This window comes from Rhinolophus ferrumequinum, chromosome 5 (genome assembly GCF_004115265.2).
Source record: "Rhinolophus ferrumequinum isolate MPI-CBG mRhiFer1 chromosome 5, mRhiFer1_v1.p, whole genome shotgun sequence".
In the NCBI taxonomy this organism is placed as follows: domain Eukaryota; kingdom Metazoa; phylum Chordata; class Mammalia; order Chiroptera; family Rhinolophidae; genus Rhinolophus; species Rhinolophus ferrumequinum.
This window is the reverse complement of record NC_046288.1, coordinates 2876997-3165354: the sequence shown is the minus strand read 5'-3', so window position 1 is coordinate 3165354 and position 288358 is coordinate 2876997. Positions and strand designations below refer to the sequence as shown.

At 36.6% G+C, this 288358-nt stretch overlaps 1 protein-coding gene across 11 annotated transcripts; it reads right to left on the bottom strand.

Moving 5' to 3' along the window:
* Positions 1-73580: 73580 nt before the first annotated feature.
* Positions 73581-273168, bottom strand: ZEB1 (zinc finger E-box binding homeobox 1). Of its 11 annotated transcripts, none has more exons than XM_033105711.1 (10): positions 273048-273135; positions 193803-193946; positions 128006-128206; positions 106664-106726; positions 100132-100293; positions 93684-93886; positions 89663-89768; positions 79189-80999; positions 76941-77121; positions 73581-76786 (listed from the first exon to the last, which is right to left on the bottom strand). In XM_033105711.1, exons 6-10 carry the CDS (start codon positions 93711-93713, stop codon positions 76170-76172), a joined length of 2745 nt encoding a protein of 914 aa, XP_032961602.1. In that variant the 5' UTR covers positions 93714-93886; positions 100132-100293; positions 106664-106726; positions 128006-128206; positions 193803-193946; positions 273048-273135; the 3' UTR covers positions 73581-76169. The 11 variants fall into 11 exon arrangements, with proteins under 11 accessions (XP_032961602.1, XP_032961590.1, XP_032961594.1 ...); XM_033105709.1 differs by having other exon boundaries at positions 74240-76786; positions 106664-106723; XM_033105710.1 differs by lacking the exon at positions 273048-273135 and adding an exon at positions 218554-218708 and having other exon boundaries at positions 74240-76786; positions 106664-106723.
* Between the last annotated feature and the right edge of the window lie 15190 nt (positions 273169-288358).

Genomic DNA, 288358 nt, shown 5'->3' with positions numbered 1-288358 from the left:
GGAATATTTGTGCACGTATTTAAACAAATTTCATCTATACTTTTGCACTCCAGGAACGTAAGTATGATTAATCTTATTTTAATTGGTTGCATTTTTTTCCATTAACTGACTATTACTTCCCTGCATTGATTTCCCTTTTTCCCTCTTTGACTCAATAAGCCACTTTCCCTAGTCAAACATAACATTTTAGAATTAATTTTTCTCCAGCTTGCTTGAAGAAGCTGATTTTCTCACTGGGCTATGAGACAGGCCCTAGGGTTCCAAGGACCAGGGCAAGTGAGGAGTGGCCAGAGAGATGAGGCGACTCTACCTCATTTTGATCCAACCAGCCCAAGTTTGGTATAACATATTGGACTTCTGTGTAAGATTTCACTTGAAGGAAGAATTCTACTATTCCAAGACAGCTGTTCCAATGTGTTGCGTGTGTATTCACACCTCATGGATTGTTAATACATGAGTGTGATTAAAATGATGTAACTATTTTAGTCAACCAGAAGTCATACACTGATCAACCAGAACTCATGTTAGTGGTTCCCCTTTGAAGTTATCACATTAAAACTCTATAGACTTATGCCTACGATGTTGCCATTTCTCAAAACATTTTTGTTATTTTTTTTACAATTGAATTCCTGAGATAATTGTATATTCCTTTGACTATTTTTATTAGAGACAAAATCTCTTACATAAAATGAGGATAAAAATAATACTTTCTTCGGTTGTCCTGATGAACTAAGGAAATACTTGTAAATTTTAATTTGCAAGATTTAGAACACTAAACAAATTTTCTATTTTAAGAAATTCTCTGAGGGTGGGTTTACATTTTTGAAATGGTCCCAAATCATTCTGAACTAAAATCATCAAACAAGGTGGATAATCAAGCAAATACTATGGTAAGTGGTCCAAAGATTGGAACGACTGTAGTGCAATGGAGTTCTTGGTGTTTCATGTCGACACTAAAGGCAATTCCAGAAGGCAGCTTTCAGGATTAAGATAATATTTTAGGGCAACACCTTTGAAAGGCACTATTGGTGGATATACTCTGCTTGTTAACGTTGTGGTGCCACCTCAACCTTATGGGGTATGGGGATTTGGAAAGTGCGGGTCCCATAAAGAAGTGACTGTCCCTCATCATTGTCTCCAGAGCCTGGCACAGTGGCTGGCAGGAGGAAGGTAAAGAATGGATAGTGGTTAAAAATAAAGCTTTCTCAGGGATACGTATATACATATTTATAAAAATTTTGATTCCTAAAAGATTGATTTTATGAATACTAAACTAGATTTGAAACGTTGAATTTTCCTTATACCTTTGTTTTTTGTCTTGGATTTTCAGACAACCCAGAGAAACTAAATGACTCACCCATAGTTGCACAGCAAGCACATGGCAAGGTGAAGACCAAATCTGGGATTACTGACTCCCAGCCTGGTGCTCCCTGTACCCTACATTGTTGCCAAGTACACAGGCTGGCTTTGTGGGCATGAGACCTGGGCATTCACACAGGATCCCCTGCTTGGTTGAATGATCTATTGGTGCTGTCTTAAAATTCTTAATGATTTTTGAACAAGGGACCCCATGTTTTAATTTTGCATTTGGCCCCACAAATTATATAGCCTGTCTTACCAATACCTTTGTGGGATTAGTCATGTCTCCTTGGAGAACTGTGTTCCAGAACTGTGATTTTCTGGTGCTCTATCTTGAAGATCAAAGGCAGAAGGTGAAAGTAAGGAAGGATCACCAAAGAGTCTCTGTCCTGGGCCTTGATTTCTGTTCAGTGCTTCATTCATGGCAACTGAATGAAGTTACCAGTTAGTTTGTTTCGTGCAGAAACCAGTTCTTCCTATGGCACCTCCCTACACTGGGAGGTAGCCTGGAGTTAATACTAGCCAAATAGCTTGGCCAGCTTGCGCCAGAAGATCTGGTGGAAAAGGGAAAAACCCTTTCCTTACACATAATCATTGGCTGTTTGGTATGTTACCAAGAGAGTTTAGCTATTGTTCCTGTTTATTTATTAATTTCCCTACTGAACCAGTTGATTTCTCAGTGAATTGCCTGAAATGAACAGTTGTTCTGATGTTCTGGCTTTTGTTGTATAGAAATTGGTTTCTTTTCTAATGGGACCTTTCCTAGTCATGTGCTCAGATGATGTAATTAAGTGTGGGGCCTGCTCATAAAAGCTAATATATCAGCTTAGCCATTTTTTTCCACCCAAGGCTGGTCCTTGGCAATGCCAGGAGATGAAACAATGCCTGTTTGACACTTTCTTCCTTTCCTCTGGGCATTCTCTGACATTCTTCTTCACACATAAAATACCAAAATGCTCAGGGTCATCACTGCAGCCCCTGTGACTTGGGACATTGCTCTGTACTTCCATTGTTGCTTCCCTATCACAGTTAATTGTGCCGGCCCTTATTTCCCTGGACATCCTGCTCTCTGCCACCTGAGTGGGAGCGATCTTCGGTTAACACCTTTACCCCAATGCCTATCCTGTGTTGGCTTGCTAACGTGTCCCTGCCCAGGCTGACTTACGCTCAGCTCAGTCAAATGGACATGCAGGCAGGAGCAGATGCGGTCATTGTCCTGCTCCATCTTTCAGCACCTCACTGGCACTAGTCTATGCTGACAGCAGCTTACGGCACACTCCTGCATCTGTCTTCTTTAGGGCTTTTTCTTGGCTGCTTGTGGGGAAGATTGGGGTGGCACCCACAGGAGTGAGTGGGAGTTGGAGGTAAATGCTTCAGCACTTATCTGCAGGTGAGGATCCTGAAAGCTGTCTCACACCATCTCCCAGGATCCCCGACAAGAAGGAGCCCAGGTTGCCTTCAGTGACCTATGAACATAGCACCTTTCTTCCATTCTCTGTCTCACTCCCACTCCCGTGTTGGTGCTTCCTGGACTACCTGCCAAATCAATCACTTGCACCAAATCTTTGCTTGCAGGTATGCTTGTAGGGGAATCAGCCTAAGGCCATGGGTGCCAGGAGAAGCTTCAGAAGCAGAACCTCAAGATTAGATTCTGGAGCTGTATCACTTGCTGGTTGAGGGTGCCGTGGAATCACACTTACTCAGGTTGGTACCTGTTGTGGATGGAGAGGGCTATAGGCAGGAGGGCAGATGCAGTGGCTTATGCAGTAGCTCTCGCGATGGAAGAGAGTGGAGTAATAACCATCTTACAGATTGTTGTAACTGGCATAGAAACCCAGAAGAATGAAAATAACAGGCTCAGATCAGACAATTATCAACTCAGGGCACAATGTGAAAGCCAGAGGCCTCCATGAAGTCCTTAAAGAGTTCCTCATCTCCTAGCCAGAAGGAGATGCTGAAAGCCAGCCCCAAATTTCATTGTAAAAATGGTGGAGATACAAGTCCTGGCAGGTCTCCTCTGCTAAAGTCAGGACCCTGTTAGGGAAGGAGGAGACGCTGGAGGACAGCGATGGGGCCTTCAAGTGGATGAATTTGATCCCCCAAGTCCTCAGTACTGGCAGTGGTGGTACCCTCCATGTTGCTAGGGGCAACCACTATCCCACTGCCTGCAGACTACGCAAAACCTCCTCTGGAGCAGAGGACTTGCAGAATGATGAGTGTTTTCCCCAAGAACTTACCTGCCTTCCCTCATGGCTTCAAGCCAGGCCTGAGCAGGAAGCCCTGTCCCTGCTACCGGAAGAAAGGGGTGTGCTTCCAAGTGCTGCAGGGCCCGCCTAACGCACACCAGCTGGGACTGGCTAGGACATGCCTGGGACCGGATCATGGAGGGAGACCATGAGGACCAGAAAGGAAGGAATATAAGGCTGGGAAGGGAAGAGTTTATTGGTAGTGCCACACCTGTGTGACTCAGGGATTGGCACCCAGGAAGCGTTCCCGAAGCTGGCCCTATACCCTACTGGAATGACTTTTGAGACTCAGACAATGACGACCCACACACAGTCAGTGAGGTGGAGATGCTGGAAGTACCTTAGTAGGGTACCAAGGGAGGGTGAACATTCTCAGAGTGGTGACAGTGTTAGAATGGACTTATTACATAAGACCAGGGCTGAGACCCTCTGAGAGAGGCTTACCAGGCTGTGGCTGATGGGAGGAGACGCTGTTATGGAACTGGGCTCCTCATATCATCACATATGACACAAGCCCAGAATTCTGAGTCCAGGTAGCAGCACTCAAACGTCAGAGGCAAGTGCCTACTGTAACAGATAGCAAGAACAGAATGGCCACTGGGGACACTGACCTTCAGAGAGCTGTGGCAATGGTGAATGGACAATGGAGTTCCTAGTGGCAAGAAAGACAAGAAAGCAGTAGGGTGTTGCTTGACTTACACTAAATGAGATCATGAGAGATTGAGCAAAAGGTTGATGTCCGCCACACCATGGAAATGGCTCTCCATGTCCAAATGTCCAGGACTGAGCCTGTCTCAGACCCAGAGACTGATACAAGAAGAGGCGAGTTTCCTTGAGAAAGGACCTGCAACACCAGCAAGTGTACAGAGTAGACATTCCTCTAGTCCCTCCCATAGGAGCCTGAAGCTATTTCCAGACTGTATACACTGGGAGAAGGGAACATTCTGGTTTTCTGAGGGCTCTTGGATACCCTGATCCCAGATGTATTGGTTATCTAAAAATTACTCCAACACTAAGTGGCTTAAAATGACCATAACCATTTTTGATCTCTCACTATTTCTGTAGGTCAGGAATTTTGGAGGGGTTTGCAAGGCAGACCCAAGCGCCATGGTGTTGATGCTTGGGACCAACCGGCAGCCCAGGATGAATGGGAAGCTGAGCCTGAGTGCCCACTCATTAGCCACACACTGTGTGATGTCTTCTTTCCCTTTCTGTCTCACTTTCTCACTTCCCTCATGCTGCTTCCTGAAATCACTTTCTAATACGTCACTCACTCAGATCCTTGTTTCACGGTCTGCCTGTGGTGAACCAGTCCAGATGCAGGCCCTTATAGAGTGGGACCAGTGCTGAAATCTCACCTGCCTGGGATGGAAACAATGTGTCTTTGGGACAAAGAAGGGCCCGGCAGGCAGCAGAAAGAGCCCATGGGCGTCAGCTGGCTTTTAAGGAAAGTAGCCCAAATCAGCACTGTCTTGGATACATTGTTATAGCTTGTGCTATTCATATTAAGGAACACTATTGCTGCCACCCTCACCGCATGTGACAGACTTGGGATTGGTGTCTGAGTCAAAGACGATGATGGCAGAGATTAGACACCACAGAAATGGATGGGGACACAAGCTGCCAAATCAGGGTGGTCTAGATGGCATGTTGACAAAACCCCCCAACAGATCCATTGTCATATATTACACTGGTATGTAATGCTGGGCAGAAAACGAGAAGGCAGTTACTCACCGTGCCTTCTCAACACCCATGCGTTACAGCTACTATTCTCCATCAGATCAGTGCACATTCCGGGGGGGATGCCGTGCAGAGCCAGCCAGTATGTGGCTGCAGAGAACACCTCATCCTGTGTATGCCATTGCCTAAGATTAGATTAAGGGGGCATCTGTTGGCCTTGCAACTTAAAGAGCCCCTCAAACCCCACCACGCGGCACCTGCAATATCAGCATGTCCCTAGCCCAGGTCTATGTAATGTCCTAACCCGAGTCCCATAGCGGCATTCGCCCCTGCTTCCCCAGGAGCTAGCACAATAGGGCTCCTTCTCTCCAGCCAGGTGGCAGCTTCCAGGGGGTGCTCCAGATGACGAAGGCAGGAGGCCGGAAGTTCCAAGACCATGTTACCACTCATGTGTTGTCTTATGGACCCTGGCACACCGGTTCTCAACTCTGGTTCCCGTTATTCCCACGGAGGAACTTCTTAACACAAAAATGTTTGCCTGGGTCCCACCCCTAGAGATTCTAATTGAAATGTTCTGGTCTGAGGCACAAGCACTGGTATGTCTTAAAGGCTCCTAGGGTGGATAAAAACTTTTTTGGAAATAATTATAAAGTCACAGGAAGTTGCAAAAAATATTCACAGAGAAGTCCTGTGTACCTTTAACCCAGCCTCCCCCAACGGTAACATTTTGCATCACTACAGTAGACTATCAAAACCAGGAGACTAACACTAGTACAATACTCAAAGCTTATCAGATTTCACCAGTCTTACCAGCATTTGTGTGTGTGTGTGTGTGTGTGTGTGTGTGTGTGTGTGTGTCTGCGTGTGTGTCTATGTTTGTGCATCTCTGTGTATGTCTGTTAGCATTGGCTGGTGTGTGTGTGTGTGTGTGTGTGTGTGTGTGTGTGTGTGTGTGTGCCACCTCTCCATCTCCTACCTTGGACCAGCCAGCCAGCACTTAACTCTCCACACCTCAGTTCCCTTTTTTATAAAACTAGAGAGTTTAGCTGTATTATTTCTAGGGTCTCTTTCAAGTGAAAATCAGGCAGCTTGGGTTAGGCCTAAAAGGTGGGATTTGCCTAAAGGAAGCTACGTGAGCTGGCATGGGAAGGGCAGAGCGTGGACAATGCAGGTCCTGGCTGGTGAGAGATGGGTGGGCTGTGGGAGGCATCTTTAGCATCTGGAGGAGACGAGTGGCAGATGTGGCAGGGAGGGGCGTCTGATGTTGTAAATGTTCCCTTCCCTTCCCCCTGCTGTCAGGCTTCTCCTCACCCAGGCTTTCCAGACTTAAATGACCCTGTGGTGCAGCACTGGCTAACGAGCCACGCCAGTCTTTGGCTCAGGAGCCAGGTTGACATGTATTTCTGAGGCTCAGTTCTGGCATCTGAGAGTAAATGCTTTATAAAGCCACTCACCTGCTCCTCAGCAGGGCCAAGGCTGTGATGGGAGTGGGGCTGGGGGAACCCTGCTCTGGGCCAGTCTCTGCAGGGGCATGGGACGGAGGTGCTGTGAGGGGTGGTAAGGAGACGTGGATGGCTGCGAAACCAGTAATGCCCAGGGCTAATGGCACTGTGAGCTCAGCCTGGTGCTCTGGACAGAATCCTAACAGGCTGGCCAGCGCAGCTCTGAGTACACCAGTGGGGTGGTGCGGTTATAGGGAAACTTGCTGGGACATGAAACTTGGTGTTGATGGCCTTAAAAGCCTATGGTCTTGACCATTTGGTTCTTTGCTTGACCAAAGAGATCCAACCTCATTGCTCACGGGCACTGTGGGTAGAAATTTTGCTTAGGCAGGCCCTCAGTAGGGGTTTGGCCCCTGGTGAGAAACCAGGAAGCAGGGTTCTGGGTCATACGGGTCCCAGCAAGACCAGGGAGTGTCCAAAGATCAGAAAAGAGACAGGGATTACCTAGGCCTTCAAGGTCAAGGTCAAGAATTGCAATATGAGTCACACCCCCTTCTTTGGTAGAAGCAATGTTGGAGCTTATTTGGAAATTACTTAGAAAACTGCTTTTGGAGTCAGACCAGATGTCACTATTTATTAGTTCTGTGACCTTGGGAAGGTTGCTTCATATTTCCTCATCTCTAACCTCTCGAAATTGTTGGGACTTAGGTGACATAAAGCCTGAGTACAGTGCCAGGCATATAGCAAGTGCCCTACTATATTAACCATGTCTCTTCTTTTTGTCTATACTCCAATGCTTTGATTTCTGGGTTTTTGTGGACCCGAAGGGACCGCCCCTCCCATGGTTAGCCAGTTTCTAGAGATAGTAAACAACTTGCCCACAAACACACTCTTCAAGTGCAAGCTATCCGATCCAGAGCCCACACCCAACCACCTCCTTTATCAGGCTCTCACTTTTCTGGCTACTATCTACCTCCCCTAATGGCCCCAGAGCCAGGTACCAGACAATGAGGGGCAGCCCCCATGACCAGGGCCTGATGAAATTATTCAAACCAGCCAATCCTAAACTGTTTACCCTGCCTCGCCCATTGCTTCCCATGGAAACCACAGTAAAGGCTCTTGCTGACCTTTCCCTTTGCTCCCTCTGCCTCCTGACTGACCCTGGTGCTTCCCTGTGTGGTCCCTCATGGCCTCCCACGGTATGGCATGCCCCCTCTTCTTGAGAACTATGACAAACTATCATTTCAATTGCAACCATATTCTGACCTATTGACTTGCTGTACCTCAAATTTTCTATTGATATACTATATTTTATTAGACTCTTTAAGGGCATTTTTAGGTTCACAGCAAAATTAGAGCAGAAGGTACACAGGTTTTCCATACATCCCTTTCCCCACATGCATAGCCTCCCCGATTATCAGTATCTCCCACCAGAGTGGTACATTTGGTACAACTGATGAACCTACATTGACCCATCATTATGAATACACTCTATTTTAAATCACCTAAAATGCTCATTACTGGTATTATTTGTGTATTTGTTTGAGTTTGTTGGTTTGTCAGTGTATTCATCTAACCTTCCTGGGTGGACACACTCAAAGCAGAGCTAGTCTCAATCTGGATCACCGATATCAGGACACATTAGGGGATGACATAGAAGCAGATCAGTGAAGCTTTTCTTTCAAAGGCGAGATCATCAGAGAGGTTATCACCTAATGGTACAAGGTACAGTTCACCAGAAAGATATAATTTTGGAATTTTTATACATCTTACTCACCTAACAACATAGCCTTCAGATATCTAAAGCAAAAGCTGACAGTCACAAGAAAAAGTTGACATATCTACATTCCTATTGGAAGTATTTAAAGTATTTCCCTCACAAACTGGCAGAATGACAAAATGGCAGAAAAAAAAAAACACAAAACAAAACAAAATTAGTAACAGAAGATTTGAACATCACCATTACTGTGTTTCCCCCCAAATAAGACCTAAACAGACAATCAGTTCTAATTGCATCTTTTGGAGCAAAAATTAATATAAGACCCGGTATTATATTATATTATATTATATTATATTATATTATATTATATTATATTGCATTACATTACATTATATAGGACCCAGTCTTATAGTAAAAATAAGACCGGGTCTTATATTAATTTTTGCTCCATAAGATGCATTAGAACTGATTGTCCGGTTAGGTCTTATTTTCGGGGAAACACTGTAGGAGATATATAAATAGGATGATTTACACAATAATTTAAAAATAAACTTTTCTTTAAGCATACATGGAGCATTTTCAAAAAGTGATTGCATATGAGGCCACCAGGACACCCTGAGAAATACTAACACTCCAGTACCACACAGCCCATTTTCTCTCAATACAGTGCAATGAAACGAGAAAACAAAATGATAGGGGGAAAAAAAATCTCCCAATTTTCCATGTACTTGGAAATGTTAAGGCTCTTCTAAATGACTCATGATCAAAGAAGAAGTCACTTGGAAAAGGGATTTGTATGTAGGAGGATGAGTAGAGGCAGGGAGACTGCTGAGGTGACAACTGGAACAATCCAGGAAAGATATGATGGCAGCTTAGGTTAAAATGGTCAGGAATGAAAGAATCAGAAACAGATAGATCTTTGATATCAAAGATCTGAGGAAGCAAAATTGATAGAAAGAAAATGGATTGTGACTCTCTCTCATCTTCTTGACTGAAGCATGGAATCTTTTTACCCCTGCCCGTACTTCCGGTTGTAAATGCCAATTTTCAGTGACATCGCAGTCATGCCCAGGGAGATATGGCCCTCTGGCATGGGGTGGGGCAAGGGCGCCCTCTGGTCTCTGGAGGATGAACCTTGTCCTCAGCCATCATGAGACATTGAGAGGATCCTGGATCACTCCCTTCCCCTTGCCCTGCCAAATGGGCTGTTCTGCACAGACTTCCACACCCTCTCTACAGCTCTGAGTCTGGAAAAAGCAAGTGTGTGTGGCTGAGGGATGCTAGCTCTACTCATTTCCACAACGCATTCCTGGAAACCAGTACGAAGCTGGCTGCTTAAAGAAAACAGTTTTCCCTGCTGAGGCAATATTATTATTAAGGTTACATCCTGACCAAGACCTTAGCAGGAAAGAGCTCACAGACATGATACCTCCACTATGTAAACATAATGCAGTGAATTGCAGAATTTAGAGATTGCTTAATCCAATCCACTTATTTTACAATTAGATTAAATGTTCCATAAAGGTAACCATGCTGCTTTTGCTCACCACTACATTTTCAGGACCTAACACAAAGCATAAGATATAGAAGGGGTTCCTTCATTTCAATGTAACTGGATGGATTTTCATACTGATTTGAGACATCTTGTACAATTCCTAATAAAATCATCAGTGAGAAACGGGGTTGGGGTGTTACCTCTCACATTCTTCTTTTTATGGTTGAGTACTATTTCATTTTATATACCATATATAGATGTATATATATATGTATGTATATATATATTCTATGTATATAATCCGTTCATCCATTGATGGACACTGGGTTGTTTCCATATTTTGGCTATAGTGAATATTACTGCAGTGAACATAGAGTGCAGATAACTTTTCAAGATAATGATTTTGTGTCCTTTGGATATATACACAGAGTAGGATTGCTGGACCATAGGATAGTTGTATTTTAATTTTCTGAGGAAGCTTCACACTGTTTTTCATAGTGGATGTACCAGTTTACATTCCCACCAACAGTGCACAAGGGCTTATTTTCTCCAAACCCTCACCAACATTTATTTTTTTGACTTTTGATAACAGCCCTTCTAACAGATGTAAGGTGATACCTTTTTTTGTTTCGATTTATATTTACTTGATGATTAGTGATGAGCATTTTTTTCATATGACTTTTTGGCCATTTGTATATCTTCTTTTGAGAAATATCTATTCAGTTCTTTTGCCCGTATTTTAATCAGGTCATTTTTTCCCTGCTATTAAGTTGTTTGTGTTCCTTATATATTTTGGGTAGTAACCCCATATCAGATGTATGGCTTGCAAATATTTGGTCCTATTCACTCTGTTAATTGATTTCTTTGCTGTACAGAAACTATCTAGTTTGATGAAATACAATTTGTTTATTTTTGCTTTTGTTGCCTGTGCTTTGTAGTCATATTCAAATATCATTGTCTAGACCAATATCAATAAGCTTTTCCCCTATTCTAGGAATTTTATAGTTTCACATCTTAAATCTAAGGCTTTAATTCATTTTGAGTTCATCTCTGTATATGGTGTGAGACAAGGGCCCAATTTCATTCTTCTGCCTGTTGATATCCAGTTTTCCCAACACCATTTTGTTGAAGGGACTGTCCTTTTTGCCATTGTGTGTCCTTGGCACCTTTGTTGAAGATCAACTCACCATAAATATGTAGATTTATTTCTGGCTCTGTATGTCTGTTTTAATGCTAGTACCATGCTGTTTGGGTTAGTATAACTTTGTAATATATTTTGAAATCAGGTAGTGTGATGCCTCCTCCAGCTTTGTTTTTCTTGTTCAAGATTGCTTTGGCTATTCAGGGTATTTGTTGTTCCAAATGAACTTTAGGATTGATTTTTCTATTTCTGTGAAAAATACCATTGTAAGTTTGATAAGCATTGCATTGAATTTATAGATTACTTTGGGTAGTATGAACATTTTAACATTTTAATTAATTCTTCGAATCCATGAACTTGGAATATCTTTCTATTTATTTGTATTTTCAATATTTTCCTTAATGTTTTATAGTTTTCATTGTACAGGTCTTTCACCTCTTTGGTTATATTTATTCCTAAGTATTTTAATTTTTGATGCTATTGTAAATGGGATACTTTTCTTAATTTTTTTCAAATAGTTAATTTTTAACATATACAATATAACAGATTTTTGTATGTTGATTTTATATCCTGAAATTTTACTGAATTTGTTTATTAGTTCTAAGAGTTTTTTGGTGGAGTCTTTAGGGTTTTCTATATACAATATTATGCCATTTGCAAACAGAGGAAATTTTACTTTTTCCTTCCCAATTTGGATACCTTTTGCTTCTTTTTCTTGCCTGATTGCTCTGGGTAGGACTTCTAGTACTATGTTGAACAGAAGTGATGACAGTGGATCTCCTTGTCTTGTTACTGATCTTAGAAGAAAAGCTTTCAACTTTCACCATTGAATATAATGTTTGCCGTGAGCTTGTCATATGTGGCCTTTGTTTCATTGAGATACATTCTTTCTATACCTAATTTGCTGAAATTTTTTGTTTTTTTATTAAATCATGAAAGGGTGTTGATTTTTGTCACATGCTTTTTCGGCATCTATTGAAATGCTCATATATCACATTATTGCATTACATATATTGAAACGTCCTTGAATCCAGGGATAAATCCCATTTGATCGTGATATATAATCATTTTAATGTGCTGTTGAATTTGGTTTGCTAGTATTTTGTTGGGGATTTTTGTATTTATGTTCATCAGAGATATTGGTCTGTCCTTTTTTTTTTCTGGTAGTGTCCTTCTCTGGCTTTGGTATGAGGGTAATGCTGGTCCCAAAATGAATTTGGGAGTGTTCCCTCCTCTTCAGTTTTTGGAAGAGTTTGAGAAGGATTGGTATTAATTCTTCTTTAAATGTTTGGTAGAATTTACCAATGAAGCCATCAAGGCCTGGGCTTTTATTTGTTGGGAGGTTTTGGGTTATTGATTCAATCTGCTTACTTGTGATTGATCTGTTCAAATTTTCCATTTTTTTATGATTCAGTTTTGGTAGGTTGTAGGTTTCTAGTAATGTATTCATTTCTCTAAGTTATCCAATTTTTTGGCATATAATTGTTCATAGCAGTCTCTTATGATCCTTCGTATTTCTGTGGTATCAGTTTTAATATGTCCTCTTTTATTTATAATTTAACTTATTTGAGTCTTCTCCCTTCTCTTAGTCTGTTAAATATTTGCCAATTTTGTTTATCTTTTCAAAAAACCACTCTTAATTTTATTGATCTTTTCTATTTTTTTCTCATTTCTAATTCATTTATTTACTGCTCTGATCTTTATTATTTCTTTCTTTCTGCTAACTTTGGGTTTAGTTTGTTCTTTTTGTTGTTCCTTTCAGTGTAAAGTTGCGTTTTTATTTCAGACCTTTCTATTTTCTTAATATAAGTATTTCTATAAACTTCCCTTTTGGAGCTGCTTTTATTGCATCCTGTAAGTTTTTGTATGTTGTGTTCCATTTTTGTTTGCTTCAAGATAATTTTGATTTCATTTTGATCTCTTCTTTGACCCACTGAATATTCAGTAGTATGCTATTAATTTCCACATATTTGTGAATTTTCCTCCTGTTATTGTGACCATAAAAGATACTTTATATGATTTCAACCTTTTTAAATTTGTTAAGACCTGTTTTCTGGCCTAACATAGAATCTATCCTGGAGAATAATCTATTCACTTGAAAAAAATATACATTCTGCTGCTGTGGGATGGTATGTTTTATTTATGTCTTTTAGGTTCACTTGATGGAAGGTGTTGTTCAAGTGCAATGTTTCCTTATTGATTTTTTTCCTCTGGATGATCTAGTCATTGTTCAAGTGCAGTATTGCTCTCTATTTCTCCTTTCAGTTGATTAATATTTATTTTGTATCTTTAGGTACTCCATTATTGAGTACATATATATTTAAAATTATTATATCCTTTTAATGAATTAACAACTTTATCATTATATAATGACCTTCTTTGTTTCTTGTGACAGTTTTTGACTTAAAAATCTATGGTTTTGATATAAGTATAGCCACTTCTGCTCTGTTTTGGTTATCATTTTCATGGAATGTCTTCTATCTCCTCACTTTCAGCCTGTGTGTGTACTTACAGAAAAACTGAATCTCCTGTAGGCAGTATATAGTTGAATTGTGTTTTATAATCCATTCAGCCACTCTGTCTTTTGATTGGAATTTTTTTTTTTTTTTTTGTAGGGTGCAGCTCACAGTGGCCCATGTGAGGATTGAACCGGCAACCTTGGTGCTAACAGCACCACACTCTAACCAATTGAGCTAACTGGCTACCCCCTGATTGGAGAATTTAATCCATTTACATTTAAAGTAATTATTAATAAGTAAGGAGTTACTATTGATATTTTGTTAATTTTTTTTATTGCTTTGTAGTTCCTTTCTTACTCTCCTGCTGTCTTCCTTTGTGATTTGACTTTTTTTTTTTTGTAGTGGTATGCTTTGATTCTTTCCTCTTTATCTTTTGTGTATTTAGTATAAGTTTTTTCTTTGTGAGTACCATGAGGACATCTTATAGTTACAACAGCCTTTTTAAGCTGATAACTTCAACTGCATACAAAAATTACTTTTCCTCCTCCCACAATTTACAATTTATATTTGATGTCACAATTTACATCTTTTAATATTATCTACCCATTAACAAATTATTGTAGCTATAGAATTAAAAATATGTTGTCTTTTAACTTTTATACTAGAGTTAAAAGTGATTTATGCACCACCATTACAGTATTAGCATATTTGGATTTGATTATATTCTTACCTTTACAGTGAGTTTTATACTTTCATATCCATTCATTTTGTTAGTGTCCTTTCATTTCAACTTGAAGGACTCCTGTTAGCATTTCTTGTAAGGCAGGTCTATTGTTGATGGACTTATTTAGCTTTAAAAAAATGTTATTATTTTTATTGGTTTGGTAAATTCTCTATCCTCTTCATTTCCTAAGGACAGCTTTGCTGGGTATAATAATCTTAGTTGTCAGCTTTTTTCTTTCAACACTTTGAGCATGTCATCCCACTTTCTCCTGGCCTGCAAAGTTTCTGATAAGAAATCCACTGATAATCTTGTGCAGATTCCATTGTATGTGACAAGTTACTTTACTCTTGTTTCTTTCAAAATTCTCTTTTTGTCTTTGATGTATAAGAATTTGATTATGATGTGTTTTGGTGATGATCTCTATGTTTAATCTATTTGTGGTTTTCTGGGTTTCATGGACCTGGATGTTCATTTACCTCTTCAGATTTGGGAAGTTTTCTGTCATTATTTCTTTAAATAAGCTTTCTGTTCTTTTCGCTTTCTCTGCTTCTGCTGAGACTTTAATAATGTGTATATTGGTTCGCTGCTAGTGTTCTGTAATTCCCATAGGTTTTTTTCACTCGATTTTATTTTATTTTATTTCCTCTGACTGCGTGATTTCAAGTAACTTGTCTAAGAGCTCAGTGATTCTTTCTTCTGCTTGATTGAGTCTGTTGAAGCTTTCTGTTGAAAATTTCAGTTTAGTCATTGTGTTCTTCAGCTCCAAAAACTGTTTGGTTCTTTTTCATGGTTTTTGTTTCTTTTTTGAACTTCTCATTTTGTTCATGTATTGTTTTTCCAATTTCATTTAGTTGTTTATCTGTGTTCTCTTGTAGCTCACTAAGCTACTTTAAGACAATTATTTTGAATTATTTGTCAGGTATTTTGTAGATTTCTATTACTTTAGGATCAGCTCTAGTGCTTTATTTGTTCCTTTGGTGATATCATGTTTCTCTGATTATTCATGATCCTTGTGTCTTGTGTTGATGTCTGTGAATTTGAAGTAGTCACCATTTTGAGTCTTTACAGACTGGCTTTGACAGGGAAAACTCTTAACCAGCCAGCCTGTCCAGAGGTTCATGGGCCAGCTTGCTGCTAAAGTCCCTGGGGGTGCTGGCTTTGTGCCCTGGATCAGTGTGTAGGTAGGCCTGATGCCTGGGTCCACTGGGGCCAGCCTGATGCCTCGGTCTACAGGGGTACACCTGGAACCAGAGTACACTAGAGTGGGTCTGGTGAAGGGGTCTGCAGATGTGGACATGGATACTAGGCCTATGAGGGCTAGCCTAGTACTGGGGTCTACAGGGGTGTGTCTGGAGACTGGATCCTCAGGGGTGATCCTGACTCTGGGTCTGTGGGGACCCAGATGGTACTGGGTTGGGCTTTGAGCCTGTGTCATTAGGGGCCAGACTGACAAGGGCATGAGCCTAATGCCTGGGTTCTCAGGGATGGATGTGATCCTGAGTCTGTGGGGGCTAGCCTGGCACCAGTGTCCATTGGGGCAGACCTGGTCCATGGGTGCTGAGGTTGGCCTGGAGCCTGTGGCTGCAGAGGCTGGCCTGGTGCCAGGGGCAGCTTGATTCTGTGGTTCACGGCAAAGATAGGTGCTCTTTTCACTGTCCTTCCTCCACAAAGTGGGTATCTGTCTCTATGTTGCACTGTAAGGGGTTGAGGGAGGGTGGCACAATGTGTTAGTCTGTTAAGGCTTTTTAAACAAAATGTTACAGAATGAGTGGATTATAAACACAGAAATTTATTTCTCATAGTTCTGAAGCCTGGAAGTTCAAGATCAGGGTGCCAGCATAGTCAGGTCCTGATGAAAGCCCTCTTCCACATTGAAGAATGCTGACTTTTTGCTGTGTCCTCACATGGGAGCTTACTTGGCCCTCTTTCATAAGGGCACTAATATTCATGAGAGCTCCACCTCCCAATGTGTCCTAATACCATCACAATAGACATTAGGTTTCGACATGTGAATTTTGGCAGAACACAAACATTCAGACCATAGCACCTTTTCTACCCCTTTCTGTCCTTTCTACCCTCTTCAATGCATCTTTTCTTATTTCTGTGTTCTACTCAGGTGCTGCAAACTCTCACCTGGCTTCCTTAGCTCTCTTGAAGGTATCTTCATGTGTGGATGATTGTTCACACTGATGCTTCTGTGAGGAACAAGTGCTGGATGTCAGTCTATTAATTATATTTTCTTATTTCCTGCATTCTTGATACTCTGGCATTTGGGGATCTTATAGACCTCAGGAGAGTCTGCCCTTCCCAGGACTAGACAATTCCTAGAGCAGGCAAAGGGCTTGACCAGGGGCACATCTTTTATATGCAAACCAAGCAATCCCAAGTCTGTAGCCCAACCTCTTCCTTATCTAACTTTCATACAACAAGCCAATAATTTCTCTGCCCTAAATCATCTCAGGATCAGGTACAGGGCAACTAGAGATCATTCCTATTGCCCAAAACCCACTGCAATTATTCAATCGAGTCAATCCTCAGCTCTTTACCCTACTCTGCCTTGCTGCCTTTCCTGCAGAAACCCCAGTAGAGGCCCCTGACTCTGACTTTCCCCTGAGCCCTGTCTTCTGCCTCCTGACCATCCTGATGCTTCCCCTGTGACCATGCTTGGAGTGGTATGTCCCTTTCCCTTGGGAAATGTAAGTAATAAATTTTTTTTTCAATGACATTGGCCTCTCTGTGTCTCCTCCATAAATTAAAGTCCCACAGTAAATTTCAGAATAGAAGGTGCTAATAAATACTTGTCTGTCTCAATGAATAAAAGAATGAATGGATGAAATAAAAATAATGTCCAGTAATCTTAAGTGGCTTTCCCAAAGTCACCCAGCTAGGCAACAATCAAAATCTAAAACCCTCAGTCTCTCAAATTTTATTTATTGCTACCTTTCTTTGGGCCTCAAAATAATTGCCATATTGGTGTACAAGGAGCTGGCATAAAAATCTAAAAAATACAGACAGCCCACAAAATACTCTGTTGTATCATAAATTTGATCTCCCCAAACCATTCTTTCAGGCTATCACAGATAAAATGTATATTTCCTTCATAACTGTATTTGCTTTTTAGAATTTAAGAGGTTTTAGGGATGATTCATATGTTTCTTTTTAAAAGTTGTTTCAGGGAGAGTTGAATGGAAGCCCTCTTTTTCGTGTAATAAGTTACCCCACAGCAAGCAAAAATCCCACTGATCCGTCTTCTCAAAAGCAGTTATTGCATTTTCTGAGTTTTTGAAGGCTGGGAGAGCTTGAGAACAGGGTCTTCTGAATCTTTTCATGTTATTTCTGTTCTTCACCATCTCCCACTAGGAAGGGCATTCTGAAGGGTGGGAGTGAAGGGAAGGCAGCAGAAGCAGAGAGGGATTTATAGGTTGAAGACATTGTCCTGTGATCTTGCTTAGCCCCATTGCTGCCTGAGTGGAGGAGACCCAGCAGGCTAAGGAATGACTAAAGACCTTTGGAAAGTGCTGTTCTATGAGATAATCTAACAGTCCTGGAGAATAAAAATGGTGAAAATCAAACTAGAAATCAGGAGCTGTCTATATACTGTGATGGTTCAGAGAAAAGTCTTCAGGACAGCCAGACTTGGATTTGAATTCTACTTATATAACATTAACTATGCTGATTAAGCCTCAGTATGCTCATCTGTAAAATGGAACCAAACACATCCACCTTCTCAGTTTATTCTTAGAATCAGATGATATAGCAATGCAGAATCAATTAAGTGCCTACCAAAAAGAAGCTGTTGTTACATTTCATAGGGTAGGACAATGGAAAGGTGATGGTTTCGTAGAAAAGGCCTTGTATGTATGATGCTAATGTGAGTGCACAGGTATCTTTCTGGTGCTAGATTACCCTAAATGCCCAGGCTCAGAGACTTCAAGTCGGGGGAGAGAATTAAAAATTTGGACACACTTGCATTGTCACTCATTCTCTGAGCTGGGAGATCTGCCAGAAGAGGCCCAGCTAATGTTGATCTTATTCTGTCTTCCCTGTGTGTGTCCTGGTACAGGTTGGCTGATCATCAGCTCACACCACAGGTAATGGGGGTAGGCTCAGTCTCAGGAATTTTATGTCAACAAATCACCCAATCAAACCCTAGGTAGACACTATTAATTACCTACTGTACACAATGCACTAAGCTTACAGAATCTATTCTTGTCCTTCTTCATGAACCAAATGAGAAGCTGAACTTTCCTGGAAGCAAACAGGCTGGAAATCACCTGTTTTTTTCAAGGGTTGAGATTTTCCAGAGCACTGTGGAAAAGAGTCACAGCTGACCTTAAAGTTATTGGCTATTTTGGACTTTCCAATACAATTGAACCAAATGCCATCACAAAACTTCTGGAGGAATAAGTAGAACAATATGATTTTCAAAGCTATGCGTCTTTGAGATTAAAAAAAAAAGGTAACAATTCAGGGGTAGTTTTAATCAGATAATTATCATCCTGTTGAATTAGCTACAACATTTAAAAATAATTTTATGTCTTATTTTCATAAACGTTTATTTTTAAACTTAAAAAATAATATATGTGCTTTTTACTTTACACCATATATAAAAAGTAACTCAAAGTGGATCAAAAACCTAAATATAAGAGCTAAAACTATAAAACTCTTAGATGAAAACATAGGAGAAAAGTAGCATGACATTGGATTTGGCAATAATTTCTTGGATATGACACCAAAAGCACAGGCAAGAAAAGAAAAAACAGGTAAACTGGACTTCCTCAAAACTGAAACTTTTGTGTATCAAAGAACACAATCAACACTGTGAACAGGTAACCCATGGAATGGGGGAAAGTATTTGCGAATTACATATCTGGTAAGGGAATATTATCTAGAATATATAAAGAACTCCTGCAACTCAACTACAAAAACCAAACAACTCAATTCAAAAATGGACTTGAAGAAAAGAACTTGAGTAGACATTTCTCCAAAGAAGATATATAGTGAAGATATACAAATGGCCAATAAGCAAATGAAAAGATGCACAACATCACTAGTGTTTAGGGAAATGCAAATCAAAATCACAATGAGATACCATTTCATACCCATTAGGATGGCTATTATCAAAAACAAAACAAAACAAAGCAAAACAAAATAGCAAGTGTTGACAAGGATGTGGGAAAATTAGAACCTTTGTACATTGCTGGTGAAAATATAAGGTGCTGTGGAAAACAGTTTGGAAAAAATAGATAAACTATACTGGACCACTTGAAAGAATTATTGATGATGTAATTTTACGGTTGAATTAACCAACCCTAAGAGTACTTTACACTTACAAATTTTCATTTGTAAGTAGAGTTTAGATAGTCTTAGATTGAGGATCACTTTGTTTCTTGAAGAGATTATTTTTATTATGTGTAACTCTTATTTTGAATCACTAGTACCTTAACATGTCTGATTTTTGTGTTAAAATGATGCAGGCTGAATATTTCTCTAATCTCTTCTCCACGGAGGGGTAAGAAACTACCAAAAAAAAAAAAAAAAAAAAAAAAAGAAAAAGAAAAGGAAAAGGAAAAAAAAGCATCTCTAAAATATATTCGATAGACTTGTAAAACTGGAAAGGTTGTCAAGAGTTAATTTAGCCTATTGCCCTGACTAACTCTAAGCAGGCCTGATGAGAAACTACCCCATAACATTTCTTCATATGCTTTTCATAGACACAGACATGTCACCACCTCCCTTGCTGTGGTGCATTCCAGCATGTCAATGCCAAAGAAGGAGACACAGTGTCAGAGTTTTATCCTGAAATAAATGTGGTGGCATTTGTCCTGATGATAGAACCAGTTTCCGTTAGTGTGTGGAGGCCTTTCTTGCTGCAAGAAAACCAACTAATTTATAAAATAGAAAGAGTCAGGGAAGTAAGAGTTTGAACTGCAGAAATGGCTTTGTTTTACAAAATGCTTCCAAAGTGTTCTTTTAAACATCGAACTCACCAAATGGATTAAAAATATAACTTAATTTTGAAAACAAAAATCCAAAATACTACATATCTAATGGGTAATTTATTTTGAGCAATAATGCTGTTAAATTTACAAAACTCCTCTATTATATAGTAGCTATTGGGAAGCTTCTACTTTGGGAGTGGTGTTTGCCTTTTCTCCACCAGGGACTTCCCTAGGGTGGGGACATGCTCAACTACCCTAATTCCTTCCACATGGAGGCTATGGCCATCTGCAGTTGTAAACCACGATTCTTTGACACGCAAATCCCAGATGGTGCTTTGAATTTAAGGTCCATATTGCATGCAGATTTCTACCACATGTGGTTTATTTATTTATTTTTTCTTATTGTTACCCAATGCAGGCTCATTGTGGCGGAAAAGGTAGATAAGTAAATGACACAAAGAAAAAGACACTCTAGTAGCCCCATGACTATTAAAATTTTGAAATTTGTTCTTTTAGATGTTTTCTAAGCATATTAATTTATACATATAACTTTATTTATTTCTTACAAAAGTGGTCTTGCACCCTGCCCTGCTCAAGGTTGCTCACCATCCTGCATGTTCATGCCGTGGATGCCATGGCTCACAGGTAACCTGATATACCTCTCATGAGATACTGCTCAAGAGCCCATGAACCTAGCATCGTAGTTAATTGCTGTTCATCAACATGAAGGGAAGGGCCAGGGGGCCAGTGAGCCCAAAGCTACCATATATTGAGCACCTACTGTTTGCCAGTTGAGATTCTACGTGTGTTATCTCTACTTCTCACACCTACCCTCAGGGATGGTTTGTGATCACCTCTTTGCAGATGAGGACATTGAGATGGGCTGAATCAGAATTTAAACTCAGATTAATTTGGCTCCAAAGCCAGTATTTTCTATGGCACCACAGTGCTTCCAATTAGGCAACTGCAGTAACTTCCAGATCAGAGAGATCTGGAGTGGAGGCAGCAGGGAGGGGAAGATGCTGCCCAGGGAGGAAGATGGAGATGGAGATGACAGGAGTTACTCATGATGGACTGTGAGGGGCACCCAGGGGCTGCTTTCTGTACAGTCAGAAGGGGACACCAGTGGCCAGGATTAAAGGAGAGGCAGAGACTAAGGTAGAAGAGTCAGGAGGGAGAATGAGTTCCTTAGGGCAAGGCTGGCCTGGGGAAAACCACAAGACTAAGGTTGGTTTTCATCCATCTGCAAAGCCCTCAAGCTTACCAGGTCCCTGCAGTCCCCTCAGGGACCCCAAACCCCATGCCTGCCTCTCTAGCCTCCTTGGTAGGTCTCCTACCTGTCACATCAAAACTCCCACATGCAATAGTTAATCTCTCAGAGTTACTCTCTCAGACACTGTCTCTTAAGCAGCTCCTTATAGTGGGGAGACATGATACATACAGTGGGAGAACATGACACAGGGGATATGACAGAGGTATGTGCAAAAGGTTTTGCTGCATTTTCCCCCCTGGAGAGAGGTGGTTGAGTGTAACCCTGGAAGGAAATGTTTGAACGGGGCTTGAGGGATGAGTAGGAGATCAACACCAGGCTGAGTCACTGAGCATGGAAAAGTGACACAACTGAGATGCCTGGAAACAGTGATGGCCTCTGCGGTGGCTCACTAAAGTAGGCAGAGGCCAGTGTTATAGGCTGGACTCATATGACATCGTAAGACACTGGGGCTATATCCTGTGGGCAGCTGGCCCCGTCAGATTTAAAATTGTTTTAATCAGTGGAGAGACTTAATCTGATTTGTGTTCTGGAAAGATATTCTTGGTAACAATGAGGAGGCTGGATGAGTCACTTGGAGAAAGGGAGACCATATTCCAGAGAGTTCTGTAATATGGACATTTTCAACAGATGGTGAGGGTGAGTTTGGGTCAAGGAAGCCTTTTCCCAGGATTCCCATGAATGAAGACTAGCTCTGGTCTCAGAGAAAGGACGGCAGCCTCAAGGAAATGTGGGGGTTGGTGTCTGGTTCCCAAGGACATAAGAGGAGCAATTATCGTAGCTCAGGGGCTGCAGGGATTGAAGACCTCAGTTATGAATTGCAGTAAGTCTTGGGACTGGCCAGTGGGAGGCCGTGGAAAGCTTCCTTTCTCGTGTTCAGGTTTTAATGGCAACCACGCTTTGTAAAACTCTTCTGTTTCCAGAGGTGGGGAACAGCACAGGAAACAAGCCCTGGGGTAGTTTGTCAGGCCCTGGGAAGGGAGGGGTGTTCAGGTGGGCAGGAAGGTTCCAACCTAAAGAGAAAGCCAGTCACAAACTTTGGGCCACCTTCCAGGGGGTGAGAGCCAGCATGGGCGGGGTGTGGTCTGCCACACACCTCTTGGGCGGAACAGTTGCTTTAAAATGCAGTTAAAGAGACAGTGGCACATCCTGGTTAAGAGCAGGGAGCTAGACTGTGTATTCACGTCCTCGTCCTGTTGCTTCTTTGCTGTGTACCTTCGGAAAGCCACTTTATCTCTCTGTGCCTTGGTTTCCTTATCTGTAGTATGGGGCAATAATGCTACTCACGCTGCAGGTGTGTTGTGAGAACTACATGAGTTAATACACCTACAGAACTTACAGAAGTGAGTGCCTCGTGAGTACCATGTATGAAGTATTTGCTTTACTAGAGACCCAGAGTCCCATGAGCTCTGAAGAAATCACCCACCCAGAGTCACCCTGGCTGAAGTCTCTTCCATCCTCTCTCCAACGCAGGTGACAGCTGCACCGTGAGATACCACCCTTCTCTCCCTGAACTCCCTGCAGATCCAAGGACCAACTGATGCCCAGACACACCCAATTAAAGGGTCCGGGAGGGGTGGATGGCACCCTGCCTGTCCCCAGCCCAGTGTAGCCTGAGGAAGAGCCCGCTCGGCCCAGACTGTCCAGCTGTACCTGGACCATACCCCTTGCCTGGAACTTCAAAGTGGTTTATTTTTTCCTTTTGCATTTGGCTTCCAGGCATATTTAATGGGGTGTGTTAGAGCAAAACAGCCATAACTTGCAGTCTCTCTATCCAGATTAAACAGGTGCATAATCCTTCTTTAGCCAAGCTGTCAGCTGCAGCAGCTGGGAGCGCCCCATCTCTGTGGGCCTCTGTGGCTGCGCCTTCCTCCTGTCTTTGGGGCTCCCCAAATGCTCCTCTGTTCAGAACTGTGACACTCCCAGCTGTCCTGGCCCAGGGAAAGACATCACACTCCTTCATCATGCTGGGCAAACCCATCTTAGCTATGAGAGTCTGAGGTAAAAATGAAAAATATCTGTCAGCAGGTGCCTCTGGCTGAATTCACATGATTTCCAAGGGGGAGGGGAGCACGTTAGGCCCAGTGGACAGCACACTGTGACAGGCATGTGGAGCCTTTTAGGTGAGCTCTCCTCCTCTCCCTCCTGTAAGACAGAATGATAGGGAATGTTCCTGGCATGTCCTCAGGGACAGTCTGGCAGAGACCTGGCTCAGCCCACAACGACCAGACCTTGAAGAGGTTCAGCCTCCACATGGGCTAGACGGTTCCTCTGGCCCAGTGCTGTGTTTTCTGCCACCCTTCTTTTTTCTGGGTTTCACAGTCATGTTCTAACATAAACAATATTGTCAGAGAGGCCGGTGGCCCCTCGGGAATTCCACTGAGCGGTGGTGATTGATGGGCCTGAGGATGGAGTCTCAGGCCCACATCAGTCACACCTATTGCCTGGCTCCGAAACGGGCCTGTTAGCACAGCCTGACTTGGATCATTTGTCTCCAAGTACCAGGGGATTTTCAAACAGCTGTGGAGCCAACCATTTCAAAAGGGAACATAGTTCTGGTTTGTGGTAAGAATAACACACACCGCATGTGCTCCAGAATCCAGGCCTCTGAATTCCTGGAGCACTGGGCGTGGCGAATTTTCTCTCTGGGCCTGCTGTGTCACCACTGCGGGTAGCTCCAGCTCTGCACCTCCTCGAACAAGCGGTCACGCCATTTAGAGCCACTGAGGGACTCAAACCCAGGGCACACTTAGGTGGAGGACATTTTCCTCCCTTCCCCTCTCCCTGTGACCTCCTTTCTGTCAAACTCCCAGGGGGAGCGGTGCTTGGTGCCAAAACCTGGGCCAGGAAGGATATTTAGTTCCACAGGTGCAAATCATTTTCCTTTCTTCCTCTGCCCTCTCCCTGTCCCTTCTCCCTATCTCTTGCCTCCTTCTCCCTCGATCTCATTTTGTACTTTTCTTTCTTCAGGGAGGCCTTGCTCTGAGGAGGGATGAATTCAGATCTGGAGTCATTACCAAGCCTGCCCTGTGGGTCGGAGAAAGCAAGTACAGGAAGTCCACAGGGTGTAAGAGGTTGAAAATCAGCAAAACACAATGTCCTGATAGGGAGGGAAGTGAGAGCAAGGGCTGAAGCACAGAGGAACCCAGGTGGGAGCCACAGAGAGGCCCTGAGGGCGAGGAGGAAGGAAGGGAAGGACAGGGAGGGAGGAAGTGAAGGAGAGGGAGCTGGCCAGGGCTTTAGGGCTTCACTGCCTTTCCCAGTACCCCAGAGTCAAGCTCATGGCTACAAGATGGGGCTGGGCGTAGAGGTGGGACCTGGAGGCTGGCATTCCCCTTTCTCCCTTCTGGAGCTGCCAACTCAAGTTGCAGCCAAAGGGCCTTCCTCATCCACCTTGCCCACTACAGCACCGGCCTGCAGGGAAGGTGCAGCTTCCTGGACTCCAAGGAAGTTGTGTCCAAGTGAGCAGGACCATTCTGGAGCCCAGTAGCCGTAGCCAACGGATCAGCCAGCATGCAGACCAGCCAGCGCCCACCGCCTTTAGAAGTTTTCCTCTTCTTCCAGCCTGGAATTGAGGTCACAGGAGCCTCTGGTTAGCACTTGAGGGCCACGGGAAATCAGGAATTCCTGGAGCAGTCCCAACAGTGCTGTGAAATTGGAGTGGTTTATCTTATTGGGTGTCATGGAGCCCAGATGGGGATTAAGTTCTATGTGTACCTCGATCATTCTCTGTAGGGAGAAAATTCCAGGCTTGGGGTGTCAGCCCAGGCATGATCCCCAAGGATGTGGGAAGCAGGCAACCCCTTTCTATTGACCCCCTGATCACCTTCTCACCCGATGGACCAGCGTTTGCTGAGCCCAGATGCTCCCTTCCCCTCTCCTGTGCTTCCACCTTCACCTTTGCAGAGGGTGAAGAAAGAACTCAGAATATAATCATCCTATGTAACACACACTGGCATGCACGTACACGTATGTACCAACACATTCACTATGAAAGCAATCATAACCACATCACAGAACGCTAAGCAAACAGAGAAGAATGGGAAAAGAAATCCTCCATGATCTCACCTTAGAGAGCTGCTGACAATTTGGGAGTATTTCTGCTGATACTTTTTCATACGCAAATGCTAATTTAAAACATAGTAGTAGTTTTAATTCTCAATAAAAGTTAGCACCCTCCTTTTGTCACCTAACGTTTTATCATAAGAATTTTAGATGTTGTAACAGTTATTATTTAAAATAAGAGATTACTATTCTAGGAAATGGATGTAAAATGGGTAATAGTCCCACATTTTGTTTTGGACATTTAGGTGATTTGTTTTTTCATAGCTCCAAGTTGTACTGCAAAGTAGCTTTTACCACATTTTGAACTTGTATCTGGGAGAGATGAACCAATCGCAGTTTCACATTTCTTACCTTAGTCCGGCACCACAGACTAGGGCTGCCATCTTTCACCTCTGTGCCATTGGCCACAAGGGAAAATGGGCCAGAGTGTGTGAGTGAGTCAGGGTAAATCCACTGCCACTGCTGTGTCAGCTCAGCCCCTTCCTGGTGAGGGAATGCCACAGTTTCCTATGTTGCTGAAGTAAAGCAAGTAACAGCTCCACCATTCCCAGCTGGCTGAACTTTGAAGCGGCCTTAGCTGGGGCTGCTGAGATGGTCTTTTAGAGGGCATTGTGGAACTCGGGTGGGCCACCTGTCCACCGCCCCACCCCCCAGTTTCTCATGACTACAGTGCAAGGATTCTCAGCTTTGCACATTCTGAGCTGGATGGTTCTTTGATGAGAGGAACAATCCTGGGCATTGTAGAGTTGTTAGCAATATCTCTGGATTCTCCCTAGTAAATGCCAGTAGCACCCTCGCACATCCCCACACGCCAAGCTTCATCAACCAAAAATGTCTGTAGGCATTTTGTCTCTAGACAAAATCATCCCCCATTGGGAACCAACCCAAACTCAGCCTGGCCTCTGGTTCCTGCTGCAGCAGCTCCCTCGCCAGGCCGTATCTCACACCTTAGCCTCAGCACCTGTATCCTCCTTTTCCTCCTCCTATTTCATGTTTAACTTCCCAGGCAGATGAAGCCTTCGCTCTATGCTCCTCACTGCTTGGAGGCCTTTCTCTGTGGTCCCTCAGCTCCCTGTGCCAGGAGTTCACACCTAACTGCTCGTCTGGCTCCTCAATAGCAGGGAGCTCTTGAGCATAGGGACTGTGTTAGGTTCATCTTTGAAGCCTCAGGTCTGGGAAAGGGATACTGAAAATACGTCACAAATGCTTAGGTTAGAAGGAAAGAAGGAGAGTAAAGAGGGGCAAAGTCACTTTGGCATGGTAATTCAGGACACTTTCATGGTCTAGCATTTTTTGTGTGTGTGTTTTTTACTGGGGGGGCGGGTAGTCTGTTTATGACTTGCCAAGTCTTTTTTCTTTTGAATTGGAAGAGTGATGTAAAAAGGGGTCACAGCCAAACTCATCTTTACCCACTTGGGGAATGGAGAGATGTGATGACCCCATACCTACAAGAGCAGCTGCAGAAATAGTAGTAGCAGCAGGAATCGTAGCGATGTAATCACTACTCTAATTGTAGCGATGTAACATCCAACAGATTTATTCCTCAGGCCTCTCCCTCTTTGAGCCTCAGTTTCCTAATCTGAAATGTGAATAATAAAAATGCCCACCTCAGAGATGTCGATGTTGGTGAATTGAGCCTGAGCCATACAAGCGGCTCACTCAGCAGTCTGGGTACATAATTGTTTCCCCAAAAATAAGATCTAGCCAGACAAACAGTTCTAATGTCTTTTGGAGCAAAAATTAATATAATATCCAGTATTATATTATATTATATTACATTACATTACATTGTATTATATTAATTTTTGCTCCAAAAGACGTATTAGTGCTGATTGTCCGGCTAGGTCTTATTTTCGGGGAAGCTTGTTCAGCCCATGTTAATTGAACCAAAGTCAAAATCGGACCTTAAACATCTGTGGGAGCCCACCCAGCAGCCATGAGAAATGGACTGCCATCTAACCATGCACTGGAGGCTGAGGGTTGCGTTTCCTATCCCAGCACTCCTAAGGACAGGCGCTGTGGAGACAGCCCAGACAGCAGCTTTCCCTTGATTTGCATTTTCCGATACCTCAGAAGTGATTTGCTGTTTTTCACCTGTTCTCTCCTTGGGTGATTCTCTGGTTCATTCAGGGCTTTCTCCCAGGTGACTGGATCTTTCCCATCTCTGGGCAGGTCAGCTGACTCAGGCACTAGCTATTGGGAACAAGACCTCTGTCATGTAGGGTCTCAGCTCCCGCTCCCTGCACAAGAACGCAGGATATGGTGAGGCCAAAAAGGAACACCCATGGAGCCATAGATAGGGGAGTCATATCACTATATTCTCGCTGGCGGCTGGGTTGGAGACACGGGAAACAAACATATCCGCCAGTACCCCAACAGGGGGTCTTCTTGCACCCCAGTCTCTCTGGCAGCTGAGCAAGATACAGGAAGTAGGATCCACACAATCCACAATCCATCGTCCGCGCTTGCTAACCCCACTTGCTAGCCGCAACCCACTGTCCGCTTCTCTGTCACCCAACCCACCCACCAACCTCCTAGCATAGCCCTGGCAGTTATATTAGTGGCTAATGGCTAACTGGTAACAGCTGATGGCTACCCAGCCACAGGGGATGGCCATCTGATTACAGCTGATGGCCACCTAATAACCGAGCCAGCACCTTTCCACATGAAGCCAAGAGACTGGAAACTACTCTCTGGGATTCTGTCCCTACAACCTCCAATAGTGGCATTCCCTGGGAAGCATTTTAAAGCCCACTGCTGCTTCTCTTATTGTGGGGTTTGGTTCCCAGGAAGTGACAGGAACAGTAGTAGCAAAAAAGGCCCTTTTTGTCAAGCAGGGTATCGCAATGCCTTTGGGTTCCTGTCCTCAAAAGATGTTGCTGTGGCTGCTGCTGCAGGTCTGAAATGGCCAGCATGGCGTCCAAGGACATAAATGTGAAATCTGCTGATTGTGACGTGGCAGGGTGCTATTGAGGATATCGCCAGGACCAAAATATCTAAGGTTTCAGCATCAGAAAAGGCTGTGCTTCCTCTAAACTACGGGTTTGTTTTTGTCCTGTGGACACCATAGCTCTTGCAACAGATTGTTTTCCTCATTGCTTAGGCTGCTAGGTAGCACAGAGTCAAAATTGTGTCCTGCCTCCCTGCACTCAAGGGAGACCACTTAGTCTGCACTTCTGTGAGGTCATCTAACCTTCATTTTCCTGTTTATGTTTCACTCAGTCCCTCAGTGGTTTTTGTTGTTACTGTTCTGAATAAAACCTGCTTATACGAGGGTAATAGAATCATTTCTCGGCAATCAGCACCCTGGAAAATGAGCAGCCCCGTGCTTCTCTGTCCCATTGTTTCACGTTGTTGCTAAAGCCTGCATGAGTTAGCAGCCTAAAGAACTATGGTTGCTTGTGTCATAGTTTCTATGTTCATTTTAAATCCTGTCCTGTCATTTATTTTCTTTCAGTCCCTTGTGAAGCTGTGCTAGTTTTCACAGCCCTTTGCAGGACTCACCACCTGGTGATAAAGGGAATTAAAGTGGATCCGTCTGCCAGGCACGTTTTTGTTAAGACAAATGATTTTCAGAAGAAATTCTCTGAGACGTCTCAGCCCTTTCTTAAGGTGTTCCTTCCTTCTTCCCTTCCTTCTTGCTCCTTTCCTCGCTCTCTTTTCTTTTCCTTCCATCCAGCATATATGTCACTTACTAGCTGAGCCAGTTCACTTACCTGAGCTTCAGTTTTTTTCATCCATTAAAAAGGGATTAAAAAAAAAAACCTATGTGGCTTAAATTTCTCACATAAAGCACTTAGCATATTGCCTGACATAGTAGACGTGCAATACCTGTTGGCTTTTATTATTCACTCAGTGAACATCTATGACATGCTATGTTAAATGCTGAACATACACAATCAAACATTTCCCAAGAAAAAAATAACTCACTTTATTTAAACACACACACACTCCATAGCACTTTGGGGGCAGAGAAACACTAAGATTCCACTAATAATGAGCAGTTGTTAGAATTCCAGGAAAGGCTGGGAGCTCTATACAGTCTTATCTTCCTCTAGAGGCCTTCGGGGGTTGTTTGCATTTGTTCTCATCTCTTTCCTCACCCCATTTTGTGGCATCGCCCTCCTTCTGCCTCTGAGAACCGCCTTCTCTGATTTGGGGTTACCTTTGAGTCCCCAGCCCTGGGTCACACTTTAGGCTGGGCACCTCCAAGGACTGAACTTCATCATTCATTCCTACCTGGGCTACTTTAATCACCACTATCTTTATGCAAATCACTACCAAAATCAGATGGATCTCAGTATTGTATTTGCCACCCTCCTTTTTTTTTTTTTTTTTCTAATCAAGGCCCAATTATTTTCAGTTTCCCTCTCTGCTTTTGTGAACCTGTTGTCCATTTCGGGTTCCCACAGGCTCCAAACACCCTCTATTCAGTGACGCCGTGAGTGATTAATCTGGGGCTCGTTTCCTCCCACCTTCCCCAGAGCATGTGTAGTGCCCATTCATCAAGATGCCCAGATAATTGAAGCAATCCACCTTCGTCAGGGCCACGCTCTGGGCGGTGAGGCTGGCCTGCAGATCTGTGGTGTTCAGTGTAATTACTCTTTCTGAGCAAATCCCTGGGGCTCCCCTCAGCCTCCTGCAGCTCCCCGTCACCTTGAATTGTGTTTCTGTACAAGCCTCTCCTTTTCTCCCCACCAAGTCCTTCTGTGGACTTTAATCCTAGACTGGCTTTAGCAGCAGTGTTACCCTGACCTGAGAAGAGCCCTTTTCATGAAAGAACCAGGCAGATGGACGCTTAAGGAACTTGAGTTGGCCATTAGAAAGAACGTTTTTTTTCCCTGAGGCTTGGAGAAACTGAAATAACTACGGAGAAAGCTGATGCAGTCTTTTAAAGAAAGCTCTAGGGAAAGGACAGAAAGTGGGTCTCTCTTGAGAGACTGTTAGAGAATTTAATGTGTTCCCCTGACCTGTCCCTGATACAAGGAGAGTTCCTGGAGTTGGAAGAGTCCTTAGCAACCATTCCAACTTCCCTCTTAATAACAGTTTTGGGATACCTTTTGGGATACCTAGCATGAATCCTTCCTAATTATTCATTTATTCAATCACTCATTTCTCAGATAGCTATGACTCAGGGCATCATACTGCCAGTTCTTCACTGTCCCAAGCACATGTGGGACAGCAAAAGTATCCCCCGGAGTAATGAAAATGTTGTATAAATAGTATCAATATTGTCTCCAGATTGTCAGGTTAATAAAAGCAATAAATATCATGTTGTTATAGGGGAATATTCTGCAAGGGAGGCTTTGCATTCAAGGGAACATTATCTCTTCCAACCCAGGCCAATCATCAATGGCAATGAAACAAAGAGACATAATCAGTGCAAAAGAAAACTCTCATGTGTGTAGCCTTGTAAATTTACACCATGCAGTAAAGGATCTGAAACCCAGTGTTAGACTAGATGTATAACCTCAGGAATAATTAGCTGGACACCCAGAGAATTTGAGGTTGTCATTACCGTTGAAGCCCTTTGCACATCAAGACATGCAGAGTCTGGCTGCCTCACTTGGAATTCAAGTCTCCCAAAATACGCCCCCAACTTTATCTTCCTCTAAAGAGCTGCATTAGACCTTTAGAGATCCTAAGAACTGATATCATTATGGGGTCTCACATTTACTCTCCACAGAAGTAAATATAAAACAATATTAAAAACCGTAACATAAGTGTAAGGAAGTCCAACTCTGTTCTGATTTTTCCCCCATAAAGTCTTCTTTATGCTTTCAAAAAATAATAAATAGTAAATTCTTAAACAAAAATTGTTGGTGCCCTTGCTATGTTGGTGGTCTGAGTATGTGCGCATTTTGATAAAAGGGTAACTAAGCATTGTCCACTGTGCCCCCCACCCCCAAACCATCCATTCAGTTCATTCTGATCTCAAGCTCAGAACTTTGTAGGCTCTTGGGCTTCCTTGTTGTCTAGAATCTCTCTCTTTTCTGGTTCTATGACTCCTACTTTAATCTAAGGCTCTGCTCAATTCCCAGACCAGCAGCACCACAGGACCCTCCCCCAACCCAGGAAGCCTCCAGTGACTATTTCTGTTTGCCTCTGATCTCCCATAGAAAGTGTTGCTTGCCTCACTTAATAACATATCACTTTGCGACATGTCTCACATTGTCACTTCATGCTTATATTTGATGTTTTAAGTGTTCCTGTGTTGTTTTCCTAAAAAGAGCCTATGAGGTTTTGAGGGCAGGACTCAGGGCTGACATTTCTGTCTCTCCCTTTTGGTGCTGCTCAGTACATAGACGACACTCACATTTCAAGGATGCTGACTCCTTGAGTCAGTACATCCCAAACAGAGGGACAAGGAAACTCACTTTAGAAGCAGAAGTTCTCTGAAATATTGACAATACATTCCACTTTGGAAATACTGCACTAAAAGTTGGTGATTACTGCGTGCCAATGGAATGGTAAGCTAAAACACACAATTAAGCACTGATTAACTTTAAAGTGAAAATACAAAACTTAAATATGTCATAAAAACTCTTAGACCCTCAATTATATATCCCTAGCCCCCTTTTTTTTTGCCCCCATCCCTGGTCTCCACCATCCCCTTCCACCACCATCCACATTTGAGAGACTCTGAGCTAAGTCTTGGAGAGCTGTTATCAAAATAGCGCACCCATTAATACCTTAGCTTCATTATATTATTAGATGAATCATTCCTCACTTAGCAGTGCTCCAGGAGAGCAGGCACAGGCCTTTTGCATTTTTATGAAGTGAGAGGAAGGTTGGAAAAGTCTAGAGCTTTAGCTACATAGTACCTTTAAATTCTGGTACAGTTTCTGCAGGTCAAGCTTCTCTGTGTCAGAGCAGGAACCAGGACGAAAACGATCAAGAGATGTACAAGTTTTAAGATAGAAGAAGTGGCTGCTGATGCCAAGGCTGGAGCCAAGAGGCATGAGCACTAGAAAGTGGGCGTAGTTTGCAATGCCCACTTCATCAGGAAAGAGGGAAGATGAGAGGGAGCTGGACCGCAACAGTACCTTGCTCTCAGATCCCCTACATGTACCTCATTCTTCGTTCAGCTCTGCAGGCCCTCAGCTCATTCCACGTGGAAGGGAAACAAGGCTGACAGCTATGGCAATGGGAGAGAGACTAGACTGGCCCTCTTGGCCCCAAACCCAAAATTCCAGGGAAAGGTTCTCACTTGTCCATCTTGAGTCTTTAGAGCTCAACTGTGGGTCAATAAATTGTGGCTAGGCTGTAGAGAGAAGGTCCTACGTGGGCACATGTCAGCACGCATGGGGACCACACAGATAGAACAGAAAGAGGGGCAGATTTTACCGAAGAGGGGTGCCCCTTAATATACATAGTTTGGAGGTAGAGGAGAGTTTAGAAAATCTAAGAGGTTCATATCTCAAGTTTGTTTTGTTTTTGTTTTTTGTTTTTGGTGAAGTTAGGATCTCTGCCAGGACTTAGGGGCTAGATGGGGATACAGGCTACTGAAGGTTTGGAAAGCTATCATGTGAAATAAGAAAGCCAACAGAACAATGTTGAAAAGCCTTCAAGGGTAGAAAGCATAATTGTGTCATGGGGTCAACCAGATTTATTCACTTAATGAACATCATTGATGACAAGCTCTATTATTTCCCAGCATCCCGGACGTAGCACCAATAAAAACAGATAGACTGGGCTAATCCAAGTTTGAAGAGTGGAAATACAGATGCTTCTGGTGTAGGGGACAAAAGAGATGAGGTGAGGGGAAGGGCTGAAGTAGGTGGAGACGTGTCCACAGAAGGGGACTGAGGGCTGACAAGCACAGGGAAGTCATCAGGAAGATGCTAACAAACCGTTGTATCTCAGTGGTGCCTCTTCTGATGGCCTTTCCCAATGGAGATGACTCCTCAGGTAAGGTGAACTCATCCTGGTTTGCTCAGGAAGTTCCACATCATTAACAGTGGCACCTCTTTTCATTATTGAGAGGTCCCAGTTTGGATGCTGAATCACTTGGTCAGCCCATATTGGGCCAGGTCTGAAGTGACTGGGCAAAATGGCTTCTCAGGGATGTCACTTCTTTTTGTGTTGTAGCCCCAGGCCTGATCTGGAAAGAGTAAACCCTAGATGTCAACCTACTTCTCTCCTCCTGGTCCCACCAAGGGAAATGGGGACTCCTGGAAGTCTCAAGTGCTTGAAGATTTGGTGTCTACATTGAAAGGATCAGAGATAGAAACACAGCTATCTTGGCCTGTCCTGCTGACTCACTGCAGGGAGAGGCCACATAAGTGGAGGCTGGAGGAAATGGCTCCATTCCTTGTTGGCAGTGAGTCTGGGAATACTGCCCATACCCAAATTGGATTCCCTGAGGCCATCTGATACACCCAGGGCGCCTCAGAGCAGGAAGTCCCAGAAACCACTTGCAGTTTCTGACCACCCACTTCAGCTTTCCTTGGCATGGAAAAGACAAGGGCCATGATGGAATGGTCTTTGTTTCCACTACAGTGGAGACCAACAATGTCTTGCCCATAGTAGATTCTCAGTACGTACGCACGTGATGGAATGGATGTTCTGTCCAGGACAGACTGGAGCTGTCCTGTCTCAGAGGAACCTCCATTGGTGGCCATAAACTTGGTTTGCAGAACTAAATGTGCAACAATATACACAGGAGATGGGGCAGATGAGAATGGGGGAGCAGATTGTAAGGAGCTGGGGTGGAATTTTTCCTGATCCCAGCTGGTGATCAGCTTATACCCTAAAGCACAAGGATTAATAACCAGGGTAATTTTATCCCAGTCAGACTATAACTACAGATGTGGGCTTATTGGGTGAAGCAGTTAATCCTTTCTACATTTGGCTGGTTCATGAAACATGATGCCTCGGGTTGTCAAACGCACTATTTCCTCATTGGCCTGCTGTTAGGTGCAGCCCCCTCTCCGGGACTGAGTGGGCAGTTGTCTGTGGACTCGCTGTGTTCTCGCCTGTTGGGTGACCTGACATCTCACTGGACAGATGATGGAGGGGAAGGGAAGAGGCGTACACCAGCACTTGCGCACTAACGTGAGGAAGGGTGGAGTTGCAGGAAAATGTCAGGTGTCGGAGTGGGTGGGTGCACAGAGAGGCTAAAGGGAAAAAGACTCTTGGAAAAAAATCTAGGGTTCATTGCAACCACAAGTTCCAAAGGCTTGAGGGGTCGAGAGGCAGCAGGAGAAGGGAAGAAGGCTGAGGAAAGGGGGTACCCCTGGGTATACACGTGCCCCACTCTGAGCCAGCAAGCACCCACGGATTTACAGCATCGTAATGGTTGGAGGCTCCAAAGCTTGGTGACTGAAATAATCAAAGAGCTGCCGCTGATGGAGCAGAGATGAAAGGGTTTCCAGGACCGTCAGTGATGGGCTTGGAGCTTTTCCCCCGGGGCAGCCACCCTGGAGTGAGGAACGGGAGACTCTCCAGTAGCTGAGGTCTGTAAGGTTGGTGCTGCCTAGGTGCCCCGGTGGGCTTTGAGGAGTGGGCGGGCCCTGGGGTGACGGGTCTTGGCCCCAGCACCCGCCTGGCGCACGTGACCGCACCCCACCCCTCCCCCCCTCAACAGCAGTCTGCGCACCGCCTCCTGCTGGGAGCGGCGGCTGCGCTTTAGCCCGGCGGGCACGCCCCCGGTGGGTCTCTGATTGCTGACACCGGGCCCAGCCAGGTCCACCCACCATCACAGGGCTCAGCTGGTCGCTCCGATCTCCTCCCACCTCCCACCCCTCACTTTTCAGTCCCAGGCTGAAGGGGCTGGAGACGTTAAAGCTTCATTCCTTGTGCTTCGTTCCAGAAATTTAAAAAAATGCCTCGCGGTTCTTGGAAGCCGTTGAGAGGAAAGCAGAATGTCTGCCATCCCCACCCAGAACCAGAGTCAGCAATGGACTCAGGAGTCCCGGCGGGTGGGGGGAAAGGGCAGAGCGGCCGGGAACTTTTAATAAAACCTTCTTATCCATTCGTCTTCTTTCCCCTTCCCTCTCTTACCTAGTGTCTTTAATTGATGTCCTCTCCTCCCCACAAGCGCAAAGAATCTGGAGCCTAAACCCTTCTCCCACAGGGCAGGACAGGCCCCCGGAGCCACCGCAGAGCCCGGGAGACCAGGAGAACTGCTGCGGGAAGGATTTGGCCTTCTCGGCGGGTCTCAGGGTTGGGAGGCTCACATCGCCATGACAACGAGTTCTTCCCGTGGGAATAAGGAACTCCCGAATGTGCAGCAAATTGGAAGGGGACCTGCTGAGTTCCAGCTGAGGCTCTAAGCAGGCGAGGGGGAGGGGAGGTGGTCTGCAAGCGGGGGTGGGGGCGCGACCGAGGCTGACATGCGACCTCCAGCATAGATGCAGGGCTGCGTGTGTTTTCCTCTGAGTCAGATGGGGCCACACATGCTGGACACATGACGCGCCGTGCTCTCCCACTGCCACCATTTAGCAGATGGATTTGCTGACTTGCTTAGAATTGTCACTGCCAAGCTTTGGGCTGGGCTAGGTGGGACAGTTCCCTTTGTGGGTCTGTTGCAGAACCTCTAGGTGGTGAGACCAATAGCTCCTGTTGGGAGAATGGGAGCTTGAGCTATGGAATTCATTTTGTGTGGCCAAGACCATTGATCATGTTCTACATTTTTCTTTTTTTTTTTTGCAGTTTTCAAAGTTGTTTTAATTATTTAAAAAATATATATATTTCCAATTCAGAAAGGTAGAAAGAAAAAAGAAAATGAAAACGATCCTCCATCCACAATTCTTCCACTCAGAGATAACCACTGTTAACATTTTGTTGTCATCCTTCCCGATTCTGCACACACATTTACGTATGGATGTAGGTATATTTACAAAAGTGATTACACGGCACATAATGTTTTGCCATCTGCATTTTCACTTAACTTACCACAGACATGGAAAGATGGAGAAAATCTGTATCATTATTTCTAATGGCAACATAGGATTACTATAATTTAATATTTACCAATTTGCTATTGCTGAAACTTAAAGTTGCTTACCATTTCACAAGTATACTCTTCTGTATGGTGATAAGCATCCTTATATATACATTTTCCCACACTCTTACTTTTCTTAAAGTGAACTTCCAGAAGTACAATTATTGGATCAAAGGATGTGGGCATTTAAAATTTTGAAGCACATTTCTAAATTCTGGGTCTGTGAATTCTTTTTTTTAGGATCAAGTAGGCTTTATTTTCTCCTCCATCGTTTTTGGGAATAACAGGGAAAGGTCCGTTATATCCGGTATCTTAGTTGGTAAATACTTCCTCTAAGGCATCATCTGAAGTAAGAATTTGGGAATAATTAGATGTTTTCAGAGGCGATCCAAGAAGCAGTCTAAGGAATGAGCAATAAAAGGTGCACTAATGAATGTGTTACTGTGGGCAACAGGGGCCCGATCCTCCCGGGGACCCTCTCAGAGACCATGTAGAACATTCCTCAGAATTAACTCCCGTAAGTTTCTGCAGGGCGTTAACTCTCCCGATCTTCTGACTTTCTCCACTGTTATTCAGAAAATGTCTGCCGGTAAGTTCTGAGGGAGGCCAAGGGGACATGGCTGGAGCTCCTACAGCCTCAGCTACAAATGAACTATTACTCCTTCCCCTGAATTCAACTCAAGGGATGAGGTTAATCCAGGACAAAATTGCATGATGGGTTAAGAGTTTTGTCAGCACCTCCACTTTCCCCCTATTGCCTAAACCATCTCTGGTGCCAACCCCTGCTGCTCCAAAACTCCCAAGGTATTTAATTCTACGAGATACATCAAAAACATCTTCTCGGTGACTTATTCTAGAGTGTTAGAAACAAAAGCTGTCACCCTTCCAGGCACATTTACATTTTAGGACAGGAACCAAAGTGGAGAATCATTCTGTACCAAAGGAATTGGTGGTAACGCTGGTATTTCAGGCACTGTGGCAGCTGAATGCATCTGTGGCAAGGGTGCCCCAGCCTGCGGCTGGTCCAGCAGAGGAATTCCGCTTGTCTTCTCCTGTCCTGTAGTAGGTGAGAGGTGGCAGGAAGTGGAACAGGAAGGAAGAGTCCAGAGCCTTGCTTCCCTTGCCCGGATGACACTCACTGGCCTGTGGATGTTAGAGAATGAGTCAGGAAAGAGGAAATAAGGCGGAATCTGTTGCTGGAGGGAATCGGAAAGAAGTGAGCTGCCAAGGCAAGGGGGTTGAAATTGTTGTTAAGAAGAGGACAGAGCAGGTGAAGAGAATGAAAAAATATCTCCAATGGCTCCAGGTGAAATAAGGCACTTGAATGAGGGACTCAGCCTCGGTTTCCATCTTCCCTTCCTACACTCTTGTCTGTCCTCCTCCATCTCTGGTCACTGCTTCTCAGTGTCATTAGGAGTCCATCCCCCAGCCCCACCCCTGGCTTATCCCCTAACTACTCATGCTATTTAGAGTTCTGTACTGTACACTTTCTCTTCTCCAGCTACACACGCTCTCTGGGCTGTCAACATTCCTGCACGGCTTCTGCTGCCATCACACACAAATGCCACACAGATGGCTGGCCCAGCTCTCTCGGGAGCTCGGATCCCACCTGTCCAGAAGCTGACAGAAGTCAGGGTAGTGGGAGGAAGCTTGGGACAGACTTGTATTCCCTTCAGTCTGTGTGTTCTCTGGTCATCATATGTGAAAGCTGGTGTCCCCATTTAAGTTGTGAGCTGCATGAGGATGAGGGCTTTGGCCTTTACTTTCCTGATTTGCCAGTGACCATCAGACACTAGTTGAATTGACCACTGTAAAAGTTTCTCCACCAGCACCACTGTGGGGACGTGAGAGGAAGAGGTCCTGCTCTGGTGCAGACACCTTGTTTTTACCGACACAGCCCCTCCAACCGTCCACAGTCACCAATAAGCCTCTGCTTATCAAATTCAGTAGACTTTCTCAGTTCTCCTTCTCCTTAGTCTCTTTGAAGTATATGGAACTGTTTGCCGGTTGCACCATCTTGAAATGCTATCCTTTCCTGGCCTCCATAATATCTTACCCTCTCAATGTTTGTCTGTCCAATGAGCTGTTTCCTTTTGTCTCTTAAACAGTTCTCCCCTCAGGCTCCATCCTTTGGAGCAGCATGAGATAGTGGAAAGAATGCAGGTTTGGGAGCCAGAGTGGCTGTATGTGAATTCTGGGCTGCACCATTTATTAGTTGGGTGACCTCTCTGAGTCCCAATTTTTTCCACTCTAAAATGCAGATAATCACGAGGTTTGAAGATATTGTAGATAAAAGGCCTGACACAAAGTAACTGCTAATGCAAGGCAGCTATGGATGTTCTTGTGTGAGTCTGCCAAACATTACACAACCTCATGTTGACCCACTGCTCACCTCTGGGCTAAGGAGTGCCAGCATTCTCTCTCCATCCCTGACTTCTCTCCTACATCTGGTCCCTGACTCCACATATCTGCTAAGTATTTCCACTTTTGATGTCTTGCCATGACCCAGCATCAGCCTGCATAAACCACCCTTGTCATTCTTCCTTCTCTAAAACTTTTCCTGCCAGCTTTTCTCTGATTCAGTCGTCCACATGGCTAGTTCCCAGACTCTCAGACTTGAAAAACTTGGAAGTCTCTTTAGCTCAGCCATCTCCTTTGCCTTCATATTTGGAAATAATGATTGTTACTGGTAAAGTGACTTCATGTGCCTTTCTGACTTAACTTTAACAGTATTTTGAAGTAAAATATTATACAAATGAAGCCGGGAAAGGAAAAATAATCGGCTTGAAGAGAGAGTAAGTGGCAGAGCGAAACTCAGACATCAATCCTGGGTTTATCCCATTTCTCGGATATTCCTTCCTTGGAATGACTGGTAGCCAGGCTGGTTCCAAGTCCCATTAACTCAAAATGCTGAAGTCTCTCCATCTTAAAAACAAACTGACAAGCCTTTCCCAATGTCTCCCTCCAGCCCCCAGCCTTCTCTCACCTTCCCTTTACAGATGAACTCCTTTTAAAATGTGTGAAATCCTACTTGCATGCCTTATTCTCTTCCTTCTGGTTCCTTAATCACTGTAGACCAGCTTCTGCCTTCCCTGGAATGGCCCTCCCCAAGGTCACTTTGGACACTTTGTAGCATTCTCCATACATAAGCCCTGTTAAACCCTATCGGAAGTCCCTCTTCAAAATACCCTTCCCCTTAGTTTCTCTCCTGGATTTCCTTCTGTCTCTTTGGCCATTCTGCACTAGTGTCTTCAGCTCAGCCATCACTTGAATGGTGATAATCCTCAGTGTTTGTTCTAGGACATCTTCTCTTCAAAAAAAAATTAAAACATAGCTAACATACAATATTATATCAGTTTCAGGTGTACACCATACTTATTCAACATTTATATACCTAAAGAAATGATCACCATGATAAGTCCAGCAACCATCTGACACCATATCATGCTATCACAATATTATTGACTATATTCCTTATGCTGTACATTACATCCCCATGACCTATTTGTTTTATACCTGGACATCTGAAACTTGTATTCCTTTTCACCTTCCCTCCTTTTAAAAAATTTTCAATTACAGTTGACATTCAATACTATTTTATATTATTTTCAGATGTACAGCATAGTAGTTAAACATTTATATAATTTAAGAACTGATCCCCCTAACTAATCTAGTACCCACCGGACACTATACATAGTTATTACCATATTATTGACTATATTCTCTTCACTTTACACACCCATGACTATTTTGGAACTACCAATTAGTGCTAATTAATCCCTTCACCTTTTTCACTCTAACCCCCAACTTCTCTCCTGCTTATCACCTCGATAAATCCAGTACCCATCTGACACCATACATAGTTATTAAAATATTATTGACTATATTTCTACATCCCCATGGCTACTTTGTGACAACCAGTTTGTACTTCTTAATCCCTTACCTTTTCCACCCTCTTCCCCAACTCCCCTCCCAGCTGGCAACCATCAAAATGTTCTCTGTATCTATGAGTTTGTTTATTTATTTTGTTCTTTAGATTCCACATATAAGTGAAATCACATTGCATCTGTCTTTCTCTGTCTGACATACTCCACTCAGCACAACACCCTCCAAGTCCATCCATGTCACCACAAATGGCAAGAACCCATTCCCTTCCCTGGCCGAGCAATATTCCATTGTATATATGTACCACTTCTTCTTTATTCATCAATCGGCAGACACCTAGGCTGCCTCCACATCTTGGCCATTGTAAACAATGCTGCAATGAACACATGGATGCACATGTCTCCTCGAAGTAGAGTTTTGGGTTTCTTTGGATAAATACGCAGAAGTGGGATTACTGGGTCTTTCTTTGTCTCTTGTTGTGGCCTTTGTTTAAAGTCTATTTTGTCTGGTATAAGTATTGCTACGCCAGCTTTTTTTTTTATGCTGGACTGTGAGGACGTGTCCTGTACATTGGTATTTCCCACACTTCTTAGACTTGCAGATGGCTGCCTGACCACCTGGCCATACTGTGTGGCTTCTGTGGAATATATTTCCAGTGACATTCCCTGGAACGTCTTGTCAAGAGCCTGTTGGAGCCAGCATGAGTTATCTTAAAAGACAAAGCAGGGGCAGCAGGTATCATAGAAATGCCTGACTGGGGGTCCAGGATGGTAAGGCTTCCAGCCAGGATCTGAGCCTGTTTCATCTCCAGGTCCTCAGTGTCTAGCACGACCCTGGATCACTCCAGGTGCTACTGAAACTGGTGGCTGAAACACACTTCCAGTAGCAGATCTGCCTGCAGCTACCCCTGTCATTCAAGACCAGTCACTTAACCTCCCTGGACCTGAGTTTTATAAAATTTTCAAAATGAGGAGACTGAAGTAGATGATAATGCATGTCTATTGAACTCTAATGGTTTATGCTTCTTTGCATGAGAAACAGGCCAAGGTCTTTATTCAGCCCCGCCACCGCCCTTCACTTAGAGCAGAGTGCCCTGAGCAGGGGGCAAGGCTGGGGGGCAGGTGAGTTCTGGGCCTTTGCTGGCTACTGCTTAGCCCATGGGCTCTGGACTAATAATATTTTTTCCTTGTGTGATCTTTTCCCAAAATGCAATAGGTGTACTTTTGCAGACATTGTTCAAAAACAAATTCTAAAGAATTGTGTGGCAGAGACTTTCGGGGGGGGGGAGGGCTCCATGACCCCTGCCTCCTGTTGTCCATGACCTTGTACAATCTCCTCCCCTTGAGTGGGAAAAGGACCTGTACTTCTATCTAACAGAATATGACAAACATAATGGGACGCCATGATCAGGTTATAGTATAAGACTGCTAACACACCAGGGAGAGAGGAAGTGTGAGTGGCCTCTAGGTCCCCAGGGTGGCCTCCAGCCCACAGCCAGCACGTAGCTGGGCCTTCCGTCATACAGTCACAAGGAACTGGATTCTGCCAACAACCTGAAGGAACCTGGAAGCAGATTCTTCCCCAGTCGTGCCTCAAAGTGAGAATGTGGCTCAGCCATGACTACAGCCTTGTGAGACCCCACACGGAAGACGCAGCCCAGACTCCTGACCCTCGGACACTGTGAGATAACAAATGCGTGCTGTTTGCGGCCACTGAGTTTGTGGTAATTTGTTATGCAACACAGAAAACTAATAGAGGCTGGATTCTGCTAAAAAATAGTAGCTATGAAATGGGGTGCCTGTACTTAAAAGAGTCTATACTTTCCAGATTTACCTTGGAACCCAGAGCCCCTAGCAGGAGGTTGCAATGGGCCTTGTCTACATGATGTTTGCTTTCTCGTCGGGAACTGACCTATCTAAAATTCAAGTGTGTGAACTGGGCAAACTGGGTGGAGCCCAGCACGGCAGTTCCCTGTAGAATGAGATGTTATGAAAGTCCAGTTTGGTCCTCCCTCCCCAACCAAAAACACAGTCAGGCCCCCATTTTCCAATGGAATCTCTGGGTGATGGTATTAAGGAACAGTCTTAATCCCAGTAACGTGGACTAATGGGGGAGAGGAAGGCAGGAGGGGAAAAAAGGGGTCAGTCTCAAATAAGTGATAGATAATATCAAATAACAAAAGATTTCAGAATCAGTTGTCTTAACACTTTCAAGCAATTAAAAGAAGATACAATGGTTAGTGAATTCTTGTTCGACTTGCTATAAGCACATTTTGTAATTAGCATATTCATTGTTGATATTCAAATGAGAGATTAAAGATTTTTGTTTTTTTAGAGTAGACTAAACACGATCACAATCTTTATGTTAATAGTTTTCAGAAATAGATACAGCATGATGGTAAATAGCATAGCTCCTCTTCAAATAGTCACAAGTGTCATATGAGCTTATCGAGCTTTTACGCTGTGCCCAAAGGGAAGATCTGAACCCCATTTTGCCACCCAAGTTTCCTCTATGAAGCTGCCAGTGATAACAGGAGAGAGGAGGGCATGTTGGTATTCTCCATCTGGAGCCGTGGGAGTAGCGCTCCCCCTGTCTCCCCACTGGGTTGCCTGCCTTGAAGAATTTACTTAAATAAGTAAATTAGTTTTAATTAGTTTCAGGTGTACAAAACAATGTACTAGTTATACATTTACACCCCTCGCAAACTGATAAACCCCCTCCCCTATCTACTACCCCTCTGACATTGTATATAGCTGTTATAATTCCATTGACTCTATTCCCTATGCTGTACTCCACATCCCGTGAATATACCACATCCCGTGAAAAAAAAATAAAAATATATATATATATATTCATTTATAGTTGATGTTCAATATTATTCACCTTCAGCTTCAGGTGTATAGAGCAGTGGTCAGGCATCTACACAGTCTATGATGTGGTCTCTCCAAGAAGTCCAGCACCCATGTGGCACCCTACATAATGTTTACAACATTATTGATTATATTCCCCAAACTGTATTTCAGATCTCTGTGGCTATATTGTGACTACTAATTTGTACTTTCTAATCCCTTTACCTTCTCCCCCATCCCCAACCCCTCCCATCTAGCAACTATCAGGTTCCTCCCCCTACATATGTAGATTCCACATATAAGTAGGATCATATGGTATTTGTCTTTCTCTGTCTGACCCAGCAGTTCCACTCCTGGTTATTTATCCAAAGAAATCTAAAACACTAATTTGAAAAAAATATATGCACCCCTATGTTGATTGCAGCACTATTCACAATAGCCAAGACATGGAAGCAACTGAAATGTCCATCAATACACGATTGGATGAAGAGACTATGGTATGTTTATACAATGGAGTATTACTCAGCCATAAAGAAGAATGAAATCTTACCATTTGCAATGACATGGATGGACCTAAAGAATATTATGCCTTGTAGAATTTAACATTTTGTGTCTCTTCCTTTGGTAAGCCCTCCAAGAGCAGTTCTGTAGTTCATGTGGGTGGGTGTTCTGTAGTTCATGTGGGTGGGGGGACCAAATGGCATTGGGTTAATCAGATTCTTTCCAGAAAATTTGGAAGTTTGAAAAAAACCTGGGAGTCATAAAATGTTGGCAATTCTAGTTTTGAGATCACATTCCTTGACTAAGACAGGCCAGAATGTATGATTGTGGTTTTGAGCCTTTGTGTCACCCACGTGCTCCTCTCCCTTCTTGTACTGTCACTCCAGAAACCAGGGAGACAATGGAGAGCGCCCCCAAATGGCACTCTTGAGCAGGGAGCAAAACTTTTCTTCCAGCCATATCTTTCCCTGGATGAGGGCCCACGCCTTAACCACAGCAGGGGTGACTCGTAGACCAGGGGCTTGACATAGAGCAGAAAGAACTCAGTTTTTGCCCAAATTCACCCCAAGACAGCCTTTCATTCCAGAAAGTCTTACCTTAGAGGCCAAGGTACTGAACTGCTGGTAAAAGGCTTGGCTCTGCCCAGAGAAGAAAGGGAAGGGGGTCCCAAAAGGGTGGCGGCCCAGTCTAGACTCCTGTTTGGAGGACAGAGCAGACTGTTCATGCCCAAGACTGCTTTTCTTGCAGAGCCCTTCTTAGGTCCCAGGCATCCCTGAGGCCACCAGGCCTCTCTTTCAGGGAGGTCCTGCAGCTGGAACTGAAGGCACCTCAGGACCAGGTGCTAATGAAGAAGTCAGAAGCCTGCAGAAGTCCGGGCCTGGTGTGCTCACCACCAGCTGTGTGAGCGCTGGGCTTCAGGCTTCTCTCTCACCCATCAAACACATCCTGTTCCTGTTCCCTGCTAAAATGTCCAGTTCCTGGATGTGTCCCCATCTGGCTCTAGATGTGGCATTGCAAGCAGAATCTCTGAAGACCGAGAAGGAGTCTAATTTTTGTTTCTTATATGAGGGAGAACTGATTCGGCTGCATGTAAAAGACCCAAAATAACAGTGGCTTAAACAAGATCAAAGTTTCTGTCCCTCTGAAGTAAAATTCTGGATGAAGGCATTTCAGGGCAGTAGGACGGGTCTTCTGTCATCCCTACACCAGGCTCTCCAGGCCGCCTGCTCAGCTGTCCTGACAGCGTTGTTCTGAGCCTCAGGTCCTCAGGACGAGCTGCGGCCATCACGTCCATGCCCCCAGAGCAGGACGGAGGATGAGGGAAGGAGAGGCACTCCTTTCTTTAAGGGATCTTGTCCCAGGTGTTGCACATATCTGGTCTTCACATCCCATTGGCCACAGTCCCCTGGCCACAGGAAGGCAGAGAAATATGGCAATAAGGAGTGAATGGTTATTGAGGGGACAGCAGACGCATTGTTTTTCTCATTAATCTTTTCTACTATATTGATTTTTTAAATTTCAAAATACTTGCTTATAAGACATCAAGTAATACAAAGAAAAACTCTATGCCCCTGAGGGAATTCATATTCATAGTTTGAGGTATATTCTTTTATGCTTTTCTTGAGAGTCATTCAAAAATAAATGAGATCTGCATTTTCAAGACAAAATACTTTCTGCAATTTGCTTGTTTCCAATGTACAATAAATCTGTTTATCAGTAGCTATATGTGGCTCTAACCTGTTCTTTTTAATAACTGCCTAATAGCTCATAGTGTGGATTTCATAGTTGAATGCACTATTATTTCTTCTACCATTGCTCAATTGAATATGTAGGTTATATCCTTTTATTGTCACTGTAAATACTGTTGCAAGAAACAACTTGTACACATAACCTCAGGTATTTTTTTTCTGTATGAACACCAGGCTGTAATGTAGATTAATAGGGTGAGGAGAATAGGCTTGGGTACCCCATGGAGGGATGTGACCCTCCCAGCCCCTGAAGGGCCAGACGGGGATAGTCCCAGCCCAGGGGCAGATGCAGTCAGGGGCTCGGGTCAGGATTGGGCTCCACCAGCCTTTCATAGAATACGCCTAATTCCCCATCATCCAGTCAAGGAAACTGAGGCTCAGGGAGCTGCTGCACTTGGCCAAGTTCACCAAGGAAGGCAGGGGCAGGGTCTGAGGACTAGAACGCAGCCCCAGGACCCCAAGCCATCCCGATGGTTCACAGTCCTACACGTGGCCAGTGTCTCTGAGCTTTTGGCTTGAGTTGTCCTTTGCTGTTCCAGTTTGTAGCCTGGTGAAGCCCTGCAGGGATTACATAGCTTTGAGATTGGTGGGTGTGCGGAGGTGGGGCAGGTGGAGGAGAAGGGGCCTTGCCGGACTCAGGTCCACAGGGGCCACAGTGGAGGGTGGAGAAGCAGGCCCTGCTCCCTCCCGCCCTGCTGCTCCCTCCTGTTTCTCCTTCTCCTGGGTCTTCTCTGCACACCGGTCACACCCAGCAGTGCAGAGCTGGGCCTCCGGCTCTGGGCCTGGCCGGCACTGGGGCTGGCAGGACCACCTCACAGCTGGCCATGGCAGGGAGGGGTCGGCATGTCTTGTTTCCTCTCAGCCTTCAGCCGTATTTCACAGACTGGGAACTGAGAACGAAAGCCCTGGAGCTGGTGAGTGACAAACTGGAGCACTGAGCTCGGAACTGGTCCACCCCCACCCTTGCTTCCCTCCACTGCCAAGGGTGCCCTGTTCCTCCTTCACAGGCCCAAGGTCCACCCCCACCTTTCTTCCTTTCTGTCTCGGCAGGGCAAGAGGAGGGATGCTAGGGCAGGCAGGCTAATTCTTTTGCGTGCTCAGCACTTTGCAGAGCATCCTGTTTTTATGTTGGGGGTGTTCAGCCTGGGGGTGAGGAGGGGTGGTGCCTAACTTTAGGTCAGCCTGTGGCAGCCACAACTCCCTCAGGAATCGCTTAGTGCTTCCTGGATTCCTGGAATCTCCACTCCCAAGGTTTCTACCTCCTGGAAGGATGCAACCCGCCCCCTTCTTCCCCCACATATACAATTGTGTCCTGGACACATAACATCAACGGACCATTGTCCAAGCGGTCTTACTCATAGCCAACAAGAGAAAATCACTCGCACGTTGGACAGAGGAGGGGAGTTTCTTCCATCTCTAGGTATCCTGTGCATCTTGTGTCTTTCAGGGAAATTACTCCTGTCATTGTCCCACACGAATCAAAGTTATTAACTCTAAATAACTCCAATTCAGGAAACTGCCGTTCTCACTTGGGTCCATCAGCTCTCACTGGATACTAAGGTTGTTCAGCTTTCCTAAGCCTGCATGTAGCGGTTAGCGCAGCCAGGGGCAGAGCCAGGACAGAGAATCACTACATGGCTCCGGAGTCTCACCTGTTTACCTGCATGTGGCTTTCAGGGTCTGGGACACCTCATTCCCATCAACCTACCCTTTGTTACTCAGGAGCTTAGATTGAACTGTTGTTTTTCTTACATTTTGGGAAGTGCTGACTTCGTTTTTTAGGGTAAAGACAGAGGCCAGAAGCTGTCTTGTATGTTTTGCTCAGCAACTCAGAAAGCTGTTGCACCTAAAGATATTTCTGAATTTGGAAAAGGAGGGAAGTGAAACCCTCCATGGTAGCCCTGCATTGTGGGGCAAGCCTGTCTCATGCTCTTGGGTAGTCAAGTGAGAGCTCGTTGGGGGGTATTGTGTGTTTTCTTACTTGAATCCCCAGCATCTCTGCAGGGCCTGGCCCAGGAAGTGCTTGATAAATATTACTGGGCAAATGCAGAGACCCTGATCTCACAGACAGGCCACACACCAGGAAAGCCTATACCTAAGAACCCAATCTGTTCTGTGATAGGGGAACCAAAAGTGGCTGCAGCTCAAGCAGGAGGGGTCCCCAAGAGGAGGGGCAGGATTTTAAAGGACTTGGGGCATTAGCTGCATCTTTGCCCCTTGGCTTCCCAGGGCAGGGCCATGCTGAATGCTGGAAGAGGAGGCTGCAGGTTGTAGCAGACAAACAGCTGTGCCAGTGGAGGCCCCACATGCTTTGGGCAGTGGGCCAGGAGCCCTGCACCCTGGACGCCCTCTGGGACTCTTTATTTCTGTATGGCCAGCTCTGCTCCAGGCAATTGAAATCCACTGGCTGGCCCTAGCAACAGTTACCAAGATAAACAGCAGAGGAAGCCTGGATCACAGCTGGCTTTCTTCTGGAGGTGGCCCCGAGGGAGACATGTCAGCCCCACAGGGTGGTCTCCTGGAGGTGCGTGGAGGCAGGAAACGATTGCTGTACAGCACGGAGATGAGCCCAGCCATTTGTCATGTGTAATTAAATTGGGCTAATTTCATTTTGTGGCACAGAGCCGGAGAATCAGGGTTTTCAAAAAATATTATTATCTTATCTCATTTTGTGTAAATGTCATCATGGCGCAGCTGGCATGGGAAGAAAGGACATTTTTGAGATGTTCCTGGTCCCCTAAATGGATTGCGTTCTGTTCCTCCAGCATTAAGTCAATCCAATGCCAAGGCCTCCAGGAGCTGATGTAGATGAAATGTTACATTTATATAATCATTCCACAGACGGATAGGAAAGTGCTTTTTCTAGATAAACCTAAGAACTGAGTGAGGGAGGCTGAGTGATCAGAGGAGCATGAACCCCCTGGGGCCCCTGGCATCTCTGCTCACCAATCGGCTACAGACATTCATCTTTCCAGGTTTGCCCCAGAGGGGAAATGACTGAGAGAAATGGAGAAATGAATCCCGGCAGCCAAGTTCTCCTTTTAATCATTTTCCTCGAGTGGCTCTGTGACAGTAGGCTGCCCTCAGGGATGTGCTGGAAAAAAAGACAGTGAACCAAAAAGAATGACCACATGGTTCATTTCAAGATAAGAACATAAGATACAAACCAAACTTAGGATACGCGCTGTAAGAGGTCAAAATCTGGACAAACTCAGTCAACTCTTGCAAAGAGTTCCAGAGAAAAGGCCCACACAAACAAAAGCAAGATGGAGAGCTCCTTCCATGGGGCTAAGCGCCCTCTGGGCCTTTCCGCCAGGACATGGCTGGCCTGTGGGATGTGGGTCGGGAAACTGTCCACAGCCTCACTGCCTTCCCTTGCTGGACCTTACCGGCTGCCTCCACCCCTCTCAGAAGTCTCTTCTCCACTAAGACAACTTGCTGTCTGACTGCTGTCTTCACTGGGGGAATAGTTATTGTAGGGCGCAAGTGTTCCTAGGGGCAGTGGTTGCTTTGGCTCCCTAAAACAACAACGAGGCAGAGGGACCGCTATCTGTCCCACCTCAGCTGGAGCTTAGCTTTCCCCCAAGTGCTGCACCACTGTGACAGCAGCCATGGCGCGGTGGCTTCTGCAGTTTTCTGTGCTAGAACAATCAATGATGGATTCTTAGATCTTAGGAGTGAACAAACCAATAGGAAAATATCCCCAGCTTCCTGAGGAGGTGTCTCAGATGCTGAGGCCCACAGGTGTCATTGTTGTATACACAGGTGTATATTTCTCCATGTGACTAAATCATCCCTTATGATGGCCATGTGCTTGTATCATTGGGAAGATGGCCTGTCGCCACCCAGCCTCTGGCTCCCCATGCATGGCCCGTACTCACCTTGCCAAGTCACCATGCCACTGGCCCTTGGGAGTCTGGATTTCACAGAAACATATGGCTTCAGCCTGGAAGGAACCTCAGAAAATAGTTTATATTTCTATCATGTGACATAATTTTATTTTTTTATTTTAAGGAAATATTTATTTATTTATTATTTGTTTATTTTTATTAAATGTTTCACATGTACAAAGCAACATGACAGACATTTACACCCCTCTTAAAGTGATAACCCTCCTCCCCCAAGCTACTACCTCTCTGACATCTTAAATCTGTTACAATACCATTGACCATCTTCCTTATGCTATACTCCACCTCCCGTGACCATATATACATGGTCATCAGTTTACTGAGGTCTGGAGAGGGTAAGTGACTCGTTGCAGGTCACACTGACTCTGTTCTGTACCCTTCTTGAAATTTCAAATCCTCTCCCTCCTTGGTCCAGTCCCAGCCTCTGGTGTTAAACGGACCACATCACACCTCAGTCTGGCCTTGGCCATCCCAGGGACTGCAGGGGTGGGGTGGGGGAGCAGTATGCCCGGAAGCCTCTGTAACTTGGGGTGGGGGGCGGTGTTAGCAGCAATGGCTGGTTCTCCTGAGCCTCATCCTGGCTGGAAAGTCTTGAGGCCTTTGCCTAAATGTCCCACCATAAGAGCTCAGGGCACGGTCAGCCCAAACACAGACGTTCTAAATCGTCCTTTTGTCACAGGTCATCCGAGGCTAGGCTGGAAACCTGCTGTATCACAAGTGACGCCCGCGTTATATCCCTGAGTGTGGCTGATGACTCATGGATGATTTCACTTCAAAATCCTCAGTAACTCTTCTGTGCCATGTGCGTGATGGCCCAGGTGCCCCGGGCCCTTCAAAGCCTTTCACACAGACAGATTCTCCACAGGGATTCTGATCCCTTCCCTTAGATGGTCTGTGTATTCTGGATTTCTCCTGGAACAGGGTACATGTGAGGATGAAATGTCCAGGACTGTGCCAGTAAATGAGAACCTAAGGGGATTCTGTACCATGGGTTCTCACTGACTCAAGATTAAAGGAAGGTGACTTGTTCCTTAAGCCAGATCATGACTGACCACCTGCTCCATGGGATTTGATGTGTATTTAGTTCAACCTTAACAAGTCATCTCAGCAGGCCCCCTGCCTTCTGGTAGGCTCTGCAGAAGTCATCACAGGCAGGCGAGGCTGACCTATTTTTGAAGACCTGTTCAGCCAGGAGGCCCTTTCATCTGAGGACACAGATGAAAGACACTGGTGTGTGGTGCTGCTTCCTGATGCTGTTCAGTGCTTTCAGCCCAGTAGAGGGACAGTGACTAGGCTCGGCCTGGGAGTGTTGTGTGAAGTTCCTGAGAGGGCACAGGATGAAAGGGTTAAGTGAGCCCCGCCTGGGAAAAGAGAATCAATTGAGGAATGAGGCGCTTCCAGCAGGCTGGGAAGGGGTGGGGGCAAGATGGGCATTTTAGGCCTGGGGGTAAGGGCATTTAGGGCATGGCACGCTGGCTGGAGGCTGCAGACACTGTGAACGGGCAAGCAGGGGAGTCAGGAAGAGCCTCCGACATGCCTTGAGGGTTTGAATTCCATCTTGAAGGCCCCGGGGACCCCTGAGCAGTTTAAGCCAGGCATTGACTTTCAGGCCATTTGTCCACCACACTGAGCTGCAGATCAGCAGGATGGTGGGGCAGGTGCTGCTGCCCACGTCTGGTACAGAGCTGATACACAGCCCTTAACTGTAGAGTTAAACGGCGGGAGACCTCGGTGCTCCTCCAAGGCAAGACATTTTGCCCAGAGCCAAGAGATTCAAGCCAACATTCTCCCCACACATAAGAAGCTGGTGTTTTCACGGAGCCTCTGGTCTACAAAACTTCCCCACCTCATAGGAGGATGGGGTGCTTCCCTGGGGTTATTTAGACAAGGACACCTTTTTAAATTGTGTACTGAGGAAGACTCAGATCATTTTGAATGGGTTGCCACAGCAGGCTTGGGATCCTGGTTGACACCAGTGGCCTTGGTGTCTGGGGCCTCGTGGACAGTCGTTGGTACCAGGAAGGATGCTGAAGCTGAGGCTAGGACCAGTAGGAGAGGGGGAGGTCAGCCTGGCAGGCAGACTCCTTTATGCTCTGGTGGAGTAGGCGCTCTACCAAATATCTTTTTGAAGGATTCAGAAGCACAAGAAGCTTCTCTTGCCTGCCCTCCTCATCGGGGAGCCATGTGCTGGCATCGACAATTTGAGTCTCTGATTTATACTGAATAAACTTGTGCCTACTCCGGAAGAAGTCATCAAGGGAGCTCCATATGGAAAACTAAAATATCATTCATGTTTCAGATTTTATGGCCACTCAACATATGCATCTATGTAAAATACAAAATATTAAGTGCATTTCTGATTCCATTTCTTTTTTTTCCTTACTCAACAGTGTTTTGGACCTTCTCCTGTTGCTGCATACAGATCTATTTTGCAGCTTCTACATTGCACGGAGCTCAACAGTATTCATTCCATATGGTTTCTTGTTTATTCTCATAGCAATAAACACTTTGATTTCTGAGCTTCCGGATACTACAAGCAATGCTGCGAACTACTTCCCACCTCCCACCAGGAGAGGCCTCTGTGAGAACTCTGGGTTATATGCTCAGAGGTGGGATTGCTAGGTCAATGAGATGGCAGCTTTAATGTCACTACACACTGGTAGGATAGCTGAACTAGTTTATTCTTCCATCAGCAGTGCAGGAGGAAGAATTTTTTTTTGGTTTTTGTTTCCACGTTCGCACTGTCAACTAATTTAATCCACTTTAACTTTTCCCTCTAGTTGGATGAATACTATCTTATTGTTTTCCTTTGCATTTCTTTAATTGAATTTGTGCGTCTCTCCATATTTTCCCTAGTAATTTGGATTTCCCATTTGTTAAAGTGCCTATTCATATAGGCACTGCTGATGTGAGCTAGGGGAACACTTATACAGAGAAAGTAAGGAAGCAAAGAAAGGAAATTATTTGATTGGCTGTAGCTTAAAGCCTCAGTGGCTGTTTGTGATTGGTTGTCCTTAGCATTTCAATTTAATAACACTGAGGCATTTACAAGCTTAGATCCTGGTTTGCTTACTTGGCAGCCACAGTATTAGAACCTAATGGCTTCCTTGTTTAATTAATTTAACAACACAAAAACAGTCAATTGAGGGAAGTTATCTTCTACTGCTGAATTAGTGAATAGTCCTAAATTAACAGAAAATTGATATATAGGAAACCATTGTTCTTAGGGGAAATACAAAGTTAAGTTACTTTGAGTCTCTGGTCACATTGTCATCAACCAATCAACACACAGCCATGTTTTGTGTGTATTTCTGTTTAAAGACACCTTATTTAACATGTATTTCTCAGAAATAATTATTTTCAGCCTTTGAATGATTTAAAGCCAGGGGCTTTGGAGGCCGTTCTACAGGTTCATTTGCCAACATCCTTGTAAAACAAGCCAATCTCATCAGCATTGAGAACCTGCTCTTCCACATATAACCCTTTCCCTCTATTACACTTAGCAGGTATTTCTAAAATTCTTCCACAGCCTTCTGATCTGTAGAACCTTCCTCTCCTGCAAGTTTAACATGTTTCATGCTGTCTCACCTTTTGAAACTTGTGAGCCAGACAGCACTAGCCAAGAAGGGTTTAGCATTTTCCTGACCGTGGATAATGTGATCGTATATTTCTTTGGCTTTTAGCCTCACACCAGTACTGTGTCCATTGTGCTTTTTTTATGGGTCATCATCTCATGAATCCTCAAAGGTGGTGGCTTTTCCACTTCTTCTGTAGTTTCACCAGGCCGTCTAGGTGTTACATTAGCACTTTCCTGAGCAGCCTCATGTACAGATTGGTAAATTTCCTTTTCCTTTTTCTGGATGTACCGTATGTTGATTTCTTAACATCGAACTCACGGTCAATAGCACTATAACTCATGCTTGAAGGACACTTATCTGACACGTATTTTTTTCCATAAGGCGCATCACAACTAGACAGTATTTCAGGACTATGCTCGGAGCCATTGAAATCACCAACAGAAAGTACAGAAATGTGAAAAACATGACACTAAAGAGACCATAAAATGATGTTTGTTTATGATATGAAAGCTGAAACAAGAAGGTAGTGTTGACTTCGGCTCGGACCATGCATATCCAGCAACTCAAATTTTTTTACCACTCTGCACATGTTCCCAAATGACTGCCAGTGTGCCATCAATCTTGATTTTGGGGTTACAAACACATTTTAGAGAATAAGCAGTTTCACAAATATGGAATCCACAAGTAATATGGTTTCCAAATATGGAAACCAATTATATGTTTCTGAGCTCTCTTTACTGTTCCCTTTGCCTATTGGTATGTACCTGTACCAGCACCAAATTTTATTACTGTATTTTTGGATTGTGTCAATATCCAAAAGAATGGATTTTCCAACTCTTTGTTTTTCTATATTCAAAACTGACTTTCTTAATTTTAATTTTTCTGCATTTTAATTTTTCCATAAACATTTTATAATAGAGTCTTTGAACTTTTCAAATAATCCACCTCTCAAATTATCCAGTTGGAATTTTGTTCAGCATTGCATTTAACTTATAATTAGAGAATAAATTGACTTTACAATGCTGTCATCCAGCCATGAACATAGTATATCTCACCATTTATTTGAATTTTCTTTTGTATACATTAATATTTAATTTTTACCTTATTTATTAGACTGATTCCTACATACATTATAGTTTTTATAACTATTATGAATAGTATCTTATCTTATTTTTAAATCTATCATAAGTAAAGAACATTATATTAATTTTGGTGAGTTGATATTTTATCTTGCAGTATTGATGAACTCTCTTATTCATTGTAATGATTCATCTAATTGTCCTGCTGGGTTTTTTATGTAGATTATTAAATCTTCAAATAAAGACAGTTTTATCTCTTCTTTTTGAATCCTTTAAGCTCTTGTTTCCTTTTCTTGTCTCATAGTGATTGTCAGTATCTCCAGATTTATATTAAGTAGTAATGATGATGGTAGGCATTTCCAATCTTTAATGGAATATTTAGATTTTTCCTATTAAGTGTGATGTTTTTGTTGACCAAGTATGACTTTTTGGTATTTAGATTTTGTCAAAATAAGAAAGTACTCTTATATTCCTAGGTTTCTGAATATTTTTTTTAAAAATAGGAATCTATAGGTGTTGAATGTTCTCCAGTACTTTTTTATTTATTGTCATAATAATATATTTTGCCTTTAGTTCTTGGTACCTTAGCCCTTAATGTGACTGCTTTTCTGATGTGTATTCATACTTGAATTTCCAGGATAAATTTTTCTTGATACTGCTGCATCATCAATACCCACTGGACTTGGTTAGCTAATATTTTGTTTAGGGTTCATAGGTAGAAAGAACTGTTACTTTTCTTGTACTCTCCTTATCTAATTTTGGAATCAACCATACTACAGGGATTATCTATTCCTTGGAATTTGGCAGAAAGCACCCATAAGACCTGTCTTAGTCTGGGCTGCTATAACAAAAACACCATAGGCTGGGTGGCTTAAACAACATTCGTTTCTCACAGTTCTGGAAAGTGGGAAGTCCAAGATCAAGGTGCCAATAGATTCAGAGTCTGCTGAAGACCTGCTTCCTGGTTCATAGAGGGCCATCTTTTTGCTGTGCCCTCACGTGGCAGAAAGAGGGTGAGAGAGCTCTCCAAGGTGTCCTTTATAAGGATACTAATCCCATTGATGAGGGCTTCACTGTCATGACCTCATCACCTCCCAAAGGCTCTACGTAGGGTTTCCAGGTGGGAACTCCCGCCCGTTGGTTCTCAGGGATTATTTTTACTTCACCGTTCCCGAATCCCAAGAAAAGTTGATCAGGAAATCGGGAAAATTGGCTCCTTGAACCCAGGTGGTTGGTAGTATCGGCCGTTACTTTGTGGAAATGATTCATCGTGGAGAACAGAAAACAGCTTATATCTCGGGATTCGGGAACGGGAAAGCAAAAAAAATTCCTGAGAACGGACGGGAATTCCCGCCTGGAAACCCTAGCCCTACCTCATGATACCACCACACTGGGGATTAGGCTTTAGCATTTTGGGGAGGACACAAACATTCAGTTCATTACAACACCCTTTGGTTCTGGGTACTTTTGGAATGTTTAATTCAATTTCCCTAATAATTATTGGTCTATGTGATATTCTACTTTCTTCTTGTGCCATTTTTAAAACCTTTTTTAATTGAGGTATAATTGACATATAACATTATATTAGTTTCAGGGGTAAAACATAATGTTCGATATTTGTATATATTCCAAATGATCACCACAATAACTCTAGTTAATATCTGTCACCATACATAATTATGAAAAAATTTTTTTCTTGTAATGAAGACTTTTAAGACTTATTCTTTTCGCAACTTTCAAATATGCAATATGGTATTATCGACAATAGTCATCATGCTATACAGTACATCCCCAGGAATTATTTATTTTGTAACTAGAAATTTGTACTTTTTGACCCATTTCATTCATTTTGTCCACCCTCCATTTTTAAAAATTTTATATTTTTCCAGAAATTATTTAGTTTGCTTAGATTTTCTATGTTTGTTAAGGGTTTATTATTGTTATATCTTTATTATGTCAGTTAAATCATCCTTTAATTCAGCATTCATTTGATTTGCCTGTATTTTTTCATGCAGTTTTTATTTTTATTAAAAAAAATTATTGAAGTATAGTTGGCACACCGTATTATATTAGTTTCAGGTGTACAACATAGTATTTCAACATTTATACACCTTACAATGTGGTCACCATGATAAGTCTAGTAACCATCTGTCACCATGCAAAGTTATTACAATGTTATTGACTCTATTTCCTGTGTTGTCCACTAAATCTCTGTGGCTTATTTATTTTATAACTGGAAGTTTGTACATCTTATTCCCCTTCACCTTTTTTTTCTTAAACAGTTATGCCAGAGGTATGTTTATCTGATTACATAGATTCATCTTCTCATTTGTTTCTACTGGCCAAAGCAGATCCAGTGTTCTTCAAAAAGCAGCATAACTTTTCTCATGTTTGGGTAGTTCTTGTTTTCATTTCAGTTTTCTTTGGGAATTTTCTAAACCAGACTTCTTGGAAGTCATAGTAAAGTGTTTAAAGTATTACATTCAATGTCATTTCACATGTTACATAATAGAAAAGACATACCACTTCCCTTATCTCACCATCCGTCCCCATAACTCAGAGAGATTAGGGCCTAGGGAAAATCAATCTACTAACAAATAATTACACAAACACAAAAATGACAATGGTGTTAAGTTCTAAGGAAGGGGAAATGCTATGAGATACAAGAAGCACTGACTCAATTATGATGGTCAAGGAAGGTTTCTCTGGGTAAGTGACAGAAGTTAACCTTGTGAGGAGGAAAAGGAGCAGCGTTTCATATAGAGGGAAGCACGAACAAAGGTTAGGGTAGGGAATCAGTGTGACTAAATGAAGAGAAAGACTAAGTACATACACATACAGGGATTGCGGTAGTCAAGTCTGAAACAGTGGGGATGGTTGTACATTTAGATAGAGAAGTGTTGAGAAAAAGTCTTAGGCTATAAACTACAAAGGGTATGCAGTAAAGTTGGAAAAAAAAATCAAAAGACAAATTGAAAGATATAAATCTTATTTGCATACTGACAAGCATAACTGCAAAGACATATTTTAATAACTGAACATACCCTCAAGGAAACATTGTCTCACTTACTACAAGTGTCATAACAAATATTGTCTTTGGAAGAGTTTGAAGTTTTTCCTATACTGATGTGAAATAATTAAAACTCAAAATGTAGTTTAAAATTAAAAATATTTTAAATTAAAATGACTTTCTGGGATGATACAAACCAAGGGAACATGTCAGATGTAGAGTACACTTTGTTCAGCATTCCCATTATTTAATATTGAAGAGTAATGTATTTTCAACTTACAAAATAGCATTTGCCATTTGAGGGAAAGGTACTGATTAGGATGTTTTCAAATCTGCAACAACCAGCCTTCCCTAAGAGCCCAAACTTAGCAGCAATACACGATGATGCTGCACCATGATCTAGTGAGGAAGTGGTGTGCATACACGGGCACTTCTGTCTGCGTCATGACGTACACGAACATTTTGATGGAAATATAATATCTACAAGCACTAAACATCTCTTGAAGTGAAAAGGCTTTACGTTTGCTTAAAGGATACAAACTTCAGCTGCCCCGCATATGTGAGTGTAGGCTACAAATCTGAGCCAGAAAAGAGCCAAGGAATAGAGAAGATGTGATTTACAGCTTCTGTTCCAAAGAAGTTGATGCAAAATAATTTGTTCATCCTAATAGGGTTTTAATAGGTTCTTTCCCATGACACTTACTGCAAACTAGAACATTAAGCATGACAGAAGCCTTATTATGGCCATGGGTTTAGTAATGTGACAAACAAATTGCCCTGAATATAAAACCTGAGATTGCTTCATTTGGTTTTGCAGCATATGGAATTCTTCTTGGCAAACCATTTTGCGTGCAGCATGCCTTTCTAATTAAAACTAGTGATTCCCTTTGTCACCATTTATGCCATCATTTCCTGGAGCAGAAACCTTTAAGCATCATACAAAGGCCAAGTATCTGTGTGAAATGCAGCTCCTCCTCAGCCTCCCTTCCCGGCCTGTCACACTTCAGGCTCCTATAGGAACCTTACAGACAAATAGTCTACCTGCCTTTCCCTGAATGTGCCTTATGTCTTCCTGCCTCTCTAGTTTATGAAATGTTGCCTGGAAAGTCCTTCTTATTCTTTCTTCCATCTTGGCTTACTGAAACGCTTACAATTCTTTCGGAATCAGCTCAGAAACACAGTGCCTCTTGGAAGTTTTACCTGGTCTTCCTAATTATGTTTCCCAAACTGGGTTCCTCAGAACGCCAATCCTATGAGCATATAAGGACTCTGCTTCCTGGAGAGTCACAAAATAAAAGCAGCACCTTAAATGCTCTGAGCAGTCATACATAAAGCCATCTGTTATTTTTTGTTCAGCTCAGCAGTTCCCAAACTTATTTGGCTGTGGAATTCTATTTTTTTTCCTTCCAAATAACACTCATTCACATCCCAGAGAGCACACTTTGAGAAATGTTTCCCTGCTACACTATGTTTCCTATTCTCACATCCTTATTTATTCATCTACTTAGTCAACAGATATTTATTGACCATCCACTAAGTGTAGAGAAGGATAAAATATGACTCGGACTCAGAACCTTGAGAGAAGCTTAACAACTGTTAAGAGCCGTGAGAGAGGTGCTGAAAAGAAGCTATGGTGGCTCAGGAGATGGAAAACATTATTTCAACTGAGGGGAATGTAGCAGTCTGAGTTCTTCAGGAAGCAGATTCCAAGTCAGGAGTAAATGTGCAATGATTCGATTAGGAGGTACCAGCTTTGAGAAAATGGGGAGGAAGCTGAAAACACCTGGGAGAGCTAGCAAGCCACCATGCAAGTCCAACTCTGAAGGCAGGAAGGAGGGACTGAGGGTGGGTGGAAGTGTGTGCAGCCCAAGGATCCTTTGGCCAGGCCTTTGAAGTTCTCGGGCCAAAGCCCCCATCAGACTCGTCTGGGGGCTCCCAGGAATGGGCCTTAGGGTTCCTGTCACATTCGGTCATGGACTAGGAGCAGCCCACGGGCAATGTGGCCTCCACACAAGGACAATAATGAAATTCAGAGGGCAGCCAGGGTCTGAAGGTCAATTTCATCCTGTCATTGCAGATATTTGAGGTGTATACTCATGACTACAGCAGGGAATGGGGGAGACTCTGCAGGAGCTGGCACTGGTGCTTGACCTTGATGGAGTGTTAGTACATGGAAACAGGAGAGAAGGGTTCTAGGTAAGAGGAGTAGCATGAGCGAAAACACAAAAGCAGAAAAGTATGGAATTACCTATAGAAAACTTGGAGTATTTCATTTATGGTTAAACTTCAGGTATGCAGCCATGGTTGTAGGTTATAAGCATAGATTCTGGAGTCAGGCAGACTGGGCTAACATTCCAACAGCTCCCCTAACGTGGGTTAGTCACTTAACATCTCTATTGCAGTTTCTTTATCATTAAAATGGGAGTAGTGTGTGATTGTGGTGTCATTCCAACAGCATCTAACTCTCTGATTCTTTGAAACCAACTAGGTTTCCTATAATTCAATTCAATTCTGACACTAAGTACCTAGAGTTAATACAGACGCCAAAGTTGGGGGCACAGTCCCACTTAAGTGACTGTCCCCACTTAAGAATCAGCTGCAAATGAGGTCCCCAGACTACTGTTCTTCTTCCAAGTTGACTATAAATTCAGGGTTTCCCACACTTTCCCCCTCATGTTTGATAATTCACTTGAATGACACATAGAACTCAGAATAGCGCTCTACTTGCAATTACCAATTTATTACAAAGGACACAACTCAGGAACAACCAAATGTGAGCGATACATAGGGCAAGGTAGAGGGTTGGTGGGTGGGGTGCCACAGCTTCCAAGTCTTATCCAGGCATGTTACTCTCCCAACACATCAATATGTTCACCAACCTAGGAACTCCCCAAGCCTCACTGTTTAAGAGTTTTCACTGAGGCCTCATTATGTAGGCATGATTGACCACATCATTGGCCATTGGTGATTGTACTCAATTTCCATACCCACTCCTCTCCCTGAAGGTCGGAGGTGGGGCTGGAAGTTCCAACTCTCTTATCATATGCATGGTTTTTCTGGCATGGCCAGTTCCTCTCTTGAAAACATCTAAGGGCCTACCTTAAGTCACCTTGCTAGCAGAAACATAGGTATGGTTGAAATAGGCTTGTTATGAATAACAAAAGATACTCCTATCACTCAGGAGTAATGTAATGTTTATGTAAAATATACATAACATAAAATTTACCATCTGAACCATTTTTAAATGTACAATTCAGTGGTATCAAATGCATTCATATTGTGCTACCATCACCACCATTCATCCACATAACTCTTTTCATTGTATAAAATTGAAACTCTATACCCATTAAATAACTCCCCATTTTCCTCTCCCCCCAGTCCCTGGCAACCACCATTATACTTTTTGTCTTCATGATTTTGACTATTCTAAGTACCTCATATAAGTGGAATCATACAGTATTTGCCTGGCTTATTTCACTTAGTATAATGGCCTCAAAGTTCATCCATGATGTAACATATTGAAGCATTTCTTTCCTTTTAAAGGCTAAATAATATTCCATTGTATGTATATATCACATTTTGCTTATCCATTCATCTGTTGGACACTTGGGTCACTTCCATGTTTTAGCTACTGTGAATAATGCTGCTATGAACATGGGTGTACAAATATCTCTGAGATCTTGCTTTCAATTCTTTTGGGTATATGCCCAGAAGTGAAATTTCTGGATCATATGCTAATTCTATGTTTATACTACAACCTCTCGCTGCTTACAAGATTCTTTGTCTTTTGGCAGTTTGATTGTAATGTGTCTTGGTGTAGGTCTCTTTACTTTCATCTTACTTGGAGATTATTAAGCATCTTGGATGTTTATACTTAAGTATTTCATGAAGTTTGGAAAATTTTCAGTGATTATTTCATGAAATATTTTTTCTTCCCCTTTCTCTTTCTTTCATCCTTTTGGGACTCAACACAATGCATATGTTGGTTCAATCGATGGTATCCCACATGTCCTTTAGGCTCTGTTCATCTTTCTTCAGTCTTTTTTCTTTCGGTGGTTCCATGGACTCTATAATTCCCATTGCCCTATCATCAAGTTTGCTGATTATTTCTTCTGCTTGCCCAGTTCTGCTTTTGAATCCTTTTAATGGATTTTTTTTTCATTTCAGTTATTGTACTTTTCTGCTACAAAATTTCTTTTTGCTTTTCTTTTAGAGTTTCTATCTCCTTATCAATATTTCCATTTTGCTCACAGTTAATTTTCTTGACTTTCTCCACATTTTCCTTTAGTTCTCTGAGGATCTTTAAGATAGTTGTTTTAAAGTTTTTGTCTAGTACACCTGCCATCAGGCTTTTTTCAGGAATAGTTTCTATTTATTTATTTTGAATGGGCCATACTTTCCTGTTTCTTTGTATGCCTTGCGATATTTTGTTGTTGTTGAACACTGGACATTTGAATCTAATAATGTGGTAACTCTAGAAATCATATTCTACCCCTTCCCCAGAGTTAGCTCTTTGTTATTATTATTTTTATGTTTGTGTAGGCTGTCTCTGTACCAAAGATCTACGTGAGGTGTAAATTTCAGGTTTTCTCAAGTCTTTTCTGAACTTTTCCCTAGGTATGTACAGTCACTTTCTAATTATCCCCATATATCAATTCTTTTTGAATGTCCCAATATCTAGGCTCCCAAAGTGGAAGAAGTGAAACATGAAGGAGGTTGGGAGTCACATTATCCATAAGGAGAGGGGCTTGCAACAATGGGAGGAGGCACAAAAATGGCCACCTACCTTTTCCATCCCTCTGTGATCAGAAGCAGCAATCAGTGATCAGAGCACGGGTCTCTGACGTTTGGAAGACAGAGTTCTTTTTGTCCACCCTAGATTCTGTAAGTTGTGTGTAAGATACTCCAGGAACACACATATAGCTGCCTTTCACAGGCCTGGGGGTGTGGGACGGGTAGCTGCTACTGTGCTAAGAGCTAAAATTGACTGAAATTAACTGCAATTTACTGTCTAAGTCATTCCCTGGAAATTGGAAGTGAAGTCTTCAATAGATTCCAGAGTTCCAAAGTAGTTACATTAGACATATTCTGTCAATGCAATTGTTGTCTGTGTAGGGAGACAGATTTCTGGTGCTTTCTATTCTGCTATCTTCCCACAATCCCTCTCTCTCTGAATATATCTATATCTGTCTATCTATCTATATATATAGATATATATATATACACACACACACCCATATATGTATTCATATTAATATATATTTGTAAATATGAATATATATTCATATTCATATATATTCATAAATATGTATATATATATTCATATTTATTATATCACAGGATGTTTCTCAAATTGTTGCTATGAGGATTAAAGAGTTCATAAGTGAATTACACTCTGCCCAAGTGTCTGACAAAAAGCGCTCAATAAATATTAGCTACTAATGTTATTAGTGGAAAAAAGGTGCATATGCTAAAGAATTTGGCTTGTACTCCATAGGCAGTTGTCAAACATGAATAAAAAGCTATATTCAGAGCTCTCCTTAAGGAAGATTATTCGAGCAGCATGTAAAGATGAATACTTAGGAGTGGAAATCTATTAAGCACCTACTGTATGTGACACGTGCTCAAAACATTTGTACACATTTTCTCATTTAATCCTCCTGAGGGAGCATATTAAATACATTTCATAAATGAAGAATCTGAGAAGTGATTTAAACCTAGGTCTATTTGACTGGAAGAAACCAGAGGTTTCTTTGTGATAGGATAGGAGGTAATAAAGAAATTTAATTGTATTAATTAAAGAATACAATTAAAGAGAAAGACCCAAATGCTGGTGAAGCATGGGAAAGAAAGGAGAGGCAGTTTCCTTGTATTCCCATGAATTGTACTTCTTTGTGTGTATGCCAGTATCCTGTGGCACACTATGGTATTTCCACACGTTTTATCTTTCACAACACATACCTCATACAGGTAACAACAGCTACCGTGCATCACCAACAAGGTGCCCACACTGTTCTACGTGCTTTCAATGTATGAACTGATTTAACAATCTTAACAACCTTTTCAAGAGGGTTCTATTAACACCATCTCCATTTTACCAGCAAGGAAACTGAGGCTCTGACATGTTAGGTAATCTGCCCAGGATCATGTATCAGTCAGGTGTCTGATTATCTACACCTGACTAATACATGATCATGTATGGGATATGAACATGGCAGTTTAGTCTGCCCTTAACACTAAGCAAACCACCTTTGAATTCAATTTCAGTAAATGCTGAGTGAATTAAAAGCTGTACTTTCTCGTAGGTCTTGATATTTACCTTGTTTTTACTTTGGCAAATATTTGTGTCTGTAATGAAATAATGGAGCTATGACAATCAGAAGAATAAAAACTGCTATTTGCACTTTCAAAACATTCAAGGGAAAGTAAAAGATCATAGTTTCCCCATATTCCACAGGAGAGAGGCACTCTCCTTCAATGCCTTCTCCTTGCTTTCAGGATTTGGCCTGAGGCTCTGGATGGATGGCAATGGTATTCAATGGGGTGGGGATGGCTGCGGGAAAATCAGGTTTGGGGTAAAAGCAGGAAAATCAAGAGTCAATGCAAATCCAAACAACTATGACATACCATCTCACAACCATAAGAAAGGGTATTATCGAAAAAAACAAAACAAAATAAAATAGGTTTCGCAAGGATGTGGAGAAATTGGAACACTTGTGCATTGCTGATAGAACATAAAATTGTGCACCACTGTGGAAGACAGTTTGGCAGTGCCTCAAAAACAGCATAGATTTACCACATGATCCAGCAATTTCACTTCTATGTATACACCCAAAAGAATTGAAAGCAGGGACTCAGATACTTGCACATCAGTGTTCCTGGAAGCATTATTCATAATAGCCAAACAGTGAAAAGAACCAAATATCCATCAACATATAAGTGAATAAACAAGATTTGGCTTATACATACAACAGAATGTTATTTAGCTTTACAAAGGAAGGACAAAGAGGATCTAAAATGGCAGAGTAGATAAACATTGTGTTTGCCTCCTCCTGTGAACACATTAAAATTACAACTATATTATAGAACAATCAACCTGGAGAACCATTTGAAGTCTAGTTGAATGTAAGTCCATAACTGGGGATATAAAGAAGCTATGTCAAGACTGGTAGAGGTGGTGGTTGAAAATTGGGAGGGATATCTCAGGCGTGGAGGTACCCCTGGGAGGAATGAAGGACCCCAGCCACACACAGGACTTCGCAGCCTGGAGTACTGGTGCTGGAAAGAGGAACCCCACAACATCTGGCTGTGAAAAATAGTGGGGATTCCAACCATCTAGGTGAGATGGAAGGCTGCGGGAAACCCAGATGTCCTCTTAAAAGGCCTGTGCACAGATTCACTCCCTTGCAGGCACTCACCATGGGCTCCAGTGGAGGTATGGTGATTGGGAGGTGTCAGAGACATACTGGGAGAGACTGAGCTGTGTGACTTCAGGGTGAGGACTGGAGGGACAGTTGCCATTTTTCCTCTGTAGAATCCTCCTCCAGTGCAGCCAGCAGTTGGTGCCATGTTTCCTCTGTTGAGCCCTCCCCCACACAGCCAAATCGGATCCTGCATTGGCCTGGTGAACTCTGCTTGCTCCACCCTGGTGACTCGCTGAAACCCCGCCCCACACAAGTAACACAACACGGGAGGCTCTTTTTCTACAAACAGGCAGACCTGTCCATCAGGCAGGCAGGCAGCGTTTGCCCTAGGCAGGCAGTGTTTGGCCTTGGTATGCTCTCAGACTTTTGCTGAGTAGTACCAGGCTCAGCACTGACATCAAATCAGAATCTACATTAACCTGATGAATACCACTTGTCCCACCCTTCTAAGACCTCCTCTCACCAAACTCACATACCACATGGGGATCTATCAGTGGCTAAGCCTTATGGGAGCCAGTAGGCAGCAGCAGACCTTGGGGTGCCCTGGGCTTTTTGAAGAGCTACCCAGGTCCAGTACTAGTGGCAGCCATTCTCCGTTTGCAGAGTGGCCTCTCCTACACACCTCAGGTTTGGCAGAGGTAGTGACCGACTGTGGTAGGAGCTCTGTAGCTCCTACCAGGTAGTCTCCAGTTGGTCACAGGCAGTGGCTGACCTGGGCCAGCACCAGAGCCCCTCCCAAGGGGCCTCAAAATCAACATACCTGGAGGTTGGCTGCAGACTACAGCAGAGCACCACTTAATTAGCCCTACAAGTGTTACACAGAAAGAGAGGTCTCAGCAGGCACCAAAGCACACTGAGTTGAATCCTGCTCTGTGGGGTAAGGGCCCTGCACAGCAGCCCATAAACTGTGGACATGGCTGAATTCCAAGCAAGTCAACCTGAGGGTCAATCTCACCCAATCACGTGCTAATGGCAATCAAAGCTCAACTATAACAGGAGAGCACACTCAATCCACACAAGGAACAATCCTGGAGCACCTGCCATAGGTGACCATGAAGACTGCATCACTAGGCCCTCCCAGGGCATCTACGACATAAGGCCACCCTGCCAAGACTGGGAGACGTAGCAGATCTACCTCATACATAGAAACAAAGTGTCAGCCAAAATGAGGAAACAAAGAAATATGTCCCAAATGAAAGAACAGGAGAAAACTCCATAAAAAGAACTACACAAAATGGAGGCAAGCATCCTACCAGATACAGGGTTCAAAACAATGGTTATAAGGATGCTCGATGAACTTAGAGGAAGAATAGACGAAGTCAGTTAGAATGTCAACAAAGAGATAGTAAGTATGAAAAAGGACATAGGAACCTTAAAAAAAAAGTCAGAAACGAAGAATAACTAAAATGAAGAATGCACTAGAAGGAATCACCAGGAGACTAGATGAAACAGAAGATCGAATCAGTTATTCACATAGGGTAGCTGAATGGATAAGAAAAGAAGACCCATACATATCCTGTCTATAAGAAACCTACTCAGATAGAAAGACACACACAGACTGAAGGTAAAGGGATGGAAAAAGGTATTTCATGTAAATGGAAATAAAAAAAAATAGCTGGGGTAACAATAGTTATATAGGGCAAACCAGACTTTAAAACAAAGGCTATAAAAAAGAGACAAAAAGGCATATTACATAATGACAAAGGGTTCAATCCAACAAGAGAATATAAACCTTATAAACACTTATGCACCCAACATAGGAACATCATAGATATATAAAGCAAATATTGACCTATGTAAAGGGAGAGATTAACAGTAATATAATCATAGCAGGGGACTTTAGCACCCCATGGACAGCAATGGACAGATCTTCCAGATAGAAAACCAACAAGAAAACAGCGGCCTTAAAAGACACACTAGACCAGATGAATTTAATTGATATTTTTAGAGCATCTCACCCCAATGAAACAAAGTATACATTCTTTTCAAGAGCACTTGGAACATTTTCCAAGATAGCCCATGTGTTAGGCCACAAAACAAGTCTCAATAAATTTAAAACTGAAATCTTATCAAGCATCTTCTCTGACCACCATGGTATGAAACTAGAAATCAATTACAAGAAAAAAACTGAAAAACACACAAACACATGGAGTCTAAATGACATGCTATTAAATAATGAATGGGACAAGATGAAGGAAGAAATCAAAAGATATCTTGAGAGAAATGAAAATGAAAACACAATGACTCAAAATCTATGGAACACAGTGAAAGCAGTCCTAAGGGAAATTCATAGCAATACAGGCCTACCTCAAGAAAAAAAAAAATTTCAAATAAATAATTTAATCTTACACCTAAGGGAACCAGAAAAAGAACAGCAAATAAATCCCAAAGTGAGTACAAGCAAGGAAATAAAGATCAGAGTGGAAATAAAAGAAATAGAGTCTAAAAAAAAAATACAAAAGATCAATAAAAAGAGCTGGTTTTGAAAAAAAAAATTATAAACCTTTAAGCAGATTCATCAAGAAAAAAGGAGAGGGGACCCAAATAAATAACATTCAAAAATGAAAGAGAAGAGGTGATGACCACAGAAATACAAAGGATTACAAGAAAATACTATGAACTATTATATGCCAACAAACTGGATAATCTGAAGAAGTGGTTAATTTCCTAGAAACATAAACCTTCCAACACTGAATCAAGAAGAAACAGCAAATCTGAACCAAATGATTACTACTAATGACATTGAATCAGTAATCAAGAAACTCACACCCCCCTCAAACAAACCAAAAAAAAGGCCTGGACCAGATGGTTTCACAGGTGAATTTTACCAAACATTCAAAGAAGAATTAACACTAATCCTCCTCAAACTATTCCAAAAAGTTAAAGAGGAGGCAAGGCTCCCAAACTCATTTTACAAGGCCACAATTACCCTGATTCCAAACCCAGGCAGAGACATTAGAAAAAAAGAAAATTATAGGTCGATATACCTGATGCAAAAATCCTCAACAAAATACTAGCAAACCAAATGAACAAAACAGAAACAGACTCATAGACACAAAGAACAAACTGATGGTTGCCAGAGGGGAGGGGTGTTGGGGAGCTGGGAGAAAAAGGTGAAGAGATTAAGAAATACAAATTGGTAGTTACAAAACAGTCATGGGGATATAAAGTACAGCATAGAGAATATAGTCAATAATATTGCCACAACTATATATAGTGCCAAGTGGGTACTAGATTAATGGGGGGGGGAATCACTACATAAATTATATAAATGTCTAATGACTATGTTGTACACCTGAAATTAATATAATATTGAATATCAACTGTAACTGAAAAAGAAATACTTATAAAAAAACAGGAAATTTTGATACACACTACAATATGGATAAACCTTGAGGACTTTATGCTAATTGAAACAAGCCAGACAGAAAAGGATAAATACTGCGTGATTTCACTTATATGAGGTATCTAGAGTAGACAAATTCATTAAGACAGAAAATATAATAGACGTTAAGGCATAGGGAGAAGGGGAAATAGGGAGTGATTCTGCTTAAAATGATGAAAAATGGATGATGGCGATGGTTGCGCAACACTGTGATGGTACTTAATGCCACTGTACACTTAAAAATGGTTAAAATGGGAAATTTTATGTTGTGTATTTTTTTTTACCGCAATAAAAAATATACAAGTCCCAAATAATATTAGGTTGGTGCAAAAGTAATTGTGGTTTTTGCAATTATTTTTAACCTTTTAAACCACAATTACTTTTGCACCAACCTAATAGAATACATTTTCTGAAGATCCAGATGATTTTTAAAAAATCCAATGTAATTTGTCTTGAATGTCTTCATTGAAGAGATAGTACCCTTCCCACCTTCTAGTATTTGGGGATTAAAAGGAAACTTATTCCAATAACAGAAGTGTTGAGTTACTACACAAAAACAATGGCAACACAACTCAAATATATATTTAGAACACAAAGCCAGTGCTCATTACCTGCTGTTTTGATCTTTATTAATTAATAAAGGAAATGGAGGTTATATGATGAGGTTGACATGAAAAAGGATAATTATTACAAGTTTTACAAGTATATATACCTGTGTAGCCATCATGTTACACTTAGCATATCTACTTTTGGGATTCATCCCCGTTGTTACATGTTTGTTATTTATTACTGAGTGGTATTCCATTATATGGAAATACTGCAATTTATTCATTCACTGGGAGACAGTCATTTGTGTTATTTCCAGTTTGGCTACGACGACTAAAAGTGCTGCGAATATCTTAATACAAGTCTTTGAGTGGACATGTTTTCATTTATCTTGGGTAAATACCAAGGAGTGGGATTTTTGGGTTATATGTTAAGTATGTATTTGCAAGACACTGACAAACTATTTTTCTAAAGTGGTTATACTATCTTAAATTACCACCAGTAATGTATGAAAGTTCCAGTTTATCTATATCCTGGCTAACCTTTGATATTACTGATAATCTTTCAAATTTTAGCCATTTGATTGGGTGTTTAGTGATAGCACATTGTGGTTTTAATTTGCCTCTCCCTAATGACAAATTATGTAAATCTTTTTTCCATATGCTTATTTCCCATCTGTATACCTTCTTTGATAGTCTGTTCTTTCCCCCCAAAAAAATTGCATTGTCTTTTTAATAGTGAATTATAAGAGTTCTTTATAATTCAAAATGTGTATAAATATATTTCAACAATTTTTGTTGATATAATTCATACCATAAAGTTACCCATTTAAAATATAAAATTCCATGGTTTTTAGTATACATCACAGAGTTGTGCAAATATCACCATAACCTAATTTGGGACACTATACCCCCAAAAGAAACCCATATCCTTTAGCAGTCATTATTTATTCTCTCCCTGCCACTAATCTTCCTGTCTTCTTCGATTTGCCTATTTTGGACATTTCATATAATGGAATAATAGAATATGTAGTCCTTTGTGACTAGCTTCTTTTACTTAGTGTAAGATTTTCAAGGTTCATCCACATTGTAGCATGCATCAGTACTTCATTCCTTTTTGTTGTCAAATAATATTCCATTGTGTGGATATACCACATTTACCTATTCATCAGTTGACTGACATTGGGGTTGTTTCCACTTTTTAGTTGTTATAAATAATGCTGCTATGAACAATTCTGTACAGGTTTTTGTGTGGACACGTTTTCATTTCTTTTGGTTATACAGAGATATGCTTGCAAATATTTTCTCCCATTCTGTGCCTTCCCTTTTGATTTTCTTAACAGTATCCCTTGGAGAGCAAACGTTTACAATTTTTATGACGTTCAATCCATTAATTCTTTTCTTCTATAGTGCATTCATCCTTTTTGTGTCTTACCTAGGAAATCTTGCTTAAGCTAAGGTCACAAAGAATTTATGTTTTCTTCTAGATTATTTATAATTTTAGCTTATATTTAGATCTATTATCCATTTTGAAACAATTTCTGTGTGTGGTTTAGGTAAGGCTCAAGTTCATTTTCCTGCACTTGGATGTCTAGTATCAGCAGTATATTATGAAAAGATGTTAATTTCATCATTGGATTATCTTGGCACCTTTGGCAAAAATCAGTTGACTATGAAAGTGTGGGTCTTTTCTCAAGTGTTTTTTTTTATTATTATTATCTCTTTCTATTCTCATTGCCAATGCAATTCTGCACTGACTATTGTAATTTTATAGTGACTCTAGAAATCTGGTAGTGTAAGTCCTCCAACTTTATTTTTCTTTTTCAAAATTATTTTGCCTACTTGAAGTCCTTTGCATTTCCATATAAATGTAGAATGAGCCTGTCAATTTCTACAATTATGTGGCTGGGATTTTCATTGGAATTTTATTGAATCAATAGATAAATTTGAGGATTGACACATTAATGATATTGAATCTTCTGATCCATAAACATGAAATATCTCTTCATTTTCTTTGCATCTTTAATTTCTTTCAGCAATGTTTTGTAGTTTTCAGTGCACAGGTTTTGCCAATATTTTAAGTTATCCCTAAATATTTCATATTTTTTATCTTTATTGAATTTATTGGGGTGACATTGGTTAAATTTATGTTTCAAGTGTACATTTCTGTAATACATTATCTCTATATTGCATTGTGTTCACCACCCAGAGTTAGTTCTCCTTCCATCACCATATATATATTTGACCCCTTTACCCTCTTCTACCACCCTCCTCCCCCTTTACTCTCTGGTAACCACCAAATGGTTGTCTGTGTCTATGAGCTTTTGTTTGTCTTGTTCATTTGTTGCTTTTAGTTTTACATGCCACATATGAGTGAAGTTCATGTGGTTCTCGACTTTTTTTGACTTACTTCGCTTAGCATGATAATCTCAAGATCCATCCATGTTGTCACAAATGGCAATGATTCATCTTTTCTGATGGTCAACTAATATTCCATTGTATATATGTACCACGTGTTTATCCAATCACCTACCGAAGGACACTTTGGTTGTTTCCATGTGTTGGCCATCGTGAATAATGCTGCAATGAATATAGGGGTACATATATCTTTACAAATAAATGTTTTCAGATTCTTTTGGTATATACCTAGAAAAGGGATTGCTGGATCATATGGTAATTCTTAATTTTTTGAGGAAACTCCATACTGTTTTCCATAGTGCCTGTACCAATTTACATTCCCACCAGCTGTGTACAAGGGTCCCCTTTTCTCCTTTTTGATGGTACTGTTTCTAAAACCTAAATTTTAATTTTTTATCACTACTACATAGAACGATTTTTTGTACAATCATCTTGTATCCTGTAACCTGTTCTCACCTACTTTTTTTGTAAATTCCTTGCTTTGTACATACGTAACCAAGCTGTTTGCAAAAACAATTTTTTCTTTTTCTCCCCAATCGGTATGCCTTTCATTTCTTTTTCTTGTCCTGTTGCACCTGGTGGGATCACCAATATAATGTTTAGTAAAAGTGTAAGAGCATAATTTGTTCATAATTTTAAAAGGAAAAAATATAATTTTTCACAATTATGATATTAACTGTAGGTTTTTTGTAGGTGCCCTTTATCAGGTTGAGGAAATTCCCTTCTATTGTATATTGATGAGAATTTTTATGACTTGGTACTGAATTTTGTCAGATGCTTCTTCAACACCTAGTGAGATGATCATATAGTTTTTCTTGCTCTGTAAATAAGATGCATTACATTAATTGATTTCTGAATACTGAAGCAATCTTGAAATCCTGAGATAATCCCACTTGATCACGATGTATTTTCCTTTTGATAGATTGCTCAAATTGATTTTCTAATATTTTGTTAAAGATTTTGCATCTGTATTCATGAGGGATATTGGTGTGTAGTTTTTGTTTCTTGAAACGTCATTATCTGGTTTTGGTATCAGGTTAATGCTGGCTTCACAGACTAGAGGGAAGTGTTTTCTCCTCTTCTATTTTCTGGGTGTTTGTGTAGAATTGGTACAGCATCTTCCTTAAATGTTTGGCAGAATTCACCAGTGAAGCTACTTGGGACTGGAGTTTTCTGTGTGGGAAGAGTTTTTCAACTAGAAATTTAAATTCTTTGATATTTAACTATTCAGGTTTTTTCTTCTTTAGCGAGTTTTAGTATTTTGGATCTTTCAAGAAATGTGTCATTTTCATCAAAGTTGTTAAATTCTTTAGCATCAAGTTCATAGTATTTTCTTTTATCCTTTTACTCTGTAGAGGAGAGGATATCTCCTCTCTCATTCTTGATATTGGTAATTTGTGTGTCTTCTGTTTTTTCTTTGACCTATTTAACTAGAGGTTTATCAATTTTATTAATCTTTTCAAAGAATCAGATTCTGATTTCATTGATTTATTCCATTGTTTTTGTTTTCTATGCCACTGGGTTTTCTATTATTGCCTCCTTTCTGTTTGGTTTGAGTTTATTTTTAGTCTTGTTTTTCTAGTTCCTTAAGGAGGAAGCTTACCTGACTGAGTCCTCTATTTTTTCTGATATAAGCATTTAACGTTATACATTTTCTTATATGAACTGGTTTTGTTGCACACTACAAGCTTTGACATGTTGCTTTTTCACTTTCATATAGTTAGTATTTTATAATTGTAATTAATTTTTACCCATTGATTACTTAGAAATGTGTTTTCTAATTTCCAATAATTTTTTGGGGGGATTTTCCAGATATATTTATTGTTTTCTGGTTTAATTCTTTTGTAGTCAGAGAAACCACTTTGTTTGCAATTCTTTTGAATTTGAGAGTTGTTTTATGGTCCATATGGTTTCTCTTCAGGAATATCCCATGTGTTGGGGAAAAAAGAAGTGCATTCTGCTGTTGTTGAATGGAATGTATGTTCACTAGGGCAGAAGAGCTACCACTTTTTTTTTTTTAAAGGTTCAGAGGCAGTCCATATTCTGATTGTCCTGATATATCCTCCCATTGATCTTAAGAAATCTGTTCTAAGTTTACATTTTCATGTTTTCAAGGCGGATCTTAAATTTACACAGATTTGAAAAATCTCATGCAGTTCTTGGTTTTCACCATGTTGTGAATGTAAATTGGTCTTGTTGACATTTTCTATTCACATTCTTTATGTCCAGGCTTAAGTTTAAATGTAGGTAGTGGAAACATGGTCTTAATATTTTGAAAGGCTTTTGTGAAAATTAATTTTGATAATAGCAGTGAAGCACCTGTGCATGGCACAAGTAACACGGGCACTGTTCTTATGCAATCTGAGGGAATACTGGGAAGTGTTCAGACTTTTTTTTCCCAAAACTTCTCTGATAATGCCTAGATTCGTTTATTAGCCATTTATCCATATGTATCAAGCACTGCCTTCTTTGAGCTTCTTATGACAGTGATGAATGCCTCCTAAGAAGGGTTACTTATTGTCATTTCCTAACCCTGTCTAGTCAATTTGTTTATTGGATAGCTGTTCTCAGTCACAGAAAAAATAAAGCAACATGATGTTAATGAGCACCTAGGAGTGTGAAGCCAGAAACAGGGAAGTGGGTCCTAAAATAAGGGGAGTCTACTAGGATTGGTCCCAGTTTTTACCCATTGAAAGCCTGTGTCATGTACCAGGAGGGAAAGCACCAGAAAGACACCTAGAAACAAACACTCAGACCAGTAAGGCAACAGAAAGAGAAGGTATAATTGAGTATTTTTCTATTTTGTCTCGTGTTTAATAGAACTTGAATAAGGAAATCATTAAGTTGCTGGAATCATTTAACATATATATTCTCAGATTAGAAGCTAAAGAGTAGTAAAAACATAGCTGAGCTTTGTTAACATGCAAATTATATTTTCATTCCACAAAATCTGTTGCACCTACTACTAGTGCGAGGCAGGCTGCTGGGTACTGGGGATGAGAGTGATGATGGCAGACATGGTCCCTGTTCCTCGTGGGGAAGGAGCATGAAGAACTGCCTATGAGCCAGGATAAGAAAGGTCCAGGAGCTGTGGGAGTACAGAAGAAAGGCATCCTAAACCCAGGCTTCCCTGAAGTGACGTGAAGGATGAGAAGTCGTGGGATCAAGAGTGGGGGATTAAGGGATTCAGGAAGAGGGAGCAACCTCTGAGGAGGCCTTTGGTTGTCAACTCTGACCTTCCCAGGAACACTTAACCCCAAGAAAATCCATAATTTAGTGATGAGTATCTAAAACATTTAGTTTGTTACCCAAACTCAGCCCGAGATAAATCAAGTGCAGGATGACAGTCTAGTACCCCATTTCACAGAGTTTTCCAAAGAAAATCCTGATAAGGATTAAAAGAATGACAGCAGGTCAGGCTTGTTGATGCATTTTATTGTGAGATGGGGGAGTCTGGTAAAAAACTAGAAAATGATCATGGTGTAACAAGGAACTTAAAAATGAAGAGTCAGATTTGTAACTTACATACATGTATACAGGAACAAATTGGCACAAAATGTTAAACATTGTTCCCAACACTGTTTATATAAGGTTATCCTAATTTGGCTTGCTAAGGAAATGAGAGTTTTATGGTTAGGCTAATCTCTTAATAAAACTGCAGAGCATCATGCTATTAGTCACACAGTGAATTTCAAAATTGAAGTTTTATATTAAAAACTGGGTAAAGGTAAAATGACTTGATTGTAGTTGTAAAACTAATACATTCCCATTTAAATTCTGTTCTACAGTCCCAAGGCAAGTATAAATGTTAACATAACACTGTTAAATCAAATCTCAATGCAAGAGAACCAATTGCATCTCTACTTTAAATCTTATCAACTTTCCAAATTTTCATACTAAAATATATTATTGTATTAATACAAACTACAGTATTATACACTACACTGTGTAATAAATAAAGAAATATAAAAATAAGACACATAAATATAAAAGTTTTCTAAAACTAAAAGTACATATGTCAGTAAGAAGGGTATTAATACTGCCAGGTTTGAAGACATACAGTACAAAAATGTTGCACAGATCTATAAACTAAAAGAAATAAAATAATACTGATAGGTAAAAATCAGCTAATGTTGTTAATAAACTGGGTCCATAATAACTAACATTTGGAAACAGTTATGAGCCAAATAACAATGGCATGTCCATGTGAGAAATGCAAGTACATGGATAAAGCAGATTAGAAAATTTCCCTTTCATTTCTGTAGAGAAATTCTGAAAGTCAATTAACGCAAAATGAATACTGAGGAATTAAAGGATGAAATGTCCCAGTGTTTCGGTTTCTCTGACAGAGTCAGTGGTTTTAAGTTTTATTTTGGAATTTTGATACAACAAACAAATCAACAAATGCTAGTTATTGTAGGCCACACATCAAACGAAGGCGGGTTAGAGCCTTGAAAATACTGATAAATGGCACTTACAGCACACAGGTCTTGCTTAAGGCCAAAGGAGATACAAAGCTTCATATCATATTCTTCATCTTTGTTACCACATCCTCAAACACAATTACAAACACTGATTCTGACACCTCTGCTGCCCTTACCAGTATTAACACTGTTAGTCCCTGCGATCAGAACTCAATGACAATCTTCTGAACTCCATTTTAAACCACATAAGTAAGAAACTTCAGTTCTTCTATTGGCGGCTTTCTTAAGGCTAACGATACACTTTAAATGAGAATACACTCTACTCTGACATCTAAATATTAGAAATTACTACCTTCTAGATTGAATTTATAAAAGGTAGTTAGCACGGTTTGGAACTGCATTATACTTCTCTGTGAAGGGAATTTTGTAGTGCAGAAGTTCTCACATTTTGAAAAACATAATAAAATACTGAAGCGGATTTAGCATATGTTTACCAATAAAAAATTATAAAATTTCTCCCAATTGTACAGCTCAAGAATAAACCAACATAAGAGTGATAATTAATACTGATAAAACGAAACAATGCCAGATATTTACCTACTTCATCAGTTTCCTTTAACCTGTTAAATCTTTGCTTTCTGAGTCATTTAAAGTTTTCTAATCTGCTTCATGTTACAAACTTGTTCCTAACTTTGAAAAATGCATGAAAAATTACTAGGTCTGAGGTTCAGGCACACCTGGATTTTTTTTGTGTGGTTTTTTTCTTTTTTTTTTTTTTGTATTTTGTAGTTTTTAAAATTTTTACTTTACACAGTAGTGAACAGAAATCACAGTATACAGGTTACTGTGTTTCCATGAAAAGCATGTATAATATAGAACAAACTTCATTACCAATTAGAATTTATTTTCTTTCTAGAAAAACGATTAGGCTTCATTTGTTTTTTCTTCAGACACTTGCTCACTATTCTCGCTTACTTTTTGTTCTAAGCTGCTTGCTGGATTTACAGCTCCATCATCCTTCACGGCACCTTCCGATTTTGCTCCTTCTCCCTCATTCTCAGCCTCTTCTACCTCCTCCTCCTCTATCTCTTCCTCCTCCTCCTCCTCTTCCTCCTCCTCCTCTTCCTCTTCCTCATCCACTTGTGGTTTTTCACATTCTTTTTCTTCCTGCAGTTCTTCCATCTCTTTATCCTCGTCCTCCTCCTCCTCTTTTTCACTGTCTTCATCCTCTTCCCTCGTCAAACTCTCTCTCTCATCTGAGTCGACCTGCGAGGGAGATGCCCTTGCGCCAACATGCTCATTCGTTAGGACTTCGGGCCCTGCCTCTTCCTGCTCCATGCTATCACGTTCCTCGGCTTCCCTCTTGCAATAGGAGTAGCGGTGATTCATGTGCTGAGAGTAAGACCCGGAGTGTGAGAAACGCTTTCCACATTTGTCACACTGATAGGGCTTTTCTCCAGAATGCAATCGCATATGTTCAATCAAATGATGTTTGTGTTTAAATGCCTTTTTACAGATTCCACACTCGTGAGGTCTTTTACCTGCAAAAACAACAAACAAACAAAAAAACCACAGCAATGAAATAAAATGGTGGTTTTAAGCAAATAAAATCCTCATAAGGCTTTTGGGGGCACTTCACATTGTGGAAAGGGTTAAAGATTGATTTATCAAAAACTGTCAGGTTCAACAACATACCTGTGTGTTCATATTTATGTCTCAATAATGAGCTACTCTTTTGGAATATCTTGTCACACAAATCACAAGCATACATTCCATTTTCTGTCTTCCGCATTTTCTTTTTGGGTGGTGTAGAATCAGAGTCATTCTGATCCTCTACATTTGATACGCCTTCTGAGCTAGTGTCTTGCCTTTCATCCTAAAGGGAAAAAAAGAGTAAGAAAATTCAATTTAAATTTAAAAGATAAACAAGAGACAAATAACAGTATGGATTAAATAAGTACATTGATTTATACTTTCAACAACTTGACCAAAGCAAGTATACTGCTTATCACTGCATCTAGGCTCCAATGGTGGGGTTAGAGAAAAGGTGGGGGCTGATAGAGACAAAAATGAGGTTGGGGCCAACTGAGTCACAACTATCACAAAAATATATGGTCAATTGGTACTAAAAAGAAAGGACACAAAAAAGAATGTAGTAACAAAATGTACAGTAACAAAATCTACTTATTTCCCTGTGAATCATTACTTTATGAGTAATTTGCAGAAAGTTTTAACTATGAGCTTCCTAAACAATCACTAATTTCTAACTGCATCCTGTACCTTAATTTTTTCTTTCTGGGTTTCATGAAGCAGAAATTAAGATTCAATTTTTTAAAGGTGGTTTTAAATTGTATTTTCCAGAACTTCAGAGTTCTATGAACTAGCCTCTAGTCTTCTTCAAAAGAGAGAGGTTTGCTCTATCATTTTTCAAAGGAGCAAGATGGAAAAACAATGCAGGGGAGTCTATATTTTTAAAGAAGAATACCTGTTATTCAAAGTGAATCTTCAAAATTTCAGTGGAATAAAAACATTTCAGGCAGTTTTAGGAAGATAAGTTTGGGCAGGAGGCCCTCATGTAGGTAGGATAATCCTGCAGGAAGCCTGTGGTGACTCTGGGTCTTCTTGGATCCTTGTGTCTGTTGTAAAGACTTCCATTGTATTGCCTCTAGACTCACACATTTTCTAAAAGTTCAAAGGTTTTCCATTACCATTTCTTATGGCTTTGGAAGATGGGAGAAGTGTAGCCATTTGTCTGGGTCATTTGGGTGCTGCCAGTGGGTGCTAAGTAAGTTGGCTCTACTTTCATTGCTATTTGATATAGTCATAGAATTAAAAGAAATGTTAGTGGCTTTCCCTTTACTATTCAGAGTCACACAGAGTGTTCTATACACTAAAAATTTACGTGAATTCACTGGTCATGTGAAAATTTGTTTCAAGAGTTATCACAATTGAAAGAAACTCAATTCGTAGCACTATTTAAGGGAGGGGGAAGCAGAAAAACATTTGAAGAGAACATTTTAATTACTTTAGCTGCATCTACTTATAGAATATTTCAATAAAAGACCAGATTTGTCTCTATTATTCATTTGATTCAACCAGAAATTGATGGGAAAAATGGAGAGACATCAAGGTTAGTGTAACTGAAAAAGCCTGGACAATGAAACATAAAATAGTCATACAAAATGTCTCTATCTAGAACCATCATGAATTTGGGGGTAAAGTTATAGAAAATGCACATATTGATTCACAATATTTCCCCATACCAGGGGTGCCAAAAAATGTATGCATATGACTTGTATTCATCTTTTGTTATTGGTATATATTATTATAATTTTAATCCTCTCTTAAAATGTATATACATTTTTTTCTTGGCACCCTTTGTATATATTATGATGGAACATGGATCAGTAAATTCACTAAATGAGTTCTTGGTATTCTTAATTTTTGTTTGCTTAATTACAGCCTTTTATAAACAGAGGTGTTAACACATAAAAAGTGATAGCTAAGTTTGCCTGGTGTGCAATGTCTGTGAATGGGAACATATATTCATTTATTAATGAACATAAACAAGGCAGAAACAATTATGAATCTTGGGAATATAAGTATACAAACAGAAATCCAATCAGTAAGTATTCGAATTTTTCTTTTCTGTCTCTAGCTTCAAATAGTTCAGTCTTTAGCTGAGACACCCTTTTTCACAGTAGAATAACGCTTTCAACTTTAATTGATAAATATACCTTGGATGCCACGAAAGTTGAAGCAAACACTCATCAATTTCCTTTCAAAACTGACAGTTGGTAACCTGTTTGGCTCGATAGTGACTGATTTTTATTAGAAAAATTCACTGAAATAAGTCAAACTAGCATTTTACCAAACAGGTTTAGGATAAGATTTTTTTTGTGTTTTTTTTTTTTTTTTTTTTTTTTTTTTTTTTTTTTTTTACCTGATTTCCATTTGGCTGGATCACTTTCAAGGGTGGTTCCTGGACTGCAGGGCTGACTGTAGTTGAGTACGTGTAAGCCACCTGGGGAATCAGAATAGTCTGCTTATTGGCAGCTAGTGCTCGCAAGCATGGAACACTGTTCTGGTCAGCAATGGCCACGATTGTGGGTAACTGGGCAGTGACGGTAGGTATAGCAATATTTATGGGGTTGGCACTTGGTGGGATTACATTTACAACTGGTTCTGAGTCTGTAACACAACTGTCCTTCTGTGGCTCCTTTTTTGCGCAAGACAAGTTCAAGGGTTCTTCCTGGACAGAATAAACACTGTTCTGGTAAACACTAGTGATCGTTGACCTTTCCAATAATTCTCCCTGTTGCTTTGGTAGTGAAAGATCAAGAGGTTCTACTTGTGGTTCTTCCTGTGCACCTTCTGATGTGTACACGTAACCCTGTGGATTTCTGGATGAGGAAAGGTTCAGAGGGGATGGGGAGGACGTAGTACTTCTGGAACCATTGATGGTGGATCCCACTGGTAACACTGGAGAGCTAGTTATCTTCAGAGGACTTTGTAAAGTTATTGTGCTGTCCTGGGATTCATTTGCATTTGCAGATTGAGGCTGATCATCCTTCTTCGCAGGGATATTTACTTTGCCTGGTTCAGGAGAAGATGGTTCAGAAGACTGCACTGAAATCTGCCCAGCTTGCATCTTTTCAAACCACTTTTTTACTACCTCTAATGGTAGGTTTACTGAATCAGCAATTTTTGAGAGCTCTTCTGCACTTGGTTGTGCATTCAAAGCATAATATGCTTTTAGAAGAGACAAGAGGTTCTTTAGAGGTGGCTGACTGGGAGACAGACTGCCATCTCCAGATCCCGATGAGGCAGAGGACTCTGGCTTCTCAGCTTCTGGTGCAGCAAGTGGAGGCAGCTGAGCAGGCTGCTTTAGGTCATAGTGCTTTAATTCTGGAAGTGCATTAATATCTCCTGGACAGTCGTCACACAGAAGGCAAGTGCTATCGTTCACTCCTCCTTCGAAGCTTTTGTCCTTCTCAGATTTAACAGTAAGATCTTCGGGCAACTTTTCACTTTTGCAACTGTTTGTAGGGACTGGATTTTCTTTTTTTAAATTTTGAGGAACAACTTGTAGTTGGCTAGGCTGCTCAAGACTGTAGTTAATGATAATTTTGGTTGTTCCATCTTGATCAACCAAAGGAAGACTGATGGCTGAAATAACAGAATGGCCACCTTGTTGTATGGATGAAGCACTGATTGTTTCTTGTTCTTTGGATGCAAGATTGGCTTGATTATTCTCCAAAACTTGTCTTATTACATTACCATCTACTGCCACTTTAAGTACATTCTGAATATCACTTAAATTGATACTTATGGGAGACACCAAACCAACTGTTGGCAGAACAACAGCTTGCACCACGCCCTGAGGAGAACTGGTTGCCTGCAATGGGCCACCACCACTAAAAACCCCATTTTGTAAAGGGGTTGAACAGTTGATTCCTGAAGCAACCACTATGGGTTTGAATTCATAATCCACAGGTTCAGTTTTAATTTGGTTTACAGAAAGTTGTTCTTGAAGGGGTTTATTCTCTATCTTTTGTCGTATTTGTGGTCGTGTGGGACTGCCTGGCGATGCTGAAAGAGACGGTGAGGAACACTGAGACGTCTTGAGTCCTGTTCTTGGTCGCCCATTCACAGGCATCAAGCTGATACATTTCTTACTGCTTATGTGTGAGCTATAGGAACCAGAATGGGAAAAACGTTTCTTGCAGTTTGGGCATTCATATGGCTTCTCTCCTAAACAAACAAACAAACAAACAAACAAATTATCAATTTTTGTATATCCACATTTCCCCAAAACAAGCAATAACAATTTGAAAAAGGGTTACCACATACTCATCTGCTTATTATACAATTTTATTTAGAATCACCACTTTAAGTTCAAAACCTACATATATGTTATAAACAGCAGTAAAACATTAGTCTGAACTACATGTGCTAACCAATAGGGAATCTTCTCAGCATATGTGTGTAATATTTCTGCTAACCTTTAAAACTTCAAATCAGTCTCAAGTACTCCAAATCTATTACATTCTACTCTTTCAAGTAATTTTTTTTCTTATCCTGTTTCGCCAACGTATATAATTTTCTGTTTCCCTCTACCTAATCATTTGTAGGAGAAACTAATATTAGAGGAAAAAAGTAAGTAAAATCTCCCATAAGACTTAACAAGTATGAGTATTCCTGATTGTATGAATCATGTAAATATCTCTTTCCCATATCTATAAGATTTCCTTGAAAAGGTCTTTTCATTGGGAAAAAAACTTTAAATATAAGGTATTGCTATAAGCCTTGGCTTATTAAATTGTGATGTATGTACTCCTGGAGATAGATGTAAGACAATGTTCTAGTGGGTATGCAGAGAAAGCATCTTGGAGTGTCAATTTTAGTGAGAGTGGTTTTGATAATTTAAAACACTATTTTTATATTAAAACACAGATTATGCAATGTTGCACAAATGCAACATTTTTGTCAAGTGTTAGGAAACAACCACAACGTCAAAGACGCTACTTGTTCATACCGTGTTTCCCCGAAAATAAGACCTAACTGGAAAATAAGCCCTAGCATGACTTTTCAGGATGACATCCCCTGAACATAAGCCCTAATGCATCTTTTGGAGCAAAAATTAATATAAGACCCAGTCTTATTTTCAGGGAAACATGGTAGAGGCCTCCTTCAAGTGGCTTCCCTCCACCTTCCAGGGTACAGGCATTTGTTCTTCTTGGCTGTCAGGGTTACTTTGGTAGAAAATTTTGAGAAGCACCGAGCTAAATGAAATATTTTCATACAACCCTAATAATTTTCACCTTAGTTTTATAGTTACAGTTCATTAATTTATAAGTCAATGATTACAGACTATCAGTTTCAATAAGGTAGGAAGCTCTGGGTCTTGTGTGCCATTTATCCCTTATACCTATTACAGCACATGTCGAAAAGATGCATATTAAACCCTTTTTTTAGATTAATGAATGGCTAACTGCAAAATTATGAAATGTAGTGCTGCTTATTTATTTACTCAATATCAAAATAAAGCTCTTTCACTCCCCCTTCCTTTTTAAGAATTAAAATGAATTAAATTGAAAACACTATGAAAGTCAACGTAAGCTCTCCTAGTAATGCAACGTCACTGTTGTAAAGTTTAGAAAAAGTGAGTTATATTTTCTCAGAAATTTGATAATTTGAAGAACCAACTATTAGAATTGGAAGGGATCTAAGAATCCGCTAGTACAGCCTCCTTCTCACTGAAAAGTTCATTTGATCTCCTTGACATTGGCTCGTCTCTGCTGAAACTCCTCTATTAAGAGGACGTTATTGCCCCTGGGCGGCTTTATGAAGATGGTGCAGTTTGGTTCCGCTGAGGACCATGGATTTGGCTTCAGATCCTGGCTCTGTCACATACTACTTTCTTAACCTTTTCAAGCTTCAGTGTTTTGGTATGTAAATAAATGTAGATGCACCCTCACTGACTTCTTGTAGCAGTTATATGAGATAATATAGCAAAACTCTCAGTGTTCTCTCAGGTAAATGTCAGTGATTCTTTTAAAAAGCATTTCTACTGAATACAGGTTCAGTCAACTTGGTGTAATGCCTACTTCCCTGTCCTAGTTTCCCCTTCTGATGCGACACAGAACAAGCCCAAGTTTTCTTCTACAAGCAAGACTTTCAAGCTGATGGAGAGCTATCTGTGCATCCTGAAACCTCCCTTGTGCAGGTTAAACATATCCAGGTCCTTCAAACAATCATCCTGGGACACGGCTTTCAGAACCCTTACCCACTTGTTAACTCACCTCTGGAAATTCTGTTTATCGATATCTTTCCAGGGGGATCCATGGAAATGTGATTCAATACTCAAATGCATCTGATAAAAATTTCCGGAAGGGGTAAAACAAGGGATATGCTGTAGCATATCCCTATTTTACCATTTTTAATTATTTGGTAACATTTTTAGATGTGCTACAAACTTGTTCTCTTGGCTCTCTTGCTCACTAGGAAAATCATCATCTATAATATAATTATTCTTATATTTACAAAGAGGGAGGCAGAAGAGCACAATAGATAAGGAAATGGCTTTGGAGTCAGGATGCCGACATCAGAGCCCCAGCTTTGCCATGCATTACCTGAGTGACTTTGGCCAAGTTTATTAGGCTCTCTGAGCCTCCATTTTATTCTCATCATTAAAAAACAAGGAAATAGTAGCACCTACTTCTTAGGGTTATTGTGAGGACCATATGAGTTAATGCATACAAATAACTAGAATGTGGCTGTACATACTATGTTTCCCTGAAAATAAGACCTAGCCGGACAATCAGCTCTAATGCATCTTTTGGAGCAAAAATTAATATAAGACCTGGTCTTATTTTGCTGTAAGACCAGGTCTTACATAATAATATAATATAATACCCAGTTATATTTTACTGTAAGATCGGGTCTTATATAATATAAGGCCGGGTCTTATATTAATTTTTGCTCCAAAAGACGCTTTAGAGATGATTATCTGGCTAGATCTTATTTTCGGGGAAACACGGTAGTTAAGTGTCTAACAAATGCTAGTTATCATTATTATTTTGGGAATTACCCTGATATTTTATTGTTAGAAAGCAAGTCTGTAGATCAATTATTCTAAAGCCGAAGTCACTATATTTGTTAGAAAACCCATACTTTCTAACTTCATAGCTTTATGATTTATAGCTAAAGTACACCACCTAATTTATCTATTTAGGTTAGTGTTTGCAACTACTAACTAAACCTTGGAGATTACATGAGGAAGTCGTTTAAAGTTATATGATTATGAATACGGAGATTTTGTTTTTTTAAATGGCCCAGGTGGGTGTTTGGTTGCATCTGATGTAAACATTTTTCAGGCTAAAATTAGTATGAGGCCATGGAATAAACAGGTTCTCTTTTATCTTTTATCTCACCTCCAAGGGGAGGTATGGTGGCCCCCTGATCATAGCTGCACTTCCATATGCAGAGTTCAAATGATGGGTGACACAGATGACTCTGCAGAGGGCTTATTTTATAGATATCAGAAGATAGCAACAATCCAGGTAATTTTAGAGAGTTATAATATGTAGTTATTGCCATTTCGTTATTCATATTTTTGATTCCCCCCACCCCCCATCTTAAAGATATCCCTCTAACATTCCTTGTAATACTGGTTTGGTAGTGATGAACTCCTTTAGCTTTTTCTTATCTGGGAAGCTCTATCTGGCTTTTGATTTTAAATGATAGCCTTGCTGGGTAGAGTACTCTTGGTTGTATAGGTGCTTGCTTTTCATCACTGTGAATATTTCATGCCAATCCCTTCTGGCCCGCAAAGTTTCTGTTGAGAAATCAGCTGCCAATTTTATGGGCGCTCCCTTTTAAGTAACTAGTTGCCTTTCTCTTGCTGATTTTAGGATTCTCTGTCTTTAACCTTTTCCATTTTAATTATTATGTGTCTTGGTGTGGGCCTGTACGGGTTCATTTTGTTTGAGACTCTGTGCTTTCTGGGCTTGTATGTCTATTTCCTTTGCCACGTTAGGAAAATGTCCAGTCATTATTTCTTTAAATAGGTTCTCAGTCCCTTGCTTTCTCTCTTCTCCTTCTGGTACCCCTATGATGTGAATGTTGTTATGCTTGATGTTTTTCCAGAGGTCTCTTAAACTCTCCTCATTATTTTTGGATTCTTCCTTGTCTTCCAAATCGCTGATTCAGCCCTCTTTCCCCCTAGTCTGCTGGTGATTCCTTCCAGTGCATGCTTCATTTCACTTATTGTATTCTTCACTTTTTTTTTTCTTTTTTTAAACAGAATTAAAAAAAAAAATTATTGCAGAATATTGGGGAACAGTGTGTTTCTCCAGGGCCCATTAGCTCCAAGTCGTTGTCCTTCAATCTAGTTGTGCAGGGCACAGCTCAGCTCCAAGTTCAGTTGCTGTTTTCAATCTTTAGTTGCAGGGGGCACAGCCCACCATCCTATGAGGGAATTGAACCGGCAACCTTGTTGTTGAGAGCTCAGGCTCTAACCAACTGAGCCATCTGGCTGCCCCTCCGTAAGCTCAGTGGCAGCTCCTTGTCTTCAATCTACTTGTGGAGGGTGCAACTCACTGGCCCATGTGGGAATTGAACTGGCAACTCTGTTGTACAGAGCTCGTGCTCTAACCAATTGAGCCATCTGGCTGCCCCTGATTGGTTCTTTTTTATGGTTTCTATGTCCTTTTTTATTCTTGCTGTCACGGTTGAAGTTCTCACTAAATTCGTTGAGAATTCTTATAAACATTGTTTTGCACTCTGTATCTAGCAGATTGTTTATTCCCATTTCATTTAGTTCTTTTTCTGGAATTTTCTCCTGTTCTTTTATTGGGGACATATTTCTTTGTTTACTAATTTTGGCTGCCTCTCTGTGTTTGTCTCTATGTATTAGGTTGATCTGCTACATCTCCCAGTCTTGGCTGGGTGGCCATATGTAGTAGGTGCCCTGTAGGGTCCTGGCACAGTCTCCCTGGTCACCTGTGCCGGCAGCTCAAGGAATATACCTTGTGTGGATTGTGTGTGCCCTCCTGTTATAGTTGAGCCTTGATTGCCATTGGCACATCACTGGGTGGGACCAACCCTTAGGCTGATTGGCTGTGGGGTTTGGCCATGTCCACAACCTACAGGCTGCTGTGCAGGGGTCTTACCCCACTGAGTGGGATTCGGACCAGCAGGCTCTGGTGCCTGTTGAGACTGCCCTTTGTGTATACCACTTATGGGGCTAATTGGGCAGTGCTCTGCTGTGGTCTGAAGCCAACCTCCAAGTATGTTGGTTTTGGGGTTTCTTGGGAGGGGCTTCAATGCAGGCCCAGGACACCCACTGTCTCTGACTGGCTGGGGACTACCTGGTAGAAGCTACAAAGAGATATGCCTGTGCTAAACCCAGAGGTGTGTGGGACAGGCCACTCTGTGAACTGAGGACAGCTACCATTAGTACTGGGTTTGGGATAGCTCTGCAAAGAGCCAGGACACCGTGAGGCCTGCTGCCACCTGCCGGCTCCTGTAAGGTTGAGCCTCATGCAGTATGTGAGTTGGGTGAGGCAGGGTCTCAGAGAGTCACCACAGTGAGATGAATTGTGTTCACCAGGTGAATGTAGATCTGGTTTGGTGCCAGTGCTGAACCTGGTGTTACTAAGCAAATGTTTCAGAGCACATTGAGGCCAGTTGCCATCCACCTGGGGCCCTGGACCTTATACCTGTCCAAGAAAGAGTGCAATGTGGGCAGGGCTGGATGCTGAGAAAATGCCTTGGGAGTTGTGTGAATTGGGTGGGGTGGGGCCCCAGGTAGTCACCAGGGTGGAGCAAGAGGATCACCAGACCATTTGAGATTCAGATTTGGCTGTGTGGAGGAGGGCTGAACACAGGAAAGATGGTGCCCACATGCTGGCTGCATAGGAGAAGCACTCCCCTCTCAAACACACACAGAGGGAAAATAGCTACTGTCCCTCCAATCCTCACCCTGAAGCCACATAACTCAGACTCTCCCCATATGTCTCTGACACCCACCAAGTCACTGTCCTTCTACTGGAGCCCAGGATGAGTATCTGTGAATAAGTCTGTACGGGAGTCCTATAAGAGGACGTCTGGGTTTCCCGCATCCTTCTGTCTCGCTCAGACAGTTGGAATCCCCACTATTTTTCACAGCCTGCTATTGTGGGGGCTCCTTTTCCTGGTATCAGTACTTCAGGCTGGGGAGTCCGGTGTGGGGCTGGGGTCCTTCTGGGGCGAACCTTCATGGCCAAGATATCCCTCCTGATTTTCAACCGTCACGAGAAGGTTTGGGGCTGGCCTGTCCACACCTCCACCCTTCCTACCAGTTTTGATGTGGCTTCTTCTTTATATCCTTAGTTGTAGGACTTGTGTTCAGCTAGACTTCAGATGGTTCTCCAGGTTGACTGTTCTATAATTTAGTTGTAATTTTAAAGTGTTCATGAGAGGAGGTAAGTACAGTGTTTATTTACGCTGCCATGTTGGATCTCCTATTTTTATTTTTTGTTTTAAATTTCCAATCTACTGTGGACCAATATTTTATAAAATAGAATGAAATTGTTGTAGCATTGTCTTGGCATAACAGTTTCCTAAATGCTTACTCTCAGTTTCTATATTTAAAGTACCAGTAACAACTAGCTTGCAGATTGGTATCAGTCCTGGGATGATACTCAGTACCCCTGCTCAAAATCTTCCCTTGTAATAAAACAGACCATCAAAGAACTGTAGACTTGAATTGTTCAAATAGCCATCCTGGAAAAATGCTTTTTCTGAATTGAACTTCGGTGAAATATCACTAGACTCTGTTGAACAATCTTATTTAAAAAAGAAAACCCTATCAAATTCTCTGCCGTATTATTTTAAGGCTATTTCTGAGGGTGATATAGAGTGTATTTTGCTCTTTCTTCTTCATGTTGCTTCAGGGAACAAGCTTCTCTATGTCCTTTGTATCAGGAAGAAGTGTGGTTTTTATAGCAACAGATCCTTTTATTCACAGACACTCTGGTCTTGGTTACTGATTGCAGTTTTCTTACTTCCTAAATCTTACAATCTGATTTGTGGTCCACTTCCAGCATGTGAAAGGGATTTCATAGTATTCATTTTTTTCACATTTGCTTCACACCTGTTTTACTTAGTGTTAACTTTATTTTCTTTACATATTTTTAAATTGAAATTTCTTGTTGTATTAAAGGCACAGAGCCTCATTAAATGCTTTTAAGAATAAGACAGATATAAATACATAATGAACAGATAGTGCAGTTTTTTGTTCCATGACATGGCCTAATTTACAGTAGCTTTTTAAGAAGCAACAGTGTACTGTTAGCTTATATAAAGATCCTGACCATCCAAACTCCTAAAATTTTTCTGTTGGTACTACAGACAATAGCTCTCTACTTACTAGCTGACCGAGACTGACTGTTGAATATCAATGCAGGATCCTGTCATTAAACTTGTTTAGTATAAATTGTTTCTAGATTTGTATTTTAATCTTTGGTATGCCCCATGTTTCCCAACTTAGTATCATCTATAGATCTGATAAATCCTCCCATACAACTGCAATAGGACCATATGACATTCATTTTGTACATGAATCTTACTCTAAACTTTATTTTCCTTCCTCTACAATATGTAAACATTTAAAAAAGTTCTCCTGAATTAGCTATAACTCTATCAACAACTTCAAATCATCTCTGGTAAGAAGGGAGATTATTAAAAATACATTATTGATGAAAACAGGAGCTAAGAAATAGGATCCTGTGGCAGGCTGCAAAAGACAACCTCTACTTTCCAGAAACATTAAAGTGTGAAAATGAATAAATGTTTTTGTAAGAATCTTGGTTTGAGCATTTTTATTTATTTATTTATTTATTTATTTATTTATTTTTTTGGTTTGAGCATTTTTAACTGGTAATTTTAACTTTATTTAACTCTCAATGAGCAATACAGTAAAACTTCCAGAACCTTTGCAGTTCCAAAATAAAATACAGATATCACGAATCATTCCTCACAAAGACACCCAAATGTACTCTGTTTGTAGGGTGATGTTTGTAAAATATAAGTGTCAATACAATAATTTTTGCAAAATAAGCAATATACAGATACCATAATATCCCATTCATTAGCTAATAGTTTTTTTTTCATTAAAATTATTTAAACATAAAAATAGCACATCAAAATTACTCAGGATACAAATAGATTCCATCACGCAATGTGGGGTACTATTAAGTTTTCTTGGTAGCTTTTATTCAAGCAGAGCCTCTGAAGAAATGCAGATATAAATGTTTATTTATACATTTCTAAGAGAGACATAATATTTTTACTATATAAAAATATTCATTTTGTAAATAATGATTTAGAAAATGACATGGAATAGAAAGGTAAAATGAAGTGGGGGGCACATATTTCTTTTCAATTCTCATTAATGCTTTCCCTTCATGCTGCCCGCTCTTGCTAACTCCACATCACTCCTCACCAGTTCCTATCTGGAGTTTCATTTCTACTTCTCTCACCTAAACAATGTCTTCATCTCTTTATTTCCTCATGCAAATTGGACCTCTATACCCTTTTTCATTACTTTGTTAATATTCATCAGAAATTAATATTCATCAGAAATTAATATTCATCAGAAAGTTGAAGTGGTTTTAGTTGTACTTCTTGTAAAACATGCTATATTCTGATAAGGTAACTTGGAGTATGTCATATTATATTAATTTGATATACTTTAGTTAAGGATTTAAACTGCAACAAAATACCATTTATAAGCAGAATATTTCTCCAGATTAGTCTTTATCCTAAAAGAAAAACCAAAGCATTTCTTATCATGTGTGTACTTCACCTTACAATATTCATTACCACATATGCTAAGCTATTCAAGGTGTAGAAAGATAACAAATATTTACCACTGTGGATTCTTAAGTGCTCTTTTAGATGGTGTTTATATTTGAAAGCTTTTCCACATTCAGTGCACTTGAATTTACGATTACCCCCAGACTGCGTCACATGTCTCTGTAAGAAAGAATTGGTATTTTACTTACACAGCAAAAAATGTTTTAGACATAAAGAACATCCAATCTGCTAAAAGTAATGCTTTGGTGATTATTTTGTTTCTTAAAGGCCTCAAATTATAGCAGTCACAAAAACCTAACACTTGAAATATTACCAAAAAGGAGGATGATACTGGGAAGAAAATTTTAACATAGAGAATAATCTCCAATTTCTACTTTAAAGTATCAGAGTCATACTTTATTAAGCAGTATAGTATTTAGCAAAAATAAGATAATATATACTAAGAACTAGAGATTATCTCGTCTGCACTCTAATTTATAGATAAAGAAACCAAAGTCAAGAAAATTCAGTAACCTGTCTAAAGCAGTTACTCAATAGAAGAACGAGGTCTCCCAAATAGAAGAAAAGGCCAGGCTTTTTCCAGTGTTTTATCCTGTCTCATATGTTTGATATTTTCAAAATGTACTTTAATCTGATGATTTAAAAAAATACTTCCATTTTTTCAGCCAAATATGAATTATATAATAGTCTTCCGTCTGGTTTATCAAATCTCCACTTTTATATATTTCAAATACATCCTGTACCCTTAATCTTAAAAAAGCACTGCTTGAATTTAATTGTGTTGAACTCTGCTCATAAACCTCCAAAGGATTCCCATTAACCCCTGAACACAGATTCTGAGTCTACAGATTCCAAGTTCATAGCCCCTGAGTTTGCAGGCTTATTCTTCACCAGTTCTCTAGAAGGCTATGATTTAGTCACTTAGTGAGTCTTTTTTTTGCACATACATCGCTCTTCTCTCTCTCTCTCTCCTTGCTTTGGTTTTTACTATTCCTTATTTCTTGGCTATGTTTACTCTTAATTATGAGTTTACTCTTAATTATGAAAGATTCTACCCGTCTTTCAAAAGCTTAACGCAAGTACTACTTGCCTCATGCTCACCCTAATTGGAATCTCCCTTCTTTTGTCTTTCATTTAGGAAGGAAAGATCCAAACCCATGGCTTTAAATACTGAATATATGGTGACAAACCCAAATTTATATCTCTAGGCCTCTCCCCTCAACTCCAGACTCCCATTGAGAATTGCTTCCTTTGCAATCCAGGTTTACACTGAACTCTTCATTTCTCTCCTGAAAATCAGTTCTTCCTCTAGTGTTTCCTGTCTTTGTGAATAACACCTCCATTTACTTAATTATTGCTTAGGCCCTGAACTTTGGAGTAATCCTTGATTCCTTTTTCTCTTATTTCCTTAACAAATTCATCAGCAAGCCATCTGAATATATTCTGAATCCAACATTCCTCATTATGTCATGTCTGTCACTACCACTGTGTTTAAAACCACCAACCCTTTGGCCTGGATTATAGCAATAGCTTCTAAACAGTCTCCCTTCTTCCATTTTTGTCTCTCTCGAACTGTTTTCCACCCAACAGCCAGTGTTCCCTTAAAAATAAAAAAAAATTAAGATAAAATTCAATATCCTTTTTGGAATAAAGGGAATAAAATCACACTTTGTAATAAAATCAAGTCTTTATCATGGCCTAGATAAGGGGCTACATCATCTGGCTCCCAATACCTCCCTGGCCTCATCTATCTTTCTCCTCTTTATTCACATTGGTCTCTTGGCTGTTCTTTGGTGATGCCCGACAGGTTTCTGCCTCAAGGCCTTTTCACGTTTCACTTTGTTCCCTTTGAGTGGAATGCCCACCCTCCGCCCCCAATCATTCCATGACTGGCTCCTTCCTTTCATTCAGGTGTTAGTTCAGATGACCCATTCTCAGAAAGGTCTCCCTATCCTGTAAACAAACATCAGCTTTCATCATTTTCTATCTTCTTATTCTGCTTTATTTTTCTTTATATTACCTATTTTCATATTTTAAATCTGTTTTATATCACCAACTAACCCATGCCCTATTGTCAGGGACTTGGCTCATCTTTTTCACTATTGTGCCTTTAACACCTAGAACAGGGCCTGACATAACAGAAACTCAAGCATTTGTTGAATGAATAAATGAACAAGACATGGAAATGCTTACCTTTGTAAGTCGTGGCATGATTTTTCAAAGGCCATCAAACTAGACATTCTACTCTTTAGTTACCTGCCTCATAACTTAAATTGTTTCCAAAACCTCTCAATTATATTTCCTCACTTTATTGGTTCCCACATTTATCACAACTTCTTTCTGACCTTAGTCTGATCATACATTTCATATATAAAACCTGTACCCATCAGAAAAATCACCAAAAGGGTTTCATGCTCATTAAGATGATCTTACAATTTGCTTTTCTAATGGCATCTCCTGCTTTTCCATCAGTTCAAACTGTCCTTTGGAGATCCTTTCCTTTGACTAGGGCCCTTGGTACAGAGAAGATATGGGGACAGCATTTGCAGGATGGGTCTGCTCCCCAAATGTCACCTGAATAGGCTCTTTCCCCAAGTCCTGTCTATACTGTGGTTACGTTAGGACTCTAAGATGGAAAGAGCCCTCTTCTGTATTGTCCCTAATAAGAGTAATAATAGGGGCAGATGGTAAATAGACGGCGTTTGTCTTCAGTAGTTCCTTCTCTGTATCAGGTCCTCCTCCTTTTGGTGCTCCTTCACGGACTTAACCATTAACCTATCCAAGGAAATCTTGATCCTACAACCCCTGATTGCCAGCATGCTTCCCCCTCCTCAATCTTATTTTGTGAATGCTGTTGCCAAAGTTCTGAGACAATAGATTGACCATGCTCAATTGTTCTTTTTCTGTTACAATCTTTTGTTTGATTTTTTGGTTTAGCCATCATCTTAGCAAAAGGTCTCACTTGTTCTCTATGGGATATTAGGGACAAACAAACTTCTTAGAGATTTAGGTATATAGATAGTCACAACCCTTTGATACAAGAAACTGGACATGTGACCCAAGCACAACATGTACCCTTAACATATCCCATGCAGTTGAATATTGATGTGATTTTAAAGATAGAATTAAGTATTCATTCACTGAGTTCCTATGCTATGTGCCAGATATTATGCTACCCAGTTTATATTTGATTCTCAAAACATTACAATGATACTCATCTCTATTTTATAAAAGAAAAAAATGTGAGGCTCAGAAAGGTTAAATAACTTAAAAGTCACACAGCCAGTGAATGATGAAGTCAGGATTCAAGTGTGCTGTCTGACTTTAAAGTTTATAGTTTATAGTCATCGGGATCTTATAAAAGAAGAATAACTGGCAAGATTCTTTGACTTTAATCCTTAAGTACAGAGCCAAAAGCTTACATATAACTTATACTTACAGAGTCGTCCTGGTTTATATTTCTAGAAATTAAGGCACAGTGACATAGAAGTAGACTACAGTATATGAAAATTGAGTATTCAGGATAAAAATGGTTTGGAATCGAAACTTCAGATTCTTAGAGGAGGCAACTTCAGTTACTATAGTAAGGGAAACACCATAGCTTATACTGAGAATAGTCATTGGGTCACAGAAAATGAAACTTTAATATTCTTCTCTTTTCTTTTCTTTTAAATTTAGTCAGTAGTAAATCATGTGATTTATGTAACCAATATTTATTTTCCCACACTGAACATTTTAGTAGAATGCATTTTGAAATCTAGTTCTAAACTTAAGGAAATATTTGTTATTTGTTATAGTATAAACAAAATAACTCAATTGAGATGAAAGAGATCTTATCTGAAAAAGAAAAAAACTTAGTTATCTCTAAAATCATGTTCATATGTGCCTTTTAACTCAGAAATGACCAGATAATTCAAATAAATAATCACTTTCATTTTTATAAGGCTGCAGACAAGATACTGTCTATTATATCTTTTTAATTTTTCAGTATTTTAAAACCCTTGCCGCCTTCTATGGAGGGGTGAATTCTCAAAATTTGGTAAGCTAGTGAACTCTCAGTCATTTCACACTTACTTGATCTCTTCCTGATTTATGTGATGTCATGTGACGTTCAAGTTGGGTTCTGTATGCAAAGGTGTAACTGCACAGGGAGCAACTAAAGTTATCTTCGTTCTTTTCATGGCGATATTTAATGTGTTCTTTCAGAGAGGTAAAGCGTTTATAGCCTCTATCACAATATGGGCAGGTGAGCAATTGGGAAAATGCATCTGGTGTTCCTGTAAAAGAGAGATTATATATTTTAAATTTAAAACATTCAAAAAATATTAAGAAAGCTACCTCTGAGTCCTTATGTTATGTACCAGATATTATGCTACCCAGTTTTGATCCTCAAAACATTATGACGACACTCATCTCTATTTTATAAAAGAAAAAATGTGAGGCTCAGAAAGGTTAAATAACTTAAAAAGTCACGCAGCCAGTGAATGATGAAGTCAGGATTCAAGTGTGTGCTGACTTCAAAGTCCCATATTTTTTTTCACTAAGCCTTAATTCTTTTTTTCTTTTGTATGTTAATTAGACAAAGAAAAGTAAAACTGAATGTAGGTTACATTTGTAAATGTATACATCTATATTTTTCTTTTTTAAATTAAATTTATTGGGGTGACAATTGTTAGAATTATATAGGTTTCAAGTGTACATTTCTATAATACATCATCTATATTTCACATTGTGTGCTCACCACCCAGAGTCAGTTCTCCTTCCATCACCATGTATTTGACCCCCTTCACCCTCTTCTACCACCCTTCTCCTTATCCTCTGGTAACCACTAAACTGTGAGTTTTTGTTTTTTAGTTTGTCTTGTTCCTTTGTTGCTTTCAGTTTTATATCCCACATATCAGTGAAATCATACGGTTCTCTACTTTTTCTGTTTGACTTATTTTGCTTAGCATAATAATCTCAAGATCCATCCATGGTGTTGCAAATGGCAGTATACATGTTAAAGGGCTTTGTATACCATAACAGAATCTTTCTAAAGATAACAATGTCATCATTATTTATTCAATGTTGTTTCAAATTTGAAAATGATACTATAAAGTCACTGTCATCAGAGAGTAAGTAGTACATAATTAGACTATGTTTGTAAGACTCCTTGGCAGTTAGGTGGCTATATGACCATGTTCAGACCAAAAGAATGTATATTGGGGGAAAGGTATAATGGAAGCCAGATTTACACCTGTCCTATAAAGACCTTTCGTGTATGATTATTTACGTTCTTTCCCCTATTGAAATATACTGACAAATTTTCCATAAAATTCTGTATGAATAATAGCTTTCAGAAAATTAAGGCAGAGAAAATAAATTGGAAGTCTCTCAATGAACTATATTTTTACATTTGTAACAATCTAAGCCTGAGAATCCTAGTACTACTCTGCCAATTAATATTATTTAACTAAGAGTAGTTTTCCATAGTTGATTTGTCTTCAAAGAAATAAGGTCCTAAGTACCATTCTATTGTAAATACCATCTTTACCTTCATTTTGAATTTCTCATAGAAAAACAGACTACCAAAGAAAATTTCACAACAATCTCCAAATGCCTCATAAACATATATTATCTGTACTGGAATTCAAGTTTATGTAAATTTAATATCTTGCTTAATGACCAGCCCACAAAATAATAGACTGAGCACCTGGTTCTACACAGCTAGGTAAAAATACTGAAATATGTATCATATATGACTATGAACATTTTATTCAAATTATGAAAAAGTGAACACCCGAAGTCCCCAAAGTTTAGGATGGCATCTTTTGTTAGCGAGGCAACTGGAACCAGAGAGTAGTCTATGGCTGATGACTCTAATATGATCCTCTTCTTTGGGGTCCAGATCAGTCACACAAGGAAATGTCTTTGGAAATCATGTTTGGTTTTGCTTAGCATGAATTTCCTATTTGTACAGGCAAGTGGGAAATCAACATTTGGGACATTCTCTTTGCCAGACTGCCCAGTCCATCGTATTGTGCTTAGCTGATTACAATGCCAAAAATCAGAGCCGACCATTGTAGGTGTTCATTCTTAGCACCACAAGCACAATGTGATTTCTATTACTGAAGCTGCTTATGCTCTACAGTGTCACAGAGCTGTCCGCTCTCGTTATCTTCTATTTTCTTCTTTGCCTTCATGATTAATCTTTCCAATTAATAAACAAAATACTAATAATTTTACAAAATGACAGGTTGTTTATATTTTTAACAGCAAGTTATTACATTAATAAATCAATATGTATTGAGTTTTCTCACACATATGAGATACGAATTTATTCTTTTAGGTTACTGGCATAAAACAATCAAAAGGAAATATGAATATCTGCCATAATAAGCAAGTGATAGAATACAGGTTTAAAAGTTAAGTGAAAATTTTTGTTTATATTTAAAAAATTATTTAATTATTGTTTTTTTAAAAAATCACTTTTTGGCAATAAAGGCTTATCATGTAAGGAATGAATGTTTTCTTTTTTTTTAGAATTCCTATAATAAACTTAAGGTAGCAATACTACTAAAAAAAAACAACCTATCTGACCATTTTTTGAATTTCCTATAAATTCTTTATCTGTGACCATGAATATACAAAAAACAAAAAATTAAAATAAATTTTTGTATCCTAATCTTCCTTTGGTAGCTAGCGAAACATTTCAGACTGACAGTATTACTTGATGTAAAACCTTTAAAAAGTTTTGATTTCTTCACCACTGATTCAGCACTTGGTAATAATTCAACCTGCTGGAGTAAAGTTTGCCTGTTTACATCTTATGAAGTTCAGGGAGAGCATGTGTAATCTACTGAAACTTTAAATACTTAAGAGCTTTTGAAGATAGTCATTATTTATATGTAAACAGATGCTGCCGGTATGATAGAATACTGTGAAATTATTAGCAGTTAAATTATATTATATACCTGAAAGTAATGAATACCCAAATTGAAAACATATTCTATAATTCAAATGTTTTACTAATTCAGAATGGTTAGGACCCCAGTTTTTATGGGATTTTACTGTGTTGATTTGTAACAATGGACTTTATAAGGTTTAACTTATTTTGATCTATGCAATGGAACATTTCTTTAGCTTTCATTATTTTCTTTCACTGAAGCTTTCTAAAAGCATTTTTGTTACATAAAACTTGATATATATATACATAATACGTACTGGGGGTGCCAAAAAAACGTATACAAGTGGACACTTTGGTCAACGTTACTCAAGCAGTCGTTCGCCATAATCAGAAGTGTCTGGACACTGATGGTAACCACTTTGAGGACCTCTTGTAATTGCAGAAGTCAAACGTGACTTGTAGTCATCTTTGGTATTGGTATACATCGAGTATTACAATTTTAATACAGTTTTTTTCATTTCTTAAAATGTGTATATATTTTTTGGCACCCTCTATATTAAAAATATTCTATATCCCTTTCGTATTTATTGCAACCTACTTCTATAGGTGAAATGTTAACACATTTTCTTTGGGAGAAAAAAACAACAACTGAGAAATGAAAGTAGAAAGAGAAGGGCTTTCCAGGATTACAACGTCAATGACTATGGACTCTCCAAATATGCAAGTAGATCATCACAACACTAATCGTTAAGCTGAAATGCAGTGTCCTCAGAGGAAATAATCTATAGTCTTCATAAATGAGTTCTTTGGCACACTGGAGGAAACAATTTTGGAATACCCTACTTCTATTTCGTTTGTCACTGATTTAGGTACAGAAATCCTATCTATTCTGGAGTGAAACTTTTGTTTCTCCTCTTTTTCATAGCTGATTTCTGATTTAAGGAAAGTATAGTTGACTCCTTGCAATGGAATCTATTTTATTTTCTATACCATCCTTCTCAATTTCCTTCAAGAATTTCAAAGTTGACTAATATAACATTAGCACCAAACAAGTAGAAATACTTAGGTATAAATCTAACAAAATCTGAGACTTATGTGAGAAAAACTCTCTGATGAGCAAAATAAAAAAAAAACTAAATAAATGAAGAGACATTCCAAGTTCATGTATAAGAATTGACTAAATATTGTCAAGATGTCAGTCCTTCCCAATTGATTTCTAGATTCAATACAATTCCAATCACTATCCCAGCAAGTTATATTATGGATATTGACAAACATTCTAATGTTTATATGGATAGGCAAAAGACCCAGAGTCGCCAACACAATACTGAAGAACAAAGTCGGACAACTGACACTACCAAACTTTAAGACTTACTACAAAGCTACAGTAATCAAGACAGTGTGGTATTGGCAAGAGAATATACAAATGGATCAATGCCCAGAAATAGATCCCCATAAATACAGTCAGTTGATCTCTGACTAAAGAGCAAAGGTAATACAAAAGAACAAAAACAGCCTTTTCAATAAATGCTAATAGAATAACTGCACATCCTTATGCAAAAAAAAAAAAAATGAATCTATAGACACCGACCTCATCTTTCATAAAATTTAACTCAAAATGGATTGCAGACCTAAATGTAAAATACAGAACTGTAAGACTCCTAGAAGATTACAGGAGAAAACCTATATGACTTTGAGTAAGGTGATGCCTTTTTAGATACAACACCAGAGGCACAATTCATGAAAGAAATTATTGAAAAGCTGGTTTTTATAAAAGTTAAAAACTTCTGTTTTGAGAAAGACAATATCAAGAGAATTAGAAGATAAGTCACAGACTGGCAAAAATATTTGCAAAAGACACATCTGATAAAGGACTGTTATCCAAAAGATAGAAAGAACTCTTGAAAATCAACAATAAAAAATTAAATAACTAAATAAAAAATGAGCCAAAGACCTTGACAGATAGCTCACCCAAAGATACACAATTCGCAAATAAGTATGGAAAGATGCTCCACACCTCACATATTATTAGGGAAATACAAATTAAAACAAGAAACCACTATACACCTATCAGAATAGCACAAACCCAGAACACTGACAACACAAAATACTGGCAAGGAAGTGGAACAACAGGAACTCTCTATCATACATTGCTGGAAGGAATGTAAACTGGTACAGCCACTTTGGAAGACAATCTGGCAGTTTCTTACAAAATCAATCATATTCTTACCATATGATCTAACAATCATGCTTCTTGGTATTTACCAAAAGGAACTGAAAACTTTTGTCCACACAAACATCTGTACACAGATGTTTACAGCAGCTCTATTCATAATTGCCAAAAGCTGGAAAATCTCCTTCAGTCCATGAATGGATTAATAAACTGTGGTGCATCCAGACAATGGAATATAATTCAATTCTTAGAAGAAATGAGCTATCAAGCCATAAAAAGACATAGAGAAACCTTAAATGCACATTAAGGGAAAGAAGTCAATCTGAAAAGGCTACATACTGGATGATTCTAACTACATGACATTCTGGAAAGGCAAAACTATGGATACATAAAGAGATCAGTAGTTGTCAGGGGTATGGGGAGAGGGGGAAAGGATGGCTAGGCAGAACACAGAGGACTTTTAGGGCAGTGAAACTACTCTGTATGATATTATAATGATGGATACATGTCATGAAACATTTGTCCAAACCCCCAAAATGTACAGCACCAAGAGTGAGCCCTAAGGTAAACTATGGACTTTGAATGATTCTGATGTGTCAGTGGAGGTTCATCCTTGGTAAAAAAAACATCACTCTGGCGAATCCTGTTGATAATGGGGGAGGCTATGCCTGTATGGGCCAGGGGACTTATGAGCAATCTCAGTACTTCTGTCTCACTTTTGTTGTAAATCTAAAACTGCTCTAAAAAACCTTAAAAAATATTGATTATTTGAATATTAAGCTAAATCTATCCATTAAACTGGGAACCCTGGAAAAATCAAACCACATTTAGGATATTAAAACTTGAAATATTCTTAAACGTTCCAAGTAACTTCCTAGTATTTGGTACAGATCTCGCATAAAGTTTCTTATAGAAACATCTGCATGCTATTTTCACCTGTCACCACTAGTGCATGGAAGGGCAGAATGACAACCTATTTCTTTTCAGGAGAGTGTGAACAGTTTATAATTATTGATTGCATTTTGCCACTCTTTACACACTGGCTGTCCACAACACAGTGGACTAAAGCAGATACAGAAAAACCATTTGTCTCCAAATTAGTATGTTTTGAACCAGACACCCGTGTTTTACCTGCTAGAATAGTGGAAAAGAATCAAGGGGCAGTAAGGTCATTCCAGTTCCCATTTCTACTACTCGTTGCCATGTTAGTGAATGGAAATCAATGCCCAGGGACTGTTCTAAGCATTTCACGTGCAGAGGCATCAGCCCCACACACGCGAGATGCCACTAATATAATACTGCACAGTATTCCATGAATTACAGAGATTACTGTACAGCTACTTGCAATAACTTTTGGTTTTCAAAAACGTTCCCTACAGTGGGAGAGTAGGTTCCCGCAGTAGAGTAATGGAAATAGTAATCCTTTCAAGATGAAAGAGAAACAGCCGTGAGTCCCCATTTACCATTTTCATCATGACCACTGGCTTCGGGTGTGCCCTGCCTCTGGTCGTCTTCGGGCGCCTCGGGGTAAATGACAGCAGTGTCTTGTTGTTGCAGGAACTCTTCCACATTAGGATCATGGTTCTGTTCATTTTCTGCCTCTGAGTCGCAGTCATCATCTTTCACTAACAGAAACGCATACTTTATAAAACGCCATTTCACCACCAAGTCATTCACAAAGTTTTTCTAAATGAGAAATTATCTTGAGAGAATATGTGATTATTCTTAAATTTGTAGGAAATAGTGACTGAATATTAAAAACAAAATTCACTCATTCTGTTATAATCTATCAAGTCATTTTAAAAATAAATTTAAAGTGTTATAAAGTCTGGAAATTTCTACAATATTCTTTTTTAAGCTTCAGAGTTGTAGTTCTATTCCATTTTACTGATAAACAAGATACAGAGAAGATGAACACAGTTGGCTGAATTCTTAGTTTCTCAGTCAATGATAAAACAAGGAAAAAAGTAAAAGAAGAAAACCTTAGTTTCCAATTCTTAGTTTTTCCTGGCAAATCGATTGTATCATATTTACTTAGAGTTGTACTTTAAATCTGAATCCTTCTCAATATAAACCACCCTGAAGTTCAGTTATTCAATTATGTGATTTCTTAGAAAATGCCTTTAATATTACCTATAGTTAGAAAGATTTCTAAGAAGAGTCAAGAGAGTATCAAATTGATAAAATTGCTTCTTATTTCCCCTAGTATTCATACACAAACTAGGCTATCCTTGCTCTTTAACTGTGGCACTAAAGCAGAGGCATTTATTTCCCCTTGAGTTATTTAGAAAGGTTCAAGAGAGAACAAAATGTTTGCACTTTGAGAAAGTGGCCCAGATCGCCGCTGAGTTTCTAAAGCAGCACTGCTGCTGAACTAAGGTTTTTCTCCATTTCCCCCACTGGCTCCAGAGGAGAAAGTCTGCTTCACACTGGCGGTAACTGTAACGGGTTAGGATGCCTCCCAAGTGTCTCATGGGTGACTTCTTATACACTTCAGACTGTACTATCAGTTCTAAATTTGTAAAACAGCACTTCCCACCAAGCTAAAATTGAGCCAAATGAAGCTGATGATGTATGGGCATCTTTTTGTTCCACAGTTGTGAAAACAATGTTGCTAAACCTCCTGCACAGTAGTAGTAACTGAACTCCTCTGGGTGGCTGCTGTTTAAAACCTCAGAGTCAATGACATAGTAATAATGATGACCCATTATTTTTTTCTCCTTTTTAATACAGCCAACAGCTATTAATTATTTAGCATCTGCTATATATTAAGAATTGTATTATTTAGTTCATGCCAGTAGTCACCAAACTGGGGTACTGGATCCAGGGGTAAGCGAAGACTCTTTAAGAGGTAAGGTGATACTTTTGGTTTTAAGGGAATCTATCTCCAGATCCTCAATTTCAATGTATACTCTTTCTTAGAATCCTGAAGTTTCTTCTCTCTAGCCTTCCCTTTCACAGTATCCTCTGCTATAACTTAAAAGAAACAAGAAAAAAAAGCATATCCCTCCATTGATCCAGTACATTAATATGGTGCATTGCCTCGGAGTGTAAAAACCTCCAGCTTGGCAAAGGAAAGAAAATTCAAAATACTGATTGGGGAAAATCTTCTTTACTGATTAATCAAGACAACATAAAACCACTCACTATAGGCCTTGCGGTCTTTCCTGTTTACATGGATTTCTGTCGGGGGTAAAGCATGGTCATTGAAATGGGGATATTCTGGTCCTAGTTAGGGAGCTCTGAAATCAGCGCTATAATAATATGGCCAGTGGGAGTGAGAGTAATTTTCCTTTAATGACCTCACCTGTTCCATTCCCTATTATTAAAAAAATTCATTGCTTTTTAGGAGCCTGATGAGAGTAAAGCAAAGAGTATTCTCAAAAATAATTCCAAGCATCTGTCATTAGCTGGAACAATAAGCATTTTTGAACAGCTAAAGCAGTATAAGTCAGTGTCATTGAGTCTTTTTAATGTAACTTCAAATTTTCAAGTTAAACTAGATAAAACTCATTAACGAAATTTGTGGTTTATGTGATTTCTTATAGATTTATGTATTTGATAAGACACTTAAAATATCTTGTCAAATTATATTTTAAAATATTTATTTCAATTAAACAGTCTCCACTTATAAAATGTTTGGACTTTCTATGTCCTAGGAACTACACACACACACACACACACACACACACACACACACACAGATACACACACTGGAATGATGAGTTTTAAATAGTATACTTTTCAGAATTATATAGTCTATTTTATACACGAATCTTGTATCTTCAATAAGCTGTAAGCTTACCAATATAGTATAACTGGTTGTAAATATACTCATTTGGAGACAAAGATTTTTACAATTAATAAAATTAGATTAGATCTAAATAATCTCTAATCTCACTATTTGAATATTTTATTTGTAAAAGATGCATTTATTTACACTTTATATATTTCTTATTATTTATAATTTATATATTCATCATAGAGAACATTTTTATAAAATTCCTCAAAATGTATACTGACACACTTATTTGAATTAGCAAAATGAAGAGACACTTTTTTTCTGACAGAAAATCTGATTTGGTTGAAAGTCTGGTAATTGGCTTTGCTAATTAGGTTATTAGGTACCAATGAGCTAGAAATTGAATGAACCCAGTTTGTAGTTCTAAGGTATTGATCAAAATATAGTTAATTCATGTGGTAAGACTAAAAAAATACATAAAAAATGTATTGACAAAAGGTACTAAAACTAACAACATTTCAATTTCCCCAACTATTTCTGAATATATTAAACAGGTGCCTTTTTGTAAGGGGAAAAATAAATAAAAGCCCCAAACAGATATTAATCCTTTGATGAATAAGTACTGGTAAAGCCTTTTTGGTTGATGTTCCAGAAAACGAGTGAATGATTCTGATGACTGGAAAACAAATCCTTTAGCAAATTAGGTGGCTTTGAATTTTTGCTTTTAACAAACTTGAAGAGAATTTAATAGAATTGTCAGTTGACAGGACATTAAAAACATTTTTACTAATAGATATAACCATTACTTTTTACATGTAATTCTGAAGATGTGTAAAGAATTGAGTATATCAGTTGTAACAAAAATGTATTTCATCTTTTTATTTAGTAGAATAAGGTTATTTCAGTACTAAACAAAAAATCAAAACAGAATTAATGCTGAACACATTTTCTTCTAGAAATAAATAACATTAAACTATCAATATATGAACTATTTGGAGAATACTTCAGTTCCTCTGAATTCATTTCCAGTAATATTTTTCTTTAATAATAATTTATTAAAACTTGGACGTATTTATGTTGTGAGCAACCGTGTGGTATTAATATATGATAAGTCAATCTATAATTTAAAAAAAAAACCTTTCAAGCTTTGTGGTTCCTAAATATTAAAGAGAAACTTGAATTTCAATTTATGTAGACGTTTTTCTTGTAAAGAAATGACAGTTGATCAAAAATACCTTCAAACAAGAAACATATAGTACATCAGCATCAAATTCTATGTAGACTGGAAATATAACATTTCTGACTCTTGAAGAGCTTAGTAATATTTTTTAAAAAGTGAATGATAGTAGTTATTAAATTGTTATAGATTTCACAATATCAGTGATGTCAGAAATGTAATTTTTAATATGCCAGAAATTAGACTGTTTGTAACCACGTACACTTAAAATGAAAAATTTTATATGTCCATTAAGAAATTTATGAGGCAGTACATAATCAATGTATATAACATCAAATTAGGAGGATAACAACAGTACCTCTTAGAGGTGTTGTGACGATTAAACTAATTTAGTATGTGCTTATTATTGTACCAGGCATATCGTCAGTGCTATGTAATTGTTACCTACTTTCCTCAAAGTAGTCCCGCAAGGCAAACATTGTAATTTCTCAATTAAAATTTTTCCTGGTAAAGAATTAGGGTCAGAAAAGTTAGATAACTTTTCCAAAATCACACAATAAGAAAGTATTGCTATTAGAATAGATGGTTTGTCATTAGGTATCTGGTAGCAAATTTGGGCTTTTCCAATTAAACTATACTGTCTCCATGAACTGGTATTTACCAAGCCAATTTCAGGCAGAGACCAGAAATTCTGCAGTTTTACCCATAAAATTTAAAGTGTTGGGAAGTACACATTGTAAAAAGGTCAATTATAAAGCAAAATTCCTAGTCTTAGGCTGATAAACTTATGTATTTAAATACTAAAGAGAAGAGCACATTCTCAGAAACATATAATAATGATAATTTGTTTTTCTTTTATGTATGACAAAGCTCAGAGTTGATTGTCAAATTATAGAATTATAGGACTAGAATCCTTTGCCAAAGTGTAGTATTAGAGGGTTATAGTCACAAATTAGTGGGAGCAATAATAAAGAGACAAACATGTAATATAAAGACTGAAAATTTTCATTTAGCTATCGAGATTTTATTTCCATCAGAATAATTTTAGTATATGTGCTGCTAAAGCGAGCACTATTTCTAACAGAATAAAGTAGCCTTAAGGTTCCTCCTATGTTTATTCTCAATTTCTGAAACTCTGTAAACTATTAACTATATAAATGGAAAAGGGATGATCAGAAGAAACAAAGGATGTTTGGGTGAATTTTTCACTCTCTGAATACTAAGCTGCAACTATAGTTCTTTTAACTTCATGAATTGCAAAAGGAAGTCAGCTATAGAAAGGATCTGACAAAGTTCTGAAAGAATGATGGTGACCTTTGTACAATGTTTTTGTTTACTGTGTCAGTACATTATTCCCCAGAAGTCAAGGACGTAACAGCAGCAAAGGTAAAACATAACTTTAAGTTGAACTGTTCAAAAGTCTCAACTATCTTAATTCCATCCTGCTTTCCTTAAAACTGCACTTATCAGGGCTTTTTTAAATGTGTGCTTAGTCCTAACTCTCCACGTTGCAGGGAAATAATGCAGCAGGAATCATCTTGTAGGTGGGGACAACTTACATTTCCACAGCAACTCTGGTTAATACAAGGTTACTTTACTTTCCAGATGTGATTTTTTTGGGGGGGTGGGGAGGGAGGGAAATTATGTACGACTCAATACTCCAAATTGAAAGAATTCATTCGTTTTTGTAGTGAAGGACAAATTCTGAGGTAAAATACTGTAAACCTGGAACTGAGTAATAAACAACAGTCTTTTGTGTTTATTAACATAATTTTACTAATAATAAACAACCAGTTTAAATCTTCTGTATGATGTGTAATTCAGCATGACAAATATTTGATAATAAGTGTACCTGAATACATTATTTATGCAAGTTAAACACAATCAAGTTAAAGGCAGAATATAAAATCTTAGGCTGCAGGCATCATAAATAATCACATATTCCATTATTATTTAATTAATGTGGAACATACCATTAATAACAGCATAAAGATCTACTCTTTGTTTCACAGAACTGACTGACTGTATGGGAGTGCTAATGTTTATCTTAGAGATAAAAATGTGTTTTGACACATTACTATGAAACACACTCATTTACATAATGAAAGATAATTTATATAATTATATGGAATATTCCTATAAAATTCACTGCAAAGGAAAAAAAAAACTATAAATGTTAAACCAAAGAAAAGAACACAGAAAATTTAATTAAAACTATATGTTAGAATACTTAATTTATAGTTGAATGTAAAAAATACAATTACACTACTTTTAAGTGTAGTATTTTAAGGAAATGTCTTTAATAATTTGGAATTCATTTTTGAAGCTTACATTCCAAGAGTTCTAGCTGACATATGTGACACAGTAAGTGCCTGGAATTGTACATAAGGTCTAGATTTCAGTTTCGCACTTATTCTTTTGCTTCTTAAATCTGATCTGAATTTATTATAGAGGAAGAGGCTTAAGTCTCAGGGAGTATATACTTTTAGTTACCTAGGAGCAAATTTCTTTATTTGCTGTAGTTCCGCTTTATTTTGGCCTTTTTCACTCACAGAAATCACAAGAAACATTTTTGATTCTCTTGTTTGCTGTGACATGTTCATTCAACTCATCAATATTCATGATTCTCATCTGGTTTGGAGATAACCCATGATATTTGCTTATTCTTCTCTCTTCTGCTTTCTGTCTTGTGGGCAATTTTAATGCAGATCCTGGTAACTAATAATGAAACTCAAAATAGATCTACATTTTTATAACCTTGGTAAAAATTTTGACAGAAATTAAAATCATCATTCAAACACTTATATTTTGGATTATTTGTAGATTATACTCGTCATCTTTAAAGATGGAAATCTGCTCTACTATATCAATCTATAAGTTTAAAATTGTACTTAAAGAATATAGATTCCTAACTTTCATATACTGCCTCTGTACTTAAACATTTAAGGAGAGTAAGAAAATAAAAGAGGAGGAAATATTAATAGACTAAATTCAGGACTCACGAATGCAAAAACCAGTGACACAAAAGGCTTTGTTCAAAGACTATATAGTACAAAAGGAAATGGCAAGAGAGTACCTGAACATCCAGCTTCATCTGCTTGAGCTTCAGGCCCCAGGATTTCTTGTCCTTCCTTTCCTGCTAAAATCAAAGAGCAAAGGATTAAAATAGATCCATGTGTCACAAACGCTTTAACCTCTAGAAATGTGAAAAGAAAACTTTTAGATTATATTTATTTTGGATTTTTCTTTTTATAAATATAGTAATGTGCCCTTGAAAAGTACAGCTTTTTAAAAAATGAGCAGTTTTATTAAATCCATAAAATATTTCAGAGATGCAAAATTAATGAAGATTTATATATAATTCTGGAATTATAAGCAAAATGGGATGTTAGTATTTGTTTTAGAAGAGGAACTCTACCCAGAGGTAGTAGTATTACTTGTTTTATTTCTCACCCAAAGCACAGATTTCTATGTTCTAGGCACTGTGCTAGATGCTCTATAAACTTATTTCCTTTAACTTTCATAACTACAATTTTATAAGTGAAAAAAAAGTAATACCCAAACTCGAGGCTCGAGGAGGTTAAACAACTTGCCCTAGGCCATGTAGCTACCAGGTGGAAGCAGTGAAATTTGAATGCTGGTCTGAATGGCTGTAAAACCTCCTTTCACTACACCGTTGTGTAACTAGATAACCAGAGAACCAGAAAGAAGACTAGACCAAATTTCACTGTACCCAGAGTAAATTCCCAAGGCACTATATTTTTTCTTTGACTCTATTCATTATTGTAACTACTGCTAAACAGTAATAAATAATAATAATGGTATTGATAAACATTTCTAGGTGTCTACTATCCTTTTCTGCCACCTATGTTTACTTCATTAGTGTGAAGTAAGTCAAGTGGGCTGATTCTAGTCTTGTATACAGAGTAAGATCAGAGTCAATATGCATATTATTTTGGCAAGCAGAAAGTTTGGTTTATATATTCAAGTGTTTTATTTATTATAATAATTTATTTAGAACATGTGCATATATGAAAGACATGAAGTTAAAACCTTTAAAAAAATAGTAGCAGAGTATATATCATAATTATAATCAGAATACTTATAAAGTCATACTAAAACATTATGTAGTTATCTATACCCCAATCAAATCCAACTGAATGTCAGTCAAAAATCTTGATTTAGATTTCCCTAAGTTTGATAATTGAATTGTGAAATAGAGCACTAATCAAGTAAAATCTTTGCTCACATTAAAGCATGTATTTCTTTAAGTGCCTTGGATTACTGGGTGGATTTATTCAGCAGCATTTCTTTACTCATTAACTTTTCTATGAGTACTTAAAGATGATCACTGTGTAAAAAATAGTTAAAATATGCACAAACCTCTCTAGATTAGCAAAAAAGGAACCCCCCAAAAACATTGTATAAAGTAGGTAATGATGAGATCTACTTCTGCTAAAGAATTCTCATTTTATATTTGCCATCAGCAAAATGACAGTTTAAAAATTCCTGGTAAAGTTTTTCCAATACTGTAGGATAAGCACCAGTGTTTGCTAAGTGTGAAAATCTCTAATAATCCTTTCTTTTTCTCTCCAAAGCATGTACTTAAAACTAACCTGACATGACATGATAGTAATATACCTTTATTATATATCTATGCCTATTTCTCCTTAAATGAAAATCAAAACAGGCAGTTACTTCTTGTTAAGGTGGAAGGTAACACTGATATTCAAAAGGTTAAAATGATACTTTGAACATTACTAACTTTTCTACTTAGTTATAGCTAATATAAGTAGTGTCTGCAAGCCAATTATTTATTTACTTCTTCATTCCTTCATTTCTGCTTGGAATAAAATCTAGGTTCCTTAGATGAGCATTTAACATACTTCAGAATTTGGTCCCAGACTTATTTACCACAATTTAAAAACTGGAAGTTTCCATTCTTTCCCTCATTAGTGGGGTTGGAATTTTGGTTCAACAACTAAAACCATGTTGACTAATGAAAACAGTAAGATCCCAATGCTGGCCTGTAATGTGAACACACTTCTTTCACTGCTGGGTGCTGTCCAGTAACAGGCTCTTTCCTGCTCCACCCCAGACTAGCATGAGGGTGTACTGGGACAGGGGCTGTTCTAAATATTCTTCAAGCAGCATTCCCCCTCATGTGTTTTGATCTCCTACTTTAGGAAATGTAAGAAGAGAGTCTACTTGCACGTAAGATTTGTAAGACTTAATGATGCCAACACATTATGAATGATTAACTTAAATGCAATTTGGAAAGGAAAACTGGAATGCTCCTACGGTTTTGCTTTTAGTCTAAATTCCAAAGCAAATATATAAATCAGAAAAAAGGAGTAACAAGACTGCACCCTCCCCAAATAATAGCAAAATGTAGCTGAAAAATAAGTCATGAAGTACAACTCAGCAATAAAAAGGAACAAACTATTTGTACATGCAATAACTTAGATGAATCGCCAAGAAATTGTGAAAAGTGAAAAAAGCCAATCCAAAAATGTTACATGCTGCATGATTCCATTTATATAACATTCTTAAAATGACAAAAGTATAAAAATAGAGAACAGATTAGTGGTTGTCGGGGATTAAGGGAGGGGTAGAGGGGAGGGGAGGAATGGTGGGTGTATAAAAGCAACTAGGGAGCCCTGTGGTGGTCGAATTTTTCTGTATCTTGCCTATATGAGTGTCAGTATTCTGGCTGTGACATTGCACTATAGTTTTGTAAGATGCTACCATCGGGGAAAACTGGGTAAAAGGTAAACAGGATCTCTATATTATTTGTGAACCTAAAACTATTTGTGAATTATTTGTGAATCTCTACTTATTTCAAAGTTGAAAATTTAATTTATAAAAACCGTCAAAGGTAAATATCACAAATTTAGATCAAAAGAGGTAGCACTTGTTCAATTTGCCATAAGAAATTTCTAGTAAGTAAAAACAAGAATGGCAAATGAAATTCATTTTAATTAAAAACCCAGACGAGGGCAGCCAGTTGGTTAGAGCACAGTGCTAACACCAAGATCGCCGGTTTGATTACCACATGGGCCAGTGAGCTGTGCCCTCCACAACTAGATTGAAAACAATGACTTGGAGCTGATGGGTCCTGGAATAAAACTGCTCCCCAATAATAAAAACACAAAAACAAAAACAAACAAAAAAATCCCAAACAAAACCCAGAAGACTTACTTTCAATGGCAGGATAGAACAGTTCAAAGTACAGGACTGATTATTTAGAACAGCACATGTTCTACATTCTAAAACTAACATTTTTGAAATTCGTACCAATGTGTTTCTAACTGTTGCTAACCATGTGTTTGTGGGAATATATTATTAGCAATCTCTAATAAGACACTGTGAGTGGCTCACTGAATGAGACTCCTCTCCTGCTTTCATCTCTTCCTCTAGAATGCACATCTACACAACCATACCCATTTATACCTGCCTTTCCTCAAGTTGCTCCCTCTGCCTAGAATACCATTACCCTTTTCATCTGAATAACTTCTACTAATCTGGTTCTTTAAAGATCAGTTCACATCTCTCTCATTTTGTTTCTTCCCTGACCTTGCTCTCTGCGATTCCCACCCTACTATCCCTGCTATAGAAATACTGTCCAAACAGCAAATGTCGATTGATTTCTGAATTCAGGCATAAAGTATACAAACTTTAATTAGGGATGCAATGTTTATTTCACTGTGTACTTTTTCCGAAAATTTCCAGACTGCTTAGTTTTCCTTTCTGCATCCTTTAGTTTTTAAATATGCATTTTTTTTGGTATACTTGTCCATCAAAGTCACAGTAAGTATAATTCACAACCTCCATGAATACCTGTTAACTTACACAAAGGTAAAAAACATACATAAAGTCATCTTTGGTTAAGATGGGATAAGCACACACCACCCTGCATGTCTCATTAAATACAGCTAAAAAAACCCTGGGTAGAACGCATGGAGTTACTACTGAGGTCTCGGAAAGGTAAATCATCACAGGCAGACTGGGGAAGAAGACAAGAATTCAAAGTTCCACGGAACTCAAAATGATTCCATCCACTCCCTGGCCTGGATTCAAGGCAGCCTAAAGCCAGGAAGTGGACACTGGAAAATGGCAGAGAAAGCTCTAGGAAAAACTAGTTTAGGCTCAAGGAGCAGGAAAGTGCTCGAAAAAGGGAAAAATACTCATTTTCCACTCTATTCTCTTGTGTCCCAGCCCCCAGGTCACCCCACAGTAGAGGTCGAGACCGTGGTGACAGCAAGAGCCTAAAGGTACCCAAAACTCCAAGGAGGGTAACTTTCTTCTCCAATCAGAGGAGCAGTGGCCCCAAAAGGGTGGTACAAACTTCCACTGAGTTCTTTCTTTCCCTGTATTCTTGCAGCTCTTTTTCCTGTAGTCCTAGTTGTAGGAAATGCATTGCAAAGTATGGCAAATACAGTCCCAGATTTTCGGACAGAAGACTAAAAATGGGAGTCCCAGAGAACTGAAAGTATTGGGGAGATCATGGAAAGGGAGGAAACAGGAAAGTGACCCCATCAAATTGTTTGTGAACTCCTGGGTCCATGCCCAAACTTCTCCACAGACTTTGAGAACTAAAGTATGGGACATGGCCACTACCCAGAGAAAGTTGGTTGGAACTTAGAGACTGATATAACTAAATAAGTTGCCTGCTAAACCAAAAATATCAAGTTCTCCACAGGATTTAAATAAGACCAAGAGTCTCAAAAGATAATATTCAAAATGTCCAAGATAAAATCCAAACTTACTTGGCATATGAAGAACCAGGAAAATCTCAACTTCTATAGGAAAATATGATCAAAAGATGGCAACACTGAGAAAGCACAGATGTTGAAATTATTGCCATGTCTTCTTCCCCAGTCTGCCGGCGATGATTTACCTTTCAGATTTTAAACTAGCTATTATTATAAAAGCGTTCCAAGAAGTAAGGGTGAACACACTTGAAAAGAATGGAAAGAGTCTCAGCAAATTTTCATCAGCAAATAAAAGATATAAATCAGAACCCAAAGGAAATTTTAGAATAATACAGTAATACTTTTTTTTTTTTAAATCACTGAATAGGCTCAATAGCAAAATGGAGATGAAAGAGGAAAGATCAGTGAACCTGATGATAGATCAATGGAAATTATCCAACCTGCACAACAGAGAGTCAAATGATTTTTAAAAAAGTCTCAGAGATATGTAAGACAATAGTAAAATATCTAATATTCATGCCATTGGAGTCCCAGAAAGACACAAACCAATAGATTCAAGAAGTTAACTGAATCTCAAACAGGATTAAGACCCCCGAATCCAGTCCCAAACCATCAATAAAACTCCTAAAACTAGAGTTTAAAAAGAATCCTGAAAAGAGCCAGAAAAAATAATGCATAATTGTAAAGGAACAATGATTTAAAAGACAGCAGATTTATCATTAGAAATCAATAATTCCATGAGGAGGAGGAACATTCTTAAAGTGCTAAATGAAAAGAAAGCTATCAACCCCATATTCTATATTTAGTGAAAATATACTACACTTCAGAAACAAAGGTAAAATAAAGGCATTCTCAGATGAAGGAAAACTAACAGAGTTCATTGCCACCTGATCTAAAAGAACTACTACAGGAAGATCTTCAGAAACAAGGGGAAATGATAGAAGGAAACTTGAAATGTCAGGAATGAAAGAGAACAAGAGAAATGATGTAGTACATGTGACAACTACAACATAAAGAAGGGAGGGTGATGGGACCCATATGGGAGTATGATTTCTATATTTCACCTAAAGCGGTACGATATTAATTCTAAGTTGATTATAGCGCAACTACTAAAAAACCTATATATAGAGATATAGTTAAAAATGAAATAAGTAAATGAAAATTGAATACTAAATTATATTCAAATGATCCAAAAGAAAGCAGGAAAGGAAAACAGATGAAAAAACAGAGGGGAAAAAAACACAAATACCATACAACAGTAAACCTAAATCCAGACATCAAAAGTTACATTAAGTGTAAATAGTCTAAACAAGCCAATGAAGGGAGAGAGTCTGTCAGAATAGATTAAAAAAACCAAGCTCCATCTATAGCTCTTTACAAAAACGTTATTTTATATCTAATGATATAGGAGGGTTAAAAGTAAAAGGAAGGAAAAAGATATAACAATGAAACATTAATTAAAAGAAAGCGAGGGTGACTATTTTAATATCAAAGTAAACTTTGGTGCTAAGAAAATTATGATATAGAGAAACATTATAAAATGATAAGGTCAATTCACAGAGAGGACATAATAATCTTAAATGTGTATGCATCCAGCGACAGAACTTCAAAATCTGTGACTGACAGAATAGAAAGTAGCAGCAAATCCATGATTATAACTGGAGACTTCAATACTCCTCGTATATTACTGTAGTTTGCCGTGTATAATGCACACCCACATTTTTGGCCCCAACTTTCAGGGAAAAAAAATCTTTCATTTTAATTCAAATTTTTGTTTGTTTACATTTAGGTACTTATGTTTTTGTATTATGAAGGAATTTTAGCATTTATTTTTTAACATATTATGGTACAAAAAATTTTATGTAACAAATAATCACAAAACACAAGAACAAATACAAGGTACAAGAAATTTTATGTACCGGTAACAAATTTACGGTATTTACACATCACAGAAGGCCAAGAACTTTTTGTCATTGCAAATTCAACAAAACTGATAATTCTATTCCATGGTATTATTTTGCATGCAGATATCATTATTGATTTCTAGAGTTACACTTTTAACTCATAAACATAAATAATTAAAGACATTTATATAGATATGGAATTAGTACTACCCATGTATAATGTGAATCCTTATTTTTCCCTCACAAATTTGGACAAAAAAGTGCGCATTATATATGGCAAAATCTGGTAATTGACACAAGAAGCAAACAGAAAGTCAGCAAGGATATAGAAGAACTAGGCAACACTAACAACTACTACATCCAATGGACATTTATAGAACATTCCACTCAACAACCACAGAATACATATTCTTTTCAAACGTACACAGCACATTCATGGAGACAGACCATAGCCAGGATCATACAACAAAATAATACATTTAAAATAAATGAAATCATACAAAGTATGTTCTTTCACTATAATGAATTTAAACTAGATTCAAATAACAGAAAGATAAGAAAATCTCCACTGTGGAAATTAACACACTTCTAAAGAATTTATGGGTCAGTAAGGAAATTGAAAAACAACATACCAACATTTGTGGATCTTGAGATTATGCTAAGTGAAATAAGTCAGATAGAAAAAGTACAGAACCATATGACTTCACTCATATGTGGGATATAAAACTGAATGCAACAAAGGAACAAGACAAATAAAGAAACAAAAACTCATATACACAGACAACAGTTTAGTGGTTACCAGAGGGTAAGGGGGGAGAGGGTGGTAGATGAGGGTAAAAAGAGATCAAATATATGGTGATGGAAGGAGAACTGCCTCTGAGTGGTGAGCACACAATGTGATACATAGATGATGTATCAGAGAATTGTACACCTGAAATTTATGTAACTTTACTAACAATTTTCACCCCAATACATTTAATTAAAAAAAGAAAAAAAATTGTGGGATGTACCTAAAGCATTGCTTAAAGGGTAATTTATAGTGTTAAAAGCTTATAGTATAAAAGAAAGTCTCAAGTTGAAATCCTAAGCTTCTGTGTTAAAAAAATAAAAAGAAGAGCAAAATATACCCAGAGCAAACAGAAAAGTAATAAAGAGCAGAAATCAATAAAATTTAAAACAGAAAATAGAGAAAAAAATAATGAAATAAAAAGCTGATTCTTTGAAAATATCAATAAAATTGAAAAATGTTCATTAAGACTGACAAAAAAAGAGGGAAGCCACAAATTACTAATATCAAGAATGAAAAGGGAGTACCATTACAGAGCAAGCAGATATTAAAAATGATAATAAAGGACTACGAGTTCAAGCAGTAAACATTATAATATACATTTCTTACTCTTAAAGAAGAGCTTATTTATAGTTTTTAAAAAAGTGAGCATTCACTGTAGCATTATTTACAATAGCCAAGACATGCAAATAACCAAAGTGCCTGTGGTCCATGGATGTGTGAATGGGTAACAAGATGTGATATATGTATCTACATATATAATAAAAAGTGAAGGACACAAAGGAGAAAATTCTGGTCATCTAGGGTTAGGTAAAGTGTTCTTGGACATGACACCAAAAGCAAGATAGATAAAAGGAAAAATTGATAAAATGGACCTCATCAAAATCTAAGTTTTGCTTTGTGAAAGACTACGATAAGAGAATGAAAAGACAAGCTACAGACTGGAAAAAAATACTTATCCCAACTGTAAGGAATACTTTTATTAATAATAAATACTTTAATTAATAATAATAATAAAACAAATAACTTGATTAGAAAATGCACAGAAGACATGAAGAGACATTTCACTAAAGAGGATATGAAGATGGCAAATAAGCGCATGAAAAGGTATTCACCTTCACCAGCCATTAGGGAAATGCAAGTGAAAACAACACATAAAGAGACACCTATTAGAATGGCTGAAGTGAAAAACAACTTATAAAATCAAATACTGGTGAGGATGTGGGGAAAGTGGATCTTTCATACATTAGTGGTGGGATGGTACAGCCACTTTGGAAAAGTTTGGTATTTCCTCAAAACATTAAACATACACTTAACATATTACTCAACAATACCACTTCTAGGTATTTAAAACCCTAGAGAAATGAAAACCATGTTCACACAAAAAACACATATACATCAATGTTTATAGCAGCTTTATTCATAATCTCCATAAACGGGAAACAACCTAAATTTCCTTCAGTGGTAAATGGATAAACTGTGGTGTATCCATACAATGGAATAGTACTCAGTAATATAGAGTCATATTATGGATACATGCAACAATTTGAATGAATCTCAAAGGTAAGCTGTGTGAAAGAAGCCAGATACTAATGTTTCATACTGTATGATTTTATCCATATGACATTCTCAAAAACACAAACTCTAGTGAGAGAGAACAAAGCATAGTTGCCAGAGTTTGCAGTAGGAGGAAGGTATGACTAAAAAGGGATAGCATGAAGGAGTTCTTTGGTGATGGAACTGTTTGGTGGAGTCCTGGGGCCTACCTACAATCAAAAGGAACTGAAATTTGCCAACACCCAAAAGAGCAAGGAAACAGATTCTCTCCTAGAATCTCCAGAAATGCCGTTCTGTCAACACTTAGATTTTAGCCCAGTGAGATCTGTGATGGACTTATAACCAGCAGGCTATAAAATAATAAATCTGTGTTGTTTAAGCCAGTAAGTGTTGTTAGTAATTTGTTACGGCTGCAGCAGAAAACCAATCAAGTGCTTAAATAATTTCAGAGCAAGAAAACCGAGGATAACATCCATTTGCTGACTAAGATTCCAACATAGTATTGAATATTGTTTCCTTTTTGCCGTTTTAGTTTTATTAGACACTATGAATCTGAAGACCACTAATCATCTAGTAATTACTGGGTCCTAGTCTTGCTAGAGGCTTTGGGAAATTCAAAAGGAGTACAGGACACGGTAACTGCTCTTAAGATGTTTACAATCTAAAGGGATATACAACTTGCCTATGAAATAAGGGATTTGAGGCTTTTAAATTTAAAATATAAAAATGAAGTCTAAAGAGAAATATCAAAAGGAAATTTAAAATATAAAAATAGACATTTAAAATAAAATTAAAATTTGGAGGTCACAGTCAATTAAAAAGGGAAGCATGAAATAGAGAAGAGTTCACTGCTTACAGAAGCACCAAAAAAGAAGAGCTCTATATGGGTACTGACGCTATCATGAAATTACCTCCTTATTCTTTTATATATGTATTTCATGTAATGATGTATATATATTTTTTTCTGTTGGACCTGTAAGTAAAAAAAAAACAACAGCATGCTTTGGAGTCAAATAGACTTGAGTTTGAATCTGGTTTTCCATATTTAATGTGTCATTTTGGCAAGATATTTAACCTTTCTGAGCCTCAGTATCATTATTTATAAAATGGAGCTAATATCTACCACACGAAGTTGTTACAAAAATGAAAAAAAGTATGGAAAAGCAATTAGCTGTAGGACTGTACGGGTACATTTACTCAGTATTACTTTTCTTAGCTAATCTGTAAAAGTTAGAATTGCAACTGAATGTTCATTTATTGTGTCAGACTTCCCAGTTCTCCAGTTTTTCAGAAAAGAGCCAGGCCAAACGAGACCTGACTAGAAAAGTCCTAATGAAAGGCAGAATTAGCCCAATTCATCCTTGCCCCCAACGTTCAAGTGACTGAGACCAGCTCTGTCATAGTGGGGAAATAAGCTGGAGTGCAGAGGGAGACCAACTGGACCATGAAGACCTTGCCTGCGTCCCCTGGGGAGCAGATATTATATACTCTGTTAGACAGGCTAAGAAATGGGACAAAGGCCAGAGACCTAACCAGAGATCTGACAGCATATGCACTTTGTAAGCTGAATTATGATGGTTCAATGTTCTTCTGTTTGTTTCATTACTGTTTATCAAGAACAATATTTTTGAAAACTCCAACTTTTTTTCAGATATACTAATGAAACCCAACTAAAAGGGGTTTTGCTTCACTTTGATGATTTTAAAAACTTTTTAATTTAAAACCTTATTTACAGAAAAGTTGTAAACATAGTACAGAATTCCTGTATACCCTTCAACCAGCTTTCCTTAATGAGAACATCTGCCATAATCACAGTACCATTACGGAAATCATTACAGTAACATTTATACAATTTTTATACAAATACATTATACAATGTATTTGACTTCTGCCAGTTTTCCCACTAAGGTCTGTTTTTTTTTTTTTTTTTGACCCCACGCTGCATTTAGTTACGTCTCCATAGTCTCCTCCAAATTTTGACAATCCAATCAATCTCTGACAAGTTGCTTTAGTCTGTTTTCCTATGGCTTTGACATTGATACTTTTGAAGAGTACTGGCCACTTATTTTTGTAGGATGCCCTCAATTTGATTTCTCCAATATTGTCTAATGATTAGATTGAGAAAATGCATTTTGAGCAATACCACCAAAGTGATGTGGCTTTGTTAATGTATCTTACCAGTGGTATACGATGTCACAAGAATTATTACTGGTGACATTAACCTTTATTACCTAGTTGAAGTGGTGTCTGTCAATTTCTTTACCCTAGGTAATTATGTATCTTTATAATTAATAAGTATCTGGTGGGAAAATACTTTGAGATTATGTAAATATTCGTTTTTCTCATTATCCTTTCACTCACTAATTTTAGCATCCATTGATGGTTCTTGCTTGCAACATTATCATCATGCTGTTTGCCTAGTGGTGACTTTCCATTTCCCCAATTACTTCTTAACTTATAACTGGAATTTCACTATAAAGAGGAACTTTCCCTTCTCCTCATATATTTAAATATTTGTATCAATATGGATGTTTTATTCTGTAGATTACAATCCAATACTATCATTGTGCAGCTAAAATTGTTCCAGATTTGGCCACTGGGAGCTCTGTCAAGTTGGCTTTTGTGTCTTTTTGACATGCCTTCATAAATAACATTTTTAAACCATTTTCTTACTTATTGTTCCAGGCTTATCTTATATTTTTCCTACCTCAGTTTTAGAATCAGCCATTTATGAAAGGAGCCTTGGTATTCTATTGGAGCCATTTATGAAAGGAGCCTTGGTATTCTATTGGAGAATGGTATTTGAATCCCACATCTAGGTACTAGGTATGCTCAACTATTACTGGGTGTCACTGCTTCCATGTCTTCTTAGCAGATAGAGCTGGGAAACATATACATGTATACTAACACCTGCATTTACTGCATCTGTATTTTTGTATCATTTATCTTTGTGTATATTAAGAACGATGAGTTTATGCTGATACCTCTGAATCCAACCAAACACCAGAGGGTTTATTCTAGCGTTCTCCCTTTGCCTTATTTGTAACTTCTTTCTCTAACAGGAAGAAATCTGAATCTCATTATCCTCAATATATTTACTTATTTGTTCAATTCCAGTATACACATAAAGTAGTTTCAGAATAACCCATAGCTCTGCAAGAAAAAAAAAATTAACTAGAGGGAAAACAGGGAAAGGGTAGTAGTCAAGGGTGTGTGTGTGTGTGTGTGTGTGACAATTCCCTGAGTATACCCTTCTTGTATAGCTTACTAGGGCAATAACTAGGGCAATTTTTCACACACGCGAGCACGCGCGCGCACACACACACACACACACAAATAATAATTTAAATCACTCAGCAGACAGGGAGAATGAAAAATGAAATAGTTATAAATAAACCTAACTAAACTATAAATAAATTATGTAACACATTGAAGGGGGTGGTGAAGACAAGAAATAACCCAAGTAACTTTGGAAAACAATATTTTGAATATATACTGTAAAGATAATGACAAAAGGAACTACATACACTGTAGGTAGCAGATTTGTTTGATTGAGATTTTAAAGAGGAAAGAGTGTACAACTGAGGTTTAGCTGTGTGGAGAAAGCCCAAACTACTTCATTAGTGATACCTCTTAATACTGAGATGTTTAGAGGTACTTAAATATTAGTGTTGTATATTTAGTGCAAGAGGAATTGGATCCCTTTATAAGTAGAGGTGAGAAATACCTCCACCGTCATTTGGCCCACTCTTATCATTTTATAGACGCAGAAGTGGAAATCAGGAGACATAGTGGTACAGTGAAGACTAGAAGCCATGTACTGAGCTTTTACTACATCACATACAACCTTTGACTGAAAAAGGTGCCAAAGTGTAGGTTAAACTGAATCTTGAAAGATGAATACAATTTGGCTCAATGCTTAGTTATATAGTAAATGACATTTTCTTTGCTTAGGTTACTTATAGTATTTTCTTATAACTTGTGCCCAAGACAGCCTTATTGCTATGGACTATAAGATCAGAATTTTAAATATCTTTATTATAAAGAAGTTTTCCTTGCTTTGGTGTTTTTCTAAACATGTAAATTTCTATAGAGTTTAAAAAACTTCAAGTCAGAAAAATGTTTAAGTCACTAGTATTTGGGATCATTTAAAAAAGTCATCCATTTCATAACATTAAGAAATAGCTAGCATATTAAACAATATTTTATTAAATTATTGGATTAGTTTTACATAATTTTTAAAACTGAAATATGAGGGGCCTATAAAACAGGTGTCTGAAAAGTAACAGTGTATATATTTAAAAACGTTTAACTGACAAAAGCATAAGAGTTTTTGGCTGAACCACAAGAAGCTCCTGTAAGATGAAGATAAATATGTTGGAACACTGCCAAGTTATATTATCTTCCCTACAAAGAAAATTTAACGTTGATAGTATTTTGAGACAACAGCACTTAATTAACCTAAAAAATTTTATTTCTGGAAGTGAACATGTTCTAGTTTATTTAATATCTACAGAAAAATATTGCTTCTATATAATCCTTCTTCTAAGAACTTGATCCGAACTTAAGATTTCATTCAAAAAAAAGAATATCTTTTAAAGGTATTAGTATATAATTAACATTTCAATAGCATATTACATTTTTCAATATACTTTAAGACTTTTGATTCACACTGTGTCACAGATGTGTAAATACCAGTTTCACATGCTGATCTGTAGCACGGCAAAATGCCACTGACCACTTTCTTTATTGTTTCCCCTTTTTCTTAAAAGTCTGTATAATAAAACAGCTAATTGTCACAGATGATGTGGCTTCCTTTAGCTCACTAACGGTAAAGCGCCTTTGCTTTACTACTCCTTGCTCATCCTCAAGTGACTAGACAAGAAACTCTTCATTGAACACTGGTCATCTAAACTTCCTTTTGAAAACCTAAGTTGCAGCTACTCTACTTTTTAATAAAACATTGCTAATCTCTTGTTTTTAATGGCAGGAAATTTTATATATTTGTAACTTCTTGAAGTTATAATAGTGGTATGATCAACACACCCTACAGGTTTTCTTTGTTTTTTACATTGGGTAGTAGTTTATTAATAAGACACACACAAAAGTAAAGAACACAAGAACAGCAGTGGAGACAGTTACCATGAAAGAAAAGAACCTGAGAGCATGAACAGAGTGGAGCTCCACTGACTAGGTTTAGGTTGACTGCTCCTCAGAGTACATGCTTCTTGTGGTAACTCAGGTTTTTCTGATTCTGCTTCGGGATCAGCTTTGTTTGGTCAATCATGTCCAATTTGAAAGATAATTTTTCAAATTCAGGCACAAGGATCATCTTGAGCCACAATTTAAGGACAGAAGTTCCCTGTTCAGATCTGAAGACATAAACTTTCATTGGAATGCATGATTACGGGCCATTTAATGGTAACCAACTAAATGAACTATTAAGAGTTACTAACTTTGATATTCATAGATTTCAATTAATTTACTGAGGATTCTGATCCAATATTCTAGGAACAAGCCTTGGTTGTCTTGCAGCACTGGGCAGTGCTGATAATCTTCTGTGTATATTTTCACAAAGACATTTTAAATTCTAGCAATGGGAAAGGATACTTTTTGCCTGGTAGGATGCCAGAATTATCTTGAGTTGTGGTTTTCAGTGGCTGATACTGATTTTTTACTTTGGTCAAAACTGTTTATCAAAGAAACAGTTTTGTGTTTATTGTTTATTGTACTTGATGAGGCAAGACTGTTCTGAACATGGTCTGGCACATAATAACTTTTAATTTTCTTTTTAAGCTAGGTGAGGAAAAGCTTAGAATCAGCATTTCATATAAGTTTAGAAATACAGTTTATTTATCATAGGAATGTATCTTCAAATGAAGGTTTTTTCTTCCTTCCTGATCTTCCAAGCTTTCTTCTTTCATCATTTTCTTTTTGTTTAGACATACCTTGTTTCCGATTGCAAAGAAAGTATTTTCAGCATTTTATCAAATATGATGTCTGTGATAGATTGTACACATACTTCATTACATCAAGGAAGTACCCTCTATTTCTAGTTTGCTAGCTTTTATGTTATCCATTCATGAGTACATTTTACTAAACATTTTTTTCTGTATCTGTTGAGAGGAATATTTGATTGTTCCACTTAAATTTGTTAAAGTAGTATTTTTAAATTGGTTTAAATGTTATTCTGACCTTGCATTTCATACATGTACAAACATATAAAAAGTATAGTTAATATTTTGTTTGGGATTTTTGTGTCTGTGTTTTGAATCAGTCTATAACTTTCCTTTCTTATGCTTATCTGGTTTGGTGTCAAGATTCTGGCAGCTTCATTTCAAAAGTTGGGGAATCTTGCCTCTTATATTAGTCTTTGGAAGACTTGTCTAAAATTGGAATTATTAGCTCCTTGAATTTGTAGAACTTACCAGTGCGTCAACTGGACTAGAGTTTTCTTTGTAAGAGAGAAAACAAAATACATATACGAGGTAGGACAATTAAGTTCACAAACTCATCCTAGAAAAAGTGCTCCATACCTCATTGCTGAATATCATTATGGTCACCTTTGAAGTGCTCCCCTTGGGAAGCTATCCACTGACGCCAGCACCTAGCCTACACTTCAGACAAATTTTGGAGCTCTTTTTCTGGAATGGCCATCAGGGCTGTTGTCGTATTACCGTTGATGTCCTGAATGTCATCAAAATGTATTCCTTTCACTATTTCTTTTATCTTCAGGTAAAGAAAGAAGTCATTGGTGGCCAGATCAGGTGAGTTGGGAGGGTGTTCCAATGCAGTTATTTGTTTACTGGCTAAAACCTCCCTCACAGTGTCGTGTGAGCTGGTAAATTGTCGTGATGCAAGAGCCATGAATTGTTGGTGAAAAGTTTGGGTTGTTGTTGTCTAGCTGCACGCAGCCTTTCCAGCACTTCCAAATAGTAAACTTGGTTTGTCCAGTTGATACGAGTTCATAATGAATAATCCTTCTGATGTTAAAAAAAGGTTAGCAACATCGTTGCAACAAGTTTGCAAACATAATTTTGTGTATATATACACACACACATACACATATGTAAATTATGATACAGAAAATTTTACCGTGTTTTATTTTGGTGTAAAATTCTATGAATTTAAACACATGTATAGATTCATGCAACCACGACCAAAATCTGGACACAGAACAGCACCATCATCCCCCAAAACTCCCCACTGCTATCCTTTTATAGTCATACTCGCCCCCTCTAACCCCTGGTAACCAACCACTGATTTGCTGTCAGGCATATAGTTCATCTTTTTGAAAATGTCATATACATGGAACCATACACTATATAACCTGTTGAGACTACCTTCTTTCGTTTAGCATAATGCCTTTGAGATTCATCCAAGTTGTTTCTGATATCAATAGTTTGTTCCTTTTTATTGCTGAGTAGTATTCCATTACACAGATGCACTATAATTTCCATATCCTTTCACCTGTTGAAGGACAATGGATTGTTTCCAGTTTTTGGCAATTATGAATAAAGCTTCTTTAAATATTAGTGTACAATTTTTTGTGTGAACCTAAGTTTTCATTTCCTAAGGGAAAAATACCCAGGGGTGGGATTGCTGGGTCATAACGTAAGTATAGATTTAACTTTGTAATAAACTTCCCAACTGTTTTCCAGAGTGACATATCATCAACAATCCTATCAGCAATGTATGAAGAGTTTGAGTTGCTCCATCTCTTCACCTCCTCTTTGAGGGAATATTTTTGATCACCAATTTCTTTAGAGGTCATAGGACTATTCATGTTTCCTAATTCTTCCTAAGACAGTTTTGGTTAAAAATTTCTAGTAGCCTATCCTCATTTTAAAGTTTATTGGCATCCATTTGTTCACAATATCCCCTATTACCTTTCAATATCTGTAGTATCTGTAGTTATGTCCTCTTTTTCATTTTGATTTTTGGCTATTTATGTCTTTTCTCTTTTTTTCCCTTGATCTTGTTAAACTATTAAAGAATCAAGTTTTGCCTATGTTGATCTTTCGTAGGTTTATTTTCAAGTTATATTACTTACTTTTTGGTTTTTAATTTCAAACAGCTCAGTTTGCTGTTCTTTTTCTAAGTTACTGAGACAGACGCTTAGCTCATTAACTTTTAGTCAGAACCTTTTCTAAAATATGTTCTTAAGTAACATTTCTTCTAAAAACTGCTTTAACCATATCCTAGAAATTTTGAAATGTAATATTTTTATCATTCAGTTCAAAATATTTCTTCATTTTCACTACGATTTCTTTATTGACCCATGAACATACATTCAAAAGTGTGTTTCTTAAAATTTCCAAACATAATTTTCTATTTATCTTATTATTTTCTAGCTTAATTATATTGTGTTCAAGGAACATGCTCTGTATGACTTTATCTTTTGAAATTTGTTGAGATTTGCTTTATTACCCTATATGTGTTCGATTTTTCAAAATACTCCATACTTGAAATGTATTTATTTTGCAGTTACTAAGTACATTGTCTATATATCTTACTTATTTTTGAATCTTCTATATCCTCACTGGTTTTCTATCAATGACTAACTGAGGTGTGTTAAATCTTCTACAATGTAGATTTCTGTTTTTCTCTTTGTAGACTGCCTATTTTTCATTCATATATATGTATATGTATATATATGTTTATATATATACACACATATACATATGTGTGTATATATATAAAGATTAAATTCACTAATAATATATTATTTTAAATTTTTTGTACCTAATAACAAAGCCTAATATATATACATGTGTGTGTGTGTGTGTGTGTGTATATATATACATATATGTATACATATATATATATATATGTATATATTAGACTTTGTTATTAGGTACAAAAACATTTAAAATAATATATTATTAGTGAATTTAATCTTTTATCATTATAAAGTGATCCTATTATCTATAATAATGCTTTTATTCTTAAAGTTGACATCATCTGAAATTAATTTTAGTTACACATGCTTTTTTGGTTAGTATTTCATAGGAAATACTACGTGTTTATCTATTTTTACTTATACAAGGTCTGACAATGAAGTTCATAAACTTGTGCAACAATGACAGCTCCGATGGCTATTCTAGAAAGAGTTCCAAAATCGCTTTGAAGGGTGGACTAGGTGCTGGCATCAGTGCATAGCTTCCAAAGGGGAGTACTCGAAGGTGACCATAGTGATATTCAGCAATGAGGTTTGTAGCACTTTTTCTAGGATGAGTTTGTGAACCTAATTGTCAGACCTCGTATGTTACTTTCTTTGCTCTTGTTACATCTGAGACTTTCTAACAAAGATTTCTTTCCTCATGCCTAAAATATATGCCTTAAAATTTATTTTAGTAAGAGTCTACTGATAACAAATTTTCTGTTTTCATCGGCTGCAGCTTGTCTGAAATAATTGCCTTATTTCACCTTCTTTCTTAAAAGATATTTTTGCTAAGTGTATCGACAGGCATCATTTTACTATGTCTGGTTACCATTGTTGTTATTGAGAATTTAGCTGTCAGTCTAACTGCCACTCTCTGAAATATAATCTGCTTTCTTGGGTTTACTTTTAAGAGTTTTGTTTTTGTCATGAGTGCTCTGCAATTTCACCATAATGTTATTGGGGGTAATTTATCCTTTTTGAAGTTTGTTGGGCTTCTTGATTTGTGGCTTGGTTCTTCATCGATTCTGAAAAAATCTATCCGTTATTTCTTCAATATTGCTGGTTTCCTGTTCTCTCGTCTCCTAGAATTATGATATATACTGGACTTTCTAACTCTAGCCTTCATTTCTCTTGTGCTACAAGAGATGGAGAGAGAGAAAGTGAGGCAGGGAGGGGGACAAGCTGGCTTATGAACATTAAAAATACACTAATGTTTTATCTGTGTTTGGGATTTTTTGCACATTATGTTATGCAATTGTACTGTACCAAAATATAATTTATTGGTTTATTTATTTTTCTCTCTGTCTCTCTGAGTTGCATTTAGTATAATTCCCCCCCACATTCTAATTGATTAATTCTTTCTTCAATCTATTTATTTTATTGTTAAATCCATCGTTTTGAATTTCTATTATTTTATTTTTTCATTTTTAGAAGTTCCATTTGGTTCTTCTTAAAATCTGTTGGTTATATTTTATTCTGTTGGAGTGGGTAATTTCAAGTTTGCCAACTTTTTCTTTAAATATGAGTCATTTTATAATCTGTATGAGATAACTCTAGTAATTAAAAGTCTTTATGAGTCAATTTCTGCTTCCTTTTGTTCCTAATAATTCTCACTCAAGTTGCTGTCCTCTTGCAAAGTTATCTGGGAGACTTCTATAGTGGTAGGATGAAGGTATGTTTCTCCAAAAGATTTGTATTTGCTTCTTCTTGGTGCCTATGGATATTAGCATCCATTTCAATTTAAACTCAATTATGGCTTGAGATTTATCAGGCTCCCCAGTGATGTGAATTTGAGCTATTAGTCAAAGCAAGACTATTCCTCAGAGACAATTTTCCACTCCCCCAATTCCTAACCAAGGTAATTTTGTCTGCTAACTCCTAAGGATGGTAGAGATGGCAGAGGGTTTGCTTTTGGTTCATCATAAAGTCAAGATGCAATTCATACTACAGGAGGATCTGTTATTAAACTTTTCGGTGGTCCAAGGCTTTGTTTCTTCTCAGAGGCCTGAAAACCACATCTTACATTACCCTGGTTAGGCAAATATCCTTAAGTCCCAAAAGTCTTCTATGTTGTGCTCCGCTTATCTCTATGGATTCCTATCTTCACTTAGATTTTGATCTGTTGTTGTCTCACTATCTAGTTAGCTCTTTAAAATTTCAAGATTTACTTATTTATTTTTAAATCTAACATTAGTTATTTTCAGTGAGTGTTAGTCCAAATAATCTATCCCAACATATTTTCAGAAACAGAACCTGTTCATTGATCCTTCTTCTTTTCTCCTTCTTCCTTCTTCTTCTTCTCCTTTCTTCTTCCTTCTCCCCTCTCCTCACTCCCCACTCCTGTCTCCCCTTTCCCTCTTCTTCTTCTTTTTTTTTTTTACCTCCATCTATCTCATTCTCCTTATCTCCCCCTTTTCCAGAGAAATAATTTCCTTTTTGCTTCCACATTAAGACTTTGGATTAACTACATTGATGGATCAATTCCAGCCACAAACAGGAAATACGTTAAGAAACTTACTCCCAAAAGTTTTGAGCTCAGTATTAAAGGTTAAGAGGCTAATAGTCCTGCCATTAACCAGTTATGATTAGTTGTTTCTACCACAGTATTATAATTTGTAACTGTAATACAAAATAAGAAAAAAAATAATCAAATAAACAAATCAAATAAACAAGTTAACTTTTCTGGGTTCTATTTTCCGGAAACTTAGAAGCCACCTCAGTCCTTCCCTCTCAGTTACCTTCCACATAAAAATCAACCAAATCTTATATGTTCTACCTCCTACATTGCTGTCAAATCTCTCCCTTTATTCCAATCCCAAGGGTTACTTCTTTAGTTCGAAAACCCTTATCATTGCCTGAATTATTATAGCCTCCTTACTGAAGGCACTACCTCCTGCCTCTGACTCCCTCTTCTAAAATTCTTTTCCATATTTGCTACCAGACTTATTTCAAAATTACGTATCAATGATGCTATTCTCATAGCTTCCAGGATTAAGTTCAAATTCCTTGAAGTAGCACACAATGCGCTTCCTATTCTTTTCCAGTTTTACTTCTCTGATCTTATTTTCTGCAAACACAATTTGTTCAAACCTCTGTGGTTCATGTATATTGTGTCATCTGCTTGAAGCACCTTCTATTCCCTGTCCTGTACCTAACTAACCTCTACTGACGGTTTATAACTCAAGACCAGCACTGTTTCATTCAGAAACTCTTTTAGGCCTTCTCCTCTCTTAGATTTTGATGCCATATATCTACATCTACATCTATATTTATCTGTAGCTATATATATGATGTTTTATACACACACACACACACATACACATATGTATATGGAGATGGAGAGAGAGAAAGTGAGGCAGGGAGGGGGACAAGCTGGCTTATGAACATTAAAAATACACTAATGTTTTATCTGTGTTTGGGATTTTTTGCACATTATGTTATGCAATTGTACTGTACCAAAATATAATTTATTGGTTTCTAAGATTCTTAATTTGAGGGTCTAGTATGAAATTAAAGATAGGTTCAAATCTATCAACAGTATACGGAAAGCTTGATTCTTAAAAAAATGACTAGAACTTAACATATATGCATTGTATATATGGTCAAAATAATTTTATTATTTTACCTCATAATGTACCAAAAAACATAAACAGAAAGATACCTTCTATTGATTAACAGAGAAATAAACTTATAAATCATTTCGAAATTTTTATCCAATTTATCTTTTCAGTTTAGATATTTTTTAAAAAGAATCGAGAGAATAGAATAATAAAAAAAAAATTAAACTTGCCATCATCGTCCCAGCAGCTCTTCGCATTCCCTTCTCTGTCGCTGCTCCCTGGTAACACTGTCTGGTCTGTTGGCAGGTCATCTTCTGGCACACCACCTTCACCATCTGCAGCATCCGTAATACTGTCTTCTTCCACAATATGGAGTTTGTCTTCATCATCTGAATCTGAATTTGTTTCTACCACAGTATTATAATTTGTAACTGTAATACAAAATAAGAAAAAAAATAATCAAAACCAACTAGTACAAAAATCAGTTTTTACATTTCAGTAAAAATAAAATTTTTAAAGTATTTAAAACAGATTATGATTCAATATTTCTTTTAGTAGCTACGCTTATTGAATACTTACTACATGTACAAGTATTTTATAAATAGTAACTCATTTAATTTTTACATCCTTATAGCAACCCGATGAAACAGAGTATCTACCAACTATTACTTATATCCCTGTTTTACAGAAGTGGAAACCAAGACACTGGGAAGATAAGTAACTTGTTCAAGATCAAACAACTAGGAATTGGCAGGGCCAGGATTTGACCCTAGCAGTCTGGTTTCATATTCTGTGCTCCTGAACACGGTATTAAAATCCCATCTAATCATAATGAGCTTATTCTACACGATACTGTTTATGTACAATTAGGGATTCAAATCTTTAAAGTATTACAATTTAAGAAAATAGTCTATCTCTCCTAATAAAATGGCAATATATCATCAAATTTATCACAAGAAAAGTATTTTCAGATTGGCAATTAAGCCCATGCATTTCATATTAATCTTCACTGACTTCAGAAACAACCAATTTATACAAATTTCTACATAATTTTAAGGCATAATTTAAATAACGCTTATATATCTGTCATTCTGAAAAAAAATAATTGACATTCAGAAATTTCAAATGGGACCCCTTTCCATATTTTACTAAATTTCAATAAAATTTAATACCACCATTGTAAAAATGCATAATTATTCTGAATAACTACAGCTCATAGAATCATGAGTAATAGTTGAGAGTAAAATCTCTAAAACAAATAATATAGTATACTCAGTATTTTTCCTTCAGTGTCCTTGTAATAATCATTCTAATGGGATAATTATTTAGTACCTCATTGGGTACAGTCACTGGACTACCTCTTTTCAGCTATTTGCAGGGTGATTCTTACTAGGATAAGATTGAGAGGAAGGCAGAAAAAGGAAGCTTTGCTTTGTTTAGATAACTCAGCAATGATTACTTCCAGTTATTCTTTCCATTTCTTCCTTAAAATTTTCCAACCATTCTTGAAAGAAATCACCGAAATGCTTAAATGATATACATATATAGTCCTCTTCCCATATAAATACACACATAAACCCTAAGAAGATGAAAGAAGAAATACAATCAAAAGTATGGATGTACACATCAAGGTGAGTGAGTACAAATAACCCCAAATCTCCAAAACTGCTCTTACAGACCTTGGGAAGATCCCTGTGTCCAAAAGACTACTGGAGTTACCCTTTGGCCCCCATTAGGAATTCTTCAAAATCTTGTGTCATAAGAAAAATATAGTCTTCTTGTGACATTAATACTTTGTGTGAATACATTTTTCCAGATCTTTTCCCAAGAACAAATCATTTTCTCTCTAATTTTATTATAAAAGTAATACATGCTCATTGAAAAAAAAAAAGTTCAGACCGTACAGAACATGTAAAAGCCCCTCTTCCCTGAGTTTTTCTCTCTCTTTAAAGGTAACAGTAACCGCAAATTTTATTAACTAATGCAGTAGGTAGGCATGATGCTGATCATTTGATATACCTTACCTCATTTAATTGTAACACAGACCTCATCTGATACACACGTTTATCTCATATTTAATATAAATCCTATGTATTAATGTATGCATGCATATTTAATACACATGTGGGATCACATTATACTGATTTGCCCCTTAGTTTTTTACGACTTAATAACATATCTTGGAAACTTTCTTAATGTAGGTATATGTGGAGCTTTCTCATTTTTCTCTGAATGGCTACACAGCATTTCATTGCACAAACATAATTTAACCAATCATTTATTGATAAAATGTAGTTTCTATCCAGTGTTTAAACATTAGCAACAATGTCATAATAAATTTTCTTATAAATGTATCTTTCGCCATTCCTTAAATACTTTTGCCAGATATATCAGTAGGGGTGGAATTGCTGAGTCAAAGGGAAAACTTATTAAGTAGCTAATTATGGAAACATGGGGAATTCCTTGTAGTCCAGCCACACTATGAATACAGTAAATTGTGAAACTGTTTATGTGGGTAAAGGGAATGATTCTCAAAGGATGGTCCACAGTTGGAACAGGGTTTACTGATGAGCCTTTAACTGAGAGTAAGATGGAAGTGTGTGTGTGTGTGTGTGTGTGTGTGTGTGTGTGTGTGCGGTGTGTATGCATTTGAGTGAGGACGCTTGCTGGCAAATAATGCACAATGTTATTAACTTCCATTTTTATTTTCAAGGGCTCTTTATTAGTAACCCACTAAATGACTTGCTAAAGTCGTTTAAAGTTGGTGTGGTACATAGTCATTTATTATGCTGCTTACTAAAATAGAACACTTCCAGTGTTTACTGAGGATTAATTGATTCTGTGTTCCACTAGATCTGGCCACCACACTGGCTCATGGTGAAGCTCTCACTATGCTTAGACATGCATGGATAGTTAAAATTCTTACTATTTGGTGAAGGAAGGTTTTAGTGCTTCTTTAGTATCTTGAGTTGACCATGGTTTTACGTTGGTGCTATTCTTGCCTTTTAATAGTATAATACTGTAATTTAATCATTATCAATTTTGTTAATTGTAGGTTGTTTGGTTGACTCAAGATTGTATATTTAGCATGCACACTTATTAGAGAATTTGGAGCATGAAACTTTCCCAATAATTAGGCTTTCAGACCTATGTTCATTATGGTTCAAACATTAACTTGCCTGCTTCATATTTTTCACTAAGTTCTCTTTACCCTGAGCTGCAGGTGTTTTATTCTGCTTGCGAGTCAACCACAGCCCAAAGGACTCTTCAAGAATACCTGCCACTTTCTAGGACTCTAGAAAAACTCCTTCTGGGCCCCCAGTATAAGCCGCTACTGTGATATGGAAGACTATAAATTTTCCCAAAGTATGTTTTGAATATATGGTATAAAACTTGAAAAATAAAAGAAAAAGCAATACATTTTGTTAGCTAAGATGGGAAGAAGACCAATAACTATTTTCCAAGGCTTCTCACTGTCTTCTGCTTCACAGTCACTTAGCTGCGAGAAAAAGAAGTGAAAAATCACTTATATTGACTATTGTAACTTAGATAACAGGCAAGCTTCCTTGTGTTTCTGGATCTATCCTTCTGTGGAGCTACAGAGCTGATTTTAAAAATAGGGCCCAAGCATCGTAAGTACAGAGAATGCTGCAGGCCCTTGATAAATTCTGGTAGCCAAAGATCTGGAAAATGTATTTACACTAAAGAGTGTCAGTTATTTCAATTGTCTGCCCATCCATTGCCATACCTTTACACTGTTTAACCTTTGGCTAAGACATACAAAAAATATAGTTTGTTTAAAGAGTGGTATGGTCTTAACAATCACAGGTGGTCGTCACTTTTGGTTCTGAGGTTTACTTAAAATAATAAAATTCCAGAAGCAAAGATAAAGGAAAACAGAAAAAGTAAATAATTTTAAAATCTTTAAATACATTTTACAATACACAATATGAATTTAAATTTCAATAGAAACTGGTAACATTTTGAATGCAGTCTTATCATCACCAAAGTGTGGCCAAGGACACCCTGGCTTCTTAGTGGTACAGTTCTCGTAGGTATTATTTGCTAACAGTTAATGGCAGATACAACAGTGTCCACACTGCATAAGGTGGTTGTGAGGAGCCAATGGCAGAAGAATAGATTGAGCTTAGATCAGTGTCCTGCACGCATTGATCTAAGTAAAGACTATAGAAGTATTTGCTACCATCACCATCACCATCATCATCATCTCACTGCATCTTTACAATTCCTAAGAAGTAGGTACTATTATAACTGCCTTTTATAGTAACAACAACAAAAACAAAAACAACACACATATATACAGAGAGAGCAGCTGGATAACCTGAGGTCATGCAGGTATTAAGTTGTAGAGCTGGATTCAAATCCCGGTCTGCCTGACTCCGTAGTCCGTATTCTTTAGCTACTATGTATAAAGCCCTCCTGACTGAAAATTGTTGCACTAATGATAAATATTCTTAAACTCGTATATTTGTGTTTAGCTTATCCTGGGGCCCTGGAATTCCATACTTAACAATTTGCCACTGAAAACATTTTCAAATGACTAAAGAATTTAACCATTAAAATCTCATAATAATACACAAACAGTATACCATGGGGTAACATCATCATTATAGTTAATAAACCTTTAAAAGACTTCACATAGCATATTCTTGCACTTGATTGCATGCAGCACCACATCAACGGCACAAATTAAACTCCCATGCAAACATCTGTTTCTTAAGTAATGTACAATTATACTAAAAGAATTAGATGACTAGAATTTAAAAAAAGAATTATACAATCTCAACTTGTCATTAAGATAAAAGCAAGATCATCTCAATGCTTTATAAATAGGGAACCGTACCATACACTGTTTATTGTAGCTCCGAATAACAAATTAAGCTTGTATAAGGAAGAGACTGAGGGAGGGGGGAAGGAGGAGGTGACAGATTTCACTCTCAGGTTTTCCATCCCCGACAGGTGACAACTGTGGCGCATGTTGATTAAAGCTACAGGCTAAGGCCATGTTTCAACATATTTTCGGGTGTACAAAGGCTTTTTTTCCCCCCAAAAGAGGAAGTTCTGATTACATTTTGCCATTAATACACGCTTAACCATGTCCCACTCATTCCTACCAAACTCCCAAACACACACTCATCTGCATGGCAGAAAACAATGATAAAAATCTCTTTTAGAAAAAGACATAAGACTGATCCTTAAAAACTAATAGACTACTTCTAACCAATTGTTCTACATATATCAGAATAACCTACTGTCATAATTTAAGAAACACTTAGAAAAACATACACTTTGAATCATGTTCTCCAGAATAATGGATTATAGTTTGATTAAGTAGACTATTTTACATGTTTGCACTATGCTGAGAATAACACAATTTAGGCACAAATGCTCTGAAATATGAAGATAAAGGTGGAGACACTGAATAAGTATTTCCATTATTCTTTAACATCATCTGGGACAAAAATAGCGTCACAATATATTGTTTTTATTCTAAACAGAGTCCCTGGCAAACTGCCTTCCACGTAGTAGGTAGAGGATTATTTGTTGAATTGAATGTGGGGCCATACTTCTTTTTTTCTTAATGAAGAAATAAGTCAGTATACTTAAGTGTTACTGATAATTGAAGAAAATCAAGGCAAAACTACAGTGATAACCAGAAGACTGGTAAATTAGCACATGCAATGGAAAGGAGAAGTCATGACACAATTCATAGGGTTAGAGAAAACTTCTGCAAACATTACTCCAGAAAAGAGGGGTGCACGTTGTCTATAAATACTACACTCAGTACCCACTGCAAGTATTTGTTATTCTGGCTTTTGACCTAATTTATATATAATATTAATTAACTATCTATATGTATTTTACTGTATAATAAAGATTATAATGTAATGATATATATATTTAACATGTAAGTAATATAACAAATAACATACAATGTGTATATTATTTAATTTTAATGTAAATCCTTTAAAAATAAGCATCAACGATTTTCAGAGTGCTCTAAGCACCATGAATATGTTAGGTTTTAATCAATACTAATGGTTTAGCAAATTTGGAGGAAGAGTTTTTAAATCCCTCTCTAGGTAATATCTAAAATCTAGGGTGCCTATTAAATTGATCGATAGCCTCTTTTTACATTTTCAAAATAATTTTAACTTACTCTAAGTCCAATGAAGTCAATGATTCTGAAATTTACCCCTGTAAAAAGGGCTGGTGGCTCTTAATGCCTTCAGATACAAGCTATTAACAGAGAACATTGATAGGGAAAGGCAGGAGAGAGGGTTGCCATCATACACAGAATCCTAGAGTTTATTTTCTCTCCTCTCTCATTTCACAAAAACCACTAAGTATTCATGGGATTTGTCTTTGGTACTTTCTCAGTTTTTGTTCTGGCCTTTCCCCCAGTATCCATAGGTCGTCTGTCTATATGCCTCCGACAAAAGCCGTCCCAATTTCCTTCCCCTGTCTTACCAAAACTCCCACTCACTCAGTGAGCTAATTTCAGCCATGCTAATGTAACTCACAAAGAGGTAGATGAAACAGTTCAACAGCAAAGTTCTTAGCAGATTAAACCAAATTCAGTCCTAGGAACAGGTGGTTCTTTATGTGAGGAAAGTATCTGGACTAAGATAATTCACATTAAATTATTAACCAAGATTTCCTTCATAGGTAAAATCTCCATTTATAGAAAGGATGCTTTTTAATTTATATGACTTGTTACTTATGGAATACAGGCAGCAAGAAAAAACACAAGTAAAACTGCGATGATGAGATTAAAAATACAAATGTAGAAACTGAATCAGAAAGTAGAGAAGCCATATAATTAATAAATCAATCCAACAGTCAGATGTTTAAAGAATCAATGAAACAGATAAACTGCTAGCCCATTTAATCCTAGAAAAAAAATTGAGAGGCACAAACATACAATATTAAAATGCAAATAGAAAAGTAGTTATAACTAGAAAAGAACTTAGAGACTTACTTTATAAATATTTTCCACAAATCGAAGCAAATAAGTTTGAAAACACGGATGAGGTAACTTTCTGGGAAAGTTATTTTATAGAATTATGAAATTACACAAGACATAGCAAAGGTAGACAGACCATAGACTAAATTTAGGAAGCTATCAAATAGTTAACCACCCAAAAAGTGCCAGATGTTTTCCTAGGGGAATTTCTTCAGATAGTCAAAGGACTGATATTTCTGGTGTTTTGTAGAAAGAGAAGAAAATGAAAAGAGCCTAAATTCTTTCTATGAAGCCAGCACAGTAACAGTAAAATCTGAGAAACAGCACACACACACACTACACACATTCATAAATTCAGTCTCACTGGTGATCTCTGATCCTAAATAAAATCCTAAATAAAATATTAAATCTAGTAATACATTAAAAGAATAAATCAAGCATTATTCAACATTAGGAAACATATAAAAGAAGACACTATATTAACATAAGTAAAGGAGAGACAACATGACTTCTCTAGACATTGAAAGGCTTTTGCTAAAATTTGCTATTCCTTGTTGATACTTTCTTATAAAAAGAAAACTGAAGTCGCTCTCATGATAAACGATTATGTATCAGAGGCCTTAATAAGATAAAGATGGTTACTGTCATCATTATTAGTTAACAGTATTCTAACGGAACAAGAATTTTTTTTTTAAAGAAAAAGCAAAAATATTGGGAAAGAGAAAGAAAAATTATGATTTGCAGATGATATGCTTCTAGAAAATTCAAGAAAAATCACGAAAAAACCATTAGCAGATAGCAGCTAGAAAATCTAGTAAATGACTATGAATTTAACAGAAAAAAATAGCTTTCCAATAAAACAATAACCTACTAAAAATAACAGGAGAAAAATTATATGCAATAACAACTCAAAAGATAACACATGAAGACAAAAAAAGAAACATGGAGGACCTATATAAAGAAAACTTTAGCACTCTATTGAGGGTCATTAAAGATTTGAACAAATGAAGATACACTTTCATTTTGGATAGAACGATTTCATATTGTAAAGATGTTAACATCTGTGTTTAGCATAGATGTTAATTTGCGCTAAAATAATCTATAAATTTAATGCAATTTTGATCCAAATACTAATATGATATTTTCGATTCTAAATCTAAATGATTTAGACTAAATGATTCCGAAGTTTATAAGGAGAGTTAAGAGCACAGTCTCTGGAGCCAGACTGGTTCAAATGACAGCTTCACCACTTACTAGTCATGCCACCTTCGGCATGTTATTTAATCTTCTCATGCTTCAGTTTTCTCACCTCTAAGATGGGGATAATGATAGTATGTCTCTAGTAGGGTCATCATAATGATAACAATAATCCTATATGCAAAAAACTTACTACAGTACTATATATAAGTGCTCAATATATATTGTTAGCATTATTTTCTGGGAAAACAAACACAAAAATATTCAAGAAAATTCAGAAAAAGAATAGTAATTATTGTGATAGGAGAACATGGATTACCCATACCAGATAGAAAACGTATCTGAAAGCTATAGAAATGGGGACAGGTTTATACTGGTACAGAGATAGGCAGACAATCAAAGAACTTGGGTAGAATCCAGAAGTAGACCCCTCAAACATAGGGAAGTCTTGCTAATCAGATTCCCACCCCACAACTTTAACCAAAATGAAATTTACATGAATCAAAGATTTTAAAAATAACAAAACCATAAAAATAATAGAAGTCTTAGAAGAAGAAGGGTACTATAAGCATGACACAAAATCCATAATTATACATAGAAAAAAATTAAAGTCAAAGACAAATGACACACTGTGAAAAATATTTGCAGTACATGTTACCAAAGGCTGTTACCTTATTAATCAGAGAATTCTTAAAAGATAAACCACCCAGAAGGAATATGCAAAAAGGCAATTCACACACACACAAATTTGAATGGCCAATAAACATGTAACAAGATGATCAACCTCACTAATTAAACTTACTTTAATCTTATATCATTATAATATTGTCAACTCGCACATACACTCAACTCTCTTGCCTTACTCTGACTTCAAAAGCCCTACTGTGGCTAAACTCCTAAGTCTGATTAAATTCCACCTTTCCAAATTCTATACCTCAGTCCCCCTTTACTGTAAAGTTTCTTTAAAAAGGTGCCCACACTTATTTCCTATTTGTTTCTTCCTATTTTCTCTGAAACCCACTTCAGTCACAAAATCGTTCTTGTCATGATTGTGAAGAACCTTTACATCGTTAAATTCAATGACAATTATCATTCCTCTTCTTATTTGACCTACTAGCAGCATTTGACATAATCCACCACCGTCTCCTTTTCAAAACAATCTCTTCTCTTGACTCTATCTTTTGGTTTTCTAACTCAAAGACTGCTACTTTTCTGTTTTTTTCCTTCCATCTCTCAGACCACAATCTGTCTCATGGCTCTAAATACCATTAGATGACTCTTCGCTTTCTATCCCAGCCCAAGTTTCTCCTCTGAAGTCCATACTTGTAAAACCAACTTGACATCTCCATTTGGATGTCTAACAGGTGAACTTGCCATATCCAAACCCCAACTCTGGATCCTCTCAGTCTTTTTTATTTCAGTAAATGACAATTCTATTCCTCCAGTTACTCAGGCCAAAAATTGTGGTGTCAGTTTTGACACACTTTTTTTCTCTCATCCTCCCCATAGAGAGAAAAATACCTTAAAATGTATTCAGCATTTGACCACGTACAACCAACTATCCACTACTACCTCCCTGCTCTAAGCCACTGTCATCTCTCACCGAGAATATTGTCATTGGCTTTCTGTTCTCCTTGCTTCCACCTTTGCCTTCCTACACTCAGTTCTCAATATAGCAGATGAAGAAATCCGTCTACATCTTGTCACTGTTTTTCGTAAACCGTCTATGGCTTCCCACCTCATTCACTGCGAAGCAAAGGCCCTTCATGAGCTGGCTCCTGCTCCTCCGTACTCTCAGACTTCATCTTCTACTCCATTCCAGATACACTGGCTGCTTGCCTCCAGGCCTTCATACTTCTGTCACTCCCCCTGGAATGCTCTTCGTGCATGGCTCTATTTCATATCCTTAGAGAGGTCTTCCATGACTACCCTATTTAAATTTATAGACCTCCCCACCACAAGAGCACATTCCACTCTCTCCTATAATTTATGTCTTTTTAGAATACTCATCACCAACTGACATAATATTTTATGTTATATTTTATTGTTTCTTCTCACTAGAATGTAAACTCCATGTGGGCAGGATTTTTTACTGTTTTATTCACTGCTGTGCTCCCTGCATGTAGAACACTGCCCATAAGTACTAATTGCTCAATAAATGATGTCTAGCATCATTTAAAATGGTATCAAAGCACAAGTGATATAAAGCATAAAAAATACCAATAACACAAGGTATATGCAAGAGTTAAGGAAACAAATACATTCTTATATGTTGTTATATTAATATGGTAATAATTGTCAAAATTTTAAATGTTTACCTGTTGATCCAGGAATTTCTTGATATTTACCCTACAAATTAATTTACACATGTATGCAAATGCACAAACATATTTTTATCTGCAAACGGTTTTAATTACAAAAAAACCCCTAAATAGCCACCCAAGATATATCCCTTTGTAGTGAAATAAAGAAGAGTCCTCCAAAATAATTTGATTCAATTCTTGCAGAAAATGAAGACAACAGTATACATATATGTACTTGAATAATAAAAAATAATGTCTAGAAGGGCATACAAATGAAGAAATGTGGTAACGAATCAGAGACTTTTAAAAAATTATTCCTTCTATACTGTTTAAATGTTTATATTACTTTATAAATTTTTTAAAAGATAAATTTTAAATGTGCAAGAAAAAGTCTGAAATAATATTCAGCATACTGTTGCTAGTAGTGAACTTTAGAAAACTGAACGGGAAACATTTTCTTAACATTTTTGTTATCTGAATTTCAATAACAATAGATATAATTAGAAACCAACAATCAATATATTAAGAAAAAATTTAAAAAAATTAAAGGTTAAAATTACATTTAAGAAGAAAATACATACTATGTTGTAAGTATACATCTTGTGGATTTTGAAATAAAACAATTTAAGTTCTTATTAGAAAACAATAAGCTCTATTTTTCTTATGTTCGAAAGACAGCAATCTGTTTTAAAGTATGAGTGACACTCCCCTTTTCTATTCATAGCTATATAAAGTGTGACGTTATGTAAAATGAAAAGTGACTTCTGCTCCTTCCTGCTAGTTCTGAGGGCAGCTGCACACATATGGCACAGACGCCCAGGAGAAAGGCCTTATAGAGCATATGCGTTCCCTTGTGAAAGGCACATGACACTCCCCAAATACAGGTTAGGGCAGCACACACACAATCATATGCTTAATAGTCTCTACTATAGGAGTTGGCATGATTCTGAGTTTTCTCAATTAAAAAACATTTTTAAGAAATATTTTATTGTTTACCAATCCCAGAGGGCACTTTTTCTCTGACTGGTTTTGAGACCCACTGATTCATAGCTGAACTGGTTATGAAAAATAAGGTAAAGGGAGAGGACACAATTTTATTCTAATTCCTTTCACTTGGGATTTTCAGATTCCTTTAAGCTAGAAATACAGTGAGTATTATTTTAACCTGTTGGCCACTTACTGGACACCAGCAACCACAAAGAAAATCATTTAAGTAGAAAGAAACAGGTCATGAACCTCAAGGACGTGGTCTGAGGACTAGTCCTCTCTTGTTTACAGGAATGGCAGTACACAGAAATCCAAGTACCGCTCGCTTCATGGTACCCAATGAGGGACATCCTCTTTGGAAGCGATCCTGAGGGCCAAATTTCAATACAGCGATAATAATTCCCTGAGTCTAGACATGGAAGAATAAGGATCATACTAATAAAATTTGAATTTGAATTTATTTTTTAATGAAGCATTAAACACAAACAATTTATAGGTAACTAGAGTTTAGTTTTACTGAGATCTTCCAAACATTACAACATGTTACAAGCTTGTGAGTTATCAAATTAGAATGAAAAATTTAGTTCCTTTGATCTAAGTACCTCAGAAGGTAGGAGAATAAAGACATATAATATCTATAGTCTCTGCTTCTGAGATACATGTCGTACTTAAAAAATATGAGTGATACACATTAAATATTGTAGAGAAATGTGACAGTAAATGATTAAATGCTAAATTAAGAGTTATGTAGAAAATAAATACTATAGGATTCCATACCTCATTGTATCTAATCTCTATTTTATGCCTTGCTAATGCAACACAGAAGGAAAATTTTTGAATACTTTGGGTTTTTAAATTTGAAATATGTTGTTGGGAAGTTAAATAGATTTGAATTGTAGTACCAGAGAATTCCTAGTGCTTTGTTTTACCTGATTTATCTGAAAAGCAGTTGGAATGGCAACCATTTTAAAACAGAATCTATTCAGAAAATAATAAGTAAGAGGCTTAAAAATAACACACACTTGTCATTTTATAGTTTTTGAGGCCAGAAGTTCAAGATAGGTCTCACTGGGCTACAATCAAGGTCTTGGCAGAGCAGTGTTCTTTCTGAAGGCCCTAGGGCTGGGGTGTCAAAACTGAGGCCCGCGGGCCAAATGTGGTCCACAATCCATTGTTACTTGGCCCACAGCAAATTCCAAAAATATATTTAGTTTACTTAAATAAACCAGGTGAGGCAATACGTACTTCACCTCGAGTGAGTGGCCCGGCTGTTTGTGTATTTTACCGCATATGGACCTTGGTAAAAAACGCTGAAAAAAGTTTTGACGCCCCTGCCCTAGGGGAACCTATTTTCTTGTCTCTACTAGCTTCTAGAGGCTGAAGGCATTGCTTAGCACATGGGCCACTTTCATCTTCAAAGCCAGCAATGGCTACTTGAGACTTTCTAATATCACGTTACTTTTACAATGACCCTTCTTCTGCTGCTGCTTTCCACTTTCAGTGTTAAGGACCCTTACTTTGGGCCCAACTGGATAATCCAAAATAATCTCCCTATTTTAAGGTCAACTGATTAGCAACCTGAATTCTTCTGATGCTGAATTTCTTCTTCACATGACAATTCTCCTTTGTCATGTGATGTAACATATTCACAGGTTCTGAGGATTAGTACATGGCCATCTTTGGGGAGCCATTATTCTACCATACTTCCCCACTAAACTGGAAGCTCTGTTGAGGGCAACGATATTGTCTTGTTCACTTTTAGTCTGCGTTCCAAACATTATAGGGCCTATCAGAGGCACTTTAGATATCTGTTGAATTTAGGAACATACGAGACAATACTGCTTTGGTGACGTTCTTCCTGACTCTTGTTCTAACCTTTGTGCTCCTGTATAATTTTTGACATCTCTGTAATAGTGCCCATGTCCCATGATGTTTTCATTATGTTCACATGCTTATCATTAGGTCTTTGGTCAAAGATGAAGTGCTCTACTAATACGTCAATAAAGGATTAAGTGCTGTGAAAATGTGTTGAATCAATGAATTTTATGGTGAAAAGGACATTATAAGGTTTCAAAAAGTTTATGTTAACGATTTTTGTAATTGTTTTCATGGCTTCCTAATACAGTGTGGAGTATTCTTATAATGTGTCACTAAAGGATTATCCTGCTGTAAAATGTATGTGAAAGTGATGAATTGTAAACCTGAAAAGGATCTGCAGATAGGTCTCAGCCACCTATTTTACACTTGAAATCCAAAGAAGCTAAGTAATTTGTCTAGTTACACAAAAAATTGTGAACTGGAACAAAAATTCAGTGGATTTTCTATAAAAATCTACCTCTTGAGGTTGCCATGGAGATTAAATTAATACATTTAAAAGTACATAGAGTGCCTCGCACGGAGAGGGACTCTATAACATAGGGGCAAAGATGCTTGTATTGGCGTGATAATGACTGTAAACACTAGATATTTCCCATTTCTTAGCAATAAAAAGAACTCAGGCAAAGTAGGCACTCAAATATTTGTTGAATCAATGAATGATTAAAAAATAAAATACAAACAAACATGGTTAAACAATTTTTAACGTACTACTTTCCTACGTATGTTTATTTTTACAGAAAAAATGCAGGTAAAAGAAACAAAGCAGAGCATGCACATTACACTGAACTCTATCGTGATGCCTTTCCTAACTTTTTCTAGCTAACGGCGATGTCTCTCCTTCCTTGTTGTCTATACCAGCAAGGTCAAGGGCGTTTTTATAATACTAAGGTGTTACATTATTTGTCTTTTTCATCTTTTGACATTCACATTGATGTACAGGCAATGGTGGGTAAAACTGTTGGTGCCTTAACACAGTTTAAGGCAGTAGCAACAAACTGTATCCTTTCATCCTTCAATGACACTCATTTCCATTAAAAAAATTGCCAGTTTCAGTTAAGAATGTCCTGATGAAATGGTAAAAATAAGTTTATTGAATCTTGATCCTTTAGTACATTTTTTTATAATAATATTCTGTCTGACAAAATGGGATATACACATAAAACTTCTGCTGGATATCAAAGTATGCGACTGTTTTGAGTTGCCAGCTTAACTAGCTGTTTTTTTCACTAGTACACCGATTTTATTTGAAAGAACAACTAACTACGGTTTTTCAGACTTGAGTATTTAGCAGACATTTTCTTAAAAATAAACCAAATAAGCCTGTCACTTTAAGGAAAACAAAAGACCAATTTGTTGCCAATGATAAAATTTGAGCTTTCAGGTGTAAATTAGAATTTTGGAAAGCATGTAACTGCCACTGTTAGTTACACAGCTTCTTAATTCTAAAGACTTTTCTGAAGAGCCTGGCGCTAATATTGGTGATTTTTTTTGACATGGTAAAATTAAATGTGTCAATGTTTAGAAGATCTATATAACTCAGCAAACCAATATATTCCCAATGACTAATACATGATGTTATAAATTCACGAGTGGGTAAAACATCTATTTAAAGTTCAGGATAAACCAATGGATTTTAACGTAACAGACTATGAAATTCACTATATGATTTCATATTCCACATTGCAACTAAACTTTAAGACCCGCTACCTGATCAGTTTTGGTGTAGTAATCAAACGATAGCCACAATTATCTGAAAAGGCTAATTCCAACTACATATATGTGTGAGGCTAGGTTTTAGTACACTTCAACTAAAACAAATTAAAGGTTGAATGCAGAGTAGATATGAGAATTCAGGTGTCTTTATTAAGGATCAATTAATACTTTCAAATTTTCTCAGTTTTAATTTTGAATACAGTAAGTATTAATAAACGCAAATCACATAATCAAAAGCACTTTGGGATCTTCAAGCATTTTTAAGAGTGTAAGGAGATCCTGTAGATGAGGATAAATGGGATCAAATATATGGTGATGGAAAGAGAACTGACTCTGGGTGGTGAACACATAATGTGATACATAGATGATGTATTACAGAATTGTACACCTGAAATCTATGTAATTTTACTAACCATGGTCACCCCAATAAAGTCTCATTAAAAAAAAAAAATAAAGTTCAAACTGCCTAAAAAAAATCCATGTTTTTTATCTCCATGGGATATTTTATCTATTAATAAACATTGGTTTAATATACTAATAAATATTGTCATTAGTTTCATGATACTAATAAAATATTGTCATGTTAAAACAAAGCACAACAAAACACAAAAAGAGATCCTGAGGTCAAAAATTTTTGAGAATTGTACTATTTAATAAGGGAGCCACTAATCAAATGTACATATGCACATTTGTGTTAATTAAAGTTATTAATAATATATAAAGTTCAGGTCCTCATTCATACTAGACATATTTCAAGAGCTCAATAACTACATGTGGCTAGTGGCTCTTAGAATAGATACAGAACATTTCTATCATCAGAGAAAATTCTTCTCAAAAGTGCTGGTCTGTATTATATTTGGGGGAAGTTAATTAGCATTTTACTAAACATCATTGGTATAATTCTTTCAGTACTTTACATACCTGTTTTAAGTCTTTAAAAAGAAGACATGCCTTTTGAGGGCAGAGAACACTGATATCTATATCTATCACGTGACATGATATTGTTATGTATATATAGTATCATACTATGTCCCATAAAATGCCATATATATATATATACACACATACATATATATGTATGTGTATATATATATGTATGTATGTATGTATGTGTATATACATATATATACACACACACACATATATATTTTTTTACTAGGCACAAATAGGAATAAATATGACAAAAATAAGACACCTGCTGAACTGAATATTTATAAATCAGTAAATATTTATTTAGGGTTTTACATAAGACAGGTACCATGTGATTGTGTTTATCTTTAAAATTTCAATGCATTCCTGTCCAAATTTACAAACACTGGGTATGATTTTTTTTTGCGTTTATAATAAACTACTTTGTCAATAGTCAATTTATGTTGCTTAACTTCATATTTTCATAAATAAGGATTCAAAGAAAATCTTTCCTCATACTATTTATTGGTTAAACTATATCGTTTCTGGTATTTTGTCTGTAAGCATCTTTGCTCACATTTTTGCCTCTAGCATTTATGCTGCAAGCATTTTTGCCAAATAACTAGTTGGCCATAAGGCAATTTCGCTATAAAAAAGATAAAATCACTACAAATAAAAGAAGGACATTAAAAAAGACATAATGAAACATGAAAAGGTGAGTAACAAAATTAAGAAGACTTTATTGAAAATGTCTGTAGATTCATGGCAATACTGCGCAAATAACTAATTTTATTTTATGGGTTGTATCTAAGCACTTGTCTTCACTCTGTGAAGATGTGGGTTCAACTCTGTACTTTTAAAGAAAGCCCTGGGCCACTCTTTCTCCTCTCAATATACTGTGTTTCAAAATAAGTAATCAACTCTTAGGGCAAATCATCATCTGGAAGAAATGTTAACTATGTTAAGACCAGCACCAGCACCACCACCACCACCACATCTATTTGTCACTGTACAGACCATTATGGGGACTAGCTAAAATTTAAATATCATGTAAAAATGGGAGTAACTGCGAGAATTTGTCAATGGAGAAATGAAACCAAACTGAGAACTAGCTTCAATACATTAAATCTGCCGAAGGCAGTTGATTTGTCAATGGAGAAATGAAACCAAATCAAAAACAGAAAAACAAAAATACCCAAACTGTCAACCAGTTATTTTACCTTTTTTATGGCAAAATTACTTTGTGACTAATACGGCGAAAATGCTTGTGGCAAAAATATCAATGGAAAAGATGCGACAGTGCAAGTACCTAGAACCATACTAAACAGGTCTTCGAGTTCATAATCATGGACTACTGATTATGACTTTCAAGTTTTCCAAAGACTTCTGTACAAGTAGTTAAAAGAAATGTTTTAAAAGTAACATTACATCTCTAAACAATAAATTAAATTTGTTTTGAATGAATTAGTAACACCTGGGGTTTACAGATTGGTTTTATTCTCATAGTTTTGTAGGATTCCTAACTTTTAAAAAATTTAGCACCTGTTATTTTGATTTGACAATCATTACATCCTACTAAAAGTAGTGAATGGAATTCATAAAAGCTTGTTAAAATTAAATTATAAAATAAATTTTGTTCAATTACACTGCTAAGATTTTTACCTACCAAGATAATTGCAATGTACTCTGGGATACCAAAAAGCTATGGCTGGCCTGTAGAGTTCTATTTGCCCTCTATTACTCATACATTAGTTAGAGCTTTATAGCATAATGAATGCTGCTTCTTATTTCCAGTTTCGTTTAAGGCAATGCTTCCTGGCATGCAAGACCACATTTAAAGGAAGAAGAATAATAGGAGAGATATGTGGGCTTCTGGCCAGGTACTTTTCTAGTCAACAACTAAGATATGTAAACTGGAACTAGGTGAGAGATTAGATACTTGTGTATATACAAAAGCCCGCTGCCAATTTAGGACTATGCATCATCCCCTAAAGCTTCTTTTTGGGAAAAGAAGAAAATATTTTATCTTAAATCTGCTTTTTGGGTGAGAGAAGAAAAACCATGACCCATATAATGAATACACTATTTATACAGTGTAAAGTAAGTATTAATTTGGTCCTTGCAAAATCACCCTTACTCTATGCAAAAGGATGTGTACCATATATTAAATCACTTATTTCTTCAATAAAAGCAAATAAGAATAATTGCCTTTTAAATGAAGTAATTAACTGTAAACTTTATATTATGCTAGCTTTTAAAGCCTCTGTCTTAAATTTTATTTTGCTACTTACGTTTATTCTAAACACTGTTTCTGTAACTAGAAAGGTTTATGATCTAAATAAGAGCTAACATATTTTCATAAACTTTTATTTTCCATATAAATTGTATGTATGCTGTGTAGCAATTTATTTTCCAAGTAACATTAATCATTAGCTAAGGGTAAATTTTATTCTATATTTTCAGTGGTAGAAATTAAAAAAGTATAAAATCACAGTTTATGGTTCAAATTGGTTTGTTAAATTTCAACATGGCTAAATTAGGAAATTTAGATAAAAGTCATATGGCTATTTAAATAATTAGAAAACTGAAAAAAATAATTTTTAGTAAGTTCAAGTCATATCCATAAATAGTAGCCATCTAAGATACTATATTAAAAGGTAGTATTTGGCTTGCCTAAGGAGGTGGTTTATTAATAGAAGCCATAAAGGTATAATCTAACAATGTAACAGAGGCTTTGGAGTCAGTCTGATTTGAGTTCAAATTATGGGTCAAACACCTGATAGCTGGTTATTCTTGGCTAAATTTTCTTACATATAACATGATAATAACCATTTATAAGATTGTTTTAAAGATTGAATTAGGCAATTTATGTAAATGCTTAACACAGCAAATGATACACAATAAGTGATTTAATAAATGATCCTACACCTCCCCCGCCCCCACACACAGAGATCCCCCAGGACACAAATATATTTACAAGCATTTCACCTTGATTTATTCTAGTTATCCACAGTAAGAAACTTTAAAAAAATGTGTTATTTCAAATATCATTTATAAGTTTAAATAAGAAAATTGAAAAATTTGGATTCCAAACTCATATGCAATTGAATACTAAGAGCATCAAAAACAGAATCTTAGAATCTTATCAGACTCCTCCCCTTAAGTATGAAAGTATTCATTCTGTCTATAGCATTCCTGAGAGATTGACTTTTAAAGCAACCAGTTCTAGCCTTTTATATATCAGATGGGGGATGAGAGAGAAAGAGTTAGAGATTAGAGAGTGGGGGCGGGCAGAGAGAGAGACAAGCAGATTAAGTTCTGATAATATAGTTTGAGCCCCAGGATCAATCAATACCTGAAACCATCACCTCTTGTACTTTTCAGTTATATGAGCCAATAAAATCCATTCACTGCGCTCATCCCCCTTTTGGCTTATGTGTACTGATTGAGCTGGGTTTCTACAACTTATAACCAAAACAGTCTTGATTAATACACTAATTATGGGTGAGAATATAGCAATTAGATAGAAGGGAGGTTTCATTGCCACATACGCGTTAGACTTCTTTAGTAGCGATGAATTTAGCATTTATACTCAGAATATTGATTCCGGAGCTTTGCCCTTGATCACAGTGCTTTGGTAAATGGCAGCACTATTACAGTCAGATGCCGCATAACGATGTTTCAGTCGACAGACCACATAGATGACAGTGGTCCCATAAGATTATAGTGAAGCTGAATTTCCTGTAAGAAGTGGAAGGATATGTGGTTCAGGAGGATTTTTTTTCTCTCTGACAGGAGCAATTATCTGTGGGGTTTGGCAATAGATTCCCTCTTACTCACAGCATCTCAATTCTGCGTACACAGGTTACGTCCCAGTCAGCCAGCCACTGACCTGTTTCGGCACAAAGGAGCCTATCTCCTCAGCACTACATATTTAGAGGGTGCTATTGCCCTCCTAGATCTAGCTTGATGGTCTTCAGAGTACATTGCTGTAAATTCCTTGTTGAGGACTTAAGATCCTGTATGAGGAGCTACCTTTACAAGTATTTCCCTTTAGTGAAAGCACTCTGTGGTAGCCTGTCCCTATACTTTGGAAATCTTTTCAGGTTGTAATGATGTAAAGGCATAGATAAGTTTTATTTCTTCCATCAATTCAAAGCCAGAGAGAGCTCTTTGTGCCAGATAGGGTCACTGGAATCAAAAACAAATTTCCAAAGTCAAAATATTGAGGCCTCAGTTCTACACCATCTCCACGTTAAACACCTTCCTTTTTTTATGAATGCCACAAAGTTCCTTAATCTGACAACTGCTCCAACATGCAATAGCCGAAACCACATTGCCACGACGAGCCCTTGTTCCTTTACCTCTCCATCTTGATTTCTTATTCCTACTGATCCTCAGGCCACTATGGTGACCTACACCTTACCCAGCCAGTTTCTCTTCAATGTTTCTAGTCCATATGGCCCACATCCCTTTTTATGGAGCAGCACTGACAGCTTCCAATGTTCTATTTCTGACCCTGTCAGAAAGATGCAGGGGGAGGGCTTGTGGGACAGTGTGTGTAAAGTCTACAGCTGTGTACAGTCACGTCCCAGGGCTTCACATGCACTCGCCACTCACTCACTGACTCACCCAGAGCCACGTCTAATCCTGCAAGCTCCATTCACGGTAACTGCCCCATACAGGTGCACCGCTTTTTAAAAAAAATCTCTTACATCATATTTTTTTTCTATAACTTTCCTACGTTTAGATATGTTCAGATACACAAATACTTACCTTTGTGTTACAGCTGCCTGCAGTATTCAGGGCAGTAACATGCTGTGCAGTTTTCAGCTTAGGAGCAGGCTATACTATATAACCTGTACCTTTTAAGGTTTGTGTAAGTGCACTCTATGATGTTTGCACAATCACGAAATCGCCTAATGACGCATTTCTCAGAATGTATTCCCATCACTAAGTGACACATGACTGACTGTACATATATCCTTGAGATGTAACAATAGAATTCTTTTCTGAATTAAGACAAGGTTTAACCATACATTTTGACACTTTGTAAGGAGAATAGAATGGCAACAGAGACTGCAATGATGGGAATGGTATTTTCCTATTCTTAAATATTTAAATCATTAACAAATTATTTACCCCAAAATATCTCTTCTATATTTATAGGAAGAAGTGTACAATTCAAAATCTGTTTCCTCAGTTATACAGAAAGACGTCAGCCCCGTATTTGTTCTTTAAATATGTCATCCATCCAGATCAATGGCAAGGGCTATCCAAAGCATGACAGTGGAGACATAACTAAGAATCTACCTTACTGTGTAATCCTGCCTTTTTAAACAGAGACTCACCTACAAGTGGTGTTTTTTTTTAGGGGGAAGGTAAATGAACACTCAAACTAGAGATTTCTGTTATAGACAGTACACAATCTAGCACTAGAATTTCCAGGCATCTATCCAATTGCTCACAAACAGGATACGGGTGGGATTAGCTTGTGCACTAGAACAGTCAGATCACAGAACATCCCCAGTTGTAAAACCTAAACAACACGAGGGTTCTCTGTAATACTCTACGGTTATAGTTAGACTGACTCTATAATCAGAATATCTTAGTATTCTAAAGACTTTAAAGTGAAGTTATAGACATAAAACTATCTTTCAAGGAAAGTGTTTCAGATGACCAAAATGAACTACCATGTTTCCCCGAAAATAAGACCTAGCCGGACAATCAGCTCTAATGTGTCTTTTGAAGCAAAAATTAATATCAGACCCGGTCTTATTTTACTATAAGACTGGGTATAATATAATATAACGTAATAATTTTAAAATACCGGATCTTTTATAATACAGTATAAAACCGGGTCTTATATTAATTTTTGCTCCAAAAGACGCAGTGGAGCTGATGGTCTGGTTAGGTCTTATTTTCGGGGAAACACGGCAGAAGTCAAAGATTATCCGTAGGGAGCTCACCAAACTGTCCTGTTTTTCCCAAGTACTTCTTAACTAAGAACAGCTGTCAAGCTGAGTCATTCTGGGGGAGCTGAATCATGTTTTCTCTAGGTCACGTTTTATATTCAACTTGAAACCTCAAGTCGACAAAGAGTAAAATAACATCTCCAAATTTACAACTCTACTGCAATTTACAAATTACAAAGCACTATAACCAGAACATCCTCAGAACTATACTGTGAGACTACCACTTTTAAAGTAAAAGATGTATGTAGTTTATTGAAGTTAAGCAAATTACTTAAATTCACACAGAATAATCAGGAAAGTAAGGATCAAAAACAGGTATCTGCAATTCTCTCCAAAGTACTACGGTATTCCAATAATACATAGAAGTCTCTTGCTAGGTGCTTTGAATATGTTATCACATTTGATTTCACAAAATCTTTCGGCTGTTTATATATATTTGCATATAAATATTGTTTGATGCCTTCAAATCATTATTTCATCTACTGGCAAACATTTGTATTCCTATTTCTCAACATATGGGTAGATGCTCACTTCTAGAAAAATATGCCTTTAAAATTCCATCAAAATACAAGCTGCTACACAATAATTTTTCAGACTTGCAAAAATGAAACAAAGGAAAAATCAAGTGAAAAAGTAAGTTTCAAGCCAGGTAGTTTAAAAACTTTAAAAATGGGCACAACTGACATAATTTAAAATTTGTGGGAGACTCATACTACAAGATCACAACTGAGGAAAATGGGTCAAAATATTGTCTCATCCAAATTTGATTAATTCCAATTGTTCTGATCTTTGTATTTAAAATTAATAAAGGTTAACTGACATACCAAGTATACTGTGCTATCCCAAATTTCTTTAGGAGTACTGACATTCCTCCCAAAGCAATAATTGCTGAATATCAACCTACCAAATGTTTTAAAATTTTCCGTAAGAAAAATTTTTAATTAAAAAGATGAAAACTTGATAGCATTTATCTTATATAAAAGCTTCAGACAGAAGGCCAATTTTGTGCTTAAAAACCAATCCTATGTCTATATACATATTGATTGACTGAGAATCTATACTAAGATTATTATTAGTAAGCATAAAATATTGATTGATTAGGCAGAAGAAGGTTTAAAACATAAAATCAATAAAATCCTATGATTTGGAAAAACATTTTAAAGAAAGAAACCTATGGAATATATTATACCAATAATCCACATGTCAAAAGACAGTTGCCACCTTAGAGAAATAAAGTACATCTGAGCAGCATAATGTTCTAACACTAGTTTAGCAAACCAGGAGCTGTCGAGTTCCAATAACCCATTATTCACACCTCTTTAATCATTGCCACAGAGTCGATTATAAATAGCCTCATACATTTTTAAATACGGTCATTCTGAAATGAAACAAAGAAGGTAGTAAATATTCTTGTACATAAGGAATTCTGATTCCAATGCACAAGAGAACTGTGTATTGCTCAAATGTTCAAAATAAAGCTAACGAAACCTTTAACTATGCCTCAAGTCTGCACTCTGGATTCAGTGGAATAACTAAACGGCAGCACCATTTTAACACAGCAGCTTAAAAAACGAAACACCTTCCCCAATAAATTTTACTCACTTTACTGAGACCTTAGACATTATTCATGGTATAATAAAAGTAAAACATAATGATCAATTTGTTGATCTACCTGAAACAATGCTATGCAAAGTCATGCTAAAAAGACTATCTGCAAGGAAAATTTAGTCTCGATGATGCCATTGGCTATTAATTACTCCATATAGCAGATAGTCTAAATTATTTCTTCAATATGAATTTATGAAAATGTGTTAGAGAAGTAGTAAAATGTATTAACTTAGTGGCAGAACTTTTCAGAAAAAATTAAAATTGAGAATAAGGGGATAAAATACCACTTAGAAGGCAAGGGTCTAAAATAATAAGCTGAAAACAACCAAACAAAACAAAACGAGGACAATACAAACAATGATAAAAACAAAACAATAATTGGGCTTTGTGTGAAGTGTCCTTTGTAACAACTGATTATTAAAAAAAAAAAATCTAAACTCTCCTAATTATTCCAGAGTGGTTTTCTACCTCAGAACAATACTGTGAGACTGGTAGTGCCTTCACTACCCATTGAAATAAGAGTAGCGCACTACTGAAATTTCTCATTTAGGAGTAACAGAATGAAAAGACTGGGCCTGAAGAACATTTGGTAGTAAGTAACTACAATCAAATTTGCTTTTTATTAACTATTTTAAGATTCCCCATAAAGTTTTCAGACTTGTACTTTCTGTTTTCTTTTCTGAATATTAAATTATTGGGGTGACATTGGTTAATAAAATTATATAGGTTTTAAGTGTACAATTCTATATAATAAATCGTCTATATTGCATTGTGTGTTCACCACCCAAAGTCAGATCTTTTTCTGTCACCATATATTTGGTCCTCTTTACCTTCTTCTTCCTACCCTCCTTGAAGTTTTCAATCTTGAAATTTTCTGGATGTACAAGCTTGCTATATAACCAACTTCCCCCCATTTTTCCATTTCCTCTTACAAGTGTGCCTGCTTATAGATAACTCAAAAGGTAAAACATTTTGGGAAGAAATAAATTAGAAGTTTTTGACTACTTAGTTCCTTAGTTCCACTGAACCTTATGTATTTATATTATATAGTGAACACAACTTTTTGGGAGTATATCTACTGCATAAACCTTTGTCATCAGAATAATTTGAAAACAGAAAAGATTTATAATCTTTTAAAAAATTCACATGCATGTCCCAATTTTTACTGAATCATTCATTTCCGTCACCTGATTTTAGAACTGTTAGCTTAAAAACATTATTTCTTGCACAATAAAAAGTTAGTTACCTCCTGGGCTCTGTTTTCCATTCACAAAATATTTTCTAAATAAAAACTTTAGTTAATTGTAGTCAGTTATCTTTACTTCTGACAAGGTAAGTGCCAACAGAAAATGGCTGACCATAGAGAAAACCATGAAACTTCCACCAATATGCCAGAAAAAGAGGTACACAGAGATTTCTGAAATTTATGTAGCATTGTTATCCATATCAAACTCTTTTACTTCTATACTCCTATGCTACAGTCATCAATATTTTATAGAATTCATGTATTTAAAAGCACATTTCTGATATGGAAGCCATGTTCTTCCATCATTCTAATGATGCTATTGCACCATCTTTAATGCTGCTTTTCAGCAGTAAAATATACAAAGATCTTTCTTCAGTGGACATGATAATCTGAAGATGCTATCTTTGACTTAGCTCTCTGTTAAGTATGCATATAAAATTACTTTCCTTGTGGTCCAAATATTATATAACCTTAAAATTATTCTGCATTTACAACCTTAAAAATATAGTGTACATTTCAAAATATGGGGGTTTCTGAAGCTCTTTGGTTAATACCATAAATTGAAAGATGCTGGGATGATAGTTCTTATTTTTCTATTTCATATCCTCAGTAGTTCACTCAAATGTAGAGGCTTATAATGAAGATCCCTGGCTACTGCTGCACCCTCTGCCAAGCACTTTGCTTTTCTTACAGTTTCTGCAGTGTTATAGGGTTTCAAGACATAAATGTTTCGTCCCAGCCACAACACCTTTTTGGAAAACTGGTCCTACAACTTTAAAACATTGTGGTGGGAGGTGGGGGGAAGAGAATTCTAGTCCAGAATAACCAAACTGGCTACAGAAAGGATGGACAGTAGTTCAAGTACCTATGTATAAAGCAAATTAATACAGATTCGCCAGGGTCAGTGTCTGGATCTGAAGGGATCAGATCTAGTCACTTCAAGTCAAATGGGTGGAAATATTATGATCTGGGTTCATGAAATGACTGATTCATTTTTTATTTAAAACATTTACTGAGAATTTGTCATATATCAGGCACTATAGTTATGAAAATGAATCAATCAATTTCTATCACCAAGGATCAGCAGGGTAGACAAACGTGAATAAATAAGTTATAATACATTATGATATATGTAACTAATAGAAACACCTACAACCTGGTAGAGAAGAAACAGAGAAAAAACAAGGATAAATTTTTTGAAGGATTGACACCGAAGACAGCTTTCTAGAAATAAAAATGCTTTAGCAGGGAGGTAATGTCTAAGCTTTTTTTCCGAAGCTTGTTTTTAATGGGTAAACCAATCAGATCAAAAGAGAGATGAAGGTAATTTCAGAAAAGGTGAAAGGGAACTGTTTCTTCCAAGCAAATTTTATCAAGCTATTCCTAAATTAGGAAGACTGCACAAGACTGAAAGCCTTAAGTTGTATGTAAGATCCTCAATTTTGCCAGAGGACAGAGGTTGAATTCAGGTGCAAATGTTACACTTAAATTGTAAGAATGTATCTATTTTTAGTCATATAATTTAAAATCGTTGGTGGGTTAACCAACACATGCAAGTCTGGCCCCTCTTAATAAAAGCCATGACCACACCCAAACTCTTATATGTAGGCACTTGGCGTAACAGGAAAACACTCCATGCTATTGTGGCTGCATCATGTAGAACCTGCACGCACAAAGGTCTATCCCCTGATCTGGTAGCTTTCCCATCTGTCCTTCCGCGTTCTTTCCACCATCCATGAACAGCTATCCTACCTTGAGTGGCTGGAGCTTTAACCAATTATGTTCCCCTAAACTAGGAAGCCTCCCCTATTTCCCCAAACGGATCTAAGAATGGCAGGAAGTAGTGTAATAGATTTCTTTTGTTTTATTCATTATCTGATGAGTGTGCTCTTCAGCAAGTGATTAGAGAAAGAATTTGCTTTTAGTTTTATTTTTAGAAGAAGGAAACTGGTCCTCGGCCAGTGGAAAACAATACATATAGGGTTAAGAAACAGGATGGATGTTTAATGGGATGTTAAGGGGAACCTGAATATTTATGGAATTGAGGAAGAGAAAGCAGAAAGAACCACTGTAGAGAGATTAAAAAGAGCATGCCTTTTGGGAAGCCAAAAAACGTGAGATTTCATAACGGGGCAATGAGGCAGGCAGATCTCTAAGATGACTGTCTCCCAGTGATCCATACCTTTGTATAATTCTCTCCTTTTGAATGTGAACTGGAACTGTAAATATGATGGGACAACACTCCTATTATAACGTTACATTTTATGACAAATGTAAAGGGATTCTGCATAAATCAGTCTCTGATCAGTTGACCCTCTGTTTATCAAGAGATTATTCTATGTTTATCATGAGATTTTGCTTGACATAATCAGGCAAAACCTTTCAAAGAGGCCTTAGGCCTCCCCTGAGCTGAGAAACTTGAAGCAGCAGATACTCTCTTCTGCTGTCCTTGAAGAAGCAAAGAGCCATGTTGTGAATTGCCTGTGGAAAGGGGTAGGCTTCCTGTAAGAATAAGGAAATGAATTCTGTCAATAATCTGAATGAGCTTGGAAGAGAACCCTGAGTGAAACATGAGAGTGCAGCTTGGCTGATACCTTGATTGCAAAATTAAGCAAAGGACCCATTAAGCTGTATCTGGACTCCTGACCCACAGAAAATGTGAGGTGATAAATGTGTGTTGCTTAAACTAAATTTGTGGTAATTCATTACGCAGAAATAGAAGGGTAATCTGTTAAGCAAGGTTCCAGCTTTTCTAAGAGTAAAGGAAAATTGGGATTCAATCTATAGGTTGTCAGATCCCTGACACATGTGTTAGGACTAAAGAGGAGCTGTATTGTCAGCGAAGAAAATCAAAGTAATAACCCAGTAGCATAAATTAGAACCAAGAGGAGATAGGTGAAAGATGTCGTTAACTGATAAGAGGGATTCATGGTTCATTCAAGACATTCCAGATACTGAGGCTGGGACAGACAGGAAAATTCCACACCACATAATTTAGTAGGCATGAGGTAAATATACTAAATATACTGCTTGCTTTGCTCAGATCTGGTTAACCAGACTAGAAGTCGCTTACTTGATAGCAGATATCATGTCTATCTTATTCACTGATTCTGTACCCTCAGCTCACAGCCAGTATCTGGCATATTTTAAGCACTCAAATAAATATTGTTGAATGAATGAATGAATGGATGAATGAATGGATAAATCAATGAACGAACAAACGAATGACTTTCATACCAGTCAAGGTGAAGCAGCAGTTCAAAATATCTGAAATTGTGTGAGGAAAAGTTAATACAAGTTGGTATCACTTTTTGTGACTCCTTGATAATATTCAATTTAACTCATGGTTAAAGTATGAATAATTTAAGATGTCACAACAGAGACAGTGATATACAGGCATACCTTGTTTTATTGTGCTTCACTTCATTCTGCTTCACAGATGTTGCCTTTTTTACAAATCAAAGGCAATACCCTCTACCAGAAAATCGATTATGATACGCTTTATTGTGGTAGTCTGGAACCGGCTCAGCAATATCTCCCAGGTATGCCTGCAGTTATCACCAGCTAATCCACAATTATCTACTAAGTACCTACTGTGTGCCAGATGTAGAATACCCCTGCGGTATCTTCCTAACTGATGTCTCTGTATTCAGTTTAGCTATTCTCTTTTTCCAATTTCCACACATCAGCCAGAGTAATCTTTTTATGACAAATCATCTTATTCCATCCCCCTGTTCAAAACCTTTGAATGGTTTCTCATTATACTGAGGGTAAAAGTCAAAGTCCTTAATTTGGCTTTCCACATCTGGTCTCTGCCTCCCTCTCCAGCTTTATCCCTCACTATCACCTCAGAGCATTCATGCATGTTACATCCTCTGTCTGGAACATTCTGTCTTTGCCTACCTCCTACTCATCCATCAGATCCCAGTTTAAATCTCTACTTAAATAACACTTCTTCAAAGAGCTCCCAATATAAATTACCTCTTCTACACAGCATTTATCACACAGCCTGTAGTTGTACTGTATGATTACTTTTTAATATTCATCTCCTCCATTATACTGGAAACTCCATTGGTCAGGCATTGTGTCTGTTTTGCTCAGAGGAATATCACCAGTACTAAGAATATTTAGTATGTATTTGTTGAATACATAAAAGCCTAGGAGACAACCAAAATATAGGATGAAAACTACTACCCACCAGCTAGAACCACAGAGCCCTACCTAGTAACATAAAGTCACTCTAGAACACAATTGCTAATATCAGTGAAGTGAAGAGGCAAGCAGCCATGACAACTATCATCATCCTTACCACTCCATGAGCCCATCATTAAACACAACAAAATAAACATCAAACACAACCAGAACTAAAAACAAAGTACTTCTCTTTTTATCTTTTTTGAAACACTGAGCTGTGTATAATTTAAAACTTTTTTAGAATTCTACTTCTCAGAAAACGAAAGTTTTTAAATCACTGATTTACGGATTTAAAACGCTTTTTAAATTAATTAATTTTATTTTGTAAATTTTTGTTTTTTGAATTTTTTTTTCTTTTTTTTTATTAGTTTCAGGTGAACAAAACAATGTAATAGTCATTTACACCCCTCACAAAGTGATAACCCCTCTCCCCCAATCTACTACCCCTCTGACATTGTATATAGCTATTACAATTCCATTGACTCCGTGGGATTATGTCATAAAAATGGCAGCGTGAGATGAGCCTTTTGAAATCTCCCCTGGAATTTACAACAAATTGAATAACTATAATTCCACAAAGGACTCCCTGTGCAACAGACAGGAAAGACCAAGAGGCATGCAACTGAAATCATCTAAAGGTGGGCAAACTGGTTAAATGGGGGTGAGGAGAGAAGGGGGAAGTGCGGAGACATGGGCCACGGCACGGGCCGCAGAGCACAGATGGAGCTCCGAGCTCCCTGCATTCCGAACTAGCGCACTTGTGGGAGAGAATAACTCGGACTGCTAGGGCGCCCCTTGTGGCTCACAGTCCCGCCTGAAGGATCAGCATATAACACGGCTGCATCCACTGCTCAAGGCAGAGACCTTGGAGCAAAGACTGAGGGAAGAAGGGTGAAAATGACGGTTTAAGCACTCACTGCCTAGCAGAGGATGGAAGGCATAGGCACGGAGATTAGCTGCCACCTCCCTACCCTCCCAGAGCTCGCCCACCCCCACCTGCCCAGTGCTAGAAGCAGAAAAGGTAGCAGTGTCAGATCAAAAAGACAGAATATTTGCTGTTCTGAGAACTGCGGCCCACAGCCACAGACTCGCAGCCCAACTAGTTCTGGCGAAGAGCAGGGAGCCCTGAGTGCAGGACGGGCTGTGCTGGTGGTCGCTACCATTGCTCACATCCACCTCTCACAACCCACCCCGTGCCTGTCACCACCTATCTGGGCGGATCCCTGAAGGAGTAAACAGAGCTGATGAAACACACACGCTCTGAAACTGGTGCAGGAAGAGCTTTGGAACTTCAGAAGCTCTCCACATCCCGCCATGGAGGTGGAGCCCTGTGACCTAGGCGACCTGTTGAGAGGAGAAGCTCGCCTTCCAGGGAATCCCCCCATTGTGTGAGAAGCTGGAACAGTGCAGAGAAAACATAACACTACAGTGTCAGAGAGAATAAAAGAGGCTGCAATCAGAAAGAAAATAAAACATTCTACCAATACCTACTGGAAAACAAAAGAAAGACCTCTTCCTATCAACCTGTTGCAGAACCCACTCCTGTAGATGCCTAGGAAGAAAAACAGTAATTCATTAATTGCCATGAATAACCAAGGTAACAAGACAGCTCAAAAAGAAAATGAAAAGTCTCCAGAAAATGAACTTAAAGACATGGAAATATGTGACTTAAATAACAGAGAATTCAAGATTGCAGTTCTTAAAAAACTGAACAAGATGCAAGAAAACACAGACAGGCAGTTTAATGAACTCAGAAACACAATCAAAGAACAAAATGAACATTTTATCAAAGAGATTGAAATTTTAAAAAAGAACCAAATAGAATTTCTGGAGATTAAGAACTCAATAAAAGAAATTAAGAATGAAATAGTCAGCTTAAGTAGTAGAGTTGACCAGATGGAGGGAAGAATCAGTGATATCTAAGATAGAAATCTGGAAATGACACAGATTGAGGAAGAAAGAGACTTGAGAGTTAAAAGAAATGAAAGAACTCTACAAGAACTTTCTGACTCCATCAGGAAGAGCAATATAAGAACAATGGGCATCCCAGAAGGAGAAGAAAGGGAGAAAGGAACAGAGTATATTCAAACAAATAGTTGATGAGAACTTCCCAAACTTGTGGAAATAACTGGATCCTTAAATTCATGAGCAAATCGAACACCTAATTACTACCTCAATGCCAACAGGCCTTCTCCAAGGCACACTGTATTGAAGCTGTCAAAAATTAATGGCAAAGAAAGAATCCTCAAGAGGGAAAAGACGACGGTAACCTACAAAAAAAAGCCCAATAGATTATTATCAGATTTTTCAGCAGAAACTCTACAAGCCAGGAGGGAGTGGAATCAAATATTCAAATTATTGAAAGAGAGAAATTATGAGCCAAGAGTAATATATCCAGCAAAGATATCCTTTAGGTATGAAGGAGGAATGAAGACCTTTCCAGACATACAGTAGCTGAGGGAATTTTCTAGCACACGACCTGCCCTATAAGAAATACTGAAGGAGGCTATTCGACCTGAAACAAAAAAACAAAAGAATACAAAACCATGAGTAGTATTACGAACAAACAGGAGCAGGAAATGGCAACCTCTACACCAAATAGGACACTATACACTTCGACATAACATACCAGGTAAAGAACGAAAAAAAAAAACAACCTTAAAAAAAGACGAAAAAGAGAGCTTGCTACTGCAGCACAGAAATCAACTCACAGCATAAATAGGGATAATTTGTGACAACAAAAACATAAAAGGGGAGAGAGTAAAGGTCTGAACCGGCACAAGGGAATAGAGAAACTAAGCATACTGAAGAAAACGGAATACTCTAAATATGAAACTTTCTTTTACATAAATTTAATGATAACCACTCAAAAACAATCCAGAACTGAAATATGTAACATAAAAAGAAGAAATAGAGGGAAAAGTCATAGAATACCAATGAAACTAGACAGCTACCTCTCACCATGTACCAAAATTAACTCAAAATGGATCAAAGACTAAACATAAGGCCTGAAACAATAAAATGCATAGAAGAAAACATAGGTACTAAACTTATGGATGTTGGGTTCAAAGAGCATTTTATAAATTTGACTCCAAAGGCAAGGGAAGTAGAATGTAAAATAAATCAATGGGACTGTAACAAACTAAAAAGCTTCTGTACAGCAAAAGAAACCATCGACAAAATAAAGAGGCAACCAACCGAACGGGAGAAGATTTTTGCAAACAATGCCTCTGATAAGGGGCTAATACCCAAAATATACAAGGAACTCATATAATATCTCAACAACAACAACACAAACAATCCAATTGAAAAATGGGCACAGGACCTGAACAGACATTTCTCCAAAGAAGATATACAAATGGCCAATAGACATATGAAAAAATGTTCAACATCACTAATCATCAGAGAAATACACATAAAAACCACAATGAGATATCACCTCACACCAGTTAAAATGGCTATCATCAACAAGACAAATACCGGTAGTAACAAGTGTTGGAGAGGCTGTGGAGAAAAAGGAACTGTCATACACTGTTGGTGGGAATGCAGATTGGTGCAGCCGCTATGGAAGGCAGTGTGGAGTTTCTCAAAAAATTAAGAATAGAATTACCGTATGACCCAGCAATCCCTCTTCTGTGTATTTACCCAAAAAAGCTGAAAACATTTACCCATAAAGATATATGTGCTCCAATGTTCATTGCAGCTTTATTTACAGTGGCCAAGACATGGAAACAACCAAAGTGTCCTTCGATAGATGATTGGATAAAGAAATTGTGGTACACAATGGAATACTATTCTGGTAAAAGATGAAATAGTACTATTTGCAACAACATGGATGGATCTTGAGATTATGCTGAGTGAAATGAGTCAGACAGAAATAGTCAAGAACCATATGCTTTCACTGATATGTGGTATATAAAACTGAAAACAAGAAAAGAACAAGACAAACAAATGAAGAAACCAAAACTCATAGACACAGACAATAGTTTAGTGGTTACCAGAGGGTAAGAGGGGAGGCGGGTGGTAGATGAGGGTAAAAAGAGATCAAATATATGGTGATGGAAAGAGAACTGACTCTGGGTGGCGAACACACAATGTGATATATAGATGATGTATTACAGAATTGTACACCTGCAATCTATGTAACTTGACTAACAATTTTCACCCCAATAAACTTTAATAAAAAAACAAACAAACAAAAAACCAATTCCATTGACTCTATGCCTCATGCTGTACTCCACGTCCTGTGACCATGTATATATTAAATTACAGTTGACATTCATTGTTACTCAGCTTCAGCTTCAGGTGTACAATGCAGTGATAAGGCATCTACACCATCCTTGAGGTGGTCTCCCTAAGGAGACAAGTGTCCATCGGATACCCTACAAAATCTTTATAACATTATTGATTATATTCCCCAAACTGTCTTTCGTATCCCCGTGGAAATCTTGTGGTTACCAGTTGTGCTTTCTAATCCCCTCACCTTCTCCCTCATCCTACCCGCTCCCGTCTAGCAACTCAGCTTTTTCTCTAAATCTCTGAGACTGTTTCTGATTAGTTTGCTCATTTATTCTATTGTTTAGATTCCACATATAAATGAGGTCATACGGTATTTGTCTTTCTCTGACTTATTTCACTTAGAATAATGTTCTCTAGGTCCACCCATATTGTTGCAGCTAGGAGAAATAGTTCTCTTTGGGCCAGAATATAGATTTGGCTGCAGGGCAATGGTGAGGGGTGATGGTCATAACAGGAGCCAGGTTGTGAAGGGCTTGATAGGCCACGTTAAGAAGTGGAATTCTTATCCTAAGGGAATCACTGAAATGTTGTAAGTTAAAAAAAAAAAAAAAAAAGACAAGATACTATTTCATTGTCAGAGTTGTTTTGAGCCCAATTTAGATTCTTTATTTTTCATACAATAGGATTGTGGTACATTTAAAATGCTTTTTAAAAGTAAGATAATACAAGAGGATTGTGGTACATTTAAAATGCTTTTTACAAATATTTTTTAAGAGTAAGATAATACAGAGTAACATTTTGAAAAATCTGATTAGTAAAAAGTACGAAACATAAAGACTCTAAATTGGGCTCAGAAGAATTCTGACAATGAAATAGGATCTTGTCATTATTCTTTAACTCACAACCTTTCAGTGATTCCCTTAGGATAAGAATTCCACTTCTTACCATGGCCTATCAAGCCCTTCACAACCTGGCTCCTGTTATGACCATCATCCCTCACCATTGCCCTCCAACCAAATCTATACTCTCGCCATGTAGAACTACGTCTCCCAGCTCACCTGGCTCTCTTTTTACTATTGGACCTTTGTTCATATTCCCATTCCAGAAACTCTTGCTCCTTGTCTCCAGGATGACTTTTACTTGTCTCTGTTTAGCCGTCCATTCCTCTCAGAGGTGGCTCCAGAACCTCTATATGCGAAGGCTTAGTGGTAGCATTCTGGAGGAGAGAATGTCTTACAGCTGTACTTACATAACAAAAACTCATTGCTACCATGTTTCCCCGAAAATAAGACCTAGCCGGACAATCAGCTCTAATGCATCTTTTGGAGTAAAAATTAATATGAGACTCGGTTTTATTTTACTATAAGACCCCGTCTTATCTAACATAAGACGGGGTCTTATGTTAATTTTTGCTCCAAAAGACACGTTAGAGCTGATTGTCTGGTTAGGTCTTATTTTCGGGGAAACACAGTACTTTGATTATAAGGTTCATTTGGTGTAGTTTGGGGGACTGCAGGAGATTATCAGAGACTAAAGTGTCCTAATTACTTCCTTGGTGCCAACACTGCTTCTACTGGAAAGGTTTGCTTGATATCTGCAGATTAGACTAGGTACCACATACCTAGTGCTTTGAATCTATAGTCAAGTAACATATTTTTAATTTTGCTTCAATATCTTATGGGAAAAGTAACTAAAAAGTTGACTGAGGATTCAAATTCAATATTTTTAATTTCCTGTTTTCCATTTTAATCAGGCTGGAACATTATCATCATGTAGATAACCATAAGCTTATAATAAGACTAGAAAATACATATTACTACACCATATCTGAAAGCAGGAGAGAACTTGGTTATTTTATTTCTTGAATAAATCATATTTTTTCTTTAATTTAACAGCTTTATTTGATATCTGACATAAAGTTATATATATCTAAGGTGTACAACTTGATGTTTTGATATATGTATATATTGTGCGTAAAAAAACCCCACAATCAAGCTAATCAACATATCCATCACCTCTACAGTTTCCATTTTGTGCTTGTGTGTGTAATGAGAAGGTTTAAGATCTATCCTCTTTGCAAATGTCAAGTATACAATACAGTGGTGTTAACTATAATCACCAAGTTGTATATTAAATCTGTAGAACTTGTCTTATATAACTGAATCTTTGTACCTTTTGACCAACATCACTCCATTCCCTCCCCCGACCGTTGCTCAGCCCTTCTATTCTGCTTCTATGAGTCTGACTATTTTAGATTCCACACAGACACGGGATCATGCAGTATCTCTTTCTGTGTTTTGCTTATTTCATTTAGCATAATGTCATCCAGCTCCATCCAGGTTCTTGTAATTGGCAGAATTTCCTTATTTTTTAAGCCTCTGTGTGTGTATATGTACCTGCATATCTACACACACACACACACGTTCTATACATTCCACATTTTATTATTCATTGTTGAAGGACATTGAAGTTGTTCCCATATCTTAGCTATTTCTATCGAGAATAATGCTGCATGGGAGTGCCTCAGATCTCTTTGACATCCTGATTTCATTTTCTTTGGGTATATGAGGCGTGATAAAAAATACAGTGAATGTTTAAATAAAAAATTTATTACAGTAAAATACACATTGCCATTAATCCCCCTCAAAATACTCCTCCTCGCTTCGAACACACTTATCCCATCGTTCTTGCCACTTTTTGAAGCAGTTCTGGAAGTCCTCTTTCATGAGCGTCTCTAGTTGTGCTATCATGGCTGCCTCGATGTCCTGAATCGATTGAAAACATTTATCTTTCATGTTCATTTTGACGTTGGGGAAGAGCCGGAAGTCACACGGTGCCAGAGCCGTTGAATAAAGTGGATGAGGACACACAATAATGTTTTTGACAGTGCTGTACCAGAAGTGATGTGTGACATGGAGCCTTTCCACTGTGATCACAAAATATGGTGAATGCTGCAGCTCAGTGCCATCCAACGGAAAGGCAGGGATCTCCAATATGGGAAGCGGCACGTCGAACCTAAGTAACAATGCGTGACAAGTTTCAACTTGTTCAGTGCAGTCAGTCGTGTGTGAGCTATGGTTGAGAGAAGGTGTGTTTGAAAGTGTGTGGTAAATCATCCTCCATCATGACAATGCTCCATGTCACACATCACTTCTGATACAGCACTTTCTGTCAAAAAACACTGTGGTGTGTCCTCATCCACTTTATTCACCGGATCTGGTACCATGCAACTTCTGGCTCTTCCCCAAAGTCAAAATGACTATGAAAGGTAAATGCTTTGAATTGATTCAGGACATCGAGGCAGCCACGGCAGTGCAACTAAAGATACTCATGAAAGAGGACTTCCAGAACTGCTTCAGAAAGTGACAAGAATGATGGGATAAATGTATTCCAAGCGAGGGGGAGTATTTTGAAGGGGATTAATGGCAGTATGTTTTTTACTGTAATAATTTTTTTTTACTCAAACATTCACCGTATTGTTTGATCACACCTCATATACCCAGAAGTGAGATTGCTAGATCATACAGTAGTTCTATTTTTAATTTTTTGAGCAATATCCATACTGTTTTCAATTGTTGCTGTACCAGTTTACATTCCCACCAACAGTATAAAAGGGTTCCCTTTTCTCTACATCCTCAGCAATACTTATTATCTTTTCTTTTTGATAACAGACATCCTGACAGGTGTGAAGTGATAGCTCTTGGTTTTTATTTCCATTTCCTTGATGATTAGAGGTGAGCACATTTTCATATACCTTTCAGCTGTTTGAATTTCTTCTTTTGTAGAGTGCCTATTATGTCCTTTTTCTTTCTTAATTGGGTTATTTGTATCTTTGGTACTGACATATAAATTTTTTTATATATTTGGATATTAATCCCTATTAGATATGTGATTTGCAAATATTTCCCATTTTGCGGTTGCATTTTTTTATTTTCCTTTGATGTGCAGAAGCTTTTTAATTGATATAATTCCACTTGTCTATTTTTTGCTTTTGTTGGCTATGCTTTTGGTGTCATATCTAAAAAACTATTGCTAAGGCCAATGTAAAGAAGCATTTCCCTCTGTTTTCTTCTAGGAGTTTCATAGTTTCAGGCCTTACATTTAAGTTTTAATTTATTTTGAGTTGATTTCTGTGGATAGTGTGAGGTAGCGGTCCACTTTAATTCTTCTGCATGTAGTCTTCCCAACACCATTTGTTAAAAGAAATAATCCTTTCCCCATAGTGTGTTCTGGAAACTGCTGTCAAAGATCAGTTGACTACAAATGCACAGATTTATTTTAGGGTTCTCTATTCTGTTCCACTGGTCTGTATGTCTGTTGTTATGCTAGTATCAAATTGTTTGGTTATTATGACTTTGTGATGTAATTTGAAGTCAGGTACAGTGATGTCTCCAGCTTTGTTCTTCTTGTTAAGATTGCTTTGGCTATTTGGGGGTCTTTTATGGTACCATATAAATTTGAGGATTGCTTTTCCTATTTCTGTAAAACTTGTCATTGGGATTTTGATAGGGATTGAATTAAATTTGCACATCACTCTGGGTAGTATGGATATTTAACAATATTAATTTTCCAAACCATGAACATGGAATATCTTTCCATTTATTTGTGTCTATTCAAATTTCCCTCATCAGTGCTTTATAATTTTTAGTGTACAAGTCTTTAATCTCTTTGGTTAATTCCTAAGTAATTTATTCTTTGTGTAGCTAATGTAAATGGGATTGTTTTCATTATTTCTTTTCAGATAGTTTGTTGTTAGTGTATAAAATGAAACTGAGTTTTGTATGATGATTTTGCACATTGCAACCTTGCTAAATTTATTAATTTTAACAGTTTTGTGTGGAGTCATTAAGGTTTTTTACATATATGATCATGATATCTGCAAACAGATAATTTTACTTCTTCTGATTTGGATGCCTTTTATTTCTCTTGACTAATTACTATGGCTACAAATTCTAGTAGTATGTTGTTTGTAGTGTTGATGGTGGGCATCTTTGCCTTGTTCTGAATCTTAGAGAGAAAGCTTTCTATTTTTTCCCATTGATTATGATGTTAGCTGTGTTATTTTTCATATATGACATTTATTGTGTTGATGTTCTTTCTATACCTGTTTTGTTGAGTGTTTATAATGAAATCATAAAAGGATTTGAATTTTGTCAAATGCTTTTTCTGAATCTATTGAGACAATCATGTGATTTTTGTTTTTCATTCTATTAATATGGTGTACCACATTATTTTCATATTTTAATCATCCTTTCATCCCTAGGATAATCCTACCTGGTCATGGTATATAACCTTTTTAATGTACTCTTGAATGTGATTTGCTAGTATTTTGTTGAGGATTTTTGCATCTATGTTCATCATCAGAGATGTTGACCTGTAGTTTTCTTTTCTTGTTTTGTTTTTGTCTGGCTTTGGAATCACAGTAATGCTGACCTCATTAGTTTAAGAGTATTCTTTCTACTTCTAGTTTTGTTGGAAGAGTTTAAGAAGGGTTGGTATTAGTTCTTCTTTGAAAGTTTGGTAGACTTTCCCATGTGAAGCTATCTGGTCCTTAGCTTTTCTTTGTTGGAAGGTATTTTAAACTACTGATTCAACATCTTTGTTATTTGGTTTCTATTTCTTCTTTATTCAGTCTTGGTAGGTTGTATGTCTCTAGGAATTTATTGATTTCTTCCAGGTTATCCAATTGTTGGCATATAACTGTTCTTAATAGGCACTTATGGTTGTTTTTATTTCTGTTTCATTCATTGTAATGTCTCTGCTTTCATTTCTGGTTTTATTTTAGTCTTTTCTCTTTTTCCTTAAACTACCTTAAGGTGTGTCAATTTTGTTTATCTTCAAAAAACTACTGATTTTTTTTTTTTGGATTTTGTTAATTTTTGCTGTAATCTTTCAAATTTTGGAATCTTCTTCAAATTTTGGGTTAGATTGTTCTTATTTATCTAGGTCCTTGAGTTGTAAAGGTAGATTGTTTGCTTGAGATCTTTCTTTTTTGACATGGTCATTTATTGATATAAAATTTCCTCTTAGTATTGCTTTTGCTGCGTCCCATAATTTTTGGTAAGTTGTGTTTTCGCTTTCTTTTGTTTCAAGGTATTTTTAAAATTTCTTTTTGATTTCTTCTGTCACTGAATGGATGTTTAAGAGTGTGTTGTTTAGTCTTCACATGTTTGTGAATTTTCCTGTTTTCTTTGTTATTGATTTCTACTTTTATTCCAGTATGGTTTGAGAAGACACTTGGTATGATTTCAATCATCTTAAATTTGTTAAGACATTTGTGACCTAACATGTGATCTATGCTGGAGAATGCTCCATGTGTGCTTGAGAAGAATGTATATTCTGCTACTGTTTGGTGAAAAGTTCTGTATATGTATCTTAGGTCCAATTGACCTATAGTGTTGTTCAAGTCAGCTGTTTCCTTATTTTCTGCCTCAATGTTCTATCCAACATTGAAAGTGAGATGTTAAAGTCTCCTACTATTATTCTATTTGCTGTAAAGTTCTGATATAAGTATTGCCATGTCGGCCTTCTTTTGGTTACCATTTCTACGATATATCTTTAAAGTGTGTTTCTCTTGTAGTGAACATATAACTAGATCTTTTTAAAAATATCCACTCAGCCACTCTACGACTTTTGATTGAGGAGTTTAATTCATTTACATTTAAAGTAATTATTGATAGGTATGGACTTACTAGCTCTATTTTGATGTTTTGTTTTGCAGTTCTTTTTGTTCCTCTCTTTTCTCTTGTTGTATTCTTCTGTTATTTGCTTTGGTAGTCATTTGGTTTGATTCCTTTCCGTTTATCTTTTGTGCATCTACTACAAGTATTTCCTTTGTGGTTACTTTGAGGCTCATATAAATCTTGTACTTATAGCCGTCCACTTAAATTTGCTAACAACTTAAGTTCAAGTGCATACACTTTATGCTTTTCTCCACACATACTGTGTGCTCTGGAAATCAAAATTTACTTATTTTTATATTGCAAATCTGTCACCCAACCCAATTTTTGGAGTTAGTTATTCTTAATATATTTATCTTCTAATATTTATATGATGGTTACAAGTAATTTGCACACCACCATTACAGTGTTATACTATTCTGTATTTGTTTCTATATTTACCTTTACCAGTGAGATTTATACTTTCATAGGTTTTCATGTTGCTGTTTATCATGTTTCAATTCCATTTGAAGAACTCCCTTAAGGATTTCTTTTATGGCAAGTCTAGTGGTGACAAACTCCCTCTGTTTTCGTTTGTCTGGGAAAGGCTTTATCTCCTTCATTTTAAATGGTATCTTTGAGGGTACAGTATTCTTTTTGACAGTTTTCTTTCGTTACTTTGAAATATATCATCCCACTTTCTCCTGGCCTGTGGGGTTGTGCTGTTGACATAGCCACTGATAGCTTTGTAGGGGGTTTCCTTGCTTTCAAAATTCTCTTTGACTTTTGACAGTTTAACTGTAATATTTCTTGGTGTAGCCCTCTTTTTGTTCAATCTATTTGAGGTCCTATGGGCTTTTTGAGAGTGGATGTTTCTCTCCCAAGATTTGAGAAGTTCTCAGTTATTTCTTAAAATAAGCTTTCTGCTCCTTTCTCTCTCTCTCCTCCTTCTCAGACCCCCATAATTTGTATATTGACTCATTTAAGAGTGTCCCATAAATCACGTAAGTCTTCTAACTCTTTTTCATTCTTTTTTCCCCTCCAACCAGATTTCAAGTGACCTGACTTTGAGTTCATTGATTCTTTCTTCTGCTTGATTGAGTCTGTTGTTGATGCTCTGAATTGCATTTTTTCTTTTCTTTCTTCTTCTTCTTCTTCTTTTTTTTAAATCTCAGTCATTGTATGCTTCAGGTCTAGAATTTATGTTTGGTTGTTTATATTTTCCTCTTTGTTGAACTTCTCATTTTGTTGCATTATTTCCCTGACATTATTAAATTGTTTATCAATGTCCTCTTGTAGCTCAGAGACTCAAGACAATTATTTTGAATTATTTTCAGGTAATCTGTGAATCTCCATTTTTTTAGGGGAGGTTATAGGAAGTTTATTTAGAGTTTCTTTGGTGGTATCATGTTTTCCTGATTTTGGGTATGCCTGGTTTCCTCTTATTAATGTTTATGCATTTGAAGAAACAAATCACATTTTCCAGATTTTACAAGTTGGCTTACATAGGAAAGAACTTTACCTGTTAGAAGGTGTGAAGGATGGGTGCATGGGTGCCACTTGAAGGTGTGAAAGAGTGAACTAGGTCTAATTGATGCCAAGTGGAGGGGCATACGGCAGCTACCAGTATGGGAGGGAGAACCTAGTGGTATGGCAGCTGGGGTCTGTGACATCAACTGCAGGGATGGTAACAGCTTGGGGTCAGCAGTGAGTGTGAGGACTGGTGAGGTCTTCAGCAGTGCCTACAAGTCCAGCAGTGAGTGTGCTTGGGTAAGCAGGAGCTGGAGTAGTTGTGAGCGTATGCATGGGAGGGGAGCCAGCTGCAGGTGTGCTCATGGCAGCAGAGGCCAAGGTCAGCTGTATGTGACAATTCTACTGTGGGGGTCATTCCTAGGCACACATCCAGTAGTGGGAACCAGGAAGATTGCAGGGGCCAGATATGGCTGTAGGTGGACATATATAGTAGTGGTGGCCAAATGAAAGCACTTGTGTGGAAGTGGGGGCAGAAGTGTGGTGCAGCTGTGAGGGTTGACCACTGGAACATGGATGGTAGTAAAAACTAACAGTGGGAGCTGGGATGGCTACAATTGAAGATGGAGGCCAGTAGTGGTGATGGCTATTTTATTTTGTATTATAGAAGTAAAATATAAAAATGAAAATGGTCAACATATTTAATTACACCAATTTTGGCTTAGAAGTCAACATCACAAAAAGAGAATAAGATTAAGAACCCACTTATCAATATACTGAAAACTAAACTTCCCAAATATATAAAATATTAAATTATAACTAATCAAGAACAAATGTATTAGTCAAGATAGTCTTTATAACTATGTGTTATAACTATGTGTTAATAGTAAAGAGTATGCCATATTTAACATCTGGAAAAAAAATCACTCCTCATTAATCACACTTCTACATAAGATGTAAACTATAACATAAGAGAAAAAAAATTCAAACATTTCAACACATTTTTATACCAGCAATGATAAAGTGGAATAGAAAGCCAACAAGCCATTAACATTTACATTTAAGATTATTACGAATAATGCCAGTTTTGATTAGCAAGGAGATATCTCAGAATCAGAAGCCCTTTTAAATTTCTGAGCGTCAATCAGGGTAGTTCTGAAAACACTGGGAAATTCTGAATAACTTTTTTGTCATTGTACACAATGTAAGAGAAATTAACATTTGTTGCTAATAATCATTTATAAATGGTTATGAAACAATATGACCAATCAATATTAGTGTTTCTAGGTTACCCTTAAGAAGGCAAAAACGGCAACAAATATTCCAAATACAAGTTTTACATTCAAATGAATTTTTCACTTTTTTGTATTTAGAATCCCTCAAATCATATTTACAAATTTGCCAAAGTATGTCAACGTATCGAGTAAATGGCTCTACTAATGTCAAAAATGAATCACATAAATGAAAAACGATGATTTAAACAAATCATAAGATTGGATGTGTTGATATTAAAATTGTTTGAAGTACAGAAGAATCTAACTTTCACTTGAGAAAAACTAAAGGTAAGTGAAAGACTTTAAGAGATGTGATCCCACCACGCATGACTTTGCCCCTTACCCCCATGATCAGAGAACTTTTTCTGTCTAGTAGTAGGCAGACTAGTAGTAGCAGCTGCAGGGGATTTTTAAGGCATCCTTGCATAATTTATTTAACATATATGGGCTAAATATTCTTAGTGCTACTTGTCAAAAATGTAATTTTTTATACACATATCATGCAAGTGGTTCTCAAGAATTTCTGGACATTTAAGTTCCCAAAATTACATAAGCAAGGTAAAACAAATCTATTTTTATAGGACTACACCATCTTGACACAGAAATCATGTTCTCTTTCTTAAACAACTGAGTATATTGGAAACATAGACTTTTTGTTCCACGGAGAGACTTCAAGGCACTGCATTTCACCATTAGCAACCAGGTAAAAGTCTCTATAAAATAAGGATGATGAAAGTAGGCAAAGAGGATAGAAAAGTGATTTTGAATAAGAAACAATGCAGAACTGTTAGCAATGGATTGAATGAAATCTATGATTCCTGTTTCTCAATAACCTTTTAAGAACAAAGCTGGTCCACTTATGGTGAGCTTTAGTTCCAAACCTTCATCAACAGTTAAGCTTCATCAAGTATGAGTAATGCTTTTATCATGCTTTGAGATGTATGCTTATTTAATACCGTGTTTCCCCGAAAATAAGACCTAACCAGAAAATAAGCCCTAGCATGATTTTTCAGGATGACATCCCCTGAAAATAAGCCCTAATGCATCTTTTGGAGCAAAAATTAACGTAAGATCCAGTCTTATTTGCGGGGAAAGACAATATATCAAAAAGTCTAGTTAACAATGCTGCTATTTTTAACCAACAAGGACTGAATTTTACTTTGTTAAACGACAGAAGGGAGACAGTTATGACTGGTAAAGGCTTGGTATAAATAACATGAAGTGTCCGATAGGATGCCACACAAGACAAGGATATTATGATCAGATAATCCATGAATTATTACAAGTAGGGACGTGAAAACATTTTTGTAACCTCTAAAATCACTGAGTCATCGATGGACATATGGAATGAGAGACATAACCTTAGTTTGAGAAGCAAATAATTTCATACCTAAAATTAGAACTAAGTATATAACCTGTCTCATATAATGACTCCTCTCACTAATTTTCCAACTTACTTAAAGATAATTATGATTTGATGGGTCCTTCGTGGAACAGTGATGCTTTTTCTTTTTGGTTATGCTCCAATTAACATTTTTTAAAAATAAAACAACTAAGGTAAAGAGAAAACACCTGATAACTTATCTAATGAGAACAAATTTATACATAATCCTCTGTATAAATATAACCCAAAATTTGAGCAAATACTGCAATTCATTTAATTTTTTTCCCTGTAAATTATTACCTTTTCAGTAGAGTTCTTACCAATTGAAAAGAGGAAATACAAATAACATCTGCTGAACTAAAAACTCAACTATATGTGCCATGCACTATGCTGGGTGCTTTGACTCATTCGCTCATTTAATTCTGAAAGGGGCAAAAAAGTTTTATTACCTCCAGATTTTGAAATAACAAAAACAGAGACACAGAAATTAAGCAATGCACAAAAATCCTATTTAGGATTGAAAAGGGTAAAGGGAAAAGAGAAAATAAAAACTGCCTCCGGATTTGCTAGTCCTTGGATAGGTTACTAAGTGTAAATAGTTTCAAAGTTTGAAAGGGGGCAGGGTTTTGCCAGGTGATGGGAGGGGAAAAGCTCTTGTCAATGGACATGCTTTGATGCAACAGCAGACAACCTAGAGAGCTGATTTAGGGGCAGGTGAAAATGCAGACTCGTACAGACACCAAGACATTTTACCGTTTTACGTTGATGAGTATCAAGTTTATTTTATTTTTTTGAAAACAATGTTTTTATTAGTTTCAGATGTACAAAACAATGCAATAGAGATTTACACCCCTCACAAAGTGATAACCTCCCTCCCCCCAATCTACTACCCCTCTGACATCGTATATCGCTGTTACAATTCCATTCACTCTATTCCCTATGCTGTACTCCTCCTCCTGTGACTATATATATATTAAATTATAGTTGACGTTTATTATTATTCAGCTTCAGCTGTACACTGCTTCAAGTTTATTTTAACTGTTATAAATAGCATTATAAAAATATTTAGCCTACAAACAAAGTTAAACTGTAAATAAATCTGTTTTAAAGATGCAAACCATCTCTGTATTTTTTAATAGCAGAAAAAAAATTACAGAGACTGTAAATTAAAATCTCTTTAAGTAGATTGTATTTTGTCTCTTTCAAACTTTGTTCTCTGAAGGAAAACCCATTGAAATGCCTGTTAGTGAACAATACTATCACTGAATTCACCAGCCAGACTCCATCAGCTTTCTCATCTTTTCTGTTTGTCCCTTTCCTTTCTTTTGACAAATATGCTTAGTCCTTTCACCCAGTAGGTTTTGTTTTTCAATTTCTACACCACCAAAAATCTATGGCCTCCTGTTCCTAAAGCCAGTGCTTCTCTACCTCTGTATCTGTAATCCCATGTTATCTTCCCTTTTCATTGCAGCTTGTCAAAAGCAATTTCTCCCATCATCTATACAACGTCTAAAATTCCACCTCCTGTATAGAGTTTTTCGAGGCTAGAGAAAAAGATGAATTTTTTGCTAGACCAATCCAGCAGAAACAAGATAACCTGTGAAGCCCAAAATACACTTATTACTTTATCAATATATTCATTGATGTTATGCTACTTGTTCAGTTGTGTGCATATCTTATACATGCCTATGTTGATACTATATGTTTCAGGCTTCTGAAAAGCAGATATTATATTTAGATTTATTTTTACAGTTACTACCTTGTACAGAGTCATGCAAAACTAATGTCTCTAATGTAGTTTATTTTCTATATAATCTTAATATATAATCTTGTAATTCTGGATAAAATAAATGAAATAAAATACTTCTTGTCCAAATTTAGACTCTATGGCTTTTAAAAATTAGTATAACTATATGACTCTTTAAGAATGCCCTTTTGCAATGGGAGAAACTGTAAGGTAAGTCAGTTGGCTTTAAGTTGGAGCTCTCTCTCTTAATTATAATTCCAGGATATAGAAGAGTTTCAACCCTTCACTAGGATGATAGCAGTACTGCCTCTTAACCCTTCAGCCTGATGCTTTCTGATAGCTCTTTTGGAATACTTTACAAACCCAGGAAAGACTTTCCTAAGGGCTAATACATTCTGGACTGAAGCCAATGAGATCTAAAATTGAACCAAGTCCTTAAAAATTATGTAAGAGGAGTCTTAAAGACACGTATTTTGTCAATTTTAAAATAGAAATTCCACAAGTAGAGTCATCTTATAATGAAAATTTTGGTATTCCCTTGTCCAGTTTTAAAAAGTTAGTTCTCAATTATACTATCAGACACTTTACGAAAGTGAGCTCATACTTATATTAAATCTGTGGAAAACAAAGAGTATTGTCAGTTATTTCTCCCCATTCCTATCTTTTTTCACAATTTTGCTTGTAAAAGAGAGTCTTATTCTATATCATGTGGTTTAAATATAATGAATTATGACTCAGATCTGTGAAGTAGAATTAAAAATTTCAGAAAATCTTATATTGGCTCACTTAAGTTTGTAAGGATCCTTAATGAATTTAGACAATCCCCTTCCCGACCCATTTTCCACAGTTTATTAGACTAAAAGAACTCTCATGTGAAAGAATGTAAAAAAGTTTGGTTTTAAGTTTTAGCTTGGTTATGCAGCAAATGAAATTATTAATAGTAAACTTCAGCAAGGAGGAAAAAGATCTAGGTGTGATACAAACAATACCTTCCATTTTAAATAGGTGAGTTCAATGTACCTATCAAATAAAAAAAGAAATTGATGGCTCTTTAAAAATCATAACGTTTGGAATTTTAAATTTCTAAATTTAAATTTCCCAAATCTTTTAAAAGTAAACTTTATAAGCACTGTAAAAGCAAAAAACAATTACCATGATAAAGATAATAACAATATTGGGAGGAAATAATTACCAAATATAAAGTATTGTACTCAATATAAAACTTCGGGCTTTATGGTGAAGAAAACACTATTAAGGTTTGTAAAAACATTTAGTAGGTTAATTCAGGAATAAAATTCTGTATTTCCAATTGTTTTTACTTCTCAAACTGTGTATGTTATATATTTACTTGGTCAAGTCTCTATTGGAAGTTTGATATTTTTATAAAAGTATTTTAACAAGCTGTTACCTCCCTAGCCAATTCCTTTGGTACATAAGATGCATACACATATAACTGCTTTCAAATTAGGCTAATTTTCCACAATTTTTCAATGTCTGTAAGTCATCATTTTAAAAATAGGTAGATTCCTATTTTGGTTACCTTGGAAAAAAGAATGAACGACCAACCGATATATGAAAAGATACTCAACTTCACTCGCTCTTAGGGAAATGCAAATCAAAACCACAATGAGATATCACCTCACACCTGTTGGAATGGCTATCATCAACAAAACAAGTAAGTAATAACAAGTGTTAGAGAGGTTGTGAAGAAAAAGGAACCCTTATATATTGCTGGTGGGAATGTAAATTGGTACAGCCACTATGGAAAACAGTATGGAGGTTCCTCAAAAAATTAAGAACAGAATTACCATATGACCCAGCAATCCATCTTCTGGGTATCTACCTAAAAAATCTGAAAACATTTATCTGTAAGGATGTATGTACCCCTATGTTCATTACAGCATTATTCACGGTGGCCAAGACATGGAAACAACCAAAGTGTCCTTCCATTAGATGACTGGCTAAAGAAGATGTCGTACATATATACATACAATGGAATATTACTCAGCCATAAGAAAAGATGAAATACTGCCAATTGCAACAACATGGATGGATCTTGAGATTATCATGCTAAGCAGAGTAAGTCAGACAGAAAAAGTTGAGAACCATATGACTTCACTCATATGTGGCATATAATACTGAAAGCAACAAGACAAAGAAACGAACAAACAAAACCTCATAGACACACACAACAGTTTAGTGGTTGCCAGAGAGTAAGGGAGGATGGGGGGTGTTGGTGGTAGAAGAGGGTAAAGGGGGCAAATATATGGTGATGGAAAGAGAACTGACTCTGTGTGGTGAGAACACATAATTCAATAATATATAGATGATGTATTACAGAAATGTACACCTAAAACCTATGTAATTTTACTAATCGATGTCACCCCACTAAATTTAATTAAAAATAAAGGAGACAGCAGAAATCTCTGCTTCCTTTTCTTTTGTTATTTATCTATTGTAGTAACAGCTACCAAATTTGGGAGATCCAGTACAAGATGAAAATTCAGGGGCCCCAGTTTGCAAATTATTAAAAATTTTAAGATGGCAACAGCAGAGTATTAAACCCAGTGTAGGGCCCTTCAGAGTGCTGGGACAGGTATAACTGCACAGGTCACATGCCCATGGTCTGCTTTTTTCCTTATGTGACCTTGACTTTGTTTCATCCCCTCATCCAATCTACTGTTGAAGACTTATTTCTTCTAATGTCAGTCACCTCTGCCTTCATCTATCTTAGCCACCAAGGGCTTACAGGCAAAGACCACGTTCACTCTCTGATACTGCTCCTATCTTCAGACTGAAACAATAAAAGGAGAGATGCAGTCTGAAGAAGATGAAAAGCAAGGTCCACTTATTAACACAATACCTCCCAAAGGTCTTTGAGTTATTTTAATTTGTTACTTTGAAAAGCAAGGTCCACTTATTAACACAATACCTCTCAATGGTCTTTGAGTTATTTTAATTTGTTACTTAATCTTTGTAGAATGAAAACAGGATATAATAAATGTATAAAAGATCGACTTGCTAGAAAACTACACAAATACAAAGTGCAAAGTAGTTAATATGTGAAAGCAAGCAGTTATAAACTTAAAATATGACCAAATATGTTATTTTTTTCTACAGTGGTTAAAAAAAAAATCCTCTCGTAGAAGGTACGATTCTGCTTTTAACCACAAGGATCAGAGTAGCAATCAATTAACAAGGTTAAAAAAATTATTTAAAAGCCAAAAAGTTGGTAATATTTTTAGTAAATTTCTACCTGCAACTTGCATAGATAAGTGCTATATAAAGGCAAGTAAAAAAATGTATAAAGGCAGATAAACAGAAGCCTGTATTTATTATTAACAAGTAAATAAATAGTCATTTATTCTTTCTGAAATAAGAATGATTCACCATGATGAGAAAGACTTAAAAAAGAGTAAAAAATAAAAAGGTTGTGGAAAAGGAGGCGTCCATAGCAGAGAAGCAACAATTTACTGTATCAAGATACATTTTTCAAACAGAACTGCAGCCATAAAATGCATTTATTTCAAACACATTGTTCCTGCTCTTAAAAAGAAAGTTACTATTTTTAAATGTCCAAAAGGATAATATACTGAATCTTTTACAACTTCAGTGGAAATTTAATATAATCAATATTGACCAGGCTGTTAATAATCAACACTTACATAGTTTATCCCTTAAAAACTATATGAATTTTCAGCAGCAATTTGCCTTCCATATTTTCTCCATCTATTTTACAGTGTATTTTATTATTTCAAAAAATATGTATGATTTTTGAAAAAAATAGGACAGTCTTACCTTATCATTAGCATCATCAATTTGTTTTTATTTAAAGCAAAAGCACCAGCGATATTAAGCAGCATCTAGTTTTAAAGTGTTTTTTGAAATGTTTAAGTTTTATAAAAGCAAAGCTGAATTTGTAATATGAATAATACACTAGTAAAAATATTTAATACCCACAATATCAGGGATCTTTTAAGGAAGTAGAGACAGCAAGATGCTATAGCATGTTGTTTATATAACTTTGTCAGATCTAGCAGATAACTATTCTGAAGACTTTTACTTTTAAAAATGACTTTTCATATTAGTCTCAGAAATAATGCTATTTTAAAATGCAAGACATAAATGGGAAAGTTATTCTAATTTTAAACAAGTAACTGATCTTTAAATAAAGAAGTGATTTGGGTGTTTAAATAACATAAGAAATTAGTTCCAACTACCTGGAAAAAGGTCATTATTTGTCTCTATGGTATAACCTGGTTAAAAAAAAAAAAGTCACAATATTACCCTTACTGCATGCAATTCAAACATTACTAATTTTTAATTGTTTGGAGGTAAAGTAAAGCTACTCTGTTATTAGTTAAGTGTGGTGGTTCTCAAAGTATGGTCCACAGAACAATAGCATCAGCACCACACGGGAACTTGTTAGAAATTTCTTAGAAATTCTGGGACGCCATCTCAGACCAACTAAATCAAAAACAATAACGAAAGAGCCCATCAATCTGTTTAAATAAGTCCTCCAGGTGATTCTGATAAAGTTTAAGAACCAGTGGCTTAACAGTTCTTCAAAATGTATCATAAGGTATTTGAAGTAAAATTGTTCAAATTTCATGTATTTTTAATAGATAAGGTGTCCCTAGACCAAATGAATAATTTCTGCAGCTTAGAAGAAACAAGAAATCAATTTTACAAACATGTACACCCTACTTTTTCTAGCAATAATGTAATCAAACCATTTGAGAGAACAATTATGATAGAACGGAATGTCTTGGTCAACAAGAAGTAGGGAAAAACAAACAAACACCAAAAATGCTTGAAGTAACAATAGTATAAATATATCTTATGAATTGAGAAATCTTAAGTGAACAAGACCTACTGAGTCCATACCAGGTACAAAATGTATCATAAAAGAAATATAACATAAAAGAGAGAAATCAATGTACCTGTTCCTGAAGAACACCAAAATTAAAGAGATTCATCTGAAAACAAAGCGATCTTACTCTAGTTTGAATCAATTCCAATATAAAACAGGTCCTCTGACAGCGTAGTATTTGTCAATAATATTTGCATCTTTATGTTCTTTTTATTTTTCAACATGTGTTTTGTCTTGAACATAAATCTTTCTGATCCTGTCATAAAAATATATATTCAAAGTATTTAGGGCCTTTTCTTATTTCCTTCTGATTTTTCATCTTTTCCTATTTCTCTTTCCTGATTAATATCTTTCTTGATGAACCATGAAGTCGTTTTCATCCATCTTTTCTTCTTTGTTTTGAAGCTCATGATATGTCTACGTGATCACGGTTCTCTCACTACTCTTCCTTCTTCCACATGTGCGCATATTTGAATAAAGAACGTTCTAGGCCTCCTTTCAAAAGTATAAATCAAGCCAATGAAGCACATCTATTCTCGTTAGCTCCCCGAAATAAAGTTTCCAAAAGAGGCCAGTGAGAACCACAAGAACTTTCCTCAAGTTAGGTACCCAGGGAAGTTCTTCTGGCCTTGGCACTGGAAAATAAGCTTGTATATAAAGTGATAATACGCTATTATAACATTAACAAACATAACTAATAATCTTTAAGGGAAAGAAAATTAGCTCCCCTGATTACTATTACAAAACATTTTTGCATTATATGACCTAAACGCCCTAAAAAGTGTACTTCTAGTAATTTTATTGGACTGTGGTCTGAATCGAACAAGTGTTCTTAGAAGAAAAGCACATGAAAAGCATTTATATGGAAGAAACATTTCTTTAAAAATACACATTATTTCATCTAAGACTTGAATGAGCAGAAGCTCTAGAATAAGAATTTTTAAATAATGCTTTAGTTTTGCTAAATCATTTAAGCTGCCAAAAAAGTTGAATATTAGAAATCCCATGCATGGTCTCTGTCTCTCTGTCTCTCTCTCACAGACACACACACACACACACACACACACACACACACGAGATCCTAATTTAATTACAGGACAGTAATTAGAAGAAGTGTTTAATGCAGGTACGATTTTGAAAAAGTATGAACAAAATGCATACTATTAATATAACAACAACTGTTAATGATGCTTGATAAAGGTTACGGTTTACTGAATATCAGGCTATGTACTTAGAACTTAACAAACATTCTCTCTAACCCTCATGACAATTCTGCAAATTCAGTATTACTATTCCAATTTTGCATAGAAAGAAAGCAAATCATCCTCTAGATTCAATCTTTTCATTTCGATATGCTTAAGGTTACACAGCTAGTAGAGTAGTAAAATTGATGTTTGAACCCGAGCTGATTAATTCCAAAGCCTGTTCTTTTCTTCTATATCATATTGCTTCCCTTAGATTATATTTATTAGATTTATTTTATATATATACTTATATATTATATTTTTATTGTACTACTTTTTCCTGAATAATTTGTTGGGATTTCTGGTAGTTAATAAGAACTCCCAAAGTATATATTAAAGAAAATTACGGAATGCTTTTTCGAAATTTGGACTGAAATCCAATCTTTCTTGCTCCAAATTTTGATCATGAGAAGCTGCTTCTAGCAGAGAAAGATAAAATGAAATGGAAGCTCTGCACTTCCTGTGTCAAGTGTTTCAGTATTAAGGAAATATTAATTTCCAATAGACCCAGGATTTAACATTTTATCCTTTCATATTTTATAAACTCAAGTTTTTATAAAAGGGCACTAGAAAACAATGAGAGGAAACAGTAACGAAGTTCAAATAAAACAAAAGACACAGCAATTGACCCAAAGTTAGAAGAGACTTGAGCAATCATTGAGAAAACCAAAAGCCAGAGAAATAAATGGCTGGCCAGGGTCCCCACACGATTAATCAAGTCTCCTGACACTCAGTCCAATTCTGTCTATTCCGTTAGGTTTCCTATAAAACTAAATTCATCATTTCAAGAATACCTTCTTCTTCCACTCACCCAGTTATTCTTCTTCATCCTCTATTTTTTTCCTAGAACCATTATTTTTCAGCCACTCAGGATACTTTGGTGCAATCTTGGACAGATATTTATTTAAATCTTCTTTATCCTACATTTAATTAGATGACAAATCCTACTGTTCACATTTACACTTTCTTTTACATTCTGATTTCCACACTGGAAGGTAACCTCCAACAGAAGAATATTTTATTAATAATGAACATCAGCAACATGGCCTATTATTACATCGTATAAAAAGAAAATAAGAAAGACTATAATGAAACATGAAAGAATGGGTGTCATAATTAGGAAACAAAATGAAATGCATAGTATGACTACAATTCTTTAAAATAGTAATGCATGTAGCTAAGACAAAAAATATAAAAATTTGAAAAGCAGTAGTTATTTGGTGGTTTTAAAAAATATTTTAAAAAGCAATAACCTTCACAGAAGCTCTATTGATAGACTGAATTAATATTTGTTTTATGCTTTTTGAAGCTTATAAACTTGTAAAACACAAAACAAGAATCCCGAAGGGTATAGTCTCTGCACTATCTTTGCAACTCTTCTGTAAAAATAAATTATTTCAAAATAAAGTTTTAATTAAAAAATATTCTTACTATTGCACTAATGACCAATATTTTTAATAACAAAAACATTAAAAAATCCATACTACAGCATATGTGATAATCATATTTAATTTCAAGTATTTATTTCTTCAGTATTCCACTTATAAAATTAAATAAATAAATGATCAAAACCAAGGATCTGTTCAAAGAAGCAAGCTCTATATATTATAATATCAGTATTTAGTCATATTTCCATCCCTGTTGTTTACTGAAATATATGAGAGCTTATTAAATGATCCAAGGGCCCTCGAAATCCTGGAACTATTTTTTAAATTTTTTGTGTTGACTATTTTTCAAAATTGCATTCATTCATTCGGCAAATATTAGCTGAGTATATAACATGAGCCAGGCACAGTACATCTATGTGCTGAGGATAGAGCAGTGAACAAAAGAAAGAAAATCCTTGCTTTTACATTCTAGTGGAAGGCGGCAGAAAATAATAGGAAAGGTAAGTACAACATAGGGGATGGTAGATGGTAATAAGGCTTACAAGAGAAGAAACATAAAGGAGGAAGGAGAATTGGGGTGGTGTGAGGGAAATTTGCAATTTTACACTGAGTGACTAAAAGAAAGCCTCACTAAGTTGACATTTAAATAAAAATCCCAAATTGATGTGGGAATGAGCTATGCAGATAATAGTGGAAGAGTATTACAGTCAGATAAAAGAGCTAGTGGAAAACCTCTGAAGCAAGAACTTGCCTGACAAGAACAGCAAAGAAACCAGTATGACTAGAGCGGAGGGAGTGAGGAGAGAAAAGTAGTCAGAGTCTGAGAATAACGGGTGCCGGGGATAGAGCCATATCTAGGACTTGGCTTTTATTCTGACTGGGATGAGAAGTCAAGGGAGGAGTTTCATCCAACAAGTGACATAATATGACTTATTTTTAATATAATTACTCTACCTGCTGTATTAAGAATGGACTGAAGTAAATCAAAGGCAGAAACGGGAAGACCAATTGCAGGAGGCTTTTGCAATAATATAAGCAAGACGTGAAGGCAACTTGGATCAGAGATGCAGCAGTGGAAATGGTGATCAGTGACTGGATTTTGTGTATGTTTTAATACAGACAAAAGAATATGGTGATAGAGATGTGGGAAATTATCATCAGATGTGGGGTGAAAGAACTCTAGGAATTGACAACAAGGCCGATCAAAAGAATGTAGCTGCTGACTCTGGGTGGTGAACACACAATGTCATATATAGAAGATGTATTACAGAATTGTACACCTGAAACCTATGCAATTTTGATAACCATTGTCAACCCAATAAATTTTAATAATAATTAAAAAGAATGTAGTTGCTATTTATTGAGATGGGGAAGGCTGAGAAGGAAGTTTTGGTGGGGGTAAGATAAGGAATTTAGTTTATTCTCTTACAGTCTGAGAACACCAAATGACTTCTGCTCATCAGCAAATGGATGGTCATCTAAAGCTATGGCACTGAATGAGGTCACCGGGGGAGTAAATGTGAACAGAAAAGAGGTCCAAATTCCAAGTACTGGAGTATTCCCAATTTAGAGCTTGGAAAATGCGAAGGAACCAGCAAAAGAGATTGAAAGTAGCACCCAGAGAGGTAGGAGGAAAAACTGGGAGAGTGCAGGTATCTGAAAGCCAAATAAAGAAAGTGTTCAATGCTGCTGCCAGGTCAAGTGAGATGAGGACTGAGAAGTGACCAACATGAGGGTCAGTAACAAGGGTAATTTTGATGGAGTGGCGTGGCTCACAGAAACTGACTTCAGAAAGTACAGACAGCTCTTTCAGAGAGAGCAGTTGGAAATGGAAAGTTGTAAATGGAGCATAGGGCAGTAACTGAAGGGAGAACTGGGGACAAGAATTTTTTTCCATATGTGAAGAAAAAAACAGTATTATTTATATGTTGGTGATAAAGGTCTAGTAGGGAAGAAAATATTAATGATGCAAGAGAGAGAAGTCAAAATCGCCCCAATTTTTTGAGACTCACTAATTATGACATGTAATAATTCTCCATTAATAAGAGTATTTTAGTATTTTTCTGAAAGTTAGAATCAGTGTCTCAAACATTAATAAAAAAGTAAAAAATATATTTAAGTCATAAAAATAAGTATAAATGTTGAACAAACCAATGAATAACATACTTTTTAGCAACTGTCCTGTCCAACACTTTATCAGTTAATTATGTATTTTCTTTTGCCTTTGTACAATAAACTTGCTTTAGGTAAGTGCTATCTTCAAAAGTAAAGATTACATGTTTATATTAAATTAAACATAAAGATTATACTTTACCAGTAGAGCTCTATTGTGGTTGGTACATTATATATTCATGAAGAATAAAACCTACTTTTATATTCACATAGTTCTTTGAAATAAGTCACTAAATTCACATTTCGCTTATACACATCCAAATTCAGAATTTAGAAAGCTGAACTATTACCTGAATACCCAGTATGGAATACAGATTACCTTACCTAAATCAGTTTTGCTAGAATTATACAACTATATGCCCAACTTCAAAAATACTGATACACAAGCAATACATCTTCTGGTAGAATAACACATGTCATTTGGGAAAGCGTAAAAACAACTATTTTAAATCACAGATTGGCGAAAAACCAAGGCCCAGACAGTGAATATTCTAGACTTTGAGGACCACATACAGTTTCTGTTGGATATTCTTTTTAATAATCCTAATCGCTTAAAATCTTTTGTTGGTTTTACAATTTTAAAATATAAAAACAATTCTTAGCTTGTAGCCATATAAAAACAGGCCGAGGACCAGATCTGGCCTATGGCTATGATTTGCTAAACTGTTGTATAAGAGATTAAATATGATCCAGGTGAGTCATACTTCAGGATTAAAGTTGGACATTTATTTAAAATTGTTTATATTCTGTAGAGAAGAGACATATGTTTGTCTAAAAGTAGGAAGAAATTTCTACTTGAAATAGCATACTCACATTCATAAATATGCCTGTATCTAAAAAAGCAATTTGGTGTCCTTTTATTGCAAGCCATGGAATTCATAAAAAATCTAGCTCTGGTTATATAATCTAATTGACACACTTTTCAGGATTATCTCTTAAATATTGTACCTGTAAATAGTGAGAGAAAAGCAAAGCACTATAACAGTTGCTTTTATTTCTCTATTTCTATTCCCTATATTAAAAAACATATATACAAAAGAGTTAGATTAAAAATATTTTAAGCCAGGAGGGCAAAAGCTGTTTAATTAACTTCTTTTGGATTGTCAGATCTTTCAGACTCTGATAAAGGCAATGGATTCTTTCTCCAGATAGGATATACAAACAAATTTTTGCCTTAATTTCAGAGACCCAGACTCCTTGAAGCTAATCCATAGATCCCAGGTGAAGATTCTCTGAACTTAAAAACACAATCACTTTGCTCCTTCAGGTAATTTTACATAGGGTTTCTATAAAAGTAAACATTGAAATAATTACCACATAATGACAAGTAAAATTGTACTTACGGATAATCTAAAAATCAAGATAACATTCCATGCTCTTATGTCTGCTGACTTTTAAATAATTCAAAGCTACTTACAATATGGTCAAACCTTAATAAAACTCCTCTCTCTCCACACACCAGGTTGTGCTTTCTGCTGCAGTCTGGACCATTTCTCACCGTGCCCAGTATATGCCACTTGTTCTCCTGATGTCACCTTTGTCTGCAGTGCTCTTGCCACACTTATTCAAGTCCATCCTATCCATCAAGACCCAAATTAAATTCCACCACCTCCATCATTTCTCCTCTGATATCTTCTTCTCTGATATAGCTCATAATTTCTTTTCCCTGGATTCACTGCTTTTTCAAGCACTATTCCATTAATACTGTAATAATTTGTATTAATACAATGTTTTTGTATGTTCTGAATCCCACAATTACAGTGCAAGTAGCAAAAGGTGGAACTACTTCTTTGCATCATTACCTTAGGCTGTAACACTATTATAAATATGAGATATATCTCTTAAGTATATGTTAAATAAGTGAATTAACTTAAATGGTTTCTGAAAGTAATGGTCTGATTTCACTATGTCAAATGTTGATTACAGGCAAAAACTGAAAAAACCTCCATGAAATGAAATGTAACATTGAATTTTAAAAACTGTAAAATCTGATAGATGATACAGCCCAAAGCTTGATAAAACTATTAACTGAAAGGCATGATCAAGATTGCTCAGTTTTGTTTTTTTTCATGGACGTGATAAATTACCTTGACTTTAGTTCAAATTTAGTGGTCTGAATGTAGCACTGAAACACAACTTCTTGCTGTGAACTGGGTAAACTGTGGAGTCTATTTAGTACTCTACTACGTGCTAGGCATTTGTTTTATTCAGTGCTATGCCTATTATTCCTCTCTCCATAAAACTTCCCAAGGGCACAACCAGTCCTAGGCAGCATTGTAAAGAAGGTCAAGTTCCTTGTTCATAGTTCTAATCCCACCGCTTTGGTACCTTCAAAAGGAGGTGCTTTCGTTCTGCTCTCTGACGGGTTCACCCTGGACACCCACCCTGCCTAGGCTTGTGCTCTAGCTGCAGAGTCAACCTCATTCTGATCTTTCCCTTCCTCTACCAAAATTTAATGAACATTTATTTTAGTCACATTAGGTCTTGCCAAATATCTAAGTTAATCATTTCAAAGTCACTTTAAGGTGTGGTTATTGTGCTCATTGAAGGAAAGACTATAATGACAAGAAACAATTTTTAAAGTATGAAGGCATTACAGTGCCTTTCATATATCATGTATATAGGAAGGCAACTCTGCTTGCATATAAAATGAGCACTACTTCACATACACACATGCACATACACACACACAGACACGGTGCCAAAATAATGTACATACATTTTATTATAAGACAAAAACTGTATTAAAATGGTAATACTCAATATGTTCATATACTGATAACAAAAGATGCATACAAGTCATGTATACATTTTTTTTGGCACGTCTCTGTGTGTGTGTGTGTGTGTGTGTGTAAAAAAAACGTAAGATGTGACAAACATATTCCCACAAACATTTAGGAAAAAAAAGAGTATCTGGTGAGATTTAGAGGTGAAGGATAGTGAGAAGACAAAATTTACAACTTTCCATATGTAGAAGAGCTGTTAGCACCTTTATTAATGAACGCATTCATTCAGTTAAAAAACAGTTATTTAGTTGTACAAAACAGACATGTGCAATGTTTCACAGGTACCTCAACTATATTGGATATTGGATTAATTATCCCCATCTATCACTAAAACTCCAACAACATTCCTCTCCAGTTTTGGACTCAATAAAGGGCACTGCCATCCACTTCTGCTCAGTCAGAAACCCGTGAGTTATCCGTGCTGTCTGCATTCCTCATCCCCTCAGCCAATTGATCCCATGTCCTATAAATTTTAACTCCTAAACCTCTCTCTAAATATGCCCACTTCTCTTCATCCTCACTGTCAGTACACTTGCTCAAACCCCATTATCTCTCTCCCAGAATTACCATGAGGCTTTCTGACTCCACATCTTTCTATCTGGCATAGGTAAATGTAGCAATTTCAGAAAAATCTTGTGGTACACTCACATGATGGAACATTAGTATATAGCCATGAGGGTGATCAGCAACTACACTCAATAATACGGACGAAGCACATAATCATCGTGTGTCTGGCTTCTTTCATTCAGATGAGCATACAGTGCATGCTAATACAATCTAAGCAGTAAGAAGTCAGGTGAGAGGTCTCCTTAGTGGGTGGGGGGCAAGACTGACTGGAAGGAAAGATGAGAGGGAACTTTTGGGACAGTGATAATGCTGTTTCTTCATCTGGGTGATGGTCACACAGGTGTATTGTTTGTGAAAATTCATGGAGCTATATTCTTATTATATGCTCACTTTTTTAGATGTATACTAGGGCTCAACAAAAAGTTTTTAAAAAATACAAAGTTGATGTTCAATATCTTCCCACTGCTTTTAATATAAAGCCCAAAGGCCAAGTAAAATATGAGACCATCAAGTCTCATATTTCCCTCTCTCCATGTATTGTCTTGAATTTGTCTTTCTCCATTCAGGGCTTCTATATGTAAGCTTATTCTGTCTTCCCATTTTGTTTGACTAACTACTAATAAGGCCTCAGTTTCCGCTAAAATTTCATTTTGCAAGGAAGTCTTCTCTGACCCCCAGATTAGGTCAGTAATCCCATCTATCTTCCTTTGCACTACTCTATCACACATTTTCAGTACACTGTAAATTCTGTCAGCGCAGGGAATATGTTTTATTTTCCACTTTATTCGCATAGTTCTTGATATATTTCATGACTGATTGAATAAATTTATTTCCCATACAAGAACATGGCAGGTAGTTGTGGCAGTTTCAAAGTCTATTTATTGCATTATACGTAGTAAAATTGCTAAAAGAGTTTTTGATACATAAACTTAAAGGAAAGAAGAGTAAAATGCTTAATTGTTTATACACAGAAAGACAGATGTCATGCATGTAGGCATACAGAAAGAAGTCACTTTTAATAATTCTTATTTGAAACTTTATTTGAAAAGATCTATTTTAAACAACTCTGAAATGAAATTGATCACAAATAAATGTCCATTTCTCTACATTCAGATGTTTCATTATTTTTAATCTGCCATTAAAAACCCAAGGTTCCACCACTGATTTGGTAAAATGAGTGAGTAGGTCAATTAATTGTTTCAGTTTGAATGCCAGGAGAACATTTAACATCTGTCTACCTAAACTTCAAAAAAGCTATAAATATTTGCAAAGGTTCCTAAAGAGAATTTAAGCTTTTCTATGTTACATGTGAAATAATTTGATGAACGAATAGTAGAATTATAATTTTTTGGTTATAATTACACATGGAAAATAACACAGAGACCTACTGAGTGATATTTGCAAACAATTATTCCTGGATAAAAAACAAAATCTGGCTTACTTAAAAGGTTACTAGCTATAAAGGCAGTAGAGCATGAGTGATAATCAACTTGAATGATAACACTCAAAGGAGAAAAAATATTGTAATCTATTTTGGGAATCAATGCCATTTTCTAGAATGAGTTTTACACTATACATTTTAAAAACTTTAATTATAATTAAATTTAAATTTAAAATACAGGTTGTGTCTCAGTTGTCTAAATTTTTTCTATTCCTTTTGGTAAATAATTGCTCTTTGTGTATCATTTCTAAAATTTCTTTTTATTTTAACATCATGTTATAAATTCATTACATCTTAAATTAGGCAGACTTTATACTGGCTAGTACCAGGAAGAGGAAGGCAAAACAAAATTCTTAATACTTTATTTGGAGAAATTAGTTTTCTTAATATATAACTTGCTTACCTACCATTTCTAAAGTATTAGTATAATATTAAAAGCATCTTATGATAAAAAAGAATGACCTTAAAACACTCTACACTGAGAAACAACTTGAAGCATGTACAGTCTACTATAAAATTTCTTTAACTAGGGTTCAGAACCAGGAGTTCCAACAATGCTCAATGTGATGTTAAGACAATTAACTACCTTTTTAATACTCTGGAAATAACAAAAATAAAATTATTCACCTATTTTCTTGGGGTTCAGTTACTCTTTTTGGAGGTAGAATTTGAAAAGAGAAAAATAGGATGTCAATTAAAATAGATAATTCATTTTTCTTTTATCCATCTTAAATAATTTATCACACAGACTCATATGTTATTGAGGGGGCATTTTTAATGTAACACCCAGCAACAATTCCAGTCAAAGGGTAGAATAGAAAAAACTATTAGCAAATCAACTGCTCTCATTTAGGCTGGTATTCTCACGTTTAATTAATTCAAGTTAAAACTTTTTCCTTCTAAAAATACGTTTTTTAGAAATAAACTTTACTTTTGACAAGTATTAAATTTCAAATGAATGAAGGCAAGTAACTTATATTCTTTGAAACTCAGTTTCTTTATTGGTAAAGTTAATGACATTAGATTAGATTAGTAGTTACTTATCAAATCTTTGTTACAAAACCCTTCAAGAATATGACGAAAATTATGGATGCTCTTCCCAGTGAAAAACATGTACATCCAAAATGTAATTATAATTTCAAGGGATTCACAGACCCTTTGAAGCTCATCCAAATATCACTCAGTAAAAAGGAAGCTAGTGTATACCCAGAGTATTTTGTAGCTTTAAATTTTATTTCAGAAATAAATTTAAAGCCTTTAAAGAAAAGGAAGCAAGTCTTGAGAATAAAAGTGAAAACCCAAACAATCCATTAATTTACTCATTGTGGTTAAAGATATCAGCTTGGAAAGGCTGAACACCTTATCTATACATAGTGTAGGTGTTAATTTGACAAAATAAATCATACCTTAGACATTAGAAGTTAGGCAAAATAATATTCTTACATAAACCTAGGATATTTCTAGACGTGGAAATACGTGAGATTCACAGCTTTCAAGTGACAATAAGTTGTCTCCTCCTAACCCCACCACCGCCGCCAGGTTCAATTCCTTCTTAAAGTGAGGAAGAAAAGTATTACAATGCAGGTTATATTTCAGATCTTTTAGGTGACTATTTTGGGGGAAGGAGAACACTTTCAGATCCTTAAATTTCTTACTTAAAAATAATTTTTGGATCACTGCCATAAAAAGATACTTACCTGTAATTCTTGTTCTCTGAAGGAAATGCAGTAATTATAAACATCCACACTCTTGGGTACATTCTCCTAAGTGTGAATGGATTTGGAATGCGCCATGACTTAAACTGAAGTACTAAATTGCCAAACCACACTGGCAGTTGGATCTACCTGCCTAGTTAGTAATGAAGCAGAGCTGTCACCTATAGTCATTCACCTGGTGAAGGCAAGTGTTTCCTCTGAGAGGGAGTGTGGAACTGGTGTAATTACTGTCCTTAGAGAACATGAATTATAAATGGTCTCTCCTCTAGAGCTTAAGGGGGATAGAACCACTACTAAAGAAGTTGTTACATGCATTAAAAATGGGACTAAAATTCGAACATTAAAAATGTTTTAAGCATAAGAATGGAAAGCTGCTCCTCTGTAAAAGAAGCCCTCAGGAGGAATGAGAGCTACTGATATAAGAACTGACTGGTTGTTGACTGGGTCAGGATCCAATGGTCAACACCAGAGCAGAGAAGTACAAGTACTTAAATACTTGGTAAGGTAAGCCTTATCCTGGCATTTAGCAATTTAATATTTTGTGCTAATACTCGCCAACTTGAGAGTTATGTGACAGCTGCAGTGGTAACCAATGGAAGGAAAATAACTTACAACAGCCAGGACGCTGAAAACTGCTGAGATTATCACCAAGGGTGAACTGTTTTTCATAAGATGTGATACTAGTAATGTGCTGTTAGACAATTTATATTTTATAAACTCTAGTACTAATCATTCAATTTATAAAATTTCATAAACCTTATAGCTTAATGTAATCATTTAGACATAAAATGTTTAAACATGTAAGGACTGAGTCCCTGTCGTATAAGCTCCTATTTTGTCTGAAACATCTTAGAGGATTAGTAAGAAATGGGATACAGATAATTTCTGGTTTGCATACTAATTTTCAGAGGGTTATCAAAATCCTCTGCAGAGGAAAATTCTCTATCGTCTAGTCCTAGAAGTTTCTAGGCAGCCTGATGTCTTCTATTCAGTTAAACCAGGGTAGGATTGCCAGGTAAAATACAGGACCCCCAGTAAAATTTGAATTTCAGATAAACAATTTTTTACAAGCATGTCCCAAATATTGCATGGGACATAATTACACTAAACAATTATTTGTTATATAACTGAAATTCAAATTAAACTGAGCATCCTGGTTTTTTGTTGGTTTTATTTAGTGTTCTGCTAAATCTGGGAACTGTAAACCAGAGGAGTTCATAGGGTTACCAAATGGACTTCAGAATGGATGATACTAAAATGGGAGCTCCACTCTTGTTCTAGATCTGCATGGTCTAACATGGTAGCTACTAGCCACATGCGGCTATGAGCACTTGAAATGTGGCTAGTTTAGTCCAATATAAAATGTTCTCTAAGTATACGATATACATCGGATTTTGAATGCTCCGTATGAAAAAAAGTAAACATCTCATGAATTTTTATAGTGATTATATTTTAAATACATTTTATTGTATTATATAATTAGTGTAATAATTATATATAATTACATATACTATATATATTACACATATATTATAAAATAATAAATAAAATAATAAAATAAAATAATTATATGTTAAATTATAGTTATAATTATATTACATATTATATATTAACAAATTTATTATTTATTATACTACATAATAAATTTATAAATAAATATAAATTATGTTAAATATATATTTTAGACACAATATTTTAGAAATATTAGGTTAAACAAAATGTAATTAAAATTAATTTTGCCTGTTTCTTTTTACTTTTTTAATGTGGCTACAAAAAAAATCCTTAAAATTACATTATGTGCGGCTTGCATTATATTTTTACTGGACAATGGTGACCTTGATGGCTTCAAGGAGAGAGGTTGGGCTAGAATTTCTTTGTTATTCCTTCCCTAAAAAAATCAATATTGGTAATCACAAGGCTTCCTCTCTCACCTCCCTCTAGCTATTAGAGTAGGTAGAAAGCATGATCATACCAAGGGAACTAAATTTCTAATAGGGACTGTTTTCCATGGATTGGCTATGATCCTTTTAAAACAAATAAACAGTAGTATGTACCTGTATATGTTGTATGATTAAGTATGTCTATGCAAATATAAAGCTCAATCTTCTCCCAGATCCTAGTTCCAATGGAAGACTCCCTCAGTGCCACTATGTTGGGTTTTCATTCCTACATATTATCAAAATTGTAAAACAACAGTTTATTTTGTTGCCTGATAAGTTATTTATAAGAATTGTTGAGAAAAGATCTTATTTTTGATACTCCAGATTTCAGTGGTCCCCATTTTATATATACATACATGCTACATAACAGATTTGAAATTAGAACACTAGTTCTAGAATGGTGAAATAAATTTTTCTTTTTACAGAATACGTTGCCAATACTATCCTAAGACAAATATTTTTTTAAAGTGGGGGGGGCTTTTTAAATTTAAAAAATGCAGTTATAATAAAGCTTTAGTTTATGTAAGAAATAATATGTTTAGTTATTCTTATATCACATCTTACATTTTCAGTACGTAGGTTTAGCTTTTATTCAATTTTTTTCCTCAACTGACCCAAACAGTGAAGGCATTCATTCATTCTGTTCCATGTGGTTATAAAGGTTAAAAATATTTCACATACTCTCATAAATAAAAATTCAAAAAAATTATATAGAGAAGTTATATCTAAATATCCAGTAATTTATATTTCTTCACTAATATACCCTCTATGTACATTGGAGATTTACGTCTTTTAAAGGTACCTGAAGTTACAATAAGCAAAACTAGTTCTAACTCCTCAAATATTACCACACAGAAAAGTTAATTGGTTCTCAGGGTTTTTTCAAAAAAAGACTAAGTTGTATTTTTTCTCTCATTCATACAGCAAACACAAAGGGGCTTACTTCTCCTCAATATCTTTTATTATATAAATATTAAAAGGACAATTGTTTTGAAAAGACAATAAAATTTACCATAAACAAAGACAGCTATCAGATAAAAATTAGCAGATTTCTCCCAAATTTAATTGTTCATAAGAAGTTCACATTTTGTAGAACTAAAGTTTCCAAAATCACTTAGATTTAATTTCTTCATCAGCACTTCAGCACTCAGTTCTCACTGCCAATACTACAGTATCTTGATGATTATACTGAAACATTTTGTTAGATATTTAGTCTCTTGGTGGCAGCCAATGTTATTCTAATCTAATACTAATCTACTTTTAATATTGACGACATTTTCAAAATCAACATGCTCCTTGTTCTTCTTCATAGCCAATGAATAACCAAATGACAATTTAAATTAGGATTGGTGATTTTGAGAGGTGTCAATAAATTGTACAAAAGGACAATAAGGTTTTCTGATATTAGAGTTTAGAAGTAAAGCTGAGACATTATTTATCCTTCACAAGGTTTCCCTGGTGGACCAATTTACATAGTGTTCATTTCCTGAAGACAGGAAAACATTGCAAGATAGTAAAAACACTGCTGATTTTCAGTGATATTTTTTTTATTAGAATCTAACTTAAGAAATGTTATGATCATATACCTAATAAAGATTGAGAAGAACTTTGCTCCCATACTTTCTGAAGCTTAATAGAGATTAAAAAATGGTTGAGGGATTTTCTCTGAAGTAAAGGTAAGTAAGAAACAGCTTCAAAAAGATCATGAAAAGCAATTCTTCAAAGCTAGTTATTTAATTTAAGCTAATAAGTCACCAGACTGCTTAAATGCTGTAACTGTTTCAAACTTCTTGAATGTAAATGTCAAGATATCCAAGAAGAGTTCTTGATGAGGGATCAGCCACAGCAGTTAATAAACTGATTTAAGATGCAGACTCAACTGAAAGATAAGTCTTACTATAACTGAGATTTTTAAAAAACGAAACGAAAACATCCATACATCCATAGGACATGCTTTACTTCTAAACCATGAAAACCTTCTCTTTATAGATGTGTGTGATGTTCTGTCCACAAGTGGCTGCCTAGACCCCCTTCTGTGAGAAAGTCTCAAACCCTCAATGGAGCATTCCAAAACCAGTCTTGCATTAGGAGCTTGGGCCCATGAATGTGCACTCACTACACAGTGCTTACCTTTAGAGAACAAGGTGGTTGACACAAACTGATCAAGTTCTCACACCCCGCACCTCCAAGAACAATGAAAAAGACCTGCAGATCTTTCTTGGTGCAGGAGGGACCTCTTTTTAATCTTCTTGTGGTGGAAGTTTTAAGATTTTCCTGAAGGATGAGAGAAGAGTAAAATATTATACTGAGATTATACCATCTGGTTCAAGTTTATCCGTATTACAAAAAGTAGGTTTTAAAGAAAATAAATTAGGTAAATTCAATGGCATTCCAAGAATCACATTCTCGGTTTTCAAAAAAAAAGTATCTTCCCTAAATAATACTGTATGCTTCAAATATTATTTCTTAAACCCAAAACCTAAAGTGGCTAGTTCAATTTCCATCCCAGCACTGAACTATCAGTTGGGAAGTTGAGAAAAATAGGGAAAGATTCTGGGTTGCCAAATGACCATAGCTGTAAATTCCATTTAAAAAAATTAGTAAAGCTAAACTCATTAAAAAGCAATGAGTTAAACGAACCTTGAAGAAATTTTGTCCTATCTCTATAAATCTGTATTTCCAAATAACTACATATGCATTTCTTGAAAACTAACAGAAAAATAGGAGCTCTTAATACAGAAAGGTTGTGTTAAATACCACAGAATCATGTATGAAGTAATCTACTAGAAGGCAAGCTCCCAGAGGAAATGGATTGTGTGTGTGTGTGTGCGTGTGCGTGTGCGTGTGTGTGTGTGTGTGTGTGTGTGTTTAAACAGTCTCAAGTAGTTCCTGGCACATAATAAGCACTAAAAAAATGCGATACAAAGAATATTAACCAATTAGTCAATATTCTCAAGGTTGAAACTTGCATAAAATAAATCAGAAACCTACAAATATTCTGAGCAGTTTCAAAATGTGTTATATACAGATATTAACAATATCAACCTTTAATTACATATTAAATATTTTAAAAATGCTATGTCATAAAATATTTATGAGAAAAATATTAAAATATATTATTGCAACCCAAACTCTTGAAAAGGAATGGAATATTTTAAGATCAGGCAATCACACGCTGTACCTTAAAAATATATTACCAGATATCAAATATAAGAATAAGAATATTAAGATAGATAAAAAGTAACATGCCTTCTTAACACTTTAGTATTATTTTTCATTTTTTGAAGAGGTCTATATAAACTAGGTGATAATATGGTTATCTATCTGTAATTCTGCCTAAAAAAAGTGAATCATTACCGTATTAAACTGAAATCAGGAGATATCATTCTATCAGTATAATTTTCATACTTATTTTAATATGTTTTTTCAATCTTAAAAAAATTAACAAGAAATGCTGAATACTATTCATTTATTTTTCTGTAACCGATAAACTATTACTAAAAACAGAGATTGATTTCCTTCAAGTGTTTTCCAACTCTTTCCAAATTTGATAAATTAGGGAGAAAAAGAATAAATGCTGAAATCAGTAACAAATAGATCAGTAATACTGATAAAGGACTGAATATGTGTGTATAAATACTTAATCCAAAATGCAAGGCCACTAGAATCAGGGCTATTACAAAGTATTAGATTCCATTTGACCTCAAATTCCACAAAATAGAATCAGTCCTCAAAACAAACTGGATACAGCATACGGAATATTTTATTTCAGGGTATAGACAACCATTTAATGTATAGCCAAAACCACAATAAGAAAACACGTAGTAAATTTAGGATTTATGCTTCACCCTTATCATTAAAATAATGCTTTAGCTGACACATTATGCCTTGACTATAGTAGTACAAAGCTTTCCACATTTCACAAATAATTCGGTTTAATAGCTTGTATCAGGAAATGAGGCTTAAAACGTGAAAAAAAAGGAAGAGATTTTAAAACAAAATTTTAATAGCTCACTTAATTTAAAACAATTTTCCTATTTGGGACATCTTGTAAGCCTCTGAAACTAACTTTAGGGGTAAGGGATGAAGAATAGTTACAAAGAACTACCTTGTTTCCCCGAAAATAAGACCTAGCCAGACAATCAGCTCTAAGGCGTCTTTTGGAGCAAAAATTAATATAAGACCAGGTCTTATATTATAGTAGAATAAGAGCAGGTATTATATTATGTTATATTATGTTATGTTATATTTATGTATGTTATGTTATGTTATGTTACGTTACGTTACATTGTATTATATTATATCCAGTCTTATAGTAAAATAAGACCGGCTAGGTCTTATTTTCTGGGAAACAAGGTAAGTGCAACAATATGACAACAGGAGCTTAAAAGTGGCAAAGGAAAATACTAAATTGGAAATTTTGCGGAAAGGAAAAGATTCTGCGAACTGGTTGAATCTCCCAGGCCCAGGAAGTAAAACGAGGAAACAAGTTCTCTGGATAGAGGCACCGACTAGGAATTTCTTTAAAATCCTTACTCTTTTCGTGGATAATGGATCTTTTGCCTCATTTCCATTAGCAGGAGGGATGAAGTCTAAATTTACCACATTCAGAGATTTAGTGTTCATTTTTTAATTCCACTTGTAAGTAAGTATACATTATTAAGCTATACTAACAACTAATTTAGGTTCCATACAAAACTGCCCTGAGCTATTTGCTCTTTTTTATCTTGACCAATATCTCTCATACTGTGCAGTGAAGGACTGTTTATTTCCATTGTGGACCCATGCTCATGGACTATACTGCTCATACTATATAAAACTCTCTAGGCAACTTTTTAATAACCAAACTGGTCAATTCCTCGGTGAGATAAGACAGGTAATTTGCTTGGATGACACAGAAAGATCACCTTGCTATAAAAGTTTCTAAACAAGTACTGAAATTGAGAGTAAGCATTTAGTCACAGACTGATAAAACCAGCATTAGTCCACTGCCCACACTTTATGAAGTGCAGATCTAGGTTACAAATGTAGGGTCTTAGGATACTGTTCCTTACACTTTTATACTGAATCCAATTTCCAGTTTTAATTCATTAGTGACGTTAGGAAATGATCAACTAATAAATTATCAACGACTTGTTCCAGTATATTACTTTCATCAGTTCTTTCTGCAGCACTGTATAACAGAACTTTTTGCAATGTAGAAATGCTCTGTATCTACTCTGTCCAGATGGTGAACATTAGCCATGTGTGACTATTGAGCACTTGAAATGTGGCTAGTGTGACTAATTTTTTTTTTAACGAGAGAAAAAAACAATTTAATATATGTGCACAGGAGAATCATAATATGCTCAGATCATAAAATGAGACTCAAAGAGATGACTGAACTAAGCTGCTTTTTACACTTTTTAGACAAAGAAACAATGAATTTGTAAGAAACTGACAGGACAAAGAAAATCATTTGTCTTTTTTCATTAGAAAGTAATCTAAGCAAGATTTGAGTACTCATTAGTGAGGAATCTAAACAAAATTTGGTCTTGCGTAGTAAATTAATAAAAGCGTTAATAAGGCTTGTTTATACAAGCTTTCCAATTTGGATTCTTTTAATTCTTGTGGTAAGTTTGTCTCTCAGCCCTCTGAGGGACTAAACTTTAAATTTTACTTAAGTAATATTTAAACTGCCTTATCCAGTGAGTGGCCACCATATTGAACAGTGTAGTGCTGGAGGGCTGCATTCTTTTCACTTGACCTTGTAATCAGCATTTTAAAAAAATCACCCATTTCCTTCAATCCTACCACAAATATATATATTTTTTTACTTTAAACATACACATTTATATTTATTTATTCCTCAAAAAAGATTTTAAAAAGCACTTACTTTTGGAATCAAATCTTACTTTCTAGGTGCTTTCTCTCATTCTCTCTTTACTTCTTGCTCCCTCTCTCCATTTATTTATATATTTTTTTGCTATGTCAAAAATGATGGCAATGACTTAAAACTAGTGTAACTGTATAATCTGCTATACAAACTGAAACACTTTCAAATATGTAAAAGGGATTATTCATATTTACACTAGGACTACAGGTGAAAATGGGGACACATGGTTGCCCTTCTTATACAATCATATAAGGGCTAAAGTAGCCCAAAGAAACATTTTTGCATTTTTGAAATAGAGAGAAAAACAAATGTAGTACTGGCCTTGCCATTTACTACACTTAAGCAGCAACAAAAGTGACATTACCGTTTTAGCTATCTTACATTGAGAAAATTATTTCAAAGCATTTAAAAAATGACATTTTCTTGTTAATTTTTTTTTCTTATGTTTTTTGGGGTGTTGCTTGAATTTTTAGTAAAAGTATACACAATTTTTGATTTCTATTTAAAACTTCCTTTTAATGGGTTCATTTCATTTCATGCATTCTGAACAGGAAGTCTTTTCGCTTCCTTGCACCAAGAGAAAGAGTGGTTTTTAAAAAATTGGTAAAATATATGCCTGGAAGTCTGTCTTACAAAACCAAAACGGTAGTGTCCTTTGTATGCCTTTAATGTAATCTCAGTCACATTCTGCTAAGTAACGTTCCCAACTGTTAACGTTTATTTTGCAGGGGAAGGGCAGCCATAGGATTAAAAGGAGACAATCTGAAACCATGCAAACTGTTACGTGGGATATCTGACTGTTAAAATTCTCTCAAGTTTTACAGCTTTCTCCAACGAGAAAGATTAGCTTTCTCTAATCTTTTGTTAAATTTATTTGTAAATATTTGATAGTATAGAAAATTATCATTTTCTGAAATTTCATACTCTAATTAAGCTGATACAAATATATTTATATATTGATATTCTCTCCAGCAACCTTTCTAAGTCTGCTTATTAATTCCAAAAGGTTATGTCTAGATCCTTTTTGAATTTCAACATACACAATCATATCATTTTTGAATACTAGCAGGTTTTTACTTCTGTTTTAAACTTTATGCCTTTTTTCTTTTCTCATTTTACAACACTGGACAGAGTCACCTTGTACGTGTTAAGAGAACCAGTAACAGTGGACCATCCTTATCTAATTCCTGATAGGAAATGGAAAATTATTAGCATTTCACCATGTTTACTGGTGTAAACTGGTGTAAACATGGTGAAATAAAGAAAAGGAAAGGAAAAGAAAAGAAGTAAAGGAAATTCTACTCCTAGATTGCTGAGAATATATATCTTGAATACATGCTGACTTTCATCACTTTTGCGTTTTTATTAAGATGGTCATAGGATTTTTTCCTCCAATAATCTATTTACTGAATTTATTGGGGTGACAAAATATACAGGTTTCAATCATATATAATACATCGTCTGTATATTGCATTGTGTGTTCTCCACCCAAAGTCAAATCTTCTGTCACCACGTATTTGACCCCTTTACCATTTTCTACCTCCCCTCTCCCCCTTTTCCCTCTGGTAACCACTAAACTGTTGTGTCTATGAATGTTATAACACAAATATTTTAATTGTGAATATCACTTTCTACATGTACATACAGGTATTTACATACTTGTTATCACAGCATATAAACTTCCTAATTTATTTTCACTTACACCTAACATTTCTCCATATTTCTAGAACTGCACTGTCCAATACTGTGGCCACTAGGTTCCATGTGAGTATTTAATTTTAAATGTTAAATAAAATTAAAAATTCAGTTTTTCAGTTGCCTTAGCCACATTTCAAGTGCTCAGGAGCCATATGTGGCTAATGGCTAACCATTATTGGACAGTGCAAATTACAGAGTATTTCCATCAATACAGACAACCATTGGAAAGTTGTTTTACAGTTTTCAAAAGTAATCATTTAAGACAATATAGTATTTTACATTAACGTCCTGTAGTCTCTAAATTGGGCATTTTTCTGCATACATGATTTATAATTAACATAGTATTTATTTCTTAAATTCCTACAAGTGAAATATCTGAACATTACTGCGACTCTCGGCATGTATTCCTGCATTACCTTCCCAAAATTTGGTATTATTGTTTATCTTGTCAATATTAGATTTCTTTTTTAAAAAGTTGGCTCTTTTAAAACAATGAAAAAATTGTATCTCAAAGTCATTTTATTTTGTAAGTTATAAGGATGAGTAAATGTTTTTCCCTCACATTTTTTATTATTCATGTTTCTTTATTTTCAGGCTCTTAATGTCATATTTTTGTCCTTTATGTATTAGGATATTGATGACTAAAACTGCATTCTACAATATAAATTATTATAGCTAACATTTTCTTTGTAACTTTTGATGCATATGTTTTCCACAACTTTCTGTAATCCTTAAGTATAATATTTTAGCCCAACAAAATTTTTAATATTCAAGTACATCTTTACCTTAGTGAATTCTACCAATGCTCCAAATACGAGATGTAAAGGTATTTTTTTTTTTAATTTATTTTTAATTTATTGGGGTGACAATTGTTAGTAAAATTACATAGATTTCAGGTGTGCAATTCTGTATCACATCATCCATAAATCACACTGTGTGTTCACCACCCAGAGTCAGCTCCCCTTCCATCACCATACATTTGATCCCCCTCATCCTCATCCCCCACCCCCCAACCCCTTTACCTTCTGGTAACCACCAAATTACGTTCCCCAGATTAATTTTCAAGCCCGTGGCCATCCTATGGTCACCGATTGCCCTCCAATCCCCTCACCCTTCCCCCCCACCCCCCACCCCTCCCTTTTATGCTTTTTCTTTTTAACTCCTATAGTTGTATAAAGAAGGATGAAAACATTTATTTGTCTAATCAGTCTTGCACTTATATCACTAAATACCACTACCTAATACCACAGAATGAATATTCTGTAAGTGGCCTCTCCTTTAGGAAAGAATATTGTATCATACAAGGTCAGACAATTAAATTCGTGAACTTGTTGCAACAATGTTGCTAACATTTTTTGATATCAGAGGGATTATTCATTATGAATTTGTACCAACTGGACAGTTAACCAAATTTACTATTTGAAAGTGCTGAAAAGGCTGCATGAAAAAGTTAAGACAATCTGATTTTTTCACCAACAATTCACTGCTGTTGCATCATGACAGTGCACCAGCTCACACATTACTGTCTGTGAGGGAGTTTTTAGCCAGTAAACAAATAACTGTATTGGAACACCCTCCCTACTCACCTGATCTGGCCCCCAATGATTTCTGTCTTTACCCAAAGCTAAAGGAAATATTGAAAGGAAACATTTTGATGACATTCAGAACATCAAGAATAAGATAACAGCTCTGATGGCCATTCCAGAAAAAGAGTTCCAAAATTGCTTTGAAGGGTCGACTAGGCACCAGCGTCGGTGCATAGTTTCTCAAGGGGAGTACTTTGAAGGTGACCATAGTGATATTCAGCAGTGAGGTATGTAGCACTTTTTCTAGGATGAGTTCGTGAACTTAACTGTCACACCTCATAGATGGGACTAATTTTGGCTTCCTCATAATTCTCCAATAATCCATGTTTTACAAGATGGGAAAAATGTTTGCTTTGTAGAACTCCCCTTAAGAAGGCAACTGCATTAATTTAGTAGGAAAGTGTGTGAGTAGAACGAGGACATGGATGTGGACAGAAATGTTTTACGCAAAAAGTTAAGATAATAATGTGCTGGTTGTATCACCTACTCAGAGTTTTTAAATTCATGAAATGCTAAATAAATTTTTGAAACTAGTGAAGGGGCTGATTTCACATCTGCATTGACACTGGCGGAAATCAGGGTGGCATGCAAGCAGAGACAAAAAATATCAGGTCATATGTCAGGCACAGGAATTTGCATAATTCACAGGACAAGGGGCATTTCTCATGACTCTCTGACCAAGAACTCAGGGGTTCAAGGAAAATTTCTATTTAAATCTCCAAGGGGCAGAGGGGTCCCTTCTAGTATCAGGGTTACACATCTATTTCTGTATCATTACTACTGTTTTTGACACTTTTGCTTTAAAAGTTTTTGATATGTAGTAGGGTGACACCTTCTTTGAAGAATCCCTATAAAATAAATCAGTAGGAATTCTATAAGTTAGAAGTAAACCTAATAATCTATAAATTACTACTGCCAAATAATGTGCCAATATTCTCATGATTCAGAAAGTTCCTTTTCATTTATTTGAATCTCAATATGTTTTCAAATGTTAATGGGTTTTTTTTGCCACTTTATTGAAGTATGATTGACATATAAAAGGCTGTAAACACTTACTGTACACAACTCAATGGATTTGGAGATAAACATATGCCTGTGAAACTACCATCACTACAATGAAGGCCACAGACATATCCATCACCTCCAAAGTTTTCTCCCCCTCTTTTCTATTTTCATTATTTTTTATCAAATTTATTTTTATTATTATTATTATTGCTGTGTGTGTGGTAAAAACACTTAACATAAGATCTACCCTCTGCAAATTTTAAATATATAATACAGTATTGTTAGCTATAGTTAGTGTATCTTCAGTACTTATGTATCTTGCATAACTGAAACTCTGTACCGTTTGACCATCACTGTCCCATTTTCCCGTTTCCCCATCCTCTGGTTACCATCATTCTACTCTCTGCTTCTCTGAGTTGGACTATTTTGGATTCCACATATAAGTAAGAACATCTGGTATTTGTATTTCCATGTTTGTATTTCCTCCAGGTCCATCAATGCTATTCAAATGGCAGGTTGTCTTTTTTAAGACTGAATTATATTCCATTGTATATATATACTGCATTTTCATCATCCATTCATCCATTGACGGACATGTGGGTTGTTTCCGTATCTTGGCTATTGTGAATAATGCTCCAATGAATGTGGGGGTACAGTTATCTCTTCAAGATCCTGATTTCAATTCCTCTGGATAAATATCCAGAACTGGGATTACTGGATCATAAGATAGCTCTATTTTTAACTTTTTGAGGAACCTCCTCCATACTATTGTCCATAATGGCTATACCAATTTACATGCCCACCAACATCCTCGCCAACACTTATCTTTTGTTTTTTAATAATAACCATTCTCTAATAAATTTAATAAAAAATACAAAAAAAGATATATGGCAAAAAATAACAATAGCCATTCTGACAGGTGTGAGATGCTATCTCATTATGGTTTTAATTTGTATTTCTCTGATGACTAATGACTGATGACTAACGTCCAAGCACCTTTTCATGCACATGTTAGCCATCTGCCTATTTTCTACGGAGAAATATCTATTCGGGCCTTTGTCCATTTAAAAAAAAAGTATTAAATTTCTGGGGTGACACTGGTTAGATAAATTATATAGGTTTCAAGTGTACAATTATGTAATACATCATCTATATATCACATTGTGTTTACCACTCAGAGTCAGTTCTCCTTCCATCACCATATATTTGATCCCCTTTACACTCTTCTACCACACCCCCTCCTCCCTTACCCTCTGGCAACCACTGAACTGTTGCCTATGTCTATGAGATTTTGTTTGTCTTGTTCGATTGTTGCTTTCAGTTTTATATGCCACATATGAGTGAAGTCATATGGTTCTTGACTTTTTCTGTCTGACTTCCTTTGCTTAGCATGGTAATCTCAAGATCCATCCATGTTGTCGCAAATGACAACATGGCTGAGTAATATTTTTTTCTTATGACCGAGTAATATTCCATTGTGTGCATGTACCACATCTTCTTTATCCAGTCATTTATGGGAAGAACACTTTGGTTGTTTCCATTTCTTGGTCACCATGAATAATGCTGCAATGAACATAGGGGTACATATATCTTTATGGATAAATATTTTCATATCTTTTTGGGTAGACATCCAGAGATAAAGATTGCTGGGTCATATGGTAACTCTGTCCTTAATTTTCTGTGGAATCTCCATACTGTTGTCCATAGTGGCTGTACCAATTTACATTCCCACTAGCTGTGTATGAAAGTTCCTTTGTCTCCACAAACTCTCCACACTTGTTATTACTTGTCTTGTTGATAACAGCCATTCTAAACGGTGTGAGGTGGTATCTCATTGCTGTTTTGATTTGCATTTCCCTAATAGATAGTGAAGAGCATTTTTTTATATATCTGTTGGCTGTTTTTTTTGTCTTCTTGGGAGAAGTGTCTGTTCAGGTGATCTGTCCATTTTTTAATTGGATTGTTTGTTTCTTTTTGGTCTTGAGTTGCATGAGTTCTTTATGTATTTTGGATATTAGCTCCTTATCTTGTTTGCAACTACCTTTTCCAACTCAGTTGGTTGCCTCTTTGTTTCGTTGATGGATTCTTTAGCTGTGCAGCAGCTTTTTAATTTGATATAGTCCCATTTATTTATTTTTGCTTTTACTTCTCTTGCCTTTGAGGTCAAATTCATAAAAACCTCTCTGAACCCAAGGTCCATAAGTTTAGTAGCTATGCTCTCTTCCATGCAATTTATTGTTTCAGGTCTTGTTTAGGTCTTTAATCCATTTTGAGTTAAATTTGGTATGTGGTAACAGATGGCAATCTAGTTTCATTCTTTTGCTTTCCAATTTTCCCAGCACCATTTATTGAAGAGGCTTTCTTTTCTCCATTTTATGTTTTGGGTTCCTTTGTTGAAAATTATCTGTCCATATATGTGGGTTTACTTCTGGGTTTTCAATTCTGTTCCATTGGTCTCTGTGTCTATTTTTCTGCTAATATTATACCTTGATTTTTTGATTATTGTTGCTCTGTAGTACAAGCTGAAGTCAGGGAGTATAATACCTCCAGCACTGTTCTTTTTTCTTAGGATTGCTTTGGCTATTTGGAGTCTTGTGATTCCATACAAATCTGATTTTTTATTCTATTTCTTTAAAAAATGCCACTGGGATTTTCATGGGGATTGCATTAAATCAGTATATTGCCTTGGGTAATATGTCCATTTTACCTATGTTGGTTCTTCCAATCCACGGAATATCTTTCCATTTCTTTGTGTCTTCTTCAATTTCTTTTAATAATGTCTTGTAGTTCTCACTGTATCGGTCCTTCACAACCTTTGTTAAGTTTATTCTTAGGTATTTTATTCTTTTTGTTGCAATTTTAAGAAGGAATTTTTTTTCTCATTTCATTTTCTGAAATTTCATTGCTAGTATACAGGAACACAATGGATTTTTGTACACTGATTTTATATCCTGCAACTTTACTGTATTTGTTTATTGTTTCTAGTAGTTTTTTTGGTGTAATCTTTAGGGTTTTCTATACAAAGAAACACGTCATCTTCAAAAAATGACAATTTGACTTCTTCATTCCCAATTTGGATGCTTTTCCTTTTCCTTTCTTCTCTTGCCTGACTGCTCTGGATGGGACTTCCAATGCTATGTTTAATAACAGTGGTGAGATGGGGCATTCCTGGCTTGTACCTGATCATAGTAGAAAAATCTTCAGTTTTTCACCATTGTATGGTATTAGCTGTGGATTTGTCATATATGGCCTTTATTATGTTGAGGTACTTTTTTTCTATGCTCATTTTATTAAGTGTTTTAATCATAAATGGATGTGTATCTTGTCAAATGCTTTTTATGCATATATTGATATGATCATGTGATTTTTATCCTTTATTTTGTGTGAAAACAACCTGAACTTATTGCCAACAATTCATGGCTCTTGCATCACAACAATGCACCAGCTCACACTGAGGGAGTTTTTAGCCAGTAAACAAATAACTGTATTGGAATACCCTTCCTACCTACCAGATCTGGCTCCCAATAATTTCTTTTTTTACCCAAAGATAAAGGAAATATTGAAAGACATTTTGATGACATTCAGGACATCAAGGGTAATACGACGACAACTGTCATGGCCATTCCAAAAAGAGTTCCAAAACTGCTTTGAAAGGTTGATTAGGCACTGGTGTCGGTGCATAGCTTCCCAAGGGGAGTACTTTGAAGGTGACCGTAGTGATATTCAGCAATGAGGTATGTAGCATTTATTCTAGGATGAGTTCAAGAATTTAATCATCAGACTTTGTATGTTGAACCATCCTTGTGCCCCTGGAATGAACCCCACTTAGTCGTGATGTATGATCTTTTAAATGTATTGTTGTATTCAATTTGCTAGTATTTTGTTTAGGATTTCTGCACCTGTATTCATCAGAGATATTGGTCTGTAGTTTTCTTTTTTTGTGTTACCCTTATCAGGTTTGGGTATCAGGGTAATATTGGCCTGATAAAGTGAGTTACAAAGTATTGCCTCTTCTTCAAGTTTTTGGAAGAGTCTGAGGAGGACAGGTATTAAATCATCTTTGAATGTTTGGTAGATTTCACTAGTGAAGCCATCTGGTCCTCGAGTTTTACTTTTGGGAAGGTTTTGGATGACTTAGTGTTGCAATTTCCTTAGTGTTGATCTGTCTATTTAGATTTCCAGTTCTTTGTGATTCAGTCTAAAAAGCTTATATATTCCTAAGAACTTGTCCATTCTTTTAGGTTTTGAATTTGGTGGCATATGATCCTTCAAGCATTCTTGTATATTATGTGGTACCTGTCATAACGTCTCCTCTTTCCTTTCTGTTTTATTTGTGTCTTCTCTTTTTTTCCTTAGTGATTCTAGCCCGGGGTTTGTCAATTTTATTGATCTTTTCAAAGAATCAGCTCTTTGGTGCATAACTTTTTCTATTGTCTTTTTGTTCTCTATTTCATTTAATTCTGCTCAAATTTTTATTATTTCCTTCTTTCTGCTGACTTTGGGTTTTATCTGTTCTCTTTTTAGTTCTTTCAGATGTAATGTTTTTTATTTGGGACTTTTCTTGTTTGTTGAGATAGACCTGTAATGATACAAATTTTCCTCTTAGTACTGCTTTTGCTTGCATCCCAATAGTTTTGATACGATGTATTTTCATCCTCATTTATTTCTATGTAACTTTTGATCTCTCCTTTTATTTTTTTCTTTGACCATTTTTTAGTAGCATGTTGTTTAATCGCCACATATGTGTGGTTTTTCCTGCTTTCTTTTTGCAATGGATCTCCAATTACAAAGCACTGTGGTCAGAGGATATGCTTGGTATGATTTCAATCTTCTTAAATTTGCTGAGGCTAGTTTTGTATCTGAACATATAGTCTACCCTTGAGAATGCTCCATGTGCACTAGAAAAGACTGTACAGTGTGGTGTTCCAGGATGAAGTGCTCTAAAAATGTCAATTATGTCCATATGGTCTAATGTGTCATTTAAAGCTGATATTTCCTTATTGTTTTTCTGTTTGGATGATCTATCTATCCATAACTGTCAATGGAGTATTTAGGTTCCCTACTATAGTTGAGTTTTTGTCAGTTTCTCTTTTTAGTTCTGTCAGTAGTTATTTTAAATATTTTGGTGCTCCCTAATTGGGAGCATATACATTAATAAGTGTTAATGTCTTCTTGTTGGATAGTCCCCTTTATCATTACGAAATATCCATCTTTGTCTCTTGTTACCTTTTTTATCATGAAGTCTGTTTTGTCAGTTGTAAGTATGACTACACCTACTTTTCTCTGAATCCCATTTCCTTAGAGTATCATTTTCCATCTTTTAACTTTGAATCTCTGTCCTTGTAGCGGAGATTTGTCTGTTCAAGGCAACATATTGTTGATTTTTTTTTTAATCCAAATTGCTGCTTTGCCTTTTTATTGGTGAGTTCAGTCCATTTACATTTAGGCTGATCATTGATATATGAGGATTTCCTATAGCCATTTAATCTTTTTGTTTTCTGGTAGCTCAGTGTCTCCATTGTTTCTTTACCTTAGTGTTTTGATCTGTTCTTTTTGATGGTATTCTATGTCTTACCCCACCTCGTTTTCTCTTTTTTTATGTTATGTGTCTCAGTCCTGGATTTTTTTGAGTGGTTACCATTAAAGTTATGTAAAAGAAAGTTTCATATATACAGTAGTCCTTTTTCTTCAGCATGCATCTTATCTCCATTTCCTTTTGCAAATTCAGACTTTTATCCCCTCCCCTTTTATGTTTTTGTTGTCACAAATTATACCTATTTATGCTATGAGTTAGTTTCTTAGTTGCAGTAGCAAATTGTCTTTTTCTCTTTTATTAATGTTTTTTAAATCTCCTTCACCCTTTATGTTATGTTTAAGTGTGTAGTGCCCTAGTCTGTGTACTGGTTGCCATTTCCTGCTTCCATCTGTCTGTTAGACCTCTTACTCATAGTTTTCTATTCTTTTGTCTTTTTGTTTCAGGTAAAATAAGCTCCTTCAGTATTTTCTGTAATGCAGGCCTTGTGGTGGGAAATTCCCTTAGCTTCTTTATATCTGGAAAGGTCTTTATTACTCCTTCATATTTAAAAAGTAACTTTACTGGACATGTTATTTTTGGCTGGTAATTCCTATTTCAATAGTTTGAATATTTGATTCCATTCCTTCTTAGCTTGTAGAGATTCTGCTAAAAAATCTGATGATAATCTAATGGGCTTTCCTGTGCAGGTTGTAAACTTCTTTTCCCTGACTTCAGAATTCTTTTTTTCTGTCATTCATTTTTGACAGTTTCAATATAATGTGTCTTGGAGAAGGCCTGTTAAGATTGAGGTAATTAGGTGTTCTGTTTGCTTCTTGGAGTCAAGAATCCAGTTCTTTCCATAGATTTGGGAACTGTAAACTATTTGTTTGACTAGGCTCTCTGGACCCTTCTCTCTCTTCCCCTTCTGGTATACCCATTATTCTTATATTGCTCTTTCTGATGGAGTCACATAGTTCTTCTAGAGCTCTTTTCATATTTTTTAACTCTCAAATCTCTCTCTGCTTCCATCTGCATCATTTCCAGATTTCTATCTTCGATATTACTAATTTTTTCCTCCACCTGGTCAGCTCTGTTTCCTAAACTGGCTATTTCATTCTTCACCTCTTTTATTGAGTTCTTCAGCTACAGAATTTCTATTTGGTTCTTTTTAAAAATTTCATTCTCTTTCGTAAAGTATTCCTTTTGTTCATTGATTTTATTTCTGAATTTATTAAACTGTCTATCTGAGTTTTCTTACAACTCGTTGTGTTTTTTCAGAACTGCCATCTTGAATTCTCTGTCATTTAAGTCACACATTTCCATGTCCAAGCTTCTGAGCTGCCTTGTTACCTTGGTTATTCATGGTAATTGATTATTTCTCTTCCTAGGCTTCTATGAGAGTGAATTCTGCAGCAGATTGATATGAAGAGGTCTTTCTTTGTTTTCTAGTAGGTAGTGCTGGAGCATTTTATTCTCTCTTGCCCTGTTCCAGCTTCTCGCAGAGGAACATTTCCTGGGAAGGTGGCCATCTCCTTTGTGACCAGGTCACCTGGGTCTCAGGGCACCACCCCCATGGAAGGATGTGATGGGTGACAGGTGATGGGTTTCAAAGACCCTGAAATCCCAGTGCTGCCCTTGCAGCCAAATGTAGAGCCACGTGCCTCAGCAGTCCTGGGTGCCCCTGTTGGGATCAGTAGGGAAAGGTGGGGGCAGGGTGGGCTGGGCGAGGCCCTCTGGTGTGTTTGTGCCTTTGTTCCCCTCTGAGTAATGGTGACTGCCAGACCATAGCTGCCTCGTCGCCACTGTATCTCCTCCCTTGTCACTGGAAGTAGCTGCAGTATGCATCTGCCAGGCAGGAACTCTCTCTTCAGTTCTCAGGGTTGTAGATATTTTTCTCTTTAACCTGACATTGCTACAGTTTCTTCTGGGGCCTGCTGCTAGCACTGGCGGGTATGCGGGAGGCGAGCTCTGTGAGAGTGGTGGGAGGCAGGCTCCGTGCCTTTGTTTTCTGCCAGGCACTGAGGGCTGTTAGACCACAGTTGTCGCACTTCAGTATTTGGTCTTGGCCCAAGGTCTCTGCTCTGATTGCTGGGTTCAGCCATATTATATGCTGATCACTCAGGCAGGAATGGTTGGGGTCACATAGTGTGTACCTGCAGTCTCAAATACCCCCCTCTCCCGGGACCACAGTGAGCTCTGGTCTGTACCTGCACCCCCATCTCTGCACTTCTCCCTTCCCTACTCCTCTGTTTGCACTAATTCGCCAACCTTCAGATGTTTTGATGTGACGATCTCTTTGAATTACACCTACTCAACTTGTAACTTCAAGAGGGAACCCCTCATGCGGCCATATTTCTGACGTCACTCCTTTATGGTTTCTTTCTAAAGGACTAACATCTTTTTCAAATGTATTGCTAAGTATTATATTTTGTTTGTTACCATTCTGATTGTGTTCTTTTTCCATTATGTTTTTTTTGTTTGTTTTTTAATCAGTTACCTCAAATCAGATATATTGGAGTTGAAAGTTTACACGGACTTTTCATATATCACCCTGGTAAATCCCCAAATGCAAAGGCAAAAACTAAACTGCCTTTTTGCTTCATTTTTTTTTTTTTTTTGCTCTACCATCTGCTTTTTTTTTTTTTAAATTTATTGGGGTGACAATTGTTAGTAAAATTACATAGATTTCAGGTGTGCAATTCTGTATCACATCATCTATAAATTACATTGTGTGTTCACCACCCAGAGTCAGTTCTCCTTCCATCACCACATATTTGATCCCCCTTACCCTCACCTCCCACCCCCCAACCCCCTTACCCTCTGGTAACCACTAAAGTACGTTCCCCAGATTAATTTTCAAACCCCATGGCCATCTTGTGGTTACTGATTGTTTTCTAATCCCCTCACCTTCCCCCTTACCCCCATCCCCCCTCCATTATGTTTTTTAGCTAGTATAAAAATGTAGTATATACAACACTTTATTATTAAATTTTTGTTTATAAATAGTTTTAAAGATACTGCCATAGATTTTCCTAATCAATCATGTCACCTAAAAAAATATTTTGGTTTTATTTCTTCTTCAGGTTTTGTTCATTAGCAGTATTAAATAAAAATGGAGTTAGTGGTGATTACTGAATAAACTAGTAACAAAAAGAAGATGTGATACATGTATGTGTGTGTGTATACACACACACACACAAAACACACACACGCATAGAATGGAATACTACTAGTCAGCCATAAAAAGATGAAATATTGCCATTTCCAACAACATGGATGGATCCTAAGAGTATTATGCTAAGTGAAATAAGTCAGACAGAAAAGGACAAGATCAAGATGATTTCACTCATATGTGGGATATAAAACATAAACAAACAAACAAAACAAAAAACTCCCAAACTCATACATACAGACAACAGAATGGTGGTTACCAGTAGAAAAGGGAGGTGGGGAAGGACAAATTGGATAAAGGGAGCCAAATATATAGTGTTGGAAGGAGACGAGACTTCAAGTGGTGAGTGCACAATAGAGTACACAGATGTCATATTACAAAGTTGTGCACCTGAAATTTATATTATTAACCAATGTTATCCAAATAAATCTAATAAAAATGGTGATTGTTTATCCCTGAATTTATATGATTCTAGCAATATAAAATCATCCCCACCTAAATGTTATTACTCTGCTAGGTGATGTTGTTCAGCTTGCTGACCTAAGGACGTATCCTATTCTTTGAAGCTCAACTCATCACTAGTGACTCATCACAAAGCAGAATATCTGACCAAGAAGAACCAGGAAAAGGTCCTCAACTCCTTTTATAGGTTGACTATATAAAGTTATCCTAATACTGACAATGTTCATGAAAATCAAATAAGAAATACTTTTACTTTACAAAAATCCTACAATTACATGGGGACTTAAGTGCCATGTGCTCTTCACATCTAAAGCTACTACTGGATATTAAACTAGGTATTTAAAACATGATATTAAAAGCACCAGGTTTCTTTCTAGGATGAACTATTTCAGGGAATTCAAAAAGCAATAGTTTATGAGGAAATTTCTTCTTTATAAAAGAATTTCTACTAATACATGTAGAAAGGGAGGCTGATTTAAAAATTCATTATCTTGCAAACCCTAATGTTAGAATTGATTCAGAGAATGATTAGCAATGGATGAAACTATGAAAGGAAAGTTTGATGGAAAACTCTCAGTGGAGAGAGACATTATATGCTTCCTGACGTGATGCAATATGAAGGAACAGCCCCATGTATGAGGTATTCCTGTCAACCTTCCCCTAACACCAAAATCAAAGCTTAACCTGAATCTATTAAGTATTTTAAGCTAAATTCTAATTTACAGAAAGTTTAGAGGTTAGAGAAATAAGTTATCTAGGAAAGCCAACAGAAAAGTCCAGAATGGTAAATATTCTATGGGATAGTTTATCCAGTTTCTCTAACAAGTCATGAACAAGAAGGAAAGAAAGATGAAGAGAAGGAAAGGAGGGTAGATGTGTGAGAGGGAGGAGGAAGGGAAAATGGTGGAGGGGAATAACAGACATTTTAATTATAGAACAGTCCTAACAACCAAATGCTGTATGAATCTTGTTTGGATTCTAAATAAACCTAATGTAAAATGACAGGGAAAACTGAATAGAGAGATAATATCAGGTGTTTTGTTTAAACACCTGTATTGTTTATTTTGTTTAAAGTGACAAGGTATTATGCTTATATAAGAAATATATCTTTTTTTAAAAAATAGAGATGAATATTGAATAATATAGGAGTTAAAAGATGAAGCCTGGGATATGCTTTAAAATACTTGAGAAAAAAAGGAGGAAGTAGATGAACCAAATGTGGCAAATTTTTGTTAACTCTTAAATTTGGGCCATAGATGCAGGGAACTTATTACACAAGTCTCTCTCTTGTATATGTTTGAAATTTTTTACAATAAGCTTTTAAAAATCAGGCCCCTGGAACATGATCTTGTAACCCAAATATATTCCAGTATAAGTAAAAATGGAATTGTTATCTACTAACCTACTACATACCAAACACTCACAACCTAGACAAAAGATGCAAAAGATATGACAGATCGTCCTGTGATGGGCATAGAGGCGATCATATTTTAAAATTCATTAAAAATTAAATTTGTTTTGTACATATTGTTATTGTGTTTATGTACATCTATAGAGGAAAAAATTTTGTAAATTTTAATCCAACGGTAACTTAGAAAAACAAAATTTCACAAAAATAATTTATATACTCCCCAAATAAACTAAGATATAACTGTTTTTAGAGCACACTGAACCAATGCAAAGGAAATTATTTTATTTTATTATCTTCTTACCTCCTCCATATTTCAATAAACTCATGCTGCCTTCTGGTTTTAATGGTACATATTACTTGGGTCTGCATTTTCAAAAACTGTCCCATGATTCAAATGACTCGTTCTTTAACCAACTGATACTCCCTTCTCTGAATAAGACAGATTAGTCTCAGCCACATAATAGGAGGTAGTATGTTACAGCCTCACTGTGTTAAATATAAAACAGCATGATGTTTTATGCTTAGTAGGTTCAGGTACTCCAATGAATGACAGACAAAAGTTTAACATCATCTGAAAACAATTCATTAAAGTTGCACTTATGATGACAATTAAATTGAATTAATCCACAAATATATAAATTCTCTTTTTATATAGACATAAGCCGTACGATCATAGTTCAAAGCAAATGTCAGATTAAATTTTACCCTGAAATTGTTTTCCAACAAGAATTACTTAGCAAAAATTACTTAATTCTTAAAATATTTTGCTAGAATATCAAACTAAAAGATATAGTAAACAAATGAAGAAACAAAAACTCATAGATATAGACAATAATTTAGTGGTTACCAGAGGGGACGGGGGGAGAGGGGTGGTAGATGAGGGTAAAAGGGATCAAATATATGGTGATGGAAGGAGAACTGACTCTGGGTGGTGAACACACAATGTGATATATAAATGATGTATTACAGAATTGTACACCTGAAATCTATGTAACTTTACTAACAACTGTCACCCCAATAAACTTTAATTAAAAAAAAATCTAGATAAAAATATACTTTTTTACAAATTTAAAAATAGTTTTACAAATTACATATAGAAGTAGATAATGTAATATATGACTATCTTGAGACAGAAAACAATTTGCTTCTTAATAAGGTACATAAAATAACTAGCAGTGCTACATATGATTAATTTTACAAATATAGACCTATTATAGAAAGGGATCCTTTGTTGAAGTTTCTGCAGGGAAAAGAATATTTAATTTTGACACAGTCATTTCATTCACAAACACTCTAATCTGATTTGGGCTTATATCTTCCATGAGGTAAACAGAACGCCTGTGCTATTTCCTTTCTTAAACATCAAGGGTCATCTCCATGATGACTGAAATAAAGTAAATCTCAAGTTAAATGAGATCACCTTGATAACCTTGGGCCTGGAGATGCCATCTATGGAGGCAGGACTTGGAGTGACGGCTCTATTGCTGCTAAGAGGTCCCGAAACTTGGCTGAGAATTTCACTGACACGTTGTTTGGCAGAATAAAGATAACAGCTCCTTGTAGTATAATGTATGTATTTGAAGCACCATTCTGCAATTATTTCAGTTGGCCCAACTCTGTGAATTAGATAGGACACTTTCGATGTGAGGAAGTTATCATGATTAACTACAACATGATTAACTACAACAATAGCGTACAGAGCCCTTTCCATAAGCACTTCCTGTGTGCCAGATACTGTTTTAAGCATTTTATGCATCAATAATTTATTTTTCTGTAGGGTATGCACTCATTATCCCCATTTTAAAGGTGAGGAAACTGAAGCACAGAAGAGTTACCCAACTTTCCTAAGACGGAAAAAAAAGCTTTCCTAAGACAGCTTTTAAGTGTCAGAGTTAATACTCAAACCCAGCCAGTATGATTCTAGACCCAACTTTTTAACAATTCAGAATTTTTTAAAGTAGCACTGATACAAATAATTTTATTAGATTATCTGTATAATGCATAATATACATTATAGGCATTATGCATTTCTTCTGCTCATATTCATAGTTCTTGGTAGCTCAGAAAGTTGAAGACCTTTCTATAGCAGTTTCTTGTTTTAAATAAGAAACACACACACACACACACACACGTCTCCAGACTACTTCAGTCTCTAGTAATTTCTACAATCCATTCTCAAATAATTTTTATCCAATTTTTATGTCAAAATGAATAACCTCATTTCATGAGGAAAGTAAACTGATTAAGTGATGAGCATACTACAGAGCAATTCTCAAGGCATCCTTAAGAAAGAACTGCTGTTATTATAATGTCACGTACCCCTATACTTTTTTGTAATTACTTATTTAATATCTATCTTCCTGACATACTTACTATAACCAGGGGGTCACATCAGTTTTATTTGTGACTACGCCCCCAGCGGCTAGTGCAGTGCCTGACATACAGCAGGTTGTCAGTAAGAATTTATAGAATGAATGAATGAATGGGATTTGCTCTTTTCTCTCTTAAGTTCATTTAAAAAGATCCCACTGTAAGTAGTAGCTTAATATTGCTAGTAGAATCTATTTCATATAATAGTAAAGTAAAAAAATTTATATATATCATTATAAATATATTAATTTTAAGATGTGCCACAAATTTCTTTCAAATAATCCTGTGAGTTAAATCACCAAGAATTCCTTCTTTATAAACTTCTGTCAAATTCTTAAAAGAATGAATCTTGGAGAAATCTATTTTACTTCCCACATTTAAAAGGGTCTTCCTTATATTGAACGGAAAACGTTCTTTTATTTCCCACAATTATAAACAATAACCTTTATTAAAATTTTCCTTTCTTAAACTTGCAATTCCACACTACTATTAATCACCATTTCTTTTGACAGTAGTAACCCCCAAATTCAAAACAGAAGCCATTATATTACAACATACACACCCAATCATATACTTCATTGTATGCTATACTGAAAGTTATATAGTTAAAAACTGATAACTATTGGTAGACCTTTGTTTGCTTAGAAACAAGGGTCGTTTTTCATTCATTTCAGTAAAAGAAATGCTAGATATCATCTTCCACCTGTGATGTTTACATACCTATGTATATTAAATATACAGAGGGCGCCAAAAAAGTGTATACACATTTTAAGAAAGGAAAAAAATGTATTAAAATTGTGACACTCAATATATATATCAACAACAAAAGATGAATACAAGTCACATTTGACTTCTGCAATTACAAGAGGTGCTCAAGGTGGTTACCATCAGTGTAATTTGAATACAGTTTTTTCCTTCCTTAAAATGTGTATACATTTTTTTGGCACCCTCTGTATTTATGTAGCTAAAGGCCCAATTCTCCACCTGAAATCATGGACCAATGAAAGCTAACAGCACAGAACCAAAAAGAACTGTCAAAGAAACAATGTCATGGGCATTACAAGGTATGTTACTCAGCAAGGAACATCTCCCTAAAGACTGTCCTTCTGGAAGAAATGGGAAGGACAGTTTTCTCTCTGAATTGACAAGTGTAACTGCCTAGGTATTTGAGCTAAGATCGTCAAATCAGTACTTGAAAGTGATGTTGGTGACCTTCTTTGGAGTATAGCCAGAAAAAAACTAAATTTAGATACTTACTATAGAAATTAAATTCAACATACTAATTTTGAGGAAAAATTTAACAATCGACTTAATTTGAGTTTATGCCATTTGAAAAAGATTTATACTTATTTCATATTTTAAATGGTTTATAATATTTTAGCAGTAAATTAGGGAAAGATCATTTCTATTATAAAAGTAAGCTTTTCTGATTTTAGTTTCATACCAGCTTGTATACTCTGATTCAGCTTGTTTATACTATCAGCTGAATAAAGAAGAGCTACTTTTCAATGAGGGTTTTTAAAAATGCTGACAGATGTAACATATGAAAACAACTGGGGAGGGAGGGTTGTAGAAAAGGGTAAAGGGGGTCAAATATATGGTGATGAAAGGAGAACTGACTCTGGGTGGTGAACACACAATGCAATAGATAGATGATGCATTACAGAAATGTGTACCTGAAATCTATATAATTTTACTAACCAATGTCATTCCAATAAATTTAATAAAAAATAAATTAGAAAAAAACAAGTCAACTTCATTATTTTTCAAATATCACTAGTGTCTTTCCTTTAGATGAGATTCTCTGTGTCCTACAGAAAAAGTGTAAACATTTAGCCATCCAAATGCTCAACCATTTTATTTTCAAATTTTTAATAAATATATATATTGTAGAATAAATTTATTAAAAAACTAAGTTTAAAATTATCTTCTTTATAAAGGGATAAAAGTCAAGGAAACCATACTACCATTAAAAAATGTCTGCATGTAACAATTCAATGATATAAAACGAGTGATAAATAAGTCCCTGTACTGGCTTGATACTAGAATGGAAAAGAGTTGCTAAGGAGAGGACAAGTTATTTTATGGTTGACATCCTTTAATTAACTTAAGTTCAGTTGAAGAAATTGGGGTTATTATTCAATACATTTAATCCTGAAATGTTAAAGGACCCTATAAGAATTCTCTCCTGTAAGTGAAATTCTCAAATAAGAACACTACTTTCATGGGCTTCGTTGTAAACTCTTAAGAAATCTAAGAAAACAGTACTATAACATAAAAAATTTATTTCTCCATGGTTAGAAGTTAGTCTTTCTGTATACTTTGCTTAGAAGATATTCATTTAATTAATTATAAACTTTTTCAAAAAACAAGTTATCAATTCACTTCAAGAAATAAATGTGTGGGTTCTATGCTTTATTTACACACCAATGATATTGCTTCTACTCTCACGGCAACTTATACTTTTCTGTATAGGATTGGTTCCAGTTGCAATTTTACATTTGTCTATGTAATTTTATCTGCACTGTAATTACCATCTGTAAGTTCAAGAGCAATTAGGAAATACCTGTTTTTAATTATACCATTTATCCTTAGCACCTAGCTGAATGGATGGCACATTACAGACAATATTTATAAAAATCAAATTACTAGATAGATTGAAGGACAGTTGTTGCCATCTACAGTACTGAGTTAATTGTCAATGTTTGAATGCTTACAGGATAACATGCTATGCTAGGTACTTGTCAGGTGCTATTCCTGGTATGTTCATTATTAAGCTCTAGGAAACAGTTAATAACATGGTCACATTCAATTAACATCACTCAGACATCTCTAACTGAGCAAGAAAAAATTACTCAAAACTATCTCAATCTCAAAAATCATAAGTTTGACAAGAGTCACAATCTATTATTAATATTTGACCTTCATTGCCCAATATCCAGTTATCACAAAGCTACTATGTCCTTGGAGACATTAGAACAAGCTCTGATAAACAGTGATTTTAGAATATAACCTTTATAAGCTACTACTTCCACTCCTCCCCATAGTGAACGTAACTAATCATAGATCTGACACAACATCAATGTCCAAATAAAGGGATAAGTAGGAACCAAATACAATGAGGATAAAAATATTAAATTTAAGGTCACTTGAAGCTCATAAAAATGTAGCCAAATTTGAATTATTTTCTCAGTGCAAACATGTGTAAGGCAGTGGAAAGCTGTCTGATTTCACCACCAAAATTGGATACTGTGGTATCATATGTATAGTTATTATGAACAGCTATTGCATTTTATTTTGGGTATATAAATATCTAATCTTGAGAATTTAGTATTTTCCACAGAGGTATAGTAGCAATGATACATTTTTAAAGGACTAATGTTAAACTAAGTGGTATTATTATATATTATACTTTCTTTGCCCCCTCTATCATTTTATAATGGAAATAAAAAAATGAAACAAATCAACAGACTATTGCAAAATTTATGACATCTATTTTAAATAAGAAGCATCTATGAAAATAACAGATGAATTCAGTTTGGTATAATTTTTCTAAAAAGCTAAACTTTACTCAAGCAATAATTATGCTATTTTAAAAAGAAATAACTACAGTAGAGCTACAAAAAACTGAATTTCTTGAACTAGACATGAACTGTATAATTGATTTTCACATTTTAAATGTTTTTATCAACATTAAGCATGTAAAATCTGTTATCTATAAAGTTGGTGCGCTTGACACATACACACACACATACACATACATTATAATTTAAGTGAAAACTCTTACCATTGATTTTCTTTTGATAGTCACTCCATTAGTTTTTCTTGATAGGGCCTTCCTATGTCAAGCAGACAGTAGCCAAATCACAAAATGACATTTGGATGCTCATGTCTTCAGATGGGAGTTTTCGGCCAATTGCCACTTGAGAATTTAAACTGAAACTAAATTACCCAAACTTTATTAAATTGTTTCCATACCTACCAATTGATAATGAGCAATGACTCTGAACTGAAGATAAAGTGAATGACTTTCATTTGCCTCCTTTCAAGCAGTCATAAAATTATGTTTAAGAAGAAATGCTAGGATCAACACCACCCTTACCCCCGAAAAAAATCCTTTAAAATTCTAGTATCTTCAGAGAACAGTTTTAAGTAAACTTCAATTGAAGCTTCCAAAAGAAGTTCACTCAATTATTCTGTAACCCAAATTAACACATGATAAAGATGGTGTTTATTCAATGATATATCTATAAATTATAGTCACAAATATTTGGAAACACTTTGAAAGTATCATCTATATTCATAACATATTTATTAAACCATCAACTACTTGTAGTATATACCATAAGAAGTTAAAGGTTGCACTGAAGAGACATGCCCTGCCTGAAAACACTATTCTTTGTATTGAGAAGATAAAATTTATAGTTATCAACTTCTAATTATAGTGTAAAAACAACTCAGCCCCTTTTCTGCACCAATTTAGGCTCCTTTTTTTCTTAATTACTTTTTATAGCTAATCTTTGTAGAACCTATCAATTATATATGATTTTTGACCATTAGGTGTTATGACTATTGAGTTTTACAGTCTGTTTTGATGCTTCTCAAAAATTATGCATATTAAATTGTCCCCAAACGTTGTTAAGATATACCTTAGAGCCCCAATATCCTTTCTGCCCAGCTATAAGCTGGTCCATTTCAATAATTATTTATCCTTGACAATTTAAGCCTTTGACAAATATACAACAGAAAAAAGCTAAATGAAAACATGAAAGGAAAGGAAAACATGTCCTTATCTTCCTAAAGTATCATGTTTACCGCCGATTAAAAACTGTTTCTGAATGTCAACTATAACAGATCCAAAATTAAGGGCACATAACTAGGTGGTTATCCAAGACTCAGATTAAAATGCTAAACGTAACATGTTTAGCATTTAGCATAAATTCTCAGATATTCTGTGTGCCTGCTCACTCTCTCACACACACACAGTTCTTGTGTACACGCGCATGCACAACTATCCAACCTATACCCTGAAAGATATTGATAACCTGATACCACAGTTTTATATAAGAGAGAATATACAGTGAATATCAACTTATAGTTAAAAAGAGAAACTGATTTCAGAACAAAGCCCACAGCTTAACAGAATGTCTCTGAGTTAATCACACTGGCCCCAAACAGTTTGATATCCTAGAAACAGGCTTATTCCATTCTATCCAATAATTTTAATCCAAAATCCTCAATAGCAATAACATTTGCAAACTATTCAGAGACTAACAGAGTTATTTCCTGGGTACTATGAGAAACAAAAGAAAAGTTTAATTCCTTTCTCAAGGAGTTTATAGTCCAAAACTTGACATGGGGCTGGGGAGAGGAGAAAACAGCTCATAAAGACATATGAATGGTCAGAATTCCAAGAAAGAAACAAGTACATTGGGCAGCTTAAATTGTTGGAATAGGTTTGTTACATGTGGAGCTGATCTGAGAAGACTATATCAAGAAGCATTTCTGAAGCAGAAATATACAACCACTTTATTCTTAGCCTGATGAAACCCACAAAAGCAAAAATTAATTAAATATACGGGTGGCCGGTTAGCTCAGCTGGTTAGAGCATGGTACTAATAACACCAAGGTTGATGGTTCGACCCCTGCATGGGCCAGTGAGCTGTGCTCTCCTTAAAAAATATAATAAAAATAATAATACTAATTAAATATAGAATATGGCTATGGAAGTATTTATGTCCTCACTCTGGAAGAAGATCAAAAGATCAAAGATAATTCCTTAGCCTAATGAAATTATAGAGCATGTAAATATACATACACATATATGAAAAATCAGGCTTTCAGTGTAAGAGAAATAATTCTAAATTTGTTCATGTCACTCATCCTAGTGATTCCAATCATCATGGTGGTAATTTAACTTTTAATCCAAGAGACATAATCTTAAACCAGTAACAGGACTTTGTTTATATTACAAACAAATATTTTTTTCTTTAAAAAAAAAAGACATAATCTTGAAAACCCCTATCAGATTAACAAAATCATGAATCGAAAAGCACAGAATGATCCTCTTGGTGTGAACGTTATCAATAATGCAGCTACGTAACAAAACCAGTGGCACCTTCCAGCAATGGGGTGCAGGAAGTATCTTGCACTGTGTTTGTGTATAATCTTAAATATATTCTACTAATCCACTTGTAAGAGTTTTATAATTTAACATTACTCTTCACTTTATAAGTGAAGAAACAGGTCTAATAATAGGACATTATTTGTCCAAAGTGACACAGCAAGTCAGCAGCAAAATCAAGACCCCGTAAGAACAAATGCTTCTTTTACTATAATCAAGGAAATAAAAGTTACACCCCAGAAAGAGATATAATTTTATTAGAAAGATTTCAATGTTTTAGCCTCCATGCCAAATCTCAAACATTCAGATCATCAGTCTCAGAAAATGCAATAAACCAATTCATAAAATAAGAGAAAGAAAAGTATATGATTAATTTAAACCCGATACCTCCACTTCCCTCTTTATAAGCTTCAAGGCTTATAAAGCAAAACAATATAAGCTTAAAGAGTTTTACTTACATTCCATTTGGTCACAGAATAATGTCTCAATATAGTGTGTATGTAATGTTTTCCTCAGGATGCTAAGTGTGTGGGTATGTGTGTGTATGCCTGCCTTTTCACCTAGAATTGTGACTGGCCTCCTAAAAGCAATACAGCGTATTTATACTTAGGTCTAGCTGTTGAAGCAGTCTATAGAGAATTAGCATATTGATATGCCAATACATATAAAAACCAGCTTCTCTATATCATTCCCAGCAATCCTTTACAAAGTGTGTTGTTGTTGTTGTTTTAATAAACCAAAGAAATATCCCTCACCCCATGGATTTTTACCATGTTTATAAGAAAGTTATTTTGGGAACAAGTTATTATATTTAATTTCTCTGCCTCAGTTTCTCCGTCTGGAAAAGGAAGATAATCACATCTTACCACATAGGCTTGCTGTGAACATTAGGTAAGTTAATAGCTGTAAACTGCCTAGAAGAGTACACCAGGCACAAATAAGCCTCAAAAGCAGAATATCACAATTTTTATTATCACTACCATTATTACCACCACCACCTTTGTAAGCTCTCAACTGAGGCTTAATAAAAATGCAGAGTCCTAGGCCACACACCCAGAGATTCTAATTCAATATCACACCAAAGTTTTAAATACTGTATTAAAGATAAAGGAAATAGATATGCTTGCATCAATTCAACCTTATAAATAAAATAACAAGAAGCAAAATACTTTAAAACAGAAAAAACTACTGTTTTAAAAGTCCAATGATAGATTTACTTCCTTCTCCAAAACACATACAACCCATCCCCAATGGGTTATTTCCCAATGACTCTACTATGTACTCAAGAGTAGAGAGGAACTCAGAAATAAGGAAGGAGTCCTGGGTTCAACAAACAGTTAAACAAGCTTATATACTTAATTCCCTCTTTGGGTAGAGAACAGCAAGTAATTCTTTAAAAAAAATAATCATGTGACTAAACTTATCATGTGACTAAACTTACCATGTGACTCAAATGATCAAATATTTGCACACTCATTTTATGTGGTATACTTGCTAAGGAGAAATACAAGGTAAGAATCTCATTGGGAAAATAACCTCTCATCATCTTCCAAGTATCACAGCAGTCTTGTTCCAGCTCAATGAGAAAGTATGAGCTAGGAGCTCAGAGAAGAGATTTTAGTAGGTACAGAGAAACTGCATTTCAGGTCAAAGAAAACAGTGGAAGCAGAAAGCAGGAACTTGGAGTACTACAGACATTTCAGGATAGTACATATACCGCACAGTGCATATTCTGCATCCTGCAAAGGATGCTTCCTCTCCTCAAAACCCTCATTAGTACTTCAGAAGGCCTGTTTTGGCAATGGAATGCACGATGGGGTATGTTATGATAGTCTAACCCTGGCTTTGAAAAAGTACAGGGATGAGAATCTAAAGGATTATTTTAAATAATCAATTGGCTGTGAGGAACAAAACAGATATCGTATGATACCTGTTTTTTCTAGGAACTTTCTATTCCGACCTGTTAATTCAGGATGAAGGAAATTGTAGACAGTAGAAGCTGCCAAAAGTGGGCTTGGGTGGCTTTAGCGTTTAGAGCAGAGGACAAGCGCTCACCTTAGGTAGCAGAGGCAGAGAAAGCAGTTTGAGCAAAGCCTTGGCAGTGGGAAAGTACAAACACAATCAATTAGCTCTCGTCTGCTAGAGCCAAACAGCTCACAACTGCTTTTTCTTTATGATACATCAAAAGGCCTTCAAGGTGCTACTGAGGAAGAAAAAAGCGTTTAACACATATGCCTATACAAGTGATAATTTAGACTTTACTGATTATTTCCCTATATGTAGTATGGCACACAAATGTATGTTAAATGTAAAACATTCACAAATTCAACTTGTCAAATATAAGAAGGATCAATAGTAAAGCTTTGCTATATTCTGCACAAATAAACATTATCAAGTACCTGTGAAGCACTCTCAACAACAAAACTCATTTATTTTCTTTGGAAGTGAGAATCCTTGCTTTGTTAGAGAGGATTTGCCTTTAAAATTTCATGTCGTTATTCCCAAACATAAGAAAATTTTAAATCGTATCTTTGATTCTTGTTCAAACTCTGCTTCCACCCACTGTCCCACCCCCTGGCCTTTTTTGAAAGTTTTAAATAGGCAATTTTTGTAGAATTCCATTATATTATGTGTGTGAATCTTCCCAAGTAGTTCATATTACTGCGAGACACCTACTTAAAGACAGTGGCCATGCTTTTTTGCTTTTTCACTCTAGTATCATCAAAACCCAGTGGCACTAGGTGTGTATTTCATACTTATTAAATGGACAATATCCTACAGTCTGATCTGCAAATGGATTACATAAAAGCTAAGAGCAATTATAAAACTTCATAACAATAAATATGCAATTTACCAGAACACCTATGCAGTATTATTTCAGATGAAGCTCATTGCAATAAAGGTGCTTCACTGCTGTGGCACTAGTAAATGAAAAATGGCCTTGAAAACTCTGTTTTTTGTTTGTTTGTTTGTTTGTTTTTTAAAGATTTTATTGGGGAAGGGGAACAGGACTTTATTGAGGAACAGTATGTACTTCCAGAATTTTTTCCAAGTCAAGTTGCTGTCCTTTCATTCTTAGTTGTGGAGGGCGCAGCTCAGCTCCAGGTCCAGTTGCCATTGCTAGTTGCAGGGGGCGCAGCCCACCATCCCTTGCAGGAGTTGAACCGGCAACCTTGTGGTTGAGAGCCCACTGGCCCATGTGGGAATCGAACCGGTAGGCAGCTTTCGGAGTTACGAGCATGGAGCTCTAACCGCCTGAGCCACTGGGATGGCATATAAGGTTTTTAAATTAGTCACATGGTATTAGGGTAACATTTACCATTGCAATAAGAAAATAGCACTTACCAGCTTATAAACCCTGGAGATTTTAATATTTCAACATGATTAGTTTTATTGGCTAAAAAAAGATGCTTTTTACGTTTTATTTAAAAAGTTTTTTTGCATCTGAATTTGTTTTTAAAGATTTTCCATCTTTGAAAGTATTACCATGTTTTATTCATGATCAATTTAATCAACAGTATCTTGTTATATACCATCTATTTCTGAATAAACAGATCTTAACAGCTACAATATTTTAGCGATTTTCACTCATTTATCTTTACAGAATCATACTAAAATAGTCAAATGTCATTTCCAAATTAAATGGGTCACTTATCTTAAAATGTAAGGAAAGTGAACTAGCGTTTGTTAAAATACCACCTACACTAGATTTAAGATCCATCATTTCTAATCCTCGCTCATAACCCGGAGAGAGGTGTAACATACCCATTTTATCGCTGTGAACTTGGCTAAAATCCCACAGCTATTAAATGATCTAGTTATAATCCCCATCAGTTTGTAGCTCCAAAATCTAAGGTTATCTTTCTAATAATTACTATCTGGAACACTGCCAAGTACCAGGCTCCCCCCCACCCGCCCCCTTTTTAAGGCTAAGGTATCAAGGGGCAGGCTCCTGGGGCAGAGGATAGGCACTAAGTGAAATAAAAATAAACATCATAAAGTCCCAGTACTGGCCTTACTTAAGTGCTCTTCAAGCCTGTTAAGAACCATCTTCTCTTACTTTATTCACAGACACCTCGCTCTATGCTAGTAGCTATACTAATTAATATCAAGCTTTGAAAAAGCAACGATAGCTATTGAGAACTGTAAGGACAAATGGATTTACTGACCTACCTTAGTAGCCCCTGAAGACACCGGATTAACAAATATTCACCAACAATCCAAGGCCATTAAAGTATATAAGGCTTTCTAAGATACTTTACAATAAGAACGGTTGAGATGAAATATTTTAGCAATCAAAGAAGGTAAACATTTATTATCTGGAAAATGTATTAACTGAATGTCCAATGATATTAAATGAATAAATTATTAAATTATCTAGAAACTTTCAAGAAGTATACATGTTAGCATTTTATACTTTCAAAATCAGATACAGTTCTGTGAAATCAAATATAATAAATTTAGTAAAACAAATATTGAAAATTCCAAAAGCTATATAAAGTTCTTAATTTTAAGAAAAGGAAAACTGTACTAAGAAAAGCTTCTAGTAAACTATACCCCCTTCAAAGTTAAAAAATGTTTCAAAATGGAATTTTACAGCCCATAGTACTTCAAAAGTGAAGGTGAAATTTTTGCTGTTACAATTTACTCCTCTTTTCTTTCCCTCTCCTTTCTTTTATATCATGACATTAAGGCTTCTCATTTTACTTGAAGAAAAATGCTATACTATCTAGTATGACAAGACAGAATAAGTTAACATTTAAAAATTTTGTAGGGGCTTTAGAAATTTTGAGGCTCTCAATACCAAATTGCATACAGGTTGAATCTTTAAGAAATGTTACAGTTTCTGTGCCAAACAGTTTCTCTAGCATTCTAAACAAGGTTTCACACAATAATTAGCACTGCAGTAGGTAATTTAACATGTGTGACCCTTTGTAGAGCAACCATTCTAAAACATAACAGCTGCCAGCATATTTATTTGCTCTGTTACCTTGATTCAGGGGCAAAAAGACATAAGAAGATGAGTTCTATAAAAAGAATTAACATAGTACTGTGCAAAAATAAGTAAACAGAAAGGGAACCAAATACGAAAAGTCAGAGCATGGTCAGAGAACTAAGCTGGCAACTGAGAAGCATAAACCATTTCGGCCTAGATTTGTTTGTAATGACTGTGTGACCCAGATACTAAAATATTGGGCTAATGCTTAGAAACCTGAAAACTGAAAGAAATGAAATATGCCAGTTGGTTATAATATTTTAGTCAAAATGATAGGTACTTAAAATATATAATTAGCATTTTCTATGCAAAGATTTTTAAAACTCTAAAAATAAGTATTTATTTTTGCTCTAAATAATCTCATAAATTGGCCTTCAGCTTTATAATCAGATAATAAGGATGACACTACTACATAGATAATGGTACACAAATCCTTTGGAGAAGAGGAAAAGAATATACATTTTAAAAAAATAAAGCTAATTTAAAGAACTGTATTTTCCTAAACAAACTTTGTTCCATTCATGGCCCACATCATTTATTCTACAGGGAGGTGTCTATTAAGTGATGGAATTTTTTTGGGAAAAAAATCTTCAATTCAGAAGCTATACAAGTTTTGCTAATGAGAGTGCTAGAAGACAGAGAGTAGATTAACCAGCGATTTACCTTGTACTTCCTGGGGTTGATAGGGAAAGATGGTGTTTTACGCAAGCAAAAATTTCAGATAATACAAACTCTTCCATGCACCTATAAGTGGACCGTGTTGAGTGCCTATCCAAAGCTTCTTGATCATTAATATAAAATTCAAATTATGATTTTAATACAGAAATGCTTTCATGGGTCCAGTATATACTCCGAGTGCTATATTCTTAGTCTGATTTCTCTCTGATATCAACTGTCTCTTGTTTCCGCTTTACTTTACTCCTAACTATTTAAGAGAGAACCACTAGACTATCATCTATGGTTCATTGGCTCCCTATACCCAAACAATCCCATTTCCCTGAGTTCTAGTTACGCATATTCGGATAGCTGAAGTTGCTAGAAGTATACTCTGATGTACATAAAAATTATTCTAGGGACAGTGAATTTCTTTTTGAACTCAGTTTAAACTAAAAATACAACTAGATAATTAGTTTTATACTTCTTATTAAAAAATAATTCATTTTCTCCTCCTTTTCCCTTCCCTCCTTTTGACGTTTACCCTGCCTAGAAATAATTTTGATCTTTTACCTTTATATAGTGATTAAAGACCTCTACAAAGCAGAGGCTGTAAAACTGAGGCCTGTGGGCCAAATTTATCCACAGGCATAGTTTGCCTATAGTAATGGACTTTATTACTATAGTGTTTTAAAAACACTTAAATTACCAACTAATTCACATAAAAATATGTATTTCAGGATCCTTTCGAAAAAATGAAAAATTTAGCCTAAATACTCACAGGGCCACAATCAGAACATCAGACTAATAATAGCCATCAGTGCACAAAAAATACTATTGGCTAAGGAAATAAAGCAGTTCATAAGGCATTCAGGGAAGCACGCTTCTAAAACTCTTTCCTCCTGAATCTTCTAATTTAACCAAGAGCCTATTTCTAGAACCAGTGATCCAGCAATAAATTCTTATTATAATAAAGGAAAAAGCGTTTCTTAATAGAATGCTATTTGAAACAAAACTGTTTAAATTCCTCATCTAAGTTTTGACCAATCAACCAAGAACAGGAAAGTCCTAAATATTCAGTCAAATTTCAAACCTGATATTGATTAATAAGTTGTGTGAACAAAATCACATGCACTATATTTGTATACATCATGTATATACAAAATTACTTAGATGAAAAAAGTTACTTACATGCTTTACCATACAAATTAAGATGCCAAGTTGTATTTTGAAACTAAGTTCGCCCTATACTATTTAATGGAATCAAACACATAATGACAGAAATTAGCTCAATTCACGAATTATTTTTTAAGGAACAATACTTTCTAAATTATATTCTATAATACAGTCACTTCCTAACATGAAGCACAATGTACTAAAAGGATTTTGAAGATGAACTTGCAGTAAAATTCTATAGCTGGAACAATAATATTAGTTTTATATTTCTGTCAAATCGCTAGGCTTTGTCTACCTCCCAAATTTTAAATCTATCCCATCTGTCCAACTCCATTGATGTATCTATCCATCATCTCCAACCTGAACTACAGAAATAGCTTCTAACAGCAGGCTTTTACATTCACTGCAGTCAGACTCATGTTTTTCAAATGAAAATTTAATCATGTTACACCTCTGCTTAAAACCTTTCCACAGCTTCCCAATATCCTCTATGATAAATGCCAAAATCCCGAACAAGATCACATAATCAGTTTCCTGCATTCCTCTCCACCTTTATTTCTCTTTCTCAATGCTCAGCCACACTGGAATCCTTTCAGTTCTTCATTTTGCTTTTGCAGATGCTATTTCTGCTACTTGCAATGCTCTTGGACTAATGCTGATTTTTTCCATCTCAGCCTAAAAGTTATTTCCCTTGTCCTTCCCTGATTTGACCATCAACACTGCCCCACTATTCCAGGCCAAGTTAGGTTTGCTTGTAACATACTCTCATATCACCTTATAACGTCTACCTTAATGTTCATTTTAGTTGTAATTATTTGTTTAGTTTCAGTCTTTTCCAAAATTGGTGGTTTCATGAAGACACAGAACTTATCTGTCTTGTTTACTGTTTTACAATATCATTTAACATAATGCCTGGCATACAATTAATAGCATTTAATAAATATATGTTGAATAACTGAACTTCATTAAATTGAAGTTAATCCATTACTAAATTCCTGTTGAAAGGGTAGCATAGTACAGTACATATATCTGGAAGTCTTAAAGACCTGGTTTATAATCCCAGATCTACCACTTACTGTTTGACCTTACGAATCAAACACTCAAGATTCTTTACCTCAATTAAGAACACTAGCCACATATAACTTTACGGATGTTTTCAGATTTTTTTAGTAGATACCCAGGAGAGGGGTTGCTGGGTCCTATGGTAATTCTATTCTTAATTTTTTGAGGAACCTCCACAATGCCTTCCATAGCAGCTGCACCAGTCTGCATTCCCACCCACAGTGTATGAGGGTTCCTTTTTCTCCACAGCCTCTCCAACACTTGCTATTATTTGTATTGTTGATGTTTTTATTCGCATCTCTCTGATGATTAGTGATATTGAGCATTTTTTCATATGTCTATTGGCCATTTGTATGTCCTCTTTGGAGAAATGTCTATATAGGTGCTCCTATGTTCATTGCAGCTTTATTTACAGTGGCCAAGACATGGAAACAACCAAAGTGGCCTTCTATAGATGAATGGATAAAGAAGTTGTGGTATATATACACAATGGAATACTACTCTGCCATAAGAAAAGATGAAATAGTGCCATTTGTGAAAACATGGGTGGATTTTGAGATTATTATGCTAAGCGAAATAAGTCAGACAGAAAAAGTAGAGAACCATATGATTTCACTGATATGTCGTATATAAAACTGAAAACAATAAAAGAACAAGACAAACAAATGAAGAAACAAAAACACATAGACACAGACGATAGTTTAGTGGTTACCAGAGGGTAAGGGGGGAGGCGGGTGGTAGATGAGGGTAAAGGGGATCAAATATACGGTGATGCGAGGAGAACTGACTCTGGGTGGTGTACGCACAATGTGATATATAGATGATGTATTACAGAATTGTACACCTGAAATCTATGTAACTTTACTAACAACTGTCACACCAATAAACTTTTTAATTAAAAAAAAACACTATCCAATTCCTGCTCTTTCTTATGTACCTGTGTGTGTATGGGGAGGGGGGGTAGGTGGGTTTGTGGGGGACGCAACTGTCTATTTTCTCAAGTCTAAAATGCATATTTTTTTTCACTTTAACATTTTTCATATCAAGAGGAGTCTTACAGTAGATATCCAAAGAACCTTGCCAGACATTACATAAGTTATAATATCTTGTCACTGTCTATCCATGTATGGACTTAGACATAACTAAGAATATGCCTTTTATCTGTTACCTCAGTTATCTACATTGATAGAACCATAAACAGTTCAACTTTAACTTAACGTTAAATCCCTAATTACCTCTTGAAGTTTCTTTATAAAGATCACTAGAATGCAGCAGTGACATAAAAAGTTATTATGAATGCCTGTTGACATGTATTTATATTTAAAAGGTTTACTAAGAGATAATTCTGAGCAGGTACCAAATACTTGTCTGTTAAATTCTTCTGGATGACTTTCCAGAGTAGTTATTTAACTTCTAGTGATACGTAATATAATTAATAAAAATAAAAAAGCTACAAGTTTAATTAAATAGGAAATGGAAACCAAGTCAAAGTAATTCCTGGATGTGCCTCTGAATTATGCTATCAATCCCCAAAGTGCCAGAGGTCAAGGGCAGCATGTGGCTATGGCTAAAAGTAATTCAGAATAATCCTTAGATAGAATGCTCCTCCCTCCCCCAAGAAAAAGTATTTGATTTTTCAGAAAAAGAGAGGAAAGTTATTAAATCAAAGGGTGTGTCTTACAATTGGTGATCTCTTAGAATCAAGAAAATACGCATCAACATGCTCTGAAACAGGTAATTTTAAAGGTTTCCATTGTGTGCTACATACCAAAAAAAACCCAACAAAAAACAGTGCTTTACATAAAATTTAAAAGCTATTCCCCAAAATAACTTATAAAGTCAATACTTAGAAATAGGGAGATGGAATGGGATTCCAATGTCATGCATTTCTCCTAGAGGAAATGAAACGCTCCCCCTAACTTTCAATCAACAGACGGGCTTAACTAAACTAAGTCCCCTCCTTCCTTCTTCCCTGTTTTCACTTTCAACACATCCCACATAATCCATTACACTGTTACAAGTTTAATTCTTTAAAATATTCTCCCGGGAAACTTATTCTAATATCTAATTATTATTACTACTGTCCAAAAATTCTTCCTTATGATTACCTTCATTCTTTCAATTGTCTGTTATACTTAACATACTATTTTATTTGGTTTTTGTCTTTGTAGACATCCTTTAAAACCCAATCAATATCTGGGCTGGTCTTGTGACCTGTTTAACCAGTAGAATGGGCAGAAGTGACTCTGGGTAACTCCAGAATCAGGGCCTTTGAAGAGCTACAGCTTCTGCCTTTGCTTTCTGGAACATTCTTTCTTGGAATTCAGCTATCATACAGTAAGGAAGCCCAATTAACTTCACAGAGAAGCACAGGTAAGGAAAGCCAAGGACCCTGGGGCCAGCCCCAGCTGTGCCCCCAGCTGGCAGCCTGCATTCATTGCTAGCCATGGGAGTAAGGCCATTTGGACTGTCCTGCCTTCCTAGCACCCCCAACAGACCACACTACACAGAAGACTCACCCAATCAACACCTAAAAAGGAATAGAAATATTACTATTGTTTTAAGCCACTAAGCCTTAGGGTGGCTTGTTGTGCAGCAATTGATAAGTGAAATACTTAGAAATGTATTTCAACAATACCAATGTCAGCACTTTAATGGCCAATAAAAACCAAAAATATGTGGTTTCTGTGACTACTGAAATGTAATTGTGAAAAACCATGGTAAAGCCTAAGTTTCAATAATTACTAAGGGTTACACTTAGATTAAAACTTAATGGTTCAGTACTTAAAATCATGTGTCATAAAATCACAATGACCATGCATGTATAAAGTTAATATTGACTGAATCACTAAGTCTTACAAATAAGAAAATAAGAAGGCATCACTTGAAATTCAAAAAAGAAAGGTAAACAGGTAACAGAGAGTATGGTCATATCAAAGTAGAACATACAGATAAAGTGTATTAGTCTATGTATTACAACTTATTTGTCATGAAGAATAGCATACAATAAACACTGAATCATACAACACTGAATTATACTAAACATAATGTTTTATGTTATTTAGAAACTCCTTCAAGGGTAAATATTGTACCAGTGAAATAGCAGTACACTGGAGAAGCAGCAAAATATCAATTCACAAATATTTCCAGTTGATACAAGTGTGCATTACAGTCTTGTATCTTACTTTAAATTTCTGTTACATAAATATAAAAGTACTGTTATACCATGAAATTGTGCTGAACACACAGAAATTTCAAGGAATATTTTATTATAAATTTTTAATTAAATTTATTGGGGTGACATTGGTTAACAAAATTATATGGGTTTCAAGTGTACAATTCTATAATACACCTATATATTGCATTGTGTGTTCACCACCCAAGTCAAATCTTCTTCCGTCACCATATATTTGATCTCCTTCAGTCCCTTTCACCTCCCTCCTCCCCCTTAATCTCTTAAGGATATCAGACACTAATTTATTACAAAAAAGAAGGATGTAGTTGATTTAGGAAAGATAATTGTCATCTCCAGTGGTGTCACTGTCAGAGTGATCACTGGGCTAGAGAGACAATTACTTTGATCCAGTAAAACACTGAGTCTTTTATGACTTAAACAGTAAAAAAAAAAATTACCTAGCAGAATTTGTACATTGGTGCTATAATAAAAGGTAGAAAATATGGAATTCCACATAAATATTTAATATAAGCTACAGAATTCCTAGAAAACAAAGAATTCTAAAATACCATATAAAGAATAAAAAGATTTTCATGTTTTCCAGACTAACTCTGACAATGTAATTTAATCTAGTAAAAAGCTTTCTAAAAAAACAGAATTAGATGATTTACTCATTTTAAAACACAACTTTGCTTTGAGGCAGACACTACGAAAGATACTAGATCCAAAAATAAAAATGTACTTTACTAAAAGAAATTCCTAAGGCAACTTTACCATAAGGTCAGAGCTTAACAATTTATAATGACTATATATTTTTTCAGTTGCTACTGGAGAATATACATTTAAGACAGATTCTTCATTTTGTTAAGTGACCCCAGATATTCAGCTAACACTGAGGTTGCAACTACTATGCCCAAGCTCTTGCACATTCACATAAAGTTACTCTTTGGCTGTAAAGGATCCGTGGTTACCAGAAGGTAAAGGGGTTGGGGGGTGGGGGATGAGGGTGAGGGGGATCAAATGTATGGTGATGGAAGGGGAGCTGACTCTGGGTGGTGAACACACAATGTGATTTATGGATGATGTGATACAGAATTGCACACCTGAAATCTATGTAATTTTACTAACAATTGTCACCCCAATAAATTAAAAATAAATGCAAAAAATAAAAATAAAAAAATAAAAATAAATAAAAGAGAGCAAGTGAATATAATGGGGGAGAAAGGAACTGGGGAGGAAAAAAAAGCCGCTTTTATGCTTTATGAATTATTTATTCAGTCAAGCAACGAACTCACTATTTCTAACTCAGTCTTATCAGGGAACTCTAATGAACTCAAAGACTAACAAAGTTTAAAAACTATCACTATTCAGCAAACGTTTGATTTTTTTCTACTTGAAAACATTGTTAACACTGTAAATTATACTTTTACACAATTTACATTTCTAATTGACAATTTTATTATCACACCAAAAGCGTCAATTTTTAAAAACAGACAAAAAAAATCACCTAGTAACTTTCATCACAGGGTATTAAGAATTAACAAACTATTTTTTGTTATTCTTAATTTAGAAAGCTAATTATAAAAATGCTAATCTCTCAACCTTTTTATTATTACTCTTATTTGTATCTGTTTAATAATTAAATGCCTTAAACTGGTTCAAGAAAATCTCTCTACACTGGTGACATGCCATCAAGATTTTTTTTACTGAAGTCTGGAATGTAGTATTGGTTCCTGATGAACTAGATGAAGGCTAGAGTCAGATTTCTCTCACAACCACTAATGCTGTTTAGTTGTCTAAATTATTAATAGAGATTAAGTCTTCTTTGAATAAAGGCAGAGATAAGGTACTTCCTTCTTGAAAAGACAAATAATCAGGTTTAACCTATGCCCAGGTAACCTTTCCCTACAGTTTTTGAGATGATACAGAATTTTTGCCCCCTTTGTCACCACAAAGTCATTTACCCTAAAAATATGAAAATATTGCGCTTTTTGTGTGAATGTCTGAATCTTCAACAAACTTTTCTTTTTTTTGCATTGAATTTGTAAACTGTAACCCACACAGAACACAACTTCTTTTGAAAAGCTTCATACATATCTCCTTAGACTTCCATTCTGTATTTAAAATTGAAATCTCTAAGTCTCAAAAGAAGTGTTTATCTGATATAATTTGACTGGACTCCATTCTTCTTCAGATAAAATACCCAAAGTTAAGTAAACCAGGTGTCTTGTTCACTTGGCCTAGCTTCCTCCCTTCTCTAGGTACATCTGATTCTCCCTGCTTCTTTCCTTCCAGACAAATCACTTCGTAAAATGTTAGCATTGATTCTCCTTGTTTAAACCCATTTTTATTTAAAATAGAATGAGAATTAGAGCTAGGAAAGTACTTAGAATTCATTTAAGTTTATGGTAAGGAAACTGAGGTCCACACAAGCTACGTTATAACCCACATATCTATAATTAGTATGTGGCACAGCAGAGACTAGAAACCATGTTTCTATATATCATCTGGTTCTCTCTGCTACATGTCCTCACCAGCCTCCCAAAAGCATCCTAAAATTCACAGAATATAAACTGATAAAGCCTTCTGGGAAGCACTTTAGCAATATGTACTGTGAGCCTTAAAACGGTTTGCCCAATAATTCCACTCCTGGGACGCTATCCTAGGGTAAATTGTCAGACAATATTCATGTCAGGTATTTATAATAAAAAAATTTAAAATAAAGCACTTGTCCAATAATGACGAGATGGTATACCCACTTAAAAGAACTATAATGGAACAATATAAAATGTTTATGAAAATTTTTATAGTAGTGTTCACTGGTGGTGTGTGTGTGTGCAGGGGAACAAATTAAAAAATGCATGAATGTAGGCCAAATAAGCGTTTTCTTTTTTTTCTTTTCTTTTTCTTTCTTGACTTATGATTAATATATATTAATAACATTATGTTAATTTCAGGTGTACAACATAATGATGCCGTATCTGTATATATTGCAAAACGATCACTATAATTCTTAACATCTGTCACCACACATAGTAGCAAAACTTTTTTCTTGTGATGGGAATTTTTAAGATCTACTCTCTTAGCAATATTCAACTATGCAATACAGTATTATTAACTATAACCATGCTGTACACTACATCCCCATGACTTATTTATTTTATAAATGGAAGTTTATAACTTTGACTAAGGTGGTGCTTTCTAAATTTGAGAAACCTAAAGAATTCTGAGACATTTGTTTAGCATACAGATTCCACTTCCCCTACCCTCTTCATGACAATTGAAAAAGAATCTTAGGGGAATCTTTCAATTTAACAAGTTTCTCCAAGTGATTTCTTTTTTTTTTTCTTTTTTTGGTTTAAAATGATTTTACTATAAATACATCCATGGGTTCTGTAACTTTCCTGTTCCCTCTTCCCTTTGTCACTGAATTTCTTTCTTTCCTTTTTTGTTTTTATTTAAGTTTATTGGCGTGACAACTGTTAGTCAAGTTACATAGATTTCAGGTGTACAATTCTGTAATCCATCATTTATATATCACATTGTGTGTTCACCACCCAGTCAGTTCTCCTTCCATCACCATATATTTGATCCCCCTTTACCCTCATCTCCCACCTCCCACCCCCCTTACCCTCTGGTAACCACTAAACTATTGTCTGTGTCTATGAGTTTTTGTTCCTTCATTTGTTTGTCTTACCATATATCAGTGAAATCATATGGCTCTCTACTTTTTCGGTCTGACTTATTTCGCTCTCAAGATCCATCCATGTTGTCACAAATGGCACTATTTCATCTTTTCTTATCACCAAATAGTATTCCATTGTGTATATATACCACAACTTCTTTATCCATTCATTGATCGAAGGACATTTTGGTTGTTTCCAGGTCTTCACCACCATAAATAAAGCTGCAATGAACATTGGAGCACACATGTCTTTATCGATAAATATTTTCAGATTTTTTGGGTAGACCCCCAGGAGAGGGATTGCTGGGTCATATGGTAATTCTATTCATAATTTTTTGAGGAACCTCCACACCACATTCCATAGCGGCTGCCCCAGTCAGCATTCCCACCAACAGTGTATGGGGGTTCCTTTTTCTCCACAGCCTCTCCAACACTTGTTACTATTTGTCTTGTTGATGATAGCCATTCTGACTGGGGTGAGGTGACATCTCATTGTGGTTTTTATTTCCATTTCTCTGATGATTAGTGATGTTGAACATTTTTTCATATGTCTATTTGCCATTTGTATGTCCTCTTTGGAGAAATGCCTCTTCAGATCCTCTACCCATTTTTCAATTGGGTTGTTTGATTTTTTGTTGTTGAGTTGTACGTTGTTGAGTTCCTTGTATATTTTGAATATTAGCCCCTTATCAGAGGTGCTGTTTACAAAAATCTTCTCCCATTCAGTTGGTTGCCTCTTTATTTTGTCGATGGTTTCTTGGGCTGTGCAGAAGCTTTTAAGTTTCATATACTCCCACTCATTTACTTTAGCTTTTACTTCCCTTGCCTTTGGAGTCCAATTCATAAAATGTTCTTTGAACCCAAGGTCCATAATTTAGTGCCTATGTTTTCTTCTATGAAGTTTATTGTTTCAGGTCTCATGCTTAAGTCTTTGATCCATTTTGAATTAATTTTGGTACATGGTGACAGATAGCAGTCAAGTTTCATTCTTTTGCACGTGGCTTTCCAATTCTCCCAGCACCATTTATTGAAGAGGCTGTCTTTTCTCCATTGTATGTTTTTTGCTTCTTTGTCAAAAATTATGTCCATATTTATGGGGGTTTATTTCTGGGTTCTCAATTCTATTCCATTGGTCTATGTGTCTGTTTTTCTGCCAATACCATGCTGTTTTGATTATTGTTGCCCTGTAGTACAAGCTAAATCAGGGAGTGTGATACCTCCAGCATTGTTCTTTTTTCTTAAGATTGCTTTGGCTATTCGGGGTCTTTTGTGGTTCCAAACAAACCTGATGATTTTTTGTTCTATTTCTTCAAAAAATGCCATTGGGATTTTGATGGGGATTGCATTAAATCTGTATATTGCTTTGGGTAATACAGCCATTTTAACTATGTTGATTTTTCCAATCCATGAACACGGAATGTCTTTCCATTTCTTTGTGTCTTCTTCAATTTCTTTTAAAAATGTCTCATAGTTTTGAGCATATAGGTCTTTCACATCCTTGGTTAAGTTTATTTCTAGGTATTTTATTCTTTTTGTTGCAATTGCAAAAGGAATTTTTTTTTTATTTCTTTTTCTGAGATTTCACTGTTAGTATATAGAAATGCAAAGGACTTTTGTACGTTGATTTTGTTGCCTGCAACTTTACTGTATTCATTTATTGTTTCTAATAGCTTTTTGATGGAGTCTTTAGGGTTTTCTATATATAGCATCATGTCATCTGCAAAGAGTGACAATTTAACTTCTTCATTCCCAATTTGCTTGCCTTTTCTTTCTCTTGCCTGACTGCTCTGGTGAGGACTTCTGTTGAAAAGCAGAGGTGACAGGGGACATCCCTGTCATGTTCCTGAACGCAGAGCAAAGGGCTTCAGTTTCTCACCATTAATTATAATATTAACTGATGGTTTGTCATATATGGCCTTTATTATATTAAGGTATTTTCCTTCTATACCTATTTTATTAAGTGTTTTAATCATAAACGGATGTTGTATTTTGTCAAATGCTTTTTCTGCATCAATTGATATAATCATATGATTTTTGTCCTTTATTTTGTTTATGTGATGTATCACATTGATGGATTTGAGTATGTTGAACCATCCTTGTGCCCTTGGGATGAACCCTACTTGGTCGTGATGAATAATCTTTTTAATGCATTGTTGTATTCGATTTACTAGAATTTTGTTTAGGATTTTTGCATCTGTATTCATCAGAGATATTGGTCTGTAGTTTTCTTTTTTTGTGTTCTCCTTACCAGGTTTTGGTATCCGGGTAATGTTGGCCTCATAAAATGAGTTAGGGAGTATTGTCTCTTCTTCAATTTTTAGGAAGAGTTTGAGTAGGACAGGTATTAGATCCTCTTTGACGGTTTGGTAGAATTCACTTGTGAAGCCATCTGGTCCCAGATGCTTTTGCTTTTGGGAAGGTTTCAGATGACTGATTCAATTTCCTTACTGGTGAATGGTCTATTTAGATTTTCCAATTCTTTGTGATTCAGCCTAGGAAGGCTGTATGTTTCTAAGAACTTGTTCATTTCTTCTACATTATTGAATTTGGTGGCATATAGTCCTTAATAGTATTCTTGGATGATCCTTTGTATTTCTGTGGCATCCATGATAACTTCCCCCTTTTATTTCTGATTTTGTTTATTAGTCTTTTTTTATCTTAGTGAGTCTAGCCAAGGTTTGTCAATTTATTAATCTTTTCAAAGAATGAGCTCTTTGTCACATTAATATTTTATATTGTCTTTTTGTTCTCTATTTCATTTAGTTCTGCTCTGATTTTTATTATTTCCTTTCTTCTGCTGATGTTGAGTTTTATTTGTTCTTCTTTTTCTAGTTCTTTAAGGTGTAATGTGAGATTATTTACCTGGGATTATTCTTGTTTCTTGAGATAGGCCTGTAATGGTATAAATTTCTGCTTTTGGTGCATCCAAAAAATTTTGGTAGGATGTATTTTCATTCTCATTTGTTTCTATGTATCTTTTGATCTCTCCGCTTATTTCTTCTTTGATTGTTCTTTGAAAGTACATTGTTTAATCTCCACATATTTGTGGTTTTTCCTGTTTTGTTTTTGCAGCTGATATCCAATTTCAAAGCCTTGTGATCAGAGAATACGCTTGATATGACTTCTGTCTTCTTAAATTTGCTGAGGCTAGTTTTATGTCCAAATATATGGTCTATCCTTGAGAATGTTACATGTACACCAGAAAAAAATGTATAGTGTGATGTTCTAGGATGAAGTGCTCTATATATGTCAATTATGTCTTTTTCATCTAATGTGTCATGTAGGGCTGCTATTTCATTATTTTCTGTTTGGATGATCTATCCATAGCTGTCAATGATGTATTTAAGTCCCCTAGTATAATTGTATTTTGGTCGATTTCTCCCTTTAGTTCTGTTAGTAGTTGTTTGGTATATTTCGGTGCTCCCTGATTGGGGGCATAAATACTGATGAATGCTATGTCTTCTTGTTGTACAGTCCCCTTTATCATTATGAAATGTCCATCTTTGTCTCCTGTTACCATTTTTATCCTGAAGTCTGTTTCATCGGATATCAGTATGGCTAAACCTGCATCTCTCTGGATATCATTTGCTTGGAGTGTCAATTTCCACCCTTTCACTTTTGAGTCTATGTTTGTCATTGTAGCTGAGATGTGTTTCTTGGAGGCAGCATATGGTTGGGTTTAGATTTTTGATCCAATCTGCAACTCTGTGCCTTTTTATTGGTGAGTTTAGTCCATTTACATTTAGGGTGATTATTGATATGTGAGGATTTCATATCATTCTATCTTTGGTTTTTTGGTAAGACCGTGTCTCCATTGTTTCTTTGCCTTTTTCTTGCTGTCTATTATTTCTGTGTACTGATATTGTATGATTTTTCCGTCTGTTTCTTCTTTGATTATGCTATATATTTCAGTTCTGGATATTTTTTGAGTGGCTACCATTAAGTTTATGTAAAAGAAAGTTTCAGATTTAGAGTATTCCATTTTCTTCAGCATGGTTACTTTCTCCATTCCCATATTCCGGTTCAGGCCTTTACTCTTCCCCCTTTTATGTTTTGGATGTCACAAATCATCCCTATTTATGCTGGTTGAATAGCCTCCTTCAGTATTTCTTGTAATGCAGGTCGTGTGTTAGAAAATTCCCTCAGCTTCTGTATGGCTGGAGAGGTCTTTATTCCTCTTTCACACGTAAAGGATATCTTTGCTGGATATAATATTCTTGGATCATAATTTCTCTCTTTCAGTAGTTTGAGTATTGATTCCACTCCCTCCTGGCTTGTAGAGTTTCTGCTGAAAACTCTGATGATAATCTAATGGGCTTTCCTTTGTAGGTTACCGTCTTCTTTTCCCTGGCTGCCTTGAGGATTCTTTTTTGTTGTTAATTTTTGACAGCGTCAACACAATGTGCCTTGAAGAAGGCCTGTTGGCACTGAGGTAGTAATTAGGTGTCTTATTTGCTCTTGGATTCGAGGATCCAGTTCTTTCCACAAGTTTGGGAAGTTCTGGTAGACTATTTGTTTGAATATACTCTCTGTTCCCATCTCCCTTTCTTTTCTTTCTGGTATGCCCATTATTCTTACATTGCTCTTTCTGATGGAGTCAGAAAGTTCTTGTAGAGTTCTTTCATTCCTTTTAAATCTCAAGTCTCTTTGTTCTTCCATCTGTGTCATTTCCAGATTTCTATCTTCGATGTCACTGATTCTTTCTTCCATCTGTTCAACTCTACTACCTAAGATGGCTACTTCATTCGTCATTTCTTTTATTGAGCTCTTAATCTCCAGAAATTCTATTCGCTTCTTTTTAAAATTTCAATCTCTTTGGTAAAATATTCTCTTTTTTCTTGATTGTGTTTCTGAGTTCATTAAACTGCCTGTCTGTGTTTTTTTGCATCTCATTGAGTTTTTTAAGAACTGCAATCTTGAATTATCTGTCATTTAAGTCACATATCTTTAAGTTCGTTTTCTGGAGACTTTAAGATTTCCAAGTCTTTAAGTTCATTTTCTGGAGACTTTTCATTTTCTTTTTGAGCTGTCTTGTTACCTTGGTTCTTCATGGCAATTAATGATTTATTATTTCTTTTCCTAGACATCTACAGGAGTGGGTTCTGCAACAGGTTGATAGAAAGAGATCTTTCTTTTGTTTTCCAGTAGGTGATGGTAGAATGTTTTATCTTCTCTCTGACTGCAGCCTTTTATTCTCTCTCACACTGTAGTGTTATATTTTCTCTGCTCTATTCTGGCTTCTCACACAATGGGGGGATTCCCTGGAAGGTGACCTTCTCCTCTTGAACAGTTCGCCTGGGTCATAGGGCGACACCTCCGTGGGGGGATGTGGAGAACTTCTGAAGTTCCAAAGCTCTTCCTGCACCAGATTGAGAGCCCCTGTGTTTCAGCAGTTCTGTTTACTCCTTCAGGGATCCATACAGATAGGTGGAGACAGGGGCGGGGTTGGTTGTGAGAGGTGGCCCAGAGCAATGGCAGTGACCACCATCACAGCCAGTTCTGTTTCCACGGCTCCTTCCCCTTTGCTGGAACTAATTGTGCTGCGAGTCTGTGTCTGCAGACCACAGTTTTCAGAACAGCAAATATTCTGTTCTTTTGATCTGACACTACCACTGTTCTGCTTCTAGCATCGGGCAGGTGGGGGCGGGGCAAGCTCTGGGAGGGTAGGGAGGGGGCAGCTCGTCTCAGTGCCTAAGGTTTCCATTCTTTACTCAGAAGTGAGGGCTTAAACCACTGTTTTCAGCATTCTTCCCTCATTCTTTGCTCCGAGGTCTCTGCCGTGAACATTGGGTTCAGCTGTGTTATATGTTGTCCCCTCAGCCCTGTGGGCCATAAGCGGAGCCCTAGCAATCCGGGTTCTTCCCTCTCCCGCAACTGCAGTAGTTCCGGGATGCAGGGAGCTCGGAGCACTGAGCTAGGTCTGCGTCCTTCGCCCATGCGCTCTGTCTCCGCACTTCTCCCTTCCTTCCTTCCCAGCTTGTGCAATTTGCCCACCTTCAGATGATTTCAGTAGTGGCCCTCTTCCTCTTGCCAGTCTGCTGTGCAGGGAGTTCTTTGTGGAGTTATTGTTATTAAATTTGTTGTAAATTCCAGGGGAAATTTCAAGAGACTCACCTCATGCTGCCATTTTTATGACATCATTTCCAAGTGATCAAATAAATGTTTTCAATCAAATGAATCCTTAGGTATTCAGTGAGTAAGATATTATTATATTAAGACTTACAGAACTAAGAGAGGAACCTTGTTTTAAATAAGAAAAGGTTATGGGGGAGAGAGTATGATCTTCCTCTAAGAAATACATCTGCTTTAATTTTTTTTAAATTGGCATTGCACAATTCATTTTCTTTCCCTAGCACTTTACAGGGAACAAAAATCTGCCCGGATAAATCAATCACTTTAGAGTGAAAATAAAACAAGTTTCCTAAACCCCAAATACAACTTAAAGACTTTCCTTTTCTAAGGCTGAACTGCATTTTACTTAGGAAAATTAGAATAGATACCTTTCAAGTGTTTTTTCAAGAGATTTTTTTTCTAAAGTCCTCTTTTAAAGCACTAAATCAAAGTATCAAACGATCCTTATCTCACTTATCAAAGTATCAAACGATCCTCCATAGTTCGAAGCCTTTCAAAAATCTATTAAAAAACAGTAAATCTTGTCTAATCGTAACCCCAAAGATAGGGCTGAATTAGCAGTAGTACAATCTGAGGATGGAAAAATATTTTGTGCATCTATCATCAAAACAAGCAGGGCAGAAAAATGTACAAACAATATTCGTATTATTTAAGACTCAAAGGTCTGATAACATTTATTCTGTAATCTGTAAGTGAATACCTGATAATTGACACCATCAGACATGTATGGTTATACCTTTAAGACAGAAATAGGACTTATGTATAAGTTGACAAAATTTATTCAATTTCCCTTACGTAGGAAACAATACCGAGATTAAAATGCCAGTGAAAAAAAACACATTTTTTCTACAGGATTTTTTTTCTATTTCAGTTACTATTTCATTACTCTCTTCAATAAGTGGTCTGTTCTAGACTTATCAAGACATAATAGATAAGCACATGAGAATGCCTTATTCACCTCAAAAAGAGAAAAGAACAACTGATATACAAAAGTTCCATTTATATCTATTCATTTTTTTGCCACAAAAAAGAAAATTATTAGGGGAGCTGACTCTGGGTGGTGAACACACAGTGTGATTTATGGATGATGTGATACAGAATTGCACACCTGAAATCTATGTAATTTTACTAACAATTGTCACCCCAATAAATTTAAAAAAAAAAAAACCTTAAAAAAAATAAAAAAGAAAATTATTGCTCCCAAACCCATCTAATTTAAAATAAATTGTTAAGGACAACTGCTAAAATGTCTCAAAAAGGTATTGCTTTATTAAAATTTTAAGTACCTAACTGATATCATTCTACCTTTATTTCAGGTCTGAGTTTCCCACATGTTAACAATGCTTATGCTATTGAGTCTCCCTAACTTTCATTCTGAAAAACAACTATCTGGTTCCTAAAAATAACACTGAAATAGTTGAAATACCCAAGTTAGCAAGAAATTTCCCATAATTTGTGTTTGTAGGAAGGTCAGTTTTTCACACAAGTCACTGAATAGTTTTTTGTTGTTGTTGTTGTTTTCTGAAACAAAGTGGATGATGTACAGTGAACAAACTTTAAACTAGTAGTGCTTTTGTCATATGGTCCCCTATAACCTCCATATATTTTCACAATGACTGTTTACACTTTTGACCAACCAAACCCAGGAAGGAAATTGTATCTTTTACTTCAAAATATCTCTATGCTCTACACCAAATCACGTATCTTTTTTTTTTTTAACTTATTTTTAATTTATTGGGGTGACAATTGTTAGTTAAAATTACATAGATTTCAGGTGTGCAATTCTGTATCACATCATCCATAAATCACACTGTGTGTTCACCACCCAGAGTCAGCTCCCCTTCCATCACCATACATTTGATCCCCCTCACCCTCATCCCCCAATCACGTATCTTTTTGAGGTTCTCAGTTTCTAGCTATAGAATAACCAGATAAAATGGATTGGATTTTTTTCAAGTCCCTTTCCCTTTTAAAAATCTGTATTTCATTTATGTCAGTCTTATTCAAATCCTTTTCAAAAGTGATACAGTATTTAGAGTAAATGAAAGTGTTCTTACCTTTTTTCTGACTGCTGGTCGGCACAGAAAAGTTTTTTAGGCTCTTTCAGCATTTTCAAAACCCTGTGCAAGATCTAGAGAAGTTGACTTCCCTTATAATATGATTCCTATGAATGAATGAGGCTGTTGTTCCTAATAGCCTCCTTTTAGACTACTGATCTCCTACGTGTTCTGCTTAGTCAAGACGAACTTTGTGGGAAACATCAAGAGTTATATGGAAAGTAGTTTTGTCCACCTGGACACCTTAAAGCAAGTAGGGTTTATATTCATCTTGTTAGCTAAAGAATGTGACAAAACAAACTTAGAGAAAAAAAATTAATTTTAGGTTACCAGTCTACCTTCCTGTCACTAAAATAATTCTAAAAGTTGAAATTCATATTTATATTTTAAATAACTTTAATAAAATTTATTACATAATACAAATTCCAAAAATTCTCTTTTCATCTATTATAATGTATGCTTTAATCTTCAGCTAAATGTAGCTATGGATAAAAGGAGTAAATTCAGAGCCCTGTAAATGAAAAGACTAGTCAACAAAAATGCTGAAAACGTAAGTGGCTTAGTGAAATGCCTACGGGCTTGGATATTTAGCACGTTAGTGGTTACTCTGGGCTTAATCACCTCCCCAACTCCCTTCCCTCTCCCCAAATTGTTAAAATCAAAACAAGTTCTGGTAGAAAACATCTTTCTTCTAGTCATATCTTATTATCTAGATAAATCTTTAACTATTTTGATTTTCTATGTTCTCTCATATCAAATTATTGAACATCACCTCTATGTAATGCTTTTCATTAGTTTTAAATTAATATTTCTTTATTAAATCTGTTAACAGCATAAACTTTAATCACTAAACTATTGATTCAGCAAAACAAGAAAAAATAAATTAAGTTCTTAACCATTCCACAACTTCAGCTCAATATGTTCAAAATAACTCTTGTGAGTTGAAATGTCCAAGTTAGCAAGAAATTTCCCATAATCCTCCTCTAAAAGGAGGGTGGGGGTTGGTCTTTTCACCCAAGGCACTGAACAGAGCTTTTCTTCTGAAACAAAGTTATGAGGTAAAGCAAACAAACTGTAGAAGTACCTCGTTCTTTTGTCATATGGTCCCCTACAATCTTCTTATATTTTAACAATTGACGACTGTTTGCTGCTTCTAGTCAATGATAACCAGTAAGGACAGCTTCTGCTATTAAAAGCATATTCCTAATTTTCAAAGAACCTAAATCAGAAAGTTTAAACAAAGTAAGAATCAAGAATTTTCAATTTTCATTACTATAAAGTTAAAATAGTAATTAAATATTAAATTTATATTTCACTATTTTATGCTTAAGAATTGACAAATTGGCAAAATTACCAGATTTACAAAAATTTACACAGAAAAACACCAATAACTTAATATGTACTATACACATCCTTGAACACATAAAAACTTATGATAGTAACTCTTGTGAGACAATCTATTTTATTGACAAAGGAAAAGTGAGATACTTCCAAAAGTGAGATACTTGCTTTGATTTAATTTGTCAGTTAATGTGCCTATTATATAACAGAGATACTTGGATCAAATGGGAACCAAAATACTGACAAGCAATCCACCCAATCTGCTTTCTGTTAATATGGAAATCACTGGGACCCAGTGAAGATGCTGGGAACAGTGTGGATAAGACAGCAAGTCCACCTACACTTGGTTTCCACTTTCTTCTCAGAAAGAACTGTCACCCCAACCCCCAACAAACCTCTGTAATGGAACAAGATAAACATTGGGATTGTGCCAAGTTGACCCCCAGCTTTGTTCTTCTCCTAAAGGGACATTCAATGAAAAGCTCTATACACACATCTGACTTGACAAGCATTTAGGTTTACAAAGGAGGTGAAAGTGAAATCATACTTGGGGCCTTCATGGGTTTTGGGTCAAAGGTCCTTTAGCAGTGTTTCAGCTGCTCCTTACTAAGAAGTGGGCAGAGTATAGAGAACCACAAAATCATAGTACATCTGCTCTAAAAGGCATCTCCTCCAACCTTTTCATTACACACATTTTATAACATATTTGATTACCTTGAATTTCCTAAGAGCTTTTCATAGGATGATTCTCATTTGTGGGAAAGACACACACACACACACACACACACACACACACACACAATGGCATTACTACTGTACAACCAAAAAATGAAAAATTCTAGATATAAAAGGCTATGGTTTAAATTTTAAGTTTAGCACAGTCCAATAATAAATAACTGAATTTTTATATTTTTCTGAAGGGAAATATTCAGGACAGAAATTACAATGCTACCAAAGTATGTTAAAAGAAATTAGAGCCTTTCAAACCGAATGAAATATTAGATTGAACTATTCTTTAAATATGAAACAGGATTGCCTAGGTTATCAAAACATTCTGAAAATGCTCAACTTAAAATGTTAACTGCAATTTAGTGCTAAAATGGATTTTACTTTTTTCTCTGCCATAATGTAATGTAGAAAGAAAGCTCTCAAGAGCTTCTTGAAACAAAAGCCTTCAAAGAGAGACTTGGGAAGGGGCAGGGTAAAAGGATCAGTGAGCGAATGGGAACCAACAGCAATCCATTGGGCAGTGGCTGAAGATTTCCAAGAGCGAGTGCATTTTGTTTGTACCATCCTTGGGATGTGTACCCAACAGCTACCAAACGAGGTGAGTTGTGCTGCTTACATACACAACCAAAAATTTTGTTCTACTACTACATTAGAAGAAAAAGTGAAGTCGGGTTGTTTTTTTTTTTGCAGGGAAGAAATGTAACATTTAGAATTCATACCTTAAGTATGCCTGGAATATCAGGCAAACTTACAACTGTTGTATTTATATTTTGAGTACTTTTGAAGTTTTCCACCAAGATTATCCATATCTAGAAGGGTAAAATAAATCATTTTCAGCAAACCCAGTTTGCTCCTGTCTTTTCGGCAAATCAGATCTAACCTCAACCTATGTTAAAAAGCTGGAACTCAAAGAAAAAAAAGGACATCCATCTATTCCATGCTCTATCCTTCCTCATACATACATCTCCATACAACAGCTCCTCTCTACCCAAACTTCAACACCTACACAGGTGCCCACAGAGCTTCAACAATGAACATTCTCTACTCTACTCTGACCCTTCGTCATCATCCAGAACACCTCCACCTCAAAAAATTGTAAACTCCAACATTTTACTCTGACCATTCTTCCTCCTCTTCTGTATCTCTCATGCCTTCATTTCTACCCCTCATAGAGATAGATCTGCAGTCCTAGAATCCCTCAATTTTCTACCGGTTCCCTCTCCTAAGCTCACTTCCTTCCCTACTAGCTCTGCCAATAAATAGCATACATTACTTAATTCTTCCTTGTCCAGCTTCTACTTCTGTAAAATGGGAATAAAAGTATGTACTTGATATGCACTCATTTATTCAACAAGTATTTGAGCCCATTCTATATGTCAGGCACTGAGAATACAAGAGACAACAAAACATACCTCCCTGCTCTAATTCTAGAATCTTCTGTGGTGAGAATTAAATGAGTTAATATATATACAGAATAATGCACAGCACACAATCTGCAATATTTGCCACAGCTGATCATCTAAACTTCTCTAACTTCAACACATTAGTTTCCCTAAACTCATAACCTCAATCTTAGTTTAATGCTACATTGTGATCTCCACCATTTAGGCTACAGAGGGCACTAAGGAAATCACAACTATGTATATAAATTTGTTCTATTTAAAATGTGTAGTTTAATAGACGATGTATTATAAAATTGTACGATTGAAACCTATATAATTTTATTAACCAATGTCACCCAATCACTTTAATTTAAAAAATAAATAAAGGAAAAAAAAGTGTAGTTTCTAGTCTCAGTTGGATCCACAAGTGGGTTCACTGATGATTTTATTTGTTCTTGGTTAGCTCCTTCTCTCCTTTGTGGGGCTTATTTTTCCCTGCTTGACTGAAAAACTGATGTTCCCCAATATCCTGTCATCTTCCCTCTTTTATTTTCTCCTCAGCCCACATCCACTCCCTATACGGTCCCATGGTTCCCATCACCTCTTACATACTGATTTCTCCAGCCCAGGGCCGCCGCTCACATCCCACAGATCAGATTCAAAAAGTCAGTTGGCTTGTTTGATCTCCCTCACCGATGATTTCACGACCATTTCAGCCTTGAAGTACCCAAAATTGACTTCCTCAGCTTGTAAGTTGCTCCTTACTCATGTAATTTTCTTTGGTGCCACCATCACCCACGTGGTCACCCAGCTAGAAACTTGTGAGGTTAAACTTGTCTACTTCTCCCCCACTGGTCATTTCCAAACATTAAATCCTGCTGAATTTACTATTTACCAACAAATGTCAAGAGTCTGAAATATGTTCCCTCCTCTCCATTTCTAGTAACAGCCCTAGTTTATGAAGCCCTCCTCAGCTCCCATTAAGCCAACTACTTCCAATGACCTCCCTACCTCCAATCTTTTTCCCTTCAAATTTATCACCCACAAGAGCAACCACAGTAATCTATTAAACTGAACAATCAAATCAGGCCCCTGCTTAAAACTCTTCAATGACTTCCCAAAGCATAGAACGACAGATGCAGTTTAAGCTCATAAAAACGGCACAAAAAAACTTTCCATGATCTGGTTTCATACCTCTCCTTCACTGTCTGTCCTTTATTTATACTCCCACCAACACACATCTACTTGTACTTTCAGAACACATCATGCTGTTTCTCCACGACGTGCCTTTGCTCTTGTTCCTCCCCAGGTTGGTCCCCTGCTCCCATTCCCCTCTGTCCTCCTCACCTCAACTCTCAGACAGTATCTATCCCTCCTCCCATCCTTTAATATTCAGTTCACACTTTATCTCTTCCAGTAATGCTTTCTTTGGCCATTTTTTTCCATTTCTCTGTATTATAGTGACTATACTGTACTACAAATATCTATTGTTGTGACTCTGCCATCATTTGACTGTGAGCTCTGCAAATGCAGAACCACAGCTTTGTCCATTATTGTATCTCTAGCAATAACCACAGTGCCTACAATACAGTCGGCAATCATTCAATATTTGTTACATTATACCAGCTATTCTCATACCAAGAATAGCAAATAAGTGATCAAGTACCAAATTGTTAAATTACATAACACTAAAAATGAAAAGTTAGGTGATTTATTTTCCTTTCTGAATGTTAAGTGCTATTACTAAAATGTTATCAATGGGTTTTAAAGATTAGCTGCAGCTCCATTCGACAAAAAACAGACTTTTAAATTGCTATAGTTTATCCTCCAAGTGGTTCCCAGTTTGTACCAAAAGTATAAGTTAATAATACATAAACTGTTTCCCTGAGTATTTTGACATCTGAAGGAAATACAGCCTGAGCCAAAAGCAGCATGTGCTTGGTAGAGGAAAAGAGTAACAACATGGATACTTAAAGCCACTGATTAAATAATGTAATTATCCTAGAGGTCTCATTTTATTCAATTTTTTTAAAGGGAAAAAAATTAATATCAATTTCTACCATCCTTAAGTTAACATACAAAAATAAAGGATGGAGTAACAAAGCAATTCTGCATTAATTTAAAAGATACAATAAAGAAATATTTATCTGTCCATCCATAGATGAATGGATAAAAAGATGTATTATGTATATATAGATGATATACATATATAATATATCCATATATATTATGTAGAATATTATGTAGAAATAAAAAAGAATGAAATCTTGTCATTTGCGACAACATGGATGGATCTAAATGGTATTATGGTAAGTGAAAAAAGCCAAGCAGAGAAAGACAAGTATTGTATGGTTTCACTTATATGAGGCATCTCAAAACAAAACAAAAGAAACGGAATAAAACAAAGACCAAAGGGATGGTTACCATAAGAGAAGGGGTGGGGGGATGAGTGAAAAGGGGGAGGGGAATATACGCAATAATATTTTCATAAGTTTGCATGGTGACAGATGATTAGTAGAATTAGTGTGGTGATCACACTGTAAGGTATAAATATGTAAAATAACTATATTGTACACCTGAAATTAATATCACCAATATAAGATTGTAAAAAAACGAAATAAGGAAGAAATATTTCTCCCTTTCCAAGAAACATTTCATGAAGTTTATACCCAAAAATCTGCCAAGGGTGTAATTTATTCTCCTGTGCTGTGCCTGAGATGGATTAATTTAAAATAATATAAAATACCATATGTTATATAACCTAATCTCCCTAACAAAGAAGTGGGCAAACACCAGATGTGGATGGACACTGTCATAATTATGCAAAGTTCTTTGTGAACATCCCAAATTATCCGATGGCCAGAGCTGCAAATTGCTATACATTTACATGCATTCTTAAAAAATGAATGTCTTTAACTCACCTGCAAGAGCCTTCTTTTTTTTTTAAAAGCAAATAACTGCTTAGAGTATGCTACATATGTACTTAATCTTACAAAAGAAAAATAGGATATTCACGTAAATTAAGTAGGAAATACTGTCTTTTGAAGAATCTCTGAAAGTAAATTTATATAGTTTCAGCTCAAAAGGAAAAATCAGTTAACAGTCATATGTTCTGCTGATAAAACCATGTGTCACTGAAAGTTAAGCTATTTGAAGTAGCTAACAAAGAGCAACACAAAGAAAAGCTGAAATTCTTAGAGACAACATATATCATGAGCATACTCATACAGCTACAGGATGAAATCTCTTAAGAACCTCTAAAGTAAAGGCTCTAAAATGGGAACAGGGTTAGGAGTTGACCCATGGGAAGACATTCATGTAGTTATAAAACCGGTGACTTTATATGGAAATTCCTATAGACTTAGATTCTTAAGAGTGTGACCCATCAATGATAAAGAACTGTTGCTCTAAAAGGATGTGTCTGATTCTCCTCTTTACCCCTGGTGCCTCACTTTCAAATATTACTATTAGCTTCTTCTCAAATCACAACTGCCTAATTTTCTCTATTCACAGTCTAACTCTATTTTACCATAAGAATCTCCTAAAAGTATCACGTCAACATCCCTGAAAATCAAATATTGCTTTCCCAAATGTATACATGCTACACTTAAACTTTTTGATTTTAAATTATGACTTCAACTCGTATTCGAAAGAAGTAAGGTCACTATCACCATTTGTGCATTAGGGTATATCTGCAATTAGACTAATAGGTACTTTTACCTACCTACTTTTCTCATTTCACGAATATATGGACACGAATTTCATTTGAGTAAATTTAAGCAATATCTATAAACAATCATTTGCCAATATTACTTTTAACGGTCTTAGGAAAGGAAATTACATAATCATTTCATCATAGTCTGACAATATGTTGGCAAACTTCAATAACAGTACCCTATTAATTAAAAAACATTGAAAGGATGGCATATTCCCCTTGGAGATCTACTTCATATGGTCTTTTACAGCTTTGTGGTTAAACACATAGTATGGAGCGATGCAGCCTAAGTTTGAATGCAGGCTCCACTTACTAGCTTTGTGACCTTAGGCAACAATTTCTGTGCTTCAGTTTCCTTTCCTATAAAATGAGGATAGTATCTTTCTCATAGGGTTTTAATCCAGATTAAATGAATTAATATTTCTAAAGTGCTTAGAATAGTGCCTGATACATGAATACTATTAAGTGTTTGATAAATAAAACAAAATAGTACTATTCTGAAACAAAATGCTATATGCACAAATGCAGCTGTATAAATGGACATCGTATATGTTTTAAGTTAAGAAAATATAAGGTAAGGCAATGCCTTTCTCAAACTTCTTACAATGTGGTCAATAAATGAAAATTTTACGAAGGTAGAAAACCACATAAATTTAATACTTAGAAAAATGTAAAAGAACTAAATTTAAATTTGTCTGTACCCCTTGAAATAAGTGAATACATCTTAGAGTATCTCACACCTAGGGGTAGAAATTATTCTGCTCCATTAAATCCAATATAAGTAATCATTAATATTAAATATTGATAATTCTATAAAATAAGTTTGAGGTATAAAGAATAAACAATACATATTTGATTTACCCTTAGCTCTTATATGTACTCTCTTGTCCCTCCCTAAACTCATGTTATTCACTCATCCCTAAATTTTACATTTATCACTCCCTTTAAGAGTTATACTATATTGGTATCCTTAAACAATGTATTACTTCATTTTGCATGTTCTTGAATTTTATATAACTGAAACCATGCTGTATGTTCTTCTAAGGTTTGTTTTGTTCCAGCATTATATTCCCAAGATAATCCAAGTTGTTGAGCACAGCTGTAATTCATTCATTTTCAGTATTATATAGCATTCCATTGTATAAATATACCACTATTCATTCTACTGTTGATAGATATTTGAGTGTTTTGTTGTTTTGTTATTATAAACAGGGCTATGCGAACTACATACATCACCTGATACCTCTGTAGAGAGGTTTCTCGAAGACATATGTGTACGTAGGAATGGAAATACTGGATCACAGCGTATGTGCATCTTCAACTATATTTAATAATGTCAATTTCAATTTCTTTCCTAGTGGATGTATTAATTAATTTTATCACAGCACTGCCTAAGTGTTCCAGTTGCTCCATATTCAGATGAACAGCAACACCATTTGGCTTAATTGTTGAGAATGTAGGAGGCATGAAATGCCTTTTCATTTGGTTTTAATATGCATTTCCCTGATTACTCATGAGAGTGAGTATCACATCATGCTTACTGGCCAGATGAGTTTATTTTTATGAAGTGCATATTCAATTCCTTTGCCCATTTTTCTATTAATTTGTTTGTCTTTATTTCACTGTGGCAGAACTTTGTATGTGCTGAATACTAATCCCCACTCTCTTTATGGTATCTATTGGTGGAAAAAATTATTAATTTTGATGTAGTCATATTTACCAATCTTTTGCTCTGTTTTATGCATTTATATCATATTTTCAAAGTCATGAAAATGTTCTATTCTATTATCTTTAAAAAGTGTTATAGTTTTACCTTAATTATACCTTTACCTTACATATAGATTTAGATCTATAATCCAGCCCAATTGATTTCTCTAAATGAGGTAGTGGTCCAATTCAATTTTTTCCACTGAATTAACCAACTACCCCAATTACTAAAAGAGCCATCCTGTCTCCATTGACTGGAAATACCGGTGGCATTATAGGTCAGGTTTTCTTAATGAGGGTCTTGTTATTATGCCTTGAGTGTTCCACAGAACTTGCTACTGACCTGTGTGGAGCTGGTACTTTGTGAGAATTTTCTTTCTTTGTATTTTAAAACTATGCAATTTTCTATACCGTCTTGAGCCAATGTGAGCTATATTTTTCTAAGAAGTTACCGGTTTGATCTAAGCTTTCAACCATATTAACATAAAGTTGACCATCCCTAAAACGTACAGCAACATCCATTTTCTTCATTCCAGATACTGCTTTGTGACTTTTCTTTCCCTTGATTAATCTTGCCAGCAGGTTTCAATTTTGTTAGTTTTTTCAAATAATCTATCATTAGCTGCATTGTTTCCTCTCTGATTTACTTTGTTTTCTATTTCATTAATTTATATTTATTTCCTTTTAACTTTAACTGGGGGAGTATTCTTTTATGCATCTAATTCTTAAGACTGCAATTATTTTTCAGCATTTGTTTTCATGACACAAGCATTAAAATCTACAAATTTCCATAAAGTCTCACTTAAGCTATAGCACACGAGCTCTGATATAGTTATTTTATTACTGTTAAATTATAAATATTTTCTAATATTTCTTACAAGTGTTTTGACCCATGATTTATTTGTAAATAATACATCTTAATTTCTTTTTTTAATTTTTTTTAAATTAAAGTTTGTTGGGGTGACAATGGTTAATAAAGTTACATAGATTTCAGGTGTACAATTCTGTAATTTCTAAAAACACAAAGAAGTTATGTAGAACAGTTAATGGCATTGTAAACAGAAAATGCAGTATGATGACAATTTACTGAAATTTGTTAAAAACAGCTGCATTTGACCAGATGTTATTGTTTTTCATAAATGCCTTGTGTGCTTTAAAAAAAGTTTTAAGAATTTTTAAAAAGAATTCTGAGATGCAATGTTCCATAAATGTCCATTATAGCAAGCTTATAAATGCTGCTATTAAAATTTTTATCTGCTTGCTCCAATATTTCTTAAGAGAGATTATTTTATGTAACTCACAATGCTGATAGATTTGCCTATTTTTTCTGTGGTCCTATTTTGAAAACATTATTTCCCTTATCCTTTTATCATCATTTAGTAACCTTCACTCTCCAGAATAGTTTTTTCCCCTAAAGTCAACTTCACATGATATTAATATAACCATACAACACAACCTTTCAAGTATTGTCAGGCATATCTCTTTTTGTCCTATTTATTTTCAAATTTTCTATATCCCTTTTAAAGGTATGTTTCTTATAAACAGCATATAACTAGATTACATTTTTTAACCCAATCTGACAATCACTTTCTGTTAACTAGAGAATTTTGTCAATTTATATGCACTGTAATTACTAATATATTTGCATTTATTACTACAATGTTATTCTGTGCTTTCTATTTGTCTTCTCCTTCCTTGTTGTTTTTTGGTTTTTTTTAGATTGAGTATTTCTTTTCATTCTATTTCCCTTCCTATTAGTTTGGAAGATAAACACATTTCTAATTTTTATTCCTTATTTCAGAATTTTTAACATGAATATATAACTTACCAAAGTCTACAGCTAATCAATAATTTAACTCTCCTCCCAAATTGTATACAGTTTGTCTATACCTACCCATATTGACCGCTTCCTGTGTTCTTTATCCTTCTTATATCTCAGACCTTCCATCTGCAACCACTTACCTTATCTGTGAGACTATGGTGATCAGAAACTCAGAGAACAATAATGGTGGAAGTATGACCATTACAGTTACCTGACTGACTGCTGACTCAACCAAATACACTAAGGACAGGCGGCAATCCCCAGGCTTTATACAACTCAGATGAACATAAATAAGATAGGGGTTAGTGTAGCCATCAAACCTTAAAATAGTTAACATCTTGCTTACTTGCCCACATGCTTAATGTATCACCAAAGAATAGACTGTTAAAGTCTGCCTTACTGCCCTAAACCATTTTGGAAGTCAGTAGAGTAAAACTCTATACTCGTCTGTTATGAAAAAATGAGGGTGCTCCCCACCAAAAAAGTCCGTTTGATATGGTAAAAATTAAAATTACATAGCATTTTATAACAATTAAGTTTTATTACTGTCACACATGGCACCTAAGGCAAGTTAAGCATAAAAATAAGTAACAGTACAGTGGCCAAGACATGGAAACAAGTGTGTTTCGACAGATGATTGGATAAAGAAGATCTGGTATATACACACAATGGAATACTACTCTGCCGTAAGAAAAGATGAAATAGTGCCCTTTGCCACAACAGGATGGGTCTTGAGATTATTATGCTAAGCGAAATAAATCAGACAGAAAAAGTCGAGAACCATGACTTCACTGATATGTGGGATATAAAACTGAAAGCAACAAAGGAACAAGACAAAGAAACAAAAACTCATAGACACAGACAATAATAGTTCAGTGGTTACCACAGGGTAAGGGTGGGGTGGAGAGATAGCAAAAGAGGGTAAAGGTGGTCAAATATATGGTGATGGAAGGAGAACTGATTCTAGGTGGGAACACAATGTGATATATAGACGATGTATTACAGAATTGTACACTTGAAACCTACGTAATTTTACTAACCATTGTCATCCCAAAACACTTTTTTAGAAAGTTAAAATGAGTACTAGTAAACCAAAGAAGTAAAAGATCTATACTCAGAAAATTATAAGACACTGATGAAAGGAATGAAGGAAGATATAAATAGATGGAAACACATATCATGTTCATGGATAGGAAGAATTAATATAGTTAAAATGTCCATACTGCCTAAGGCAATATACATATTCAATGCAATTCCTATCAAACTGCCAACGTCGTTTTTCACAGAAATAGAACATATAATCCTAAAATTTATATGGGACCATAAAAGACCCCGAATAGCAAAGGCAATCTTGAGAAATAAGAACAAAGTGGGAGGTATAACAATACCTGACTTCAGATTATACTACAAGGCTACAGTAATCAAAACAGCATGGTACTGGCATAAAAACAGACACATAGATCAATGGAACAGAATAGAGAGTCCAGAAATAAATCCACGCCTATATGGCCATTTAATCTACGACAATGGAAGCAAGAATGTACGATGGAGTAATGACAGTCTATTCAATAAATGGTGCTGGGAAACCTGGACAGACACATGCAAAAAAATGAAGTTGGACCACCTCCTTACACCATATACAAAAATAAATTCAAAATGGCTTAAAGACTTAAATGTAAGGTCTGAAACCATAAAATACCTAGAAGAAAACATAGGAAGAAACTTCTCAGACATTACCCGGAGTAAGATTTTTACTGATATACACCCTCGCGCGAGGGAACTAAGAGAAAGAATAAACATGTGGGATTATATCAAACTAAAAGTTTTTTCACAGCAAAGGAAACCATCAATAAAACAAGAAGGGATCCTACTGAATGGGAAAAGATATTTGCCAGTGATATATCTGATAAGGGATTAATATCACAAATCTATGGAAAACTTACTCAACCCAACTCCAAAAAAACAAACGATCCAATTAAAAAATGGGCAGAGGACTTGAAGAGACATTTTTCTGAAAAGGACATACAGATGGCAAACAGACATATGAAGAAATGCTCAACCTCGCTAACCATCAGAGAAATGCAAATAAAAACCACAATGAGATACCACCTCACCCCAGTCAGAATGGCTATCATCAATAAATCAACAAACAACAAGTGCTGGCGCGGATGTGGAGAAAAGGGAACACTTGTGCACTGTTGGTGGGATTGCAGACTGGTGCAGCCGCTATGGAAAACAGTATGGAGGTATCTCAAAATTCTGAAAATGGAACTACCTTATGATCCAGTAATTCCACTCCTAGGTATCTATCCGGAGAAATCCAGAACTTCAATTCAAAAATCTCTATGCACTCCTATGTTTATTGCAGCACTATACACAATAGCTAAGACATGGAAACAACCAAAATGCCCATCGGTAGATGACTGGATTAAGAAACTGTGGTACATTTATACAATGGAGTATTATGCAGCCATAAGGAAGAAAGAAATCTTACCATTTGCAACAACATGGATGGATCTAGAGAACATTATGTTAAGTGAAATAAGTCAGACAGAGAAAGATAAGTTCCATATGATCTCACTTATTTGCGGATTCTAAAGAAAAGAATAAGTGAATGAACTAATCAGAAACTGTTTGGGAGACAATGAGGAAAAACTGAGGGTTGCTAGATGGGCGGGGGGAGTGGGGGGTGGGGGGGAAGGTGAGGGGATTGGAGGGCAGTCGGTGACCACAGGATGGCCACGGGGTTTGAAAATTAATCTGGGGAACGTAATTTGGTGGTTACCAGAGCGTAAGGGGGTTGGGGGGTGGGGGATGAGGGTGAGGGGGATCAAATGTACGGTGATGGAAGGGGAGCTGATTCTGGGTGGTGAACACACAGTGTGATTTATGGATGATGTGATTCAGAATTGCACAACTGAAATCTATGTAATTCTACTAACAATTGTCACCCCAATAAATAAATAAATAAATAAATAAATAAATAAATAAATAAAAAAAAAAAGAAAGAAATAAAAAAAAAAAAAAAAGAGTACTAGTAAAATGAGGTTAAGTTTTAAATTTTTGATGAAAAATGTATAGTATAGAACATATGGAGCACAAAACCCCCTTAATTAACATATAAATTAGGTTACATGTGGAATATTTAGAAACCTGATATATAGATAAGACTGTTGTTTACATAAGAATTATTAACGTACGGTGTTTCTCCGAAAATAAGACTGGATCTTATACCGTATAAGACAGGGTCTTATGTTAATTTTTGCTCCAAAAGACGCATTAGGGTGTATTTTCAGGGGATGCCTTATTTTTTCATGTATAACAATCTACATTTATTCAAATACAGTCATCTCATCTTCTTCTGGAACGTTGTCATAACGTACTAAATGCATCCATCTGGCTGATGATCTTAACTGGGGCTTATTTTCAGGATAGGTCTTATTTTCGGGGAAACACAGTAGTGGTTAAAACACGGTAACGTGTGTTTTCCTCAGCACTTAGTATTTTATTTAAAAAAGGCACTGTTTTTAACATATCTTGTAGCAAAAAAAATGAATTTTTTTGTTCAACAGGCAAACATATACCAGGCCTACAGCTATTTTGAATGAGAAACATTCAGGTAAGTAAAGTTTTATTTTATTTGGAAATTGCAAGTTTTGTAGATGCCCAGTTATTTTAATGTAGACAATAAAATAGCCAGCTCACTCATTAGCCTCATTTATCATAGGCAAGCAAGTACTGGGATCATGCTATCCAAAAAAATTGCAAGGATCACCTAACTGTGTTTTATAAAATATCTATGGTAGAGAACTAATATCAAAGGACCTACCTTATAACAGGTTTGAAACTCCACACAGGACCGTTAAAAAGTGCCAGAAACAATCTAGAAAACTATCTAGTAATATTCAACACCGGATTTTATACCTTTGGATAACCATAACTAATGGCTGTAAAACCATCTTATTCCTTAAAACTTTAAGTCTACAACACTTTTGTATGGGTTGTGATTTACTGATTTGGAAAGAAAAAAGAAATAAAAATACACAATTTCTCACAAGAGGGCGGAGCTCAGAAGTGCAAAGCCAACTTGGTGCACAGATTTCAGTATCCAACTCTAACCAAGGCCACCCTACTAAAGTAAGCCTTTTATATCGATATTGATGATAATGGTAGAAGCAATAGTGGTGACAGTGATGGTGGTGGCAGCACCATTTTAGAGCAAATACTATGTCAATCTACTAGCATTATAGTATATACAAGCAAAAACTCAGGAAAACAGGACAAAGAAGCGTTTGCTTTTATAGTTTTTCCCACTTTTAGTAAAGCAAGCATATATATTCTTTAATTTTGAATCATCTAATACATAAGGAAGACGAAATGGTGAATTATATAATCATGTCACTCCCTGCTGCAAGACCTTTGGGAATCCCCCACCACTTCCAAGATAAATTCAATTATGGCAATATAAAACCTTTTTCTCCGTTTACTTCCTATTATTATAATTCTCCAGCCTCATCTCTAGTCATTCCTCCATTCACCTCTAGAGTTAAACCTAATGTGACTTGTATGTCCCACAATGTGTGTGCGTCTGCGCTCGCCGTACTTTTACACATACTATTCCCCTGTTTGCAATGTTATTTTCCACATTTTACTAAGATAACCCACACACATCCTTTAAGATTTGTCCATCCCCTCTATGTTTGTGGAGCAGAGTATCACATTAGTTTCCAAACTATATTCTGAAGATTTGTTTTCCTATTTTTGTTCCCTGTACACTGTAAGCTCTTTAGAGCAAAATACTACATCTTTTACCTTCAGAGTCTCATTGCCTAGCTCACCATAATCCTCCATATTCATTCTACAGATGAACAAATATAGAGCCAAATAACCTGCATTATTTTCCTAATTTCATAGGCCAATTAATGGCAGATTTGATATCAGAATCTAAAACTTCTATCTTCCAGTTCAATGCTCTTTCTATAAATACACCTAAGGATGCCAGATCAGAAGGAATTATGAATTAATATCTAGAATGTTCAAGCCAGACACAGAGCTAAATGGAGTATAAAAAACTGAGCACTTTAAAAACAAAAAATAAGGTACAAATTACTGTAGTTTGCCGTGTATAACGTGCTCCTGTGTATATGCGCACCCATGTTTTTGGCCCAAGTTTTCAGGGGGAAAATATCTTCCATTTTATTTTTTTAATTCAAATTTGTATTTTTTTTTAATTTAGGTACTCATTTTTCGTATTATAAAGGAATTTTATTATTTATCTTTTAACCTATTATGGTGCAAGAAATTTTATGTAACAAATAATTACAAAACACAAGAACAGATACAAGATATAAGAAATTTTATGTACCAGTGACAAATCCACGATATTTACCAACCGTAAAGGCCAAGAACTCTTTGTGGTTGCAAGTTTGTGGTAAGTTTAACAAACCCCATTATTGTATTCTAGCGTATTACTTTGCATATGAATATTGTTATTGATTCCTAGAGTTACACTTTTAACTCATAAGGATAAATAAAAGAATTTAAAACATTTATATGGATAATAGAATTAGTACTACTCTCTGTATAATGCACATTCTTATTTTTCTCTCACAAATTTGGGCAAAAGAGTGAGCATTATATACGGCAAAATAACGGTAGCTACAATGAATTTTCAAGAAATAGAAATAGGTGATAAAAAGGAATAGAAAAGTCATATGGAAAAATACTATTTTAAAAATAAGAATACATGGGAATTAGTTCAGTGACATACATGTTTTTCTAGGGCATGAAAAACACAAGTATGAATAAGTAAATAAATGTAACTATAATTAACCTAAGTAACAAAACAGTTTTTCTTCAGCCACAACAAAATGAGAGGTAAAGTATATAGCTAAAAATCAAGATCAAATATTTATACCAAGGTAATTGGCATAATAATAATTAATGCCAAGGTAAGAGTAGTTTTATTTGATGTATAAGTTACCTTTTTATGGGAAAAAAGTTAAAGGAAATACTATTCTAATTTAAATGAAAAAATCACCAATCTAAGAATGGACTGAAAAACCTCTCAATTTCCAATTAAAAATAGTTTATAACCAACTCAGATGTATATGCTTTTAAATATTCATTAAACACAAGAAAACAAAGCCTAAGTATATGTTACCAAGTCTTTCAAGTTACCTTGGGACAGAGGGGAACAGGGCAGTGACATTTTTAATCATTCCTTCAACAAGCACTGAATGCCCACCATGTGTCAGGCGCTGAGAAGCAATGAAGAGCAGTGGCTGAGAGCACCGATTCTAAAGTCAGGCTAAATGGATTCAAATCCCTGTCCTACTCCTTATTAGCTGTGTGACCTTGGGTACATTAATCTCTCTTTGCTGTTTTCCTCATCTGTAAAAAGGGTCTAAAAATAGTGATGGGATTATTGTGAGAATCAAATAAGCTAGTAAACGTAAAGCACTTGGAGCAGCACCTGGCACACAGTAATAGTATAAATGCAGTAGGTGCTGCGTGTGGCATGCCATTACAAATACTACTCCCGCCTACTGGCATGCCAGCATGAGTAAGACCATCTCCATGCTAAAGGAAACCATAGTCAAAGAAGATGACATACGAACAAAGCATGATAGAGTAGAGTAAGTACAATAAGTATGAAAGACAGATTCACAGGTTTAACAGAAGATAACTAACTTTCCATGACAAATGGAAAAGGGATTAGAGAAAGCATTTTGGAAGAAGTACCTGAGAAGAATTCCTGTTCACCTTTCAAAATACACCGGAAAACATGGGGTAGTGAAAAAGGAAGTATATTTCAGGTACAGGGGACAAAAGTATATTCAAAGACATGGAGGAAAAAGCTTATAGGTACAGGGATCTATGGGTCATAGGTAGCAGGGAGGTGGGCAGCAGATAGAAGCAGTATCAATAGAAGGGATCATAAATCAGGGCCTGTGTGTCATGTTAAGGATCTTAGTTTTATCCAGTGAGTTAATAAGAACCAGGGAAGGGATTTAATTGGGAGAATGACTGAATCAGAATTTTGTTTTTTTACAAAGATAATTCTGGCAGCAACCAGCATGACAGAGAAGAGTGGAGAGGAACAATAGGCTAGTATAAGAGTTTGGTAAAGAAGGAGGATCCTAAAGCAACAGAAATAGAAATGGAGAGAGAAAGACTGATTTGAGAGCTATTCTGGAGGCAGAAAATGACAGATTTGATTATCGGGTTATGAGAGGAAAGGTTAACCCTAGGTTTTAACTTGGAAGCATAAACATTGGCAGTGGCACTAACAAGACAGTGAATGCAGAAGGAAAGCAAGCCAAAGTGGGAGATAAAAGGAATTAGTTCAACTTTGGACAATCAAGTCTGAGAATCCTGTGGGATATATAGGTGGAGACAACTGTACACATATATTTCAAGCTCAGTCCAGTTCTGGGCAAGAGATAAAGATTTTGAAAACACCAGCACAGCTAAAACATAGAGCGTTGGGTTGGGTCAGACTTCTAGGTAGGACATATCCAGTGAGAAGAGAAGCAGCCCTGGGTAACACCGAAGAGGAAGCTCTAAGAAAGAATGGGAAGAGATGAGAAAACAAGAGTAATAATATGGAAGCTGAGGAAGCAGAACTTTCCAGCAGAGTCAACAATATCAAATACAGGGAAGTAAAATAAGATAAAGATGAAGAAAGGTTCATGGTTCTTGGAGGTAACTGGAGATCTTTACACTGCAGCTTCAGCAGAACAGCAGGGAACCTGTATGCAAGGAATTTAGAAAGGGCTGCATACATTTTCATGTCAAAAAAATAAAATCATGTCCCTTAATGAACTCAAGATAAATGGTAGATTTAAACAAATTCCCCATGTAAAAATAAAAGCTATGCAATGTGAAAAAGAATTGGTATAATTCTAAACTCATTGAAACCATACAGGAAATTAGAGACCGTGAAGATAACATTCACATTTTGCTTAACTATGGCCATTTTCTTTGGGCATCTTTCCCTGAAACTTTAGCCTTACTGAAGTATGTCTCCATGAATTACAAATGTGTCAAGGACATGAGAATTTTTGAAAACACAGAGCACAACACAATTGCTCTCGATTTAAAAATGTATTAAAACCAGAAAAGCAAAATTTGTGTTCCTCTACTATCTTTAGCTTTGGTTCACAGTTGAGTACTGAGAAATATATGTATTTTTTAAATTTAAATAGAAATTCTCATATCGAATTTTGATGAGTAAAGACCAAGTTTTTGTCTCTTGCAAACTACTCAAAGCTCCTTCAGGCAGGCTTGTAGATGAAGATCAAAACAGGGTATAGACAAAAATTAACCTGGAATGGATCATAGAACTAAAGGTTAAAACTATACATTTCTTAAAAAATACAGAAGTAAATCTTCTTGGAGTGGGCAAAGATTTCTTAGAACACAAAAAGCACACAGCCTAAAAGAATTAAATTATAAATTGGACTTCATCAAAATTTACAACTTTGGCACTACAATGATAACAATTAAGAAAATTAAAAGATGAGCCACAGAAAGGGATAAAAATATTTCAAAAAGCTACATCCAAAAAAGAATATATAAAGAACTCATTACTCAGTAATAAAGACAAGCAATCCAATTAAAAGCAGACACATGATTGCAACAGTTCACAAAAGAAAATATACAAATGGCTCTTAAGTACATCGAAAGATACTCAAACATCATTATCAGTAAAATCCAAATTAAAGCAAAAAAGATACTAACGCACATCTACTGGAATAGCTGAAATTAAAAATATGGACAAATGTTTGCAAGGATTGTGGCAACTAGAACTTTACATACATCGGTAGTAGAAATATAAAATGTTACATGCACTTTAGAAATCAGTTTGGCAGTTTCTTATAAAGTTAAACATGTACTTATCATATGACCCAGCAATTCTATTTCTGGGTATTTATCCAAAAGAAATATAAGCATATACCTCTGCAAAAATTTGTATGTGAAAGTTCACAGAAGCTTTATTCTATGGCAAAGAATCAGAAACCCAAATAGTAAGTCCATTGTAGGTGAATGGATAAAGAAATTGTGATATATTCATGCAACAGAATACTCCTCAGCAATACAAAAAGAATGCACTATTGCTACATGCAGTAACATGGACGAATCTCAAAAACATTACTCTGTGCAGATGAAAGAGTACACACTGTATGCTTCTGTTTCTATGAAACTCTAGAAACAGCAAACCTAACCTCTAGTGGTAAAAACCAGATTACAGGGTGCTTGGGCCAGAGGTGGGGAGGACTGACTGAGACAAGGTACCAGGGACTTTGGGGGCAGATGGGAACGTTCTGTATCTTGACTGTGGTGGTATTTACACAGGTGTATGTCAAAACTTATCAAAATGTACATGCATAATAGTGTATATTTGCACCTCAATAAAGTTTATTAACACACACACACAAACAGGGCATGACTTTAACTGTTGTCTTAGGATTTCCTTGACAGTAAGACAAGCATCTTCTTAAATATATTCCAAACCAAATGAGTGTATGAAAAGCTATGGACTCCACACTCCTTAGGCTTTTCAAATAAAGAATATAAAGTTTAGCTTCCTTGGACTTGGCTTCTTCATACAACAGAGTAACACCGGACATTATCTTTCAAGTCCATGCCAATATTTTACATAACAGTAAATGGTGAGGTCTTCCCAATATAATGCCCCTAAAGAGAGTCCAAAGCAGCCTTCCTCAAGCTGAAAGATGTGTCACAAACAGCATTAATATGAGGCTTCAGTGTACATTACTATTCTATTACTGATTTAACAAACAGCCTTATCATTTGGCCTAGAACAACTAAGCAATGTTTGAGGTCAAAGCTGCAGAAACAATGAACAGATTTTGCAACATCATCTCATTAGATGGCTGTTTGAGCTAATATTGGGAAAGAGGATAAGAAATTAAATGTCAATTGATACAAAATATATTTAAAACAAATAAACAATCTAATAATGTAAGCAAAAATTTTAAACAAACATTTACCGAATACTTAAAACATGTATTAGGCACACTGCTTCATACGTCTCATTTAACCTTCCCAACTCTGAGCTTATCATCCCCATATTACATCTGGGGAAATTAAAGCACAGGGAGACTAAGTAACTTGGGCAAGGTGACTCAGCTAGTAAATTACAGGATCAACCCAAACTCTTGACCACTATGTTTGTTCCTCTTAAGAAAGAAATGCCATATTAAAAAGGTAAACCCCAGATGCATTAAAGACCTAAATATGAAAGGTAAAACTACAAAACTATTAGAATATCTTTGCAATTTATGGATTAGGATGGAGTTCTTACTACCCACAAAGTCAAAATTTGACAGATTTAAATACATTAAAATTAAGGATGCCTGTACCATAGTCAAATCAACAGATGACTGACACACTAGGAAATAAAACCACCAAGAGATTAGTCTCTGAAATAAACAGAGAATTCTGGGAAATGAGTAAGAAGTGGAAACCTAACTTAAAAGAAGGGCAAAGGATATGAAGAGGCCAGACATGGAAAGGGTAACTCAAATGGTATAGCAAGGATATGAAGAAATGATCACTCTTCATGGCAGAAAGAGAAACATATGAAAGCAACAATGCTATTTTAGTTAACTGTCAAAGTAGGAAAATGTAGGATGTTGTACAATACCAAAACTGGCAAAATGTGAAAAAATTAGAATTTTTACAGATTGTTGGTAAGGGTAAAAATTGGTGTAGCCATTTTAGAAACAATCTGGCAGAATTTAGTGATACTAAACATAAGACTAACCTATAACCTAATAATACCACACCTGGATATATGTCTCCAGAGAAACGCTTCCACAGATGTTAGCAACATGTAGAAAGACATTTATTACAGAATTATTTGTATCTAAGAGCTGGAGTCAACCTGGACATCCATCATTAGGGGAACTGACAAGTAACTTATGCTAGAGGCAAACCATGAAATACTGCACAGTTAGAAACAATGAACTACAAGTACATGAACAGATCGAAAACAACATGAACAGATCGAAAACATGCTGAGGGAAGAAAGTATAGAGCAAAACAGCAGTTACATAGAGGCAAAACACACAAAGAACTACATAGTTTTACTAGAACAGAGGCAAGTACATATATAAAAACACATTAGACTGGGTACAAGTAAGAGTTGGGAAGGACAGAGTAAATGGCAGTTGAGGCTGAGAATGAAGAGGAAAAATTAAAATCCAAATAATGAGAGTATGCCTCTAAGTAACAGTAAACTAATTCCCTGCATCTGAAGTGCTTTAAGTGGTAGTGTCACATTGACTATTACATTTACGGATTTATGTAAATGGATTAGAAATCCCCTTTTCTGAGATGATTGAACATTCAAATTTTCGTTTTAACTATGATAAATTTGAAAATTCATGGCATCTAGTTTCTGCTTGTTACCATCACAGATACATATGCTCCAAATGGTCTAATAAAAGGAATACTGAGCTATGAACTTGAAAAGCAGTAACCTAGTCTAATCTAACTAGTAACAGGAACTTGGCAAAGTCCTTTTACCTTTTTGAATCTGTTTACTTCTCTGCTCAAATGGATTTGGATGATTCTACAAAATTCCTCCAGTCCAAAATTATTTCATTTATTTTCTTAGTTAATATTAACTCATATGAAATTATTCTCTCTCCTCCAATTATTCTCCCTCCATGACCCTCTCAAAAGTAAAAAACAACCATATCAGGAGATTTAGAAAAATTATGTAGCAATAGAAGTGAACAGCAACTTAGATTTTTAGGGTAGAAAGGAGAAAACATTAGAGAGATACAGTGATTTTCACAACCATTTCAAGTACTGTGTTTCCCCGAAAATAAGACTGGGTCTTATATTAATTTTTGCTCCAAAAGACGCCATTAGGGTTTATGTTCAGGGGACGTCATCCTGAAAAATCATGCTAGGGCTTATTTCCCGGTTAAGTCTTATTTTGGGGGAAACACCGTATCTAAGGCAGAGCAAGGCTAATTCCAGCCCAGGTTCAGACAACCTACTCCTTAAAGGATTTTACCATATGCTATTCCACGTCACTATTAATGCCTCTCAAAACACATGCTAAAGGGTTTTACCTAGTTTCTACTTGAAGGCTGTAAATTTCAGCTTATCTGTATCAATTTTGAGATTAAAAAATGTTCTCTAAATATCTCTCCCATATTAAAAAACATCTAAGATTCCAAGAGAATGATGATTTTTTAAATCAACAATCTAGTCACATTCAGCATTTAAAAAACCAAACATTCAATTAGAACTGTGGATTAAATGGATATAAAGACCTTAAGAAAATTACGACATTTTATTGTAGGTTGGTGAACATGGATTAAATAACAGAACATGTATTAAATAACAGAAAGATGACTGAAGAGACAAGTGAGGAAAAGATGACTTCTTAGATGATGAAAACTCAAGAATCTAACAACAATTAGCTACAACACAAGAATAGACTTGAATTCAGCTTTTTCCCCCTTCCCTCTCGGAATCTTTCAATTTATCTACACCTAAATGATATACTCCAAAATATGTTTTAACAAAATTAATGAAGTGAGTTCTAAATACTTTCTTTTCTCTGGAAACGATCTTAAGACAAATTTTACTTATCAGAGCATTTTGCCATTTAAGTAGTATGGTATATTGCCATTTTCAAGTGGCCCAGTTTCAGGTTAACAAGCAGTAAAACCACCTCCATCAAGGTTAAAATCTAGACATTGCTCACACCATCATCAAAATTTTTATTTGGTAAGCTGATGTCCTAAGAATGCTCCCTTTAGGAATATAGTTCTTAAAACACTGCTCCATTCAAAGGAAAATATAATTTCCTACATCAATGCCTGTATGATAATAGATCAGATTTGCTTTTAACTTGGGTTGCTAAAGAACTTTTTCTACTAGGTGTGTACCCATTTACTTTCTATGTTTAACTTAAATCTAGTCCAATGATTACTTAGCAGGTAATATGTATAACACGTAGCCTTTTAAAAGTCCATTTTATTGTATTTCCTAATCGGGGTACTTTTCTAATTTAAATTTTAAAAATTTTCTTTCAACAATGAGCTTTTATTTTAGCTTATGTCTCTATTATTAATAGAAATGAATAAGCATTTCCTCATAAATTAGTGATTAAGCCACAAAGATTAAGAAACTTTTTTCAATCCTAAATACTATGTATACAATTTCATCAAGTCCTCTAGTATCTCATTACACTTTGCACACTAACACGTATCTTGTTCCAACATCTGCACAATTTTTATTCTCCTCTACTGCAATTCAATACAGGTAGTTAAGAGTAGCAAACAATATAATTCTACATGATATTGCATCTATGTTTACATCTGGCTCTAATCACATGCTTAAAGGTGATTTATACAAGAAAAAGCAAAAAAAGGGGGAAAATAAAAACACAACTATGAGAAATAATTGTGCTATTATTTTTGAAATATTCCCAATTTGGTAGAACTTTCTCACCACATGCTTCAAAGAGACTAAAATTGCAAACATAGGGTATGGCATTTCAAAAATACTGGATACTAGAAAAAGAAAAAAAGTACTAACCAATTTCATATACTCTTTATATGAGGGTCATCTTAACAAGTGATTGATCCTTTCAATTGATAAGATACTTTAAGTTTTGCTCCATGCTACAATTATGAATGTCATGGTTTTTGTAGTAAAGCTTCCCAATTCATAAAAAAGGTAAATGAATCATACCTAGTCACTACTGAGCTCTAGGAATTAGGATACGACCAAATTATGTATCAGGAAATTATGTATCAAAAAATATGTATCAGGAAATGTAAAACTATATTTACACACACACACACACACACACACACACACACGAAGAACCATGATGTACTAAAATGAGAAATTCACACAGGCTTACCTGAAAATTCACGTAATTCTACCTAATTCAGGATAAATAGTATTACTATTGCATTATAGTACTGGTATTGGCACATCTATAGAAACACCATTAAAAATAATTAGGGAAATAAATACTTCTAATATTTGATCAATGAAAGGCTCCCAAAAGTTTACAGTTATATTAACTTAATTATTTAAGAACACAAACCAAAAAGACACAACTAAATTCATTAAGTCTTGTGCAACTATTTATATGTATAAGTGATAATATCAATTTACATATTTGTTGAAAAGGATTCTTTTAATACAAGCATACAATCATTAACAAATAGAGACTTATTCGCTGCATTTAAAACCTCTAAACCAACTTACATTCCTTAATTTACAATTGATAAATTTAAAATGTATATACTACTTGATTCTGATTCTTAAATAGAAGGGAAAGGAAAAGTTACAATCTAAAAATCACTAACATTTGAGTGACTGCCAGTTAACACCTTCATTAGTAGTTGTCTGCCAACTCATGCATAGTTTAAGTCTACATAAGTAACGGGAAAATAATTACACACTATTACCAATCAATTAATTGCAATTTTTCTTACCATATTTACCCATTTACACCTTTTGACCTCTAAAATTATCTTTTTTGAGGCCTCTTACTATGAATAAAAAAGGAGGTTAAAAAGTATGGTAAACATGCAAAATAAACATGGGCCAATTATTACATGTTCTTCTCCAAACCTAACAACATAAAACAAAAGATTTTTTTTTAAAGGTAGTAATACAACTTGTCTCAAGCAAGACTAAATTGATAGCAAACTCAATTTCAAGATTTAAAAAGCTCAAATTTATAAAAATGTTCACGTTAAAACATTCCTACCTCTTTCCAGTCCTAGCAGAGTAGAACATGCTTATGCCGAATTTATCCAGGGCTAGTTGAAATACAGTAAGACTCAGAATTACACCAAAGGCCCCAATCAATACAGAGGTCCCAATCAACAGGAGATAAACAGACTTATGGTACCACTACACCAATAATCATTTTTGTTAGCATCCTCTACTGGTGGTTTCTAAAGACAGCAAGTGAAAATGGTGCAAATGACAGAAAGATATGTACCTGCTATTCCATGTAAAGTGAATTAATCATCATGTGGTCATTAGTAGCTAGACTAGATTTCTCCAAAATGCATATAAACACACATACATACATACAAAAACCACACAGAGAATAGAAGTGGAAAATGAGAGAACAGATTTTTAAAATACAATAAAGCATTATATTATAAATGGTTAAAAATCGATTTAAGCAATTCTAATGCCACTCTTTTATAGATGACTAACATCATTATCATAAAGTTCCTATATATGGTTTGATGCTTTGGCCACACCTTGCTCAATTGGTTTACCCGTCAAGTTACATTACTTGATTCTCCAATTAATATCCTACTCTGCAAATATATTCCAGAAAGGAAATTAAAATATTTTACTGGAGGCTTAGCAGTTAAATCTGCACACCTTATTTTAAAATGAATAAAAAATATATATATAAATAATAGCATAAAGTATCTCCATGACTACCTGCCACCGTATACATCATTTATTTCTTAATTAAAAAAGATTTGAGAGTTCACGTTTTTCCAAGCAATTCTCTCCAATAAACAACTACAACTCAAATATGACTGCGTTGCTAAGAAATATTAACCAGCACCTACCCTGAGGTTTCATAACACAATGGCATATATAACTTCATTTTTAATTTGCAAATTATAAGGCTTAATCAAATAGCACGACAGTAATCATCAGCAATGGATGAAATGCATTTGAGAACAAAAAGAAATACAAGGACAGAGCCAAAAGTGACGAAAATGGAAGATACCTGTAGTAGTATAGTGCTATCTTAAACACCTTTTGTTTTCTCAGAGTAATGCATACTGCAGACAAGACATTTTGTGCTAAGCAGCCCCAAATCTGTTTTTCTAATATTAAAAACAAAGGAAAAACACTGACAGTAAGCGTGGTAAATAAATCCCTCCCTTGAGAATGAAAGCAGCAGACAGGAGGGGGCTGACATACATACAGGAGAAAACTAAACACCATCTTTTTTCTACCTGCACAAGTTGCCATTTGCTGCAGCGACCGAGAACCTCTTTTTCCTGTTGATTTCAAGTACCTTTCAGGATAGCTTTTTTCCCCCTTAAGTCATCTGTTGATATGCCTTATGGGTGTAATATTCACATCGCAGGATCTTTAGGAGAAAAATCCATTCTTTCCTGCTCAGGTAAACATGTTTACAGCAGCTGCACAGACGCTGGGTGGTTCAGACTCACATGTCACACACATGTCGTCAGCAACAAGAAAAGCCCCTTTCTATGGCGATGAACATTTTAAATAAGGTAAAAAGCGAACAACCCTTTCTGAACCAACTTACCTTTCATAAAGCCACATCAGCAACAGCGGCAACAGCTCAATACAGAACACACAGTATTTGACGCTAAAACAGGAAATTAAAATTGCAATAGCCTATGCTCTGCTCCTTACTGTAACAAGTCATCTCTCACAATGAGGATACAACATATTAGTTATCGATCATAATTGTTTGATGCTTTTAAATGCAAACATTTGAATAACTACAATCATTCGTGGAAGCAGTGATTTTAATGTTGGTTCAAATATATTAAAATGTTTACGATTGGAAGGAAACATCTTGAAACAGCTTAAAACCTTCGTATCTGCTTCTAGACAGGAAATCCCACACAAAATCTAAAATTGCCAGGAAAGGTTACAAAACCTCGCGTTTCGCATCCCAGAGGGGAGGGAGAAAGAGAGGCCGGGCGCGGGGGAGGGGGCGGGGGGATCGCGAGAGTTTTTACTTAAACACATATTTCCTCATTTTCTGGAAGATACAGTGATTCCATTATAGGCGCATTTATTTCCCTACTCTTAAAAACTCGTTTTAAAAATAACGCAGGAACCCAGACAAGCCCCTCGGTCCAAATGTACGTGTAATTCCTTATATAGCCTGGGCCGCAGCCGGCGGCAGAGCCGTTGCCGCCCATTATTATACAAACAGGTACCCGGCCGGCGGGCGGGGGCCTCTCCCCGAGCTCCTGCCGCCCCCGGGCGGACAAGTCTTGCCCCTCTCGCCACAGGAACTGTCCAGACAATAACAATCAGCAGACATTTCGCTGCTGAACAGGGGGGAGAGAAAGCACAGAATCGCCCCTGAGATAAGCAAAAATACAATCAACTTACAACGTCTCTCCAAACTGGAAAAGGCCAATGTGCAACAACAACCACATGTTCGGGTCTCTCTCGCTCTCTCTCTCTCTGTCTCTCTCTTTATTTATTTAAAACTCTCACGCCAGGCCGAGGGGTGTGTATTTCCCCGGCACATCAGCACAGATCAATAAACACTGCAGCTGCAGAGCGAGCAGCCGACCCGCACGTCCGTCAGTTCGCCCTCCCCCTCCCCCACTCCCTTTCCACCCGAGTCCGCGAGCGCCATCCAAGCTCCATTATCCGGCTTCAGCGCTCCGAGCGTCCGGCTCAGGTAACAACTTCCCCAAAAACCGAAAGAGAAAAGAGAGAGGCGTACGCACACAGCCCCATCCCAGCGCGGAGAAGGAGTCTTCCCCGGGGAGGGAGCTCTGTCTGTGGTGCTTTCCTGTCTCTAACCAGGTAACAACTCCACAAACACACCCGCTGCCCGGCTCGCCGCCATCCACAGATCGCCCCCAGCAGCAAGTAGGCGCCCGCTGCTGCCCCGCCGTCCCTGCCGCCCCACCAGCGCCCCACAGGACGTGGACCTCACTCGCAGGGCTTGCCTCGGCGGCCCAGGGCGCGGTGGCCGGGGCGCGGGGGAGGAGGGGCACTTAGGGACCCGCGCCTCCGCCGCTAATCCCCACTCCGCGAGCGCGCCGGCCGGTCACAACTTTACAGCAGCGGGCTGAGCCCCGTCCGCCCGCGGCGCGCCCCGCCGGCGCCCGCGCACACGCGCGCACGGACGACACGCAGCCGGGCCACCGCGTCCCATCGCCCGCCGCGCGCCCGCAGCCGACCCACCCTGCCCGAGCCGCGGGGCCCAAGCGACGGCGCGGGCTGGGGCCGCGACGCGCGGAAGCCACTTTGCACGGCCAGCGCCGGCACAAGTTAGTTCCCGGCTCCCGGGGGCCTCGGCGCTGAGGGAGAATACGGCGGAGGGGGCTGAGGAGGAGGGGGAGCGGGGAGGCGCGAGGGGCAGAAGAGTGGGGAAAAGTGAGAAAAGAAGCAACAGCCTCTCCACCCGGGACCAGAAAAGTGGCCGCCGCGTCCCGACCGCTCGCCCTGCGCCGGGGATGCGGCGGCGCCGGCTAACGGTCCAGGGAGGCGGCAGGGGCGGCAGGAGCCGCTAGGCGGAGAGAGACCAGGTAAGAGACATAACGGTTCAGGGAGAGCGAGCGGCCGCGGCGCGGCTCCGGCAGCGGAGGGGGGCAGAGAGCACTACTTTCTACTTTCCCACTCCACTTTGCCAGTCCCTGCCCCGGCCGCCCCCAGCCCGGCTCGCCCCCCTCACCTCCGGGGCGCCCCGGCTGCCCGGCTCCCCCTGACTCCGCCGCTCCCCGGTCCCCTCCGCCACTCACCGTTATTGCGCCGCGGGTTCGCCTGCTTTCTGCGCTTACACCTGGGGCCATCCGCCATGATCCTCTCGCTTGTGTCTAAATGCTCGAGTCACCTCCTCCCCCTCCCTCCCTCCTCCCCCCCACCCCTCCGCCTCCACCCCTCCCCCCTCCCCACCGCACCTGGTTTACGACACTCGCGGCTTTACGACATCACCTTCCTTACACCTAGAGCCGCTCGCTCTACGGCCGGAACCTTGTTGCTAGGGAGAAGACGGTTTGCGGCAACACTGGAAACAGCTGTGTTTGAATTGAGGGCCGAGGGAAAAGTTTCCCTCAGGTGTCTTGGGATGGGGGAGGGAGACATTGGGAAACTGTGGGGACCTGGTCAGACGGGCGACAGGCTGTCAGACTGAGAAAGGTAAAGGAGGAGGTTCCGCCGCGTTCTGCCTGTGAACTGGCCACACCCGCCGCGAATGCTTGGGGCTCGTACGGGTCTGACCGATTCTAGTCGGGACCTTGTGTCCTCAGAGTAACCGGAACAACCTGTCTTCCCTCTTCCTCAAGGTTAGGCTCCGCTCCCACGCAGCGTTCGTCCGCTCTGCGCACCCCGGGGCTCCGCAGAGGGTCGTGCCCCGGACTCCCCCGGGAGTTGCCCGGGTTAGGAGAAGGGCAGGTTCGGGAACGGTGAAGGACTGTTTTGGGAAGCTCAGCCTCTGACCGCGAGGACGCACGGCTTCACGAGAGAGGCTACCTGACCCCCGCCCCGCCGCTCTGACTCCCTTCCATTACACGCATGGTTTTCCCCTCAGGGAACTGGGATGGGAAGTGACTTCAATTAGATAGAACTTCAGCTGGACCGAAAGAGAGGCTAGAAGTTCCGCTTGCAAGCCAGCTCGGCGGGGAAGCAAAATGAGTAATACCCACACTGCCCCTGTCTCACTTCCTCATCCACACCAGACTCACCTGTCACCTCCGCCTGCCCCCCGCCCAGCCTCCCTGCTCTGAGCGGTCCTCTGGGCTTTCCCCTTAGAGTAGTCCCACGAGATCTTGGGCGTCAAGAGTCAAAGTTAAGCTATTAACAGGCCGTGACTTACCATCTAAATGGGTAGTTACCTGTATATAGGACGTTAAGGCAACAAGCATGGCTCACAAATGCGGTCTTTGAGACTGATAGATTGCTGATCTCATCTCAAGTCCCTGACTTGGTATAAATTTGGGGGATGTCTAAAAGACCGTATAGATAACACCACAAATACCAAGGAAGTCAAGTCTGAAGTAGTCAGTAGGATTTAGCTTTCCACTTCTTCCCCCCCTCCCTTTCAAATAAGGAAAAGTCTTTGGGACCAATTTTATGAAATGAGCTGAGCTGTATTTCAAATAATATAGTTATAAATTAACAATATACGAATTATTGGTAGAGAAATTGAGAAACCTGAAACATGACACGTAGAGTACTAGAAATAAAGTTGCCCAGCACAGTGCTCTCACGGTAGGTGCTCATAAATGTATGCCTGTAATTTTTGTCATACCTATGGCAAGATTCTTTATTATGTTAAAATAATCTTTTAAACACGCTCCAGAATTTTAGAAGATTCATTAATAATCTCTTCAAACCTTTCAACTGAAATTTACAGCTGAAGTCTAGTAATTTAATATTAGAAAGTTTAATCCTGAATATGAGTATAGATGAAAATTTTCTCACTCACGTTTGCTTTGGGACTTTGAGAAGTGAATACATTATTTATTGGTGCATGAAATGTGACTGTAAATATTCTTTGCTATATATTATGTCTATATATCTACTCTCGTCCTCAGTGCCAAAACTACTCATTATTCTTTATGATCATTTAAGTACAGGCAATTCTCCCTTTCCTCAATACCATGTTAACTGAACTTGGGCATGTTAGAACCAGAAAGGTGTCCATGCTTTGCTTTATTCAAGTGGTAAGTTTCCTACTTTTTTATAACTGTGTAATGTTCTTTATTTGCCTTCTGAATCAGGTTATAGAATTTGTCCTTTGCCAACACCGCCCCCTCCCCAACAAACACAACATTTTTACAGTTACCCTAATTTCCAGTAAAAAAAAAAATACTTTCTAATTCTAGCATACATTTGATTTACTCTTAAACTTAGGAAACATCACATGCTGTTTTCTCTTTCTGCCTGTCTTGTACCTCCCTACTAAGTTTCCTTCAGTGTTCATCCTCACCTTGAAATCAGAGATAAAGTGTAAGGGACTCAGGCACAAAGTAGAAGTCATTTTCTTCCATACCTCAGTGCTTACTGGTTTACTTAGCTTGGGCCAGACTTATTTAACTCCATGTGAACAGATTCATTATTATTATTATTATTATTATTATTATTATTATTATTATTATTTTATTATTCTGTTCATGCCTGTGTCCTCAACACCTAGCAGAATACCTAGTCACATAGTAGATGCTCAGTAAGTAAATATTTTTTAAAATAAATTAATACTGTTGATCTTTTCAGAATCTGTTCTTGGCTATAAAATAAGGATTGTTTATTTACCTTCATCACATTTGTTCGTAGGAGCAGTTGAAATCATGGACATAAAAAGCTGTTTACTGTCATTTATATCCTGTCTTATTTTGAGACTAATTGGTCTTGATTTTAGATTCTGCATAATCATTTTTCCCAAATTATTAACTCAATTCACTCCTATTTTAAAAATATGTACAGGAAATACTATTGATATTCCAACTCTTCCTATACAAAATTTCAATTTTATAAAGTCCTGTAATCATGTATATTATAAACTGAATATTTGATTAATATACTTTATTGTAAATGTTCCCCAAGTTATTGAAATCTGGACTTGAAAGAAAGCAGACAAAAGTAAATCTCAGAATAAATTGCTGCTTTAAACTTGAAGCATTTGTGATAGCACTTATCTCTTAAATATAACTAAAAAATTGGAAAAAGCCTTTAAAATACATTTAGAAAAGGAATAAATTTATTAGAATTTAGGTTTATTTAAATCAAACATGGTAGGATACTAATAAGAGTTTAATGTGTATTCTGTATTGTTGGATTTTAGCAATTGTAGTGCCATCATACGATATATGCTATTCAATATATACTATTTTTAATGTCAGTGAAATGTTCACATTACTTCTAGTGAGCACTGAGATTGCATATGCTGAAGAAGAGGTATTCTGCTGAAAATGAATTACTGTAATCTTTTCTAAATTTACAGGAAAAAATGTAAATGGGTAGAATATTTTCAGTATTGAGTTTTTCCTATAAATTTTTCATGAACCCTTTGCACCTGCTATTTGCTTTCCATATGAGATTCATGTGTAAGTGAGGGTAAAATTTGACATAAAATTATTTTAAGTTTCAAATGTAGATATTCCATGGTGTTCCACATTGCGTCTGATTTCCATGTACCTAAGTTCCTGAACACATTTGACAAGTATAACTTACATCATTCTACAATCTTCATAAAAATAAAAAAGTTGGTTATTTTCATGGAAGGATAACATTAATTATGTTAATTAGGTTAATTACGTTAACATGTGATTTTAATATTAGTGCTTGAAGGAAAAAGACATTTGATACCAGTTTTCCGTCAAAGTATAGAGTTTAGAATCCCCTAAAGTTGTTCCTCAATCCTTGGCTCAATAGTGACTCTGGATATGTGTGTGGTTCACAATGAAACAAAAGAGGGCAGTCGTAATTTCGCTGCCTGCAGTTTCACCAAATTCTGCAATGACTGAGGCAGGAAGGAAATATGACTACAGGGTGATGCAGAACCGACAGTTGTCTTTAGTACCCATGATATAGCCTCCCAGGAGGGAATAATAGGGACAAATGTTTTCCCCAGACCTCCATGTGATTTTATTATCTATTGCACAACAAAATGGTATTTCCCCCTCTGGGGAACAAGGCTCCTATTTTTAATATAAGTCAATGAAATGTTAACACATGGAACTTCTTATTTGGGGGGCAATTTTTCAGGAAGATGTCTAATATGGAAAGATGTAAGTAGAAAAATAGAGAGGTTTGAAGGAGGTTAATGAACATCCAAAAAATAAAACTAATCTTTTTCATAAAATTACAGTAGTTAAAACAAATTGCTTTCAATTCCACAGTAGATTATAGTTGCTAATATTGATATCACACATGAACATGAACAGCATTTTTTCTATACTAAACAATTATAGATAATTTGTGCTAGAGAGAGAGCAACTTGCATATTTTATATTTGAGTAAATTTTTAGTATTCACCATGATATCAGAGGGCTGATACCTGTTTCTATTGTTTTTTTCCCCACTTTGTCTTCATGTATTTTTCTCTGGCATCTTAACTTCTTTTAGCAGCTGGCTGGTTCTCTTACAGAGTATGTCTATTTCTTTGACCTATAATCCTGGCCTTCTGTATTCCACAGCTATTCAGTTTCTGCCACTGTATCCTTGGAGTATATATATTTAAAATATTTTCAGTGAATAACAGGTTTTAGATGTCCACTATTGTGTTGAACTCACATGAAAAAGTTGGCAATTAGACATATACCCTGTGTTCAAATATATCCACAACTTTGAGATCCCTGGTCAGACCCTTCTCATTCTTTCATCTCATGCCTCTATTTCTTTGCTCACTCTCTTTATTCTACATACATAAATAGATCAGACACTGTGCCCCTCCACTGTTTTACTTTTTAATCATTCTTTCCTCCATCTTTCTTTATCCCAGGTCTGACACAGCTCTGTTTAGATAAATTCCTTTTCTTTTTTTATTCAAGATATTTTGAATTGTTCTAACTCTGTAATATGCTTTGCCTTTTCATGTTATTCTGGTTATTCTCTGTCCCTCAAAGTCCATTCTCTGCCTTTCCATGCTGTGAGAGGCTGATTTCTGTGGACCACGTCACCCAGGTTTCTTTACCCTCTGGTTTCTATTTGGTTTCAGCCAATTTGGAGCATTGGCAAATGATCAGAGAAAGGAAAGAGAGAGAGAGAGAGGTCAGGATATTTATTTCCCCTTCTCCCATACTCCCTCCTGCCTGTCTGTGTCTTTTGGCAGTAGCTTCATTCCTCTACCTAAGGCCATGGCTCTAGTCAGACAACCCTGTACCCTGACTACGGGTCTTGGCAAGTCCAGAAACTGCTTCTTCTCTTTGTTCCTTCAGGCCTAGAAATGGTAGTGGTTTCCTCCTGTTGTGAGTCCTTGGGTACTTGATCCCTTATTGGTTCCCTTAAAGCGTACCCACATCTCTGTAAATAGTTTCTTCATCAGACTGTCTTCAATTTACCCTTTGAGAATGCCATCTGTTTCCTTCCAGGTCCCTGAGTAATACACATATAAAAATAAAATGTATTTTTTCACCTTACTTATTATCAACCAAGAATTCTATTTCCATTAATTACAACCCTAAACTTGAAATGTGACATAAATGTCATCCATTGACCAACTATACACTCATGTCCTAACGTATATGCAAAATCTGGTAAATACTTAAAAATATGCCGTCTATTACATAGTAATTATTCAATAACTATTTGTGGAATGAACACTGCCCTAATCCAAAATCAGGAGAGACTTTTATAAGCCTTAAAACAATGAGGAGGGGAAAACATCATAATATTATGGTATTAAGATGGAGATAGCTAGTTGTCTCCATTATATTTCTTCCCAGCTTGTTATAGAACCCTCCACTCTTATCACATGGCTGCCAGAGTGAAGCTTGCATGTACCTAGGTGCTACTGTCCTACTCAGTTCTGACCAGTGAGATATAAGTGGAAGTGATGTGTGCAACACTTAGGACATCCTTCAACAGGAGGTGGTGCAACATTCATTCCCTTCTTCCTCTTGGTTGGAAGCAGATCTGCCGGCTAGAGCTCCTTAAAGTTAAGAAAGAGCAACAAGACTGAAGGAGCCTGAGTTCTTGACGCTATGGAATACCATAACCAACCCTGGACTTCCTACCTCCAGATCTCTTATATAGAGAGAAACGTGTATCTTCTTTAAGCTACCATTATCCTAGGTTTTCTCACACGTGCAGCCAAAGGTAATCCTGTTCAATGGGGGTATGTGTGTTAAGTTTCCTATTGCTACTGTAAAAGAGTTACCATGAACACAGTGGCATAAAATAATGCAAACATATTATCTTACAGTTCTGAAGTCAGAAGTCCAAAATGGGTTTCATCAAGGTTTTGGCAGGATTTTCTTCAGATGGCTCTAGGGGAGAACCTGTTTCCTTGCCTTTTCTAGCTTCTAGAGGCCACCCACATTCCTTACCTCATGGACCGCCCCCCCCCCCCATCTTCAAAGCCAGCAACATCAGGCAGAGTCCTCATTTTGCCAGCTCACTAGTTTTCTTTCTGCCTTCTTCTTCCATTTATAAGGGCCTTTGTGATGACACTGTGTCCACCCAGATAATTTAGGATATCTCCCCATTTCAAGATCAGCTGCTTAGTAAGTTTAATTCCATCTGCAGTCTTAATTCCCATTGCCATATAATCCAACATACTCACAGGCTCTGGGGAGCAGGACATGGACGTCTTTGGCCAGTAATTCTGTCTACCAAAGTATGCAAATTCTAAGTTTCGTGATTGAGAAATATGTTTTTATTGAATGTTGATTTATTAAATATTGTTTTTTTCTTTATAAACAGCCCTAAAGCATTACTAATTACTCATTACTTTTTAGGTAACATTTAGCATTGTGCCACAATAGAAGTTTTAATCATTATTCATTGGTTCATTTATTCAACTAATATTCCTGAGCATATTTTATGTGATGGACACTGCATGGGGCTGTAAATGCCTAGCACAGTCCCTGACTACAAGACACTTACAGGTTGTGGAAGAAACAGATTGTCAAAGGGGCTGTTACACAAATGTTCGGGAGATACAGAATACATAGGAGAGACATCTAAACTAACCTGCAGTGATAGAATTTCTTGGAGAAGTGATAGAATTTGTCAGGAGAAGAGTTGGGGGAAGAGTGTTAAAGGAAGAAGTCACAGCATGTGCAAAAATCTCCAGATAAAACTATAGTGCGTTGGGGGGATTTGTGAAGAGCAAATAAGATACGGTACGTGAAGTGTTTTCCATAGTGCCTTGCACATGGTAAATAGTGAATGATGGGTAGTAAAAACAACAAAAGAAAATTCTCAGGCCATGATCAGAGTCGGATATTAAGAACATAATTCCAATAGAATGAAAGCATCAAATAAAGGGAATACATATTCCAGATGAGGCTGCAGTTAGGGAAGCAGGCACCAGATCATATGGAGATGCTAAGAATTTGGGACCTTATATTAAAAACAGTTGTCAGCCATGAAAGAGTTTTTTTAAAAGTTGAGTATCCACATTATACAAGATGTTAATTAGTGTTCTATGAGGGAAAAGAAAAAGTGAGCAGAACATCATGCATTAAGAGAGCTTTAAAAGTTTTTTTTTCCCTCTTGAATAATCATTTATAAAGGAATAACTCAGCAAGGAAAAGCAATACAGATACAAGATGTGGTGATCGATATGAAGCACAGATGAAGAACATTTCCAGATTATATTAACAATAGTATAATACTGTTTTTAAAAATTAAGGAATATAAAGCATAATTAGTATTTCCAATGTTTACAGTATTAGTAAAATTGTTTCTGGTTATACATTCTTGTAGTGATCTTTCTATGTTATAGTACTGCCTTAGTACACGGCAGGCCTTCAAAATTATATGATAATATACAAAAGTGTCTGCAACGTATTTGATACTTGCTGTTTCCACCATTATATTTACTCCAGCCTAATGCATAAAAGCTAACATCCTCCCCTTTCATATTCAGCTGTCTTCCAGATTACCTTACGTCCAAGTAGGCAGATTAGTTTTCTTTCCCTGGATTTCAAATTATCTCAGCACTTCTCCAGGTGTATCAGAAATCTTGACAATTAGACAACCATCCCCACATAGCTAGGAATTCCCTCACATCCTTCAGAGTACCTTGTACATACCATGGTGGAAGCATTTATCACTTTTACTATATGTTTTATATCCATCTCCTAGTCTGAGCTTTTTATATTTGTATTTTTCCCCAAAAGCAATGCCTGTCTAATGGGACTCACACTCAATACTTATGGAAAAGAAGGAAAACTCCTGCCATTTGTGAGTCATTCTGGCACTGGGGTTTGTGAAAAACAAATAAGATATGGTATGTGAAGTGTTTTCCATAGTGCCTGGCACATGGTAAACAGTGAATGATAGGTAGTAAAAACAACAAAAGCAAATTCTCAGACAATGATCAGAGTTGGATATTAAGAACACAATCCCATAGAATTCCTACATAGTCCCTTTTTGTTCAACGCTAAAGATAATTTTTGTCCCTGAAAATGTCATTTCAGGCATAGGTGGAATGATTGTAATTAAAGGACAAAAAGAAATGATATTACCATGTTTGTTAAACAGAATATTTGTTATCTTGTCTAAAAATAATTACATTAATTACATTATCTGAAGAATTGTCTACACAATAAGTAAAACTACTACCCTACGATAACACTCTCTGCAATGCAATTAGATAGCATGTAGGCCTTTTTAAAAATACAAGTTAAAGATCATTAAATAAATATAAAAACTTAGTTTTTTTTAATTAGTTTCAGGTAAGCAACATAATAGACATTTATACCCCTCACAAAGTGGTAACCCCTCTCCCTCAAGCTACTATCCCTTTGACATCTTATATAACTGTTACAATACCATTCACTGTCCTCTATGCGATACTCCACCTCCCGTGACTACACACACACACACACACACACACAGGCGTACATGTATATATTTACTTCGAATTGACATACAATATTCTATTTCAGCTTCAGTTGTACAGCACATTGGTCATGCTTCTACACAGTCTAAGAAGTGATCCCCTTGATAAGTCCAGTGCCCATCTGGCACTTTACAAAATCTTTACAACATTGTTGATTATATTCCCAGTTTCTGTGTAACACAATTCAAACCAACCTAAGCACAAAAAAAAAAAGAAAAAAAAATTTATAATGAGGATGTAAGTTTTTCTTTTTCCTTCCTTAGAATCCAAGAGTAGGAGAGTGGCCAGGGGTTCACTTGAGTTGGAACACCTTTAGATATGCACAGAGGACCTCTCCATTTCTTAACCTCTGTACCTATGTCTGCGTCTGTTTCATTTTCTTTCAGGACCTAATGCTTGCATGAAGGTGTTATCAACTCACAAGAGGTATGAGGAGACACTTAAATGTGTCCACTATAACATTACACAATATTTAGAGTAAAAGCGGTCATCTCTGTTCCTACCCCAACACTAGTATTCAATTTTTTTCACATATATAGTTTGTATAGTTACAATAATACCTAGTTTTTGCCATGCACATTCATTTAGATTCTAATTAAGCATGTTACTGGATTGTTTTAAAAATGTCTATTAAAAGGATTTAGAATTTTTATAAGTTTAAATTCTTGCTTGCTCTTAAGAAATAATCAGTCAACTGCAAGGATCTTTTTTATATGCTAGCAGAGGTTAGCAATTTTGGAATTCTTGAGTAAATATACTTCACTATTAAATACATTAGAAATTGGAGAGTAATTCAAAGGAATTCCTAGGAATACTATGCAATCATGTAAAAAGAATGAAACAGCTGATTTGAAAAGCTCTCAGAGGTAAAAAGTAAAGTCAGGTAAAAAACCATGGTAAAGAACAGTGTGTACAGTTTGCTATTACTGCACACACGCCCACATGTACGCGTGCACACACACATGTGTAAGTGCATAGACAATCTGTGGAAGGACACATGGTGGCAATGTTTGCCTCTAGGGAGTAGTTCTGGGAGGCAGAAGTGCAGGAGAGAGAAAGACTTTCTTTTTTTGACTGTGACAAAATTCTGATATGTAGAAGTGACACCCCCATATAGATTCTGTAGAGTACAGATTTCACTGTGGAAAATACAGTACAGAATTGTTTTGCATATGTCATAGAACAGAGCAAATGGTAAATACAGTGAGGTTCCAGGATTCTCACGTGGAAGAAGAGAGATACAAACATGGAGTGGAAATAATGAAGAACTCTAAGGTGTTGAATTTATTTAAATTGAAGGTATCAGTATGCGTCCATGATTTTTAAAAGTATATTGTTTATCTGTCTCCATTGAAAGGGTTTAGAAGCAATGATGCCTCACTAGCTATGAAAGACTTACTTTGAATTGAAAGACTTTTGAATTTTGTGTCATGAACACATTTATCTATTCGAAGCCATGAATGATGGTAATTTTTAGTAATAGATGCAAAGGACTAGGTGATCTTCCTACAAACTGTTTTGAGTATATACAGTTATTCACTAAGGGGTGGTACTTGTAAACTAGAAAAACTGATATTCAAAATCTTGATAAAGTGATTCCATTGAAAGCTGCAAAATATGTAGTCAACTCTTAACCCTGCTAATGGGCACAGGCATAGCATAGTCTGACAAAATTACAAATCTTTTAGCCAATATTTTTACTTTTGATTTACATCCAAACCATACAATTCTGGCCAGTTTCCCACTTTGCTAATTTTGTATGGTAAATTCTTAATCTCAGATGGCTTTTCTTGGCTCTCCTCTATCATGACTGCCTTCATCTGGAAAAGGGCACTTAGGAAATGGAAGAACAGTTTTAGTATTAGCAAAAGGCAAATGAATGAATGAATGAATGAGATTTGAGAATCCATTCTCAATTCTTTACTGTGGGTATAAGTAAAGATTTGGACAAATCACCTTGGACAAATCACCTAACTTCTCTGAGCCTGAGTTCTTTTTCTGCAGAATCAAACCTAATTTCCCTGTATAAACCAGACTTGCCTGTATTGTCCCAGGGTTTTGGTGAGTATCACATGAAATGGGGAAATAATTTTGAAAACTGTAAGACAGAATTTTAAAGTTTCGCTGTACCTTTATCAATATAAAAATTATTCCTAAAGTCAAATATTAATGAATTTTGAATAATTAGCTCTTTTGTGTTTTATTGGAACCTATTTAATACTAACTAAGTTGATTAACATAAATTGAGTTGATTATTTTTAATTTCTTTCTCTTGTTTACCCTCTGATGGAGGTGCTTTTGAATAGTGCAAACGTCAAAACAGATACAAAAGCAAAAGGTACAAAAGGCAGAGTAAGAAGAGGTCTGAAATGAAATGGTATATCAACTGTTTGACTATTATGTTAAATCTACTCTGATAGAATTTTGAAAAATAATTTGCTTTTTATTTCCAAAGGTTTTTGCAGAGGACTGGATTTTGTTTTATGACCAGTTTTGTCTCTGAAATGATCTGCCTTGATTTTGGCCAGTTCTACTAACTGTCAAATGTTACTGTATTTAATCACATTTTTCTTTCTAGCTTACTATATAAAGTGTTCCTAAAGATCATAAAAAATGCCCACAAACAGCCAAAGTATTATTTTATTTCTAGCTTTAATATTGTTTTATATTGTTGCTGTTTATGTTTAGATAATTATGTTGTTTTATCTTCAGTAGCCATATTTTAGTTATTGATAAAATCATTTTAGTTAAATTAGTACATAAGCATGCATATTTGAGGTCAACATTATTTAACATGTTTTGCTATTACAAGTAGCAATTTACAGTATTTTAATATTGTAAATAGTTGTGGAATTTAGTCATTTTATGTATATTGAATTAATTACTGTCATTAAATAATTACCTTTTTTCTTTAGTAACTCAACTTATTTCCTGATTTTATCCATTTTTGATACTGTGCTTTTGATTGGTAAAGTCACTGATAAATATCTGTTACTGTTTTTCAGCTAATATCATAATAGTATGAAAGATGTTTTGGCAGCTATTTCATTATGTAATTGGTGACGTTGTTAGTAAATGCCAAAAAGTAATATATGAATAAAAAACATTTTAAGTGTTCATCAAATATTATAAATAACAGAAATGATTAGAGGAAAAAAAATACTCAAATATTGTCTGATAAAAAATTAAAGATTTTGACTATATGAGAAAAATATAGTCTCTTGAGATGATTGACTAAATTGATTAGCTCTTCCTTGCTTTATTTTCTGTACCTATAGCAATCATAGTAAATAAAAAACGAATGGCCTGAACTTTTTTATTACCTAGTTTACTTATATATTTTTGTCCTCCTATGAACTCACTTTCTCCAGACTTTGCATATGTTATGGTCATAAATTGAACAGCTAAAATCTGCTTTTGTTGGTTGATGTTGGTTTTAAAGCATGTCTTTATTGAGTCTACTCCCCTTCCATTGCTAGTCAGCATAGAACTGACCAAAAGGCTATCAACCAGACAAAAGAATTTGATGCAAAGAATTTGACAACCCATTAGCTAGAAAACCATCCCCTGGATAATTCAAAATTGATTGAAGCTTTCCCCCATATATAAAATTGTTCTGCAGTTCCATTCATTTTTGCATTTCTCCTTTGTATAGCCTTGGAAAACATAGATCAGTGATGTAGCAGCAAAAGACATCATGATACCAAATAGGAAATGAGAACCTGGAAGGTGCTGTGGACCTCTTAATTTCCAGGCCACTTGATAGCAGATACAGTTCATTACACAGGAAAATTGCTTGATCTTGGGAAGAAAGGGTGCTGGAGGTGAGGGAAAATGAGTTAGTCACCAATACAGTTCACCTTGCAATTCAATCATTTAGCTCTAACTAGAGAATGATTGCTGCCACATTCCAGATAAAGAATGAAAGCTTCTTTCCACAATAAAATGGCGAATCATGTATCCCCTGCATTTAAATCCTAGAATAAAAAAGAAGTAAAAGGAAGGAAAGAACTATTATTCTATGTTTGTAAATGCACACTTACAATTTTAATAAAGAACACATCATTTGTAGACCTTTTATAATCTATCACATAGCTGTTTTTTTAAGCTTCGTTGTAACATGGACAGCTATTATTTCCGTCTCATCTGTACAGAAACAGATTCAGAGAAGCTACAGTCACACACTTCAGATAGTTCAGACTGGGACTCCAGCCCAGATCATAACTATTAGGTTGGTGCAAAAGTAATTGCGGTTTAAAAGGTTAAAAAAATTGCAAAAAACACAATTACTTTTGCACCAACCTACTATAAATACCATGTTTAAATTTTATTGTACTCAATAAACATAAAATCATATCCAGGATGTGCCAAGACAAAATTCTAAAAAGCATAAAGAAAATGTTCATACTCAAAAAAAGAATTATGAGCAGAAGAAATATTTTAGTGAATATTTTGTTACACGTTCAATATTTCTGTAAATTTTCTCATAACGTACAAAATTGTGAATGACTTATAAGCCTACATTCCCTCTTCTCTAGTGCGTTTCCACAAACACAAAAGATTACCTCTTACTCTCATATTTGAGAAGATGCTTTTGCTCCCCACCCTCATCCTTCCCTATCTGTCCTTTATTCTTCATTGATTCCCCTAGTCTCTGACCACCCACTCAAGTTTTTATCACCTTTATTTTATAAGCAATTGTTCGGTATCATTTCTCATTCTATTATAAACTCTTTTATGATAGATACCATGGCTAATAACTCTTGTTAAAGTGATGAACACATCTGTAAAGTAAATATATTTTAATGTCTTCTATGATAAAAAACGCCATCTCTGGCTGGTATAGGAAGAGGGTCCTGACTGGAAGCTGATGTGGAAGCAGATCACAATTTGTCTCAGAGTACTTAATGACCTGAAGTTTAATCTGATAGGAAGTAAAAAAGCTGAAAACTCAGTAGCCTTTTTAAAAATGAGCTAAGGGATTAGCCATCATATTTTAGTACTATTATGTATGGTATTAGTATAACTTAGTTCTGAGAACCAAGGGAGAAAAGATTGCTTTTTGGAGCAAACATCTTTAATGTGACTAGGCAAAAACAAAGGAAAATAGCAGTCAAAAGTTGATAGGTATCCACCCTCCAAAATAACTTAAATTCTGAATTAGAATTTTGTAGCTCTGGCATAGAAAAGGATCTAGATTAGTTTGTCCATGAATGTGAGGACACATACAATACCTATATTTTTGGAGTTAATGAAGACAGAAAAGGTCAAGATGTATCTTCTAGAGTGAATACGTCAAGTGGGGAAAACTAAGAGTTGGGGAAAAAAAATCTAATATTACATTGTTTCTAGCATAACCCACAAACATAATTAAGAGACTCTTGCAATATAATTTAAAAATTCTTATATTAATATGGTATATGAAACCAAGAGGTCATAACTATAATAGTTCCTTTTGGACCAAAATAAGTTGCCAACCAGATGCAAAATTAATATGTAGCACTCTCAAGGTATTGTGCCTTCAATATGCACATTTTAAATTAATAGAAAAATTAAGAAATAGTAGAAATAGAGTTGGGGAGGAGAAAGTTTTTAAAGGTATCACAAGATGTTGTTGTCATGAAAGGAAATTTAAGTAGCAGGTCAAGATCTCATAGATATGTATCACTCACAAGATCATGGTAACCTATTTTTTAAAACTACCTGTAGTCAAAAACAAATCACTGCAGGGTAGGAAGAAATCTCAAAGCCTACCAAAAAAGTTTTAAAGGTGAAAGTGCGTAAAGTTTTAAAGTTGTAATGTCTCAGAACCAATACTGATTTCTACAAGAATAAAGACAGTTTTACACACACACAAACACACATACACACATAGAGTGATTGAAAATTTTGAAGAAAATGAGATAAAACGTATTGACTGAATATTGTATGTCAACTATAATTTAATATATATATATATATATATATAGTCATGGGATATGGAGTATAGCATAGGGAATAGAGTCAATGGAATTGTAATAGATGTATACGATGTCAGAGGGGCAATAGATGGGGGAGGGGGGTGAAATGTCTAAGTATTGCATTGTTTTGTACACCTGAAACTAGTACTAAAAAAAGTATTGACTGGACATCTGAGGAAAATGAACATAATGATAAAAAGGGCCTAGTCACACTATCAGAAAAACCCAAAAACCTGGAAAGAGTGTAAAATAGATACAAGTAATAATGAATTTTCGCAAAGAAACATTCACAGAGAAGGATTACCTTTCAAACATCATCCAAATCATTAACAAAGATCTTAGAAGAAAAGAAATCACAGTGAAATAGAGGATTATTTAAGACATTTTTGGATGGAGCCCACTATTGGTTTAAGGCAATTATTGTTCTTTCAGTATCGGGGACAGTCATTACAGAAAACATTGATGGATTGTTTGTAGAAAACTGGATAAAGCTGTCCAGTAAGATAAAACTGAGATCAAATATTAAGCCAAAAGATGCAAAAACATGTTATTTAACCTTATAAACCTAGCACCTAGCATG

Coding starts and splice junctions, on each gene's coding strand:
- ZEB1 (XM_033105699.1), bottom strand. CDS start 273,105: ATGGCGGATGGCCCCAGGTGTAAGCGCAGAAAGCAGGCGAACCCGCGG. Junction 100,294..106,663: donor AGATGAAGCTGGATGTTCAG/GTACTCTCTTGC, acceptor CGTTTCTGTTAG/TGAAAGATGATGACTGCGAC. Junction 77,122..79,188: donor TCCAGCCAAATGGAAATCAG/GTAAAAAAAAAA, acceptor TTTTCCCTTTAG/GATGAAAGGCAAGACACTAG.